The sequence below is a fragment of the Bubalus bubalis genome, chromosome 20 (genome assembly GCF_019923935.1).
Source record: "Bubalus bubalis isolate 160015118507 breed Murrah chromosome 20, NDDB_SH_1, whole genome shotgun sequence".
In the NCBI taxonomy this organism is placed as follows: domain Eukaryota; kingdom Metazoa; phylum Chordata; class Mammalia; order Artiodactyla; family Bovidae; genus Bubalus; species Bubalus bubalis.
Window position 1 is genome coordinate 3,467,113 of NC_059176.1, and position 283,569 is coordinate 3,750,681.

The window sequence follows — 283,569 nt, forward strand, 5'->3', positions numbered from 1 at the left end:
TCGTAGCAGCTCAGGACAAGTGCTTCCCAAGCAAAGAAAGAAAATATCCAAAAATAAAAGACTATATGTAATGGGGGTGTATTTGGAGCGAATCTCACTGTGTAAGTTGGCATGTGCAAAGCATTCCAAAGCAGCATTTCTTAGAACTTCTTGTTCCTCTCCTTTGCAGTATTTGTTAGAACCCAACCATCATAATAGTAGCCCATCAGATGTCCTTCAGCCTGGAAACCGCCTGGCTGGCATTCGGCAGAAGGGGCATCCTGCCCCCAGGGCTCCCTGCCGTGGTCCCAAGCCAGGTGGGCAGGACCAGCCCTCCTCAGAGGCATGGGGTCAGTTTTTAGGATTGGGATGGGGTGTGGTACTTAAAAAAGAATAAATGCTCTTCAGGGGAGACACTGAAGAACTGCTCAACCTTTCTAGGGCATATCCTGTCTTCTCGACACCTCACCCAGGGACACCGAGGTTGCCCGGGAGAACTAATGGGAATGAATGATGCTGCTGATGCTGAAGCCCAGCCTCTGTGCACCGGTGCCGAAGTGAATCTTGGAGACAGTTTGGGGTGAAGTAGAAAAGAATTGCTTTGTCAGGTGAAGGAAGGGGGCCATGTTGGGCTAATGCCCTCAAAACTGTGTGTCCTGAGCTTCATTGGTGGCTCAGTGGTAAAGAATCCGCCTGCCAACGCAGGAGAGACGGGTTCGATACCTGAGCCAGGAAGATCCTAGATGGCAAAGCGCAATGAAACCCCTGTGCTACAACTACTGAGCCCGTGCCCCAGAGCCCGTGCCCTGCAACACGGGAACTCAAGCAGTGAGAAGCCCGAGCACTGTGACGAGAGTAGCCCCCGCTTGCAGCAGCTGGAGCAAAGCCTGCACAGCAGCAGGACCCAGCACAGCCGAATATAAATAAATAAATAAACAGATGTGTCCCACCCGGGCTGAGGGTGAGGGGTTGTGTGGTGTCTTATAGTCAAGGGGGCAGGCTTTCTGCTTAGTACCAGGGTGCCTGCAGGGCCTGCATTCTTCAAAGCCAGAGGGCATCTGGAGTCAGGGGGTGATCTCTCTGGAGAATGTTTCATTGAGTAGTTAACATGTTCCATTTGTTGGGACACCTACCCAGCAGAAGAGCTCGAAGATACTGTTCTATGTATCCTGAATATTCATTGGAAGGACTGACGCTGAAGCTTCAATACTTTGGCCATCTGATGGGAAGAACTGACTCTTTAGAAAACATTCTGATGCTGGGAAAGATTGAAGGCAGACGGAGAAGGGGACCACAGAGGATGAGATGGTTGGATGGCATCACTGACTCAATGGACATGGGTTTGGGCAAACTCAGGGGCTTGGTGATAGACGGGGAAGCCTGGTGTGCTGCAGTCCATGGAGGCCAGAGTCGGACATGACTGAGCGACTGATCAGATCATTTGAGGAGGAACCGTGACCCTGCCCAGGGCTGCACTATTATTTCTCAACAGCTCCTCCCTTGTCGCTCTATACCCTCCCTTCCCTGATTCAGTTCAGTCCCCCAGTCCAACTTCCCTGATTAGCAACTGTTTGAACCTGCCCTTTGGAACTCAGAGGCTCCCCAGGTGGTGCAATGGTGAAGAATCTGCCTGCCAATCTGGGAGACACAAGAGACACAGGTTTGATCCCTTGGTCGGGAAGAGCCCCTGGAGGCGGGCATGGCAACCCACTCCCTGAGAATAAAGCCCACTCCTCCACAGCACAGGGAGGGCACAGCCCACAGCCCCGGCCCCAGCGTCCAGGGTCCCTCCTGATGGTGTCGGCCAGGGCGGGGAAAGGACAGCTGTGCCCTTTTGATGCTCTCATCTGAGTGTGGACAAATGGCCCTCTCTTTCTCCCCGATAGAGCCCAGGAAAACATTCCAAGAAGAGACGGCAAGACCTTGCTTGATAAGTGGCTTTACAAGCAGGACACGGAGGGGCTGCGGCTCCTGCCCTGTGCCTCACTCTCCCTATCCACCGAGTGCCAGCACAAACAACGCTCTCCCCTACTGCCCAATAAAATGCTGCCCAGATAGCAAGCTTGCATATTTATTTATTGAACCCAGAAGCAGCTTCTCATGTGGACCAAGTCTGGTACGAAGCAGCACATCGCCGAGGAGAAAGGGGACGTCACTTTCTGCGCCTGGGGGCAGGGGAGGCCACCCAGAACCAGTGTGGCGGCGGCTGCCAGAGGCTCCAGGGGCAGATGTGTCAGAGGGACCCCTCACCAGGCAACGCGCCCACCATCATCACAGCAAGCAAGATGAAGAAAAAGCTAGACAGTGAGGTAGAAAGATGTTGTTCTTTATAAATAAAATGTTCATTTGTGTCAGTATTCACATTAGAAAAATACACATTCCTTGAAACAGACCTTCTCTGGGTAAAATCCACACAGATCTAGGGCTGCGGCTCTGACCCCATCTCACTGAGAGGGCTGCGTCTCCAAGCCTCCAGAGGAGCCATTCCAGGGGGCCTGCCTGCAAGGCAGGCCCCTCCGCGTCCATCACTGTGACAATACCCCCCTCCCTGGACACGACGGAACCCGAATGGAACAAGGGAAGCCCGTCAGAGTCTGAACAGCCGTCTGCTCCTGTTCCTGAGACAAGAGCATGGGGCACCCATCGCTGAGTTCAAAAGCCACGGCCTCCCCGACGGCAGCGCTGCCTCCAGCCCCTGGCCTGTGTGCCTCTCGGGGGAGCTGGTCCCAGCCCCCTGCGGCCTGCAGGGCCCCCTCAGGACTCGGCGTCTGCCCCGGCTGGGCCGAGGCCCCGCTCGGACTCGGTGCTGTGCACACAGTTGGCTGGCACGGCGTCCATGGACCACGCTTTCCTGGGCAGAGGGGCAGGGGCCTCGCCGGCGCTGGACTCGGGGCTGCTCGGGTGGGAGCCACACGCCTCACGGAAACTTCCTGCCTCTGAGTTTCCAGGCTGGAGACTGACGCGCTGCAGAGAACCGGGCTCCCCAGACCAGCCCCAGTATCTGGACTCTCCCCGGGGAGTGCTGCCAGCTGGTGCTGGGCCCGCGTGCCCAGTTCCCCTAAGGGACAGGGGAGCCCTGGCCCAGGGCTTCCGGGCACAGGGCAATGGGGTCTGCAGGCCCACCCCGAGCTGCCCAATCAGCCAGTGCTGCCGGCCGGTGGCCCGCCTGTGCCACGCTGCCCTCACGCGCGGGAGCCGGGATCGAGGGGCTTTCCTCAGGATGGGGAGAGGCGCCCCCATTCACTCCAGGGGCAAAACCTGAACGGTTCAGAAAAACAGAGTCAGTTGTGTACTGTTGCCAGTCACATATCACTATCCAACCAAGCTAGTCCAAAGTAACTTTCCTGCCCCTGAAACAAAAACAAAAACCCTCCTTGTTACTTGGCAGCTTCCAGGAATGGATGAAGCTAAGAGGAAACTCAGACCTGTGAGGCGAGGGGAGCTGTGTTCCAAACAGGTGCCAGACAGCCCTCATTGTTCTGTGAATAAACCTGCCTTCCTGTCTGCAAGAGTTAAGTCCTAAGTTCTGAAGGGGAGGAGGCCTCTTTATATTAAGAGACCTAAGGATCAGGTAAGGTTATTAGGCAGCTGTGATAACATTTTGGAAAGTTGCTGCTGCTGCTGCTGCTGCTAAGTTGCTTCAGTCGTGTTCAACTCTGTGCGACCCCATAGATGGCCTACCACCAGGATTCTCTGTCTCTGGGATTCTCCAGGCAAGAACACTAGAGTGGGTTGCCCTTTCCTTCTCCAATGCATGAAAGTGAAAGTGAAGTCGCTCAGTCATGTCCGACTCTGTGCGAACCCATACACGGCCTCCCACAAGGCTCCCCCGTCCCAGGGATTCTCCAGGCAAGAACACTGGAGTGGGTTGCCATTTCCTTCTCCAATGCATGAGAGTGAAAAGTGAAAGTGAAGCCGCTCAGTCGTGTCCGACTCTTAGCGACCTCATGGACTGCAGCCGACCAGGCTCCTCTGTCCATGGGATTTTCCAGGCAAGAGTGCTAGAGTGGGGTGCCATTGCCTTCTTCTTTGGAAAGTTACACCTGCAATATATTCCAGGTGTCTCATGGATCCGTTCTGGCTAGCACCAAAATAAAAACCAGAACATGTCTTGTTTTCCAGTGTTAACTCTCAGCTGGCACTGAGAGCCAAGTTTCATGAAAGCCAAGCTCACATGTCCTGTAACCAGTCCCTGCTCTCAGGTCTCCCCAACTCCTCAGGACCCTCCCAGGTACAACCCATTCAGCACCACGAGGCAGCTCTTTATTCAATAAAGGACTCAAGAAAACCCCAAAGACCTGAGACTCCTGGGGAATAAACACTGGGAGGTTGGGGTAAAACTCTTGAGAAACCAGAGGGGTCTCTGAAACGTGGCCACAGGAGCGCCGTCCCCCCTGAGCAGCAGGTCTCTGAGCCCCAGGGTGCACATTGCGAGGGCTGTCTTACCCACACCAGCCGCTGGGGCACACGAGGCCGGCCTCTGCAGGCCCCCATCTTCAGCAGGACACTCCGTGGGGTCCTGGGGCCCAGTGTCTCTCCTGGTCCTTTTCACTGAGGCCAGCCCATCCTCTGCAATCTAGGGAGAGAAGACCCAACCAGCTAAGACTAGGAAGAAACAGGCCAACCGGCACCTCTTCTTCCTGGAGAAGTGCTGTGAGTCCCAGCGGTCCACCTCAACAATTCCCCGCTGGCCGGACGGCGGCCTGGTGCCCCTCGGGCCATGCCCACCTCATTCGCCCTCTTCTGCGGACCTGCTCCCTCCAGCTCCTCTGGGGCCTCCTCCGGGCTGGTGCACTTGCAGGGAATGCAGTCTGCATGTACTTCTTTTTTCCTTAGGAATTCCTCTGTGATTCCTATGGACTCAGCAACCTGAGAAGAAAGGGGCCCATAGAGATGCTTCACTCAAAACACAAGATTCAGAAGCATGTGCACACTTAAGAATCCAGGACTGAGCTTAACCCTAGGGGGCCCTCGGTGCGGCAGGTGCCATGAGGACAGGGGAAGGATGAGGATGCGCTGTCGTCATAGCTGCATGGGAGTCTGACTCCACGGTCACTTTCTTGCCCGCTATTCCTCCTGGATGGCATCCACGCCTGCTCAACTGGCAGGTTATGTATGAACAGGTAGGTGACCACTGCCAACCGGGGCATCTATGTGAGGCTTAGCGAAAAATCCATTACATTAAAAAAAAAAAAATGTAATTTAAGGTGATAAAACATAGGGCCTCCCTGGTGGCTCAGGGGTAAAGAATCCGCCTGCTGCTGCAGGAGACACAGGTTTGATCCCTGGTCCAGGAAGATCCCACATGCCTCGGGGCAATGAAGCCCCAGCACCACAACTACTGAGCCTGTGCTCCAGAGCCCGTGAACCACAGCTACTGAAGCCTGAGCACCCTGCAGCCCGTGCGCCACGAGAGAAGCCAGCGCAGCGAGAAGCCCAGCACTGCCACAGGGCGGCCCCTGCTCCCCGCAGCTACAGAAAAGCCCCTGCAAAGCAACAAAGACGCAGCGCAGCCGAAGAAGACACAGACGCATGTCAGTTTGTATTAAGCACTGAATTTGTATAAAACGAATGAGGACAACCCAGAAAACCCACATGGTATGTTACAGTGTGGATCAAGATACTTCTTCCTGTAGAAGTAATGACTCTGAAACACTACCCTTTCTAGGCAGGCAGCTCCATCGTGGGTATAATCAAACATTAGGAGCACTTAAAGTCAACATGGCCTAAGTGTTACTCATTGTTGTAGGAGCAATTTTTTTAATACACCTGACCCTGCTTTGTTTACTTACTTCCTTGCTGTAGTCACTGGTTTGTTGTCCTTTCTGAGATTCTAAATCTAAGTGAGATGACATGGCATTTGCCTTCCTCTCTCTGACTTCTCTCACTCAGTATAATACCCTCCAAGCCCACCCATGTTGTTAAAAGTGTGGCAAAACCAGACTATTGAAAAGCACAGCATCTCGAAAGTCAGAAAAGACGACTGATGATTCAGGGCCGCCCTCTGCCGAGGGGGGAGGTGGGGGACTTGGCGCAGCCAGAGGCGCTCGGCGGGGCGAGGACCTGAGTCTCTGAGCTGGGCGCAGGGAGTCCCCCGGATGACCTGCCCACGGGCACATGCTCTGCCCAGAGGAAGGTTTTATCCAAAACAAGTAAAACCACGTCAGTTCACAGCGTATTTCTGTCAAGGACCCAAAATAGCTCAAGGCAAGGCTACTGAAATGGGAGCTCTGAGAACACAACCACGAACAGTAACTGCTGGTCCCTATGTGATTCATCCCTTTGCAAAAACCTACATAATGAAGAAAACACACCACCTATTCACTGTGATCATCGGTGAGTGGGAGGATGGTGGGTGCTTCCTTTTTTTTTTAGTTTATCTGCATTTCTGAGTTTTCTGAAAAAAGCATGTATCACTTTTGGAAGAAAGAGCTAAACAGAAGCTGACTATGAAGATGTCATGACTAAAATAAACATCCTCCTTCTTTACTGGATAGCTTCCCCTTGGCTCTGCGAGACTTCCCACGGGAGCTTGTTACCTTACTGTTGTTTACTTCCAGGGGCTCCTGAGAACAGGGTCCAGAACTACGGAGGTAATCTTGACACATTTTCGTAACCATTTTATGCAGCTCTTCAAACTCCTTGTATACAGATGGGAAGAGAGGTTTTGCTAGATGACCTTTTTCAACCTCAGTGAAGATAAAGATGACAAAGGGGAAAAAAAAAAAAAAGATGTTTCAACCCAAGGCAAAGATATGGAAAATACAGAGAGGAATCCTAAGGCAGGAAGGACATTCCTAAGCCCCCAGCTGCTGTCAGCAGACTCGGCCTTCACTCCCCAGCGAGAGCAAAGTGTGCCCCGCACTGCGCTCAGTGGGGCAGCAGACTGCCCGGAAGCAGCAGCCCAGGAAACAAACCAGCCCTGCTGAGGGCCGCCGGAAAACGGCGGCCAGGGGAACAGGACAGACAGGCCCTGAGGACCAAACAGGCACGTTCTGGGGCCTGCAGCTGGGGGAGGGCCAGGTCTCCACTCCTGGGGTGCTCCTGAAGTGCGGGTGCAAGGCCGCATCTCAGCGCGGGCTCCCCGGGGACGGGGCTGTCGTGGAGGTGGCTGGCAGGGGCGTGGGTGCGAGAGGAAAGCTGACTGTGGCTCCTCCCGCACGCCGAGTCCACGCGGGCCCGCCTGACGGCCCTGTGCTGGGTGCCCAGGCTGGACCAGCCGGCTCACTTCAGCCCTCTCTGGGGAAAGGAGATGATTCCCAAGGCCTGGCTCCGTCTAAGAAAATATTATAAAGGATGCCTTTCTAAATAACTTCAGATCATCCCCTCAGTCGCTTAGAAACACTAAGAAGACCCACCTTCATCAGAAGAAACTCATACACGGTCACAACCTGAGCCAGTCGAGGCAGAGCCAACTCCACTAGATCGTCCCGGTCACACTGGTGGAGAAGCTATCGGAAGAAAGTGTTTGACATCTTTGAAAGAATTTCCCAGCAGCCAGCAAGTTGGTGCAACAAAAACCACAGGAAGCAGAAAGTTGCCTAAAGTCTCAGTGACTGAGCAACTCTCAGCTGGGAGCACTGTGCCTGCTACACAGCTCACATGCTCACGCATAACCAGTCCTGTGATCGGCTCTGCATTCAGAGTCTGCCCCCGACGGGAGCACTGAGCGAGCAGTGGGTACCAGGCCCTGGATGAGGACACAGCCGCGGTGGGGAAACGGGTTTCGCTCCCCAGGGCTCACCAACTGGTGTCAGAGCCAAAAACACAGCAAGTCCCGAGGCAGCCCGCAGCCAGGAGACCACACCAAGGCACAGGGACAGGCAGGAGGAGACGCGGACGTGGGGAGGGGCTGGGCGGGGCGGGGCGTGGATGACGCAGGAGGGTGCAGTCCACGGACGGGACTGGAGTGAAGGGAAAAGAGGCGTTGTAGGCACAGTGTCCCCCCACACCCTGGACGGAGCCTGATACCGGACACCCCCAGTCGTGTGTAAACCAGTGCCCATCTCTGGGGAGCTTCTCTTGTGCGGGATCAAAAGAGGCGCTCCTCAGAGGGTCCCGGATTCTCCGCAGGACAGTGCGGCACTGCGAGTCCCAGCCACGCACTCCAGTGGCCTCACTGACCTGACCCACAGGGAGCATCTCTGGGGTTCCAGTTCCTCATCTAAGCGGAGCTACTGACACACAGTGAACTGAGCGCGGCTGGAACCCAGCAGAAAGTGCTCCCAGAATGGAAGCCATTCGATCATTTCAAATGTTAGTGAGCAAATCACATCAGAAGCCTCCTGACCTCCTACTCCTAAAACTCACTCAGCCAGGACTTGGTAACAAGCCCATGGGGAGGAAAGTTAATTCACCCGGGTTTAAATTTGCTGCCGTACCCTGCAGCCTCCTAGGCTTTCTAGAAAGCCATTTCCTCTCTGAAAACCACTTTCCCCTCATGTGTAGTTTGGAGGCCCAGGGCCCAGAAAGCCACTCTCTGGGGCTGGTTGTCTCACGTACTTATCTGTGCTTTCCCTTTGCTATTTTTTTACTTATTTTCTTTAAGATGCAGGCAAATAAATATATCCTTGCCAAAGACAACCTAAGTTTGGGGTCCCACTCTTCTAAGCCAATCTAACTAAATTCAATAAACCTACTTTCAAGGGGCTAGAAGGGAGATTCTAAAATTTAAAACCCGAAACATGCTTTTATATCTTGAAACTTTTTACAAAAAAACCCCCACCATTTCTATTCTTTTCTAAACTGCTTCCACGCAAACCCAAGTTATAATTATTCTACAAGTTATCAAGGCAAGCAGCTGGTACACCTAAGAATCATTTCAGGCAATGCCATCTCTGAATAGAGCATTCATCCCATTACACATCAGGTGAACTGTTTGAGTCCTTCTGGGCATTTTACTCTGAAATTCAGAAACCTAGAGAGTTGCCACATACCATGCCAGAGACACGGGTTTCAAGAACGGGGCTCTAAGGGCGACGCACCTCCTGGAGCCTGGCCCTGCTCCTCGCGGCCCCAGCACCCACTGGCGGGTGAGCCGTGCCGCTCCACTCCAGGATGGCTGTGCTGGGCTCTGCGGGGACCATGGAGTAGCCGCTTCTTCTAGGTCCGGGATGTCTCTCTGATTCCAAAAGGGCTGAAAAACTTCCATTTTTTGCTTCAGATACCAGCGCTTCTTCAACTTCCACAGACTGACCATTCTAGATTGGGGTGCACACCCAAACCAAAATAAAATAATCATGCTTTATACACCGTAATGAAAACCTTAGAGCAGAAAAAATATCGTCAAAGCAAGGAACTTGTAAATTATTCATCTTGGCATAATCAAGACACATAAGTGATAATCAATGCATCTTAAACAAAGGTTCCCTTTAAGATACCAGATGAACACCAGCCTGCAAATCTGGGCTGACAAACCATAATCATGGAGTTGTGCCCAAAATGAAATGAAAAACTCTTCTGATGTCACTGGCATATTAAAAATTGACCTGAGTTTTGTTAATTCATAATTCACCCATGACTTCTAAACTTTTTTTATTGGATACACTTCAAATACCATAAAAGTCATCCTTTGGAAATATACAGAGGTGGACTTTAGAAAATTAGCCAGGCTGTGCAAGCACAGAGTCCTAACCACTGGCCTGCCAGGCAAACACCTCAACTGCTGTTGTTAAATAACGGACTAGTGCACGTCACACAAATGCTCACCCCACACACACTGGGCTCCAGTAAATAAATGCTGACGTGGTAATGCAAATCCATGGTGACTGGATCTGCTCTGTTTGTGAGTTTCGAAAGGGGAAAAGCAGGCAGAGAACCCGGCAGGCCGCGTGTTACTGCAGACGGTCCAGGAAGCAGCCTTGTGGACCAGCGCCCCCACGCAAACCTTTCCCAAGGCCACGGTCATGTCAGCGTCAGCAAGAGCGCTGCGATTCGTTTCCCTGACCGGCCCCGCAGGACCCGCGCCTGCATTCCATGGCACACAGTGAGCCAGGCTGCCCAGACAGGAGGCACACTGCTCCGTGGCCACCCGGCACCAGTGCACACATATCGTCCACTCAAGGACAACGTGCAGGAACGAGGACACAACCACCGACAGAAAGGTTACCTGCAGGCCACGCCGCGCTGACGCAGCCCCTTCCTCAACTGGCAGAGCTGGCGTGGGCGGCCCCCGGGACGCCAGGCTGCAGGTCTTGCCCTCCGTGGGGCCTGCGATCACGCTCCCATTGGCCTTCTCAGATGGCAACATCTCAGGCTCCAGGTGGCCGTGGCCTGGGTTAAGTTTAAAGTGCCGGGCCAGCCCCCCCTTTCCTATGTATGATTTTTCACACATCTGACACTTGAAAGTTTTGGGCCTCAGGGAGCAGGTTGCCAAGTCAAAGAGCGCCTGCCTTCCTCTCTGATCTTCGTCTTCTTCCACACTCAGCTCGGCGTAGTCGTCGGAGTCAGATGGGTGACCGTCAGCCAAATCCTCTGTCTTGATGAATTTATAATCTTTAGCTTTATACTTGGGAGGTCGAGATATCCGTCCAGAACGTGTTTTCACTTTTAGAGACTTCTTTAGTTTCTCAGCGTGTTTTGTTTGCGAGCTGGAAATAAATGAATTTGCTGAACTGGATGAGACAGATGTGACTGCTGGCGGGTCAGAGGCCAACAGACGGACGGCCGCAGTGCTCCAGCCACTCGGAGGCTCGGCGGCCAAGACTGTCTTCACAGGGACTGGCCGGAGGGCAGGCAGCGGCCTCTGTATGAACACGCGAACCGGAGGCCGGGGGTGGTGACTCAGGACGCGTGGCGGCGGCCCTAGCAGCTGAGAGCTGAGCCCCACTGCGCTGCAGTGCCCGCTGGGCGGCGGGCCCGGCCTGGCCGGCTTGGACTGGATGGCAGCCAGCGCGGGCATCGGCTTTTCCTGACCTTTCGTCTCTCCAGATCTTACCTTGATGCAAATGGCTTCCAATTGCTTAAACACAGAAAAAAAAAAGAAGCACTGTGTTTATCACATTTCTGCAATTTTGTTCCCATCTTAAACCCACTTCTGAAATTATTTTTCTAACTTACACATCTTACATGCCTTCTGATAGCACTGGGTTGACCAAAGTTTGTTCAGCTTTTTCTGTACAATCTTAACGGAAAAAACCGAATCAACTTTTTAGCTAACCCAGTATCTACTACATTTTTTTTTAAATCCACTCAGTTGATCGCATGAACCATTAAAAAATATCCTTCTTTATAGTCTTACCACGTGTACTTGGAGTTCTTAGTACTCTAAATTGGACTCAGTTCAATACGTGGCCTTATTTTTTAAAGTTTTCAGTGAAATTCTGGAAACCAAAAAAGCCATAAAGAACTATGCAACTCGGGTCCCGACCACCTACGTTATGACACGCAACATTACTACACTGGGAAGTCGTCTTGCCCGTCTGCACGCCTTGCTTTCCCCCATCTCGAATGTGCTGTTTGTCATTTGCACGCATTCTTTATATCACACTTGTGCTTAGTCGTTCATTCATGTCCAACTCTGCGACCCTGTGGACTACAGCCCACCAGGCTCCTCTGTCCATGGGATTCTCCCAGCAAAAATACTGGAGTGGGTTGCCATGCCCTCCTCCAGGGGATCTTCCCAACCCAGGGATTGAACCCAGGTCTCCTGCATTGCAGGTGGATTCTTTACCAGCTGAGCTACCAGTGAAGCCCATATTATACTTGTAGGTATCCCTAAAAATAAGTAGTTCTGTTTTGATGTGTTTTCAAATGTTATATAAGTGAGTATCATCTCTGGTATCCTGGTGGGGTTTTTTCCTATCTTGCTTGTGAAATTCATCCATGGGGAAGTGCATAGCTCTCGGGCGCTCACTGCTCTGTAGCACAAGGCAACAGGTGGCCTCCTGCCCTGCGCTCTCTGGTGTGCTTTTGCACTGTCATGGATCACAGATGTGTGTGTACACACATGTAAATTTCTCCAGGGCACACACCTAGGAGTTGGGCTGCATTTCTTCATCAGCTTTTTTTTTTTTTTTTAACATCTAACAAAATTTTATTTTATCCTTTTGGCCCCATGGCTTGTGGGATCTTAGTTCCCCAACCAGGGATAGAATCTGAGCCCTTGGCAGTAAAAGAGCAGAGTCCTAACCACTGGATGGCCAGGGAAGTCCCTAAAAACATTTTAAATGCACGTGCCTTTTGACCCCGCAATCTGGCTTCTTGGATCCCAGAAGAAACACTGGCACTGTCACAAGGGTGTATGTCCAGGGCGTTGAAGGCAGCGCTGGAACAGAAAGCACCTGCCAAAGGCGAGGGCTGTGCCGACCAGGTTCCACAGTGCTTTTTAGAGCACACTTACTTATTTGGCCATGCTAGGCTTTAGTTTCGACACTCGGCATCTCCGATCTTCACTCTGGCACGGGGGTCTTTAGTGTAGCGTGCAAACTCTTAGTTGTGACATGCAACATCTAGTCCTCTGACCAGGGATCGAACTGGGCCCCCTGCCTTGGGAATGCGAAGTCTTAGCCACCAGCCTACCAGGGAGGTCCGCACCAAGTTACTGAGCAGTGACCTTGTGCCTGATACAAAGGTGTGGGTGTTTGGGAGACAGCAGTCATGGTCTCGGGGGGGGGGGGGCAGCAAAACTAGGTTCCTGCCCTCACTGAGCAGAAACAAAGAGAGAAAAGACAGATAAACCTCATCACCCAGAGCCGACTTTCTCAACTTGCCACAGCTGACATCTTGGACCAATAAGTCTGTCATGCCAGCTGAGCTGGGCAGCGTTGAGCACAGCCCCGCCTCTACCCAGCAGAAGCCAGCAGCACTCCCCAAGCTGTCACAATCAAAAATGTTTCCAGCGACTTCCCTGGGGGTCCAGTGGTTAAGAATCTGCCTTCCAGTGCAGGGGATGTGGGTACCACCCCTGGTTGGGGAACTAACATCCCACGTGTCTCTGGGCAACTAAGCCGGTGCCCTGCACTCCAGAGCCTGTGCTCCACAATGAAGACCCCGTGTGCCCCAACTAAGTCCCAATGCAGCCAAACAGATTAAAACCAAAACCAAAATATCACCAGACGTTGCCAAGTGCCCTCTGTGGGGCAAAACTGCCCCCGTTGAGAACCACCAATTTGGGGCCACTAACAGGCCCTCTTTGGACTCAACCCTCTACCAAGGAGAGGGTCAATAAAAATAAAACACAGGACAGAATGAAAACCCACACTGAAATCAAGTTGGAGGTTGGAGTAGATCTGTCTGCACATTATATACTACTACAAACAGCAGACAATTCAATATACTGGTTTTTGAGGAGGTGTGCAGAGCTAGCCCTGAGCCACTACGAATCAAATGACAACTAGCTTTACTTTGCATATCCTTTAAGAATCACATTTGTTTCTTTTTACTACCAATCACTTAGAATGTTTCTCTAAGCTCCTGGGGTATTATCAGATAATGCCATTACACACACACACACACACACACACACACACACAGAGCAAATCCTGTTGTTTCTGAATTACCTCAGAGGCAAAGCTGGTCTGATTTTTAATCTGCTCTGCAGACTAGTTTATCAAGTGGGTATTCTACCTGATACCTGTTATATGTCTATTTCGTTCAACAGACTTTTCCTGAGTATCGCTGGGGGCCAATTCATAAACAAGTCAGGTCCTAGCCTCACCCGTGGGTGGCGGGTTTCCCCTCCCAGGCCTGCCACCTGCAGCCCTGCTGACTCAGGTCTGCACTTCGCCTCAACGTCTGTGCTTTCAAAAGCTCCACGGCTACACCTGAAGGCAGTAATTGCGGAATGCTGCTAGGAGAACATCACCACCACGGCGCAACAGGTGCAGTGAGAGAAGCAGGGGCAGCTCAGGGCTGGCGGGCTTCTGGAAGAGGTGACCTCCGCAGGGGGCCTTGTAGGATGAGTAGAATTTTTGGAACAGATGTTCTAGGTGTAAGGAAAAACGTGTGACTGCACGGATGCATGAAAAGGAGCACTCTGTGTGGAGGAAACTGAAAATCTCTCTGTGGGGCAGGAACAAGGCTGGGAGGGGTAGGCGCTGACCTGAGGGAGTGTTTAGTCCGTACCTTTGAATCCACACCACCCTCCAGAGACCCTCCCCTGCCTGGGTTCTCCAATCATGCCCGGGTCCCCGCCCCCCACCGCCTCTCCTCTTCTGTATTTTCAACTCGGACCCACCCTCCCAGGTCTAGCTCAGACCACCTCGTCTCATCCCTCTCGGCCAAAAACAACTTCGCCCTTTCTCTAAGTGCATTTGGCTGTGTCCTATTTATTTAGTATCTCTAGCTTTCTGACCTTGATCAGAAGTTATCTGAGTGATGAGTTACCTCCTTGGTCACATCATAACCTCCATCTCGTGCGTCTTTGTGGCCTTTGTGGCACAGCCAGGGGGAAAAGAGTATTACCAGAATTGAATGCAAAACCACAGTATCATGAATGCATTAAGTATTTATATCACCCCAATGAGAAGAGCTAGAGAACATGATCATGCTATCTAACTCCAGTTACGTTTGCTTTCATTTTGGGGAATACATCATTTTGGGGCTCTTTCCTAAGTTATCTAACCCAAAAAGCTATAGCCACATTCAACAGACCCTGGAGTGCAGCCACGCCTGGGGGAGGCTCGGAGTAATCACTCAGCCTCTCTCAGCTCCTTCCTCATCTATAAAATGCTGATAAACACACTTTTGTGTGGTTGCTGAGACCCAAGCAGTCCAGCACAGTGCCGGATACAGAGAGGAGACGGACAGACTCGGCCACCGGAACCCTTCTGACTCCACAGACCTGCTGTGGGACTTGAGTGGGAGGCATTTATTTCTTCAGCACAGTAGGAGACAAACGTCCTACAAATGAGGAAGCCAAAGCCCAAAGAGGTTGAATTACCCAAGGTCACACTTCTAAGAAGTTTGGTGTTTGGGCAGTCATACTTGTCTCCCCAAACTTGAGTGAGACAACTCTCCAGTCTTGATGACCAACTGGGTACCAATCTTAACTGGCCAAATCCCTCAGAAACGAAAACATAAACTTCGTGAAGACTGCTGATTCTACTACCTATTTCTTCTAGAGGCAGGATCTCTGGCACTTCTGGAGTGAGAAGCACGGTGACATTTACAAGCCCAGTGGTGACATTTACAAGCCCAGTGCTGAAAGGGGATGTGACTTTACAGGTCGCATGAACGGCCTCAGGCTCGGATGCTACTCTGGACGCTCTGGGATGGCAAGACCCATGTTCGAGTTCCAGCTTCCTTAGCGGCCAAGAGCTGTGTGACCCGGAAATCAGGCCACTGAGAAAGGACGCTGGCTAGCACACGGAGTGCTTCCCACGGGTTTCATTCATTAAGCGAATGTCAGGCACCTGCCGGGTCTGTAACAGGGCTTGCAAACGCAGGCGCCACCACTGCGAGCAGGTGCTGCATCAAGTCACTAGAATGTACTTCGTTCCGCCCCCGAGTCTCGGCCGGGCCATTTGCAGCACCTTCCACCTGAAAGACTCACTACGTTGGTTCCTTTTAAGCTATTCAGGCCTCCGCTCCATTGTCAGGCCTGGGGACCCCTCACTCGCGAGCAGCCCCCAGGTCCGGCCGCTCTTCATGGACTGGGTTCAAACGCCGCACCCGCCGCAGCGCCTAGACACCGTGAGCGCTCAACGAAAACGGGACGAAACGCCGGCGAGAGCAGCCAGGCGGCGCGAAGGAGCCCCGGGTAGGGGCTCGGCGGGGTGGAGGAGCCGACGGTGCCGGCGCTGACAGGGGCGAGGGGCCTGCCGTCCCCAGGGAGCCGAGTATGGGGACGCCCTGAACTGTAACGGCCGCTCTCTCGGGCAGGGCGGCTCTAAGGCCTAAGCGGAGAAGCCTTCCTTCCCCGCGCGAGGCCTCTCGGCACGCTCCGGGCCTCAGCTGCCCCACGGCCCCTCCTCACCTGCGGCGGCAGCAGGCGCGGCGGGCGCGGGGGCTCGGCGCCGGGGCCCCGCTGCAGGGCGGCCTGCTGGGCCGCGTCCCGCAGCCGCCGCGCCGCGTCCAGCACGCAGGGCGGCGGCGCCGGCTCCGCAGGCGGCTGCGCCTTCGTCACCTGCTCCAGGACGCGCTGCAGCTGCTCGGGGCCCAGTGGGGCCACGCGCGCGGCGCTCCCGCGCTGGGAAGACGGAGCCCGGCTGCCACTGCAGCCGTCCTCACTGCCACCCTCAGCTTCCGGCTCCGCGTCCGCCATCACTGCCGACGAGGGGACTCGAACCCGGGTCACCGAGCGCCGGCGGCTCAAATGTGCGTCACCTGGGAAAGGAGGCAGCTACGAGTGCCCCGCAGGCCAAGACACCTCGGAAGGCGACCGCGCCTGACAGAGATAACCGGTCGGTGGGCGGGGCCTGAGCTGGCCCCGCCCTGCCGCCCCTTCCCGCCCAGAACTCTACCCAGCCGCATTGCCTCATTGTCAGGCCATATTCATCTTTCTGTCACCTCCTGCAAGAGGTGTCCAACAAAAAGAACAAAAAGTCTTCGAGGTTCCAGAGCTCCTGGCCTAACATTATTGTCCAAACGCTATCAGCGTCACCTGAAAACCCTGTCTGGACCTGCGGAGGCATGGGTCAGCAGTGGCCCGCTGCAGGGGCAGGGGCTCTGGGTGCAGCAGGCTTGGCTGTGGCATAAGTCCTGTTAGAGGAGGTCTCCATTAACCCCACCTTAGAGTTGCGGAGCAGACGACCCAAAAACTGCAGAACAATTATACCATATAAATTGTCCCACTGTTAAGAACGTTCTAGGACCTACAACAGATTGCCCCACCCGGGGATCTGGCAACGGGACTGAGAACCCCCAGGGGAATTTGACTTTGGAGGGCAGTGGGATTTGCTTATAGAACTTACACAGGACTGGGGAAATAGACTCTTGGAGGGCACAAACAAAATGTTCTGCACACCAGGACCCAGGAGAAAGGAGCAGTGACCCCACAAGAGACTGACTCAGACTTTCCTGTGAGTGTCCATGCGTATCCGGCAGAGGCAGGCCCAGGTCAGCAGTGGCCTGTTGCAGGGTCGGGGGCACTGGGCCATTATCTTCATCATGGCTTCCCTCGTAGCTCAGTTGGTAAAGAATCTGCCTGCAATGCAGGACACCCAGGTTCAATCCCTGGCTCAGGAAGATCCCCTGGAGAAGGAAATGGCAACCCACTCTAGTATTCTTGCCTGGAGAATCCCGTGGACAGAGGAGCTTTGTGGCTACAGTCCATGGGGTTGTAGAGTCGGACATGACTTAGCAACTAAACCACCACCATCGCCACCATTATCTTCATTACCTCCGCCATAGTTTGGTCTCAGTCAAACAACAGGGAAGGGAACACAGCCCCACCCATCAACAGAAAATTGGATTGAAGATTTACTGAGCATGGCCCCGCCAATCAGAACAAGATCCAGTTTCCCCCACAGTCAGTCTCTCCCATCAGGAAGCTTCCATAAGCCTCTTATCCTTATCCCTCAGAGGGCAGATAGAATGAAAACCACAATCACAGAAACTAAACCAGTCACATGGACCACAGCCTTGTCTAACTCAATGAAACTATGAGCCATGCCTTATAGAACCACCCAAGACAGACGGGTCATGGTGGAGAGTTCGACAAAACGTGGTCCACTGGAGAAGGGAATGCTAAACCACTTCAGTATTCTTGCCTTGAGAACCCCATGAAGAGTATGAAAAAGCAAAAAGATAGGACACTGAAAGATGAACTCCCAGGTTGGTAGGTGCCCAATATGCTACTGGAGAGCAGTGGAGAGATAACTCCAGAAAGAATGAAGATACGGAGCCAAAGCAAAAACAACACCCAGTTGTGGATGTGACTGGTGATGGAAGTAAAGTCCGATGCTGTAAAAACAATATTGCATAGGAACCTGGAATGTTAGGTCCATGAATCAAGACAAATTGGAAGTGGTCAAACAGGAGATGGCAAGAGTGAACATCGACATTCTAGGAATCAGAGAAAAAGAAATGCAAAAAGGCAAAATGGTTGAGGAGGCCTTACAAATAGCTTAGAAAAGAAGAGAAGCTAAAGGCAAAGGAGAAAAGGAGAGATATACCAATGTGAATGCAAGTTCCAAAGAATAGAAAAGAGAGATAAGCAAGTCTTCCTCAGTGATCAATGCAAAGAAATAGAGGAAAACGATAGAATGAGAAAGACTAGAGAACTCTTCAAGAAAATTAGAGATATCAAGGGAACATTTCATGCAAAGATAGGCACAATAAAGGACAGAAATGGTATGGACCTAACAGAAGCAGAATATATTAAAAAGAGGTGGCAAGAATACACAGAAGAACTATACAAAAAAGATCTTCATGACCCAGATAACCACAATGGTGTGATCACTCACCTAGAACCAGACATCCTGGAATGCAAAGTCAAGTGGGCCTTAGGAAGCATCACTACAAGCAAAGCTAGTGGAAGTGATGGAATTCCAGCTGAGCTATTTCAAATCCTAAAATATGATGCTGTGAAAGTGCTGCACTCAATATGCTAGCAAATTTGGAAAACTCAGCAGTGGCCACAGGACTGGAAAAGGTCTGTTTTCATTCCAATCCCAAAGAAGGGCAATGCTAAAGAATGCTCAAACTACTGCACAATTGCACTCATCTCACATGCTAGCAAAGTAATGTCAAAATTCTCCAAGCCAGGCTTCAACAGTACGTGAACCATGAACTTCCAGATGTTCAAACTGGATTTACAAAAGGCAGAGGACCAGAGATCAAATTGCCAACATCCATTGGATCATGGAAAAAGCAAGAGAGTTCCAGAAAAACATCTATTTCTGTTTTATTGACTACACCAAAGCCTTTGACTGTGTGGATCACAACAAACTGAAAAATTTGTTCAAGAGATGGGAATACCAGACCACCTTACCTGCCTCCTGAGAAATCTGTATGCAGGTCAAGAAGCAACTGTTAGAACCAGACATGAAACAACAGACTGGTTCCAAATAGGGAAAGGAGTACGTCAAGGCTGTATATTGTCACCCTGCTTATTTAACTTATATGTAGAGTACATCATGAGAAACGCTGGGCTGGAGGAAGCACAAGCTGGAATCAAGATACCAATAACCTCAGATACACAGATGACACCACCCTTATGGCAGAAAGTGAAGAGGAACTAAAAAGCCTCTTGATGAAAGTGAAAGAGGAGAGTGAAAAAGTTGGCTTAAAACTCAACATCTAGAAAATTAAGATCATGGCATCTGGTCTCATAACGTCATGGCAAATAGAGGGGGAAACAATGGAAACAGTGACAGACTTTATTTTTTGGGGCTCCAAAATCACTGCAGATGGTGACTGCAGCCATGAAAGTAAAAGACACTTGCTCCTTGGAAGAAAAGCTATGACCAACCCAGACAGCATATTAAAAAGTAGATGTTATTTTGCCAACAAAAGTCCATCTAGTCAAAGCTATGGTTTTTCCAGTAGTCATGTATGGATGTGAGAGTTGGACTGTAAAGAAAGCTCTTGAACTGTGGTGTTGGAGAAGACTCTTGAGAGTCCCTGGAAGTGCAAGGAGATCCAACCAGTCCATCCTAAAGGAAACCAGTCCGAATATTCATTGGCAGGACTGCTGCTGAAGCTGAAACTCCAATACTTTGGGCCACCTAATGTGAAGAACTGACTCACTGGAAAAGACCCTGATGCTGGGAAAGATTGAAGGCAGGAGGAAAAGGGGATGACAGAGGATGAGATGGTTGGATGGCATCACCGATTCAATGGACATGAGTTTGAGCAAGGTCTGGGAGTTGGTGATGGACAGGGAAGCCTGGTGTGCTGCAGTCCATGGAGTCGAAAAGAGTTGGACACGACTGAGGGACTGAACTGAACTGTGAGGGAGTTCAAAGTGTGCATTTTTATCAAGTGTGGTCCCCAACCCCGAAATTGTTTCCCTGTTGGCCCACTCCTCCTGCCTACTCACCCAAAGGGGGCACACCTCAAGGGTATCATTTCACTCATCAGTGCCCGTTGGTTCATGCTCAGGGAGTGAATGATAGATGCATAAACATGAATGAATGAATGAATGAATGAGCAGAGGAACCTCCCCACCCCTCTTCACACTTCAGTCACAGCTCTGCCACACTCTCTTCTTCCTTTCCCAATCTCCCCTCCTCGCCTAACCGCTCCTGGTTCCCAGTGTCTTATAGCCACAAGCACTAAGGCGGCCGTAGGGCCATCGGTCAACAAATACTAACTAAGCGCTTGTTGGGTGAGTCATCATCGCTGCCCTCTACATACAGTCCAGGCTGGAAGGGAGGAAACTAGCATTTGCAGCGTAATATGGTGAATCCATGATGCTCATGGTTGGGGAAGCTGGGGGCCAGGCTTATTTATAGCAGAGAAGTTTCCAGTAATCTTTCTGATACTTTTTCTCTCCACTGGACCACTATGATCATCATTCACCATCATCATCAGCATCATCTCATCATCGTAGTCAATTATCTTGCGTTCACTGTGCTCCCTGCAGTGTCTGACTTAATTCATTAGTAGCCTCACTAAGGATTGGCCAGAAGAGAGGTCAGATTTGTGGAATTTGTTCCAATTTCTTAACCCTTTTCTTCTTTCATTAAAAAAAAAAAAAACCTTTCGAATGAAAGACTTTCTCATCCTTTCATCCTCAAATGCCAGACAGGTCCTCTGTGACATCTAAGAAAGGACTGGCCCCTCATCTAGAACACTATCCCATCTATCTTTTTTGAGCCTGTCAGGGAGGAAAAACTTCCTCTGTCCTCTTATGTTCTGTCTCTGGGGGCCTGTGAATTAAGCTGACAAAAGACAGATTAACAAGAGAAAAGACAAATATTAGGGAGTTCCCTGGTGGCCTAGTGGCTAGGATCTGGTGTTTTCACTGTGGAGTTCTGGATTCAATCTCTAATCAGTAAACCATGCTGCATGGCCAAAACACACACATAAACACACAAAAAAGAACAGGCAAATTTTAATATAATGTATTTTTAGTAATGTACCAATGGAATTCACAGAAAAATGTGGCAGTTAGAATGTGGGGCTTATACATTATCTTAGCAGGGAAAGGGATGGTGGGAGAGGGCACTTATGGGAAAACAAACAACTTGGGAAAGATAAGTAGGCCCTTCCCTAGAGTAGAGGGGAGGTAGGATAGTTTCCTGACAATGCCTGCGTAGGGGTGATGGCAGCTTCTTCTGTCCAGGGATGAAAGTCAGCCTTGCCTGGTTGTTCCCAGGAAAGAGGATTTACGACAACCAAATTCTTCTGGAAGGCTCTACTTTAGGCAGAAAAGACTTTTCAGGAGCTAAAATGACCTCTGTTCAAAATAATTTTTATGCCATAGAGGTGAATTCTGGACCCTTTCAAGTCCTTGTTTAGGGAAAGTTATGGGCTCAGAGGGCAGCAACTTAGGCGAGGCCTCTGCATCTAACAAGGTGCCTGTCGTACACACCCCAGGTGTTGACGCCGAAAGCTCAGCCTCTCTACACAGGTGCTGAACCACATCTTGGAGACAGAGTTTTGGGTGAAATAGAAATGAATAGCTCTATCGCGTTGCCAGGCAAAGGGGGCACAGCGGCCTTGTATCTCTCAATATAGCATGTCCTCCCCTGGGAGGACTTGATGAGGAGTTTTATAGCTAAAGCCCCAGAGCGGGGTTGCTGACAAGACTAGAGCGTGTACAGGGCCAGTACTCCAGGAGTCTCGAGTGGTCTAATCATGGTGAGCTTCTCTGGGCCCTTCAGTCTTGCCTCAGGCCCTTTCTTAGCTGTTCCTCCCTCAATTAGCAACTGTTGGAATCTGCCCTTGGGACTCAGGGAAGGTCATGGAGGCTGGAGTCTCCCCTACAAACAAGAGATGGGGGACAGAAAGGCTTCCGGGGTGTTGCCTGGTGGCTAAGTGGCAAAGAATCACCTGGCAATGCAGGAGATATGGGTTTGGTCACTGATCTGGGAAGATCCCACATGCTGTGGAGCAACTAAGCCCGTGCACCCCAACTACTGAGCCTGTGCTCTAGAGCCCGGGAGCCACGACTACCGAAGCCCACGTGCCCTAGAGCCTGAGCTCCGCAACAAAAGAAGCCACCGCAGAGGGAAGCCCGCACCCACAGAGTAGCCTCCACTCTTCACAACTAGAGAAATGCCTGTGCAGCAACGTAGACCCAGCACAGCCGAAAATAAAATAAATGAATAAATACAATAAAATAATAAAGGCTTCCATGCCTAGGAGCCCACAGGGTCCTGCTTGATTTCAGTGTGAAATGCAATCTGAGTACAGGTGCCTATTCTAGGGGTCAGGAGCCCCAGGTTTTCCTAACTGTTCGTAATAATAATGGTCCCGTCGCATTTAAAAAAAAAAATAATTTTATCTATTTATTTATTTTATTTTTGGCTGTGCTGCATCTTCATTGATGCAGGCAGGCTTTCTCTAGTTCCAGAGCGGGGCGGAGGGCTACGCTTTGGTTGCAGTATGCAGGCTTCTCATTGCGATGGCTTCTCTTGTCGCACAAGGGCTTCGGTTCCCAGGCTCTAGAGCACAAGCTCAGCAGTTGTGGTGCACAGGGTTAGTTGCCCAATGGCATGTGGAATCTTCCCAGAGCAGAAACTGAACCCATGCGTCTGCATTGGCAGGCGGATTCTTTACCACTGAGCCCCCAGGAAAGCCCTCCATCACACTTTTAGTACACATGGAACACTTGCCAAAGGTGTTAAGCCTGTAGCCTGTGGACTTGAGCTGTTACTTATTTCAATCAGAGCTTAAGGCATATTTGAGAAAAGAATGAATGAATGGTCTAGCAGATGTTCTCATTTGAGATTTTTTCAAACATGATTGGACCTTGACATAAGATGGCTGCTGCTGCTGCTGCTAAGTTGCTTCAGTCGTGTTCGACTCTGTGCGACCCCATAGACAGCAGCCCACCAGGCTCCCCCGTCCCTGGAATTCTCCAGGCAAGAACACTGGAGTGGGTTGCCATTTCCTTCTCCAGTGTATGAAAGTGAAAAGTGAAAGTGAAGTCGCTCAGTCGTGTCCGACTCTTAGTGACCCCATGGACTGCAGCCTACCAGGCTCCTCCGTCCATGGGATTTTCCAGGCAAGAGTACTGGAGTGGGGTGCCATTGCCTTCTCCAGACGTAAGATGGCATCCACCCTTAAAAGCGTTTGCTAAACGAAAAACTTCTGCGAACTTCCCTGGCAGCCCAGTGGCTAAGACTCGTACTCCTAATGCAGGGGGCCCAAGTTCAATCCCTGGTGGGGAGTTAGATCCCATGTGCTGCATCCGCGAGTTCACACGCCACAACTAAAGATCCCGCTGCTGCAACGAAGATGGAAGATTCTGGTGCCGCAACTGAGACCCAGGGCAGGCAAATAAAATAATACATATTTTTTAAAAATCTAAAAATGCCTGACTTGGACTATGAGTGAGAAATTCATCCAGCTGCCCTCTCGCTACATACTGCAGAACTGAGAGGAAGAAATGTGAAATCTAACCAGCCTGAATGGCTATCATCAAAAAATCCACAAACAATAAATGCTGGAGAGGGTATGGAGAGAAGGGGATTCTCCCACACTGTGGGGAGGAATGTAAATTGGTACAGCCACTATGGAGCACAGTATTGTTTTTTAGTCGATAAGTCGTGTCTCTTTTGCAACCTCATGGACTCTAGCCTGCCAGGCTTCCCTGTCCATGGAGTTTCCCAGGCAAGAATACTGCATTGACAGGGGGTCCCTTTTACCACTGAGCCACCAGATGGTAAACTGAAAAAAAAAAAAAAAACAACCCTAAAAACAGACCTCCCATGTGCTGTGCTCAGTAGCTCAGTCGTGGCCGACTCTTTGCAACCTTTGGACCGTAGCCCTCCAGGCTCCTCTGTCCATGGGATTCTCCAGGCAAGGATGCTGGAGTGGGTTGCCGTGCCCTCCTCCAGGGGATCTTCCCGACCCAGAGATCAAACCCATATCCCCAGCATCTCCTGCATCGCAGTCAGGTTTTTTACCCACTGAGCCACCTGGGAAGCCCAGAGGGATCATATGACCCTACAATCCCACTCCTGGGCATATATCTAGAAAAAAACATGGTCTGGAAAGATACATGCACCCCAGTGTTCATTGCAGCACTTTTTACAATAGCCGAGACATGGAAGCAACCTAAATGTCCATCGAGAGAGGAATGCATAAAGAAAATGTGGTACATATATACAATGGGATATTACTCAGCCATTAAAAAGAATGAAATAATGCCCTTTGCAGCAACATGGATGGACCTAGAGTGTCATACTGCATGAAGTCAGACAGAGGAGGAGAAATATCATATGACATCTCTTATATGTGGAGTTTATAAAGAAATGATACAAATGAACTCAAAAGAGACTCACAGACTTAGAAAATGAACTTGTTGCCAAGGAAAGCATAGTTAGGGAGTTTGGAATGGACATGTACACGCTGCTCTGTTTAAAATGGATAACCAACAAGCACCTACTCTATAGCACATGGAACTCTAGTCAGTATTAGGCGGCAGCCTGGCTGGGAGGGGAGTGTGGGGGAGAATGGATATTCATATATGAATGGCTGAGTCTTCACTGTTCATCTGAAACTATCACAACATTGTTAATTGGCTATATCCCAATACAAAATAAAAAGTTAACAAAAATGTGAGGTCTAAGATCTCTCTGAAAAACAAAAATCAAAATGTAGCAAAAGATTTCCAGATGCTTCTGTTACCCAAAAGCTGGGTTCGCCTCTAGGTGAGTGTGGACCCAAAAGACAGCCAAGTCAAAAACTGAAGGAAGGGCGCTTTCCTTGAAGGAAGTAAGGAGAACACCAGGGATCTTTCCTAAAGTGGTGTCAATTCAAACAGCAAAACTGGGGAAGGGGCTTGGGTGGTATATACATATTTATGAAGGGGATTGAGCAGAGGAGAATTCAGCATAGCAGTGGGACAAAGATGCTGATTGAAATCAGGAGGGTCAGAAAACGTCAACATCACAAACCTTTAGGTTCCAGTAGATCTGGTGGAGGGAGTTTAAATTCTGCAAAGTAGCTCAAGAAAGTGCTTCAGGCTAATCTTTACCTTTGAAACAGAACTGGGAGTCTTTACAAAGGGTTTATTATCTTTGGTACTGTCACTTCTCTTGCCAGATAACAGTTTGTTCTCTTGTGCCCTTCAGGTTGTTATTACTGAGCTCTTCCGCCTGCTCACCCCCACTTTAGGCCGCACCGTGTTTGCTCTGAGCTCCAGCTTCCTGCTAAGCTAGCGCCGCTGTGGTCCCCCTCCAGTCACCATCATGATCATCTACGAGGCCCTCATCAGCCACGATGAGATGTTCTCTGCCATCTACCACATCCGGGACATTGCAGACGTGCTGTCGTGGACAGATTGTGTCTGGAGGTGAAAGCGAATATGGCCAGCAGGACAGAGGGTAACACCGATGACTCGCTCATGGGCGGAAATTTCTCCGCTGAAGACCCCAAGCACAGCAGTCACTGACACTGATGCTGTCATGAGCCATCACATGCAGGAAATCCACTTCACAAAAGCAGCCTACAAGTGAACCAGGAGAGAAAGGGGGTGGGGCACAAGCTTGAAAAGAATGGCAGAGCCATAGGATAGAACATAAAAGGTTACAGCCAACGGGGTGCAAGATGGCGACAAGACTTCCACTAGACCTTGAGCCTCAGTATCTGCTCATTGTAACGTATCAGCGAGCTAAGTGACACACTCACAGGCACTCATTAGCATATGAAATTACCCGCCCCAATAAAAACTGACAACCCCACACCCTGGAGCCGCTCTCGCCTTCCGAGATGGCCCACGCTCCGTCTGTGGAGTGTTTCTCTCTAAACAAATCCACTTCTTACCTATCACTTTGTCTCTCACAGAATTCTTTCTGCGATGAGACATCAAGAACCTGAGCTTCATGAAGTCCTGAGACCAGGCGTGTGATCTCAGTTAAAAGACCATGAGCTCAAGTCCCAGTGTGGGTTGCACGGTTTCACAAGAAAGGCATGAAAGATTACACGAGGTCAATCGAAGGGAAACTTGAAGAAGAGACCAGAAAGACTAAAACCTTTTATGACAGGGGCTGCGGAACAAACCAAGCACATCCTTACTAGTTTCAAAAACGATTGGTTCCTTATTAGTGTAAACATGGATTCAAATGGCATGGTTGCTCTGCTGGACTGCTGTGAGGACGGTGTGATCCCATACATGATTTTCTTTAAGGATGGTTTAGAAATGGAAAAATGTGAACAAACTTGGCTGTGACTTTGAACCAACTATCCTCATAACTGGCTGCCTGCTGCTTTTCATCCACACAACACCAGGACTTAGACAACCGGGACTGATGTCATCCTGAGCTTTTCATTTATTTTCTCATTGATTTAGAGCTTCCCTGGTGGCTCAGAGTTGTTGTTGTGTTCTGTTTTTTTTTTTTTACTTTTAAAATTTTTATTTATTTTTAATTGGAGGAAAACTGCTTCACAGTGTTGTCTTGGTTTCTATCATACATCAACATGAATCAGTCACAGGGATATGTATGTCCCCTCCCTCTTGAAGCTCCCTCCTGCTGCCCACCCCATCCCACTCCTCTGGGTTGTCACAGAGCACTGGATTCAGCTCCCTCCCTCATTCAGCAAATTCCCACTGGCTCTCTGTTCTACACATGGTAATACATATGTTTCAGTGCTACTGTCTCCGTTTGTCTCACCCTCTCCTTCCTTCCCTGTGGAGTGGAGGTATGATTTTTGAGGGGGAAAAACACATGTCATGTAGGTTGTCTAAAAATTGTTGTTGTTCAGTCACTAAGCCGTGCCCAACTCTTTGCGACCCCATGAACTGCAGCATGACAGACTTTGCTGTCCTTCACCATCTTCCAGAGTTTGCTTAAGCTCATGTCCATTGATGCCATCCAACCATTTCATCTTCTGTCCTCCCCTTCTCCTCTTGTCCTCAGTCTTTCCTAGCATCAGGGTCTTTTCCAATGAGTCACCTCTTTGTATCCAGAGGCCAAAGTATTAGAGCTTCAGCTTCAGCATCAGTCCTTCCAGTGAATATTCAGGTTGATTTCCTTTAGGATTGACTGGTTTGATCTGCTTGCTGTCCAAGGGAATCTCAAGAGTCTTCACTAGCACCACAATTCAAAAGCATTGATTCTTTGGTGCTCAGCCTTCTATAAAGGTCCAACTCACACATCCCTGTATGATTACTGGATAAACCATAGACTTGACTAGACAGACCTTTGTCGGCAAAGTGATGTCTCTGCTTTTTAATCTGCTGTCTAGGTTTGTCATAGCTTTTCTTCCAAGGAGCAAGCATCTTTAATGTCTAAAACTAAAATGCATTTAAACTGAACTAAACAGATCTCATTATTACTGAGATCTGTTCAAGGACAAATATGGTGGCCAGGCTTAGAACACTAATTAGTTAGGCCTGAAAGGGCTTTTCTCATGTCCTGAAAGCTATGCCTGGTTCTCTTTCTCCCCGGCCTGCTACCCTATTTGCTTTCTAACCCTAACTCCTCACTACAGACTGGGCAGCCATCTGGCCGGTCCTTGTCTCCACGCGTGCGGGGATGCGTGTCTCCCTCCGGGTTCCCCAGCTGGACTAGGACGCGTGCAGTAGGCGCTCCATTGGTGATGGACAGGGAGGCCTGGCGTGCTGCGATTCATGGGGTCGCAAAGAGTCGGACTGATCAGATCACGTGTTTCAGATCAGATCAGAGCGACTGATCTGATCTGAAACACGTGTGGAATGGCCTTCGCTTTGGCAGCACGTACACTAAAATCTGAAGGATACAGAGATAGGGCCCCTGAGCAAAGATGACACGCAAATTCGTGAAGCGTTCCATAAAAAAAAAAAAAGAAAGAAAGAAAGAACCGCAACAACAATTTAAAAAAAAAAAAAAAAAAAGTGTGGAATGAATGAATTCCAAGGCTGGATTTTCAACTCTAAGAAACTACTGAAAACCGAGGTACCCCGAGGGCTCTCAGAAGCTCTGCATTGGGGAGAAACCCGCAGTGACATTGGAGAGTATCCTAAAATAGGCCCGAAAGGGGCAGCATGCCCCCAGCGCGCGGGGACTTGGGGTACCCTGCCCTCCCTCTGCACCCCGCCCCCGCTCTGCACCCCGCCCCGACTCCCGACCCAAGTCGAGAGTGACTCCGCGATTCCTTCTGTTTGCACGCGGCCCACGGCACTCAAGAAGCCTATTTTTCAAGACAGTTGTGAAACAAACCCATTAGCTGGAAAAAAGAAAAGAAAAAAAGTTTTACTTCTGTGGCCCGTACGGGGATCGAACCCGCGACCTTGGCGTTATTAGCACCACGCTCTAACCAACTGAGCTAACCGGCCACCTGGGCGCATGGTGCCGCCGGCTCACTTACCAGACATCCACGCCTGCGCCGCATGGAGCCGGCCAAGCGCCTCCCGGCGGAGTCCGCCGCGCCGACTTCCAGCCGGCGCCAGCCCGTCCGTGCTGCAGCCATCCTCGTAGTCACCCCCATGGGCCAGATAAAACAACTGAGGCCGTTAAGGAGAGGGGAGGAGACTTCTTAGAGCGAATTGGAGGCTTTCATTGGACAAATGCAAGCTGCCCCTGAAACTTAACCGGGGAGTAGGATTCTCCAACTCGGTGCTATTTTTATTCATCACCGCGAATCTCACAGCGTGGAAGCTTCGTGTATCAAGGGCATGGCTAAGTCACTTCAGTCCTGTTCGACTCTGTGCGACCCCATAGACGGCAGCCCACTAGGCTCCCCCGTCCCTGGGATTCTCCAGGCAAGAACACTGGAGTGGGCTGCCATTTCCTTCTCCAATGCATGAAAGTGAAAAGTGAAAGTGAAGTCGCTCAGTCGTGTCCGACTCTTCGCGACCCCGTGGACTGCAGCCTACCAGGCTCCTCCGTCCATGGGATTTTCCAGGCAAGAGTACTGGAATGGGGTGCCATTGCCTTCTCCAATCAAGAGCATTGGGCACTGCTAAATACAGTTTGGAAAATGCAGAAAACCAGATAAAGGACCAAAGAACCTCCGAATTCCCCACCGCCCCGAGAAACAATGGCTACTGGGGTCTCGGCATTCTTCCTGCCGATCTTTTTTCATTGGGCGGTGTATTAAATATATGCAACCTTGTGAAAAAGAAAATAATTTTTATGTTGCTTTTTGTACTTAATATTCTATTACATGTATATCTCTAAGTGATTGAAAATGTCATTTTAAGTGGTTCCTCAATGTTTCTTAAGTAAGGCATAGTTTTTCCTCCTCCCTCCTTTTTGAAATGTCTGGAAATTGTCGTCATTTTGCCCTCTTTTGTTAACTAGCACATGAATAAATCATGAAATAGCTGTGGAATGGGCAATGTGACAGGCACTGCAAAGGCATAAGGTCTGTATGCAAAAAAAAAAAAAAAAAAAACAAACAACCCAAAACAAAACAGGAGAAAAGTGCTGGGAAGACAAAACCCAAAGACGTCCATTCCTCCAGCCATGTGTCCCCGGGGTCTCTTGGTCCCTTGAGAGGCCCTAGCGGCCTGCGCTAATGCGCAGGTGCTCCAGGAGCGCAGAAAAGGAGCTCCAGCTTTTCCTAGTCTAGGCCTCTGGTCTGATCACGCCAAAAAAACTGCTCCCATGGGAGATGTCTCATCAAGGTTCCCTGTTGCAAGCAACAGAAGCCAAGCCTAGTTAATCTTAACCCAACAGATTTAATTGAAAAGATGTTACGTAGGGAATTCCGCAGTGGTTAAAACTCTGAGCCGTCATTGCCAAGGCTCCAAGTTCGATTCCCGGTGGGGGAAGAAAGATCTCATACGCCTCCAGGTGCGGCCAAAATATAAATAAAATAAATGTCATGAAAAGATGCACAGGGAACCCAAAGCCCCGGCTCTGTGACAACCTAGAGGGGTGAGCTGGGGAGGGAGGTTTCCGAGGGAGGGGACATATGTATATCGATGGCCGATTCATGTTGATATATGGCAGACACCATCACAATATTGTAATCATCCTCCAATTAAATAGAAGTAAAAAATAAATATCATGAAAAGATGTGAAGTTGTTCACCTCCCCATCAGGAAGGCTGGAGAACCAAGCGTGTACAAACAGCCACTCAGTCAAAACATGCTCATTCAGCCTGGCCGTGCGCTAAGCCCTGGGACTCCGCTGTGAGCAAAACGGACCTAATCTTGTCTTCACGGAGCTCAGACCTGTGCCTCATCAGCGCGGGCGGCTAGGGCCTCTCAGGGACCAAGAGACCCCGGGGACACACGGCTGGGGGAATGGATGTCTTCAGGGTTTTGTCTTCCCAGCACTTTTCTCCTGTTTTTTGGTTTTGTTTTTGTTTTTGTTTTTTTTGCACACAGACCTTATGCCTTGGCAGTGGCTGTCACATTGCCCATTCCACAGCTATTTCACGATTTATTCATGTGCTAGTTAACAAAAGAGGGCAAAATGACGACAATTGCCAGACATCCTCAAAAGGATGGAGGAGGAAAAACTATGCCTTACTTAAGGCATAGACAGGTCTGGCAAAGACAGGTTTTAGAGTGCTTAGGCGCGCTTAGGCGCCGTGATGAGTGTATTAGACTGTGGAGCTAGTGGAGGGTGGGCTGGACAAGCTCCTGGAGACTGGGACGCCTGACTGTGTCCTGAAGGACAAGGATAGATCCGTGTAAGCCAAGGGGGTAGAGTGAGCGGCCTACGATGAGTTGTAGGCAGGCATCCTGCCCATTTTGCTTACAGGTGAGTGTCCAGAGTCTAGCACCCTGTCTGGAATAATACATGATTAATAAACAGGAGTCAGGCTGTTACTGAACCAAACTTGGGTCCCCTCGTTTGTTCACTGTAAAGCCCACCTACTGCCCCCGGGTCATGGTGAAGGAAAGAGTGACATCTATTGTAGGGAGCCAAGCAAGGAGTCCAGCAGAGCTGGTGCTCGGAATACCCCAACTCCCCAGTGGGTTTCAGCAAAGCATTTTGAAAGGTCAGGTGAGGGAGGGGGCATCATGGGATATGTGATGAGCTCATACTCAGTTCTCTGATTGGGTGATAGTGGTACTGGGATGGTGTCAGGGGTTAACATTATCGATCCTTAAGCACCAGTAGGTCTGGGGCTTCGCGCTTATGGCCATCAAGAAGTTAATTTCTTCCATTTGGTGGTGATTGTTAGCACCTGTAAAACAACTCAGGAGCTGTGCATCAGATACTATTATCTAGGCGCTTCCAAGAGAAGCCAGCACAGAGGACATGAGGGAGGGGGTCTGTCCTGGGAAGGCCCCAAAGAGTTCTCAGTTACAAGATGGATAAATGAACTAATTTCAAACTTATCTTACACTTTAAAACAAAGTCAGATAAAGTTATTTCTCTGAGTTCAAACTGTCCTCTTCTGGCCCAGCCCTGATAGTGTTGCCAGATTTAGCAAACACCTTAGCATAAGTCTGTCCTGCACACTATCTGGGGCATACTTATACTAAACCAGGCGGCCCGTGTGGTAAAGAACCCACCTGGCCAACGCAGGGGACATAAGAGAAGCAAGTCCCATCCCTGGGTAGGGAAGATCTCCTGGAGGAGGGCGTGGCAGCCCAGTCTAGCATTGTAACCTGGAGAATCCCATGGACAGAGGAGCCTGGCATGGGGTCGCAAAGAGTCGGACATGACTGAAAAAGAGACTTAGCACACATACTAAACCAGTGTGTGGTTGATCTGAAATTCGGTTTCAGCTGGACATCCTGTACTGTATCTGGCAATCCCACAGCTGGAGTAACAGCCGCTTGAAAGACCCCACCGTGAGTCTCAGTGAACTCCGGGAGTTGGTGATGGACAGGGAGGCCTGGCGTGCTGTGATTCATGGAGTCGCAAAGAGTCGGACACGACTGAGCAAAGCGACTGATCTGATCTGAACCTGCTCCTTTCCCCGCTTTCTTCTGCCACAGCCTCATCACCCTCTTTCGTGGTTGTTCCAGCCACGTTTCCTCAGCAGGCAAGGCCCTCCCGGCCAAGGCCACCCAGGATTCAAGGTCGGGAGACGCAGTGACTAAGTATAGGCGGCAGGGGGCACCCTAGACCGACGTAGGGAGCTGCGCACTTGGGTGCCTGGGCTCCTCGGAGTCCCGTGCTGGCGGAAGGCTGAGGCTTTTGCACAGCGCTCTTCTCCAAACCCCTCTGAACTTCTCCGGCCATTTCTCACCCCATTTTACAGGGCTTCCAGGACAAACAAGTCCTGATTTTCAATCTTTGAGTGAACCCAGGTCTCTCACATTGTAGACAGACGCTTTACCATCTGAGCCACCCGGGAAGTCCAGGAAAACACATACATGATCAGAATTAAACCTGTATAGTTACATGGGTTTTTAAATATCCAAGGGGTGCTTTGTTGCATGCAACTATCTCAGATTTTAGTTTGCTTTAAAATCAACTTATAAAACTTGTCATTCTGTTTATAAATTGCAGCCTTTGGTATGAAAATAAAGGCACCCCTGTATTCGTCTCCTCTCAGTGTGTGTATTAGTCGCTCAGTCGTGTCTGACTCTTTGTGACCCCCTGGGCTGTAGCCTGCCAGGTTCCTCTGTCCATGGGATTCTCCAGGCAAGAATACTGGAGTGGAAAAAAAAAAAAAAAAGAATACTGGAGTGGGTTGCCATTCCCTTCTCTGACTCAGGGATTGAACTGGGGTCTCCTGCACTGCAGGCAGATTCTTTGCCATCTGAGCCACCAGGGAAGTCCATTCGTTTCCTAGAGGTGCCATAATAAAACCCCACAAACCGGGTGATGAAAACAACACAATTATTCGCTCACAGTTTTGGAGGCCACAAGTCCAAGGTCACAGTGTCTTCAAGGTTGGTTCCCTCTGAAGGTCCTGAGGAAGAACCTGTTCCAGGCCCGTTCCCACGCTCCTGGCGGTTTGCGGGCATTCCTGGATGCTCCCCAGCTTGCAGAAGCATCACTCATCTCTCCCTCCGACCTCACACTCATGGATCCCATGTTCCTAGAACAGTGCCAGGCACAGCACACATTCAATTAACTATTTGTTAAATGAATGTCAAATTCACTGTGCTGAGCATTTCACGGCCTTTTCAATTTGGAAACGTGTCCTTTTGTCCTGGCATTTTTTTTTTTTTTCTGTTTTGGCCATGCAGCGAGGTTTGGGGGATCTTAGTTCCCCAACCAGGGATTGAACCCATGATCCTGCAGTAGAGTCTTAACTACTGGACCACCAGGGAAGTCCCCTTTTTACATTTTTCATTTTGACTCGGGGCCCTGGTGCACAGCGACAAAAAGAGAGCAAAGCACTTTCAACATTGAAGCTGAATTCTTGCCAGCCGATTCCGGAAAAAAAAAGAAAGAAGGGAAGGAAAAAGAGAAGTGAAATGCTTCATTGTACAATATGTACTATGTCAAAGCTGTTAGACAATACAAAAGAAAAATAGACAAACAGAAGGGTTTTTCAGATGTTGCTTCTAATTTGTTCCAACAAATAGGTTGATTCAAGGGCTTGTAAAATGTACTTCTTGAGAGTACGTGCATTCATTGGAGAGCTTTTATAAAGGTCTCTTTTAGACACAACAACTGTAGAAGCACGGGGAGCTGGAAGCTGAAGACCCGGGTCAGAGCCCAGGGGGCCACCAGTGAGTGGGGGACTTTGGTAAAGACCTTCCCCTCTCTGGATCCCCAACAACAGGCCATATGACTTCTACAACCTGTCAGTCTGCCTGTTCAATTCCTCCCGATCAAGGATTAAGGTTTACCCTTGTTGTTATTGTTGTTGAGTTGCTAAGTCGTGTCCAACTGTGTGACTCGAACTATAGCCCACCAGGTTCCTCCATTCATGGGATTTCCCCAGACAAGAATACTGGGGTGGGTTGCCATTTCCTTCTCCAGGAGAATCTTCCTGACCTGGGGATCAAACCTGTGTCTGTCACTTGGCACTTTATCACTGAGTCACCTAGGAAGCCCAAGGTTTGTCCTGGATGCTCAACACTCATCAAAAATCGGCTTGCCCCTCATCACAGAGGACAGACAGAGCAGGTGACAGCTGATGGTGTTTCCTGATTAGTCAACAACCTCTATCGAACATTTGCTCTCTGCCAGGCCTATTTTAGACCTGATGCAGAATCCAGCCTCCATAAGCTGACACCAAATTAAATTTTGGAGACAGAGTTCTGGGTGAAGTAGAAAAGAATGGGCTTCCCTGGTGGCTCAGCAGTAAAGAATCCACCTGCCAATGCAGGAGACATGGATACGATCCCTGGGTCGGGAAGATTACGTGGAGGAGGGCAGGGCAACCCACTCCAGTATTCTTGCTTGGAGAATCCAGTGGACAGAGGAGCCTGGCTGGCTATAGTCCATAGGGTCACAAAGAGTCAGACATGACTGAAGCAACTTAGTACGGACGCACTTACTGCTATACAACAAAGTGACTCAGTTATACACACACACACACATATATACAATCTATTTCATATTCCTTTCAGTTATGGCTTATCACAGGATACTGAGCGTAGTTTCCCGTGCTATCCAGGAGGACCTTGTTTATTCATTCTACATATGCCCATTTGCACCTGCTAGTTCTCCACTCCCCCTTTGGCTTGCCTGCTCCTCCTTTGTCTCCACATCTCCTCCCTTCCCTAGGTGGCAACCGTGTAAACCTGCTCCTTGGGACTCAGGGGAGGTCATGGAGGCTGAATGACGTCTATTTCCTACAAACAAAACACTAAAAGGGGGACACAGAAAGGCTTTTGTGCCCAGGAGTCCTACAGGGTCTTGTCTGGTTTCAGACTCTGGGAAAAAATCAAACAGCATACTCTAGAGAGACAGAGATGTCGCATCTACTCTTCACTCTTTGCATTGCTCTTCACAGAGGGTATTTTTATCCTCATTGTTCAGAAATGAGGAAACACTGGCCCTGTAACTTGGCTGGAGTCACCCACTTGGCTCACTGATTGGGGTCACTCACTTGGCTCACTCTCCTACCACTTTAAGAATTTTTCTATTCTCTTCTTGGGAAAAGTTCTTTCACACTTAAAAATCTATTGTTTCATGTGTCTTTTTGTTGGAAAAGTGCTTGGACTCCTCTTTAGCCTGACGTTGATTTGTTTTACATTCACACTTGACAACAACCTCATTCATAACTGCTTTGGTTAACTGCCATTCTTCATGTTCATTTGAATGGCTAATGTTCTTGCTCTTATTTTACCTTCCCACTCTTGCTAAGTTTCCTCTGAGATACATTTATTATTTATTTTTATATTACTATTATTATTATTTTGGCCATGCCACATGGCTTGTGGGATCTCAGTTCCCTGATCAGGGGTTGAACCCAGGCCCCAACAGCAAAAGCGCTGAGTCCCAACCCCTAGGTTACCAGGGAACTCCATTATTTTCTAAAATCAATCTGATTTCTAATATCCATAGGTAGATTTGCGTTTCATCCACCTTACCAAGGTTAACATGTATGAAATTTCTGTCTTTCCTAATTTTTCTAACTTCTGCCCATTTCCTGCTTTGAACATTAATTAAGAAACTCAGCAGAAACAGATTGTCTGCTAAACATAGCTTGAATCTTTTGAGACTGGAAATTAGAGAAAAGCTAATGTTGGGATACAGGATGAACTGTCTGAGGAACAGTTTCGGAATGAGTCAAAAGGCGCAAGTGGCTATAATTAGGTGGTATTCATGCAGAGCTTTAAAAGCAGAGCTCCAGGGATGCAGGCTGGTTTCATTCACAAGCATCTTTCGAGCATGTGACATACGCCTGGTGGCTGTCTGTGCTGAGCAGGCAAGGGGCTCAGGGTGGGCCTCCCTGGAGGAGCTCGCAGCCTGTTATTCCTCATCTGTCAATTCTTCTTTTGTCCTTTAGTGGAAGAGTGGTCTAAAGAAGCAAGGACGTAGGCCACACACCTGAAACCCGAGAAGGCTGAGCCCGCTGTCTATAAACTCTACAGAAAGACTTCCCAGGCTATTCTGAAGTAGCATTTCCTAGTCGTCTTAGAATTAAAGAAAGAATGGGCTAGTGGGTCTCAAAATATGGTCGTAAGTGCAGCAGTGGCATCACTTGGGATTCTGTTGGAGATGCACATTTTCTTTCTTTTTAATATTTATCATACTTATTTATTTGGCTGCACTGGGTCTTAAAGTTGAGTCTGGTGGGATCTGGTTCTCTGACCAGGAATGGAACCTGTGCCCCCTCCATTGGGAGCGCAGAGTTTTAGCCACTGGACCACCAGGGAAGTCCCAAGATGTGAATTTTCAAATCCCACCCCAGAATGACAAACTCAGGAAGTCTGTGGCTGGGGCCCTGCAGAGTCTAGAATCATCTGAAGACAGGTGACTTCAGTGCAAGTTAAAGATTGAGAACCTCTGCTCTAGGCAAAATCTCACACAATTCCCTTTCTGCCTTCCTACTAAGGTCCCTGTTTGTTTCCTTTGATCTTCCACTCCGAAGGCCCTTCCACTCCCTTCTCCCAAGGCCTCCAGGTTTGAAGTGCAGGTTGCGGACCAGGGTGCTGATGTTTGTGGCGCTGGAGGGCTGAAGTCCAATAGGCCCTGCTCACCTGGGAAGGCGCACCAAGGCTGTGTCTGCCTACAGGGGACGCCTTGCTGTGACCCTTCCTCAGGATCAGGACCCCCCTGGGCTTCTTCAGGATTTCACTACTAATTGTCCACAGTGAAGGTGAATAGAAGATCCAAATGATGGTGTTAAATGCATTCACTGGTTCACCTTTTAAAAGGTATTCAGTGACTACCCAGAAAGTCCTTCTGCCTGCAGAAGAGATAAAAGACAGGTGGGTGGGCTAAGAAGCTTAGAACCTACCTTGGTAGAAGAAACAAATATGAAAAAGACAGTGTGAGAAAGAAAGAGAGATCAATGTGACCTAAATACAAGTCCCCACATAAGGGGAAAGACCACAAGGAGAAAGAAGAGAAAAATCAATTCCAGTTTCTGGAGAGATTAGATGTGGCTGTTCAGAGCCAACAAGGACAGGACCACCCACAGTAACACCCACACCTCATCCACTTCGAGAATGTAGACCACTCTCAGCAATCGGACTGCCGGCGTTCCAGAAACGCCAACATTACTCTGAACTAGCGGCAGCAGTGCTCAGTGGCTAAGTCACGTCCGACTCTGCACTTACTCTGAAGGGATGCACAGTGAAGGGCCCCAGAGGCACCCAGTGGAGGGACTTCAATCACATCGATGTAGCATTCAGTCTCCTTGGAAAGAAAACAAAGAGGCTCCAAGTTGACAAATGGTGGAGAAATAAAAAGGAACTGGTTACTGTTTGCATGGTCTGTAGTCATGTACAGAACATGATCAAAAGCGTCACGCTGGGCTTCTGTTACAAGATGAGGTCTGTGCGTGCTCACTTCCCCATCGATGTTGCTATTCAGGAGAATGCTTCTCTTGCTGAAATCTGAACGTTTCGGGGATGGAAAATACATGCACAGGGGTCAGATGAGCCTGGACATGGCTTATTCAGTACCTCAAGCCCAGGAAGATGAGTTGAGTCTTGAAGGAAACCACACGGAACCTGTGTCAGATTCAGCAAGCCACAAGGATATTAGGAAAATTTTGGATGGTATCTACGTTTCTGAAAAAGGAACATTTCAGCAGGCTGATGAATAAGCTCTGGGTGGTCCGGCTACAGAAACCACAAAATGCCAGATGATTCTTTGGACTCATTTGTGATATTTTAAAGATGCGATAAAAGCTCTTTTGATTTGGAAAAAAACAATAATAATACCAGCAATAATCACCCTGGTTTTTTTTTTTCAATTCACTTGATAAAATTCACAGAATGGACCATTCTAACCATCTAATACATACAATTCAGTGGTTTTTACTAGACTTACAAAGTTGTGCAACCATCACCACCACCTAATTCCAGAACGCTGTCAACACCACAGAAAGAAATCCCTTACCTGTTAGCAGCCACTCTCATTCCCCCAGTCCCTGGAAGCCTGTATCTACATTCTATCTCTATGGATTTGTCCAGTCTGGAATTACTCTGTAAATGGAATCATGCAACAGGTGGCCTTTTGTGTCTGGCTTATTTCACTTAGAATCATGTATCATGGATGTACTGAATGTCATATTTTAAACGATTGATTGTATGTTATGTGATTTTGACTCAAATTTTTATTTATTTATTTATCTTGACTCAAATTTTTAAAGAGAAGTAAACGAAACAAAGTAGATACCTTTTGATGCCTTCGAATTGTGGTACTGGAGAAGACTCTTTAGAGTCCCTTGGACTGCAAGGATATTATACCAATCAATCCTAAAGGAAATCAATCCTGAACACTCATTGGAAGGACTGATGCTGAAGCTCCTATATTTTGGCCACCTGATGCAAAGAGGCGACTCACTGGAAAAGCCCCTAATGCTGGGAAAGATTGAAGGCAAAAGGAGAAGAGGAAGGCAGAGGATGAGATGGTTAGATAGCATCACCGACTCAAGAGACATGAATTTGAGCAAACTCCAGGAGACAGTGAAGGACAGGGAAGCTTGGCATGCTGCAGTCCATGGGGTTGAAAAGAGTCGGACACTACCTAGTGACTGAACAACAACAACAACCACCTTTTGACTCAGCAGCTCCACTTTAAGAATTCCTCCTATGGGTATACATGAACGTGTGTTCAGGGCTGGTCACTGCAGCAGTGTTTGAAAGATCAGCTTATTAGAAACAACCGAGATGTCCAGCAGGGAACCAGTTAAATCAGAGATGGTGCAACCATGAGGCGGGACTTCCCAGGTGGCTCAGTGGTAAAAGAATCCGCTTGTCAATCGAGGAGTCCAAGGAGATGAGAGTCAGATCCCTGGGTCAGGAAGGTCCTCGAGAGGAAGAAGTGGCAACCCATTTCAGTATCCTTGCCTGGAGAATCCCATGGACAGAGGAGCCTGGTGGGTTACAGTCCATGGGGTCGCAAAGAGTGGGGCACGAGTGGGGCACGACAACCATGAACCAGAAGAGCCATTAAATAAAAGAATGAAGCTCTTTGGGTACTGCTAGGGGAAGGTATCCAAGTATCAGGTGAAAAATGCAAAATACAAATTGGAGTCTATAGAGACTACCACTGGTGTAACAAAGGGAAAAAAGAATAAAGATCCCTTATAACGAGTTACCTACTTTATGCGGAGAGGAACTGGGGACAGAACAGTGGGAGGGAGGATTTCCACTCTGTTCTGTTTTTGTTATTTTTGAATTTTGAATCATGGGACTATATTATCTATAGTCAGTGGATATTCAATTGTAACATGCGACTGCAAAGAAAAGGTATCCATTGACAATTATTTAGTGTGTCCCAGCCCAGTTAAAGCTCAAGGCTGTCGTCCAGGCATGAGGTCCCAAATCACTAAATTCTCAGGACGGCTGAGGAGAGCGATCCCGGGGAAAGTCGCCTACACTCAAAAGCCAGGAACAGCTTAAACCTGCAGGGAGGGTTGCTTAGCAACTAGAGTGAGGAGGCGGGCCGTACTGCGCACGCGTACATGTAGGACCGGAGGGCGCCGATAGGTCGTTTTGCGCACGCGCGGACTCCGGCCTCGGGGTGGTCGGGACCTGACGGTTGCTAGGGTGACAGGGATACAACATGGCGGCCGGATCCTAACGCTGTCTGTTTACGGACCACCACGGAGGTCCTAGTTCGGGACCCTGCCTCTAAGGAGTGGAAGCCAGGGTCTACACTTTCTATCCCTTTCTTCTCCGTCCAGTATCGGAAGGGGTTGTCTCCGGCTTCCGCACCCAGGATGAAGAGTTGAGTGGAGCCGCGAGGGGCGGGACCAGAGGGCGAGTGGCGGCGGGTGGGGGCCGGCTTCGAGAGGCACTCGGCGGGCGTGGGAGGTGGGCAGTGGGGACCTCGGTGGGCTGTCGGGGACCCGCGTTCCCGGGGGCAGCCGGAGGGGGCAGCCGGAGGGGGCAGCCGGAGGGGGCAGCCCGAGGGGTTCAGGGCTGGTCCGGCTGTGAAGGGTCTCAGAACGTCCACCCGAGTCCAGCTGAGGTTTATTTTGGTGCGAGGTTACATTACAGTTTGGGGAGTTTTTCATTCTTTTAAATGGTGGGTTGAAAACATTTGGCAGTAATGTAGTGAGCGGTTACAATGTGGCTTCCTACCTTTTATTGTCATTGGTTTAGTAGACAATTGAGAGGAAAGCTGGGCTGCGTCTTTTACTTTATTATTATTTTGGGATCAGGTAGTACTGTTTTTGTCGGAACTTCTTTACAGAAATTTTGGAAGAGCCTTTCAGTGAAAGAGCGTTGCTGGGAAGTTATGAAATGAGATAGTCATCCTTGAAAATGTGAGGGGTACCATATTTGTGCTTCAGTTGGTGGGTTATCAACAATCCAAGCGTAATCAACTAGAATGGGCTGCTTTTTTATTTTTACAGTTCTGTACAGGTATACTTGTCGTTTATGCTGTGAACCTGAGGTCCAGAAAAATTCCAACCTGTTTTGCTGTGAAAAGATTAAATTATGTTGGGTGTAGTTATGATGTTAAATTTGCATTGTATCCTGATTGTCAATTGGTAATCGGTATACAGCATAAATTGTGTAACAGATGTTTAAAACAATTAATTCATCTCATTCATCCTTTCCAAGACATTCTTATTTTCTTCATATAATTAATTTTTCCCTGCGCTGGGTCTTCGTTGCTTCACGCAGGCTTTCTCTAGTTATATCCCGTGGGGGCCACTCTTTGTTGTGCTGCCTGGGCTTACGGTGGTGGCTTCTCTTTTTTCCGAGCGCAGGTTCTGGTGCACAGGCTTCGATAGTTGGAGCACTCCGGCTCAGTAATTGTGGCTCACGGGCTTTAGTTGCTCCCAGGCGAGTGAAATATTCCCTGACCAGGGATCGAACCCGTGTCCTCTACATCGGCGGGAGGATTCTTACCCACTGTACCACCAGTGAAGTCCAAGAGGTTCTTATTTTCTTTTGTTAGATATTGTTTACGTGATTATCTTTTCCAGTAATGCACCCAAAGCAGTAGTTAGAATACAAGGTCTACAGAAGGCTTTACATTTTTATGTATAGTGTGGACTTATATCGGAGAAGGCAATGGCACCTCACTCCAGTACTCTTGCCTGGAAAATCCCATGGACGGAAGAGCCTGGTAGGCTGCAGTCCATGGGGTCACGAAGAGTTGGACACGACTGAGGACTTCACTTTCACTTTTCACTTTCATGCATTGGAGAAGGAAATGGCAACCCACTCCAGTGTTCTTGCCTGGAGACGGGGGAGCCTGGTGGGCTGCCGTCTCAGGGGTCGCACAGAGTCGGACATGACTGAAGCAACTTAGCAGCAGCAGCAGCAGTGGACTTATATACACGTATTTTTTACTGTATTCCTTTTTTTTTCCTTCCCAACTATTCATTTTGAAATTTTTCGAATCTACAGAAAAGTTGCAAGAAGAGTACACTGAATATTCGTGCACCCTTCACCTAGACGCTCCACTCGCCTCGTTCGTGTGCTGTCTCACCGTGCTCTGGCATTTTCTGTCTCTCTCAATTATGTATTTATTTTCACTAAACCTTTTGAGAGTTAGTTGTAGACATCATTACATTTCACCATTAATAATTCAGCAAGTATCTGCTAAGAACAAGAACATTCTCCTACATAATCACAGTAAATAGCATGCTGATACAATACTGTTATGTAATATGCAGTCTATATCTCACATTTCCCCAGTTATCCCAATAATATCCATGGTAGGCGTGTTTATTTTTTCCAGGATCCCAGTCAAAAATCACAAATGTTAGCATATAAATACATATATACACACACACACACACATAGTACACACACACACACGATCTATATGTTAACATTTGCATTTTATGATTTGTATCTTTTAAACTTTTATTTGTTTTTTAAAAACTATTTGTTTATTTATTTGGCTGCACCGGGTCTTAGCTGCTGCATGCGGGATCTTCAGTGTGAAGTCTTGGTTGTGGCACATGGGATCTGGTTCTCTGAGCAGGGATCGAACCCAGAGCCCCTGCATTGGGAGCTCAGAGTCTTAGTTCCTAGGCCACCAGAGAAGTCCCAAAGGGTGCAGTTTAAATTTTAAAATGTTATGTTTTTTTCAAGTATAATTGACCCACAACACTGCTAGTTCCAGCTGCACAGCGTAGTTATAGTGTTTCTACACATTACAAAATGATCGCCGTTTTTATGAGTTTATGAATAATTTTTCATCTTTCTGTATTTTCATGATGTTTAGTAATTCAGGTCACCATTTTTCCCACAGTGCATGAACTAATTAATTTGGTACAGCCTTCTTTATTGAAGGATCTTGACCTTGTTTTTAGTGATTTGGTTTGAAGTACTTTCTCTCTCAAAGAGAGTGGGAATTAGAAGCTGAATCCTCTTTTATCTCCAGTTGAGAGTTACACTTAGTGATTAACTTCCCCCTTAGTTGTGACTGGAGAAGGAAATGGCAGCCCAGTCCAGAATTCTTGTTTGGAAAATCGTGTGGGTGAGAACCCTGGTGGAGTCTAGTCCATAGGGCTGCAAGAGTCGGACTCACTGATCGACTAAAACAGCAGCATAGTTCTGATGCTTATCACCTGCCTTGATTAAGATCTTCAGAAGCAGTTTTAATAGATAGTTGGATTTGGGTGTGGCAGTTTTAGAATTGCACAAAAAGTGAATTTGAACTCCATTTTCATGCTTTAAATAAGGCTCAAATTCCACTTAAACAGGCCTTGGTTTGGTAAAAATGAATAGAATCTTAATATGAAGAACTTATTTATCTTCCGTGTTCTATCTGCCTTTTTCATATAGCTGTGTTATTTAAACTTTTTATAAAAATGTTTGTTTAGTTTTGGCTGTGCTGGGCTCCGTGGCTATGTACGCGCAGTCTTTCTCTAGTTGCGGCGAGTGGGGGCTACTCTCTAGTTGCAGTTCATGGGCGTCTTGCTGCAGTATCTTCTCTTGTTGCTGAACATGATGAGCATGGACTCTAGGCTCGTGGGCTTAGTTACTCCAAGGCAAGTGGGATCTTTCCAGACCAGGAATCAAACCCGTATCTGCTGCGCTGGTAGGCAGTCCCCAGCCACTGGCCCCAGAGAGGTCCTGTCAGTGTTTGCAGTCCTCAGCACATAAGCCTTTCACTTTCTTGGTAGCATTTGTTTTTATTATTTTTTGACATGATTTAAAAGGGATTTTTGTTTATATTCCTTTTCTGATATTTTGTTGTTAGTGTAAAGAAATGAAACCAATTTCTGTATGTTAATCTTGTATCCTGCTGCCTTGCTGAACTTAATCAGTTCTTGTAGTTTGGGTGTCTTTAGGGTTTTCTATATATAGTATCATGTCATCTGCATATAATGACAATTTTACCTCTTCCATTCCAGTCTGGCTATCTTTTATTTTTCTTGTCTGATTGCTGTGGCTCGATCTTCCAATACTATGTTAAATAAAAGTGGTGAGAGTGTGCATCCTTATCTTGTTCCAGATTTTAGTGGAAAGGCTGAGTCTTCATTTTTATTCAGTTCGGTTCAGTTCAATCGCTCAGTCATGTCCAACTCTTTGCAACCCCATGGACTGTAGCATGCCTGGCTTCCCTGTCCATCACCAACTCTCGGAGCCAGCTCAAACTCATGTCCATTGAGTTGGTGATGCCATCCAACCATCTCACCCTCTGTCGTCCCCTTCCCCTCCTGCCTTCAGTCTTTACCAGTATCAGGGTCTTTTTCAGTGGGTCAGTTCTTCCCATCAGGTGACCAAAGTATTGGAGCTTCAGCTTCACCATCTGTCCTTCCAATGAATATTCAGGACTGATTTCCTTTAGAATTGACCGGTTTGATCTCCTTTCAGTCCAAGGGACTCTCAAGAGTCTTCTCCAACACCACAGTTCAAAAGCATCAATTCTTCAGCATTCAGCTTTATTTATGGTCCACCTCTCACATCCATACATGACTACTGGGAGAACCTTAGCTTTAACTAGACGGACCTTTGTTGGCAAAGTAATGTCTCTGCTTTTTAATATGCTGTCTGGGTTGGTCACAGCTTTCCTTCAAGGAGCAAGCATCTTTTAATTTCATGGCTGCAGTCACCATCTGCAGTGATTTTGTAGCCCAGGAAAATAAAGTCTGTCACTCTTTCCATTGTTTCCCCATTTATTTGCCATGAAGTGATGGGACAGGATGCCATGATCTTAGTTTTTTGAATGTTGAGTTTTAAGCCAGGATTTTCACTCTCCTTTTTCACTTTCATCAAGAATCTCTTTAGTTCCTCTTCGCTTCCTGCCATAAGGGTGGTGTCATCTGCATATCTGAGGTTATTCATATTTCTCCCGGCAGTCTGGATTCCAGCTCATGCCTCATCGTTTTTACTGGCTACATAATATTTCAGCTTGTAGATTCAATCCCTGATCAGGAAATGAAGGTCCAGCAAGCCATGTAGCCAAAAAAAACATGCAGAACTTTTCTTTCGCCCCCAAAAGTTGTCTTGTGCTCCTTTGCAGTCACCGTCCTCCTCCACTTCTGGCTCCCAAGATCATTGATATGCTTTCTATTGCTAAAGTATCGCCTTTTCTAGAATTTCATATAAATGCAGTAAATATAAATGTATGTGGTTTTCTGAATCTGTCTTCTTTGTTTAGAATGTTTTTTGGGGTCCATGCATGTAGTGGCATCTTAGTGAAAGTGAAGTTGCTCAGTCATGTCCGACTCTTTGTGACCCCATGGACGGTAGCCGGCCAGGCTCCTCAGTCCATGAGATTTTCCTTAGTAGTCTGGTCCTTTTTATTGCTGTATTCTAGCCCTTGAATATGCCACAGTTTGTTTATTCATTTTTCAGTTAGTGAACATTTGGATTGTTCCATTTTGTGGCTATTGTGAATAATGCTGCTATGAACATTCATGTACAAGTCTTTGTGTGGACATATGTTTTCATTTCTCTAGATTCCTAGGAGTTGAATTGCTGGATTGGGCTGGAAGTGTGTATTTACTTTTATAAAAACTTCCTGCTTTCTAAAGTGGCTATGCCATTTTTAATTTACCATCATCCATGTGTGAGAGATCCATTTATTCCACATCCTAGCCAACACTTGGTATTTTCAGTCTTTTAAATTGGAGCCATTCTAGTGAACGTGCTTTAACTTGAGTTTTAAGAGCTAGTTGTTGTCATTTTATTTGCTCAACAACTGTCTACGGTCTTCCCCAATGGCTCAGTCGGTAAACAGTCCGCCTGCAATGCAGGCGACGCAGGAGACCCAGGTTCGATCCCTGGATCAGGAAGATCCCCTGGGGGAGGAAATGCCAGGAGAACCCCGTGGACAGAGCAGCCTGGCAGGCTACAGGCCAGGGGGTTGCAAAGAGACAGACACGACTGAGCACATTAGCACACACAGCACTGTCGTGAAAGGCACAGGTTATGGCTCGGTGTAGACATGGTCAGGGGATGTTGTGACTGGAGTGCCTGGTGGACCGCCTGGAGCAGAAGGCCCGGAAGGATCCGATAAGGGAAGAGCAAGCACGACTTCGGTCGCCACTTGTGAAGGTCATGCCGCTCACCGCTGCAGTCTGTGGCGCTGTTCCTCATACCGAAGAGTGGGCTCTATATCATGGGCTTCCCTGGTGGCTCACACGGTAAAGAATCTGCCTGCCATGCAGGAGAGCTGGGTTCAGTCTCTGGGTCAGGAAGATCCTCTAAAGAAGGAAATGGCAACCCACTCTAGTATTCGTGCCCAGAGAGTTCCATGGACAGAGGAGCCTGGCGGACTACAGTCCATGGGGTTGCAAAGAGTCGGACACGACTAACACTTTCACATGTTCATATCATTGGCAGTGGGGTTCCCAAGCTCTGCCTTTCTCATGGGCATTGTCAGCTGAGCCATTACTTTGGAAAGGGTCTTTTACCATGGTCACCGCTCTTACGAGTACATTTGTGTGGCCTCTGCATCTCCTGGACAGCGTTCTGCTCATGGGAGACAGCAGTGGCAGTGTGGTTGGGAAATTCCTCTGGGGTCAGACTCCCTGCGTGTGCAGCCTGCTGCTTTATTGGTGTGACGCTGGGCAGAATACCTAAACTCTCGGTGCCGCAGCTCCTCATTTGTAAGATGGGCTAATGAGGTGCCTGTTGCATGGGGTTGTTGAGATGATTAAGTGAAAAGTGGTGCCTGAGGCTTAGCGTTCAGATCTTGGTGTTTGATAAATATCTTTCTCTGATAGAAGGAACCAGGACTCCTTGGCCAAGCGGCAGTCCTAGCACTGAAACAGGAAATATACAAGATTTTGTAGTGCCAGAAAGTAAGAAAGTACTGAGAAAACAGATAATGTAAACCTAGACAGACAAACCTTGTGGATGGGGGCATGTCAAAGGGACCAAGGAGCCAATAGAAAGAGCTCCTAAAGGCCAGAGCAGGAACTGTTTGAAGCAACACACTAAAGTAGCATTAGATCATCCCAGAATATAAAGTAAATATCCATGGATTCCTACTAACATTAATGAAAAAACATATTCTGAAAGACAGTTTGATGGAGGACTATGAAGGTAGTTTAAGGAGCATCCTTCCAGTCATTTATCCTCCCTACCCTCCTGATCTCTCTGTTGTGTATATGGATGGTCTGACCTGGGAAAGGAAGTGACCTACGAGACAGGAGAGCGCTCTCATTGTAATCTGAAATACCCGGTATTTAAACACAGATGAATAAAAAAGGATTGGTTGCCAGTTAGTCAGTAGTCATAATTCTGTGATTCAGCCGTCGAAGTTCCTCCTGCAGTGTGTGTCTGGAGGACTGTAGGAATCCTGGATTGGGGGCATGTGACATGGCATTTCTTCTTTGATTCATTTGTTGAGGAGGATGTACAGGGCATGAAGGAGGCTAGTAGACTTTGCCTTTAAGAGGCTTACGGCCTTATGGAGAGAGGTGCAGAGTGGACACGAACAGGTCTGTGGCAGAGGACAGGGTGCCCACAGAAGGAGGAAAGGCATCTGCTCTGAGGCCTACCTACCAGGTTGGTCCTGGGAGATTAGAATCTACAGCATCACATATTTAACTTTGACACTAAGCATCCATTAATTTGGCCTTTAATATCTAAACAGGAGTGTGCGTCTCTTTTTAAGTAAAGGACCTAAAACTGGGGGCTCGGGAACACACTCTGTCCCCGAGCTGAGGGATTGTGTCCTCCTGGCCTCTGTGTCCTCCATGCGTGGCCCGGCACCTGATGTGTAGCTGGTGCCCGTGGGCTTCAGTGATGTCCATGGTCATGTAGTCCCACCACCAGGGGCGTTTGCTTCATTTAGGCTGAAGTACAGTGCGCATCGGGCTTCCCAGGCGGCACTAGTGGTAAAGACTAGACACCCGGCTGCCGGTGCAGGAGATGTAAGAGGCACGGGCTCCACCCCTGGGTGGGGAAGATCCCCTGGAGGGGGGCATGGCAACCTACTCCAGTATTCTTGCCTGGAGAATCCCACAGACAGGCGGGCTGCAGCCCATAGGGTCATAGAGAGCTGGACACAACTGAATCGATGTAGCACGCACACATAGCAGAAATGGTGTTGGGGGCGGCTGGGGCCCAAGACCACCCTTAGATTTGCTCAGAGAACTCACAGGATTCAGGTTACACTTTTGCTCATAGCTGTGATGTCCTCAGTGACAGGATGCAGAGCAGCGAAGGAGAAAGTGACGTGGGGCAAAAGCCTAGAGGAAACGAGACACAAGCTCCCGAGTCCTCTCCTCGTGGAGTCACCCAGGACGCACTTCGTTCTTCCCGCAGCACACTGTGACGGCACGTGTGACCTGTTTTCTGTAAGCACAGCTCATGAGAGCCCCGCTGCCCTGGGGTTTCTACTGGGAGCTGAGAACACAGGCACCCTCTGCAGATCCAGTGCAAACCATGCTGCTGCTTGAACGGTGCAGGCATCGTGAGTGACTCTTACTGCATGGAGACCGGTGGGAGCCCTTCCCAAATCTGGGTTCCCAGATGGCAGCCGGGGCCAGCCTTGCAGGCAGATGTCTCTACGGAGAGTGGCTTTAGGTCCGCCACGTGAGCTTTTTCTGCACAGTAATAGACTGTGTCTCTCTTCAGGGAAATTTCTGGGCATTCCAGTCTAGTCCATCCAAGAGAAGGTAAAGGTTTGATGTTGTTTTAATGAGCAGCAGTTATTCCCTGGCTGTTCCTTGATGAGTAGGAGTGGGGTTAGGCAGGTCAGGTGAGTCTTCCTGAGGACCAGAGGATGTATTACTCAGCAGACGCATCCATCTGGTTGAGTTTCCCCACCAAGTTTCAAGTTTGGAGGCTCCCTAAGAAATTTGTCAAAGTTGTTTTATGATGCTCCAAACTGGACAAACTAGTGGTAAGCCACACACGGGGCCTGTAATTTGGTCAGTTTTGAAGAAGCTTCTCGGGAGGATTCACCCAAGAATCTTACCGGTCTGGTTCCAGGACTTACTGGGCAGGTTACCTGTTTGAGGGAGGCTCTGGGCTTTAGTTGAAACTGTGGTTGTCAAGTGGGTTACAGCTTCTGGTTTTAGTCAGAAGGGCTCTGATGCTTGTATCCTGAAGACCCCACCGGGGCTGAGCCCTGCCTTACTGCAGCCAACCAACCGCTCTTGGAGGGCGAGCAGGAAGAACTGTAGAACTGGCAGAACAGCTTCAAACTCCTGCCGTGCTGGGAGCTCGGTTAGTTACTTTTTACTCAGGGAAGACTTGGTGAAGAGGGATTGTAGGGCTTAAACATCCGCAGTTTGGGGGTCCAGAGCAGCCCCAGGAGTTCCTGAGAGACCTGTGTGTTCACACGCAGTACAGCCCCCTACGTGCTCCAGGGACACATGGCTGATTCGGGGAAAGTCAGACCTGTTTCTCTTTAACCTAACCCACGTTCCCTAAGTTTGTTTGCTTGTGGAACCCCCTTTTGGGGAGTACCCATTACTGTCTTAGGGGTACTAGTGTTTTGCAGAACTCAGTTTGGAAAATGCTCGCTGAGAGTTTATCAGTGTCCTCGGGTAGATTTCCTGCAGGTGATGCTTGGGGAGGCCCTTCCTGGGGTTAGGGTTAGGGTTAGAAGATGGCCCAGCCTCTTCTCACACAAAGTACAGGCTGCCGTCATGCTGTTTGCTCAGGACTGTGGCTTTTAGTGTACAGATTTCCTTACATGTGAATCATTGTTCAGTCACTGAGTTGTGTCTTTTGCAACCCCACGAACTGCAGCACATCAGGCTTCCCTGCCCTTTACCATCTCCCTGAGTTTGCTCAAATTTATGTCCATTGAGTCCGTGATACTATCCAACCATCTCATCCTCTGTCGTCCCCTTCTCCTCCTGCCTTCAGCCTTTCCCAGCATCAGGGTCTTTTCCAGTGAGTCAGCTCTTTGCATCAGGTGGTCAAAGTATTGGAGCTTCAGCTTCATTCAGCATCAGTCCTTCCAATGAATATTCAGGGCTGATTTCCTTTAGGATGGACTGGTTTGATCTCCTTGCAGTCCAAGAGACTCTCAAGAGTCTTCTCCAGCACCACAATTCAAAAGCATCAAGTCTTCGGTGCTCAGCCTTCTTTATGGATGGAATGGTCATAATACTGAAACCGTATTTCCTTGCCCAAGCGTTCTTTCTTTTTTTGCTGTTGTGTGTGTGTGTGTTGGTGTAATTGGTTTATGTCCAGCTCTTGTAAGTTGCCAGGACCACGTACTGTCAGTGTCGGGGCTGGCAGTCCTGCCCACAGAGTTTTCATTTGGGAAATAGGATGGAGACCTGTTTGAGGAGCCGGAAGAGGCTCTCTGGAGCTAACCACAGAAGAGGACATCCAGCCTCCCTGTTAGGGGGTCTGTGGAGGAATGTCAGTGGTCCCTAAACTTTGCTTTTCTCATTCAAGAGGTGGTTTCAGTCTGCTTTAGTTGTGAGGACCAGTGAGTCTCACTACACTTCACTTATAATTATAACCGTTAATTAAGGCTGAGCTTGAGAACAGGACACGTCTAGAGCAGGAAGGCCCGGCCCTCCCGGGAGCTAGAGCCGTGGTGAGAGCCAGCTCGTGATGGTCTGGGCAGTGGGACTTGTGCACGTGGCTGTCCCGACAGTGGTCTGATCTGAGCCTGTTTTTCTTTGTGCCTCTCCCTGCGTGTACTCTTTGTATCTTTTCCGTTCCTCATGTTTTCTACTTATTCCCACCTTTGGCTTGCTTTTTTTTCTTCCAGTTTTTAAATATTGGAGTATAATGTCCGTCCAGAAAACTGCACGCTCCAAAGCAGGGCCTCCTCTTTCAGACAGAGCACGTTTTTAATACCTCGCGTGAATTCTAATTTGAACAAACTGACAGAAAAAAGGCCCAGTTTTTTAGAGTAATGTTTTTTGAGAAATAGTGTGCTTAAAGATTTTAAAAGTGCTTATCTGTTAGCAAGAAGTTACGAGTGCAGGTTGGTGAGTTTTCGGAAAGTGAAATAGTCGTTAACCTGCTGCACAGCAGGTGCAGAGCTCACCCTGTCCTGACGTTCCCAGGGCAACCACTGTTCTGACTCGAACACCACAGAGCTGTCTGTTTTCACAGCTTTATTGAGATGTAATCGACATACTGTAAAGTTCACCCAGGTAAAGGATATGATTGGGTGATTGTTGGCGTTTTTACTGAGTGCTCCAGCCATCATCATAATCTATTAAAGCACTTTCATCGTCATCGCAGAAAGAAGCCAGGATCAACTCGAATCGATGCCCCATTTCCTGCAGACCCCGCCCACCCTTGGCAACCGCTAACCTACTTTCCGTCCGTGGATTTGCCTGTTCTGGACATTTCATGTAAATAGCCTTTTGTGCTTGGCTTCCTTTACTTAGCATGAGGTTTTCAGGGTTCGTCCGTGTTGCAGCCTGCGTCTCTGGCTGAGTACTGTCATCGTGTAGCTAGACCACACTTTGTTCATCCGTTTTATTTATTTGACTGTCCCAGGTCTTAGTTGTGGCTCTCAGAATCTTCATTTATTTAGTTTTTATTGCGGCATACGGGATCTTTAGTTGCAGCATGTGGGATCTAGCTCCCTGATTAGGGCTCGAACCTGGGTCCCTATGTTGGGAGTGCAGGGTCTTAGCCACTGGACTGCCAGGAAGTCCCTGTTGACCAATTCTTTAGCTGATGGACGTTTCTTTTCTTCCCACTTTTGGCTATTGTGAAAATGTTTCCATGAACATATGTGTACCGGCTGTTGTTTAGCCTTACGCTTTCATTTCTCTTGAGTCTATACCCCGGATCGGAATGCCGAGCCATAGCTGTATTAGTTTATACTTCTGGCAGAAGTGAATGGGAGTGTATAGGATTTTAAAGAAAATCCAAACATTGTGTCATTTTACCTGGAAAGACTTTAGTATCAACAGTTCTTGCTAACGGATAAGCACTTTTAAAATCTTTAAGCACACTATTTCTCAAAAACATTACTCTAAAAAACTGAGCCTTTTTTCTGTCAGTTTGTTCAAATCAGAATTCACGCGAGGTATTAAAAATGTGCTCTGTCTGAAAGAGGAGGCGCTCCTTTGGAGCGGGATCGTTTTAAAGGCCTGCTCTCTGTTGATGTGGGTTTGGGACCTGCCAGTGCTGGGCTCTTTTTGGTCCAGGCTTGTTTAGTAGGTTCTGATCTTTCTGCTTCGGGTCACTTCCACGCTCAGTGTTCTCTCCAGCGTTCCTCTCAAGCCTGTCTTGTTCTGTCGTGCCTTGCTGCCTCAACCTGCAGGAGTCTCCAGCTCTCTAAGGCAGGTGCTTGGGTGGGGTGGAGACTGGCTCCTTCCTGTGACTTTCCAGTGACCTTGGTGCAAGGCTGAGTAGCTTGTTCACCTGTCAAGTCTCACAACTGCTTTCTGTGAAGTTTTTTTGGTCTTCTCCTCCTCTTATTTGGACCACAGAAGCTTTTCCAACCCAATGAAGCGTTTGCTTTCTGGGCTACTCTCACGCCTTCCGTTTCTGCTTGGAAAGTAGCATGTTTCCCCTGTGCTCACTTCTGTCTGGAGAGCCCTTGTCGGGTGGGCATATTCAGCACCCTCCGTCATCCTGGCTCTTCCTGCTGCTGTCCCTGGGCCCACAGGCTCTGTGGACACTTGGTCTGCGAAAGGCGGAGTCGCTGCAGGTAGTCTGCCGTCGCCGGCAGTTGCACCCTGATGAGCCGGGCCCTCCAGCGGCCGGCCTGCCCCCTCGCTGCTCCACGGCCTGGTTTCCGTCTTTGTTCCCAGTGCGCTCCAGGAGACTCCTTTCTGTGCCTGTCAAGGTTCGGTCAGGAAGACAGGAACTGCTCCGGGGTTTCAGGTGGCAAGGGATTTAACGTAGTGACTTGGAGGCGTATAGAACCACCGTCTGTGCCCAGGTGATGGTGGTGGTGGCCACAAAGCCAGGGAGACGTGCTGTCAGCTTCCAGAAACTCGGGGAACGAGCGCCCCAGGAGCCTGCCACAGGTCCGCCGGGCCTTGTGTGGGACCTCGGAGTGGTTTTCAGGAGTGTGCTCCCGGCTGCCGGGGCATGGCCACGCCTGCCAGAGGCCGGGCCCGGGCTCGCCACTCCCGCGAGGGCCACCCATGCAGCCTGCCTCGGAGCCTCTGCTCTCACGTCCCGTAGGGGTCCCCAGCCTTTCCTCGCCTCGCGTGACTCCCGCTGCACGAGGGAGGCAGAGACTGTGCTGCCAACACACAGCCCAGCTTCTCTTAAAATGAGGGGAGCACCAAACCTTAGAAACACAAGCAAACCATCCCCGACGTGTTGCTCTTGGATTATCTTACAGATGAAGACATCTGCTGTCTGGAAGCAAGTATGAAACAGATGCATAAATCAACTTTTATTTTTATAATTGTTTTTATTTATAGACTATAAAGCAATTGGCAAAATAGGAGAGGGAACGTTTTCTGAAGTTATGAAGATGCAGAACCTGAGAGATGGCAACCACTACGCATGTAAACAGATGAAACAGCGCTTTGAAAGGTAGGCAGCCCGAGGACTGATGGAGACTAAAGAGAGGCACAGGTGTGAGTCGGTAAGACCAACTTAATGGGAAAATTGTATTCATGCGATAGCATGTAACATCAGATTTCTTTGGGCAGAGAGGATTAAAGGCTAATTTTATTTCTCTTGTAGTGGAATTTATTGATGTCCCAGTTTCAGTTCAGTTCAGATCAGTCACTCAGTCATATCTGACTCTTTGCGACCCATGAATCACAGCACACCAGGCCTCCCTGTCCCATCACCAGCTCCTGGAGTCCACCCAAACTCATGTCCATCCAGTCGGTGATGCCATCCAGCCATCTCATCCTCTGTTGTCCCCTTCTCCTCCTGCCCCCAATCCCTCCCAGCACCAGAGTCTTTTCCAATGAGTCAGCTCTTCACATGAGGTAGCCAAAGTACTGGAGTTTCAGCCTCAGCATCAGTCCTTCCAATGAACACCCAGGACTGATCTCCTTTAGAGTGGACTGGTTGGATCTCCTTGTAGTTCAAGGGACTCTCAAGAGTCTTCTCCAACACCACAGTTCAAAAGCATCAATTCTTCGGCACTCAGCTTTCTTCACAGTCCAACTCTCATATCCATACATGACCTCTGGAAAAACCATAGCCTTGACTAGATGGACCTTTGTTGGCAAAGTAATGTCTCTGCTTTTGAATATGCTATCTAAGTTGGTCATAACTTTCCTTCCAAGGAGTAAGCATCTTTTAACTTCATGGCTGCAGTCACCATCTGCAGTAATTTTGGAGCCCAAAAAATAAAGTCTGACACTGTTTCCACTGTTTCCCCATCTATTTCCCATGAAGTGATGGGACCAGATGCCATGATCTTCGTTTTCTGAATTTTGAGCTTTAATCGAACTTTTTCACTCTCCACTTTCACTTTCATCAAGAGGCTTTTTAGTTCCTCTTCACTTTCTGCCATAAGGGTGGTGTCATCTGCATATCTGAGGTTATTGATATTTCTCCTGGCAATCTTGATTCCAGCTTGTGCTTCTTCCAGCCCAGCGTTTCTCATGATGTACTCTGCATACAAGTTAAATAAGCAGGGTGATAATATACAGCCTTGATGTACTCCTTTTCCTATTTGGAACCAGTCTGTTGTTCCATGTCCAGTTCTAACTGTTGCTTCCTGACCTGCATATAGGTTTCTCAAGAGGCAGGTCAGGTGGTCTGGTATTCCCATCTCTTTCAGAATTTCCCACAGTTTATTGTGATCCACACAGTCAAAGGCTTTGGCATAGTCAATAAAGCAGAAATACATATTTTTCTGGAACTCTCTTGCTTTTTCCATGATCCATCGGATGTTGGCAATTTGATCTTTGGTTACTCTGCCTTTTCTAAAACCAGCTTGAACATCTGGATGTACACAGTTCACGTATTGCTGAAGCCTGGCTTGGAGAATTTTGAGCATTACTTTACTAGCATGTGAGATGGGTGCAATCGTGCGGTAGTTTGAGCATTCTTTGGCATTGCCTTTCTTTGGGATTGGAATGAAAACTGACCTTTTCCAGTCCTGTGGCCACTGCTGAGTTTACTATAATACTAATAAATAATGGTCACAAAAATTTAAACTGGAGAAGTATAGTATACCTCACTTTAAACCGTCTGTATGTTCCTAAGAGTTGTGTCTGTTGGATTTTTATAATTGAAACCTTAGATTAGAGATATAGAGGTCCTTGAGATTTAATTAGCTGTGAATCAGTTACTGTGTTGAAAAATAACTTTCAGATAAGATTAGAGAGATGTGTTCACTGGGAAGGACCAGTGCACTTTGTGGCACGGGGAGTCCTCTGGTTCTCACTTCGTCCCTTGCAGACCACGTGGCCTTTCCCACAGAGCAGCCTCTTGGAGTCCTTGCATTTACAGCTTCTCACCACGGACCACCCTGAGTCAGAGACCACGTGTGATTAGGAAGCTGTCAGAATAAGGAAATAAGTGATGGCATCACTGCAGCTGTTCTGCTTTTCAGTAAAGAGGTTTGAAACTCAGTCTTTTTTAATATCAAAGGAGTTGAAGCCTCTGAATATCTAAGGCAGTGTTTTAAAAAGCATAGCAATCCCTGTCCTGAAAATGTGGAGCCTTCTGAGTGTTTTGGGGTATAGGCCTTGATTTCAAACTCTTAGGATGCAAAGATAGTGTTTCAAATTGGAAAGCAGTTCAGGCCTTTTACCACATCAAGGAGATTGGGTAACAGTGATGTCACCCTGGTCACATCCCCATGGGGCAGGCGTCATCGTTACTGATTTGCACCTGAGGAGAGGTGGTTAGCGATGTGAAGTAGCTTGACCGTGGTCATCTGGGTCACTGGGCGGGCAGAGCTGGGCCAAAGCATGCGGTGTTTACCTGCTGCGCCGACGCTGAGGTTACGGGGCTTCTGCTTCTCCTCCTTTCTATCACTTCTTCCTCCATGTGTTCTGAATTCTCTGTATTTCTTTATCCACCCCCCACCTCTGTCTTTGCCTTTACACTATGCCTAGTGGAGAATTTGCTGCCCAGTGTTCCGTTTACCCCCATCGCCCAAGCACACGGCCTCACTCAGCCACCGTGGACAAACGCCCCACAAGCCCAGCGGAGCAAGACGGGACTCTGAGCGGCGGGTGGGGTGCATCCCTTGGTCAGAGGCCCGGGCTCCCTGTCAGCTCCCTGTCGGGTGTGGGGTGGACATGCTTGCAGACGGCAGGACTTTCCAGCTGCAATTTTGGTGAAGACATAAACACGAAGTATGTGCCGGACAGAACACCTGTAGACCCCAGGACTCCGACGACTGTTGCGGGGTCAGAACCATGCAGAGTTAGGCTGCTCTGGGGAACCAGTCGGCCAGGAGAGGTCACGTGGGCCACCGATGGGCCTTCAGGACGCAGAGAGACCTGTAACATGTGAGAAGCGCTCCCCTGGAAGGAGGTTAGAATGGTTTGAGGGCAGTCCTTTGGGGAGGCAGGGAACACTCAGTTTATCTGGAAAAGTGCCTTGGGCTGACCTCAGCCCCTGGGGAGAAGGTGGAGCCACCTGAGGGACGCGGCTCCCACCAGGTCCTGATGCTGAAAGTACCTCATCCACCTGGCCCTTGGCTTCCTTGTCGTGAGGCGCGGAGGACTGACCGAGGTGGGAAGTGGAAGGAGCTGTCACGCGAGGCCCATGGTAGACGCTCAGGAGACGCTGGCCCACATTACGATGTGTGATCCTTTGTTCTGTTTCAGAAGCAGTTGTCCTAACTTTAGAAGTGATTGATTAGAACACTTATTTTTCTTTTAAAAAACCCATAATAAGTAAAGATTTTCTAATAAAGTATCACTGAATCAGTTATACTTTCCTTGTTTTTCTCTAATGTGTGTGTGTGTGAGGGGGATTACTGACGGCCACTTTCACATACTGGCTTCATTTAAGAGGAAACACACTGTGAACTGGCGGTGTCCTGTGGCTCTTTGATGTCCGGAATCACCGACGGCATCTCCGGCTTAGTTCTGACAGGTGTCTGCTGGCCTGTGTAATCCAAACCCACAGGGAATGGGTTTTGCTTTTTCTCTTTTGAGTTCTCGTTTGCTCTTAGACATACATTGATAGAAACCCACAGGGAACAGGTTTTGTGTTTTCTCTTGTGAACTCTAATTACTCTTACACATATGTTGAAAACCATAGGCGACTATAATCCAGTGCTCTCGTTATTTATTTGATAATTGTTCCAGCTAAAACTGAGCCAGCCCTGGCTGTGGAGAGCACCTTCAGGGTGGCTCCTGTGTTCTTGTGGCATCCCCCATCATTTTCTTCTTTTTTAAACCTCTTTTTTTGCTACCGGAATGTCAGCATCTTTAGGTCCTCTCAGCAGACAGAACTAGCATATATGTACACTAACCTCTCTCTCTTCATTCAAATGACCTTGAGTGCATATTGATGTAAATAAATGGCCAAATGAATAAACAAATTGGGATGAGAGGGAAATTTTTTTCTCATTTATGATTCATAGGTACAGAGAGGAATGAGGGAAATGGAAAATCATCATTAGAATAAGTAATCATTTCTGCAGGCAAGATAAATTTATGAATGCTAAAATTAGTAAGCTAAAACTTGAAAGAAAATGGGATTTCTGCACAGCCGCAAATGATCTCCTGAATATTTATTAATTACTGTGGTGGTTTTAACTTATGTCCACAAATTGTTTGCTGTTTCTTCCTCCGGGAGGTAGGGCTTACTTTCCTTCCATTTGACTGAGGTCTGGACTTGATGACTTGCTTACAAAGAGTAGAAAATGAAAGGGAAAGATAGTTGACTTTACAGAGAAAAGCCTGGTAGATGCTACTTAACTAAATCATTAATATGAGTGTCATCAGTAATAAGACATATTGATATCACATACCTTCTGATAAATGGCATGGGAAGAGCGTGTCCCCTCCGTGGTATTCTCTTTCAAAGGCCTGTAATCTCAGCTGATTTATGAGAATACATCAGGAGAGCCCACACTGAGGGGCATTCTACAAAACACCAGCCCAGCCCTCCTCAAAACGGTGAAGATAACGACAGGGACAGGCTTTGGGGCTGTCAGAGTGGGGGACATGGCCACTTACTTGCAGTGTGGTCTGCTGGATCCCAGGAGAGGAAAAGGCATCAGTGGAAGAACTGGGCAAATCCAAATAAAGGGTCTAGTGTAGTGAGTAGAGTTGTACCAGTGTTCATTTTCAGTTTTGGTAAATGTTATGTGAGATGTTAACATCAGGGGAAGCCAGGCGACAGGGGCGTTCTTCACTGTTGTTGCAACTCTTCTGTTAATCTAAAGTAACTTCAAACTTAAAAAACAAATCAGAACAAACAGAAAATAACCATAGACGATCCGGAATGAGTCATTGTACGTGGCTTCTAACGTTGAAAAAGGTATTGCTGTTATTTCTGTTTTACAGGAAGACATGACTGTAGTTTCTAAAAGAAAGTTCTAGAAGAAAGACAGCTGCATTTGGTGTCATTTCTAGGAGTTTTATTGCCGACCATTTATTGGATATTCCAGTGTCACTGATCCTTGATCCACAAGTTTTATTCTGTTCTTTGGTTTTCTTTTTCTTTTTCAACCATGAAAATAGTATCTTCAGCTTTTAGAGCTCTGGAATATAATATCTGTCATCATTATAAATCAGTTTAACCTTATTCATTTGAAGAATAATTTTAGGTTCCTTTAAAAATCCATTTCTGCTCTGCTTATGGTTGAGTGAAACCTCAGAGTCACCTTGCACAGTTGTGTGGGTGATGTGGGCAAGGAGAGTCAGTCAGTAACAGCGGCAAGTCACGCTGAGTCACGCAGCCAGAAGGAGCTTGGTTTTGGAGCCTCTGACCCAGCTCCTCCCAGAGTTACTTCCAGCCCTTCCTTTCTGCTCCTCTGAAATAGAAATCGATGGCTTTGGCAGTCACCTTTGCTGATAGGAAGTCAAGGTGAGGTATTATAATAGACCAGTTCTTTAGTACTGTGTCGGGAGGGCATTTGCAGCTCCTGAGATTTGTCTTCCCTCAGTGGCTCAAAGCCTTAGTTTGGGGATGATGAAGTTAGTTACTTGCATAAAGCCAGCAGTGTGACCCAGTCGCTTTGATATTTTTTTGCTCTGTCTTCAGAGGGTTCTCCCACCTATACTCACCAGAAATACACTGTTAATAAGATGCTCCTTTTTTTTGCTACGACTGTTTTCTTCCTTTAGAAATGTTGTAAAGGAGTGGAATGAGTCATTTAAAAAGTCTTGATGTTTGTAGGCTATCTCTTTTTGCCCCGAAGCAGTAAGAGACACTCATGCGGGTCCTCGCCAGCACAGGGCTACTAGGTGAGGGCAGAAGCAGCAGCTCTCCTGCTTTTAGTTGTGTGACCTTGGGCAGTTCGTTAATCTCTCTGTGGTTCAGTTCATTCATACAGTGGGAATGACCACAGTGTCTACCTCGCAGGATCACTGGGAGGGTTAAATTTAAAATGCAGGTGAGACACTTAGCACAGTAGTGGGTCAACTTGTCGCCTAACAGTTGGTGCAAGTTACTCAGCAAAATAGTTTGAAGACTATTTGGAAAATTGGGGTACAATAATAAATACGAGTAGCAGTAGTAAAAATGAAGATTACACAGGCTTCCTTGGTGGTCCACTGGTTAAGACTCCGTGTTTCCATGGCAGAGAGCACAGGTTCAGTTCCCAGTCGGGGAGCTAAGATCCTGCATGCCTCGTGGCACAGCATCCCCCCAAAAAAGTGAAGCTTACAGCCGTGGTTCCAGAGCATCTGGTGCCGTGCCCAGTACCAGGGGGATTGCGTGCATATGTTGTCTAATCCTCCCAGTAGCCCTAGGGGAGAGTCTTCCTCCAAATGAGGGACCCTCCACTAGAGGGGCGAGCTCCCAGCATTGCAGATCGTCGGTGGGACCCCCGTCGTGTGGGGCCGGGGGCTGTGTCCTTTCAGTGCTCTGCTGCGGGAGGCAGTGCGGTGCCTGCTCTTGACTCAGAACACGGCTTTTTCCCAAGTCACATCTCTCAGTGGTCCTCACATTACTTTTACAAAAATAAAGTTTTCTGTGTGGGATTCTAAATAAAAACAAAGGCAAGAAACTCATGAGTCACTTTAAAGACTCTTTTACTTAAATAGGATATAATTACAGGACTTTTCAGTACATACAAAGTAAACAGTAGTGTAATGAGCCCCAGGTGCCGCAGCCACCACCACCAAGCCTGTGATTTTTAATTAATCTGTATAACTCCATCTGGTCTCCCGCCCCGCTTGGTTGCTGTCGTGATTCAGTCACTCAGTCGTGTCCAACTCTTTGCATCTCCATGAATTGCAGCACACCAGGCTTCTCTGTCCTTCACTATCTCCCAGAGTTTGATAAAACTCAAGTCCATTGAGTCGGTGATGCCATCCAACCATCTCATTCTCTATCGTCCCTTCTCCTCCTCCCTTCAGTCTTTCCCAGCATCAGGGTCTTTTCCAGTGAGTCAGTTCTTCGCATCAGGGGACCAAAGTATTGGAGCTTTAGCATCAGTGCTTATAATGAATATTCAGGACTGACTTCCTTTAGGATTGACTGGTTGGATCTCCTTGCTGTCCAAGGGACTCTCAAGAGTCTTCTCCAGCACCATAGTTCAAAAGCACAGATTCATTGTCTAGGTTTGTCATAGCTTTTCTTCCAAGGAACAAGCGTCTTTTAATTTCGTGGCTACAGTCACTGTCCACATTGATGTTGGAGCCCAAGAAAATGAAATCTGACACTGTTTCCATTGTTTCCCCATCTATTTGCCATGAAATGATGGGACTAGAACCCATGATCTTTCTTTTTTGAATGCTGAGTTTTAAGCTTTTCACTCTCCTCTTTCACCTTCATCAAGAGGCTCTTTAGTGCCTCTATTCTTTCTGCCATTAAAGTGGTGTCATTTTCATTATCTACATAGTGATATTTCTCTTGGCAATCTTGATTCCAGATTGTGAGTCATCCAGCCCAGCATTTCATACGATGTACTCTGCATATAAGTTAAATAAGCAGGGTGACAATATACAGCCTTGATGTACTTCTTTCCCAATTTTGAACCAGTCTGTTCTATGTCCAGTTCTAACTGTTGCTTCTTGTCCTGCATACAGGTTTCTCAGGAGGCAGATAATGTAGTCTGATATTCCCGTCTCTTTAGGAATATTCCACAGTGTGTTGTGATCCAGAGGCTTTAACATAGTCCAGTGAAGCAGAAGTAGATGTTTTTTGGAATTCCCTTGCTTTTTCTGTGATTCATCATTTGTTGGCAATTTGATCTCTGGTTCCTCTGCCTTTTCTAAATACAGCTTGCACATCTGGAAATACGCGGTTCATGTACTATTGAAACCTGGCTTGAAGGATTTTGAGATAATCTTGCTAGCATGTGAAATGAGTGCAATTGTATGGTAATTTGAACATTCTTTGGCATTGCCTTTCTTTGGGATTGGAATGAAAACTGACCTTTTCCTGTCCTGTGGCCACTGCTTAGTTTTCCACATTTGCTGGCATGATGAGTGCAGCACTTTGACAGCATCATCTTTTAGGATTTGAAATCGCTCAGCTGGAATTCTATCACCCGCACTAGCTTTGTTTGTAATAATGCTTCCTAAGGCCCGCTTGACTTCACATTCCAGGATGTCTGGCTCTAGGTGACAGATCACACCATCGTGATTATCTGGGTCATGAAGATCTTTTTTGTACAGTTCTGTGTAATCTTGCCATCTCTTCTTCATATCTTCTGCTTCTGTTAGGTCCATACCATTTCTGTCCTTTATCGAGCCCATCTTTGCATGAAACGTTCCCTTGGTATCTCTAGTTTTCTTGAAGAGATCTCTAGTCTTTCCCATTCTATTGTTTTCCTCTTTTCTTTGCATTGTTCACCTAAGAAGACTTTATCTCTCCCTGCTATTCTCTGGAACCCTGCATTCACTTGGGTATATCGCTCCGTTTCTCCTTTGCCTTTCACATCCCTTCTCTCCTCAGCTACCTGGAAGGCCTCCTCAGAAGCCGCTGTGGCCTCTTGCGTTTCTTTTCTTGGGGATGGCTTTGGTCACCGCCTCCTGTGCAGTGTTACGCACCTCTGTCCGTAGTTCTTCAGGCCCTCTGTCTGTCAGAGCTAGTCCCTTGAATCTGTTCATCATCTCCACTGTATAATCATAAGGGATTTGTTTAGGTCATACCTAATGGCCTACTGGTTTTTCCTGGTTTCTTCAATTTAAGTCTGAATTTTGCAATAAGGAGTTTGTGATCTGAGCCACAGTTAGATCCTACTCTTATTTTTGCTGACTGTGTAGAGCTTCTCTATCTTCAGCTGCAAAGGATATAGTCAGTCTGCTTTTGGCACTAACCATTTGGTGATGTTCATGTGTAGAGTTGTCTCTTGTGTTATTGGAAGAGGGTGTTTGCTTTGACCAGCATGTTCTCTTGACGAAGCTCTGTTAGCCTTTGCCCTGCTTCGTTTTGTACTCCAAGGCCAAACAAGCCTGCTACTTCGGATATTTGACTTCCTACTTTTGCATTCCACTTGGTTATTATTATACAATTCTTTTTTAAAGGCAAAATTTGCATTCATTGAAATGCACATTTTTGAACTGCCTGATTTTTGCAAGTGAATAGCTCGTGCACTCACAGCACAGAGCGCTGCTCTCACCCGAGCTCCTTCACGCTCCCTACTTAGTCCTCCCTCCCTGCCCCGGTGGCCGCTCTTCTGGGTTTTATTTTGTTTCTTTTTACCCTCTTATAGAAATTCCTGTTCAGAGAAGGCAATGGCACCCCAGTCCAGTATTCTTGCCTGGAAAATCCCATGGACGGAGGAGCCTGGTAGGCTGCAGTCCATGGGGTCGCCAAGAGTTGGACACGACTGAGTGACTTCACTTTCACTTTTCGCTTTAATGGAGAAGGAAATGGCAACCCACTCTAGTGTTCTTGCCTGGAGAATCCCAGGGACGGGGGAGCCTAGTGGGCTGCCTTCTATGGGGTCGCACAGAGTCGGACACGACTGAAGTGACTTAGCAGCAGCAGCAGAAATTCCTGTTAAGTGGAATCTCTCCACTCCTTTAGCGCAGCATACATGCAGTCTCTGAGGTTTATCCCTGTTGTCGTATCGGCAGTTGATACCTTCTTACTGCTGGGTGGTGTTCATTCCAGTCTGTGACTGCAAAACGCCTTGTTTATCTCGTCTCTTGTTGAGGAACTTTTGGGCTGTTTTTGGTTTTGGGCCACTATGAATAAACCTTCTGTAAAACTTCATACAAGACTTTTTATGGTTATATATATATATATATATATATATTTTTTTTTTTTTAGGTCATTACCTGGAAATAGAATCTCTGGGTCACAGGGTAGATGTATATTTAACTTTACAAGAAACAGCCCAGCCTTTTTCTGAAATGATTATACCTTTTTCCACTTCCACCAGCAAAGAACCCAAGAGTTCTAGTTGCTTCATATCCTCTTCAGCATTTGGTGTGGTTAGTCTTTTAAATTCTGGCCACTCCAGTGAGCGTGCCCTGTTGCTTCATTATGTGCGTGCTTGAATGTTTATTTGGCTGCGCTGGGTCTTAGTCACAGAGCTTGGGCTCGGCGTCGCGTCCTGGGGGTCTTGCGCTGGGGCGCAGCCGGCACGCGGGCTCTGTGCTTGTGGTGCGGGCTCAGCACTTGCGGCACGCGGGCTTGGTTGCTCCGCAGCACATGGGATCTTAATTCCCAGACCAGGGATCGAACCCTCACCCCCTGCATTGGAAGCTTGGAGTCTTAACCACCGAACAGCCAGGGAAATTCCCCAGCTGGTTCTTTTGGAAGCAGAGGCTTGCCTACATCCCTCTGTGTTCCACTCCGTGATATTTTCTGTTTCCAGCAGGGCAGTAGAAAGACAAACACACAGAAAAAACCTGAATGTCACTTGACCACAAAATTCAAAGCAACTCCAAGGCAAAGAAAAGTGGTTACTTTGCAGATTTTTAGTTTTTTTTCCCCAAGATCTTTAAAAGCAGGAGCAGAGTTGCTTTACATCTGAGCGCACACTGTTCCTTGAACTGAGGCGGGCAGAACCCCGTCAGGGTGCCCATCTAATGTTGGCACTGGTTCCTCGGTTCTGAGCGAGTGCCTGGGCAGGCATAAAATGATTCTATCTGCAATAAGAAAATGTGTTTCAGGGTATCATAGCTGGTTTTCATATTAAAGATGAAAAGAGTGAGTAAATGTTTCTCTAAATGACAAAGCTCTTTGACTAACTGGTCCTAAAAGACTGATTAATTTTTTCTTTTTTTTTAGATCGGGTGTATAGTTCAAAACTTAGAACTGTTGCTAGCTCCGGTTGGTTTCTGCTGTTCCCACCCAAGGCTGGGCATCTTGGCGCCGTCGGCGTCGGGGCCTCGGCTCCTCTGTTACAGGTCCTGTCCTGTGCACCATAGGAGATTTAGCATCGTCCTTGGCTGCTGCCATCGGATGGAACAGTGACACTAAAAGTGTCTCTAGTATTGTCCCGTGTCCCTTAGTGGGGCAAGGTCCCTTTGGTTGATAACCACTGACTTACAGCATGCCCTGGGCAGAGGCGTGGCAGGCACTGGTAGGGGGGTCTTCAGTGGCCTGGTCCTGGGTCAGGGACTCTGTGGTGTGGGACTGTGGGGCGAACCGTGGATGCCTTTCCAGCGCGCACCCCAGGGAGGGAGGGAGAGATGCTTGGCAGCCGTTGCATAAGCGCCCCCCAAAGAATGCTGTGCTTGATGTTTTCTTCTTCCTTTTGCCTTGTTGGTGTGTGCGTTCACCTCCTCTGCCCTAAGGAAAATAATCTGTATCTGCCATGTCACTCAGAGGACTGTCTGACGTGGTATGTTCTCTAGAACCTTAGTTCTCAGGGACGATGACTTAATAGTATGTAAGAGAGGACCCTGTGCCCCCAGAAAGTCTGGAAAATGTTGGTTTAAATGAAGGTAAACTGTTTTCCTTATTTTGTAGGATTTTTGAAAGCTTCTAACATCAACTGTAAATTGTCACTCTCCGAAAGGAACTAGATTGGCTCTGTCTCACGTTTCTTCAACATGCAGTTTATCCACAAAGTGTTTTCCAGAGAAATAAAATTCTGTGGGACATGTTTTGGGAAGTACTGTTCTAGAGTCACCTAGAGGAGGCCAGGGTGCGGGGAGGAGCAGGTGGTGGGCTGGGCACTGAGCTGGTGGAGTGGACAGACAGGGTCGTGGTCTGGTCCCTGCACGCCCCAGGATGGCCATCCGTAGTGGTTATTAGGCAGTAAAAAACTCAGATTCTAGGCGGGAAGGAGCTGCTATCCTGAGCCTCCGGGGTGCAGCCCCACCCCAACCCCCTACACAGCATGCTTGGCCCCTTACCCAGCAGTCGTGGGATCCCCCACTCTCTCCAGCAACTAAAGGGTTACAGTCCTGGCTTCAGCAGGGACCCTCCTTAAGGCTGCTGCGCCAGCAAAGTGAGCTGTGTCTTTTCTGGTTGGTTGTGGACCATGGTGTGTAAGTTGCTAATATTTTGAGTATCATCCTGGGTATGAGGGAGGAAACGGGATGACGGCTAAAAGGGGCCTAAGGCTTTTTGTCAGGAGCGCCCTCCTGCTCAGGAGGCTTTGTGTCAGGAGCGCCCTTCTGCTCAGGCTGCCCAGGCTTGTGCTCTAGGCTTCCGTTTGTGGCCTAGCATGAGAGAGACTGGAAACATCCAGCCGTGTTGATTTACAACAGCAGTAATAATATACTGTTGGATATAACCACTCTTTGGATAACCAAACAAAATGCTGAGCTTTACTCTACATGTTGAAAGTTGGTTGGGAATTCCCTGGCTGTCCAGTGGTTAGGACCTGGTTCAACCTTGGGGCCCAGGTTCAATCCTTGGTCTGGGAACAAGAAGCCCGCAAGCCACCTGGCAAGGCCAGGAAAAAAAAAGAAAAAAGAAGTTGATGAAACAGTTTTGCCAGTTCAGAGAAAGAATATTTCCAGAATCAGTTTCTTTTGGAGCCGCTGAGATGGAGTCTCTGGTGAACAGAGTCATTCGGCTGGGATGACCCCACGGGCCCAGCCACAGGGAGAGGGCCCTGGCAAGGGTCAGTCTGGAGGGTGGCACAGCCAGCCTCTGGCCGTTGGCCTCCATTGTATTGTTGTGATCTGGGATGTGAACACAGTGGCAGGCAGAGCAGTCTCCATAAAGAAAAGCTCAGTAAAGACACACCTGCTGAGAGAGCACCTCTCCCCAGATGAATGACTGAAAACGTGTACAGCCTGCATTAAAGGTCAGAAGGAAGGACAGTCTGAATGGGAGATGCTTATTTTCCAATGTTGCTTACATTGCTCAGTTAGTTCCTATAAACTGACTAATGGAAAATTTTAGTCTCTGTTTCTATATTTATTAAGTGTAAGAGAAACTACCGAAGTATTCTTTCAGGAGTTTAGATGGGAAGAGTTTGAATGCATGTCCAAAGCTGTAAGAGCCTCGATTTTTGTAAGATAATGTAGAAGTGAGGTATACATATGTTCAGCTGCTGATGGGAGAAATAAAACCTGATAAACTTGCTTGGCGTTATTTGTGAGTTTGTAACTTGTGATCATGGATAATAAACAGTGATTTGATAACCCTGACTTTAAAGTTGACCCAAATACTAAATGGTCATTCATTCTTACCTGCACAATAGTATCGAGCAAGTGAACAACCTGCGAGAGATACAAGCGCTGAGACGCCTGAATCCACACCCGAACATCCTCGCGCTACACGAAGTGGTCTTGTGAGTATATCGGGGCTTTAAGAATTATCTAACCTCGATGATAATCGTTAGATCTCTTTTTAAGAAAGAAAACCATGGTAGACATTTTAAATATTGGCTTTGTAGCTCAGACACATATTCGGGCCAGTGTCTGCATCCGAATCCTAAAGGGAAAGGCCTTCGTTGCAGTGACTCCGTGTCATAGCAGCGAACATCATTCGAACGGTCCCCCACCCGGAAGCTCAGCTGGGCTGCTGTGGAGGCGGCGGCGGCTCGGGACACCTGCGTGTGAGCCTGTGGCCCTCTTCCGGGGCTGCACTTAGTCATCCCTGCAGTTGCCATCTTGGTATGACTTCAAGCAGCCATTCTCACTGTATTCCACATAATTTCAGGGAATTTGTCACTTCTGTTCTAATCAAGACGGCAGAGCGCAGCTCGTCTGGAAGGGCTTGTCTGCTGGGGACTGGGGCTGGGATCTGGCCTGAAGCTCCGAGAAAGTGCCCCTCAGCGGGAAGCCTGGCCTGTACCACCATCCGGCGAAACCGCAGTCTCTGATCATTGAGCTGGGGAGGTTTTCATCAGAGAGCTGACCAGTTCTAAACCCAAAACGCAGTGCCTTGTCTTGGCTGCGTGGCCTCCTGGCCTGCATGCTCTGAGCACGTGTTCGGCCGGTCTGGAGACTGCAGCCTACACGGGGCAGCGGTCACAGCGCTGCCTGTGCCGAGTGCTTCAGGGGCAAAGCGCTTCTGTCCACGGCAGCCTGAGGGACAGCGCAGCCCCATCCAGCCCCTCCACAGGCGCCCTGAGGGGCCCGGGGTGACGCTGCAGGGGCGCGGGGAGAGGCGTCTTCCTCCTTTTGCCCCTGGCTGGGTTGTGTATTTCACTCCCCACACTGTGATGTATCTCAGTGACATGGAAGTAATTTAGGTGAATTAAAGCTGAATTTGCAGCCACAGAGCTTGAATTAAGTCCTACTTTTTTTGTTTTGCTTCTCCAACTCCTCAACCTGTTTCTTCTGTCTGAAGATATAATTGTTACTTTCATAATCTCAAGATGCTTTTTTCCCAAAATTGTGGGAGGCCAGCTTTTAGAATTTTTGCCTGAAGTTGTTTTATTATTATTTAAAATTATTTTTACCTAAAATACTGATTGAAAATCAAAACTTCTGCTGTTTCGGTCATTATACTTTGGTCTTTGCTGTGGGAGTGTTTTATGTTTATCAGAAGTGTTTACAAATGAGTTAAATATTTGATGCTTTTTTTCTGATTAATACAAGGAAAAAACCATTTTAAAAACTTGCTTTCTTCTTCAGTGACAGAAAATCTGGTTCTCTTGCACTAATATGTGAACTTATGGACATGAATATTTATGAGCTAATACGAGGTATGTAGAATAATTTGAAAGAGCGTCTAAAATCTTTTGAAGTTTATAGTTCCCATATTTTTGTCTTAATTCTCAAAATCATCAATCACCACAGTTCAGTAGTTGTATATAAGTATACAGTGCATGTGTGCTAAGTCACGTCAATTGTGTCTGACTCTTTGTGACCCAGTGGACTGTAGCCCACCGGGCTCCTCTGTCCATGGGATTCTCCAGGCAAGAATACTGGAGTGGGTTGCCCTGCCCTCCTCCAGGGGATCTTCCCGACTCGGGGATTGAACTCGTGTCTCTCATGTCTCCTTCATTGGCAGGTGGGTTCTTTACCACTAGCGACACCTGGGTGTGGGAGGTATTTTGGGGGCAATCTTGTCTGCTCAGAACGTGGTTGCAGATGGGAAGTGATGCCACATGGTGCTCAGGCTGGTGAGGTGACGCGGGTGAGGGAGGCGCAGCAGGAGGCCCGGCTCAGGCCTCCTGCAGGCTCGTGCCCTTCGGGGGTCCGTTCCAGGCTCTGCGTTGCTTGGCGTTCTACTCTAGGCTTCGGAATGAGGCAGGGCTTCCCCCACAAATCATCCCCTGAGAGGGACTCTCCTTCCTCCTTGGGTTGGGAGCCTCACTCGGTGCCCTGAACTGCTGAGTGCTCATCCGTTCCCCATGGTTTGAACAATACAGCACTGTCTGGGGGAAGCACGCTTGCCGACCCCAGTCGCAGCTGGTTTTGGAGGCCAGCGGAGGTCACCCGAGGGAAGCAGAGAGCAGGAGGTGGAAGGTTGGCCCACGTTTATCCAACAGCCCTGGGTCTGACCTCCCCGTGGCGTTAGATGTCAGGACAGATGAGCCTTGTAAATACCACACAGCAAGTGTTAGACTTCATGGATCATATTATTCTTACCGAACAAATGAAAATCACTGCCTTATGTTATATGAGGGACTCTTTATATCTGAAATAGAGTTTTAGCGACAGTATCATAGATGATTTAAAAATTGCGATGTTAGCTCAAGCAGGTTAGGTCAAACCGCAGATGATACGCTGTAGAGAACTTTTAGATCAAGAAGCTGTTCTTGCAACAAAGGGGACCTTTAACATTAGGTGCATGTGAAGAGTTCAGATAAAATTATGTTTATGAAGTGAGAGCGTGGAAAGAAGTATCGTGTCAAATGGACATATTTTATATGTGATTTAAAATATGTGGCTTAGTAAATTAATAAATAGCATGAGTAGACAAGTTTTACATCTGTGGAAATTGATATAAAACTTTTGGATCCAGAAACTTTTACATCTTTTGAGGAAAGTAGGAGATTGCCTTGTATCTGGGAATATATGGTATTTCTTATAAGTTACAGACCTTGGGTATTTTATTCATAGACAAGCCTCTCACTCAGGTGTCTTGCTTTAAGTACAATTTAAAATAAACTTAGTCATCTGGTTTCTTGGTCTAAAACCTATTAAAAATAAGAGCTCTTAAAAGGAGCTTCTAGAACTTTACACACCAACAGAAAGTGACAGGTGATGATCCAGTAACGGGGGAGGAGACTGGAAAAATAAACCAAACCAAGAGTGGTCTGGGCAAACAGCTGTAAGCTGCCAGGTTCCCCAAGACAGGTTAGCGGGAACACAGTTGTGTACTGGGTTGTGGTCACCATATCACCGTAGGATATGCTGATGGGAAAGTGGGTGAAACGTTTTTAAAAGATCCCATGTAAAATACCTCCAAATATAAAAGAGTTTATATCTGAGGGGTAAACCTCACTTACCTGGAAATTTCACTTGAGGTCTTATTCCAGACAACTTGGATAAAAAAAGTGTTACTCTATGACTAACTTTCAGGTACACTAACTGACTTAGATTATTCACTTTGATAGTCTCTGTGTAACACATATTTTAACAGTGTATCAGGACAGGGTATCAATGCAACCAAGAGAAACAACCTCTAAATTTGCAATGATCTTTTTACCAGTTAGCTGACATTTTGTTCTTAATGAATCTACAGAATCACTTCCTTTTAGTATAATAACAATTCTCTTGGTATAAGATATATATGTTAGAATTATGATTGTTAGAATGTGATGTTTTAAAACTCGAGGGGAGGGGATAATTTCTGGCAAGTTTCTATGTGTTTAGATTGGAGAAAACTTTGTTTAGAAATCAATATTTTAATTTCCAGTAGTAGGGGAGTTGTGTAATTGGAGGAAGTGAACCTGTTTCTTTCAGTATCTGTCTACAGAGACTGCAGAAAGCAGACTGTTGTATTAAGGCTCAACAGCTGCTGGTTCATCCCATGGATGCCGAGTGGTTCCACAGGCCAGGAGCTGTGCTCTGAGTGTGGGATCAGGTGCTCTCCGTGCTAAGGGGCCTCTAAGTGTCAGAGATGTTAAAATGTGGGGAGAACGGTTGACTGATTGTCAGACACTCACTGTTGGAACGTGAACCCTGATTTCAGAGTTGCCTTAGCATTGAAGAAATACAGTCATCCCTCCGTGTCTGCAGGGTACTGGTTCCAGGAGCCCCGCAGGTACCAAAATCCATGGATGCTCAAGCCCCTTGTATATAAAACGACTCAGGGATTCAGCCAACCTCAGAAACCTCGGATGCGGGACCCGTGGACAGAGACCCGGGGGTTCGGGGCGCCGACTGAGCGGTGATGACAGCGATGGCCGACGGCCGTGAGTGCTCACCACAGGCCTTGCGCTGCCCCTGGCTCTCGAGAGGAGTCAGCTCATTTCACCCTGAGAGCCTGTGAGGCCGATTCGGTAATGATCGCATGTTCGGGATGGTGAAAGGGAGGCATGGAGAGACAAGGGACCCGTCCACGGCTGTGGGCCTCATCCGTGATGGTCTGGGGTTGGGACTCGGGCAGCGCCTGCTCTTGCCCACCTTGCACGGCCCTCTGGACAGCCCTGAGTGGACCGGGAAGGCCACCACCGACCACTTTTGGGCCACGTAGTCCCCTGCCGTGGCTCCTCTGCCTGTCCTCCTCAACAGACTTGGCCACCCAGACCCTGAGACTCTCCCCCGGCAGCACATGGGCCGTCTTCTGGAGCGCAGGCTGTTCCAGGTCCGGGGGCTCGTCTTGTCACCTTAGGGTTATACCATTTACAGCCTGTGAGTGGACTAGGCATCCTAAAACAAATCCATGACTCTGAGCCAGGTAGGAAAAAGCAAACCAAGCTTTGTCTGACTGTAAGCATAGCATTAGTTTGTTTTCCTGAGGAGCTTAGGCAGTGTGTCTGAGCTGTGGAGCACATTATACAAGGGGCTCGCTCATCCACGGATTGTGGTACCTCAGGGGCTCCTGGAACCAGTACCCTGCAGACACCCAGGGATGACTGCACTTCCTCAGTGCGAAGGCAACTCTGAAATCAGGTTCATGTTCCAGTCACTATGCAACGTAACGATTTTGCATGACAGGTTAATTACTGTGTCAGATTAATTCAGTTATATTTTTATATATGATGAAATCTGAGCCACTGAACTGTAAGATGCGGTATTTTTTATGTACCAACAAAAAGGAAGAACAACATCGCCACTGCTGCTCTGACGCATACCTTTCTTACCACTTAGCAGTTTTAGTTCTGTCCTCATTAACGGAACTCGTTCAGAACTGTAGAGACAGTTTCCACCCATGTCACTTTTGTGCATATATAAAAAGGAAATGCTGGGAGGGATTGGGGGCAGGAGGAGAAGGGGACGACAGAGGATGAGATGGCTGGATGGCATCACCGACTCGATGGGCGTGAGTCTGAGTGAACTCCGGGAGTTGGTGATGGACAGGGAGGCCTGGCGTGCTGCGGTTCACGGGGTCGCAAAGAGTCGGACACGACTGAGCGACTGAACTGAACTGAAAAAGGAAATAGACATGACGTAAACCCATTACGGCATTCCTAACTTTTCCTTGAAGTGTTCTGATGTGGCATAATCGCTGAGCGTCTTCCTCGCATTGGCTATCTGTGCCGTTCAGGGTGTGAGTGAGTAGCATTATTTTCGCTGGAATTTTCTGAAGCCGATGGCACCGTCCTGTTAGGTCAGTACTGGTGCTTCTGGGACGTGCCCTCTGGTTCTGTGTCGATGGAGCACGAGTGTCCCCGATCGCACTCCAGGCCAGAGCATGCACAGCGCCGTGCGCATCTCACGGCGGCCCGTCCTGGTCTGGAAAACGGGGCTAATCATGGTGTCTGGCTCTCAGGGTGGTTGTGAGGAGTAAATGACGGGTGTGAGGTGTGCGGAGCAGCACCCGGCTGGCGTGGCCTTTAATCAGCGCGGGCTGCCGCCACCACCACCACCACGCTGCGCACAGCTGCTGTGTGCCGGCTCTGGCCTCCTGCACTGGCTCGTCCCCGTGCTGGGAGCTCAGCTCCACTCTAGAGATGAGGAAAAGAGCTTCCAGGAAGTCAGAGCACTTGCCTGAGATGAGCCAGCTTCAGAGAGCAGAGCTGGGGAACTTCCCTGGCTGTCCAGTGGTTAAGACTCTGCTTCAATGCCGGGGGTGTGGGTTCCATCCTTGGTCAGGGAACTAAGATCCCACATACCGCATAGTATGGCCAAAAAATAAATAAAGTGGAAGGCAAAGAGCAGAGCTGGGAGGCCCTCCTTGAGTGCAGTCTTGTTGGGAGAGGGGTGCTGGTGATGGCTCCGGCTCCATGCTGAGTCTGACAGCGCGCCTGCTACCCTCTGCTGGGCGGGACCTCCAACCTCTCTGAGAACCATGTGCTGTCCTGCAGGGCTCTCTCTTGGAAAACACTGATGGCAGACACGTGCTCACACGCTGCCTCAAGGCCTAGCCTCTGGGCCTAGGCATAGACTGTGGGCCACTTGGCCACACCATGGTGGGCCCGACAGGCACCTTGGAGCCTGACCAGGAGAGCCAGGCGCAGCCTGGGGACAGGGCCTCTTGTGGGAGGAGCGTGTGTGCTAGATTTCCTGGTTCAACGTGGGCTACACTGGAGGCCACAGTTAATCATTATATTCACTTTCGAATTTTTACATTGCTGGTGTTATGTGTGACATTCATTAAGTGCCTTCTTAATGAGAATTGGTAAAAAATTATCTTGGAATAATTAATTTGGCTCAGTGAGCCAGGGAAATATGTTTGCAGTCTGCTGGTTTCAGTAAAGGGTCATACAAGGAACCTCAGGGCGTTTTGTTAACAGTATTTTGTCTGCTTCAAGATGTTTGTAAGTGAGAATCTGGTGGGAACCAGATACCGTCTTGTGCCCAGAAAGTTAGGATCTTGTTTTGGGGGAAATACTTTTGAAAGTCGATAGTCCATCCTCCTTGTCGAGGGTGTGGACTCTCTGATTGCTCAGACCAGTGGTGCCCATGGCTCAGGCGGGCCCCTTGTTCCCCTGGGAGTCCCTGTGTGCAGACAGGGATTCCCACGGAGAGATGGGAAGGAGTCACGGCCTTGCCCCCCCGGTTATGAATGGGTAGAGGGAGGTAGCCCGGGAGGAAGGGAGAGAGTCCTCCTGCATTGGGGGCAGAAGGCAGTGAAAGGTCAGACTTCTGGCCCCCCTGCTTGTGATTCACTCGGGCTAGGCCTGGGCCTTGGAATCTGCTTTAAGGAAGATCCCTAGTGATTCACTCGGGCTAGGCCTGGGCCTTGGAATCTGCTTTATGAAAGATCCCTAGGCGATTATGAAGATCGGATGCAGTAGAGTTTTCCTGGAAGAGTCCACCTTCCCTGAGTTCAGGTTCCAATGAATGTGAGGACAGCTTTATGCTGTAACTGGGATGTGGCTGTGTGGCTGTGGCTGGGAAGGTGCTTCTAGGAACAGGGCAGCGTGAGCACAACCGGGAAGCGGGAGAGGGGGATGGGGCTGGGGCGTCCCGGCAGCCAGAGGGAGGCGTGGGACGTGGTTCCCGAGGCGCGCAGCCAGGCCCTGCAGCTGGTTCTGGGAACTCGTTGGAAAGGCAGCTTTCAGGGCCCCCACTGCAGACCTGCTGAACCAGACGTGCTGGGCGAGGATGGGGAGCAGTCTGTGTCTCCACAAGCCCCGGGGGACTGGGGGCCCTGGTCCTAAGAGCCCTGAGCTGGGGGGGAGTCTGTCACCGAGGTCTAGGGAGCCCAGCTCGTCCGTGGGCAGCAAGGACAGAGGAGACAGAACCTCGCAACGCTTCAGCCAGCCTCACAGGTGACAGAGTGTGGAAATTTTGCTTTTTTCTCACCTTTGTACAGATAATCGATAAAATTACAGAATTCCTTAAGCTGTGGGAAGCCAACAATCTTAGTTTTAATTCTTTCAAATTGTGGAAAACTGATGTGAAACAGAATAAAAAGATGACATGGAAAAATTCACTCTACTTAGACATTTTGTAAATTGTGATGGACGTGAGTCTCAGTTAACTCCGGGAGTTGGTGATGGACAGGGAGGCCTGGCGTGCTGCGATTCATGGGGTCACAAAGAGTCGGACACAACTGAGCGACTGATCTGATCTGATGATTAACATAAACATTCTTGTTATGCGAGAAAAAGAAAACATTAATTTTCAACAGAAATTGCAAACTTAGGACCAAAAAGTCAAGTGGGCCATGTGCTCGTGTTGGCTCTGAATCGTTAGGTGAGGGTGTGTGTGTCTCATGTTTAAAGCCTAATGACCTAGAAACACAGGCCTCTGAGATGAAAATCAAATAAAATATGACATCTTCAAGAATGCAGGTGTCTGTGCTATTGGTCGGCATTCAGTTGCTAAGTGGAGTCCGACTCTTTGGGACCCCGTGGCCCGCAGTACTCCGTGGTACTGGAGTGTGACGTGCGGGGTTCTGGAACATGCTGAACACTGCAGGAGTGAGGAGGGTATAGGATGTGGGCTGTGTGGGTGGGCGCCCGGCGCGCTGCAGGGCGTGGTCAGCGGCGCCCGGGACTGCTCCCTTCTGTGAAAGGAGCTTGTAGGCTGTGCAACTCAGTCACTGGTCTTCTTCGATGAAGAGCACGTACTTCTGGGACTTCCCCGGTGGTCCAGTGGTTAAGACGTCATGCTTCCACTGCAAGGGGTGCAGGTTCAATCCCTGGGCAGGAAACTTAAGATCCCATATGCCGGGAAGTGCAGCAGAAAAAAAAAGAAACTGATCTATTCCCTTAAAGACGGAAATCTCCATCTAGACAGGAAGCTGAGGAAAATGCTGGATTTGTAGCTGACTCCTGCCATCTCGGGCTTCCCAGGTTGGCTCAGTGGTAAAGAACCCGCCTGCCGATGCAGGAGACACAGGAGACACGGGTTCAATCCCTGGGTCAGGAAGATCTCCTGAAGCAGTAAATGGCAACCCAGTCCAGTATTCTTGCTTGGTAAATTCCGTGGACAGTGGAGCCTGGTGGGCTGCAGTCCATGGGGTCACAAAGAGTAGGACATGACTGAGCACGCATGCAGGCACGTGGCCTGCTATCTGGAGTCACAGTGTGGAGGAGTGTGCCCTGCAGGCCTGCCCGAGGCTGTGTGGAGGCCCCCAGACCAAGTGCCCCTTGGTGATCCCTCAGCACCCTTCTCATTGCAGAGAAGGCCTGGGGCTGGGCGATTCTGAATTAAATCACATCAGTATGTAGAATTCTACATGGCATATTTTGTAGATGGACTCCATATTTCCTAGAACTATTCCATTCTGTTTTTCACTGAGAAAATTAGAAATTCTTGCACATTATTAAAAATGGACTTTTGTTTTATTTCAAAAACGGGGATATTGGTAACCATATTTAGCTGTTTCCTTGATTGCACAGGAAGAAGACACCCGTTATCAGAGAAAAAAGTTATGCACTATATGTACCAGCTGTGTAAGTCCCTGGACCACATGCACAGGTATGCACGGGGAGACTTGGAGGCTTTCAGATTAATAAAATATTTGCATTACCATTCATTAGAAAATGCAGTGTGAAAGGATCTGAATGAGATACAATTAATTCTGTCCTTCTTTTCATGTTGAATGCAGAAATGGAATATTTCACAGAGATGTAAAACCAGAAAATATATTAGTAAAGGTAAGAACTTTTATATGCAAAATTGATATCAGAATGAAGACAGAATATAAAAACTTTTCACTGGATATGCTTTCAGTCCCAGTGGATGTCATGTTTGTTATTTTTTTTTTTCCCTTCCAGTTTGGGGAAAAAAATTGTTAATAAATGCCATCAACATAACTGTACGTCTGGAAAAAGGCACCCTTCTTATATACTGTGTATAAAAATAAACTCCATTTATTGATAAATTATTCTAAACACTGTAAATATAAAAGGGGAAGAGGCAGGATTTGAGCTTGGATCTGTCTCACTCAAAAGCCCTTAAACTGTACATGTGTAAAGTGTACAATTTGTTAGGTTTGGGCAGTTGTATATACCCGTGAAACCATCATCCCAGTTGACAAACAAAGCCACCGCCTCCAAAAGCTTCCTCTTACCTTTGGTAACCTTTGCCTTCCTGTCCCTTGTCCCCAGGAAAGACAAGCTGACTTTCTGTCATAATAGAACTAGTGTGTGTCTTCTAGAATGTTCTATACATGGAATTACATGTTATATGCCCTCCCGTGGTCTGACTCCTTTCGCTCAGCATCGTTTTTCTGAGATTGGTCCACACTGCAGTGCGTGTGCAGCACAGCTTTTGTCTCACGTTTGATGTTGTCTGTCAAAAACAGAAATTGTCTCTGTTTTTGATGTTCTTCTATTGCTTTGCATTTCAGTTTGGGAAGTTTCTGTTGGCATGTCTTCAAGCTCACTGACTCTTTGCTTGGCTGTTTAGTCTATTGATGAACCTATCAAAGTCATTTAAAATTTCTGTTCCAGTGTTTTTTATTTCTGATGTTTTATTTTGATTTTTTCTTAGGCTTTCCATCTCTCTTCTTACGTTTCCCATCTGAACTTGCATGCTGTCTTCTTTGTCCCCTGGAACCCTTAAATTAATCAAGTTGTTTTTTTTTTTTTTTAATTTCCTCTCTGGTAATTCTAAAATTCTAAAACCTGTGCCATATCTGAGTCTGGTTTTGATGCATGCTTTGCCTCTTCAGACTGTTTCTTCTTGCCTTTTTATGTGCCTAACTTTCGTTGACTGTGTCGGGAGTGGGAGCAGAGGTGCGAGGCTGTCCATGCAGGTCTCTTCCTCGTCTGGCCAAGACAAGTGCTGTTTAACGTGGGCCGCAGCTGCAGGTGCCTGCCAGAGACGTCATGCTTATCGACAGCACGCATTTTTACGACTTGAGTGTGAGAGAGAAAGAAGATGGAAGAAACACCTTGAAACCTGTCTGAGGCATAACGGGGGATATGACCAGGGTGTAGAATTCACCTGTAGACTTACACTGTGACTTAAACCTTTGCACAGCCCGTAGACGTTTTGCAGACATTTTGAAATGTCTGTAAAACACAGCCAGAATATTTGTGAATGTGATCCACTGGATAGAGACCCCACCTTCTCATGGGTTAGAGGCAACTTCAGATGCTTACAGACCACTGTATGGTCTACAAGCTCGTTTAGATGCCAGGTGTCCTTGTGTTAGCACACCAGCGCCTGGAATGGCCTGTGTGACGGTCGCTGCTTGGTGAGACGTTCCTTGTCCCCGTGTCTCCCCCTCGCAGCGTGATGTCCTGAAGCTTGGGGACTTCGGGTCGTGCCGGAGCATCTACTCAAAGCAGCCGTACACCGAGTACATCTCCACCCGCTGGTACCGGGCCCCTGAGTGCCTCCTCACCGATGGCTTCTACGGCTTCAAGATGGACCTGTGGAGCGCGGGCTGCGTGCTCTATGAGATGGCCAGGTATGCTGGGCCCCAGGGGGGGCATCCAGAGGCTTCCGCCAGGCCCCCCCGCACCCTCTCCTGTGCCCCTGGAACAGCCCTTCTGGTGTCTTGGCTGCTCTTGACCCTGACAGGAAGCGGGCAGAACGCTCTCCTTGCTTGCCCAGCATGGAGGGCGGAACACCGTCAGTTACTGCCGCTGGGCCCGGGTGGCCTGGCCTCTCTGTGTGGCCTCATCAGCGGTAGAACCGGTGAAGCCCACAGAGGATCAGAGCCAGGTGTGCTCCTGCGCAGCGTGGGGCCTGCCGTGGGGAGTGGGGGCTGTGCCCCCTAGTCTGCCCTCGGAGCTCAGTCATTCCCGTGGGCGCTCAGGCCCCGGGATGAGGAGGAGCTGGAGTCTGGAGCGCTCCAACCCTGAGCGTGCTGCCCCGACCCCAGCCTCGGCTCCACTGCTGGACGGAGCAAGGCCACAGCGGAGGCTGGGAAGGGAGGAGGGGGGCGCACCCTCCTGCTCCAGGGGGTCAGGAAGGATGGGGCCGGGGCGTGGGAGGGGTGATTTCCGTCAGAGTGACGCCGGTCAGAACAGTACCCAGCAAGGCAGGAGGACCCAGGGCGTCCACGGCCACCTGCTCCACTGACCCCTTGGTAAATGCACAGGCCCTTCAGGGCGCAGCTTCTGACTCGAGATCTTCCCTGTTGATAAGTAACTGTTATTTTTGGAAAGGAGACTTGTGGTTTCACTGATGCTTAAGTTACAACAGACAGTCTTTTGTCATGTACTTAAGTCCGTTGGCTTCCCTGGTGGCTCAGATGGTAAAGAATCTGCCTGCAATGTGGGAGACAAGGGTTCAGTCCTCGGATCAGGAAGATCCCTGGAGGAGGGAATGGCAACCCACTCCAGTATTCTTGCCTGGAGAATCCCCTGGACAGAGGAGCCTGGTGGGCTGCAGTCCATGGGGGTCCCAAAGAGTTGGACACAACTGCGGGACTAAGCACAGCACAGCACAAAGTCGCTTGAGTCAGTCTGGAGGAAGGTGAGAGGTGCCCAGAGCCCTTTTATCCTTGAGTCCCAAGTCTGTGAAGGCTCCGCAGCTGAAACGCTCCGTGGCCCTCATTTGTCCACGCAGTCTGGCCTGACCTGGCCTGAACTGCTGTTGACAGCGCTCCCCTGGCAGTGAGAGGCTCTGGGGGTTTCCTCTCACAGTTGGTGGAGACCCGGCTCTTGCAGATTCGGGAGTGGGCTCTGCGCCTTAGAAGGACCCCGACGTGGGGACAGTGGAGGAGGAAGGCCTGGGGCAGGGGTGGGCGGGGGCGCGTGCTGGAGGTCCCTCTGCTGCCGGGAGGGTCAGGGTCCTGACGGCAGCCTTGATCCCGCCCAGCCTGCAGCCGCTCTTCCCCGGAGCCAACGAACTGGACCAGATCTCTAGGATCCACGACGTCATGGGCACACCTGCTGAGAAGACTCTCACCAAGTTCAAGCAGTGAGTGCAGGCCCCAGGCCCCGCCCCAGGGCTCGCCCTGCTGCTGTTCCCCGCGACCTCAGCACAGCCCCCTGGGCCCCAGCAGTCAGGAGGCGTCCCCAGGGGTTCACTCGGACCTTGGAGCCTCGGGTGAGGACGGCTCCCAGCACAGGCCGCACGCCTGGCCCGGGGCAGCTCCGCCCGGCGCCCGCAGCACTGACGCCTGGGCTGGGACTTGGGGGAGCCGGGCTCTTGGGGGCCCCGGCGACGTGAGGAGTGGGCAGCACCCGGCAGCTCCCAGACGCTGGGAGGGTAGGGAGGTGACACCTATGTTGGAGTCGGGTTCTTTTCTTTAAATTTTATTTCCTTCTTCTCGGGTGGGAATGTGATATTAGTCTTTTCAAGGGAAAGTTTTCTTACCTCTAGAGCATGAGATTTCACACACACACACACACCCGTTTTAAAAACAGATTTAATGTCATGGAGCGGTTTTAGGTTCACAGGAAAACTGAGTGGCAGTGCAGAGACCTCCCCCCTCCTGGGGCCGGCACTGCCCAGGGCCACTTGCGTGCAAGGAGCCCAGGGCTGCGGCTCCCTGAGGGGCCTCCCTGCGCCAGGAGTCTGGACGCCTTTGTGCTTCCCCGCGCCACTGTTAGATCGTCAGCTGTTCCCTTCAGCCCAGGTCCCTGTGCAGTCTTGACGCTGGACCGGCCACGTGCTCTAAATGGCGGCGTGACCGTTTATTATCATTGGGCTTTTAATGCAGGTCGAGAGCTATGAGTTTTGATTTTCCTTTTAAAAAGGGATCAGGGATACCTCTACTGACCACCAGTCTGTCCCCGCAATGCCTCTCCCTTCTGCACGCCATGGTGGCCTATGATCCCGACGAGAGAATCACTGCCCACCAGGCCCTGCAACACCCTTACTTCCAGGAGCAGAGGTGGGCGCCCTGCTGGGGCCAAGGGGAACGCAGAGGGGTGGAGGGGCCGGGGGAAGCGCACGGAGGGGCTGGGGTGGGGTGCAGAGGGGCCGAGGGGGACGCGAGGAGGGGCCCCGGGGCCGCACGGAGGGGCCGGGTTGGGGGCGGCACGGAGGGGCCGGGTTGTGGGGCGCGGAGGGGCCAAGGGGCGCGCACGGAGGGGCCAGGGGGCACGCGGAGGGGCAGGTGGTCCTGGGAACAGTGTCCATACCCCTGGGAACCCATCCGTCGTTCTTCTCTGGCACTTTTTTCCAAAAGGAGGCTAGTGGCATCACGGAGGGTAGAAGGAGGGCCTGGCTGCCTTCCAGTCGAGGTCAAGGCTCCAACGTTGAGCCCAGGGAGTCAGAGCAGAACGGGCTAGTGGGGTGAGCCTGCTTGCTGTGAGGCTCCAGAGTGAGCTGAGTGGTGCCTGACGTGGGGAGTGCCTGTGCCGGGGCACCTGACCACCCCTCTGTCCCCTCCTGCCTCGAGTCCCGGAGCGCAGAGCCCAGAGGCTGTCAGGCTGAGGCAGAGAAGGGGTAAGCTCCCCGTCGGTCAGTGGGTGAGATGCACATGAGCGCGGCAGGGGAGCGGGGGCGGCGGACGCCACGGTGGGTTTTCAAGAGAGGTACACTTCTGTGCTCCCCACAGGGCGGCCGAGAAGCAGGCGCTGGCCAGGGCCAGGTGGAAGGCCCCCGCTCCCTTCCCCGAGCGCCCCACGGCCCCAGAGCTCAGCAGTGCCTGGCAGACGGCGCAGGAGGGCCGGAAGCAGGTACTGTGTGATCGGGGGAGCCGACGGCCGCAGGGACCCTGTGTCTCCCAGGCAGACGCCCTGGAGGGCCCCCCACCTGCCCAGAGGGGCCGTGAGCGACCTGCCACCAAGCCAGACAGCGTCTGCACACACCGGGGGTGGGCACCGGCTCCCATGGCCCCCGTCCTTGCTGCCCACCAGCTCCTTCCACAGCCTCGCGGGGCGGGTCCTCCCACCCCCAGGGCAAGGCTGCACCCACACCCAGCACCGGTCACCTTGTCATGTCCCTCAGACCACCCTAGCTGGGGGCGCAGGGAAGCCACCCCTGGCCAGGTGAGCCCTTGGCCGCTGAGCCTTGCAGGAGCAGGGGCCACCGGCGGTTGCTGCGCACTTAGCAGCGGTGGCTTCTCCTGTGAGAGCCTCACCTTTCCCTTCAGGCCCCGAGCCCCCCTCACAGCTGTGGGCAGGCACCGAGCTCCGTGGTGACTGCCCGTCTGCCGTTCATCACTCGGCCCTGTGTTTACTGACGGTCCATCTGCTGGGGGCCGAGGACGCAGGTGTCCCTGCGGCCAGGCTGCCCTCCAGAGAGCGGGACCCCGGGTCCGGCCCGCGTGCTCGTCCAGGAGGCGACCGCGCTCAAAGCTCTCCTTCCGCTCTCTCCCACAGCCTGCCCTCCCTTCATCTTCCGGGGGGTGGGGGCCGCTGCTCAGCCCCGGCCGTGGACACCCCAGTCCGCCAGCCTGAGCCCCTCACTTGCCCCGGTGACCCTGTGCCCCCGCCGCCCCGCCCCCTGGTCAGGTGGGCGTGTCTTTCTTGCCTACACCTGCCCAGGGCGCCCCCTGCAGGCAGGGCCGAGGCCCGCGCCCGCTGGCGGCGCCTGGACCTCCGTGAACGCGTGGTGCAGATGGAGTTGGACGAAACTGTGGACCCTGACGTTGGAATCTCATACAGTTTTCGCATGCCGTGAAATTTTCTTCAGCCGTTAAAAGCTGTGAAACCCATTAGCTCACTGGCCACACAGGAGCAGGCTGCAGGCCGCGCGGCCAACCCCAGGGGTCAGAGCGGGAAGTGAGACCGCACCAGCCCCCCACCGCCGTCCGCGCAGGCCTGACCTGGGAGCGGCCCCCCGAGTCTCTGCCTGGGACACGGCGTGTGTTGTCCAGTCACCGTGTGGTCACACCTCACGGTCCAGAATTGTGAGGCAGGAGCAGTGAGGGCGCCCCTGTTGCCCTGCCTAATTCCCACAGGGGGTTGGCATCCTGCGCTCATCTGGCCTGCCCCTGTTTCTAGAAACAGCCCCCGAGGCCAGAGGAGAACCACCCCCGGAGGCCGGGGCCGGCCTGCCTGATGGAGCTGCCCAGGCTGAAGCTGTCGGGAGCGGCCAAGCTGGCCTCCTACTCCAGCCCGGCCCTGCCATCCGTGTTCCTCCCGAAGGTGCCGCTGCTGAGACCCCTGAAGTGCGTCGGTGCGGCCCAGAAGGTGGGCGTCCCGCGGCCCCCCGCCCTGCGCTCTCGCCCACCCTGGCCCCCACTGAGTGTCTGTCCCTCTCTCTGACAGACAGAGACGCAGAAGGACATCAAGCCCAGCCTGAAGCAGTACCGCCTGCCCACGATAGAGCGCAGAGGTGGGGGCTACTGAGCGCTGCGGCCCCTGCTCGGGCTGGCTCCCCGCCGCTGTGCCGGCGAGCGCGCGGGGGCTCCCAGGGCCGGGCGTCCTGTCCCCGAGCGCCGCCCCCAGACCCGCACCACCGCCTCGGCCTGGAGCCGCCGGCCAGGCCAGCTGTGTCCAGAGGGCGGCTTTACTGTGTGTTCGAATCTAATACATCTGTAAAACCACCTCCTTCTAGGGTTTTATTTGATTTCCATAACGTAAGGGTTTGGGGCAGGGATATTTTGTAATTTTTATATGAATCAGAAGAGAGGATACTGTTACGCGTTGTTTAGGCTTCACCGCGGGCTCCGCGTGCCTGTAGCCTATCAGTGCTAGTGTTCAGCACAGTTCAGCTTCCGGATTATACCACCGGAGACCCCTGATTTTATTAAAGAGTAAGCTGTCCTCACGGTGTTGGATCCTCCTGTTTGCCGAGTTGAACGCGCGTCCTGACCGTCCTTTATCCTGACTTTTGTGGGCGTGTCAGGGGCACTGGCCCTGCTGGGGAGACTTGGGCGCAGCACCCGGCTCACCTGATCGCCTCCTGAGAAGGGCGCCCAGGCCAGCAGGCGGCCCTGGGGCCCTGGCGTAGTGGTAGGCGAGGGGCTGGCTGTGGGCAGGTCGCCGGCCCAGCCCGCAGGGCCCAGCCTCCTCCGTGGGTAGAGGGCACTGCTTTGATGGCCCAGGGGGCAGGCACCCAGCTACATTTCTGGGGTGCTGGCAGTAAGTGGGCACAGAAGACACCTGTTTCCCCTGGTGGTGGTGGCCAGGGCAGAGCAGTGGTGGCCATGGAAGGCGGGGGGTGGGGGGCTGGGGCGGGGGGCTGGCGTTTCATGGGGCCCAGGGGAGGGGCGCAGGGGGCTGACATTTCACGGGGCCCGGGGGCGGGGGCCCAGGAGCAGGGGGAGGCCTGGGGCCTTCTGGGTTGGGCGCATGGCGAGGGGCCGGTTTCAGGGCCCTCCTGTGGCGGGGTGGCATTGGGCTGAGAACGACAGAGGGCCCACGTCCGGGGTCGGGGCGGGAGCCGGGGGCGCCGAGGGCTCAGCAGATGAGGGGGCGGCCAGGGACGGGGCCTGCTCGGAGCCAGCTCCAAGCGAGGGCAGCTCTGAGGGCGGTTCAGGGGCGTCGTAGCCCACTTTGAATACAGAGATGTGAAGGGCTCTGTGCGGTGGCTGCACATCCGTCCCCAGCGGGGCGCTGGGCCGGGCTCCGCGCGGGCCGTGCGGTCCCTGGGCCCCCAGGGGGCTCCTTCTTCAGTGTCAGCGGGTGGGCCCGCTCTCCCGGGTTTGAGGAACACCGTCCTGCTGCCCCAGGGGCTCCCCGCCTTCCAGGGCTCTGCACCCCGTGGGCCGGCACTGGCCAGGCCTCCGGGGCACAGGTGGCCACCTGGCCCTGCTGCCCGAGCGCTGGTGGTCTCTGTCCACATAGACCTGACCAGCTGTGAGGCGAGGCGGCGGGGGAGAGCTGGCTCCCGACCTTCCTCCTCTCCTCTCGGGAAGGAAGCAAGACCTGTGCTGATGGGAGTTTTCCTGCAACCAGCAGCGTGATCCTGTAGGAACGCTCACGTAGATGATGGCAGGGGAGTGAGTGGAGTGTGTTCACATCTTTTCTAGCCTAACATCACTCGGACGTGCCCCCGGCTTACTGGGATCTCTGAGAAATGTATTTTAGGCACCCATGGTTTAGAGCTTGACGGAATAAAGGCCTTCAGAGGGCTCAACTGTGTATGATTTGACCAAAGGGTCTCTGCTTGGCAGCTGCACACTGTTATTACTCTAGTCACCTGCAGAGTCTGAATGCAGGTGTGGGCCTGACCTGTGCTCAGAGCTGCTCACCAGCTGGTTTCAACCAAATCAAAGTCCCGAGTCATCTCATTAGCCTTTGTGCCGCATGGGGAACAAAGCATTTTCACACACAACTGTAGAGAGAGTTGCGGGTGAGATCTCTCAGCGACAGAAGGTGGGCTCGTGGGCTTTAAGCTGTAAGGAGAAAATGGTTTGCTGAGACCGGAGTCGGCACCCACGTGCCATGGCTGAAGATGGGGATGTGGCAGGAAGCGGCCAGAGAAGCAGCCGGCTCCCCAGAGCTGCCTGAAATCGATCTCGACTGCTGGAGGGCCTCGAGGGACGCGGCCTGAGCACCTCAAGAACAAAAATGCAGTGAAGCCAGAGCCAGTTTAACAGAAGACAGACGAGTGGTATATTCAAGATAGCTTTAATATTAACTTTGTGTGAATTAGAAATATCACTCTTAAATGATGAAAATTACTTACTGAAGTGACCCTTTCCGCAACTGCAGACTTACATTATTTATACATATAATACAGAGCTGACTGCATTGGAACGAGAGTATTAAAATAAATGTTAACAGATTAAAAAAGGGCATGTTTGTGCCACACCTTGGCGGTCCATTACACCCATATTCAAAATAACTTTTTAACTGCATTAAGCTATTTTAAGTGCAAACAATTTAAAAAAATATATGATTGCAGCATTTGTCTTCCTGAATTACAATAACTTTAACAACTTTTATGAGTGCATTCCAGGTTGTCTCCTGACCACCTACAGTATTAAAAATAGTGCAGAAGCAGGGAAGTACTATTTATAAACAGTTGGATTTAAGAGGATTTCTTGTCCAAGAAACATTTTTATTTTACACTATGTATATATGTATAATTACATATATATATATATAAAACGTTACATTGAATTTTAGGAGTAAAAAGCAAGAAAACCTCATTTCTCATTTTTTACTGCAGCCCAAAAGAATGGTTTAACACTGGAAACAGCTTGTTGGGGTGCGCGGCGCTGAGCTCCTCGCGGCCTGCCCTCCACGCGGCGTTGCTGAAGGTCCCACGCGGCCGGGATGAGGACGTCCGAGCAGGCGTGGGGGCGCTACGCTACAGTCCCACCTGGAGGAGCGGCCTGGCTTGGGGCTGACAGTAAACCTGCAAACAAAGCAGTTTCCATTAATCCAGCAAAACACGGGGCGGCGGGGACAGCAACACTCAGCCCTTCCAGCGGCGTCCCGGGGGCACGCCCGGCCTCGTGTCGGCTGGGGAGCCCATGTTTCTCACAGGCCCCTCCGTGTCCGCGTATCAAGTCCCTAACTCGGGGGACGCCACTGAGCTGCTTGGCGGGCATGCTTTGGGCAGGGCTTGCCAGGGCGAGAGGGTGGTCGGTCTCTCAGGGCCTGGGTGCTTTGAAGCATCGCTGCCCAAAGGCGAGGGCACCTCCCGGGGGCAGGGGCTGTTCACTGCCCTCCCCAAGGGCTGCAGCTCAGGGCTGCCGAGGGCTCCCCGGCTCCCAGGCCAGCTCGCCCAGCATGGCCCAGGGCCTGCACCCCGTCCCCCAGAGCCCGCGTTCCCCAGGAACAGAGCCTAGTGGCATTTCTTAAAAGGTGTTTGCTCTCTGAGGGTGGTGATGGTGGCGCCCCTCTGGCGGGGGGCAGGAGGCCCCCCGAGCTCAAGACGAACCCGAGAGGGCTGAGCCTCATGCAATCACCAGCACTCACATTTCCTCACTCTCACTGGGATGCATGTCACAGTCTGGCATTCATTTATTAATAATCTTAAGGTTACACATATTGCAACACTGAAGCTACAAATTTCCAGATCTGTGAACACTATTCCAAAGAAGATGTGAAAAGTCACCTTATTTCTGTAAGCCTGTGCTTCAGCCTAGAAGCTAGTTACTGGGCGACAGGGAGAAAAAGGGAAAACACTGGCGGGCCTCCGTCAGAGACTCCAGACCACTCCCGAGGGGAGGCCGGCTGGACGTGTGCACCGAGAGCATGGTTCGGATGGCCCGCTCCCCTGCTGCTGCGGGCCACTCGTGAGGGTGGCCTGTCCTGCCTGCCTCCTCCCTGAGGATTTTCTCAGGACAGAGCATCTGGCCTCAGAGACCCTGCTGGCATCCAGCTGTCCAGACAGCCAGGTAGCTGCCGGTCTGTCCCCCGGACACTGGACAGCTGGCAAGGAAGGGCTTTACAAACACCCCAAAGCACCAGCTCTCTCCAGCCTGGAATCCACGAGCCATCCTACCAGCCCCCAGGAAGGAAGCCGGCTTCAGGAGCAGCGGCAGCTCTTTGAGTCTAACATTCAGGAGGCCGAACTGGTCTCACCAGAGTTGCTGCTTTATTCCTGCTAGTGATTTCGTATGAGAATTGATCAGAATACCCCAGCTCTTAGTCTGGGTTTGATTATACTAAACTGATAGAATTAAACCTTGTTTCATAAGAATATATAGAAGAAGTAACATTTCAACTAAAAAATGATTTACAACCATGGAACACATCTTTGGGGCGCTGCTGAGATTGGAGGCCCTGAGAGCAAGAAGGGAGCATGAGGGTCTCGGAGGCCCAGGTCAGAGCCACCCCTCGTCCTGAAGCCTCCCCGGGTCCCAGCAGGGCTCCCCTCCGCCCCCAGCTACCTTGGCCTTGCCCCTCAGGCCCTCGAGGGGGTGGTTGGCGGACGGGCCGGTGGCACTGGTCCAGGCTTGGTCAGTCAACTCTCCGAGTCGCTCTCCCCGCCCAGACTGTGACGTGCACACCAGCCCCAGGACGGGTCCTGCTGCAGACAGACCAGCAGCCTCCTGAGCCCCAAAGGAAAGGGGTGCGGGCAGAGCTCCGGTGCTGGGTCAGCCTCACCTGCGGGGCGGGCCTGCACCTGCCCTGGAAGGCTGACCCCTGGGGCTCTGGTCCGAGGCAGCCTGCCGGGAGCTCCCCTGAACTGCCCCACCGGCCCCGGAGACTCGGGGTGAGTCTCCGTAAAGTGAGGCCCTTTCAGAGATGGTACAAAAGCGATGCGAGCTAGCACCCGGCTGCCTTCCCCCCTTCCCCCCCGGGGCTGCTTCGAGCTATGGATACGTTTTCCCTAATTCAGCCACAAGGTTCCAACTCCTCCTGCTGCCCAGACGGTTGCATAAGAGAACCAAAGAAAAGCTGGACAGAGTGGCTCCATGTGAGGCTCGGGTCCTGCACTCAACGAGCCAGATTTAGGACATGGGTGCGGGGCAGCGAGGGGCTCACTCAGCCGGTGCCTCCTCCAGGCCGTTCCCTGGCACCTGGACCTGCCCTGCCCCAGACACAGCGCTCACCAAGGCCTGCGACCTTGGCTTCAGGGGGCAACTCCCCTTGGGCAGCCCTGACCTGCCCGCTGACAGGTCACACGGATGATGACGCGCTTCCTCCCAAGAGGCCACTCAACCTGGGAAAAGTCACCCAGAGAAAATGACCATGCTGTTTACAGACATGTGGGGAAAGGGGAATATTCTGAGGGAATATCCAGTTACGGGCTCTGGTGAGAGCTGTGCTGGGGAAGGGAGGCCCTCCCGCGGCCTGCAGGCTCCGGCCCGGTGACCCGCTGTGGCTCTGAAACCCCCTCTGGTCTGCGGACCTCCGCGTCTTCCAGGAGCCTCCAGGTGCGAGTGGACTCACACCTCCACCCGATGGCTGCAGAGGCTGCCGACACCAGACGGGGTGGGGCTGAGCGCCTTGAAAGAGGCCCGCTGGTCCAGAATCTGGTCCAAAATCGCCTGTTTCAACAGGCATTGGAACTTATTTTTTCAAGGTAAAAACTAGTGGTTTTTAAAAGATCAAAATGTTGCACCTGTGTCTTTTTAAACTTCCATGAATCTACTAGAATTCAGGGCCTAAAACCTACTCCAGGGCCGAGGAGCCGGCGTCTGGCTTCTGCAGGAGCGGGTCACTCTGAGGGCGGAGAACCTGACGTCTCTCCCGCTCCGGCAGCTCCGAGTCAAAGGCAGGCGAGGGCCCCACTCTCAGGAGGCCGCACCATCGGGCGGGTTCTGGAGACCCTGAGGAGAGGCGGCCAGGAGGGAGCGGCCAGAGGCTTCGCCCGCCCCGCCAGGCCTGGACGCAGAGATGGCAGGGATCACCAGCTGAGTGGGGATTCCCAGGGCCCGACGAGGGCAAGCCCCAGGCGGGACATGCAGGTCCAGGCCCAGAATTCTTGCTGAGAAGCTTCCAGAGACGGAGGTACCAGTGTGCAGGGTTGAGGGGCGGGCCCCTCCTCCCCACCCGCTCACGGCGTTCCCTCTGCACCGAGGGCCTCGGGGCCCCAACGGCGCTGACAGAGCCCTGGCAAACAGTTCGAGACTCGGAGGAGGAAGCCGACAAGTCCACCGGGGCAGGGCCGCTGCAGAAGCATGCCTGCGGCCACCTGGAACTCCAGCCGGCGGCCTCCCAGCATCTGCACAGACCGGCTACCAGTTCGTGGCAAAGGGGGCTCGGCCGAGAGGAAGGTCACAGGAAACAATGAATACCTCCGATGGTCAGAATAAACATTCCATTTAGTAAGCTTTGAATCAGGAAAAACTCAGAATCCAGTAATAAGAGGTAGAAATTCCTGGGGCTATTTGTTCTCTAAACATGAACAGAGCCCTTAATGTTACAGCATTTAAAAGCTTTTCATTTTTTGGTTCACTGAGATTTTTTTAAGTTTAGATGTGAAAATGACTATTAAAAATTATCTATATTTACAATTCATTCACACGTTTATTTAATGTCACTATACAGAGGACAATCCCACAGTTCTTCAGAATATCAAGAACGGCGTTAAGTCTCTAGCTGCGACAGTGACAAGGGGCAGCTGAAACCGGGGCAATGAAGCAAAACAAGACCTGAAAATTACAAAGTAACAATGCTGATACTAAAGCTTCATTAATTATTGCAACAGTTAATTTACCAACATTTTGTTAGGCTCTTTATGAAATTTATTCAAGTTTTCAAGAAATCAGATAAAAATGTAAAAAAAAAAAAGAAATACATAGGAGTGGTTTTTTTGTTGTTAAAGGTAAAATATTCATACAATGTTATACAGTGTTACCTAACACAGTAACCTTTAATAAACTTAGGTATACAGAAACCAAAGATGCAGAAAAACTTTCTTTTACATATTTAAATTGAGAGACAGCGACATTAACTGTGACACAAAGTCCATATAACAGATGCAGCAATGAACAACAACTCAGTAGCAGCGGGGACCGCTTCCCTCCCTGCAGGGAACCCGTGAACTTGGCTCTGAGCTTCAGTGGGAACAGCTGGTACCAGTGCCTCTGGAGGTGAGCCCCGGACCACCCGCCCCCTTCACTGTCCTCCTCACTGGCCAGCACTGGGGGCGTGGGGCTGAGCCCCCTGACGACCCAAACAGGGGACAGTCCCAAGCAGCCTAGCATGACAGGTGCGCGTGCTGGGCGAGGAGAGGGCCTGGCCGACAGCACCCTGCTTGTGGGCCCCGAGGCAGACCTCTCCGGTCACTCGTGAGTCCTACACGCGAATGTGGCGGAAGGAAAGCCCCAGAGTGGACACCCCGGCACAGCGGGACCACCTGCGCAGGGCCCAACCGCCTCCCCTCAGGCCCCATGGACAGGGGCCAGTGGCCAGGTCCCCTCCATGATCTATCCAGGGCCCAGCGGCCGGGCCCCCCCAAAATCTATCCAGGGCCAAGCAGCCGGGCACCCCCAAAATCTATGAGGGGCCCCCCATGACCTATCCAGGGCCCAGCAGCCAGGCCCCCCCAAGATCTATCCAGGGCCCAGCAGCTGGGCCTCCTCCATGATCTATTCAGGGCGCCCCCCATGGTCTATCCAGGGCCCAGCGGCCGGGCCCCTCCATGATCTATCCAGGGGCCCCCCATGACCTATCCAGGGCCCAGCAGCCAGGCCCCCCATGGTCTATCCAGGGCCCAGCGGCCAGGCCCTTCCATGATCTATCCAGGGGCCCCCATGATCTATCCAGGGCCCAGCGGCCAGGCCCCCCACACATCTATCCAGGGGCCCCCTGGGCCGGGCCCTCCGCACAGAATGGGACCCCATGTGCATCCTTTCTGGGAAATCCAGTCGACCTCTCCCGCCAGTTCCTCCTCGGACACTTGGATCCACCCTCATGGCCTTTGGGTGTTCACAGGACTCCTTCCCCGGAGCCCCCACCAGCCCCTTGGCGTCCCCTTACCCTTTGAGCTTCCGCACCAAGAAATCAAAGGCCTCCCTCTGACAGGATGTGACGAGAATCTCGTCCACCGGTGCAGATATCGATAAAACAGCTTCACCAACTCCAGCGCAAATGCAATACTCGACAGCTTCTTTCCCACGGGAAGTGGAGGGACAGGGAGAAATGGCTGCAGGCCCGGAGGGGCCAGAACACTGAGGATGCACGCAAGCCTGAAGAACTGAGGCGGCTTCCCGGCACCTTGCTCCTCCCTGCTTCTGGGAGCCTGGGACTGTCACCGTGGCGCCTTGCTCCCGTACTTCCACTCCTCAGTGTTCTTCCATTAAGGTTGATCCTCAGTCCCAAGGGCTCATGGGAGAACCCTTCCGAAGTGCCAGAAGGTCCGGCGCAGAGACGAAATTTAAGATTCTTCACCACGATGCAAGTCAATTCAGAACCCAAAGCTCCTGATTATTTTTAAAGAGTCTGCCTACTCCCTCTTACACATTTGTTTTTTTAAAAGAAGGCAAGGTTTTCCCAAGGCTTTCTTTTCCAGTCCTCCCGGGGAGGAGAAACGCAGAGAAGGGCTGGGGCTGGGGTGGCCTGGGGGTTCAGAAGCCAGAATCACCCAAGCCACAATGCAACCCTAGCTCCTGGGTTTCCTAGTAGGTTGAAAAGAGGAGCCCGAGCATGGCAGGCAGAGAAGACCCCCGCCCTACATTTGGGGGTCTTGGCTTATGGGCCGCCCTGAGGGCTTTATTTCTGTGCTTTTTCATCAACGCGTCTCAATGCGTGATGGAAAATCTTGCCGACTGAGCCATCACAGATTCTGTCTAAAGCTGTTTTATTCCAGAGGTGAGGTTAGAAAAGATATTTTTGCTCAGGATAATGTTCAAGCTGAAAAATGGAAGAGTTTCAGTGAGGAAGCTCAAAGTTTGGGGAGAAAAGTTGCAAAGGCCACTCCCTAGAACGCCCTCAGCAGGCCACTGCTCCTTATACACCTGCAATTGGAACCCCTCAAAGTCGAAGCAACCCCTCCTGACCCCAGGCCACAGAAGCCGGGACCCTGAAAACAAACCCAGGGGTGGTGGGGAGGCGCTGCATGCCCCCGGCCTCTCCCGAAGCACCAGCAACTTTCGTCCTGGTCTCGGAGAGCCCCCGGCACCGTCCTCCTGACAGCAGCAGGGCTCTGCCGGCCGTCCAGGCGCAGGGCAGGCCTTGGGGGGCCCTGCCCCGTCCAGAGCCAGCCTGGGCCTTCCAGCCCCTCCCCAGCTCCCGACACCCAGCCAGGGCCCCGGACGGGGTACGGACAAGACATCAAGGGCACACTCACCCGCAGACACTGCAAAAGCGAGTCTCTGACCAAGTCCCAAACCCCAAACCGTGCAGGGACGACGTTTTTTAAGTTTGGGGTGGAGGAGATGGACACAGGCTTCCGGCAGCACGTTTCACAGCTTGTTTTTTAAGGAACCGACAACATCCTCCTCTTGCCCGCTACCTCGCTCCCATCCACAGGCCAGCCCTGAGTGAGTTAGTGTCTGCCAGGCGGGAGGAGGCAGAAAGTGCCCCAGAACAACACGGCCCGCCTGCAAAGCGCTCAGAACCAATGGTCCCGCAAGGTGCACTCTCCCCACCCCCACCCTCTCAAGGCCACTTACCTGCGTCAGCCACTCTTCATTTGGGCCCAGTATCAAGTCCTGAATTTTGAAACTGCATACTGAATGCCTCAGAAGCATCCGACACTGAATTTCTAATGTGATGCAGGTACAGAAGCCTCTGGCACTGAACTTCTAATACTGTATCAGGTACACAGAACTGCACACGGGCTGTGGGCTCCTCTCTCCATCTGACAGCCTCAAGCCTGAGACGCTCCGCAAGGATGGCTGCCTTTGCTACCTGACTTCAGTTAACATTTAGGAACAAAGGGCCATCTCTTAAAGGCAAACAGGACGTTAGCATTCCCATGGACTGCGGTTCTCAAGCGGAAGAACACCGCCTCTGCTGTCGCGGCGTGAGAGAGCGCCAGGCAAGCAGTGCGGGGCTCTGGCCCTGACTGAGGGCAGCGGGGGCTGGTGGGGACCCGGGGGGCCCAGAGCTGCTGCTGCGCCAGAGTCTCGAGCCGCAGAGAAACCAAGCCTGCACTTTGCTGCATCGCATTCACTACTCAAACCAGTGTAAACGATCAGGGTCTCTGTATTTAATCACAAAGGTGTACACAACAGAAATACAAACCCAAGTGACCAAAGTAAGTTACTAAGACCATCATCATCTCGACATGGAACATACAGCTCCAAGAGCCACCTCGTCCACAGTGAACCAAAGAGCGACTGCGCCCGCAGCTCATCCTCGCGCTAAGGAATCAAGCCAAACAGAGCAGCTTCCCCTGGAAGTGGGCGCAGCCAAGTCAGGGGGGTGCTGGGGGAGCCGCTGACACAGACGTGGGGTGCCTTCCAAGAACTATCCAGAAGACAGACACACTGCACCTGCCCTTTGCCTCTTGTGGGAACCTGAAACCCAAACAGGGGAGAGGCGGGAAGCTCTCTGAACCCTGGGGCCTGTACAAAACAGAGCTGAGAAGGTTCACGAGGGCCTGTGGTCATGTGCCTTGCTGAACAAAAAGCAAACCAAAAAAACCCAACCAAAACCCCCACAAAAAAACAAAAGAAAGAAAAGAAAAGCTCCTTCCCCTTGCTGGAAAAAGCATAAGCAAGTCACATCCACCACGCGAGACCCTGGCTGTGTGGCAAGAGGCCCTTGTGCGCCCTTGGCCCGCGGTCCACGGCGACCGTCCAGGCTCTGAGGCGTGGCCACCGCATCAGCGCACAGAACCGCAATCAATGCTACAAACTGCTTCTTTGAAAAAGATGTTTATTAAACAATTTTAATTGTCATAAAATGACTAAAATGGGTTTTAAAAATTAAGGCTCTTCTCTTTCTGTGGATTGCCAGAACAATGTAAAAATAATATCAATCAACCCTGCTGAACACTTTGTTCCTAAAGTTAAATTTCATAGATTCCTAAACAGTTTATGATTAAGATAAAAAATTGGACTATAAATGACAATTAATGGCCGTCTGTATTGAACATACACTCTGATCAGGTGTACAATATTCTAATTGAGTAGTTAAGCAAAAATATTCCAGTTAAAGCAGAAATTTTAATTTTAGCATTTTAAAGTCATTGCTTCCCCACACTGGCATGATTTTCCTAAAATCGAAATAGTCTAATACAGGAAGGCTAACCGTGGGACTCTATACTCGCAGGAGGGTGACTGACTTGGCTGGCAATTAGTTTGATTATATTTTTTAAACGTTCTAAGGTGAATTATCAAATGATTTGGAATTATATGGCATGCAGTATCCAAAATTATGGCTCTGATGCATTTAGATTTACATTAAGAATAAGAAGTGTCATTCACATTCATTGTACACCCCACCCCTCCCGCAAGAAAAAAATCACTACCTATTCAAGTTCTAGATCTGGTGCAGCATTAAGGATTAAAACTTACCACTTTACCAGGCCTTCCCCATGTGCAAATAAATCCCTCCTGACAAGCAGTGACTATACAGTCTTCAAGAAAAATTAACACAGTCAGTCTTTCATGTGCTATCTTTTTACAGATGAGCGGCTCTAACAAGGGGACGTCTTCCATGCGAGGACACAGGGGCGTCCCCAGAGCTTTCGCCGGGTCCGTTTTGGTTTTGGTGACGAGGTTCAGTCTGTCGCTGCTCTTGCTGGAGATGTGTCCCATGCTGTGGTTCCGCTTGTGGTCTTTCTCATGGTGCCTGTCCTTCCGGTCGTGCAGCGCGAGTGTGGCGAACTTGCTGACCCCGGCAGCGATGGCTCCGTCCGCCACGCTGCCCTTGCTGCCGGCGCTGCAGACGGCGGCGTGCGGGAGGCTGTTGGACCGTGGCAGCGGGGGCGGCGCGGCGCTGCCGGGCGTGGGCACGCTGTTCCCGGTGCTGCCCGCGGGGGGGCTGGTGGCGTTCATGACGTTCGTGTGTGTCCGAGCGCGCGAGAGGGGCTGGTGGGGGAAGAGGATGTCTTCCGTGAGGTCCCACAGGCACAGCTGCGTGTCCTGGCCCACGGAGCCGAACCGATACGTGACGCTGACGGGCCGGCTCTCGGTCGAGTTCCGCTTGGACAGCCGGGACTGGGTGCTGTTCGCTCGGTCTCTCCCAAAGTGAAGAAGGTCCTGGAAGTCCTCGTCACTGCCGCTGAACTCCATGGGGTCGCTCTCTTCCACGCTGGTGGTGTAGGGGTCAAAGGCCACCACGCTGACCCAGGACTTGTGCCCGTGGCCCCGCGCGATCACGCGGCAGTCCCCAAAGGACCAGACGGTCACCAGGTCGTCCTCTCCGCCCGCCACGATGTACTTGCCGTCGGGGCTCCAGCACACGCACAGCAAGCCTCCAAAGTAGCTTTTCATGGTGCCATGCAGCTCCACCGAGTCAAAGTTGAACACCCGCAGGAAGCCGTCCTGGCTCACACACGCCAAGAACTTGCCATCTGGGGAGAAAGCAAACTCGTTGAGGGCCCCCTCGCCCACCGTCCATTTGAGGAGAGGGTTCCTCGTGGATTTGCTCTTGCAAGTGTGCACGGCAAAGCTCTCCCCCTGCTTCAGGAGCTGGTAGTGGGGGGCTGTGGTGCCACAAGTGTGCTCCACATTATACAAGTACATGTTCCCACTCGAGTGGGCTACTAGGAAAAGGCTTTCCGAACCAGGAACCCATTTGACACAGGTTACTCGTGACTTGTCTATTAGTCTCTGTGAAGACAAAGGAGAACAAGTTATCACAATGGAGAAGTTTTCAAGGTCTACTTTTCCAGCAAGAAACCTTGTCTGCTTCTTGGTGAGAAGGGACACATCCGTCCAGGCATTCCACGCCCCAGCCTGCGGGCAGGGCAGCGAAGGGCATTTGGCCCCTCGTGGAATCGCTTTCTAGGACTGCACTGAGGTGTCGGGACGCTGGCTTGCACTGAGGGTGTCAGTCATTCAGCAAACCCTGCTGGGAGCCCAGTCTGTGCCCGTGCGACGCTGTGCCAGGCTCAGGACGCACCGGGGTGGGGGGGGGGGCGGGGGCAGCCCTTGGCGCGTCACACATCCGACTCCGGGAGCCCGGGGTCTGGGACTCCAGCACCTGCACAGCCTCCGTGCTACGCGGCCCCTGGGCAAGCCTCGCAGGCCCCACGGCTGAGTGCTGGACCGCCCCAGGCGCTCCGCTCTGCTGTTTTGCACTCTCACGGCCCCTATGGCCCATCCCCACTGCACCTGCCCCTTCAGACCCTCCAGGGGTCAGGGGATGGTCCACGTGCAGCCAGCAACACCCAGGACTGGAGCACACACCTCCCTGGGCTCTGACCTCAGCCCTGATTCACTGACTGCCTCACTCACCATCCTCGTCTTGCGTGTATTCTTACAGGCCATCTCCCCACCTTCTTTGGAACAAGGCAGTGTTTAAGAACATTAACAGATGATTAACACCTAATCTCTACCCCCACGCTTATTTTTGACCCACTGACCAATTTTAACGGGCATAGATTGGGAGTTTTGCCTTTAAAACCAAAAGCATGAAAGGCAAAAGCAGAAACTCCCTGAAGGATGACCCCCACGTACGTGCCCCTGCTTGCACACCTTGCATGGGGCTCACCGGCCCCCAAATCACGGCACCAGAAACCACTGGGAGTTCCCAGGACCCCCAAGCTCCCAGCAAGTCCTGCTGCCACCCCATAACTGGTGCCTTGGGAGCCCTCGGGCTTGGGAGGCGATACATGCTCCCATCTCCCCCATGAGGTTGGGATTCCCTGACTCGAGCCTCAGGGGACCACAGGCCACAGGGACGGGAAGCCCGCCAAGACACAGGGCCCTGTGCCTAGTCGGCTTCGCGCCGTGCGTCTGCTGCATCTCTACAGAAAGTCACAGAAAATGAGGCCCCAGAAGGGAGGTGGTCAACCTGTCCCCAGCTAGGGAGGAGCGGGGAGGCCCGCCCCACGAGGTGCAGGGCCAGGGGCTGGGGCCCGTGGGCCGGGCAAGGGCTCCCAGCAGCAGGAGGCCTCGCTGTCACTGAGATCTCACGCCGCACAGTCAGCCTCGCGCCCTTCCTCTCCTGCCCGGGACCCACCGGTCCAGCAGCTGACCTGCACCAAGGCCAACAACCTGCAAGCCCAGGCTGCTCTGCCAGGGTTTCCACAGGAGGTCAGGGGCACCTCACGAGCACCCAGGCCTTGCTGTACCCAGTGGGCCAGGCTGTCTCGCTGAATGTGACCCGCCTGGGGGCCGAGGATCCCGGGGCCGTGCGGCTCACCTCCCGGCCAGGGCCTCATGGGGCAGCTGCAGAAGCGACCTCTCCCCCGCCCAGCTGTGTGTGGCCTCAACTCCTGCACCTCATATCTCACCGCAACCAAACCTCATCTCAATCTTTCCAACATCTCTCCATTTAAGGATGAACACAAAAATATCTAACACTATGGTTAGGAGAAAATTTTATTTCTGGCTTAAAAAGACACAGCAAAAATGACTCCATTAGAACTCAAAATTGTAATGCTATCAAATAAAAATGGCATTTCTCTGCAACTATGAGGTATAGAGATAAAGAATCACGGCACCGTTATTAAATACATGTTACTGGGGCACCAAAACACGTTTCAAGAGTATCCCATGCTTAAAAGGTGCACTGAGCCTGCTGTAAGCACATACGCGGATACAACTTAGGGGCTGAAACCGGAGCCCACCTCCGCGCCCTGCTGGGACACCAGACATGCCACACCTCACCACCTGCAAACCACCCAAACCAACGGCCCACAGCCCCAGCCCCAACGTAGGAAGGGCCTCTCCAGCGCTCTGCGTCGCCAGCCCGCCACCAGCCTGTGCGCAAGCGCAGGGAAAAGCTCCTCTTCGTCTCGGGGCCCGTGGGTCTGGGCGCGTGGTAGGCATGTCAGGACAGCAGTGCTGACCTCTGACCCGAGGATCTGCTCTGTGGCCAGGCCCTGGGCACGAGGCTTTGTATACACAGACCCCACGACATGAGCTTTTGTTTTTTAAATAGGTGATACAGTCATAATTCACATATAAAAGTGTCCAGCCGAAAGCCTCACTCACACCCCTCTCCCCACCCCAGAATCACTGTCGCTGGCTTCCTGTCTGTCTCCCAGAGTCTTCCTGTGGGGACAAGGCAAGTACAGGTACATGTGGACCCAGCTTCCTCTTTTGCACCGTCTGCACCTCTGCTTTCTCACCCAGTCACACATCACGCGCATCGGTCAGTACTCGTCCGAAGATGGCCTCTTGGCGCCTTCCTATGGTGCAGAGGACTCAACAACATGGACGTGCTGCGCTGCATCTGAAAAGCCCGGCTGATGGACACTCACATGGCCAAGACTAACTGGTGTGCGCTGCAGCTTTCACAGGTAGACACAGCTGCAGGGCACGGCCCCAGTGGGACAGCTGGTCAGAAGGCGCACGCACTGGCAACTGTTTCCAGGGATCGTCAGTTACCGCCCACGCAGGATGCAACAACGTCTACTCCACCGGCAGGGTGTGGGTGTCCCGCTCCCCACAGGAAGGCAGGCACAAGTGCCCTGTCACCCTCGGGGGACAGGCCCTGCAGGGCTCCCTGCAGGCCCTCCCGCTCACCACCCACGCCCGTTCGTTCACTCCTGCACTGAGCACAGACGACAAGCCGACACGGACACACCACTCACAGCCGTCCCTTCCCGCGGGGAACTTGCGTTCATGAGGGATGAAAAGGAGGGGAATGGACAGGGTCTGCTGTGAGTGAACACCGAGCATGCACAGGGACAGGGGGCGGGGAAGAGGGACTCAGTTTCACAGGAGCGCCTGGGAGGCCTCTGCCCTGGCGTGCGGGCTCGCCGAGCCGAGAAGGAAAGGGCAGCAGACAGCGGCTGGAGGCGGCGGCAGGGCGCCCACACAGGAGGGCAGCAAGGGCGCGGACGGGGAGCGAACCACGAGCTGTCATCCTGGCGACGCGCCAGGTGACTCCCGGCACAGGCCTCTCAGCCCCAGGTGAGGTGCGGGACACATGTCCCGGGCTGGCTAGGAGTCACTGAACCAAGTTGCTTTGGGCTATTATTTCATACTGTTCTTGGTTTGGGTTTAACAAAAAGAGAACAGAAGTCAAGAAACAAATACCTAGAATACCCTGCTCAATAACTAGAACGAATGCAGCCCAGTCTCGGGACCATAAGGGTATACTTTTGTTCTAGAAAATGTCTAGTAAACTGAGTAAGGCATCTTAGTTCTTGAAGTTAAGGAACGGGATTTCCCTTCTGTGCTTCCATTCTCCAGTTTCAGTGAGGCCTTGAGCTGGACAAGCACATGTTTATGTTGGAAAAACACTCTTGGCAAAACCCGAGGTCCCCTGTGAGGAGCTCCTGGGCAGAGGAGGGGCGAGGCAGCTGGGGAAAGGCAGGCACCCAGGCTGGGGGCAAGCAGCTCGGGGACGTGCTTGGCACCCCCTCCACTGGCGCACCTAAGCAAGGGCCGGAAATCAGATGTGGAATCGTGAGCTAGGACTCAAGGACACAGAGGCCCAGGCTCAGGGCTCTGGGCAGTGACCTTGAAGCCCAGTGCTGACCAACCCCACAGCCCCGAGCCCTTTAGAGTGACTGGCCCAGCGAGACATGCTGTAAGGGCACAGTTCACCCTGAACTCTGAAGACCTGGGAAACTATGGAGACCACCTCATTCATAAGTTTATATTGATTACATGCCAAAATAATACTTGGGTGTATTAGATAAAATATCAACTTCACCTATTTTTTAAATGGTTCACTGTGGCTATTAGAAAATTTTACATTGAATTTGTGGCTCACACCCAAGATTCCTGGAAAGGGAAGTCACAAAACCAAGCAGAATCTCCCGTCAGGAGGCACAGAACGGTGCGGGTGGAGAGAGACTGCTCCGGAGCCTGTGACAACTGTCCCCTGACAAGAAGCTCTTAAACTCGACCAGAGGTGGGGGCAGGACAGACGGTTTCCCAGGGGGTGAGGCTGGGCAGAGTGGGGGAGGCGTGTGAACAGACTCCATGGAGCTGAGGGACAGCGCCTGGGAAGCGTGACAGAGAGGAGCGGACGGCGGCCATGCTGGGGAGACGTCCACGTGTACCCACTGAGTAAGGAGCTGAGGAAAGTGACCGGGGAGGACAGGGAAATCGGCTGTGGACAGCGACCGCCGGATATGTGACACTCAGACGGCCAAGGCAGAAGGTGCCCAAGAGGAGCAGGGTGCAAACTCTGGGGACAAGCTCCTTACAGCGAGCGGAACCAAACCCAGGCAAGCAGAGAAAACAAGCCAGAAGTCCCATGAGGAGAGGAAGGAACTGCTGCTGAGTGAGCGTGGGCCGGGCCAGGGGCCCTGCTCCCCACCCGCTACGTCCCCGTCTTGGCACAGGGTCGGCGGGGGGGCCAGGAGAAGCAAGCCCCTGCTCCAGGGCTGCAGAGGAAAGGCTGAGGGGGCCACCCCAGTGGGAAGGACATGGCAGGTCTCAGGGTGAGACAGGCTCTCAGGTCGCCTAGCATCGCCGCCGGGCTCTCCATTAAACAGGAAAACACCAAAATGCTCCGAGGCCTACTGCCCTGATCACGCCCATAAAATCCCATAATGTCTATAATCTGGGCATTAGTATGCCAGGTCTGCACGCCAAGACACCTGCCCAGGAAGTGGGCTCCCCCACCCACTCTCCCCCTGGTAATCACCCTTCTGGATGCAGAAGAAACCAGATCATTTCTAAAATTAATCCAGTGAAGAAAAGCAACAAGCATCAAAACTACCATCATCAATGGCATTCACAAACAAGATTTTCTAACTATATGAAACCAGTATAAAGGAAACAACAAAAATAAACCTGTAACCATATTAAAGCCACAACTGCTAAAGTGAAACTTTCTCAAGCACACACACTTTTGTTTTTCACTGCTATCAACATGATAAGCAGGAAAAAAATTATTGGGGAGAGATGGGTATGCATTTTACAATGCAGATATTAATTTATAACAAAATACTAAAAACAAACAATTCAAAAGCCACAGCAGCTACTGGAAAAGCCACAATGTAGCCACAAGCAAAAACAGTGGCCAAGAGCTTTGATTCTATAAAGGCACTTACAGACGCTGCTCCCTCGGGAAGTACTACTATCAGGAGAGGGGATTTCAAAGCCTGGGAAAGAGGATCAAATGTCACTTTTATCAACATTAAAACTTGAAGGAGATCATTACATGCCCATTTCCTTCCTTTGATTAAAAAAAGCAACAGAAACAAAACTAACAAAGTGCCCAGAGCCACTCTTTTGGAGGGTGACTAGACAGAATACTGTGAAACGGTCCCTCTCCTCTCTGCCCCGGGGGCGCAGGCTGAAGAGAAGGCCCAGCCGCGGGCAGCAGCCGGCTGGGTGTCCACCAAGAGACCACAGCCTCTGCCCTGCTGCCCTGGCCACAACCTGCGAGAGAGCAGACAGTCAACAACAGGGCGCTCGTCACACACCAGGGATGCCAGCAGCGGAGACGACCAGGTCTTTTGAGATTTTCCATCTAACCCAGCAATCAGACACACTTGAAAATCCTCTCAAGTTACTGTTCTGTGGACACAGTCCCGATATAATCAGGACTTTTACAGAGACAAACAGGCCTGAGTTCATCACCACGTGGGAACTGCCACTTTACGTCTCTTCTTCCCCAGTACACTGTAATCATTAGTGATGAATAAGCGGATCCACACCCCTCTGGGGTGCTTCACACAAGGCTGAATGCTGACCCGGGTGACCCCTCCCACCAGCAGCTCTTACGATGAAGGAGGTGGCCCGGTCTGGGAGCTCATCAGAAGTGCCAAGACACTCACAGAGCCCATCAGATATTCCAAGTCCTGTCAGAGACGGGTGACACTGCGAGGAGAGGCCCAAAGCCCACCCTGAAGGCTGCAGAAAGCAGTCCCAGGCTAGCACCCATGAAGGGAGGCCGGAGGGCAGGGCCCTGCCTTCCTCCTGGGCTGGGCTCCACTGGCAGAGCAGCCTGGGTCTTGTTGCCAGGACGGCCCGGAGGGCAGGGCTCACCTCCGATGCCCGGAGAGAACCGGGCAGACTGAGGGCCAGACTGGGAGGTGAAGGCTGCCAGCATCTCTAACGGAAGGTGTGAGTCTGACAAGTTCACCTCTTAGAAAACGTAAAAAACTACAAACATGATAAAGCGACCAGTGAGCACTGGGATTCACAGGTCATGTTTTCCTATCTTTTTTGTACTTCTCTCTGTCCCAATTTTTTGTATAAACAAGTATTTAAAACTTTTTATTCAAAGGGCGGAAAAATCACCTTTTAAGATACACTCGATTCCCAGATAGACACTTTCATCCATCTTTGGTCTAATGTGGATTTCCAGAACTCCATTTCCACCCACCCACCCACCCATCCCATCCATCCACCCAAACATCTGCTCTACTCTCACGGAGCAGACGCCCTCAGAAAGGAGGCCCAGGTCAGAGTAATCAGTACTGCAGCGTATGCACACGTGTGTGCCTGTGTATCACGGGAGGCTGAGCAGCCCTTGGATCAGTAAGACAGACAGACAGACACCGCAGTCAGGATAAACAGTCCCCATCACCTGTCTGATGAGTGTTCATTCTCTGTGTTGCCCTGTTCTTACTTTCCTGTTATGGAAAATTTTTTGTGCTTCTCCTTCAAAACTGCTGCTACCTCACCTCCCAAGCAGCTTTTCCTGCAAGCCCTGGTGAAAGGAACCTCCGGTTTTCCCCGTGTGCGCAACTTTCCCGAGGTCTCCCCAAGGCTGGCGCTCCAGACCCTCTGCCGGCCTCCCATCCTTCCCACCCCTCCTGGGGAGCACGTCTATTCACCTTCCGGCTGAGGAGAGACGATGGAACAAACCCACACCCTGCGGGCAGGAAGGGGCAGGGCTGCTGTCTGTGCTCTAGGCACTCAGGTTCAAGAGGCTATGCTCTTAGCCACTGTACTCTGCGTCTGTAAATTTCATGGTAATAGACTGACTGTTGTAAATGCCCCTTTGCAGGCAATGAATAGATGGCTGGAGCCTTGGAGTGTAAACAGGGCTCAGTCCTAGACACGTCCAGGACGCAGCAGACCTGTCTTTGCTCCTACTGTGTTTTCTCTGCAGACCTGACATTTCATCTCAGGGGCGTGATTACTATCTATATACTGACCACTCCCAGAATCTACCTCTAGTCTGAAGCTCCAGATCCACGTACCCAACCACCCCTGGCCTCTCAAGCTTATTAACAAGCAGGAAAAGGAACTCTGACCTTTCGCTCTGCTCCAGCACCTGCTCCTTCCCCTCTCACCCAGTGCGCCAAGTGAGCCAGAAACCCAGCATCTGCTCATCCATCTCTCCAACTCCGTCTCCAAGATGGGGCCAGAGTAATTTTCAAAAACACCAAGCAGACCACCTCTTGCTCCCCGGTGCGAGATTCCCTGCACGGAGGCCAAGCAGCAGCCCCGGCCGCGCCCTCACTCCACACCCCTCTACCAGGGCTCCCGGCCCCAGGCTCATTCCCACAGGGGCTTGCCCCTGCTCTGCCTCCTGCAGGAACACTCCAGCTCCATACCTGGGGGGCCTTCTCACACGAGGCTCAAAGCATACCACTTCCTCTGAGACGTGCCCCACCTCCCTGTCCCTCAGGCCCACTGTCTCCTCTGACATCACAAGTCACCACCACGTGCCGTGTATGTGTGTGTCTGTGTGTGGGGTGCTGTTCACACTTCCCCCTCTCTGGAGGGGAGACACAGGGCAGGTGTTCTCTGCGTGTGGTCAGCCACCAAGGTCTGCAGAGTGAATGAGGAAATGGTCCCAACTCCAGGGCAAGCCCTCAGCTCTCACCTGGACAATCACTAGAGCCTCCTCCCTCGTCTTGCCATCTTCATTCCAACCCACCTTCCCCAAGTGCTGACAAGAGTTCTAAAAAACACACTTGATCCTATCACTCCCTTCATTAAGTAAAACCCCAAAGGTTGCCCCACAGCCTCCAGTGTCAGGTCCAAATTTCTCAGCATGTTACGAAAGGCTTTTGCAATCTGGTTCCGGTTCACCTGTCCAGCTTCACCTCTGGCCACTCCAAGGCCCACGCACTGAGGTCTGGACCCCTTTGTTGGCCTCATGTTCCTCCACATGCTAAGGTGTTTTCTCCAGCTTCGAAGGCCCTTCTCATCCTCCTCTGACTCCTCTGCATTTTTCAAACCCAGGTCAAACGTCACCTTCTGGAAGCTTTCTCAAACCTCCCTCACTGGATTTTGTTTTTATTTTATGAAATCTGGTACATCCCGAAAAGTGCAGTTAGCACCCGCCTCTCTTGCTACTTTGTTCATAAAGCACACTCCATATCCTCCCTGTCCATCTCACAGAAGAGTGAGCTCTGGAGGCGACAAGGCCCATATGGCAACCAGCTATGACGGGGCTTACAATCTATGGCCAGTAAGGATGCGTGGAATTAATTTCTGGATCTAGGCATATCATCAAATTGCTGCAGGGTCTGGACAACTCACTTACCCTCTCTCTAATTCCTTGTCTGCACATTGGAGACAACAGCCTGCCCTCCCGTGCAGAGAAAGCAGATAAAATACTCGGAAACCTCCAAGTCTCACATGAATGCAAAGCACGGCCTAACGACTGCTTCAACCACCATCCCTGGCACCCTCTGAGAAACAAACCTCCGATGACCCTGTCTCTGAGATATCCTGACCAAAATCTGATGAGAATGCTTCCGTATGGCCAAAGAACACCCTCACTGTGAAGGGCAATCAATTTCAGCCTCGAGATGTAAATGCCAAGTTGGCATTAAACCACACACAATCCTCTCCCTTTGAACAGCCACTTTCCAAATAAAATGTACAAAAAGTAGGCGGTAACTCCGCTTCACTCCCTGAGGGTGGGGAGCTGCAGCCCGTGGCTCCCGGCTGTCCTGAGTAAGGAATGGGAGAGCTGAGGTGACCGAGTGCTCTCAGGGCCCTGGGGCCTGTGCTGCACACCACCCCCCTTCCAGCGATGGCACACAAATCCTTCTTGTTCTCCAGGAGGCATGCTGTGCCATCCACAGCGGGCGGCCTCCCGACCTTGTTTACCAACCACCCTTTACATGGCTCCAATCCCCTCCCCACTGAAAGCACGTCCCCACCTAAACACAAACAGAACCCCACAAGGATGCCAAACCCACCATTTCTATTAAGAATGCAGAGAAGTAGAGTTTTGTGTCCCCACTCTCCCCACCACCAACCCCCCCCACCAAAATCATCCAGCTACTTAGAAATCACTCCCTCAGATGCTGTTAATAAAATGTTTAGGTAAACAGAATAATTTTCTGCTTAAGATTTTTTTTTTTAACAGAAAACGGGATTAAATACTTTTCCTCTCTAGTTTGTCAATCCAGATGGCAAGTTTTGCTCCAGTCAACCCAGATGAAACTAGAAGAGGAGGTGGCAGGGTTCAAAAGATTTCACCAAATCCACTGGCAAAGTCCAACAGGAGCACTGTGGATGGATACTGGATATACATGGACAGCATATACCATAGGGACTGCAAAAGAATCAGAATTTTAACTGCAATTTGTCAAGTGGAGTATTCTTTCCCCAACAAAATTATTTCTTAAAAACCAGAATCTATAACGTACTTCTGTTTCTAGTTAATAACTTTAAGACCATGCAACAATGCAAAACCTCCTGCCCTTCCCGACAGGGGCTCAGGTGACCTGACCCTCATCACTCCAGGGCTGAGGTTACAAGGAGACTGCAGCCAGGGCCTCTAACTCAGCGAGCCAACCTCGTCCATTCCATTTACTAGGAAAGTCACACTGAAACAGCGGAGGAAGTGCGTCAAATATGTAATGGCAATACTTGGGACTGAAAAGCCACTCCAACAGCTTTTAAAGATATAATCTATCTGGCAACTTCCATCTGCCAAGGTTTAAAGGTTCTGACATGTTTCTGAACAGACAGCTCAGATCTCTCGGGCTCCTTCAAGAATGAGACTGGAGACACCAGGAATCCCAGGACACAGCACAACACAGGCAGGAGCTTGTGCCCTGCCAGCCAGTTTCAAGTGCCAGGAGTTCTAACCACATCAGAGGTGATGTTAGAGCAAACGCTTTCAAGAGCAAGAGAGCAAATTCTCAGATGTATGCCTGTCAAACAGACACATCAAAACTTTATCTACCATTTGCGAAAACTAAGGAAATATTAGCAAGTTCTTTGATCTGCATGAAATTTTCTGGCCATGTGAATACAGTCTAGAATTCTTTATCTTCTTATTTAAATTATAAAGATCAAGCTATTAGTCTCGTCCTTATCTCCATTATAAAAACAATTTTTCTTAAAACACCTGCTATAGACACCTGAACATAAAAAAATGCACAAAAAAACAGTTAGCCCAATAAAGAACAGGTAAAAGTCAACAAGTCAACACACCACATTTAAACTTGAGTAATACTAGGCAGGACAGCTGAGGATGGAAAATGGGCTTCACTCACAGAGTAAAATTATAAGGCCCATACCCTCGGTAAGAACGTATACATTCTTATAGGGGTTCTTAACAGCTAAGACAGGGTGCTACTTACTTCCTCATTAAATAGTTTGCTAGTTTCTTTTTTGATTGGGTCTATAAGCTGGACTTGGCCTGCGGAAAAGCCCACTAGGAGAGAGACACTTTCTGCTGTGGCTGTTAGGTGGTTGAAGTCATGACAAGTAGGCTGTGTTCCTTTGTATATCCTTTTATCTATTGGTTTACTCAAGTCAGCAGCCTGGAGGAGAAAGAGAAAAATACACACGGTAAACAGCACATTGAGATGAGAACTCTAAGTTACACTATTTTATACTGCATTATGATGTTCAATCTTAAAAATTAAAATATTGAAATATTTTAATTTTTATAAAATTTTTTTTTGCAGTTTTCAGCATTTTATAAAAGCACTTTCACATACCTTGGCCAATCTGATATTGTTAGACTATCCATAATATGTTTACAACTGTTACTCTTGCAACTTATTCTTCTTCACATACATTTAATGAAGACTCCTGGACTTCAGCAGGTAAAAACCCTTGAGATACTAAATTCAGTGTTTGTAAAACGTATTTCAAGCATTTTCTAACCGCATAAAAGCTCAGCTTTCAAAAACAGCTCCAGCACCTACAAGCTCATTGGTGAGTTTACCTGCAGCCCAGTCGTTCTCAAAGTGTGGTCCTCAGACCAGCGGAGGCAGCAGCAGCGTCACCTGGAAACTCAGAGACGCACCTTCTCCCGCCCCACCCCAGACCAAATTAATCAAACCACCAGGGTGGGCGGGTGGGCCCAGCAAGCTGTAGATGCAACAGTGCTCCAGGTGATCCTGACGCCTGCTCAGGCTGTGAACCAGGACTGCAGCCAGTTACGCAGAGGCAGCGGCTCCTGCGCTGGGTCACAGTCTCTTCTGCGTTAGCTTTCAAGTGACTTTCATTCATCGAACCCACACTCCAAGTCTGGTACAGGCATCATCTTAATCCTTATCATAACGCTTCAAGAGAGACCACGTTTCCCCCCCATTTTACAGACGAGAAAAGTTCAGGGAAGGTAAATAACCCAGCCGAGGTCCCTGTACCTACCGAAGAAGCGGAAGGGCTGCATATGGAGCCCAAACCTGTTTTACCGTAGAGGGGGCAGGGAGAAAACACACCGTACACTCCGAAGTCTGACTTCTGACTTGGGCTAAACATGATTTTTCAAAGTGCCTCCCCTCTTTAAAAGCAGGACCTTTTTCTTCATGAGAAACCTTCTCTGCAATCCAGTATGTTGTTGAAATGAAGGTGACCCGCCGCTTCCCCTGCTATCGGAGAATCACCGGTGGAGACAACTGAACATCTCCTTGAAACACCCACTTTGGCCCTGTGTGCGGTTCTGGGGCTCACAGCTCTGGTTCCTACAGACCACCCCGAGTATGGGGTCTGAAGATCTCATTCTTCCAAAGAGGCCTGGGACAGTGACTCAGTATTCTAGGTCTGTCAGATTACAAACAGTGTGTGAAAAAGAAGACCTCACGATGACAGGCTCAAAACCTGAGCACCAGGCCGTCTGGAGCTGAGTGACCCTGGGAACCCAGGGCAAAGGAGTGAAGACGTGCATGGAGGGCTCTCCCTGCCTCACCGCAGCTGGAGTGGGGAGAGCACCTCTCTTCCCAACCCCAGGGCGCTGTCCAGAGGATGAGCTAGCAGAGTGTGGTCTACAAAAGGAAGCCCCGACTCTGGAGCAAGCAGAAGCGGGGCCGTGTGTGGGGCCTGAGCGTCCTGTGACGTGCGAGGTGGGTGCATGGCAGAGGTGGGTGCGTCCAGACAGGAGCCCCTTCACCGCGGACAGGAGAGGCCAGCTGGGGGTAAGCAGCTCCTGGGCTCAGCCCGAAGGAAGGAGAGAGAAGTCGAGACTAAGGGAACAACTCGGCAAATGACCTCAGGGCAAGGAAACAGCAGCAAAAGTAAAGACAGAACAAAATATAAGATACAATGATGGCGAGAGTCAAAAATAAAATCTGAAATTAGAACCGCTAAATTATTATGTGATCTCTATATTGGCAACCACTGAGACTTCTTTTTTTCAGTTTAAGAAACTACGCCATGAAAGAATATACATAAAATTATGCACCAAAACATAAAAAACAATTCAGAAGCAAGCCAAATGTTAACAGAGAAAACAAACTAATTCAAATTAAATGACCAAAAAAAATAGTGATTCTCAGAAGAACAGAGGAAGTTTAAAGCACCATTGTTTCCAAATATTGCTACTAGTTTTAAACTCATGGATCCCTCACAATGTCAGCCTCAGTTCTTGGAATAGCTCTTCTGCCTTCCTGCCCCTAACAGGGAACCTCACTGAAAGATGCTGTCTGTCATTAGAGCACACAAACACACATCTGCAGCGTCTCAAACGCCAACTGATAGACAATCTTTACTCTCGAAGTAAATATTCCAAAAGCGTTCTGTTTACTAATTTGCTTAACAAAGTTTCTTCCTAGATTACTGCTCTCAGAGTGTACCAGACCATGAGTAGTCTGCTAGTCTGCAGTCAAAATTAAGCAGAAACTGAGAATAAGCATTTAAAATGGCAACATGACAGAGTGATTTTATACCCACCGACTCTAGTAACAAAAAATCCAAATTTCCTTCCTAAATGTCTTTTTCAGTTTATTTTCCTAGTAATGCTTATTTTATTTTACAAAAGTATCAGTCCAGGGCTTTCCTGGTGGTCTAGTGGTTAAGAATCTGCCTGCCGATACCAGGAACACGAGTTCAACCTCTGATTCGGGAAGATCCCACATGCCACGGAGCAACTAAGCCTGCGCACCACAGCTCCTGAGCCTTGCTCTAGTCCTGAGCCCACCTGCGGCAGTTACCGAAGCCTGCGCCCCTGGAGCCCCTGCTCCTCAACAGCCAGCCACCGTGACGAGAAGCCTGCGCAACGCGATGGAAAACAAAGAGGAGCCCCTACTCGCTGCAATTTTAAAAACGGGTCTTTCAACACGGGTGGGGGCGGCACTGTCCCAGAAGGCACAAACACAGACGGAGGCTCAAGGAACACAAGCAAGCACTTCTCTTCCCTAAGGCCGCTCCCCCGCAAGCCCCAAAGGCAACGATGGCACCAGAACAGCAGACACTAGCCAGGCAAGTCACTCACACCAGCAAGACTCCCGTGAGCCCCGAAGTGACAACAAGCTGCCCAACTACAGGAAATTATTCTTCCGAGAAACCTGGGACTCCAGCCGTGGTGCCTGAGCTTTCTGAAGCCTGAACCCAGGTGAGGGGAACGTTGGGACCACCAGTTCCTGACTTTATTTCCAGCTGCACCATCACCTCCAACTCACCTCATCCTCTTCCCTCTGACAGCCAGTCACCGAGTTGTGTCTCTTTTCCACTGCTGGGTTACTATCTTCTTTCCTCTCCTTCCCCCTCCTTTGTTCTGGCGAGTGGGGTCAGAACCCACCCGCCTTTCAGTAACAATGCCAATGACCCGAGCCGGCCACCACTTCTCCGCGGGGTTATCAGCCTGACAGACGGTTTCCCAGGTCAAGACAGTTTAACTGAAGGAGAAAGAGCCTACACTTTGGAACCGGGAAGGCCTGGGTTCCAACCTTGCTTTCCTAGGAGGTGGCCGGGTGGCTCTGGGGAGATGCGCGTCACCTCTCTCACAGCTGCAGAGAACGAAGTTCCCCAGCTCCCCACAGGGCCAAGGAGAGGCACGCGGATAACGGAGATAAAGCACCCAGCACACATGAGCGCTCAAATGGTCGCTACCATTCTTGGTTTATCCCGGTCACAACCTACCCGGGGGCAGTGCTGCAGGGGTTTCCTAGTTCCCGTCACATCACAACATGACGACTACCCAGCAGTCTTGCCCTTCCATCCTCTCTAACGGCCACAGCAACTTCGGTCCACTGAACACTTCCTGTGCACCAGGAACTTGACTCTTAGCATCGCATTTCGTCTCACAGTCGCCCCCCAGAGTCCACGCTTATACCAACCGCATTTTACCGCTGAGGAACCTGGGGAGGAAGAGAGGGGTCGAGAGCCCGTGTCCCACCACTCAGATCGTCCTACCGTCCACCCATGTGGAGTCAGGGGCAGGCAGATGCCCCCTCTTTCCTGGCTTGAGTTGCCCTCTCGGCAGGGATAGTCTCATTTACCCGTTTGCAGGACTCTTATCCATCTGTACAAGTCCCACCACCTCCAGCAAGCATTTTCCCAACTACCACTTCCCAGGTTGGCTCCTTTATCTCAACTCTCCAAGTACTTTAGTTCGTTACACAAAATTTAGTATTTAATCACTTATATGATCACAGTGTTACTTTACGTCTGTTATCATCGATTCAGTTCAGTTCAGTCGCTCAGTCGTGTCCGACTCTTTGCAACCCATGAATCACAGCACGCCAGGCCTCCCTGTCCATCACCAACTCCCAGAGTTCACTCAAACTCACATCCATTGAGTCGGTGATGCCATCCAGCCATTTCATCCTCTGTCGTCCCCTTTTCCTCCTTCCCCCAATCCCTCCCATCATCAGAGTCTTTTCCAGTGAGTCAGCTCTTCGCATGAGGTGGCCAAAGTACTGGAGTTTCAACTTTAGCATCATTCCTTCCAAAGAACATCCAGGGCTGATCTCCTTTAGAATGGACTGATTGGATCTCTTTGAAGTCCAAGGGACTCTCAAGAGTCTTCTCCAACACCACAGTTCAAAAGCATCAATTCTTTGGCACTCAGCTTTCTTCACAGTTCAACTCTCACATCCATACATGACCACAGGAAAAACCATAGCCTTGACTAGACGGACTTTGTTGGCAAAGTCTCTGCTTTTGAATATGCTGTCTAGGTTGGTCATAACTTTCCTTCCAAGGATTACAATTACGAATTCTAATAAAAAACTCCCTTAAAAAGCAGAACTACTTTATTAAACAGCTACCACCGTATTATTCCACAAAATTACTTCTGTTCTTCAGCTTTCTCGTAAATCCTTCATAGATAGGTTACAGATACTTTTTTTTTTTAGTGCTTCTGCATCCTAATTATTACCAATTATCTAAATTTTTTTTTTCTTTTTTTAAATTTTATTTTATTTTTAAACTTTACATAACTGTATTAGTTTTGCCAAATATCAAAATGAATCCGCCACAGGTATACATGTGTTCCCCATCCTGAACCCTCCTCCCTCCTCCCTCCCCATTCCATCCCTCTGGGTCGTCCCAGTGCACCAGCCCCAAGCATCCAGTATCGTGCATCGAACCTGGACTGGCAACTTGTTTCATACATGATATTTTATGTGTTTCAATGCCATTCTCCCAAATCTTCCCACCCTCTCCCTCTCTCACAGAGTCCATAAGACTGTTCTATACATAAGTGTCTCTTTTGCTGTCTTGATAGCAGAACCAATTTATTTAAAAGTCTTACCCATTTTAAGAACTGGCAAGAATTCTAAGAACTGATAAGAATATTTGGTTATTCAGCTCCAATAGAGCATAGTATTTGTCACAAAAGGTGAATGGACTGCGATTTTTCAGTAGTAAGAAATAATCAAGTAGTAAGAAATAATAATAAGTAAGAAACAATTTCATCATTATGCTCATTAGTTTCTGCATAAGGAGTCACTGACTACATTTATCAGCATCTCATTCTCAACAGAAGAAATGTACATGATGCTTTAAACAATTCCTACTACAGAAACAGAGCTGGTTAACCAAAATCCTTGGTCAGTAAGTACAAACTTTAAAATGTTTTGTTTCTTTTTTCTTTGGACTTTTGATCCCTTAAAAATCCCTGGAATTCTCTTCATGATGAATACTGTCAAAATATGAAGTCAGCTGGGTCAGTTCAGCAAGGCACTAAGAAGCATTTATCTTTCCAGAACCACAGAGGTCTGCAAAAGAAACAGTTCCAACTCACACCTTCCCCCAAACCCCAACTCACACCTTCCCCCAAACCCCTCCCTGGTCCACAGGAAGGCTGAGGGGCCAAGAGGAATGCGGAGGAGGGAGAGAACCAGCAAGGCAAGGCCTCCCACGGGCGGGTGGACACACCATTCCAGGAGCTCAGGGAAGGCGCGTGTGCCCGGCCAAGCCCTCCCTCACGGGAGCCTACTACTTCGTACTCCTCAGTGCCCAGAAGCACTTGATGTGGTGTGGAAAATAATCTCAGAAAGACCTCTTCTGAAAGAGGCACGCCAGATGATGGTACATGCGGGGCGTGTAGGTGATAAAGGTAAAAAATGTCCCATTTTCCTTCCCCTTTTGAGAACCACCTCAGAGAGAACTAGTCTCACAGAACCTGCCAAACAGAGTCCAGTTACTGCCCTATCTGCTGCTGCTGCTAAGTCGCTTCAGTCGTGTCCGATTCTGTGCGACCCCATAGACGGCAGCCCACCAGGCTCCCCTGTCCCTGGGATTCTCCATGCAAGAACACTGGAGTGGGTTGCCATTTCCTTCTCCAATGCATGAAAGTAAAAAGTGAAAGTGAAGTCACTCAGTCATGTCCAACTCTTAGCGACCCCATGGACTGCAGCCCACCAGGCTCCTCTGCCCATGGGATTTTCTGGGCAAGAGTACTGGAGTGGCATATCTAAACGCTGTCTAATACCCCCCCAGACCAGACGCTCACCCTGTCTACACTATATGGCTCCCCTCCACCCGAGGCCCCTCTCCCGAGCTTCAGGCCCGCTGCCTCTGAGGTGCCCCCCGCCCGGCACCCCACCTTCCGCCAGGCCGCCTAAGTCCAGGGGCAGCTCCCATGGCTCGGCACCGGGCTCCTCCCCGCCTGTCCCCACACCTCCAGGTTGTCCTCCACACTTGCCAGATCAATCCTCACGAAGACTCACATCGCTCTCCCACTCAGAACCTCTGAAGCCCTGCCCGGCGCACCAGTGGCTCAACTCCTTAGCTGGCATCCACAGGCCAGGCACGGGCCATCCACAATGGGCCTCGACACACACCCCTGCAAAGGCGCGGGCTCACACGCCGCCTGGGCTCTCCACACCCTCCTGCCTCCCTTGCCTTCCCTTTTCACTCAGAACACTCCCCGCTCCTCCCATCACACAAATGCTACCCACCACAGGGCCAGTGCCATCTCCCTCCGAGCCCACCCTGCGAGGCGTTCTTTTGCTGGACCGCCACTGTGTGCCTATCCCTCTGCACCACAATTACCTGCGCCTTCATGGGACTGTATTCCATACACGGTGACAGTCCTTTTAAAAACAACAACAAAGTCAGGAGGCTGCTGACTCACTGACAGCCTGAGTGGATTAATCCAAAACAGCCGGGGCTGCCCCAGCAACGCCAAAGGCCTCCACTGAGCCATCTGAAAACCAAAGGGCCGTGCGCTCTCCCCACTCCTCCTGCCCGCATCTCAGACGACCAAAACAGGAGCCAGAAGTGGACAGGGGATTCCTTCCGGGGGCCACAGAGGATCACCAACTTCAACAGTCCTATCTCCAGACTGGGAATTCAAAACAAACCACATTACAGACTGTCCCCCAGTTTTTCCTGGGGAAGACTTCGAACCTAGTTAGGCTTGGGGTCTCGTGCCTGCGGGGGCTTAGTCCACAGTCTGGGGCGGGACCACACCCAGCTGGTCATCCTGAGGAAACGGGTCTGGTCACAGGACTCAAGAAAGGAGACGCAGACCACTCCGAGCTGAGGCATACTTGCTTCGTGAACAAAGATCAATGTACTATTTAATACAAATCTTCTCCAACAGAGTGGAAAATAACCTGGGGCCCTAATGATAAAAGTACCAATCAGGGATTTTGCAGACACACTGGCCGCCCACACCTGACTGCAGGGAGCAGTCAGCCGCGAGGCGCCGCCCAGAGGCCGAGCCGTGCTCGCAGCCGCCGCCCGGGGAAGGAGACACAAACCGGGCTCCTGCTGCGGGACAGCCGCGCGGTCCATCCTCCTCACGTTTCTTCAGACCAACAGGTACAGTCAAAACAGCTGCACAACTGGCATTAATGGTATTCAGGGTCTAACACATTAAAAAAAAAAAAAAGGTACCAGGGGTATCAGGAAGTCAGGTTTGGGATAACTTATACCAATAGGAAAAACAAAAGAGGTCAGTCAACTGCACAGGTTCAGTGTGTCAAAAAGGACAAAGCCTTATCTGTCTTATTCACCACTCTATCTCCAACATCCAATAAAGGGCTGGCACACAGAAGGCATCCTTAAGTTTCTGTTGTAGGAATGATACGTTTTTGAAAATGGAGGGAAAGAAAAGTAAAGGAACGGCGGGAACCAGAAGAAATCCAGAGCCAGACATATACACATACATACATAATTCTTCTGCTGACCAAAAGCCCAGCCAACAACTAATGCCCTCTTGGGCGCCCATCTGTGAAGGAAAACCACCCTCGCTGGCACATACCAGAAGGTCACTTGACGGCTTACAGAGCGCCCTCAAGCATCAGTTCCTCTGGGGGTCATTACAGACCTGCGCCCCGAAGAACTATGCCACTTCCATGTTCTAAACAGAGGAACAGAAACAGCTGTCAAGGAGAAGCAAGTGGTGGGGTTAGGACTGCTGGATTCCCGGCCCGCTGCTCCCTCCGCTGCTCTGACGGGAAGCTGATGACACACCATCGGAGGCAGCACCTACCCTAAAACTCTGTCCCTGTGTGACTGCAGGCTCCTGGGCTTGCTGAAGTGGGACTCAGACACTTGGGCCTCGCTCAGGCTGGCCCAGACCCCAGACCCACCCTCTCAAAGCATGTGCCTCGCGGGGCTGTTTTACTAAAACGGATACCACCTGAAGAGCAACACCTGACACTTAAAAGGCACTTTAGAAAAGTTAGTTCCTCTCACTGAAACTCGTATTTCTCCTTTTGAATACAGAAGGACTTGATGCTTATCAGAGAGGCTTTGAAATGTCTCATCATTCATTAATACTTTCAAAGAAATATAAATAAGGAAAAACAGGGATATTTCTTTCTACTCTAAATTTCCTGGAGAAAAACAGAAGCCAAGTTTAGGGGCATGTTTTCCTTCCAATATAATTTCCTACAAGGCAGCACCTTCCCGTTCTTAGTTCCCACTCCTCCTCCACTGTCAGACATACTGCACACGCCCACACCTGCACTGGCACACCAGACCCCCTCCCTCCACTGAGAACAGCTGGCATGTGGCCTGCTCGAAGGCTCCTGCCCGTCCTGACCTGGAACGGGTACCCGGCACTCACGCCCCAGAGGTCCTCCCCTGGGCCAGAAGCAGCGGGGCCAGAGCAGTGAGTGCGGCAGGGAGCTCCGAGGGCGGGAGAGAGAAGGACTGCACCACCCGCCATCAGGAAACGGGCAAACGACGCGATGGAGAGCGTGAGGGGCGCCACCTTCAGGTCCTTCCAACACGGGGAGAGACGCAGTCAGAAGAGGCCTGTTTGGTGCAGTTTCACAGGACAACCCGGGGAACTGCTTACTGGTCCCCAGGGAGAGACGTGCCCCAGGAGCCAGGCAGGCTCCTGCTTCGGGCAGGTGGGAGAAGCCCCCCAGAGGGCAGGGCTCCTTCTCCGGGCCAGCACTGTCCGTCACGTGTCTGCTGAGAAAAGAAGCTGCTGTCGTCACATGCCATTTTCCCCAAGGCGGCCTGTCACTTAAAAACAGCTATGTAAACTCGACGCCTCTTCCCCCAGAGTGGTTTTTCAAAAATGAACTTAGCAAGCCGCTGAACCCCAACACCTCCGCCATCTCTTCTCTGCTCATGCTGCACTCCACGTTCAGGTTGAGTCTCTTCTCACAATGTGAAACACTACAAATGGTTGTCCTGGTGCTTCATTTAGGCTAATAAAATATTGATTTCTTCATTAAAGAAAAACTATGAATAAACATTAGGTAAAATCAATCTGCACACATTCTAACACCAGATCTCATCCCATTAAAATGCTGACATATTCAAATGCCCTACTTTTATTAAACTCTTCTGTTAAACATGCATAGTAATATGCATACCTATTCCCAAGGGAATACCAACATCTCAAGTGGAAGGTAAGGGAAGATGTTTTCATTTCTGCAAAAGACACTCATTTCAAAAATTTGGAAAATAAATATCTTTAAAGTTTCTCCTGACAGGGTGGGGGTGGGGAGAAACCCTGCGGCCACCTGAAAGCGCGGTGACAAGACTGGTGGACTGAAAGCCCGTCCCGCGGCAGTGAGCGGCTCCCACACGCTGCTCAACTGCCACACTACTGCCTTCCCGACACTTACACAGTTCACAAGCGTGTGCCTGGCAGAGCACACAATGATTTTTCAATTTTCTGATTCAAGATGCTGAGTAATACAAGCAGCACTCTGCAGAGGAGCTCCTATTCCAGTCGAGAAATGCCCTCAATCTCCAACTGTGTAGAGTTGCTGCCAATTTTCTGACCCCCATTTCCTCATCCTACATTGAAACTGAGCCCAGGGAAAGGTGGTGATCTGCTCAAGGTTTCACAGAGCTTAGAAGTGCGATTTCAATCACACCAAGCTGCCATCTTTTCAATCACCCAACCTCAGTCGGAACAATGAGCTACTGAATCTGCAACATATGAAATTTCAAAAAATGGCACTGATGTGAACCACTGATTTTACACCAAATGACAGTATTCTGGAGTCCGTATATTGCTGGGTTTTCAAATACGAAGCGAGAGAGCTAGAAAAAACTTATCTTACACGAAAGGCGATCAGCCATTGAGATCAATGGGCAGAACACTGGATTTGGCCTCTGTAACTCAAGTAGTTATTCTCTAGTCCACCCAGGCCTCAGGTGAAGAAAGCAGCCTCAAACCCACAGCAGTGAGAGAGCTGGGCCGTTCTATACACAACCACGAAGAAAGTCCTGCGCTCTGCTTCCTCTGACGTTTCCCAGAATCACTGGAACTGCTGTTCACCTGGCATTTCCACTGTCTGCCATTTGTCATATGTCTTATCTACCCAGCTAAGCCATCTTTTTAAGACGTAACTGCCTTACAGGTGACCTCAAGTAACAGCCACTCATGTTTCTCATGGTTTTTCCCCAGGCCTTTTTAGGCACTTGAAGTGCACTCTGCACTGGCACAGCTGTGGCAATGCAATGCCACCCCATTTCAAAATGGACCAGTAAGACCAGCACACACAGGAATGTGGGGGGACAGGCCTCGCCCGACTGTGACGGGAATGTAAACTGGCACAGTCTTTACACAGGGCAATTTGGCAACACGGAGCAAAAGCCTCCTATCCTTTAAACACAAATTCGACTCCCAGGAATTTATCCTTAGAAAATATTTTCCAAGTGGGTAAACAATCTATAGCAGCCCAGGGCTGGCCCAAGCACAAATGTGCATCCATACTAGGCTACCCACGCAATACTACCCATGCAAGACCACGCACTGAGAAAAAACATGGAAAAACCTCATAAAATAATCTTGAATGAAAGGAGCCAGATACAAAAGCAGCAGAGGATACATGAAATAATGCTATTTACTTAAAATTCAAAAATAAGTACAACTAGTCTGTGATGCTGGCCGTGAAGATGGCAGTCGCCCCTTGCAGAGTGTGGGGAGGTCCCGGGGAGGCCAGGAAGGAAGTTTCTTAATCTGGGGTCGACCTACTTTGTGAAAAATTAATAGAACTTTACATTTATACACATTCCTGTTTGGATGGTAATCATAAATTTAAAAATAATTTTAATGATCAAACACATGTACAAAGATAGTCTCCTCAGCTTTGTAACAAAACATTATTAACATCCTGTTTTCTAAAAATGAAATGGGTAAATATATCATGTAGCCATTTAAAATGAAGACATTTACTTACCAGCAAAGGATATTAAGTGAAAAATGGAATTAAAAAATAGGATTCTAAAGACAAAAAGAAGTATGAGGTCTTAAAATGCTAGTCACATTGTAATCATACCATCAACAGTAACAGTGTATTGTTATTCTTAATGTCTAGTAAAATAAAGCAAAAAATCATGTGGATGTCATTAGGAATTCAGATTCTCCACACGGAAGGTAGAAACGTATAGAAGCAATGACCAAATGGCAACAGGAAGTCCAGGTGCCCAGACTGGGCAAAAGCGATTTGTTACAAATCCTGCCACTTAAAGTCACCAAGGTGCCTATATACTTGATACCAGGTACGGGGGCAAGAAATGGACAAGATGAACCTAGAACACCTTTCTGTTCTGCTGAGCAAGAAAACGACGAAAGACCTCTGAGGCTGGGTCCAAAAGACTCTGGGGACAAAGCAGAGCAACTACTACTGGTCAGAGATGGGACAATTTAGACATAAAAACAATACTCCAGAATTTTCATGGAATGAATTAAGAATCTGAGTTCATATTAATATTAATAAATGGGGAGGGGAAAAAAGGCTTTCCCTTAACAGTAGACTAACACGTAATAAATGTAGAAGAAGAGAAAAATGGAGTTTGAAAATCACCATTTTATAACCATCACAGTAATACAGTAATAATTGATTCAGCCAAAAACCATCAACGGATGGTAAAACAGTGGAGGAAGGTCTGATGGGTAAAAGGATATTTATGTAGCCCGAAAGTATCCCTTCACAAATTATGTATCGATTACAAAGAGCAAAGCAGAACCTGACAATGGATTAATGTAGCAAAGTTTACTGCAGTGACCAAGGCAAGGCAGCCTCCTCTTCCTGCTCTCCTGCTGCCCTGAGAAACACAGCAGCAGTTCTGTGGTCCTCCAACTGTGATCTAGAACTGTGAACTAGACTATGAATCTAATCACAAAAATACCAGACAAAGCCGAACTGAGAGATCCTACAAAACAACTGGTCTGAAGTCTTCAAGATGTCAAAGCCATGAAAACAAAGAAAAAACTAAGGAATCAGTCCAGACTGAAAGGGACTGGAGAGCCTGCAACTAACTGTAGTTTGTGCAGCTGGACTGGCTCCCGAACCAGGGGCAGGAGGCTCTTAAAGGATAACATGCAGGCAACCACTGAGATTTTAATGTGAGCGTCAGATGAGGTCGATGGTATAGCTTAGATTCTGATAAATGTACTGTGGTAATATATGAGGAAATCTTGCTCTTGGGAAATAGAAACTGAGGTTTACATGAATAAATGGGCATGATGTCTACAAAGTACTCCCAAATGATTTATATTATACATGTACCTATATACATACAGGAAGCAGGGAGGAAGAACGAGAAGAGGCGGAGGGAAAACACACGATAAAACCAACGGGCAGATCTGAAACAGTCAGCGGCGGGTTCTCCCTGCTGTTACTGTCATTTTCTCTAAGAGTAAAATTGCAACAAGATACTTTTTTTATTAGAAAGAGACTTAAAAGGCATGCACACTATACACAATGTGTGGTCCATGTTTGGAAGCAAGTTTAAATAAACCAACTACAAAATGAATTTGAACAAACCGACTAGAAAACACTGATTGTGGCAGTGGTTACGTGAATCGACAAGCGGGGTGACACTGCAGAGAACACACAGACACAGACACACGCCCCTGTGAACCCAGTGAAATCCAGATCCACCACCGTCACTTTCCTGGCCTCCTGCTACTCCACAGTTAGGCAAACCACCACCACTGAGGAGACCAGGGGAAGGGTGTGGGGGCCTCCTTGCACATGTTTTGCAACATCTCATGAATCTGTAATTATTTCAAATTAAAAAGTAAAAAATAAATAAGAAAAAGATCCTTATATATCAACACACCAACTATAAAAATATTTATGAATCTGTCAAAGAACAGACGTTGATCAAATGTAAACTTTTTACATGTAAAAATATGGTTTTATTTCCCCAAACAGTATATGTATTGTAGAAAACATATGAAGAAAATATATGATGCTTGGGGTTTGTTTTAAAATAATACAGAATAGGTGAGACAGTAGATGAGATGAGACCAGCCACATGTTGACAAATGGTGAAGCTGGGAGACAGTCTCTCTGCTATTGTGTAACTTGGAAATTTTCCATAATTAAAGAAGTTTCATTCTATTTGAGATATATATGTTTGCAAAGAGAACAAGCTGAAAAGATACTTAGCAAAATATTAAAAATGTTAAAAGCAGGGGTAGCATTTAAGTGACTTTTTTTTCCTATCTTAATTTCTAACTTTTCCTCAATAATTATTATACTTGTATAATTTTTTAATAGAAAAAGAAGGAAACACAGGCCAAAAAACTGAAACTATTTGAAAAGTATTCTAGCAGTTTAAAAGCATGTCAAGGTCTAGCACAGGGTCACAGGCAAATACATGTCTGAGAACAAACAAGGAAAATCCCCCATAAAAGGAAGCCTGCAGCTACACCAGGTAAACGTGCGAGCAGGGCTGATACGTCACCAACAGGTGGTGGGCTACCTGGACTGGCCAAATCCTAAGCTTCACACCCATCAGGACTGCCGGTGTCTGTTATGAATGTTTCCGTGGCACCAGTGATGTTCCTCGATGAGGTAAGACAGGAGAACTCTTTCCAGAAGCCAGCCATTCAGGGGACAGATAAGGAGGCCACGGCTGGCTCTGCTGTTTCCCTCTCCCAACAGAGGTACAGTGTGAGAAGCATTCACTGGGCCTTCTAATTGGCTACAGTGTTCAACAGAGATAACTTCTCCCAGAGTCCTCTTTGGGGAATTCAATCTGTTCCACATTTACCTTCAAATTTTTCTTCTAATGTGGATCTAAAATCGAAACCCCGTCTTTCTCATAAGAACTGAACTGCAAATTTATCATCAATCCCATGCTTTTCTAGAGATTCTAGGCCCTTCCTCAATCCAGAAGAAATAGTGAAAGGTTACACAGTGGAATCTGTCCTCTGGTATTCAGCAGCATTTTAACACTGAAAATCTGGAGGCTTGAAATAAAAATATTAGGCTCAAGAGAGACAGTATTGTATTTGTAGTCTCCACGGGGACAATACTGCATTTTAAATGTAGGTTAGCAGGCCAACCAGCCGAATAAGCAGTTTCAAACTCAAGGGTGAAATCAAATATAATCCAAAAGTTAGCACTTGGCAACAATTGCACATTTGCTTCACTCTAAGCACTTTTCACTATCTCACATAATAAAACAAACAAACAAAAACTTGCAACTACTAGCTTAAAAAGTTAAATATAAAGCTATTCACAAAGATATAGACTGAAGCAGCAACTGGTTTCCCAGCATGAATAATTCTGTAACATATCTCTACCTACACTGGTCTTATCTGAACAGAGGTAATCTAGGTCTCACATTCACAGAATCAGAAGCCAGAGGGGACTTTTAAAAAGTCACATTTGCTCTCAAGATCCTGCAACTTAAGACAAAGGAAGTAAATTGTCTACAATCACAAAATCAATTCATACCACAGCTAACCTTGGAAGCTCTACACTCAGTAAACACAGGAAAAGCACCAGAGGAGTGGAAGCCAAAGCCCTCATTTCTGTATCCTTCCTTCACCTGTGGTCTTCTGGCTTCTACATCAGACAATAACAACTAGTTGTCAGAACTTGAAATTATATCATGTATAACATAGAGTGAAGAAATATAGAAGACTCTGCAAAACTCGTTAAGCTTAGCATAAACCAAGTGACACTCATTTAGCTGGCGCCACGTCCCAACTGCTGCAAGCCTTCTCCAGGCCGAGCGGTGAGGAGGGTGGGCAGAGGAGGCAGAAGGGCGCTGCTCACCTCCTGACAAGTCCGAGTTCTGGAGCTGCGGAAGGCCCACGCCCACAGCACTCTCCAGAGCTCCTGACTGCCTTTCAGAAAGTCTTCCCTCTGTAACCTAGGCTAATGTCCACTAATAAAATTCTGGCCAGCAGGGATGTATTGAAATTTTGTATGCAAATGCAAGAAGGATGGCAGAAATAGGCAACGATTTTAAGTGAGGCTGCATAGCTACTGAAAGCTGAGAAACGCAGGCGAGCAGCTCAGCTTGGTGGTGGTACATACAGTTCTGACAAAGGCTGAGGCTCCAAATACCAGCAGATCCCATCAGCAGCATTTTTAAGTAAGTGGCCATAACTGGAACTGAAGATCCAATATTTTGGCCACCTGATGCTAAGAACTGACTCATTAGAAAAGACCCTGATGCTGGGAAAGACTGAAGGCAGGAGGAGAAAGGGACGAGAGAGGATGAGATGGCTGGATGGCATCACTGACTCGATGGACATGAGTCTGAGCAAGTTCCGGGAGTTGGGGATGGACAGAGAAGCCTGGCGTGCTGCAGTCCATGGGGTCGCAAAGAGTCATACACCACTCAGAGACTGAACGGAACTGGCCATAAACTAGAAGGCAGTCTTCAGGGAGGCATGCGAAGGTCTCATCTCTCCTCCATGTAGAGTACTGCTGCTAGATTTGTCTCTAAATTAGAAGAGACACACGATAACAACGTCCCAAATTTTCTTGTTGTCCACAGCAAACCTGAGTGTTTGTACTCAAATCCCAAAGTTCTTGGACCTCAAGCACAAATACACATGCTCAGTGGTCATAAAGCATGGCACACTCAGGACCCCAGAGGACGACGAGCCCGGCCCAAGCACAGAGCCGGCCGGGGCCTGTCCTGTGCGGGACGAGGCTGAGCCAGGTGGCCCAAGCCTGTGTTCAAGCCTGGGACGTCCTGTTCCAGACACCGCCTTGCCTTCATCACAGGGCTTCGGCCTGTGTCCCCAGCACACCACTTGATTATTTGACATTTTTAAAGGCCTAGACAGCATATTAAAAAGCAGAGACATTACTTTGTCAACAAAGGTCCATCTAGTCAAGGCTATGGTTTTTCCAGTGGTCATGTATGGATGCGAGTTGGACTATAAAGAAAGCTGAGCGCCGAAGAATTGATGCTTTTGAACTGTGGTGTTGAAGACTCTTGAGAGTCCCTTGGACTGCAAGGAGATCCAACCAGTCCATCCTAAAGGAGATCAGTCCTGGGTGTTCATTGGTAGGACTAATTTTGAAGCTGAAACTCCAGTACTTTGGCCACCTGATGCGAAGAGCTGACTCATTTGCAAAGACCCTGGTGCTGGGAAAGATTGAGGGCAGGAGGAGAAGGGGACGACAGTGGATGAGATGGTTGGATGGCATCACCGACTCAATGGACATGGGTTTGGGTGGACTCTGGGAGTTGGTGATGGACAGGGAGGCCTGGTGTGCTGTGGTTCACGGGGTGGCAAAGAGTCAGACACAATTGAGTGACTGGACTGAACGGAATCTATGGAAATTCACACATCAATTCCATCCTCCACACAGGTCCTAACAGGAAAACACAAATGCTAAATAGGGAACCATTTCAAAAATGCAAAGTGACATGTCACAGAGAACACAGCGCTGGGGGATTAAGGAGTTAAAGTATGTAAAGTGACTGGAGTAGTGCCCACAGAAAGAGCTACCTAAGTATTAGCTATTATCATTATTAAATAAATAACATCAATTCACATTTGTTAAATGCATTCAAACCAAGAACTATAGTGAGAGTAAGCACTTACATAGTGCGAGTAAGAAATAAGCACTTAATTCTGTGTAAAAATTTTAAAAATAAACGGATTTTCCTATTTAACTGCCTGTCCCAAAACGTGCGTGGAGGGGCAGGGGTTTGAGAGGGAGAGGGACGGGCGGTCTAAGAGGGAAGGGGGAGCGAAGACGACCTAAAGAACGCGCCCTCCCCCGAGACAGCAGCTGTCCCCCGGGGTCACAGCAGCCTGCAATCTAACACTTGTTCACGTCACTTTCCTAGCACAGCTGGACTGAGGCAAAGCCAGCAAAAATACTTTTTCTGACCAATTAAAATTTTTCTAAATTCGATGTAGCATGATTTTTTTAAGTTGTAAAAATAACGCAAGTGCAGGGGCCAGAGTTGTGACATATACCAGTTTATACTGCAACAAAAAACAAGTTGATTTCTGAGAGAAAAACAGCACACATAATGTAATGGCTAGATATGCAAATATGCAGAGGCCAGACTATGATCTCAACGTCTCCTTTACCTCCCAACTCTCTGATATACGGTAAGTAAATGAGTATTAAGAAAACAGTCTGTTTCTACCTTAAAAAAAAAAAAGCTGGAAGGTTGTCACTTAGTAGATGGGGTTAAGAATGTGAGGGGGAGGTCCAGAAAGGTGGGGACTACAGCCACTTGCTATATGACCGCAGGACAGCCACGGACTCGCAGGCACTCTTTGGGAACAAGGTTCATCCGAAAGGCAGTGTCACGCGCCAGGAAGGACCCTGGGATCGGCGTAGCATCTGACGGGCCCACTGAGGCCTCCCGCTGCCTCTCACAGCCATGCGCCGCCCTGGCAAGTTACTGCTTCCTCCGAGCCTCCCCATCCTCATCTACACACCAAGTGGGAAACACCACTCCCTACTATGCAAAGTGTTTGTGAGAATGAGACAATGTGTGTGAAAGCACCTCGTTTAGTGCCCAGCACTGAGTAGATGACAGACACATTAATCAATGGCTATTAATATAATCCATAAATTAAATGGCCAATAAGCGTTTAGGGACTGTTTACTACGAGGAGAGCTCTGAATTAGATCCCATAAAGCAGTGGTTCTCAAACTTCAGCACATGAGTATTGGGGGCTTCCCTGGTGGCTCAGATGGTCAAGAATCTGCCTGCCATGCAGGAGACCTGGGTTGGGAAGATCCCCTGGAGAAGGGAATGGCTACCCACTTCAGTACCCTGGCCTGGAGAATTCCATGGACAGAAGAGCAGGCAGATAAAACCCAGTGAGCTGAACACCATGCTGGGCCACACCCCTGGAGTTCCTGTTTCAGCTGGTCAAGATGGGGGCTTGGAAACCTACATTTTCACCAGTTCTGAGGAGTTGCTGCTGCTGCTTGAGGACCACATCCAGGAGAACCTCTATGTAAGGGAGGAGGGAGGGAACAGGAACCCAACAGTTTTGGAGATTGTGAGAAGTCGAACATTTAGGCAATGGCATGGCTGAGCAGAAAGGTGTGGGAGGGCACCTGAGCAAAGATGGAGACGGCAACAGACCAAACAAGGGTGCGCGGGGCAACAAGGGGCCAGCTTGGCCGGTTACGTGTCTCACTGTGAGAACCAAGCAAAAGAGTTTGAAGAGGCCATGGGCAGGCTAACTTTTTTACTAGGCCCAGCTTGGATTTTTTGACAGTTTAGTAAAGCGAGCCATTACAAAATTTGAGAAAGTTAACCACATGGTGAAAATGCCACCTGCCCGCAGAGACGCAACAACAGGCCAGGCTAAGTAGCAAACAGAAGACAGCAAAAGTCCGAAGGCCATCACTGAGCCCGTGCGGGTAATCCCAAAGCCTCCTCTGGCACTACAGCCAGGATCTTCAGGACTGTCATTCTGCACGATGACAGTCCATAAAGGCAGTCTACGAGATACAAGAATCAAGCCCCAGTAAACTCTTATTTATTAACTTGGCAGAGCCGGGCATTAATCAAGAGAACGAAGAGACCTCAAACATGATTCACTCAAATGAGGGGATAAAATCTCTTATTTCTTTAGTTTTAAGTCATTTACTAAACATGTTCCTAAGGTGTAGTACATAATATTAATTAGCTATCATTACATCTATTATTACTAATCTTAATCTTTACTTACCAATTGAAAATTCTACAAAATTTATCTCAAAACAATGCTCACCAATAGACTGAATCTCAATCATTGTTTTAGGTCCACATTAGTAAGACAAAGATAACTACAACTTGGGAATTCCCTGGAGGTCCAGCAATTGGGACTCCGTGCTTTCACAGCTGAGGGCCCGGGTTCAATCCCTGGTAAGGGAACCAGGTTGCGTGGTATGGCTAAAAATAATAACTACAACTTATAATGAAAAATTACACATGATCCATTTAGAGTTCAGCAGAAAACTGCTGACAGATTTTTCTCAAGTAAGATATAAGAAGTTCTAAAAATTCTAAGATTTTAAAATAAATAAAAGGGGTTGAAACTCCATCTCATATCTTATTCCAGAAAAAACTTGAGCAGTACCAAAGAGATAGCAAATATAAATAATGAAACCTCAGAAGTATAAGAAGACATCATGATGCTTTTAAAAAATAAAATTATAAGGGCTAAGTATGACCCCAAACCCATAACCAGAAAGGAAAAGATGAGTATGTTTTTCCTATAAAAGATAAAATTTTTACCTAGGAAAAACCACCATGAGCAAAATCAGAAAACAACTGGCCGATGGAACCAAATGTTTGCAACTGAGATCACAAATTAAAGGCCAATTTTACATAAAAGAAAGCTCCTACAAGTCAACTTTTAACAAAAGAAAGACCAAAATCCTAGTAGAAAAATGGGCACAGGACATGGACAACTCACAGAAAATACAAACGACTTACACACATGCTGACACTTATACCACTTTTCACCTGTCACGCCGGCAACGGCCAAGTAACAGCGCCCTGTGCCAGGGGCCTGAACTGGCATAACCCGTGGAAGATAAGCTGCGTCCGCAAAAAGTACAAACACTCATTCCTTTGATCCAGCAATTCCACTCACAGGAATTTATTCCTCAAATACTAGCAACATGGCAAATGACATATATATAACGTTATCAATATTTACTGCAGCACAGTTTGTAACAGCTAAAGACTGGAAACAACTTCAGTGTTCATCAAAGAAGGAACTACAATACAGTCATACAACGGGATACTGTGCAGCTGTTCACAAATAAACAGCTTTACATGCTGACAAAGAATAATCTCCAAAATACATTTTATAAAACAAACAAAACAGAAAGAAGGTACCAAAAGCTACAGATGCTAAAAGTTACATTTTTCTTTAAAGGAGGGAGGAATATGCCTGTGATTTTACATGTGGAACCACAGGCTGTCTCTGGAAATACACACATGAACTTAACACTGGTTACTTCTGAGACTGGGGACGAGGTGGCGAAGGGACAGGGTATGAGAGACTTTTCACTGCGTGCCACGTGAACTTTGAATCGTGTGCATGCACCACCTATATAAAAGATAAAATTTGCCTATGAGAAGTCATAATACCTATGTTTTTTATTTTTACTTTATATTGGAGTATAATTGATTTACAATATGTTAGTTTCAGGTGTAGAGCAAAATGATTCAGTTTATACACACACACACATCTGTTCTTTTTCAGGTTCTTTTCCATTTAGACTACTCTAAGATAGCAGAGTTCCCTGTGCTATACAGGTCCCTGTTGATTATTTTACACACAGTGGTGTTCCCTGGTGGCTCAGATGGTAAAGAATCCGTTTGCAACGCAGGAGACCTAGCTTTGATCCCTGGGTCAGGAGACCCCCTGGAAGGGAATGGCAACCCACTCCAGTAGTCTTGCCTGGGAAATCCTATGGGCAGAGGGCCTGATGGGCTACAGTCCATGGGGTCACAGAGAATCCGACAGGCCTGAGTGAGTAAGCACACCATGTGTGTATGTTAATCCCAAACTCCTGATTTATCACCCACTGCACCTCTACCCTTTGACAACCACAACTTTGTTTTCTACGTCTGTGAGTATGTTTCTGTTTTGTAAATAAATAAGCGATATCACATGGTATCTTTTTCTTTTTGACTTACTTCACTTAGTATGATAATTTCTAGGTACTTCCATGTTGCTGCAAATGGCATTACTTCATTTTTTTGTTATGGCTGGGTACTGTTCCATTGTATATATGTATTAACATATATATCACATCTCTACCCACTCATCTGTCGATAACAGTTAGGTTGCTTCCATGTCCTGGCAACTGTAAATGGCACTGGGGTGATGTTCTAAATGTACCTATTCCTAAATGAGGTACCTATATTCCCAATGAAGATTTTCTCACTAAGATACCTGAGAAAATAAATTGCTTTCACTATCCAGTTACTACTGAGTTCCACATGCACCAAGCACTGCTTTAGGCACTGAGTCTCAGCAAAGAGAATAAACCCCTCCTCTCGTGGACTTAGGAGGGACACCGCCAGTAAGCAACTACTCAAAACGAGCATCAGAGAGTGGAAAAGGCTATGAAGAAAGCCCAGTCGGGAAAGGGGAGAGGTGGGGCTGAGGGGAAGGGTGATTACAGAGCCCTCCTGGGTAGAGGTAACAGAAAGCGTCTCTGACAGGAAGACACGTGGGCAGAGACATGAAGCAGGGAGGGAGCTACATACCAAACAGCACACACACCTGGGTACGTTCTCTAAATACTTAATGGGCATTTACACTGCACCAGGCACAGTGTTAGATACTAGGGACCTCAATTATGCCTAAAATACATAACTGAGCACCTAAAAAAGGACTGGGAGGAAAAACACCAAAATATTAACAGGTGGGATAGCGGCTTTTTTTCTTCCTTGATATTTTCAAATTTTCTACCATAAACATATCTTAACTTTAAAGGGAGAAAAAAAATCTTTCCTTTTTATTGCTGCCAATGAAGGAAAAACTCCTATAGGACAAACTCATTAGTAATTTGAATGATCAGCAGACTTTCCTTCTAAGAAAACCTTTTAGGGATTTCCCTGTTGTCCAGTGGTCCGCCTGCCAGTGCAGGGAACATGGGCTCAATCCCCGGTCCGGGAAGGTCCCACCTGCCACGGAGCAACCAAGTCCCGCACCACGACTAAGGCCACGTGCCTGGAGCCCGCGCTCCACAAGAGACGCCCCGAAATGAGGACTCCACTCACAGCAGCCAGAGGAGAGCCTGCATGCAATGAAGACCCAACGCAACCAAAATAAGGAAAGAAAATAAATTTAAAACAGAACACTTTACACTGAACAGGATTCTCAATTGTTTTCCTGCCTTTACCCGTTGCCAGTGCTCAGATAAGGTGTGTGTGGACAAAGGGGGAAGAGAGAGCACCAAGTTCGAGTGAGATGGGTACAGCTTGCTATTCTTTAAATACATCTCTCAAAACACGATGAGAAAGAGCAGAGTAGTTAACCAAGTGCCAACTACATACAAGACAACACGCTTACCATAATCTACCCACTGTCAATACACACGACAATCATTTACTTATACATTTATCCAATCATTCAAGCATTTGCAGAGTGCCTTTACCGCATCAAAGGCACTGAGTTAGACATGGGGGTTTAGGAATGAATTAGATGGAGTCAGCCCTGCTGAGTTCACAATCTAGTTTACGTGGTGGGAAGAAGAGGACATTAAATTTCAAAATCAGTTTTTCTTTGACTTATTGTGACGTGCTAGAAAGACGAAAGACCTGGTAGGGGTAACAGGAGGCCTGGCCTCGTCAGCTGTCAGGGCAAGAGGCCTGGGAGAAAAGGGCATGTGAGCTAAGATTCGAGGAGGAGGAATGAACAGGTGAAGGGGCCGGGAGTGGAAGCATTCCGTGCAAAGGAAGCTGATACAAGAAGAATCTGCGGCAAGAAGGTAAAGCTGGTTTTAAGAATTAGAAGGCACACCAGTGAGTCAGAATGATACAGTAAAGGGGGCAGAGGGTGATGAAGTAAGCTAGAGCCGGCTCACGCAGGGCCCAGTGGGCCATGTTAATAATTTTGTTTTTCATGCTAAAAGCAACAAGAGCCAGTGAACACATTTTAACACTGAAAGATTTTAAGCCTGGGAGCAACAATAAGATTTACATTTTTAAAGATCACTCAGGCTACTGCACAGAGAATAAATGAGAGGAGCGAGAGCGAAGCAAAAGCCCAGCCAGAGGCTGCCCAGGGCTGGTGGTTAGGACGCCTCGCGCGCACTGCGGGATGCAGGTCAGAACTACGACCCCACGAGCCCAGGCAAGGCAGCCCCGCCACAGAAAGGACCAGTCAGCAGGCTGCACGTGCCTGGGTGAGATGAGAGACGGCAGTGAAAGCCAGAGCAGATGCACTCAACACCTGTTCTGGAGATAAAACCAACAGAAATTCCTGCCAGAGTAGGTGGAGCGAGGAAGAGAGAAAGAGAAGAAAGCATCACAGATAACGATGGAACAAGGAACATTTCAAAGGACCAAAACATCAAAAATAAATCTACATAAAAAAGATGAAAATAAGGGATAGTTAAACATTCCATGCCAATATTAACAAAAATAAACTGATTTTCCAACCCTCAAAACAGAATTTTGGAAACAGAACTTCCAATCCTGAAAACAGAATATCACAGTGAGATGTTTAACGCACACCTATCAAAAACTGATAAATAAAGCAGTCATAATAACTGTAAAGATACGGGCAATGTGAACAGCATTAAAACCTTTATCAAACACACATACAGAGACATGTCACCCTGAGCCTAACAGGGGATACATATTCTTTTAAAAATACATGAAACATTTTAACCAGGTTACAAGGAAAAAAGATCATTACCTTTCAAGTAACTAATATTAAAAAAAAAAATTATATGACGATATCACGAGAATAAGTTAATTAATAACAAAACTAAACACCATGAATAGTAACTTTAAAATGTCTGTTTAGAAATTCAGGGTTAAAGAGGAAATAAACATGGAAGTAACAAAATATTTAGATCTTAATGACAATGAGGAGGGCACGGCAACCATGCCAGGATCCTTGCCTGGAGAATCCCATGGACGGAGGAGCCTGGTGGGCTCCAGTCTGTGGGTGGCAGAGAGCCGGACACAACTGAGAGCCTGAGCACAGTGGCGGTATCACCACATGCATAACGCACAGGCGACAAAGTAACACTTAGGAGGAAATTCTACAGTTTGAGCACATCATTAAAAAGCAACAAAGGCTAATAACCTATGTTTTCAAGCCAGAAATCTAGAGAAAGTACAAAGAAAACAAAGGAGGTAAAGATAGATCTTATTAATAAAAAACAGAAAGCAAAGAAACACCCAATTCTGTGAAACAAAATTTGACAAACTCTTACAAGATTGTTCAAGAAAAAAGGTAAAATATGAAGGAGGGGCACAGCTCCAGCTGGTGACTGCGGCCAGGGACTGCCTACGAATGGCAGGAGCACAGGTAGCCCAGCAACTCCAGGGCAGGCCCCGCTCTGCAGAGGGGCCACAGCCCGCCCACAGCCCGCCACGATGGCTGACAGACGGCCTGGAAAGCTGACGGCAGCAGAGCAGGAGGAGGAACCGGCAGAAGCCACCGCCAAGGAGGCTCCAGAGAGGACAGGGACAGAGACGGGGCTTTGCGGCAGCACAGGCCACACCAAGGAGGCCCCCATCTCTTTAACTGCCTTCACAAACAGATTCTGCTCCCTGGGGAATACCCACTGGATTAACTTGTTGCAATAAATACTTTTTCCTTTGGGGGGTGGTGAGAAAAGGCAAAAACAATTTGGAACAAAAGATATAGAGAAGTATCTGTAGTCCACATCATGGGAGTAAGAAAGGAAAAGGAACAGGACTGAGCCACAGGGAAACCCACTTAGAGACTAGGAAGAACAGAAGGAACAGACAAAGGTGAAGCAGAGCGGCCGGACAGACGTGGTGCAGAGAAGGAGACAGACAGTCACAGTTAAGTGTCATGCAAGACAAGGAGGGCTTCGATGAAGAGACGATCAGCTGTGTCCACTGCTGCTGAGAGGTCAACAAAGTTTTGGGCTGCATGGCGCCCAATGGTTTTGTCAACGGTTTTGATGCTGAGTAACCTATATGCTGGAGAAATCAAAGAAGTGGGAGCCAAGGTCACACTGGGGCAGAAGGACAACTGTTTCCACCTGGATTAGTGATTCTGGAGCTAAAGATGTTTCAGCTGATGACAAGACTCAGAGTGTCACTTTGAAAGGGAGTGCCAGAGGTGGACTACAGGAGGTGATAGGAGGTGGACACATAAGGCAAGAAATCGAGGCACCACGGTGCCTGATGGGTTACGCAGTGGACAGGAAACCACCCAGGATGGTGGCCAGAACTGGAATGGAAAGGGAGGCTGTGAGGCAGGCACCAAGGCGTTCAATGAACAGACAGCAAGGCAGTCAGCTCATGGCCACGAGGAAGACAGAGAAAGGTGGCCTGAGTCCAAGGGCAGAGACTCCAGAGGGACGCCAGGAGGGGTGGCAACTGGAGGGACGCTTAATCCAGAGCCTGCTGTGCAGGGACTTGATGGAGCCTTTCCAGCTCAACCTGTGCCGCACCCTCTGAGATCTCTCTGATTGCAAACTGCAGCCACACCAAGGAAAGCCCCAAGAACAACCCCCATTATTTTTTAATAGCTGAGCTAATATTACCCTCAGTTTTGCTAGCTACCTGTACACCTACCTATTCCAAAATCCAGAAGGGGAAAAAAAAATGTAAGGAGTTGTGTAATTCCTAGAATTAAATGGGACATAAGAAGGGACTGGAAGGGAGAGCGTGAACACTTCTCCAAGACACCAAGACAAGGAAGTGGTTGTTTCCGAACAAAACGAGCTCCAGGCAATCAACACACCAGACAACTGCCTCCTGAGTTAGCCTGGAAGAACTCTAGCAGCACAAGATCTGAGGCTGTGACTGATTTCTAAGAGCCTCTCAACCAGTGCAAATGGGGTTGGCAGGCCGACCTCTGTGAGCTTTGGCAGCAAACACGAACCAGGCCTGTCTTGTGACAGGGATTTTGAGAGATTACTGAATTACTCCAGTAAGTCCTTAGCAGAGGGCAATTTCAACCAACTCATTCATTTAAAATTGAACACAATGTGCCTACCATGTATAGGCTTCCAGAAAAAACATCTACTTCTGCTTAATTGACTACGCTAAAGCCTTTGTGTGGATCACAACAAACCATGGAAAATTCTTAAAGAGATGGGACTACCAGACGGCCTTATCTGCCTCCTGAGAAAGCTGTAGGGAGGACAAGAAGCAATAGTTCGAACCACACATGGAACAAATGCCTGGTCCAAAATTGGGAAAGGAGTACGTCAAGGCTGCATATTGTCACCCTGCTTATTTAACTTATATGCAGAGTACATCAGGAGAAATGCCAGGCTGGATAAAGCACAAGCTGGAATCAAGATTTCCAGGAGAAATACCAATGACCTCAGATATGCAGATGACATCACCCTAATGGCAGAAAGTGAAGAGGAACTAAACACAAGTGAGTGACTGAACAACAATCACAGGCACTGCAATGGATATAAGATGAAGAAGATGGTTTCTGCCCTCAAGATTCACCATTTGGTGAAAGAGACAAAGACTGTGTTGTCCAACACTGTGAAAAGGTGGGAGGACACTCGTAACAGTCAAACAGTAAGAGCAAGGGAAACAGAGGTTTCTAGAGCACACAGAAACACTGCACAGCCCAAGCCACGCTCAGCGTGCAACTGCAGTGTGCTGTGTTCCTTGCTCTACTGACTCATCTCACTGCGAGCTCTTCTCCAGAGGAAAGGGCCGTGTCTACTACGCCTGGGTCACCTGACTTCAGTGTAGCCTGCATCTCCTGGTTGCCCACCCTGTATCTATCTATAGACCTATTCTCCTGTCTGGAATCTACTCCCACTGCAGCTCCAGAGCAATAAGGATATCATATAATCCAATCCCCTTAAGAAAGTCGTGAGTCAGTCAGGACTCCCAATTGATTGAACACCGCATTATTTTCTTGGCCTCAAGAATGAGCTGGTAACCCAGTTTGGGGCAAGGAGTCAAAGGAGGTTTGCTGGGGGCTTCTATGAAACAACCGTCCTTATTCTGACAAAGTGCTTAAAACTGTTTATTCTCATCCTGGATGTTGGCTCTCACTGTGGGCCACGCGGTACAGAAACTGAAGCCTAGAACCCCCATCACTGTTCTGCCACCAAAGCCAGGATGACACACAGCGGAAAGCAGAGTCACAGACGCTCAGCAGACAGAGCTGCTGCCCCGATCAGCCCACACCTGAACCCACCTGACCATGGGGGTTTTCAGTGTCATAAGCCAATACAGCCCCCTTTAGAGTTTAAATATGAGTTTGGCTTCCTGTTACTTGCAAAACAAAACATACCTAACATCATAATATATTCAAGGTATGCTAAATCCTAAAATCACTGGTGAATCATTATCTAATCAGTTTCTTGTATAACACACTCTGATGTTCATCTCTTGCTTCCAGCATAGTCTTATTAAACCTAAATTTTAAAATGTAAAATTTCCCTCTTATTTAAACCTTGGAGAACAGCAACTGGTTAACACCTAAATAATAAAACTGTGGCTCAAAATTACAAAAGGAAGTTTACAGATTTATAAACTTAACTGCAAAAATACGGAAATTCTTTATGGCAAAAACAAATACAAACACATCCTTAAGCAAAGTTACAAGACAGATGACAAACTGAGAAGAAAAAAAAAACCTGTTAATTTATTATCATAGACAAAGGACTAACCTCCGTAATGTATAAGGAACTCCCCTTTTAGAAAAATCAAGATGTTCAAAAACCCAAAAGAGAAATGGGTAAGGGATATGAAGCAATTCACAGAAAAGGAAATCTATTTCACCCTAAATATATAGAATGATGTTCAACCTCACTTGCTACAAGGAGAAAACAAACATACTAACTTCTCACCTATCATATCAAATGCAGAAGTCCGGGGACACACTGTTGGGGAGGCTGCGGTACAGCACAAATCAGTGAGGCCTCCCTACAGAGGCCTGACGACACCTATTAAAAACATGAGCATTTATTAAAAACAGGTACAGATCTACCCTCTGACTCAGAAGTATCTCTTCTGGAAATACATACTACAAACACACCTGCCTCCATGCAAAATAATACACACGCAAAGTTATTCACTGCAGCCTTATTTGTAATTTAAAAAACATTAACAGTCGAGAGTCATCTGGTTAAATAAATCAGGGTACACCCACAGCATGGAGTACAAAGCAATGACAAGAGTGAAGCTCTCAATTTACTAATATGGAAAGGTCTCCAGTATATATCGTTAAGCAAAAAAAAAAAAAAAAAAAAACAAAGATGCAAACTCCATACATAGTAGGTTCCCTCAATTCCTTCAGATCTCTGCTCAAATGTCATCTTATTCTTATTATAACAGAAGGATGAGTCAGATACGAATAAAATGATTATAGGGAGTGGAAGGGAATGGAGTAAGGGGTCAGAAAGAATTGGAAGCTAGAGATCTCTGAACATAATCATGTTTTATAGTTTGGATAGTAGAGCCAGTAAATGTTTTACATAATTAAAATGTAAAAATAAATGTATTTCTGACAGCTTTATAAAGGTATAATTGACATACAAAGAACTGCACGTGCTAAACATTTACAATTTGATGAGCTTGGGTAGCCTTCTCCAGGGGATCTTCCCAACCCAGGGATAGAACCCAGGTCTCCTGCATTGCAGGCAGATTCTTTACCAGCAGAGCCACAAGGGAAGCCCAAGAATATTCTCCACTGGATCTTCCTGACCCAGGAACTGAACCAGGGTTTCCTGCATGCACACGTGCAAGACCCCACAATACCATGACCACAATCAAGGTGACAGACGCACCTGACACATCTCAACATCTCCTTGTGTCACTTCCCTTTTGTTTTTTGCGGTAAGAACACTTAATACGAGATCTACTCTCTTAACAGTTCTGACGCACACAATACTGTATTGCGAACTACAGTCACTACGCTGTGCAGCAGACCTCCAGAATTTATTCATTGCGCGTAACTGAAACTTTACTACTAACTTTGTCTAGTCAAGGCTATGGTTTTTCCTGTGGTCATGTATGGATGTGAGAGTTGGACTGTGAAGAAGGCTGAGCGCCGAAGAATTGATGCTTTTGAACTGTGGTGTTGGAGAAGACTCTTGAGAGTCCCTTGTACTGCAGGGAGATCCAACCAGTCCATTCTGAAGGAGATCAGCCCTGGGATTTCTTTGGAAGGACTGATGCTGAAGCTGAAACTCCAGTACTTTGGCCACCTTATGCGAAGAGCTGACTCACTGGAAAAGACTCTGATGCTGGGAGGGATTGGGAGCAAGAGGAGAAGGGGACGACAGAGGATGAGATGGCTGGATGGTATCACTGACTCGATGGACGTGAGTCTGGGTGAACTCCGGGAGTTGGTGATGGACAGGGAGGCCTGGCGTGCTGCGATTCATGGGGTCGCAAAGAGTCGGACACGACTGAGCAACTGATCTGATCTGATCTGATCTGATGTGTGTGCTCAGTCTCGTCCAACTCTTTGCAACCCCATTTGAACTGCAGCTCGCCAGGCTCCTCCGTCCATGGAATTTTCCAGGCAAGAATACTGGTAAGGGTTGCCATTTCTTACTCCAGGGGATCTTCCTGATCCAGGGATCAAACCTAAGTCTCCTGCATCAGCAGGCGGATTCTTTACCACTGCACCACCTGGGAAGCCCCAACCGAAACTTACACAAAATTAAAATTTAAAACAATCTCTGCAGTATTAAAAGTGGATTATAGTAATAGTTGCACAACTTAGTAAATTAGAAAAAAAAAATCCCAGTGAATTGGACACTTACAATAGAGGGCAGGATGATACAATAATTTGACTGGATTAAGTGTGAAGAGATAGTGGAAGTACTTGAGAAAGCTGTACCGACCACCACCTCTTCAACGTTAGTGAGCACACGAATCACCTGGTGGTTTAGTGGCTCAGTCATGTCCGACTCTTGTGACCCCGTGGACTGTAGCCCATCAGACGCTGGTGTCCATGGAATTTCCCAGGCAAGAATACTGGAGTGGGTTGCCATTTCCTTCTCCAGGGGATTTTCCTGACGCGTAGATCGAACCTGCATCTCTTGCACTGAAGGTGAATTCTCTACCAACTGAGTCAGGAGGAAAGCCCTTGAGTCACCTAGGGACTCCTGGAAAAGGCGGATTTTGACTCAGTGAGTCTGGAGTGGGACACAGTTCTGAAGCCCAACAGGCTCCAGGGTGAGAAGTATGATGGTGCTGGTCTGCGAACCACACTCTGAAGGGCCCAGACAACTAGAGGAGCTTGCAGTAAGCTGGGCTTAGTCGCTCAGTCTCTATGTGACCCCATGGACTATAGCCCACCAGGCTCCTCGGTCCACCGGGATTCTTCAGGCAAGAATACTGGAGTGGGTTGCCATGCCCTCCTTCCAAAGGATCTTCCCAACCCACGGACTGAACTCAGGCAGATTCTTTACCCACCAGTCAATCCTAAAGGAAATCAAGCCTGAATATTCACCAGAAGGACTGATGCTGAAGCTGAAGCTCCAATTCTTTGGCCACCTGATGTGAAGAACTGAGTCATTGGAAAAGACCCTGATGCTGGGAAAGATTGAAGGCAGGAGGAGAAGGGGACAACAGGTGATAAAGTGGTTGGATGCTGCCACTGACTCAATGGACATGAGTCTGAGCAAACTCTGGGAGATACTGAAGGACAGGGAAGCCTGGCGTGCTGCCATCCATGGAGTCACAAAGAGCTGGACAGGACTGAGCGATTGAACAACAACAAGCTGCCCCAGGCTAAGAACCTGTAGGGAGTGGGTGGGGGCCAGAAAGGGTTCTTCCTTCCTTTTTTCAAGACGGCGGGGATAACAACATGATTGCTGTAGAACTGGATTCAATCAGGGATAGAACCGAGTGTGTGGGCAAAGGGAGTTAAAACTATTAGTCACAGCATTTAAGACAGGAGTGTGCTGGAGAGAGCAGCAGGGTGGCAGGAGTTAGAATCACTGAGAACCGAAGGAAAGTGGGGAGAGTCCAATGAGGGCTGGCATGACACGATCTGATGGCTTGAGTCCTGGAAGAGGATAACACTCCAGGAACTGTAAGAAGGACTAACTAAAACAGGACTAATCCGTTCCTGCAGAAGCAGTATCAAAAGAATGAAAATACAGTAAAAAAAAAAAAAAAAAACTTTCAAAAAATCATACTGAAAGTTCTAGAAGCTAGGATATATCCAACATTAAACCATCACTCACTAAGGAATATAATCCTGTCCTCCCAAAACCTGCACAAGCTTCAACCCTCAGGAGCCGCTCAGCACTTTCAGGAGGAGCCATCAAATGCCACATCCTTAGGTGCTGGGCTCCCAGGCCCCTCGTTCAGAATCCTCTCCGTCTTCTGCCCGCCCACCCGTCGGAATTCAGTTCAAATGTAACCTGTTAAAACCTAAGTTCCCACTGCATTTGAGACAAGAAAACATCACACTGTAATCATCCACTCCAGGATCCAACAGAAACACAGTCCACCTTGTACCTCTCCCTCTATTTAGGGCAGCAAGGGCACAGAACCATGAGGAGGACAACGAAACGCAGCACTCAAACCCACGACTCAGAATCCTAGACTCAGCTGCTGAGTAACCACCACCCTCCGGAGGCACCACAGAGACCACTTCACGGAGCGAAGCTCACCCAACAGAAGAAACCAGCTGCCCTTCTCACATTTAATCACATACAATACTCTGAAGAAGGCAAGCCAAGATTATCTGCTCAGGATGCTTAAACTTTCTGTACCAGGGACTCCTCATAATAATGTTCTTAACACAAAAGAGTATAAAGGAGGGACTTCCCTGGTGGTCCAGTGGTTAAAAGTCTGCCTGTGACACAGGCGACATGGATTCGACCCCTGATCTGGGAACTACGATCCCATATGCCCCATGGCAACTAAGCCCGTGAGCCACAACTCCCAAGCCCACGAGCTCTAACCCCCACGCTCCACAAGAGAAGCCACTGCAACGAGAAGCCCACACGCCACCCCCAGAGCGAAGTCCACTCACGGCCACAAAGAGCCTGTACACTGCAACGAAGATCAAAAAAAAAGATTACAAAGAGATCGATTATATTAAATAGTAATACTATATTAAACAAATTTAGGATGTTTTAAAGTTTATTTCACACTGAATAACGGGTTCTAGTAGCAGATCCACTAACTACTGTAATTTCAAAGTAGTGATGAGTATAAATGATATTTGATATTCTGCAACAGCCATATGTGATTTGCAAACACCTGTGGTTTTCACTGGTGATAAAGTCACAGGTCTGTTACTACATGATTTGTTGCCCATGTTCATAATTGAAGAACACATTAAAACTCAGAAGTTCAGTTAAAAATAAAGATGTAAAATATTTCTCCCCATCTAGGTTGACATACCTCCTGAATTCTAATCAGATTAAGAAGCCTCAGGGAGTTCCCTGGCAGTCCAGTCGTCAGGACTTTGTGTTCTCAGTGCCAAGGGCCTGGGGTTCAATCCCTGGCCAGGGAACCAAGACCCTGCAAGCCTCACACTGTAGCCATAAAAAAGAAAAGCCCCAGTAAGTGAATACTGTCTAAAATAGCAGACACCATACATCTCACCACTACTCGTTCATCAATCTTAACACCTTGTTACGGTCATGTTAGGCCAGGGACCATGTCTTACTTGTCTTTGGGCTTACAGGTCCATTACATATTAGATGAATGAACAGCCATTTATCCTCCTACTGGACTGTCAGCTCCCTGACCACAGAGGTTCAGTCTCAACAACAATGCAGAGCAGGCACTGGAATCTTGAAAGAGGAAGTGTGTGAATATCTTGTCTCCTCGGTTGGATGATAATCCTCCTGGGCTCAGGGATCAACTTACACATCTCTGATTTCCCAGAGTCCAGTATACTGCTTCTCACATAAAACCACTCAAAAAAAATTTTTTTTTGACAGCACCATGAGGCATGTGGAATCTTTTGTTTCCCAACCAGGGATTAAACCCACATCCTCTGCAGGGCAAACTAGGAGTCTCAACCACTGGACCCACCAAGAAAGCCCCTAAAACCACTCAAACATTTATTAAATGAAACATTAAGACAAGACAGAGCCTCTGAAGCAAAGATTAAAGTAGAGAATGAGCACCTGGACCAGTTCTGTTGTAGCAGGAACACACATACACACACACACAACCCCCCACCCTCCCCCACCCCACCCCACCCCCTACAATGGTGAGCCTGGCTATGAACCAACCGACGGAAAAACAGCTTAATGTCACAGGGATAAACTACAATGTGGTTACTTGAAAATATGTGGAAAATATTCCCATTCTTAATTTTAAAATATAAAAACCTTAAAAATTCCTTCCTCATGAATGGTTCTTGCTTCTTTCTCATAAAAATCTACAGTTATGTAGCACAAGACTTCCCTGGTGGACCAGTGGATAAGAACCTGCCTGCCAATGCCGAGGACACTGGTTGGATCCCTGATCCCGGAAGACTCCACATGCCGCGGAGCAACCACACCCGTGCACCACAACTGAGCCTGAGCTCTGCAACAAGAGAAGCCGCTGCAACCAGAAGCCTGAGCACTGCACTGAAGAACAGCCCCTGCTCATGGCAGGAAGAGAGCGCAACAGAGACCCAGCATAGCCAAAAAATTAAAATGAAAAACAAAAAGACTAACAACATTGTAAAGCAACTATACTACATAAAAAAAAAAAAACAAAATAAAACAATATAATTTTTTTAATGTAGCACAGGCTGATTTGACTTTTTAGTATTAATACCATCTACCCTACTGTTTAAAATTCCATACTACAAAACAGAACTGACATTACTCAGTTTCCAAATTACCAATTGTCAAGAGAAGCAGTGAAGTTGGTAAAAATGCTGAAAGGTAAGAAGGGGGGGCAGGATAAACTGGGAGATTGCAACTGACATATACACACTACCAAATATAACACAGCTAGTTAAGGACCTTTTATATAGCACAGGGAACTCTATTCAATACTCCATTATGGCCTATCTGGGAAAATTATCTAAAAGAGTGGATACATGTGTAACACATCCATTCTGCTGAATACCTGAAACAAAATACTGTAAGTCAACTATAGTCCAATAAAAATTTTAAAGTAATAATAACAAATAAGTGGAAAGGGTTAGTAAAGGTAAAGAGTAACTGCCAACTAAGGGTCAATGAGAAGTAAAGACAAAGCATTCCTGAAATTAGAAATACAAGGCTACACATTTTGGAATTTACAAAAATGTGATCTGTACACAACATTTCAGGCCAAATCATCTATTTGAAATTCAACCCAGAATCCTTCCACTAGGCAGAGAAAGACTCCTCCACTTCACCCTCGCCCCTGAATTCCATCGGACTCGTGTACTGCTCATGCCATGAGACGAGCACACACTTTCTACTTCTACTACAATCATCAAGACAAAGATACAAGCTCCATGCAGGTAGCAAGTATCTTAATTTACCTTCACGTCACCCACAAGAGATAGTAGTAACTTGTATATAGCAATTCAGCAAAAAACGCTTGATGAATGAGGATTATTTTTTTCAAAACAAGACACATCTTGTACTCTGTTATGAAAAACAGATGTCAGATGTTCAGAGGATAACCTGTCATTGATATTTTAAATGCACTGAAAATGAAAATTGGGAATGTCTACCAAATAAAGTTATTTCTATTTTTGATGTCTATTCCTAACAAATAGGACCACATTTCATATTTCTGCACAAACTAACCTAGCTGAGATATAAATTAAAATGGTCTCTAAGACAATACCAGACTATGAAAATCTTTACATTTATTTTAAAAATCAGGTTCTTTAGGCCTATAGCCAAACTAGTCAGCGACAAAATCCACTACGTTTTGATTCTTGCTCAAGTTTTTTTTACCAGAATACAATAAACACTAAAAATTACTAGGTGATTAACTCAACGATAATACATATAGGTGATATAAGTTTCTTAAGGGCATAGACTTTGTCTACACCCAGCACTGACTCAATGGACATGAGAGTGAACAAACTCTTGGAAAGAGTGAAGGACAGGGAAGCCTGGCGTGCTGCAGTCCATGGGGTCGCAAAGAGTTGGACGTGAATTAGCAACTGAACGACAACAAAGACAGATCTAGCACCACGTATCTGGGAGGTGCGCCCCACAGATATTTGCTGAAAGAACGACACTCATCCCAGCTCCCGGCTCTCACTGACACGCTCTGGGAGCGTCTCACCACGGCTCACATCCACCCATGGAGCCTCTCCAAGTATCAGCACCATCCTCCTCTTCAAGGCCAAGGGAACCAAGGTATCACATCCAAGTTTCTCAAGCCTGCTTTAGGCGATAAACTAACATGCTTCCCCCTCAGTATAGATGATTCTATAGTCAAATAAATTAATATTTATATGAATACTTCAGAAGTCATTAAGTGGTCCTTCATGGGGAAAAAAAAAAGATTTCCATCCAATTCCTTATGTGCCCTACTAAACTAAGTATAAGATTCCTCAAAGTGAATTTGATATAAAAAAATTCTGAACTTCTAAGCCTCTTCTAAATAATAAATGGGGAGCAGAATGGTGTGAAAATACAAATGGGGAGAAGGGTGTGAACATGACCTTCTTTAGAGCAATCTAGTATCTAAAACTAGTCTGTGGATAAAAAGCTTTAAAAGGCATGTAGTTCACCCTCCCACATGAAGCATGAATCCCCCGGTCACCAACAGGTGGTTCTGCAGTCTTTGACAAAGAGACTTTGATATTTCCTATACGGAACACTCATTGTCTCTCAAGTCAACCCATAACTCTCCTGGATAACTCCATCTCAAAAAACATTTTGGCTATCATTATTAACTGACCTTCTGACCCCAGCTTCATCTCAGCATGGTGAGTACCCAAGCTTTTTCTAGCAATAAAGACCTAGAATCACTGTATGTTCAACCTGCTTTCACTACACACCCCACTCTTCCCAATTCCCATTCAAAAAGTAGTCAATGAATCCAAGTCAGGAAGACATTTCCCTATTACAAAGACAAATTTTCATTCAAAAATCATTGAGCACGGAATCATACAATCTTAAGAACTGAAAAGGCCTTGCATGTGTGTTAGTCACTTAGTCTGACTCTTTGTGACCCCATGGACTGCAGCCTGCCAGGTTCCTCTGTCCACAGAATTCTCCAGGCAAGAATACTGGAGTAGGTTGCCATTTCCTTCTCCAGGGGATCTTCCTAAACCAAGGATCGAACCCTGGCCTCCTGAATTGCAGGCAGATTCTTTACCGAAAAGGCCTTGGAAACCATCTAATTCTACTTTTCATCTCTTGTAAGAATTGCTTCAATCTCTGGACAGTACATCGATGGCCCAGAATCTTAAGATGGCGGGCAAAATGTAAAGGCTCTTTGCTTCGAATGTTAAGTAATTCTGAGTGTAGCTTTAAAAACTTGTTTGATTCAATTTAAAAAGAAGGAGGACTTCCCTGGTGGCCCAGTGGTTAAGAATCTGCCTGCCAATGCAGGGCAGAGACATAGGTTCCATCCCTGGTCTGGGAAGATTCCACATGCTGTAAGCCTCCAAACTGCAAGTACTAAAGCCTGAGCACCCAGAGCCTGTGGTCTGCAAAAAGAGGAGAAGGAGAAGCCAGAGCACCGCAGCTAGAAAGCAGCCTTGCTTAAAGCAATTAGAGAAAGTCTGCGCACAGCAACAGAGACCCAGAGCAACCATAAACAAACCAATATTTTACAGGGGGGGTCGGGAAGGCATAAATTAGGATAAACAAGGTCCTCCACAGAGAACTAGATTCAATAGCCTATAATAAGCCATAATGGAAAAGGATATGAAAAAGTATATAGACATATTTGTATAACTGAATCACCTTGCTGTATACCAGAAACTAATACAACACTGCAAATCAATTATGTTTCAATAAAATATTTTTTAAAAATTTGAAAAGTTGTCTGACAGCACATAGGTCTGGTAGGTAACATGGTTTGACAGAAGCAAATCAAAAGTAACCTGCACCATTTGGTGCTTTCCACCACTTTACCGTCTCCTGCTACATAATTTCCCAGTTATATATAGAGAGAGATAAATTTGTTACCAACTAACAATAATTTAAAACATCTTTTGAGGGGACTTCCTTGGTGGCCCAGTGGTTAAGACTGGTGGCTCTCAATGTAGGGGCCGAGATGTGATCCCTGGTCAGGGAAGTAGATCCCACATGCTGCAACTGAGCCCTCACAGGTTGCGACTAAAGATCCCACACGCCACAGTGAAGACGGAAGACCCAGTCTGCTGCAACGAAAACCGGTGCGGCCAAATGAACAATAAAGAAAAAGAAATATGAAAAAGTACTTTCAGTTTTTAATAAAGTAAAATGTATTTTGGAATCCTTGGCAGTCCAGTGGTTAGGACTCGGCTCTTTCACTGCCAGAAACCTGAATTCAATCCCTGAGGAGGGAACTAAAAACCTGTAAGCTGTGTAGTGCAGCAAATAAAAAAAAAAAAAATTTTTTTTTAATTAAAAAAAAAAATAAAAATGTCTTTTAAAAGATATGAGCTACTAAAGATACCTGGTAATTTTAGGCTTAAAACTGAATACATCTTCCAGCACCTCAAGATCTTTCTTTAATGTATGTGGCTGCATCAGGTCTTAGCTGCCACATGCAACATCTTCTGTTGCTGTGCACGGGCTTCTCTCTAGTTGTGGCATGAAGGCTAAGTTGCTCCAGTTCATGTGGGATCTTAGTTCCTGGGCCAGGGATTAAACCCAGGGCCCCTGCATTGCCAGGCATATTCTTAACCACTTGACTACTAGGGAAGTCTCTAAAGATCTTTTTAAAGTAGGACATAGATGGGCATGGACGCTTTACCCAGTCATTCACTCAACCAATTTAACTGTAGGGGTCTACTTCATGTAGGAAGACAGAGAAAACAGAAAGACCTCCTATTCAAAGAGAGCTTTGTTTCTAGAAGAGATAGAGAATTACAAATTGAGAAAAGTTCTAGAAAGACAAAGTATAGGATGCTATAAAAACATATGATGGGGAAAACTGATCTAGACTGGGAATTCAAAGAAGGATATGCTGAGAAGTGATGCTTAAGCAGGGATCTGAGTGGTGGCATTCTTCTTTATGCTACAACAGATTTCCATAAAATCAAAGAGTTGGTACAACAAGCCCAGTACCTTGGCATCTTTATCCTAAAACCTCTTTTTTAAAAAAAGGAAACCAAAGAATGCATAAAGAAAGCTAATAGCTGAAAGTTCTGGGGGAGAAGGGTAGGGTCTCACTCTATCCCACATTACCTTGCCGAGTAGTATTATTATCATAGTAGTCACTTAAATCTTTGCTGAAACAATGAGTTTACCCTCAGTATTAAATCAGTGTCCATATTATTTTTAGTTCAGCAAAATAAATTTATAAAACTAGATGTTTTCACACAAGAAACCCTACTCGGAACTTTGGTTCCAAAAAGAAATGATGCTTCATCTACCTAACAGGATTGCAAGATTCAATAAGCTTACACAGGGCAAAATGCTGGGGCAAATTCTGAAGAGCTTGAAGTATACGGTTATCTGTGCAACCAAAAAGCTAGATTGGTCTCTTCTCACTAAGACAGCTGTTTAGATTCAGTTGTGCTTCTTTGTCATGAATTCTTTACCTTGAGGAAAAAACTGATTCACAGTTTGCACATCCTCTCTAGACTTGGCTTTCTCCAAAGGGGTGAGACTTCATAAACTGAAGATCCCTTTCAGCTCTAGCAACTGACCTGTGTCTTCAAGGGGCCAAGATCACACTCCTCAGCTTAGGTCTTTGACTACCTCCTCATCTACTCTATTTCCCCAGGACCCCACCCTTGCTTTCAGGAATGACAGTACAGAGTTCACAATTTAAGGTTTTTAAAAGACCCAGATTTGCAGCAGTGTGCATGGACCTAGGGAATATTACACCTAGTGACGTAAGTCAGAAAAAGACAAATATTGTATGACATTACATATTATATGTGGAATCTAAAAAATAACACAAATGAACATCTATGTAAAACATAAACAGACTCACAGATAAAACAAATTAGCAGTTACCAAAGGGAAGAGGGAAGGCGGAAGGGGCAAGTTACGGGTACAGGATGAGAGATACAAATGATGTATAAAATAAACAAGAAACAAGAATATACTGTATGGCACAGGGAATTATAGCCATTATCTTATACTTTTAATGGAGTATAATCTGTAAAAATACCGACTCACTATGCCTTACACCTGAAACTAATATTATACTATAAACCAACTAGACTTTAATAACATAAAAGATCCACAGTCAGATTTAAGTTGAATGTATTCATCCAATTTAAATCTTCTAAATGATGTAAATAATCTGATTAATTGTTGTAAAACTTTATATGCCCCAAAGGAAAAAATTTTAAAGAGTCAAAATGACGAAATGTCAAATACAGATTTATAACTCCTAACCCCAAAAAGTAAAATTTAAAGTTTTTAAGGTTACCTTTAATGAAGATTTTTTAATTAAGGAAAAGTATCTGCTATGTTTTAAAATCAGAAAACAGAGTCATAAAAACAATCACTTATACTCAGAAATAAATAAAAATAAATGCAAACTCATTCATGGACATGCTTTTTTTAAAAAATTACAGTGGCTAGAAAAGAGCTTAAATGTCCAACATATAATGCAAATGTATCTACAAGATATTACCACATGAAAATGAAATTTTACAGAAAAGTTAATGTGCTCAAGTAAATTACACAGCTGAAGGCAAATTTACATGTTTAAGATTTGTCTTCTTTAAAATAATTTTTTGGTGTAGTTTTGAAAAGATCTCCTAATTCATCCTTCATTGAGTAGGACTAAAAGTAGGCACCATTATGATACTTCCAGGCAAGAGACCTATTTTTATGATACAAACAGAGCTACCAGGTACAGATACAGTTTACCACTAAAATGCTTCAGAAATAGCATACTTTAAAAGAAAAAAAAATTTTTTAAGGTAATGTCTACACTAGTAACTTAATATATTTAGCTTTAGGCACTTTTAAATTTTTTTGTAAATCAATTTAATAACTTAAAATTCTAAACTTAATTTCAGAGAAAAAGCTGATCCTTTCAGTCACTGCATCAATGTCAAGATAAACGCTCCTGTGTCACAGATGCTCTTAACGCTTATCTGAACTGTATTTTACATCTACTGAATGTTTCGGGCCTTTAAAGTTCATTATAGTCATAATACTAAAAATCACAACAGCTGTACTGCAATACTCTGTTTTAAAGAGCTGCAGATAGAAGTTAAGTAACTCGTCAAAGGTCACCCAACAAGTCAGTGACAAAGTTGAGGGTAGGACTAAAAACTTCAACTCCTAGACTACTAACTACTTCAGACTTTTCCAATTCTGCAAGAGAACAAAGTCAAGCGATTTCCCTGCAGTAATTTATAACAGGATACCTCAAACACAGTAGTACACTTAGCGCAAACACGAACAGATAGGCTCACCGGGAACAAATGAGACAACCTGCTCCATCTAGATACCACTGCCATGTTCCTAGATCCTGTAACCAAGCAAAAACCCACTGCTTCTGGATACAGTATATCCGGGGAAACGTTCAGCCTTCAAGACATACAATTTATTTTCACACTGACCATTTATAAATTAATCTGTTAACACCTTTTCCCACGCCCAGGTGCTGGGTGGGGGTGGGGGTGGGGGGCATTAATTTCCTCATTTTTCCAAGTCAACTCCCAGACGGCGTATCTCAAAAGTAAGCAGTTCTCAATGAGAACACAGTCACGTAGCCAATGAAAGAAAAGTTCTAATAAGTTGCTTCTTTCAAAGAGATACTTTAAGAGGATGATTACATGCTTGCCAGAATTACTGTTAAAATCGCCCGCCCAGAATAATGGTTCTTGTGAAGCAGCTTTTAAGGCATATCCCTCCCTTGCTGGGCACATACAGTCTGACTTGTTGGACGAGGATGGATCTGGGCACGCTCATACAGCATCCCTAAGAACCAGCTCAGTTCACTGAAAACATCTCCTCCACTTCCAAGTGTGGTCCTCAACCCTTTCCATACTGTAAGGGACAAGATGACCCCTCCCTCAACAATCTCTCAGGAGGAAGGTTCCCTCCGCGGAGACAAGTGACAGCCGGCCTCCCTCGGATGATTTTTCTTTTTTTTGGAAACGGCCAAGTGCTAACAGCAGAAGAGGCTCCTAGTGAGTGGCGGTGCGGCAGCAGGTGAGGCGGCCCTTGGTGCCGAGCCGGTCCATTTCTGACCGAGTCCTCCGCCTCCCGGCCGGGTTCCGCCTTACAGATCTGCCCCCAGCCGCCCCTGGTCTCTCACCCAGAGCCGGACTCGCAACCCTCCCCGGGAGGCCAGGCGGCCCAAGCCGCGACCAGACGGCCACCCCACCTCTTCCGGGGACTCGCAGGCCCGGCTCCCCGGCCGTGTCAGAACCTGACAAACCCGCCGAAGGGGCGGCAGCTGGCCCCACACGTTCCCGGGGGCCTCCCGGGCCGAGCCCCGCACCCCGCGGCCCCACTCCACCGCCCCCGCCGCCGCCACCCTCCACCTCCCGAATCCCCCCTTCCTCAGGAGCACTCCGGTGGAGTTGCCGGCCCACTCCAAAGTGAGAGCGGCGGCCACCCCGGCCCCCCGCTGTCACCGCCCTGCCCCCGGCCTCTGCCCACGCCGGGGCGAAGTCCCGCTGACGCCCCAGTCGGTACCTTGCGGACCCCCTTGTAGATATAGAAGTAGAGCTCCCGGCCCACATTGAAGCAGAGGCGGTCGCCGTTGCCAGACTGGTCGTTGAGGTTTACGAAGGAGACGCGGACAGGGTTAGAGCCCTGCGAATTGAAGGGCACCCGGTTGGGCCGGCTGTACTCCGAGTGCGGCAGCAGCTTGTACAGACCTTCCCGGGTGGTGAATTGGGTCTTAATCTCGTTCATCTCCTTCCCTCCTCCCTCCGTCGCCATCTTGGAAAGCAGCGTTCATCCTGCCCTAAGTGCCCGGATCACGCCCACCGCGCAGGCGCCGTCCCGGGGCTCTCGCTCTTTCCTCCCTCCCCCCCTCCACGCCCCCGCCCCTTCTTTCTGGCCCCTCCCACCCGCGAGCCGGCCCCGCGGAGGCCGGCGAGGAGAAGGGGGCGGGCTTGTTTACGGCCCGACTGCGCAGGCGTGCTCACCTGGCGCGCTCCACGCGGCGGGGCGTCCGCAGGCTCCTCCCCCTGCCGGGCGCGGCCTCGGCGCGACCCCAGAGACTCGCAGGTGTTGTGGTGCGAGGTGTGCGGGGTAGACGAGCGTGTGAAGGGGCGGACGGGCTGACTGAACTGAGCCAGGCTAGCTGAAGCTGCGGCCGGGCCGCGGTCGGCGGCGCTGAGGGAAACTCGGGACGGCCTCCTCAGTTGCCTCGGGCCCTGTCCTGAGAGGTCCCAAGACCTTTAGGGGTTGAGAAGGGAGCCGCTTCGGCAGCCGGCAAGTCGGAGTCGGCGCGTGGGGCACCGCGAACAAGCGCGGAAGCCCCAGTGTTCTGACCCAGGGAAGGGCGCGGGGGAGCCCCGAGGCTGGCAGGGGGCGGGCCGCCCTGTCCTGAGCCTCCGCTAGGCTGCCCCGCGCGACCGTCTGAATGCGCGAGTCAGGAAGCCCCTCCGCGCTTCCCAGAGTCCGTTTCCGACAAGGTACTGAAGGACCTCAGCTTGCCGCTTCATCCTTTTTTTTTTTTCTTTCTTTTTTTTCAGACGGATTGGCGGGGAGAGGACGTACAGATACGTAGCATCTGTGTTTGCTAGTCAAATATCTGCATACCTATATGCGGTGAGCATTGGCTAATTTCAGGAAAGCAGGTTGTGTCGGCGCTTATGTTTAAGTGTATGTCCAACAGGTGTTTAGAGAAAAGGGGAGGGGTCGGGTCGGGGAAATGACTTGGGGAACCAGATACTGAATCGAAGCAAGATTGCCTTCTCTTGCGCCACAGTTTATTAAGAGCTTTCCATAAAGTTGGAGGCTGTTGATTTTTTTATCAGGCTCAAGTGGAATCTGCAGAATGGTTTACGCCGCGTAGTTGTGGGGATATGCTGTAGTAGGTCTCGATTGTAAAGTAGGCACGCGGATTAAACCATCACCTTTTATCCTTGGGTTTGTTAGCATATTGCACTAGAGTAAGAGAGTTTCTCAAGTGATAAACATTCTAATAGACTTTGCGGAGTTGGAGTGCGAGGCCAACATGTGTTACACCAACAATGTTCTGTTCCCTCAGTCCAAATCATAGATGGAGGGTCACAAAAGAAGTAGAGGGAGCTAAGTTGTAAAGAGGAGTTTAAATCATAAACATTTTATGTATCAGAAAGCAAGCAGATGCCAGTGCAGACGGTGTCACTGATGTAATAATGCGTTTGACGCTGACATCCCGTATCCGATGTGCATGTTGGCAGAAAAGCTCTAGAATAAAATCCTACTTAAAGAATAGATTCCTAAAACACCTAAAATTTTGTGTTACAATTGTTTCGATGTTATTATGTCGTTTGCTGAAAGTCGAATAGGCATCAGAAGTCTTTATAAATGCCACAATGTATTCTGGGTCCCATGTATTTATCCCAATTTCTTGTAACCATGTTATTTGACGTTGAAAATGTGTCTAATCTCCTTGAAGGATAGTGACATCCTGAATCGTCTAAAAATAATTCAACTGTGTTCCTTAGTTACCAAGGGGGGAAAGCATAATAATACTTCTTGGAGGGAAAAAAACAAACAAACACCTAAGCTAGCAGAAATTAACCCTCAAATTAACCACAACTTTCGATTACCAATAATACCTATAATCTTAGGCTTCTATTAAGGTTTTATTCTATATAAATTTAACATTTGATTGTGATCACAGTAATAATAGGTTGTTCACTTTGTCCCATCCAAATCCTTTGAAAATTTTAATAGTTTTCTGCTTTTCATTTACCCTGCTACACACTGAATTCAATAAATAACACCAAATTTATATAACTGGGCCTGACTGATTTCGGTTTCAAACCAGGCATTTTTACATGGATTTGTGTCTCAGATTTGTTAGCCTCTAAATCTTATACACATCTTCAAAGTTGAGTCATTATAGCTTCTTGAATATAGCTTTCCTTAGCGATATACCTTTCCTTCATTTCACTTTTTTTCTCTCAACTTTTCCTTGAATAGACAACTACTAAGTTAATTTTCTTAAAACAGTGCTTTAGATATTACATTATTTTGCCCCCAAAACTCTCAATGACTTTGATTATCCATACTATCTGTTTTGCATGACTCCTCCATTCCAATCAAACTCTTCTGCTATCACCCTTAGCTCTTTGCCCTGCCATGGAAAGATCTAGGTAGAGCTGACCAAGCAGAGGAAAAAGCCCCCACAGGGTACCCAAGGCAGGAGTGTGCATAGCATGTGCAAGGAGTAGCAAGACAGTGTGGCCAGAGCTGAGTGAGTGAGGAAGCCATTGCAGGCTTTAAGTATCCATCTGGGAAACTTCCTTCATGGTTCAGTGGTTAGGACTCGGTACTCCCAATGGAGGGGACCTGGGTTCAATCCCTGGTCGAAGAACTAAGATCCCATGTGCCATGGCCAAAAAAAAGTTTTTTTAATTAATAAAAATCAAAAGAATCCATTTGCTTGCTGGTTTGAGAGTAGACTCAGGGAGACGAGTGGACAGGGAGGCTAGCAGTAGTAATCCAGACCAAGGATGACGGAGGGTTGGATGAGGAGTGGTGGCAGTTGAGGTTAAGAAAGACTAGAGAATCCTAGTTACATTCTGAAGGTAAAGTCAATGGGATTTCCTAGCAGATAAGAGGTGACTTGTGGGAGAAATGAGTCAAGAATGACCCCATGATAGGCAGCTGGAAGATGGAAGTACCATGAACTGAGATGAAAAGGCTGGTGAAGAGCAGGTTTTGGAAGGAGGATTAGTGTTTCCCTGGTGAGTCAGTGGTAAAGAATTCACTTGCTGGTGCAGGAGACTCAGGTTCAATCCCTGATCCAGGAAGATCCCACATGCTGCAGGACAACTAAGCCCATGAGCCACAGCTATCAAGCCTGTGCTCTAGAGTCCACAAGCCGCAGTTACGGCCTGAGCACCAAAACTACTAAAGCCTGCACACCTAGAGCCTGAGCTCTGCAACGAGAGAAGCTACTGCAGTGAGAAGCCTGAGCATAGCAACTAGAGAGTATCCTCTGCTGACTGCAACTAAAGAAAAGCCCGAGCAGCAACGAAGACCCAGTACAACGGAAAATAAACAAGATTCTAAAAAAAAATAATAAAGGAGGACCAGGAGCTCAGTTTTGAGCATCCTGGGTGTGGGATGTCTATGAGGCATTAATAAGAAATGTCCAGGAGGCAGTTGAATAATCGGGTCTGGATAGAAGTCTAGCCCACTGGCATGTGCATGGATTCAGCAGTCGTTAGCTGATAGATGGCCTCCAAAGCCTGGATCCTGTCACCAAGGGAGTGAATGGGGACAGGGGGACAATCTAGGAGGTGAGAGAGAAGAAGAGGAATATTTGTTGATGAAAAAGAGCATACTATTTTTTTTCAACTTAATACGTAGGAGTATTCACTTTAGACCAAACTTATTGTTTTTACCAATTCAGAGATTGGTTCATTAAGATGCTGAAAAGCGGTGGTTTTTTTAACCTTGAAGAGAAGCAGTGTTTGCCACAGTGACCTTGGGCTTCCCAGATGGCCCAGGTAAAGAACCTGCTTGCCAGCGCAGGAGTCCCAAGAGATGCAGGTTCAATCCCTGGGTCAGGAAGATTCCCTGGAGGAGGAAATGGCAACCCACACCAGTATTTTTGCCTAGAAAATTCCATGGACAGAAGAGCCTGGCAGGCTACGACTAGTCCATGGGGTTGCAAAGAGTCAGACATGACTGAGCACGCATGCACAGTGACCTTATAAAGAAAAACGGGCACAGATAAGTGTCTTTAGAAACTACACTGGAGTTCTTTACTGACTCAATATATACAGTAACCAATCTCTCAAATTTATCTTGTTGATGAGCTTATTTTATAATGAATTATGTCATGATTTGGTACTTCCTTATAACACTATTATGGGACTGGAAAACAAATTTGGAAAACATCATGTAATGTGTGTCCCTAATACACCACTCCAACTTTGTATTTCAGATGTGCAGACTGGTTAAACTGACACACCATTGGAACTGTTCAATTATGATATGTACAAATTGATCTTGTGTAAAGCATCTGATTCTTCTCTAAATAACCATTATCAAGTGGATACAATACTTAATATTTCACACATGCTTTGCAGCAAAAGTACTTTTTAAAGAGCTCTTGTAGGGTTTTCTAATATAGTTAAGGGGCTTCCCTCGTGGCTCAGATGTTAAAGAATCTGCCTATGATGCAGGAGACTCAGATTCAGTCCCTAGGTCGGGAAGATCCCCTGGAGAAGGTGCTGAAGAAGACTCTTGAGAGTCCCTTGGACTGCAAAGAGATCAAACCAGTCAATCTTAAAGGAAATCAACCCTGAATACTCACTAGAAGGACATGCTGAAACTCTAATACTTTGATCCCTTGAGCTGACTCATTGGAAAAGACCCTGATGCTGGAAAAGGCTAAGGGCAGAAGGAAAAGGGGGTGACAGAGGATGAGATGGTTAGATGGCATCACTGACTCAATGGACTTAAATTTGAGCAAACTCCGGGAGATAGTGAAGGACAGGGAAGTCTGGCATGTTGCAGTCCATGGGACGGCAAAGAGTTGAACACGACTTAGTGACTGAACAACAGTGCGGCCTAAAGGAAGTGCCTGCTCTGTGGGCATTTTGCCAAGTGCTCACACACACCCTGGTCTTCATGTACCACCTGGCGATGGAGGTGCCCTTATCTCCTGTCTACACGTGACAAAAGAGAGCAGTGAAGTGACTTGTCCAAATTACTACTCTGCAGTTAGGTGTTAACAGAAACAAAACTTGAATTTAGATCTTAAAAGAGAAACATCTTGGAGTAAAGTAACAAAATATACTCATCTGTAAACCATACATTACTGAAGGGGGAAGAATAACAGTTCCAATGAAGCAAACATGTATTTTTAAATTAAAAAAAAATTGAAGTATGGTTGATTTACAATGTTGTGTTAATTTCCACTGTATAGCAAAGTGATTCAGTTATATATGTATACGTATACATATACACATACTTTTTCTATTCATCTCCACAGGATGTTGAATATAGTTCCCTGTGCTATACAGTAAGACCTTGTTTATCCATTCTATGTATAGTAGTTTACACCTGCTAATCCCAAGCTCTTACTCCATCATTGCCCTCCCCCTTGACAACCAGAAGTCCGTTCTCTAGCAAACACGTGTGTTTAATTCAAAAGTTTTTTTAAAAAACTCAAAACTAGAAAACAACCCAAAGAATGGGCGAAAATATTTGCAAGTCAGGTACCTGATAAGACAATTGTATGTATAGTGTATAGACAACTCTACGCCTTAAAAAAACAACCTAGTTTTTAAATAGGCGAAGGACTTGAATAGACATTTCTCCAAGAAAATATACAAAAAAGCCAGTAAGCACATGAAAAGATGCTCAGCATCACTGTCATCAGACAAATGCAAATTAAAGCCACAGTGATATCCCACTTCACACCCCCTAGGATGGCTATAATCAGTAAGATAGGTAATACCAGGTGATGAGTATGTGGAGAAATCCAAACTCTCATATCCTGCTGGTAGGAATGGGAAACAGCGCAGCCACTTTGGAAAATAGTCTAGTGTTTGTTCCTCAAAAGTTTAAACAGTTACCAGTGACCTAGCAATTCCTCTCTCAGGTGTATGAGACCCAAGAGAAGTGAAAACATGTCCACACAAAAACTTGTACATGAACATACATAGCAGCATTAGTCATAACAGCCAAAAATTAGAAACAATCCAGATGTCTACTAACTGATAAATGGATAAATGAAATGTGGTGTATCCATGCAGTCAGATTTTATTCAGCCACAAAAAGAAATGGACCAATGTGTGCTCCGACGTGGACGGACCTTGAGAACGTGCCGAGTGAAGAGGCTGACACAGAAGGCCATATGTCTTATGATTCCATTTATAGGAAATGTCAGGAAGAGGCAATTCTATAGAGACAGAAAATAGGTTAGTGGTTGCCTAAAGCTGGAAGGGGCGGGGGAAGGACTGGCTGCCTGTGGGTTTGGAGTGTCTTTTTAAGGCGACAAACTATTCTAACACTGATTGCATAGTTGCCTAGTTCTGAATATGCTAAACCCCACTGAACTGTGTACCCTTTACATGGGTAAGTTGTACGTGCTATTGAGTCAAAACTAGAGCAAGCTACACAGGGTCCAGTTTATTTTTCAAACAGCTACTAAATTATTAGGAATAAGTACCGTTAGGCTGTTTGGACTTAACCTAATAAACAGTTGTTGGGTGTTTTGTTCTAAGCGGCAATGGGTGACGTAAAGAAATTGCTGATACGCTCAGACTGAGAACCAAGCAAGTTTGGGAATCTCTGCCCTAAGGCATGAGCCTCCCCCAGTCTCCAAGCTGTACCTTCATTTTTCTCTCTGTGTGCTTCTCCTTTTCAAAACAAATTTCTCCCCCTTGCTCTTGTAGGGAGTCCCTTTTGTGTGCTCAGGATAGCATGCTTAATTTCCCTGGCTCCCAGGCACACTGCTGCCTGCGCTGCCTCCTTCCCGGCAGTGTGAACTTGCTGAGCAAGGAACAGTAGTCAACAGAGGTGCTCTTTTTCTCTGCTTAAAAACAAAACACTCTATCTCATGCCCAGTCTCTCAGCTCCCAGCCTTGAAAGACTCATAGCTGTCTCCCCGGCCTTATATATATATTCAATTCCACGCATGCTATTTTAAATGTCTTAGACTCTTGGGATAAGACAGAAATGTGGATTTCAAACCATAGTAATGAAGGAAAAAATACAGGAAGAGAATGAGAGAGTCGTTTGTCACAAGGCTGTGACATTCTCTCTGTCGCTCACAGACCCAGAACCAGTGGAATGATTTAAGGCATTCTTGGAACTGCACCCAAATTCAAACATCAATTTTTTGCGGTTGGAGCTTGTGCCAGCTTTGTTTTTCATTATGAAGCTCCTCTGGTTGCAGGTTCAATGACAGCCTGTCCAAGCAGCCCAACAAACATGTTTTATCTCTTAGAGATTAGAGCAAGGACATTCAAGCTTAATAGCCTCAATAACAATTTCTGATGTTTTCTGAGAACCTTAAACAGAAAAGAGAAAAGGAGATTGAAAAAAAGAGTTGATATGCTATCTGTAAAGAAAAAAATTAACATGCTGCTAACTCATGATTAGAAGAACTTGACTCTTTGGAGAGCCTTATCAACATTTTATTAGGCTGTTGAGAAGCAGCAAAGCTGAGTGATTTCTAGCCATCAGCTGCTGTAAAGTAGTGGTTGGGAGCCTGTAGTAGGAAGTAAGATGCATTTGTTAATTTAAAAATCCATGGGACTTCCGAAGTGGTCCAGTGGATAAGATTCCAAGTTCCCAATGCAGGGGGCACAGATTTGATCCTTGGTCAAGGAACTAAGATCCCATATGCCTCACAGTGTGGCCTGGAAAAAAAAAATCCATTTTGGGGAATTCCCTGGTGGTCCAGTGGTCAGGACTGTGCTTTCACTGCAAAGACCCAGGTTCAAGCCATGGTTGGGAAGCTAAGATCCCACAAGCCTCGCAGCAGAGCCCTAAATAAAATAAAAATCCACTTTAGGAGTTACCGTTGGGTAAAGCAAAATGTAATTTTTATTAAAAAGATCTAGTCTCAGACAGGGTAGAGAGTATTCTCTGAAAGATTATTGTTAAGGACGGATATTCCTGTTATCCATTCAGTTAGACTCCAAGTTGACCGAGAGGACAAGCCATTCTTTTTTCTCTTTGGAATGAGGAGGATCCCCTCTCCCTCATGTAGCGTGATGCACGTACTCAATGAATTTCCAGCTTTCTCCATGCGTGCACGCTCAGTCACTAAGTCATGTCCAACTCTTTGTGACTCTATGGACCGTAGGCCACCAGGCTCCTCTGTCCATGGAAATTTCCGGGCAAGAATACTGGAGTGGGTTGCCATTTCCTTCTCCAGGAGATCTTCCAAACCCAGGGATAAAACTCTCATCTCCTGCATTGGCAGGCGAGTTCTTTACCACTGAGCTGCCTGGGAAGCCTTCTCCTTTTCCACCTTCCTCATATTTTTGTCTTTATTTTTTCTTTCTCTTCCTGGTGTTTCCACTTACACACCTTCCCTCCCTGAGCTGTGATACTTGTAGTTCCTCATACCTGTCACACCTAAGCTTTAGTGCCTTTGCACAAGCTGGAGTCCCTTCCTCCTCTGCTTCTCAGAGGGGATAGAAGGCCATCTCATCCTGTGAACCTTCGCTGGGAAACTGCCCCTGCCTGGCGTGCTCTCAAGTTTCAACTTAGAGGCTGCTTTCTCAGGGAGGCTTCCTAAATGTTCCAAATTTAAATTATGGCACCCGATTCTTTTCTGAAGGGCTTTCCAGGTGGCTCAGATAGTTAAGAATCTGCCTGCAGCGCAGGAGATGTAGGTTTGATCACTGGGTGGGGACGAACCCCTGAAGAAGGGAATAGCAACCCACTCCAGTATTCTTGCCTGGAAAATTCCATGGACAGAGGAGCCTGGTGGGCTACTGTCCATGGGTCGCAAAGAGTTGGAAATGACTGAGTGACTAACACACAAACACGTTGTTTTCTGCACTTCGTTACATCCTTCAGGTGCAGGGGTCCCCAGCCTCCGGGATCTAATGCCTGATGGTCTGAGGTGGAGCTGATATAATAAGAATAGAAATAAAGTGCAAAGTAAATGTAACACACTTGAATCATCCTCAAACCATCCGCCCCATCCCCAGTCTGTGGAAAAACTATCTTCCATGAAGCCAGTCTCTGGTGCCAAAAAGGCTGGGGACCACTGCTTTAGAGCACCTATCCCAATTTCTAAGAATACATCCACACATACTTATGTGTTTACTCCTGGGTAGACTGTAGGCTCTTTGAGAAGAGGGATGCTGTCTTCTTCATCCAGCATTTTGTGTCCAGGTTGGGTCCTGACACACAGGAGGCACCCCGTGTAGATTTGCCAAGTGAATGACTCACCCACTTTGAGAAACATCCTCTAACTTTTAGCACCTGATGGTAATACTTAACTTGATGATGACATTTATTACACTGCAGTCTCATCCCACCAGATAGTCAGCTACGCATGACTGCAGCTCACGTGCTCGAAAACACGCTCAGTCATGCTTTCCTTACCCCAAGGGTAGACCTTCCCCCAAGGTTAGACCTTCCCTCAAGGTTAACCCTTCCCCCAAGGGTAGACCTTCCCCCAAGGTTAACCCTTACCCCGAGGTTAGACCTTCCCCCAAGGTTAACCCTTACCCCAAGGGTAGACCTTCCCCCAAGGTTAACCCTTACCCCAAGGTTAACCCTTCCCCCAAGGTTAGACCTTCTCCGAAGGTTAGACCTTCCCCCAAGGTTAGACCTTCCCCCAAGGTTAACCCTTCCCCCAAGGTTAGACCTTCCCCCAAGGTTAACCCTTCCCCCAAGGTTATACCTTCCCCCAAGGTTAACCCTTCCCCAAGGTTAGACCTTCCCCCTAGGTTAGACCTATCCCCAAGGTTAACCCTTCCCCCAAGGTTAGACCTTCTCCCAAGGTTAGACCTTCCCCCAAGGTTAGACCTTCCCCCAAGGTTAACCCTTCCCCCAAGACTAGACCTTCTCCCAAGGTTAGACCTTCCCCCAAGGTTAACCCTTCCCCAAGGTTAGACCTTCCCCCAAGGTTAGACCTTCCCCCAAGGTTAACCCTTACCCCAAGGTTAGACCTTCCCCCAAGGTTAACCCTTACCCCAAGGTTAGACCTTCCCCCAAGGTTAGACCTTCCCCCAAGGTTAACCCTTCCCCAAGGTTAGACCTTCCCCCAAGGTTAGACCTTCCCCCAAGGTTAACCCTTCCCCCAAGGTTAGACCTTCTCCCAAGGTTAGACCTTCCCCCAAGGTTAGACCTTCCCCCAAGGTTAACCCTTACCCCAAGGTTAACTCTTCCCCCAAGGTTAGACCTTCCCCCAAGGTTAGACCTTCCCGCAAGGTTAAACCTTACCCCAAGGTTAGACTCTGCTTCAGGGCCTCATCGCGTGTGCTATCCATTACCTCTGCTTCCAGCAGCTCAAGGGGACATTCGGTCCTTTGTTTCCTTTCTGTGTATGGCTTTCAGGTAAATATCGATCATGCCCTTTGGGCCACTTCCCTCTCCTCAAAAAACAAGCAAAACCGTGTCCTCTTTTTGGAGAATAATCTTTCTTTAGGGTCACATTTCTATTTAGTAGGATAGAATACTGAATTTGTCAGAGAGGTTTTTAACAGCATAAGAATTATCAACCGGATATTTACTTAGATCTCTTTATTGGGATTAGAAAAGATTATGAACTAGAGCACTGAACAGTTTATTTTTCTTTTTACCGTATCTTTCTTGTATAGAATGATGCTTTTTATGTAACTGGGGCTCAGCAACCATTTAATGAATTGAATATGTACCTGAAAAAGAGCGTTGGGAATTAAGGTCAAAAGACCTGATGTGAGTTCTGCACTTAATCCCATCACTTAATATTGTATTGGAAGTGTTAGCCAGTACAGAACATAAAAGTCGAAGGTGAAATTATCATTAGATATCATGATTACATGTTGAAAACCTGAGGATCAACTGAAACAGTGAAGAAACAACAAGCGTTGCAGGTTATAAAGTGAATATTCAAACATCAGTAACTTTCTCGTGTCAAAATAGTGTCTAATTTAAATATAGCAGAAGAGAATATCACATAGTAAGAAAGTAAGGTATAGAAAGGAACTCATGACACATTGAACAGGGACCTCAACCATTAACGTTAATGTAAATGGCGCCCCCTGGGGTTGAACTGTGCAAAGTCTCTGAATATATTCAGAAAGTTTTCAGAACTACTTGAAGAATACTATAAAACTCTATGAAGAAACCGAATAAAATAATTCCGTGAAAACACCTTGTTCCTCAGTAAGAAGACTCACCAATGTAAAAATGCCAGTTCTTTCTGAATCAGTATATGCACTGAATACAACCTAAATCAACAGAATTTTCTTTAGAACTTGTCAGAATTAGGGACTTCCGTGGTGGTACATCTGGTTTGATTCCTGGGTCGGGAAGATCCCCTGGAGAAGGGATAGGCTACCCACTCCAGTATTCTTGGGCTTCCCTAGTGGCTCAGCTGGTAAAGAATCTGCCTGCAGTGCGGTAAACCTGGGTTTGATCCCTGGGTTGGGAAGATCCCCTGGAGAAGGGAAAGGCTACCTACTCCAGTATTCTGGCCTGGAGAATTCCATGGACTTCGTAGTCCATGAAGTCGAAAAGAGTCGGACATGACTGAGTGACGTTCACTCACTCCCTTCCCTGGTGGTCCGTTGGTTAGAAGCTGCCTTGCAGTAGTGCAGGGGATGCAGGTTTGTTCCCTGTCTGGGGAGCTAAGATCCCGCGTGCTGAGGGCTAACTAAGTGCGCACACTCCAGAGCCCTCGGGCCACGACTAGAGAGTCGGTGTCAAGAAAAGATCCCCAGAGGTGCAGCGAAGATCCCATGTGCCGCAACTAACACCCGACACAGCCAAATAAATATTTTTTTTTTAAGGGACTTGTCAAAATTGTTCTAAATTTCACTTAGAAGAATAAATAAGAATCGCTATGGAAAATTCTGAAAAAGAAGAGTAACGTTGGGGAATGACTTGCGTTGCACTAATGTGCATATTAGTACATATTTTGAAACCTCTTTAATTAAAACATCAGTGGAGTTTCCCTGGTGGCTCAGTGGTAAAGAATCCGCGTGCCAATGAAGGAGACACGGGTTCGATCCCTAATGTGGGAAGAGCCCACATGCTGTGAGCAGCGAAGCCCCTGTGCCACAGCTATTGAACCTGTGCTCTAGAGCCTGGGAACTGCACCTGCTGAAGCCCACGTGCTCTAGAGCCAGTTCTCTGCCATGCAAGAAGCCACCTCCATAAGAAGCTCTCGAGCTGCAATTGGAGAGTAGCCCCCATTCGCTGCAACTTGTTTTGCACAGCAAAACGGCCCAGCATAGCCAGAAATAAATTATTTTAAAAATCAATGGAGTACAATAGAGCATAGAATTAGACCCCAGTAAAAATAGACATATAATAAAGACAGGGTTAATAAAAGGGATTGGAATAATCAACTAGCCAATTAAAGTAAACATGGATTCCTAATTCCTTTCCCAATCCAAAATAAGCTCCAGATGGATCAAAGACTTAAATATAAAAATTAACCTAAGAGTCCAAAAAGAAACTACTTCAGTAAATATTTATATTGGTAATCTTGAAATAGGGAAGGCTTTTCTAAATATAGCCCCAAACTCAGAAGCCTTAGGCTATTTTTATTCTATATTTTGCATGGCACAAAACACCATTTAAAAAGATAACAAACTTGGGAAAAATATTTGTAACATATATGGCAAGGGGATATTATCCCTAAAAATAAAAATGCTTCTTTAAATCAATAAGAAAGGAAAAACAATCATTTTTTGAATATGTAGGCAAAAGACATAAATAAGCAATTCACAAAATTGCATTTATTAGACTTTTTATGACTTCTGAGTTTCTTGTCATACCTAGAAAAAACTTCTCCACTCTAAGATGCTCAGCTTTTCTAATAATAAATGCAAATTAAAACAAAGTGAGGTTTTTTTTTAATGTCACATTGGAAAATATAAGTTATCAATAAAAACTTGATAAAAGGGCTTCCCTGGTGGCTTCCCTGGTGGTTAAGAATTGGGTACCAATGCAATCAGGGTTCGATCCCTGATCCAGGAAGGTCCCACATGCCTCAGAGCAACTAAGCAAGCCCGTGCTCTGGAGCCCAGGAACCACAACTGCTGAGCCCATGTGCTGCAACTGTGGAAGCCCGTGTGTCTAGAGAAAAGAGAAGCCACCACAATGAGAAGCCCACGCACCACGACTAGACAGGAGCCCCCACTGGACGCAGCTAGAGAAAAGCCTACACAGCAGTGAAGACCCAGCGCAGCCAAAAATTAAAACAACAACAACAACAACAACAAAAACCCCAACAACTTGATAATAATGTTGCCGCAGATTTTTCATTGGCAAAAGTATGAAATTGGCACTTTTAGTCTCCATTGATGAGTGTGAAGTGCTATCATTTGGAGGGAAATTTGATGATCACTGTCAAAATACCTGATAGAGTGATGCAGTTTGACTCAACAAATCTCTAATTCCTGCACAAATGTACAAAGTGTAGGTATATCAGGATTTTCACTGAAGCGTTGTTCCTAATAATAGAAATTTGAAAATTACCTAAATAGCCATGAATAAGGAATTAGATAAATTATGGAAATGCCATACATTGCAACTGTTAAAAAAATATATATATAAACCCATATGTAGCAATGTGGAAAGATGTCCAGAATATACTGCTTGAAAAACAAGAAGTTGTCAATAAGTGTATACAATATGATTTCATATCTAAAAAGCTAAAACACACGTATACATATATGTATATATTTAAAGACCTGAGTTTAAGAAATGACTTGTTATTTACTTTTTCATTTGATAGTAACCTCTCTGAATCTACTTTCTTCTGCCTAAAAGTAGAGTATTATATACGTACCTCTTACATAAGTGAAGAGGTTCTACAGATAAAATATGTAAAAGCTGTCTGTAAACAACCATACATTGTACAAGTACATGCTAGTCAAATGTCGTTAAACATAGATGACTTCCATAATCTACAGTATAATAGAAGTTTAATTTTTTGAACTTGATTTAATAACATAATGCTTATTGCCTTTTTGGTCTGCATGAGTAAGCCTTAAGTTTTTAGGGGGTGAAAGACCCCTGTGGAAATCCTATGGACGTCTTAAACCCCCTTCCCCAACCCAAATGCATACCCGTACCCGATTTCACGTACAACTTTAAGGGTTTCATAGACACTTCTTCAAAATGAAAAACTAATTCCATTGATTTCTGCTGTTAACCCTACTCTTCAAGGTGCCTCAAGAAGAGGAAAACGGACTTCCCTGGTGGTCCAGTGGCTAAGACACCTCGCTCCCGATGCAGGGGCCTGGGGTTCCATCCCTGGTCAGGGAACTAGATCCCACGTGCTGCACCTGAGACCTGGTACAGCCAAGTAAACTTTTTAAAAAGAGGAAATCATTTCAATGCTGTTAGGGGTTGACTCATGTCCCCACTAAAGAGATGTTACAGTTCTGGCCCTCGGTGCGTGTGAATGCGATCTTTCTGGAAATGCAACCTTTGCAAATGTACTTATTAATAAATTATGATGCCACCATTAGGATGGGCCCTGATCCGAATGCTGGTGTCCTTGTGAGAAGAAGAGAGGCACAGACACACAGAGGCAGTGAGCAAAGTGCTGCGGCTGCAATTGGAGGAACCCCAGGATTGCCAGCGAACCCCCCAAACTAGGAGGAGGCAGGAAGAATCCTTCCCTACTAGTTTCAGAGAGAGCAGACCCTGTCTGTACCTCAGTTTCAGACACTGAACTTCCACATCTGTGAGACAGCAAATGTTTTAAGTCACCTGCTTTGTGGTACTTTGTCGCATTAGCCCTAAGAAATGAATACAGATGCTGTAGGTAATCAGAATATCTAAAAACAAGTGAATTTTAGATCTGAGAAACATTCTAATTGGAAAAAAAAAGGTTAAGTTATCGTTATTTACCCATGATATTTGTTTGGAAAATGCAAGAAAATAAATGAAAAGGGGCTTCCCTGGTGGTCCAGTGGCTAAGACTCCATGCTTCCAATGCAGGAGGCCCAGGTTTGATCCCTGCTCAGAAAACTAGGGCTTCCCCAGTGGCTCAGATGGTAAAGAATCTGCCTGCAGTGCAGAAAAGGCATTAGACCCAGAGTTGATCCCTGGTTCGGGAAGATCCCCTGGAGAAGGAAATGGCAACCCACTCCAGTATTCTTGCCTGGGAAATTCCATGGGCAGAGGAGCCTGGCAGGCTACAGCCTACAGGATTGCAAAAGAGTCGGACACGACTGAGCAACTAAAAATCAACAACTTGTTGCAAGGTACACACCAAGGTTCAGTTCAGTTCAGCTGCTCAGTCGTGTCCGACTCTGCAACCCCATGGACTGCAGCACTCCAGGCTTCCCTGTCCATCCCCAGCTCCCGGAGCTTACCCAAACTCATGTCGATCGAGTCAGTAATGGCATCCAACCACCTTATCATCTGTCGTCCCCCTCTCCTCCTGCCTTCAATCTTTCCCAGCATCAGGGTCTTTTCCAATGACTCAGTTCTTCACATCAGGTGGCCAAAGTATTGGAGGTTCAGCTTCAGCATCAGTCCTTGCAATGAATATTAAAGACTGGTTTCCTTTAGGATTGATTGGTTTGATCTTCTTGCAGTCCAAGGAACTCTCAAGAGTCTTCTCCAACACCACAGTTCAAAAGCATCAATTCTTCAGCACTCAGCTTTCTTTGTGGTCCAACTCTCACATCCATACATGACTACTGGAAAAATCATAGTTTTGACCTTCGTCAGCAAAGTAATGTCTCTTTTTTAATGTGCTGTCTGGGTCGGTCATAGCTTTTCTTCTAAGGAGCAAGTGTCTTTTAATTTCATGGCTGCAGTCACCATCTGCAGTGATTTTGGAGCCCCCCCGCAAAAAGTCTGTCATTGTTTCCCTATCTATTTGCCATGAAGTAATGGGACCTGGAAGCCATGATTTTAAAACCACAAACAAAACCTAGGCCCTTCTCCCGTGATAACAGAAGACACTGGGGACACGGCTGCCCAGATGGACTGCATTTCTGGGGTGTTAAGTATTGACCATGGTCTTGCTTATGGAGCCTAGTAGAAGTGATGTGCTGCTTCTGGGTCTGGATCTAAGACTTTTGGGTGCCTCCTCCATCATTTTTTGCCCCATTCCTGCCGGCTGTCACCTAGACTCATCAATGACATAGCTTCAACCAAAGAGATGGTGAAATGCCCTGGTCCTGGCAGAAAACAAAAATGTAAGGAATCAAGTCTCTAGAATGACCACGTAGACAAGAGCTGTCCCACCAACCTGAACTGTTCACCTCAGACTGGCGTGGGAATGACTTATTTCTTAATGCAGTGTTGAATATCTTTATTTCAGCACTTTATTCTCTCCATGCCCCAAATACTACAAAATGATAATACAGAAGACAAGGTGGTAGCTACCTCAAGGAGAGGCACATAGGGAGCTTCTAAGATCCAATAATACTGTTTCTTAACCTGAGTGATGGGTATACTGCCATTGATTGGTTTTATCCCTTTAAAAATTTTTATTTTTTGTTCATTCATCTGACTGCACTGGGTCTTAGTTGCAGTGTGTGGGATCTAGTTCCCCAAGCAGGGATCAAACCCAAGCCCCCTGCACTGGGATTACAGTGGGGTCCTCACCACTGAACCACCAGGGAAGTCCCTGGTTTTATTCTTATTCTTTTAAATACACACTCTTTTGTATGTATATATGTTTGCATGAATCAACCTAAAGTTCTAAAAAGTTAAAAATAGAGTAATAATTAAATACCTTTTGATGCTTGCCATATTGGCAAACATTAAAAAGTCTGATCACTCACCTAGAGCCAGACATCCTGGAATGTGAAGTCAAGTGGACCTTAGGAAGCATCACTATGAACAAAGCTAGTGGAGGTGATGGAATTTCAGTTGAGCTATTTCAAATCCTAAAAGATGATGCTGTGAAAGTGCTGCACTCAGTATGCCAACAAATTTGGAAAACTCAGCAGTGGCCACAGGACTGGAAAAGGTCAGTTTTCATTCCAATCCCAAAGAAAGTCAATGCCAAAGAATGGTCAAACTACTGCACAATTGCATTCATCTCACACGCTAGCAAAGTAGTACTCAAAATTCTCCAAGTGAGGCTTCAACAGTACATGAACGGAGAACTTCCAGATGTTCAAGCTGGATTTAGAAAAGGTAGAGGAACCAGAGATCAAATTGCCAACATCTGTTGGATCATCAAAAAAGCAAGAGAGTTCCAGAAAAACATGTTTCTGCTTTATTGACTACACCAAAGCCTCTGACTGTGTGGACCACAACAAACTGTGGAAATTCTTAAAGAGATGGGAATACCAGACCACCTTACCTGCCTTCTGAGAAATCTGTATGCAGGTCAAGAAGCAACAGTTAAAACCGGACACAGAACAACAGACTGGTTCCAAATTGGGAAAGGAGTAAATCAAGGTGGTATATCGTAACCCTGCTTATTTAACTTATATGCAGAATACATCATGCAAAATGCTGGCCAGATGAAGCACAAGCTGGAACTGAGGTTGCCAGGAGAAATATCAATAACCTCAGATACGCAGATGACACCACCTTATGGCAGAAAACAAAGAGAAACTAAAGAGCCTCTTGATGAAGATGAAAGAGGAAAGTGAAAAAGCTGGCTTAAAATTCAACATTCAGAAAACTGAGATCATGGCATCCGATCCCATCACTTCATGCAAATAGATGGGGAAACGATGGAAAGTGACAGACTTTATTTCCTTGGGCTCCCAGATCTCTGCAGATGGTGACTGCAGACGTGAAATTAAAAGATGCTTGCTCCTTGGAAGAAAGCTATGACTGGACTAGACAACATATTAAAAAGCAGAGACATTACTTTGCCGACAGCTCCATCTAGTCAAAGCTATGGGTTTTCCAGTAGTGTATGGATGTGCAAGTTGGACCACAGAGAAAGCTGAGCAGTGAAGAATTGATGCTTTTGAACTGTGGTGTTGGAGAAGACTCTTGAGAGTCCCTTGGACTGTGAGAAGATCAAACCAATCAATCCTAAAGGAAATCAGTCCTGATATACATTGGAAGGACTGAAGCTGAAGCTGAAACTCCAATACTTTGGCCACCTGATTCGAAGAACTGACTCACTGGAAAAGACCCTGATGCTGGGAAAGATTGAAGGTGGGAGAAGGGGATGACAGAGGATGAGTTGGTTGGATGGCATCACCAACTCAATGGACATGAATTTGAGTAAGCTCCCAGAGTTGGTAAAGGACAGGGAAGCCTGGCATGCTACAGTCCTTGGGGTTTCAAAGAGTCAAACATGACTGAGCGACTGAACTGAACTGAAAAAGTCTGATACTATTCAGCATTGGAGTGTGTATGGCAAAACTAGCATCTTCCTAAATTTCAATAGAAAGGTAAATTGACCTAAACTTTTTTTAGTATAATGTTACATAATGTATGAAATTTTTAAATATATAGAGAAAATCAACAAGAAGAAGACAACCCAGTTTTTTAAATGAACAAAAGACTTGAACAGACACTTTACAAAGGTAACATTCCAATGGCCAATAATCTATATGAAAAGGTCATCACTCATCAGGGAAATACAAAGTGAAGCCACAGTAATACTCTTGCACTCGCAACAGACTGGCTAAAATTAAAAGCACTGACTGAAAAACCAAGTGTCGGTGAGGAAATGGAAGGAAATGGAACAACTGAAAGTGTATATTGGTTACAACCACTTTGGAAGATGGTTCTGCAGTGTGTGCTAAATTGAGCACATGTATGAGCTAAAACCCTGGAGAAGGAAATGGCAACCCACTCCAGTCTTCTTGCCTGGAAAATTCCATGGACAGAGGAAGCCCGTGGGCTACAGTCTGTGGGTTGCAAAGGGTTGGACACGACTGAGCGACTCACACACATGAGCTGAAACACATGCCCTGTGACCTAGCAATGCCACTCCTGGATACAGACCTAATTAAGATGCATACACACGTTTTTACAGCAACTTTATTTATAATAGCCAAAACTGGAAATAACCCAACGTCTATCAGCATGGAATGGTTAAATGGGTTGTGGTATATTCATCTATTCCTGTGGAATTCCACATAGCAATGAAAAAATGACCAGTGCTACATACACAACATGGATGATTTCACAGACACAATATTGAGTGGAAGGAGCTGGCCGCAGAGTACACATTGTATAATTCCACTGCTGCTGCTACTGCTGCTGCTAAGTCGCTTCAGTCGTGTCCGACTCTCTGCGACCCCATAGACGGCAGCCCACCAGGCTCCCCCGTCCCTGGGATTCTCCAGGTAAGAACGGAGTGGGTTGCCATTTCCTCCTCCAATGCATGAAAGTGAAAAGTGAAAGTGAAGTCACTCAGTCGTATCCGACTCTTAGCGACCCCATGGACTGCAGCCTTCCAGGCTCCCCTGTCCATGGGATTTTCCAGGCAAGAGTACTGGAGTGGGGTGCCATCGCCTTCTCCGAATTCCATTGCTATGAAGTTCAAAAACAAATAAAACTAGTGAATGGTATCAGAATAGCGGTTATCTTGGAAGGAGATAATGATTAACAGGAGATACATGGACCCTTCCAGAGTGCTGGAATTTCTTTTTTTTTTTTTTTTTAATTTTAGCTTCACTGGGTCTTGGTTGCAGCATCCAGGCTTTCTCTAGTTGTGGTAGGCAGGGGGTCTTCTCTAGTTGTGGTATGCCGGAGGGGGGGCAGGGCGAGGCACGTGAGATCTTAGTTCCCTGACCAGGGATCGAACTCTCTTCCCCTGCATTGCAAGGTGGATTCTTAACCCTTGGGCCACCAGGGAAGTGCCATGGAAATTCCGTGTTTTAATCTGGATCTGTACATTTGTAAAACTTTATCAAGCTATACACTTAGGATCTGAGCACCATACGTTTACTTTAATAAAAAAAGTAAAAAAAAATAAATCCAGTGGTCCAATTAAAATAAAACATAACGTCCATAACCTTACTAAAGTTAGGACAAGAAAGGATGGGGACTCCCCTGGTGGTACAGTGGATAAGAATTTGCCAGTGCAGGGGACGTGGGTTCGAACTCTGACCCGGAAAGATTCCACAGCCTCAGAGCAACTAAAGCCTGTGCACAAGCACTGAGGCCCTCGCACCTCGAGCCCGTGGTCCTCGAGAGAAGCCAGCACAGCGAGAAGCCTGCACACCGCAACGAGGCAGAGCCACTGGTCGCCCCGCAACTGGAGAAACCTGCACACAGCAACAAAGCCTCAGCAAAACCCAAAATTAAACAACTAATTAATTGTTTAAAATAAGACAGGAATGGCCATTGACTTTACTACCATTTACCATGGTGCCGAAAGTATTGACCAGAGCAATCAGAAAAGAGGAAGAAATTGGATGTATAGAGATTAGAAAAGAGGACATAACACTTTTACTATTTGTTGATAATATAATCAGATACTTAGAAAACCCAAGAGAAGCAACTAAAAAGCTGCTGTTCAGTGAAGTGATAGGGTATAAATTATCTACAGAAGTCAGAAAACTTCCTGCACACAAATACACCAGGGCTTCACCGTGAACATCTCTTGTGTGTATCCTCTTAGGGGCCCACGTGACCATTCCCCTTGGGTGAGTGCCCGGGAGCAGGATCCCTAGGTCAGAGGCTTCATGTGTTCTTCATTTGATTGACACAGCCAGATGGCCATCTGGGACAGCTGCACTCGCTGACACACCCACCAGCATCCCCTTGAGTGTTTGCCACATCCCTAGAGAACGTGCTTCTGCAACATAGGGGCTGAACCAAGAGAGAGGATGATACAGGATCTAGGAAGCAAGGATTCTAACCCAGGAATGTGGGGAAAGGAATTCCCAGGATGTGTGGCAGGTTGGAGCAAGACAATGTGAGGCTGTGGGAAGGAGGCTTCCAGGAAATTAATGGTTGAGCCACTGCATTTAAGTGGTTTGAAAATATTATATTGATAGTTATTTGAAGAACCTGTTGGAGACTTTAGGAAAAAAAATTGGGGGGGAAAAAAAGGCAGTGCAAATGTAAATACAAGGCAGTCATTAGTGGAATAACCCGAAGTTATCAACGACGGGAAGGAGGCAGGAACTGCCCTGGTGGCCCAGTGGTGAAGACTCCGTGCTTCCACTGCAGCGGGTGCTGGTTCAATCCCTGGCCAGGGAACTAAGATCCCACATGCCTAGTTGCTTCAACCAAAGGGAAAAAAAAGAACACTGTTGCTGAAAGTGAAAGTGTTAGTCACTCAGTCATGTCAGACTCTGCGGCCCTATGGACTGTAGCCCATCAGGCTCCTCTGTCCATGGGATTCTCCAAGCAAAATACTGGAGTGGGTTGCATTTCTTCCTCGAGGGGGTCTTCCCGACCTTGGGGCTTCCCAGGTGGCGCTAGTGGTAAAGAACCCGCCGGCCCATGCAGGAGACAAAAGAGACATGGTTCAATCCTTGGATTGGGAAGATCCCCAAGAGGAGGGCATGGCATCCCACTCCAGTACTCTTGCCTGGAAAATCCCACGGACAGAGGAGCCTGGTGGGTTACAGTCCATGGGGTCATGAAGAGTTGGATACGACTGAAGCACTTAGCACGCAGGGATAGAACCCGGGTCTCCTGCGTTGCGGGCAGGTTGTTTACCTTCAGAGCCACCAGGGAAGCCCTGTTGCTGACCTCCCCTCAAATGTTTTCTTTATTATCTTCTTTCTGCTTTTTTTGTTTTCTGTCTGGGAACGTCCTGATTCTCATAATCTTCCTTGTGTCTACTGCCTTAAGGTTCAGTACCTGTTTTTCTCGGCTGTCGTGATTCTTCTCTTTATCCTCATGACTTTGACCATAAGAGTGTTTAGTGTTGTGGTAAAATGGTACCTTTTAATGTTCCAAACTTTCTGTACCTAAAGAAAGGTATTCACTTTCTTTCATTTTAGGTATTTCGCGTCCACTAGGTTATCTCCTTACCATATCTGAATTTTGATGTGATCAACAATTCAGAAAGAACCTATAAAATTAATATGAAATGAAGACATACAAATGACAACTCAAATGTGTTTCAGCTGCTGTGATGTTTTGCATCCCATTATTATAATCAAATTGTTTGTGTACTTCATACATTGGTGTATACGTCCATACTCATCGATGGAAATGTGCGGGAGCCTTAACTCAGGAACACTTTTTTCTGTGGCTGTTTTGCTGCCTCGGGGACGGTTTTGCCAACCGGACTTCATCAGGATAAGGTGCATCAGATATGCAGATTTGCACTCCAACAGACTGGGATGTGGGCTTCCCAGGTGGCGCTAGTGGTAAAGAATCCACCCGCCAATGCAGGAGACATGAGATGCAGGTTCGATCCCTGGTTTGGGAGGATCCCCTGGAGAAGGAAATGGCAACCCACTCCAGTATTCTTACCTGGAGAATCCCATGGACAGAGGAGCTTGGTGAGCTACAGTCCATGGGGTCGAAAAGAGTCAGACAGGACTGGAGCAACTTAGCAGGGTAGAGCACACTGGAATGTAGAAAACACACGTTACCAGTCCACATGGGTGGACTTGGCTATTTGTCATATTGCTGCCGGTACTTGGCGAGGACACAGGAATTGTGATCAAGTCTATTTCATGTATTTCTTATCAAAATGGAAAAAAAAAAAGTGTGATGTGTTTGTAATTGTTTTCACTGCTTACCAGAGTATATCCCTACCAGAGGAGACCTCTGTTCTGACAAAGTATTGATGAGAACTGAATCCTCCTTTGACATCTGGTAACTGGAAGAATTTTCATCAGCAAACTCCTGGTTTCGTGTATTTCTGACACGTCATGTTTCTCCCCACGTCACACGTGCTTCCATTGCCAGGCACAGTAGGACCCGTGGGAACTGCTGGTCCTGAACCCTTGACTCACTGGGTCTGAACCCCAGACTGCACAGAGAAGTGACCCAACCGCATCCGCACCACCCAGGAACCCAAACCAAGGGGACGCTCAGATGCGGGGCGGAGGGCCACAGCGGAAACGGAGCAGAAAGGGGTTGGGACCATTCATGTTGATGTGGTTTGAATGTTCAAAACCTACCAAAATGTGAGCACATCACTAGGCCCATCCAAGGGAGCCCTTGCAAGCGAGGGACCTCCGTGGTGGGCCCACCTCTGCTTTAACTTCTGCCCCATGAATGGCAGCTGTTCTTGAAAACGTGCCAGACCCCATTGACTCCCAATCAGGAACCCACTCCCACGTCTAGACCAGGAGACTCCTCTTCCTACCGCCTCCCTTCTCTCCGCTCTGCTCCGCCTCCTTTCCCACAGGTGCCACCAGCTCCTTCTGCAAGCACCCCTGCTTCCCCAGGATAGAGCCTCTGCGTCGCCCTGATTGGGTCTCCCGGATCCGAACCGGCCATGCAGCGGCAGCAAAGGCTCTGAACATTTTGCCTTAATAATTCCATTGTTTTGAGTCAAATGTTGCTTCTCTGTAACTTCGACTCGTTGTCCTGTCTTCCTGGCTCAGATGAGAGCCCTCCAAATAGTTCCCACCTGTCTCATCCATCAGTCTGGGTTCGTCAGCCGGTGGTTACATCGGTGCTGGTCAAGGTGTCCGTCTATGAGAAGAGCTTGCAAACCATCTTCACTCCTGCACACTCGGTTGAGTTTAGCTGACTTCCTTTTGTAGCAAGCTCTATCAAGGGGCTTCCCTGGTGGTTCAGACGGTAAAGAATCTGCCTGCAGTGCAGGAGACCTGGGTTCGATCCCTGGGTCAGGAAGATCCCCTGGAGAAGAGACAGTTACCCATTCCAGTATTCTTGCCTGGAGAATCCCATAGATAGAGGAGCCTGATGAGCTATGGTCCATGGTGTCGAAAAGAGTTGGACACAACTGAGTGACTAGCATTTATCAAGGAAGCAGGGCATTGAGTCTGTCCTGTGGCAAGCAGTCAGGTAAGAGTGTGTGAACGGGCAGCCGGTCCACAGGTCATACTTTGAGCAGCACCATCTTTGAGGAGATGATTTACAGTCTCAGGAGGTTTGTAAATAACCTCTCGCTTCCCTGCCTGAGTTCAGAATTACTTGAGAGACACAGGACTTCTTGGATGGGTGGAGATTAAGCTATTAGCTTTATTACTGAAAAGCTGATTAGAAAGATGGGTTATACACCTGTGGCCCAAGGCACTTCACTGTGAGTTCAAATTCCCTTTGAATTCATTTCACCCACCATGTCCCAGTCTGGTGGGACCATAACTGACCTCTCTCCAGGGCAGAGAGCCAACCAGGAGGCGTGCAGCCTGCAGGTAGGTGATCACAACAGAATTGCTTTGAAGGCGTTCAGTTCTCCTCCCAAACATCACCCATCATTTATTTCCTCTGAGAGCAGAGGAAAAGGTACAAGGTGGGATGAGAGGGCCTAAACCTGCATCCATGACTTCTGAGTATTTGTGAAGCCCCTGAAATGGAGCTCTGCGTGTGATATTTTTCCAGATAGCCTATAGTAGGTATTGTGGGCACCTTGACCAGATCCCTTTAGCCCCAGGGCTGCAATGAGTGTCGTCTGTTAATCACAGCCCCCTTCTCTATGATAACAGCCAACACACACCGCAGCCCTGGGGCTAAAGGGATCACAGGTGCCCCACTTCTCTGGGCTTCCCAGGTGGCACTAGTGGTAGAGAACCCGCCTGCCAGTGCAGATAGATGTAAGTAGACACAGGTTCAATCCCTGGGTCAGGAAGATCCCCTGGAGGAGGAAATGGCACCCACTCCGGTATTCTTGCCTGGAGAATCCCATGGACAGAGGAGCCTGGTGGGCTACAGTCCATAGGGTTGCAAAGAGTCAGACCTGGCTGAAGTGACTTAGCAGGCATGCAGGCCCCATTCTCTGATGAATTTCTTTGGCCATAAGGGAGCCCCGAGCCACAGAGGCGATACCTGCGCCCAGGAGGGGAAACTGACTGCATCAAAGGCTGCCCCCTGGCCTCAAGGTGGGAACAACCATGTAGCGTGGCTCATGTTCCAGGACCTCTCCCGAGGTCAGGCTGAGCTTACCTGCCGCTGAGACCACCGTCCAGCTTAGTTCTTCTCCCCTGCCTGAGCCTACTTCTCCTTGGAGCCCTCCCTCCAAAAATCACTCATACAACAATCCCTGTCTCAGGCTCTGCTTCCAAGTGAAAGTGAAGTTGTTCAGTCGTGTCCAGCTCTTTGGGACCCCATGGCCTGTAGCCCACCAGGCTTCTCCGTCCGTGGGATTCTCCAGGCAAGAATACTGGAGTGGGTTGCCATTTACTTCTGCAGGGGATCTTCCAAACCCAGGGATTGAACCCCTGTCTCCCGGATTGCAGGCAGATGCTTTAACCTCTGAGCCACCATCAGTCCTTCCAAGAGCTTGACCCAATTCAAGGCTCATTAGCTCTCATCAGATTCTGAAAGTGGTTTAAGATCCTGTAGCGTGTTGTATGTGTACGTGCATGTGTGCTAAGTCACTTGAGTCATGTCCGACTCTTTGCGACTCCATGGACTGTAGCTCTGCAGGCTCCTCTGTCCACGGGATTGTCCAGGAAGGAACACTGGAGTGGGTTGCCCTTTCCTCCTCCAGGGCATCTTCCTGACCCAGGGATGGAACACAAGTCTCGTACGCCTCCTGCACTGGCAGGCGGGTCCTTTACCACTAGTGCCACCGGGGAAGCCCAGTGGGTTGTATAGTGACCCCCCAAAGATATATATCCATGTCCTGAACCCTGAAGACTGTGAATGTCACCTCCTTTGGAAAAAAGGTTTCTGGAGACTAATTAAGTTAAGGATTTTAAGATGAGATCATCCTGGATTATCCTAAATCCAATGACGAGTATCCTTAAAGAGACACACAGAGAAGAAGGCAGGCGAAGATGGAGTCAGAGACTGGAGCAACGTGGCCACAAGTCATCAGAGGCAGGACGGGGCAGGGGCAGGGAGTGAGGTCCTGCCCAACCTTGATGTCAGGTTCCTGGCCTCCGGAGGCTTCTGATTTATGCCCCCCAGTCGCGATAATTTGTTACAGCAGCCACACATCCCCCTCAAAGGTTAAGAGCTCCGTATAGTTATTGAAGCTGAAGTCCTTCCCCATGAAACTATGCGAGCTGTGACAGAGCGCTCCCCACCAGCAGCGTTGGCGTTTCCCGAGTCCTCATTCCCAGGCTTGTCAAAGTGTTCTTTGTTCGTTTTGTCTTTAGACTGCTGTACAGCATGCAGGGTCTTAGCTCCCCAACCAGGGATTGAACCCATGCCCCCTGCGTGGGGAGCACGGAGTCTCAACCGCTGGCCCGCCAGCCGATTTCATCAGGGGAAATAGCCTATACTTTGCTGAAATTACTGCATAAGACACCAGCTTTTCTGTCCCTGGAGGTCAGCATCTCTGCCTTCTCTCAGCATCACTCCACTTGGAACTGCCCCCTCATCATCCCTTCTTTGTTCTTCTTGCTCTAAGAATAACTTTGACGACCTTTTCATCTTCCTCAGGGTTTCTGGCAAGCCGCAGCACTTCCCCACAGTGTTTTTCGGGCATGGTGTCATTTCCCAGGACCCGTCTCTGTATTTCCTTCATCTGTATTTTGTCCATCTTCTCGTATCAGGCTGCTCAGGCTGGCAGGCTGCGTCTTCTCATCTTCATCGTTATTATTATTCATATGACCATCATATGATTATTCATGATTGCATAATCAGGATGGCTTTTTAAAGAAGCTTCCTACTTGCTATTAGCTGACAGAATTAAAGGTTCTCCATTAAAGGGTGGCTCCTTTCTGCTCCCTGAAAGGCAAAAGCTAATGAAATACTTTCACCAAAATGAAAACAGCAGAAAACTTCAGGAGCAGTTGAGCAGTTTTGGATGGAAAGTTCGGATGCTTTCAGAGGTCAGGAATAATTGATCCGAGGGCTGTAATTGAGCGAGTAAGGGAGAAAGCAGACTCGGCTCACACCCGGGCACGGATGTGATGTGAACGCCTGGCCTGCCAGGCGCCGAGTTCATAGGACTCTCGTTTCTCTGCCTGGACCCTGGGAACAGCTTCCTGATTGTCTCTGTGCGTCTAACCAGTGCAGGAATTATGCCCGCCCTTGTGTCTGTACAGCTGGTCACCAACACCTGTACCCTCACCTGATTCCAATGAGTGAAGTGCCTTGTTTTCCATACAACTTGGCCCCTAAGTCACATTAACCACCCCATCCAGTGCTTAAAGAAGAACCAGCACCAGTTCCAGGCTGGAGCAAAACCCATAGCACGCATCTACAGACACCCTCCCAGGGTGCGTTTCAAGACAGATTGCCCTTCAGTTCACCAACCATGTGGCCCAACCAATCTTCAGACACTCCAGTTCAGCTCACCTGCACCGTCCACACAGTGCTGCTCAGAGCCTGGGGAAAAGAAGCCCCAGGTTCCAGTTTTCCCTTGGGCCCTCGAGCCCAGTCCACGACCACCGGTCGACATGCCGCCTTCCTGGGAAATGGGAGTTGGGGATGAGCTGACAACCTTTGAGGTCACCCAGCTCCCTGTCCTCTTACTCTGTCTGCCTTTCGGATCCCCACGGTGGCTTTCCAAGCAGGAGGAGAACACGCCACGTATTTCAATCCCTTAGATAGTGGCAGGGCTTCTAAGGAAGCCCAGCGTGTCCTACCTGGCAGGTCCAAGTTCATCCTGTGTCCACCACAGGTCCTGGCAGGAAGCAGGTGCTTGGCACGTGTGTGTTCATTGTGTTTCTACCTCGTTCAGGGGGTTCCCTCCCACGAAGCCTCCCTCGCCTGCTGCTTTCTCCCCCCAGCCTGTGTCTGGGTGACTTGCTGGCTGATCCCCGGGTCAGCTTCCAGGTGTTCACGTTGCTCCCGCCGCTGTTGTGTTGGCTCAGACAGCTTCCCTCCGGACACCTGGAGAAACCCTGGCTGGGATCTCCCGTGGGCTCTGCCTTTACCGAGAGCTGAGTAGGCAGGTTTGGCCCGGAAGTCGGGAAGATGGTGTTTGTGTCGTCAGCGGGGTGCTCGGTCACTCGAACCCAGCAAAGTTCCAGGGACTTGCCTGGTGGTCCAGTGGCTAAGACTCCACACCCCAATGCAAGGGGCCCGGGTTCAACCCCTGGTCAGGGAACTAGATCGCACATGCCGCAACTGAGATGGATATAACCAAATAAATATTAAGAAAAAAAAAAGGCCCGAGTGTCCCCAGGTGTGAGGCATGCGTGTCTGGATCCATCACTCCGTCTGTCTCTGGGAATAGCCGCCTCCCCAGTTCTCTGGGCTCCCTCGGGAGAGACCCCCTCGCAATGAGGTGGCCACTACATGTAGAGTTGTATGGTTAGGGGTGAGGGGACTGAGGTTTACAACTCCTATCCCAAGCACTTCTAGTCAGCTCCCCAGCCCTCCACACCACCCTCGGTGAGGGGCGAGGGTCCCAGAATGCAAAGCTGTTTTCCCTTGTCTGCCCATTCTTCCTTCACTGCACCAGCATCTCCTTGGGGGCCACTAGGGCCCAAGCAGTGCCCAAGAGGTGCCAGGTCCCTGCCTGAGTGCAACTGGCAATCAGCCACAATACAGGGCTAGAGAAGAGTGCTGGGGCAAAGCGGAAAGGCACGCGACCCCCTGGGCTCCCAGAAGAGGCAGCTCTGGGCGGCCCCTTGAGCCCCTGCTCACTAGGGAAAGCGCAGGGGTGGCCGGCGGGGTGGGGGGCTGCAGGGGGGAGGTTGGAGTGACCGGATCTTGGGAGGAGAGTGGTGCTGGCAGGAGGTAAGTGGGGGCCACGGCGGGGAGGCAGGGCCTGGTAGATGTGCTGAGGAGTTTGGACTTGATCCCAAGGTCAACATGAGCCCTGGAGCAGGGATTCAAATCCATGACCAAGAAAAGACTTGAAAAGACATGACTACTGGGACTTCCCTGGTGGTCAAGTGGTTAGACTCCAAGCTTCCAATGCAGGGGGCACAGGTTCAATCCCTGGTTGGGGAACTAAGATCCTGCAATGCCATGCGGTGTGGCCAAAAAATTAAAAGGATATAATTACTAAACTAGGAGATGCAAATTAAGATCACAATGAGAAACCACCACACACCCACTAGACTGGAAAAATCTGTTACTATGTCACAGCAAGAGTTACTGATAATGCAGAGCAACAGGGACTCGGCTGGGAGTGTCAACTGATATAAATCACTGTGAAAACAATTTGGCTGTGTCAGCTAAAACTGAGGAGTTCAGTACCCAATGAAACACGGAAACATGATTGGAATATTCACAGCAGCACTGTGGTAGAATATTACACAACTGGAAAAAGGAATAAACTGGTTATTCAAGTCAATGTGAATAAATTTCACCATGTTGAGCAAAAAAAAAAAGTCACAGACTACATATGATAACCCTTTATTTACATTCAAACACATCCATCATTTAAGGACAGACATACATATATGGTAAAAGAGAACACTTCAGCGCGATTGGTGGGGAATTCCCTGGTGGTTCAGTGGTTAGGACTCGGCCAAGGGCGCAGGTTCAATCCCTGGTCAAGGAACTAAGATCCCACAAGCTGCATGGCTCAGCCTAAATAAATAAATTTATTAATAAAAATAATTTTATTATAAAATTTATTGATAAGTTAATGGATTTGTTATGAAATTTATTTAGTAATAAATTTGTCATTAACAAATTAACAATGTTTTTATTAATAGTAAATGTATTTAGTGACAATAAATAATTAAAGCTTCTTTTTTAAGAGACCATAAACTGATGATGTTGAATGACCTTCAGCAGGGTGGCCCTGCATGATTCTATTTCTTTGTTGAGAGTCTTCCCATCACTCTCTCCAGCTGGTGTATATACATGATAGGCCAGCACCCTGAAAGAATTCACTGGGTCCAATGCCCACCACTGCTGCCGTCCTCCCTATAAAAGGAAATATGCTTGGAGGCTTGTCCACCTTTCTGTTTAAAAGCGGGGGCCGGGCTTAATAATGACTTCATTTATAGATTTTTTTTAAAGAGATGCAAAGAGATAGCATTAATGACAGGAACACCTAGGCCTCTGAGAACAGGGGCAGGTGCTAACCCGTGGCAGGGTGGTGGGCGCAGTGGTGACGTGACCGCCTGGCCTCCCGCCCCTGTGAATAGCCCGGGGTCTCTAGGACAGGTCATTCTTCACCAGACCCTTCGTACGCTTGTCAAGTTTAATTCCCTAGTTGTTTTATTTTGGATAATGAGACTGAGTGCTGATTGAAATGTCATGTTGGGTATCCACCAACTTATCCAGTAGTTTTAAATGAAATGCCAAGTTGTTGAAAGGGCTTCGAATTTACAGGGCAGCATGCTGTTGGTGTGCTGCTCAGAACACTGCATTGGGAAACAGCTTAGAAATTAGAAGCTTCTGGGGCTTCCCTGGCGGTCCAGTGTTAGGATGCCTTGTTCCCACTGCAGGGGCCACGGTTCAATCCCTGGTGAGGGAACTAAGATCCTACATGCTATGTGGCTCGGCCAAAAAAAAAAAAAAAAGGAAAAAGAAAAGAATCTTATTATACATCCCTTTGAGGCTTTCCTGGTGGCCCAGATGGTAAGAATTCATTTGCAATGCAGGAGACCTGGGTTCGATCCCTGAGTTGGGAAGATCCCGTGGAGAAGGGAATGGCTACCCACTCCAGTATTCTTGCCTGGAGAATTCCATGGACAGGGGAGCCTGGTAGGCTTTGGTCCATGGGGTCGCACAGAGTCGGACACGACTGAGCAACTAATGCACTTTCATATATCCATTAGCATCTTGAACTGCAGACTCAGCTTTATCTGTCACAACATATTCATTGGGACACAGCTGTTAATTAACACACTTACACACGCTCATCTACCCTAACTTCAGATAAGGTAGAGGGTGTTGGCAAAGTGCGGAAGTTTCCATTAGCTCATTCACTGCTTGATTCTGGGTAATAACACACATGTGCCACAGTTGATTTGTCCTTGAGTGAAAGAATTTACCACCGTATGAAGACAGATTGTTACGGGGGTAGGCGGGCTTCCCAAGTGGTGCTAGTGGTAAAGATCCTGCCTGCCAATGCAGGAAACGCAAGAGACTCAGGTTTGATCCCCGGGTCAGGAAGATCCCCTGGAGGAAGACATGGCAACCCACTCCAGTATTCTTGTCTGGAGAATCCCATGGACAGGGGAGCCTGGTGGACAGTTCATAGGGTCGCAAAGAGTTGGACAAGACTGAAGTGACTTAGCACACACGCACCCACACAGGAAGACAGAAGGAACCTGTTCCAATTGTCCTGTCCCTGCCCCCGTTTTCCAGGTAAGGAAACTGAAGCTTCAACAGACTTGGCCCCAAAGTCAGCAGAGGAGGCACACAAGAGGGACAAAGAAGCAGACAGCACCTCACTGGGCAGGGAAGGGGTTGATCTGGCTCTTGAAGGAGTGGGCGTTTTCCAAGCTGGACGGGAAGAGAAGGCAGGAGCAGAGGTGTAAACAGGCTGGAGGCCGGGGCAGGGGGGCAGAGGCCCTTATTGCAGGGTGTTGAGGTGGGAAGCAGGAGGAGAAGCCTCCTGGCCTTCCGGAGGGCCTTCCAGAGGGCCTGGTCGGGACGCCTTTATGGGTAGTCAGCACCCAAAATGATGACCGTATTCATGGCAAGCTGGCCAGACCTAGGTGCCCTCCCCCTGGGCCACCTGGGCAGAGTCTTGACAGCCTGGTGACCCCTGGCTCAGTGCAGTTGGAAAGGAACTGTCACCTCCCAGGCCCGCCAGGAACGTCACACCTGCTTGTCCCCCTCCCGTTTCAGCTTCTGACCCACCTCACCTCACCTTGGGGCGTCTGAAGATCAGCAGCAGCTGGCCTATTCCTCCACTGACTGAACACGAGGCTCCCCTTGGGGGAGTCTCAGCCTAAAGGCCTCTGCCCTCGTGTTGGCCGAGACAAAGAAGTGAGCAGGAAGGGCAGAGCTGCCCCCAACCCACCCCTGACCCCCCAGCTTTAGGGCCACAACCCTGGGATGTCAGGGAAGGGGAGCAGTCTGGGGAGGGCTGGACTCACACCTGACTCCATCTTAAGACTCAAATGATTTGAGGTTGGCATCTTTTAACCCTCCAATCTGTCTTTATGTATATGGGGTTTTAGTGGTGAAATACACACACACATGCACGCACACACACACATACACACACACGTTGCTATTGTTCAGTCTCCAAGTCGTGTCCTACTCTTTGCGACCCCATGGACTGCAACACACCAGGCCTCCCTGTCCCTCACCATCTCCCGGAGTTTGCCCAAGTTCATGGCCATTGAATCAGTGATGCCATCCAACACACATATATACAAATTATATATAACTTAACACATGCATATATATTTTAATTTATAAAAGTTGCCTCCAGTTCTCTCAGTTTCATTCCAACTCAGTGACAGGTTGACAGTTGTCACGAACTCTCAAGAGTGAGACATTAATGGCAGTGACCTAGGGAATTCCCTGTGGTCCAGTGGTTAGGACTCAGCTTTCACTGCCTAGGGCCCAGGTTCAATCCCTAGTCCGGGAAGAATCTGCAATCCGAGTGGCACGGCCAAAAAAAAATGATGGTGATTTAAACTGCATCTCACATAATTCTCTCCTCTCTTTCCTAACTCTCCAGCTGGCGAAAATAAAGAAAAATGAAATTCCTAAACCTCAATGCCACTTCCAGTTGGAGGCCCCAAACACAACCCATCACCTACCTGGCCCTTAGATGGCACCAAAGGTTAATCTGCCTTCGAAGGGGAGGGGCCCCACCTGGTCTCTTCCAACACTTACTCTTTGTGCGTGGAGATGGTAGACAGCCACCTGCCCGGGCCTGCTCCTGAGCTGGGTTTGGGGGATCAAGAGACAAGACAAAACCTAGTTTCAGCTCCTGCCTGTGGATTAGAACGTGGAGGAGGCACCCAGAGGAAACCGGGCAGGCGATCTCTGGGCTGAGCTGAGCTCCACGCAAGTGTCACCTGGAGGAGGAGAGGCTGTCTAGGGGGATCCCCTGCCCTGGGGTCCCTCCTGCTGTGCCTTCCCCCGACCCCCGGGGGGTGGCTCTGGGAGGGGCTGGGCAATGGAGGTGGGAGGCTGGAACAAAACCAGAGACCACCACCACACTTTCAGTCTGTCCTTCCTCCCTTTGGACCTGTTTCTCTGCCATATTCTTCTTTTTTTTTTTTTGCCATATTCTTCTTACAGGTCACCTGGACAGGGTTGGTGATGGTGGCGCCCCAGCCTCCAACAATCAGCGGGGCTGGGGGCTGGGCCGGGGGTGGGGTGCGGGGGTTTGCAGCCACCTTCTGGGTCTGAGAGCACCTAGGTCAGGGGTGGGGACAGGGGAGTGGTCGGGCTGAGGTCAGAGCCAGTGGTCAGAGGAGTGAAGGGCCAGCGGCATGAGCGGGGCCTGGGGTGTGAATACCCAGACAGGGCTGCTGGCTGGGGGTCCCTCGAGCCCCGGACATTTCTGCCAAAGGAGGTGGGCAGGTGAGGACAGGAATGCAGAGCAGGTGAATCCAGGGAGAGCCAGGTGACCGTGGCATAGAGTCTGGATCCAAGTGGGACCCTGAGCTTGGAGAAAGAGGACGTCTTAGACACTCCCACGGACTTGGCAGCTTCAGAACATGGGGGCTGAAGGGTGAGTCAAAGATGACTCGGAAGGCCTGAAGGTGAGTTCAAGGGAAGATGGCAGAGCTTCTGGAAGTCGTCTGCGTTCCTGTCCAGGACCGCCGGTTCCTGTAGGAGCCAGGGATGGGCCTGAACTTGGTCCGTCCCTCCCCCACGAAAGTTCTGAAAGTTAGGTCTGGGAGTCTCCAGCTGAGCCTCAGCCCCAGGCACCTCGCACAGCTGCTGCATAACCTGTCCTCTGCCTGACTTGGGCACAGCACAGAGACCAGGGAGGGCTGGGTGGGGGACAAGGAACCTTCCAGGAGGGTGTGCCCCCTGGCCACAGCCCGCACCGGGCCCTGCCTCCCCCAGAAGGTGTCGCCCCTGACCCCAGGCCCTCTGCCTCCCGGCCCCAAGGCTGCACCAAGGCTGCGGTTCTCAGGAAGTCCTGCTCCTGCCCTCACTGTCCAGCTCCCTTCCTGCCCAGCCAGCCCTTCCCTGCCTTCTTGCCCACGTCTCAGCAGCCCCTCTACTGGATGCCTGTCCTCCTGGATGCCTCACAGACGTTTGCGCCCAACACGGGTCACACTGAACCGGTCACCTGCTGCCCCGGGGTGACCACAGCCCCCCCCACACACACAGGACCCTTTGCGTCACCCAGGCTGTCCCTCATTCTCCAGGTCTTGCCCATGCCTGCCCTTTCTCCACTGACTGGCTCTGCAGGTGCAGCCCTCCGTGGATCTCACTAGTCCCCACCTTCAACCACACCTTGGCCAGAGTGGACATGGGCCCCCGGGATGGCCTCCGATACCTCCCATGGTCCTTGGGCCACATTTCGGGTCCCATGGCGCAGTGCACTCACCCCCTGCCTCACGCTGCTGTGCCCCCCAAACCCCATGACTCGGAAGGGCTCTTCCCGCCTCCACTTCCTTTGCCGCCTTGCCCTCCCCTTCTTCCCCACTGACTCCTTTTAGATTTCGCTTTCACTAGCTCTATTTCTTTGCCGCCTCCTGGGTGCCTCTCCTCTCAGCTCTCAGAGGAGGCTCCGGCGTGCCCACACCTTGCCATCTTATGAATCCACAGGTTGGCCTGGCGCTGGCTCCACACCTGCCCCCACCGTGAGGGCAGCGACCCAATTTGCCGCCCAGTGCGTCCTAGCCCTGCACACGGGCTCAGTAAACAGGCATTAAATGTGCTCATTACACAAGACACCGTTTCCTCTAGCAGGAAAGGCCGGCCGCACTCAGCGCTCACAGCAGTAGCACAGCAGGGGGAGAGAGTGCATCCCTGCGATGAACTGCTGAGGAAGTGGCCAACCCCTCCCAGACCTCCAGGGATTGCCCAGAAGATTTGCCAGAAGAACAAATTTGGCACCAAAGTATCCCCAGTCTTGCAGTCAAATGGAAAACTGGTTTGCTCTGTGGAAATGTACCACAGAGTGGACTCACACACACACACATGGCCAGAAACAGAGGGCTGGCCCCCTTCCCGCTCGCAGCGTTCATCCCCACCTTTGGGGCTCTACTGCCAGCCCTCCCGCCCCTCTCGAGTTAGAGCTCAAACCGTGCAGGACAGATTCCTGGTGTTCCATGGCTGCCAGCGAGGTCACCCTATCTCCCTGCTCTCCATCAAGGGAACAACAGGGTGCCCATCCATGGCGCACCCACTGCGTGCCAGGGGCCAAAGCTTCCCAGGGATTAGCTCAGGGCATCCTTCCGTGTCCTTGTTGTAGAAGAGACAATAACGAAGCACAGAGAGGCTGCATAGTCTGCTCAGAGTCACACAGCCAGCAGCTGACTATGGCACAACAACCTGCTCCACGTCAACTGTACCCATTTCCAAAGCGTGATTTTCCAACATAGTTATAACCTGATTGTGAACGTTTCTCCAAGGTCATCAGTACCCGTCAGTTTTTTAAAAACAGCTTTATGAGACATACCTGATATGGAATAAAATGCATGTGTAAAGTACAATTGATACCTTCTGACATCGGCATGCACCTGTGAAATCGCTCTCACCAGGAGGTGAGATAGTGAACAGACTCATCACCTGACATTTCCTCCTTCCTGCTCCTGTCAGCCCCACCCCCAGGCAACCACAGATCCTGAGGGGCTTCAGCTCGCACTTCCTAAAATGTTATATACATGACTTGGCATAATTTCCCTTGACATAATTATTTTATGTATAAAACATTTACCAAGATAGGCCACAACCTGGGCCATAAAACAATAAATCTGAAAAGAATTCAAATCATGCCACGTACCTTCTGTGACCATCGTGGAATTAAATGTTAGGTATCAATAATAAATATCTGGAAAACCTCCAAGTATTTAGAAACTAACACATTTATAAATTACCCATGGGTCAAAGAAGAAATCAAAAGGGGAATTAGAAAGTTACTGATTTACGGTAATAAACATGTGTACAACAGTTACTGCCTGCCAGGTGCTGTCTTGGGCCGGTTCCCAAAACAGAATGAGCCCACATTAGGCCTTACAACAGCTCTGTGAGGAAGACACATACCCATTCTGCGGACACTGAACCCTGAGGCCCAGAGAGAGTAACGAGTTACCCCAGCGAACAGGGAGGCAGTGGCAGAGCTGGGATTTGAATCCAGGACACCTGCCCCCAGGGTCCGGCCCTATGGAGGGACACGGCAAGGTTTCAAATGGAGAAAGATGGTCAGATTGCCCTGACAGCATCACTTTGGGATGAGTTCAACAAATACTCAGCAGCTAAGTCTGCAGGACTTGAAGATATATTTATTAGACATAGCATGGTGGAGGAAGCGGGAGAAGGCTGGGAGTTAAAGAAGTGAGTGGAGACCACGGGGGTAGGGCTCCGTGGGGCTCAGGCCAGGAGGGAAGGTGCCCACACGCTGAGAACCCATCTCTATCAGGGGACAGGCTGGGCCTGGCAGGAAAACACAGGCAGGAAGGGGCGCCTAAGGAAATGCCTGTGCTGAAGCTCCCGTAGAACACTGATGAGGAAAGACACTGGTGTTTCAGGTCGAGGGGAGACCATGTCCCAGCCCTGCGCAGGCAGGCCGCTGGGGGAGTTGAGGGTTAGAGAAGAGCGTGGCAGGGTGTGCAGTGGGAACCGAGGACCAGTGGGTCGGTGGGGCGACCTGCAGGCCTGGTCTGTCGCCCAGGAGGGATGGGGTGTCCCACAGGGTCTGGGGCGTGTGTGCGGGAGCAGGAGACACGGCCAGATCTGGTTCTCACAGCTCGCCCCAGCTACGGGGTGGGGGACACACACTGGACACGCCAGGGCAGAAAGACGCGCAAGGCAGCCACGCGGCTCTGGAGGTCTCGCAGGTGAACAGCGGCGTGAGGGGGTTGGGGCGGGCTGGGGACGGACTCCAGGTGCCGGGGGCGGGAGTGCAGGCAGGGGGCGTGAGCGCGGCACCCAGGCCTGGAGGCTGGAAGCGCCCTGGCGCCCAAGAGGGGACAGGGCGGGAGCGGCAGGGGAGAGGGGACCACGGCCGGCCCGGGCCATTAGTTTGGAGCCGGCGCCGGGAGGGACGGGGCCCGAACCGTCCTGTCCTCGGCGACCGCGGCCAGTTGGCGGGCGGGCGGCAGGAGTTTGGAAGAAGGGGGTTAAGGCTTGGGGCTTGCGGGGAACGCCGGGTCCACAAGTGGCCGCGGGAGTCTCGAGGGCCCAGACACCGGGGATCTCATCGCCGGGGCTCTGAACGGCTCGTCTATGCCAACTCTTAAACTTCCCCGGTCACGGCAGCGGGGCGGAAAGAAGGAAGCGGGCCGGGCCGCCGGAGGGGTGCCCGCCGACGGTGGCGACCGAGAAAGTTCGGCGCCATCGCCCGGGCCGCTCCCCTTGTCCTCCCCCTCCTCCCCCCCGCCCCCAGCTCAGGCCGCAGGGAAAACCCGGGCCGCCTGCCGGGAGCTGCCACCCCATCTGAGGTCAGAAACACGTTTTACTCCTTCCCTCGGACGCTAACCACCCCCACCCACCCTCACCACGTGGTTGCTGGTTTCCAGTCTGTTCTCCCCGTTTTAACGGGGCTCAGGACGCCCCGCGCTGATGTTACAGCCTCCCAAAGGGGGCTCAAGCCCCAGTGTGAGAACCCTGTTCCTGGAAAAGCTGGGTTTCTCTGGAGACTAGGAAGTGGAGGGAGTCGTCAGTCAAGTTTGTTTACATCCTAAGGAGCTTCCAGATTGTTCCCAAGAGCGGGGGGTGGGGTGGGGGTGGCAGTGGTAGAAGGCACTGGAGACAAAGGAGACCAGAGGAAGGGGATGGCGAACCGGGAGAGGCCTGGGCAGGGTAGGGGTGCGCTGCTTGGGAAGCCTCGGCTTCCTGGATCGCCAAGGGCCCCACCCCCACCCCCGTTATTGACCGGGCTGAAGACCCAAGATCCTCCCCCCACCCGCCGCAACCATCTGACACTATTCTAAACACTTTTAGGATTCCCATTTAGAAATTATCCTTTAAAGCAAGTTAATTACCCATACTGTGAATTATATACTGCACGAGTGCCAAGTATGTACTCAGTCGCTCAGTCGTATTGGACTCTGCAACTCCTTGGGCTATGTAGCCCGCCAGGCTCCTCTGTCCATGGGATTCTCCAAGCAAGAACACTGGAGTGGGTTGCCATGCCCTCCTCCAGGGGATCTTCCCAACCCAGGGATGGAACCCAGGTCTCCTGCATTGCAGGCAGATTCTTTACAGCAGAGCCGTCCATCATACGATATCTCAAATTACACAGAATAAGTAAAAGAGATGGGCCTTTTAACAAAATTATGATGCGTGCGTGGGTTGGGTCAGCATGAATGATCACCAAGTCCCAGAATTCCAGACTAGGGCCTGCAGTGCGTTGAAAGATACGGTTTTAAAACAAACCCAAAGTAGGTAACAGGGAAGCCACCGGCACAGACGGTAAAGAATCCTCTTGCAATGCAGGAGGCCCGGGTTCGATCCCTGGGGTCAGGAAGATCCCCTGGAGGAGGGCATGGCAACCTACTCCAATATTCTTCCCTAGAGAATCCTCATGGACAGAGGAGCCTGGGAGGCTACCGTCGCAAAGAGTCGGACATGACTGAGCGACTAAGCACAGCACAAAGGAGGTACAAATGCCCAAAGAACTAAGTAAAGGGTAGAAGAATTCGGGACTGTGTCCCTTTCAACATTTCCCCCCTGGGCGCAATGGGGCCTAAGGACAGGACGAGTCCCCATACCGGGGTAGCGGCCTGCCTTGGGGCGGGGGAATGGCGGTTTGTTCCAGGGCTCACCTCTGGTTCAGAACCAGCCGAACGGACCCACGAGGCTCTGGAGCTCCCCTCTGCTCCCCCTGCACACACGCTGGTCACCCCTCGCTCACAGACCGCTGCACCCCACAACCAGGTTCTGGCTCTGAGCCTCCGCATTAACGAGGCTCTGGCAGGCACTTGTTGCCCGAATTCCTAGGGCCCTGAACCTATAACCGCTGTCTCTGGCAAAGAGATGCGCCCTGGACCCCCTAATCGCTGTCCGGACCCCCCAAACCCCTAACTATGGACCTAAGCCTGCGATCAAGTGCCCGAGCATATACATGTGACACGGAACTGGACCTCTCACCCCGGCTTTGATCCCCTAAACGCGGCCTCAAGGCTCGAAACCTAGCCCCAGGCACGCAGTCTGGGGGTCCCGATGCTGGGGGAATCCGGAGTGCACACTATCTGGGGACACGCTTTAACCACCGAGAGTTTACTTTTCTAGACTTCCCAGAGCCGCTGGCACGGGCGATCAGCCCCCGGGGCCTGGACAGAAGTTGGGTGGGGAGAGCGTTAGGCCGACGCGCGCCAAGCTGGGTTGGCGGGCCCGGGATGGGAGGCCGGCGAGGCGCAGGACGCCGCGCGCGGAGGCAGGTAGGGCCGGGAACTGCGGCCCCGGAAGGCGCGAGACCCGCCCGAACGTTCCGGGTCGCGCAGGCGCACTGCGGCGGGCGCGGGCACGCTTGGCACGCAGGCGCCGTGAGGCGTGGGAGCCCGCGGCGCGGCCCCGAGGAGAGGCGCGCGGCCTCCAGTGCGCAGGCGCAGGCGCGCGGCCGCGCCGGCGGTTGGGGAGGGTTCTTCCGGAAGGTTCGGGAGGCTTCTGGAAAAGGCGCCGCGCGCTGGGCGGGCCCGCCTCTATATAAGGGCGGCGCGGGGGCGGCGCGCCAGTTGCCTCTGCGTCTCGGTGCTGCGTCGCTGCGGATCCCGTGCTAGTCCTTCAGCCAAGGTGAGGGGAGGCGGTTGTAGGGGGACGTGGGGATCCAGCGGCGGGTGGGCGGCGGCGAGGGCAGCCCCCGGGGCCCCCTGAGGCCGGCGGGCCCGGGGCGGCCGGGATCAACCCGGCAGGCCTCGGGCCTGCGGCGGTGTCCCGTCCCCTCCCCCCCGCCGTTGGGAGCGAGTAGGCCCCGGGGCTGCGGGGCTCGTGCGGGATGGTGAGGGCCGGGGTCTGCGGCCCCGGAGTGCGGTCTCCGGGCCGCGGGCGGGGGCGCCCGGGCGGAGCGGCGGCCGTGTGGCCGGCGTGGGCTGCGGCGGTGGCGGCGGCGCCCGGCCCCCGGAATGAGGTCATCCTTTGTCAGCCGGCGCCTCCCGCGCGCCCCGGGCTCGGGAGCGGGAGCGAGACGCGGCGGGGAGGGGTCCGGCCGGTGGCCTCACGGGCTCCGCGTACCCCCGCAGATGCCCGAGGAGACCCAGGCCCAGGACCAGCCGATGGAGGAGGAGGAGGTGGAGACTTTCGCCTTCCAGGCGGAAATTGCCCAGTTGATGTCACTGATCATCAACACGTTCTACTCGAATAAGGAGATTTTTCTGAGGGAGCTGATTTCAAACTCGTCCGACGTAAGTCTCTCAATGTGGATTGGGGTGTTTGTGTGAAAGGGGACTGTTTTAGGGGGGATGTTGTGCGTCATCACGTGTCTTTTTTTTAAATAGGCCTTGGACAAGATCAGGTATGAGAGCTTGACCGATCCAAGTAAGTTAGACTCTGGGAAAGAGCTGCACATTAATCTAATACCGAACAAGCAAGATCGAACCCTCACCATCGTGGACACCGGCATTGGGATGACCAAGGCCGATTTGATTAATAACCTGGGCACCATCGCCAAGTCCGGGACCAAAGCGTTCATGGAGGCTTTGCAGGCTGGCGCTGATATCTCCATGATTGGCCAGTTTGGTGTCGGGTTTTATTCAGCCTATTTGGTGGCTGAGAAAGTGACCGTCATCACCAAACATAACGATGATGAGCAGTATGCCTGGGAGTCTTCTGCAGGAGGGTCCTTCACAGTGAGGACTGACACAGGTAGGCACCCGGGAACAGGGTGGGGTGCTGTAGGCACTAGAACCCCAAAGAAGGGGTGAAGTTTGTAGTTTTGTTTTCCTTTTTAAAACCTGTTTCCCTGGAGGGTGATAGCATGCACTTGTGGCTGTTTATCTTGGGCAAGGCCGTTAACTGCCCTCAGACTCTTCCCAGTTGTAGCAACCGCAAGCTTCTGCTTCGTAGACTTTTCGGATAACTGCCTGGGAGAGCGAAATAGTTTTTTTTTTTTTTTTTTGCTTTGATCAGGCCATTGTGATTGAAATTGGACTCGATCTCTGGACTTCCTTTTCAGGAGAACCAATGGGACGTGGAACAAAGGTTATTCTGCATCTGAAAGAAGACCAGACTGAGTACCTGGAGGAGCGGAGAATAAAGGAGATTGTGAAGAAGCATTCTCAGTTCATTGGCTATCCCATCACTCTTTTTGTGAGTTTCCATGTATCTTGTATATGTAGGTTACTAAAGTGACTGAACTGAAGTCCTGTTAGTCCTTAGTGCTTTTCATAAGAGATCCAAACTTGCATTAATTTTCTGGCTGGTGGGTCGACTCTTGTCAAGGTTCCCAGAGCTGTTAGATCCTTCAGAAATTGGTGAGTGGCTTCCTGGCTCCTGGTGTTGCTCAGGTGGCGTTGGTGTAAGTGCTGCAGTCTCCTTGAGCTTTTTTCCCCCGGTTTTGTGATGGAGAGGTGACACGATTTGTCCTCCTTTGAAGGTGGAAAAGGAACGTGATAAAGAAGTTAGTGATGATGAAGCAGAAGAGAAGGAAGACAAAGAGGAAGAGAAGGAGAAAGAAGAAAAGGAGTCTGATGACAAGCCTGAGATAGAAGATGTTGGCTCAGATGAAGAGGAGGAAGAGAAGAAGGACGGGGACAAGAAGAAGAAAAAGAAGATCAAGGAGAAGTACATCGATCAAGAAGAGCTGAACAAGACAAAGCCTATCTGGACCAGAAACCCTGATGACATCACTAACGAGGAGTACGGAGAGTTCTACAAGAGCCTGACCAACGATTGGGAGGATCACTTGGCGGTCAAGGTGAGTGACTAAGTGCTTCAAAACTACTATCCCTGCAGATGTTTGAGGCAGCATTCTGTTCCCCGATGCCCCATGCTTTGCCCCGAGTCATTGTTAGGTAACTCGGTTATATGTGGAATTTTTTGTTGGTGCAAGTTGTTTGCCCTGTGTTAATCTTGATTGTTTTTATAGCATTTTTCAGTTGAAGGACAGTTGGAATTCAGAGCCCTTCTTTTTGTCCCAAGACGAGCTCCTTTTGACCTGTTCGAAAACAGAAAGAAGAAGAACAACATTAAGTTGTATGTTCGCAGAGTATTCATCATGGATAACTGTGAGGAGCTAATCCCTGAATACCTGAGTAAGTATAGTCTTGATACGAAGAACGATGACTGTTTGGTCTGAGCGATTCATTTTGTCAACTCTGGTTTTTAAACTAAACATGGGGGAAATCGTTCATCTTTGGATTTTTGGGTTTACAAATTTGTCAGTTTTTGTCTTTGGAGTGACTGGTTGCATTTGGTCTGTTTTTCAGATTTCATTAGAGGTGTGGTGGATTCTGAGGATCTCCCTCTGAACATTTCCCGTGAGATGTTGCAACAAAGCAAAATTTTGAAAGTTATCAGGAAGAATTTGGTCAAAAAGTGCTTGGAACTCTTCACTGAACTGGCAGAAGATAAGGAGAACTACAAGAAGTTTTATGAGCAGTTCTCTAAAAATATTAAGGTTGGTTAGAAACTCATTTGACTATTAGGAGTAGTAATCAAATTGATTTTTCATTTGAAATACTTGAACACAGAGAAAGTCTTCCTAAAGCTAACAATGTCTTACAGCTTGGAATACATGAAGATTCTCAAAATCGGAAGAAGCTTTCAGAGCTGTTGAGGTACTATACTTCTGCTTCTGGTGATGAGATGGTTTCTCTCAAGGACTATTGCACAAGAATGAAGGAAAACCAGAAACACATCTATTACATCACAGGTAACTGACAGGCAATAAATGTGACAGTCGATCTTTGTGTGATCCCATGGGAACAGTTGCATGTGTTTTCTGCCCGTGTGGTGGTACACATAATTTAGTAGGTGTTAATCTAACAAAAATAAATGAGACTGCTGTTAAAAGATCTAAAAGTTTGGCTTCTTAGGTGAGACCAAGGACCAGGTGGCCAACTCAGCCTTCGTGGAGCGCCTCCGGAAGCACGGCTTGGAAGTGATCTACATGATCGAGCCAATTGATGAGTACTGTGTGCAGCAGCTGAAGGAGTTTGAGGGGAAGACCTTAGTGTCAGTCACCAAAGAGGGCCTGGAACTGCCAGAAGATGAGGAAGAGAAAAAGAAACAAGAAGAGAAAAAGACAAAGTTTGAAAACCTCTGCAAAATCATGAAGGACATTTTGGAGAAAAAAGTTGAAAAGGTGTGTGAATAGTCTTTTTTTTCTTTTTTTTTATTAATTTTCTGGTTACTAACCCTTCTTAGGGGTGTTAGGTGTCAAGTCACATATACATAGTCCTTAAGATTTTTAAAGACACGAGAACTTAAAAGGAGCTTAAAGTTTCGGATTTGTAATAGTATTTGCAAATAGTATTTCTGATTCATTAATACTCAAGTTCCTTAAATATTCAAATAAACCTGGTATCGAGTACTGAGACTAGAACATCTCGATGCCCAGTTATCACTCGATACTTTTTTTTCCTGATGAAAGGTGGTTGTGTCAAACCGGTTGGTGACATCCCCATGCTGCATCGTCACAAGCACATACGGCTGGACAGCAAACATGGAACGGATCATGAAGGCTCAAGCCCTGAGAGACAACTCCACGATGGGTTACATGGCTGCCAAGAAGCACCTGGAGATCAACCCTGACCATTCCATCATTGAGACCTTGAGGCAAAAGGCAGAGGCTGACAAGAATGACAAGTCTGTGAAGGATCTGGTCATCCTGCTGTACGAAACAGCTCTCCTGTCTTCTGGCTTCAGTCTGGAGGATCCCCAGACACATGCCAACAGGATCTACAGGATGATCAAACTTGGTCTCGGTAAGCCTTATGCGAGTGCTATGTGCAATACCATTGAAGAAAAAAACCCAAACACATGACTGTTGAAAAGGGTGAACTTTCAGCAATTTCAACAAAGTTGGGCTCTCTTGTTCCATTTGTGAAACGCTGAAGTCACATGAATTAAAAGGGGGTAAATAAGCATTTATGGTCACGTACCTTGTAGTTCGCTCAGCCTTGAGAGTGAGTATGATGAAGCTGTAGTGTTGGACTAATTATGTGGCTTTAAGAAACCTAATGCATGTTTTTTGTTTCCTTAAAGGTATTGACGAGGATGACCCCACTGCTGAGGACAGCAGCGCCGCGGTCACTGAGGAAATGCCGCCCCTGGAGGGGGACGACGACACGTCCCGCATGGAGGAGGTGGACTGAGCGCTGCCGAGGGTCGCTCGGCCGTGTTCAACGCTCAGTCTCCATTCCCTCCAATGTGTTTTCAAGTATTTCTTTATTTTTGTTAACATTTAAAAATCTGTATGGCATGACAACTGCATAAGGGGAGGATAAGATTTCTTTATACTAAGTGTGATACTGTGATACTTTCAGCACTAGAGCAGAGCTAGTTGTTTTTCCTAGTTTCATGTCGGCTTATTTTAAGAGAGGGAAGTAGTTGCCGTTTTTTGTAAGGTGTGTGTAACCTCTGTTAACTTTGTGGTCTGAAGTGTTTAGCTATCAAACAGATTCTTTAGTAGACCAAAATTTTCTGTCACTGAAATGTTCTGAAGTATATACCTTGATGTTTAAAAGAAACGCTTGTCACAGCAAGTTTTCATCTTCTGGGATATACTTTTTAAAGCTTCCATCCCCTGTAGTTTTGACTGCATGTGCCAGGCCTCTAGAAGTTAGTGTGTTAAGCTGAACCAACTTGATTGGAGTCACTGTCCATACATAGGGCTTGTTTTCCAAAGAAAAATATTGTTTAGAGTAGCAAAATTATAAGCCTGCCCAGGCATGTTGTAAAGCCGCTGGAAAGGTAACTTGGAGCAAGTTTTGTGAATGGAAATGTAGTGCTCAAGTCACATTCTGCTTCAAAAAGTTGTAACAAATATAGATGAATGAAAAGAAATGATGTGTGATGTCTTCTTTGTGGGGGTGGTCGCAGAATGTAAAACATGAGGTGTGCACCTCTTCCCTAGGAGAGTCAAGGAAGCAGGTGGGTGGTGTGGCCTCCCTAGAGCCTTACTGCTGTGACCTTAGGGTGCTCAGGCCGCATATGTGGGGTGAGCCTCTGCTTAAAAGACACAGGAGAATGGAACTTGCTGCTTCTGTGTCCACGTGTTAGATTTTCTAATGATATCATTGTGCTGTAGGATTTCAGTGTCTAAGCTGCGCTTTGATGGTATTGGTGAAATGGGGGATGTGCAGTACTCCCCTTTCACTGCCTGGCCCTTACGAGCCACAGCCGCTGAACACCTTCCCACCTGAAACCATCTCTGCTGCTTGTTCTCTGGTTCTTCACTGAGCCTCAGGAAAGGTGTGTCCGGGAGGCTGCTGCTGCTACTGCTGCTAAGTCACTTCAGTCGTGTCTGACTCTGTGTGACCCCATAGACAGCAGGCCGCCAGGCTCCCCTGTCCCTGGGATTCTCCAGGCAAGAACACTGGAGTGGGTTGCCATTTCTTTCTCCAATGCATGAGAGTGAAAAGTGAAAGTGAAGTCGCTCAGTCATGTCCAATTCAGCAACCCCATGGACTACAGCCTACCAGGCTCCTCCGTCCATGGGCTTTTCCAGGCAAGAGGACTGGAGTGGGGTGCCGTTGCCTTCTCCAGTCCGGGAGGCTACTGACAGCCATAAGCAGCACACAGCAGTTGGAGGAGGGCAGTGGTGAGCATTAGAGTACTTGGTGGGAGTTCTACCCAGGATTTGGACCTAGAGCCTGAGAGGCCTGGAGAGTGCATAGACTGTGGAAAGTCTGTCGGATAGTAAGCGCTGGTGGGTAGTAAGTGCCTGGTAAGCAATAATCTCCTTTAATACTTAGAATTTAATGCAGCAGAAGTTTTTAACTCCCATTAGTCTAAGGAGGGCTTCCCTGATAGTAAAGAATCTGCCTGCAACGCAGGAGACCCTGGTTCAATTCCTGGGTCGGGAAGATCCGCTGGAGAAGGGATACCACCCACTCCAGTATGCTTGGGCTTCCCTTGTGGCTCAGCTGGTCTCGTGCCGGTGGTTCTGCTGTTCAGGAATTAGTAATTGAAGGGCAAAAAGCAAGTTTTCTTACTTCCCACCTCTAGTAAGGAGACTAAGAATTCCATTCAAATTAAAAGTATTAGATCCTCTATAAATGGTCTCCAGTGGAAAAAAAATGCCCACAGAGCATTTCCCCTCTGAATATGGAAAGTGTTTACAGCAGGCATGTAATTGGAACTGTTCCCCAGCAAGCCCCATGCCAGAGATGGACCACGGAGACCACAGGTGCCCACCCCGGGGGTGAGAAGAGGAGGTAAAGGACACCAACACCTTCAGTTGTCAGGGGGTCCCCCGCCTACTACTGCCAAGTCCAGCACTTCACACTTTGTAACTAGTCCCACGCTGGTGAGTGTACAGAGCGCTGGAAAGCAGAGAATGGTACGGTGCAAGGTGGGCATGTGCTCAGTTGCTAACCGACTGTGACCCATGGACTGTAGCCTGCCAGGCTCCTCTGTCCATGGGCGAGAGGACTCGGGTGGGGTGCCATTTCCTTCTCCAGGGGATCTTTCCTAACCAGGCGCTGAACCTGCTGCTCCTGCATTGACTGGCAGATAGTTCACCACTGAGCCACCAGCGTGGAAACGACCTCCTCAGGATTGTGGTTGTGAGAAATCGACAAAACCGGCACAAGGATTCATCAAAGTCCCAAGATAAGACATCAATATACGAAATGGGATTTAAATTTTGTTAGCAGGAAAAAAAGTCATCAGTGTTTTAAAATGCCTACTAGCATTTTAAAATCTGTACTAGAAAACAAAAACAACAAATTGTAATAGCATACTAAACAGGAATATATTTTACAAGAAGTTATGCAAGACCCTGCATCTGAGAACTGGAAAGCAGAAATTAGAGACCGAGGTAAACGGAGAAAAGTGAAAGAAGCCAGACAGAAAAAACACTACCTCCTGTGTGATAGGATTTTAGGCAAGGCACAACCATGGGAAGCAGGGCCTAGTGGACTGGACTGCAGGGGGTCCAGGAGGGAACTCGCGCCCCGAAACTCGTGGCAGCTGCGCAGCTGTATGTGTTTATTAAAATTCCAGCTTAAAATACACAAAATGGGTGAATCTGAACCGTGTTTTGTACATAAACAGAAAATGAAAAAAAAGCAAAGCTATAGAAAGCAGTCTATAGGGATTCAGAAGTGAGTTTGAGCAAGTCCTGCACCTCATTACTTCACTTGTAAATCAGCTAATTTAAATACTCCGGAGCCTGTTCCGGCGTTTCCTAGGTAGTGGGCTTAGCAGATGCCTGGTGTTTAACGGGCTCACTACTCAGCTGGTCACCTTGCTTGGGCTCAGTTCGCCCATACTTTCTGCAGTGTAACCTCCTGCAAGCCCCAACCCAGGCCTCTCCCTTCTAGAATTTTCCCCAGACTGCCGTGGCCTTGCTGTCTCCCAGTCCTCTGAACTCACTAGTTGCTATCAAGCACAGATTCCTCATACTTTCATTGAACAGCAGCAAAGGACCAGCCCAACACACGAAAGATGCATCATCAGAGAGTTTCCCTGGTGGTCCAGCGGTAAAGAATCCCCCTGCCAGTGCAGGGGACATGGGTTTGAACCCTGATCTGGGAAGATGCCGCGGAGCAGCGAAGCCTGTGTGCCAGAACTACTGAAGAGCCTGTGCCCTAGAGGCCCTGCTCTGCAACAAAAGAAGCCCCCGCAATGAGAAAGCCCACACACCGCAATGAAGGGCAGCCCCAGCTCACCGCAACTAGAGAAAAGCCTGCACAGCAGTGGAGACCCAGCATGGCCAAAAATAAATACTTTTAAAGAATAAAAAACTACAAAGAAACATGCATCATGGGGGAAGGCAGCCATGGCAAAGGTCACGGAGCCCCAGTTGTGGTTGGAAGTACAGGGGCTCAGCTGGTGGGGCAGGGTGGGCAGGGGTGTGGGAAGGCTCCAAGGGGGTGGTGTGTGGCGGGGTGTGCTCCAGGAAGAGGGTGACTGCTGATAGAAGGTGGGGGGCTTCCCAGTGTAACCAAGTCTTGAGAGCCTGGATGTGTTAGGTCTTGAGAAGGGACCCCTGAGTGTCTGAGTGATGAGAGAAAGCTAGAAGGTGAAACCTACTGAGTGTGCCTTGAACAATCAGCCTTGGGCCTGGATTGGAGACTGTCCAGCCACTTAGATGATGGGAAGAGGGTCGCCGTGGTCTGCCATGGGGCTGCTTTTTCAGAATGGGGGGCCCACCCCTTGGGAAACGTCCTCAACACCAGGAATAGTGAGTTGAATTGATGTGACAAGTCAGCTCCACCATCCGTGAAGTTGCCTCATCTTTGTACCCTACACATGGGAAGAACAGCACTGAGAAATCCAGGGCACGCCCACAGTGGCAATCCCACACTTTGGTCTGACGATCCTACTTTCAGTGATGGGTTTGAGGAAGAGCCAATAGGACCAGTCCTGACTCGCCAACATAGATTGGTAAGTATCTGTATCCAAAATACTTAGTGTTTGGCACATGGTACTCAGATATCTCTGTACAAATTAGTCTCAGACCTTCGCAGTTTACAAACAGTTTACAGTTTCTAGTTTCTTTGTTAACTTTTCTTTTGTAGATTTCTAAAGTGCATGCAGCAGTGGAGAGAGACGAGTAAGTGTTGACAAGGACACGCAGTAATCAGAGCCCTCACACACCGATGATGAGGAAGTAAAGTCATGCCATTTTGGAAAACAATCTGGCAGTTCCTGGAAAAGTTAAACATAGAATTACCATGTGATCCAGCAATCCCACTCCTAGGTATGTACCAGGAGAAATGAAAACATATGTCCACAAAAATACATACAGTCCTCCCAGGGTGTCTATCCCTCAGGGGCTTTGTTCCAGGATCCCCGAGGACACCAAAATCTGAGGATGCCCAAGTCTCTTGTATGAAGAGAAGGGTGAAGTCAGCCCTCTGAGTCCTCAGAATATGTGTGCACACATTTTCATAGCAGCATTATCGATCCTAAAGGAAATCAACCATGAATATTCATTGGAAGGACTGCTGCTGAAGCTGAAGCTCCAGTACTTTGGCCACTTGATGCCAAGAGTGGACTCATGGGAAAAGACCTTGATGCTGGGAAAGACTGAAGGCAAAAGGAGAAGGGGGCGGCAGAGGATGAGATGGTTAGACAGCATCACCAGCTCAATGGACATGAATCTGAGCAAACTGCTGGAGATAGTGGTGGACAGGAGCCTGCAGTCCACGGAGTCGCAAAGAGTCGGACACAACTTAGTGACTGAACAACAACAATTATTTATAAAAGCCAAAAGGTGGAGACAAACCAAATGTCCATCAACCGATGAATGGAAAATAAATATTCCATGGCAGTGGAATATTATTGCCATAGAAAGGAATGAAGTACTGATTCACACTATAATACGAGTGTACCTTGAAAACTATGCCAAGTGAAAGAAATCAGTCACAAAGGACCACAGTTTTATCCCATGATCTCACTCATATGAAATGTCCACAGTAGGCAAATCCACAGAGACAGAACGTAGCTGCGCAGCTGGCCAGGGACCTTGGGGAAGAGACACGGAGAGTCGCCGTTTAACGCCTATAGAGTTTCTTTTTGGGGTGTTCATGGTGTTGAACATAGATTGTGACGGCTTTGCAGTACCGTGAAAATAGTAAAAGCTGATGAACTGTACACGTTCGGCAGTGTTTGCCTGTGCAGGCTTTCCGTTGCCGTGCAGGGACTTCTCTAGTTGGTGTGCTGGCTTAGCTGCTCCTTGGCTCGTGGGATCTTAGTTCCGCCACCAGGGGTCAAACCTGCACCCCCTGCATCGGAAGACAAATTCTTAACCCCTGGACCACCAGGGAAGCCCCAACTGTACCCTTTAAATGAATGAATTGTATAGTATATATACAACTATCTCAAACTGTTACTGAAAAAATGTAGAAGGAGTTTGGTCCCTCAAAAAATTAAACTATATGATCCAGCAATTCCACCTCTGGGTATATACTCAGAAATCAGTGTTCACAGCAGTGTCATGATATGAGCCAGAAGGTACAAACAACCCAAACACTCATCAGTGAACTGATGGATAAACAAAATGTGGCGTATACACACAATGAAATATTATTTGTCTTAAAAAGGATCCACTACATGTTAAGACATGAATGGACCTTGAGGACAGTATGCTATGTGAAATAAACTAGACACGGAAGGACAAATTACTGTATGACTCCACTTATTTTTTAAAGCTTTTTGCCTGTGTTGCACAGTTTGCAGGATATTAGTTTCCTGACCAAACTGAACCCCAGGCCGCAACAGCGAAAGAGTGGAGTTGCAATCACTGGACGAGCAGGGAATTGCCATGTGCGATTCCACTTAATATGAGGTACCGAGAGGAGTCAAGTTCATCGACACACAGTACCAGGGCGGTTGCCAGGGGCTGGGGCAGGGGGAGTTGGCATTTAATGCGGACAGAGTTTCAGCTGGGGTTGATGAAAAAGTTCTGGAGATGGATGCTAGGGATTGGGGCGCAATGATGTAATTGTACTTGATTCCACTCACCTGTGCACTTAAACATGACTGTTGTTGTTCAGTTGCTGAGTCGTGTCCGACTCTTTGTGACCCCGTGGACTGTAGCACACCAGGCCTCTTTGTCCTTCGCCATCTCTTGGAGCTTGCTCAAACTCATGTCTATTGAGTCGGTGATACGATCCAACCATCTCATCCTCTGTCATCCCCTTCTCCTCCTGAGTTCAATCTTTCCCAGCATCAGGGTCTTTTCTAATGAGTCAGTTCTTCGCATCAGGTGGCCAAACTATTGGAGTTTCAGCTTCAGCATCAGTCCTTCCAATGAATATTCAGGACTGATCTCCTTTAGGATGGACTGGTTGGATCTCCTTGCAATGCAAGGGACTCTCAAGAGTCTTCTGCAACACCACAGTTCAAAAGCATCAATCCTTCAGCGCTCAACCTTCTTTATGGTCCACCTCCCACGTCCATCTAAAAATGGTTACAACGGTAACTATTCTGTCACGCCTGTCTCCACACACGCAGCAGGGGGCTGTTCTGTGAGCCGATACAGTCCCATCAGTCAGCTTCAACAGTTATCGTTATGGATCTCACTCGAGTTTGGAATCTCCTTGTTTATCTGTAATTGTATTGACTATGACTGCCCTGGGGCTCCATTAGGCTTTTCTCAAGTTGCGGCGAGCCGGGGCTACTGTTCATCTGCGTGGCGGTGGCTTCTCGTTTCAGAACAGGGCTCGAGCGCACGCCGGCTTCAGTAATTGTGGTGCGTGCGTTTAGTGGCTCCTCCGCCTGTGGGATCCTCCCAGATCAGGGATCAGACCCGTGCCTCCTGTGCTGGCAGGTGGATTCTTTACCACTGAACCACCAGGGAAGCCCTGGAATCTTCTAAGGATCATTATTCATCCCTTTGATAGATGAGGCCACTGCAGCTCCAAGTGGTCCCGGGTAAGAGGGGGCGCCACGAATGGACCGTGTCTGCCACTACTCACTCCTAGTGGGTTGTCCACAGACCTTTGATTTTTTTCCCACACCAGCTTTCCATTCAATGACCCCATTCAAAGTGTGTGAGTGATGGCGGGCACCTGATCCTCTCCCCCTGTCTGGCCTCAGTTTACCCTGCATCCTCCCCCTTTCTTTGACGCATTTCTCACAACTGTCCCGCAATGGAAAGTGTGCGGTCCATCTTCCCGCCTCTCCAGGGCCTGTTGGCCATGAAGGTTACGTGTGTATCTGGTTTGTCCACTGCCAGCCCAGTGCGCCGGATATTTATCTGCGGGCTGAATGAAGAACTGGCGCACACAACTGATCCTTCCCCCCTTCCTGTGGGGATGGCAAATTGTTTAAACAATTGTATAATCTGGGAAGATGGTCGTCCCTTTTCTAAGCCTTCAAGATCTTCTCAACCTTTGAAAGTGTGATAACAGATTACTCTTCTATAGGAAGGAACATTCCAGGAAGCGGGGCTCTGTGTGAGTCATGGTGTATTAATAGCACCATCAAAGTCGAACAAAGATCCTGTGATGCTGTTTCGGCTCCGAAGAGCTGAGCATATTTTCTGCCAAGTGTATATGTCTGCTCAGAACATAATCACCTCCTTATGAAAGTACCTTAAAGCCTCGACACTTGGTCAGTGAAAGTTCTCTTAAAATGTGGCCCAAAATGCACTGTTGTGTTTTTTTCAATTCCAAGGTAAAAAATAAAAAAAGCTAACAAATCAGAGTGAAAAAATTGGTGTCAGCTCTCCACCTTTTAAAAAGTTGCATGGATAGGGAATTCCCTGGCTGTCCAGTGGTTAGGACACCGTGCTCTCACAGCTGAGGGCGCCGGTTCAATCCCTGATGGAGAACTAAAAGATCCCACATCCCACAAGCAGCGAGGTGTGGCCAAAAAAAGGCTAGATGGATGAAGCCAATAAAACATTTCACCTTTGAACTCCATTCATTGTGCATGGAACCCCATGAGCCCATCACTGTTCCCATCCAGCCAAATGGTCGAGGCCAGTCAGTCCCGTCCACACTCCGTACAACCTGCTTCTGTCCCCCAGGCTTTCTGAAGCAGTTTCGGAATTTCACTGAATCATTTCATCTATAAGTATTTCATCTTTTCCTTAACATTTCTTTGTAATTCAAACAGACTCAAGGTACTTGGCACTGCAATGAAAAATACACAATTAAAAACCAGGCAGGATGGGACGTCCCTGGTGTTATGGTGGGTTAGAATCCACCTGCTGATGCAGGGGATATGGGCTTGATCCCTGGTCGGGGAAGACTCCACACGCCACGAGCAACTAAGCCCCGTGTGCCGTTACTGCTGAGCCTGGGCCCTAGAGCCTGAGCCCTGCACAGAGAGACGCTGCGCAGCGAGAGCCGGTGCTCCAAGCGGGGTGGCCGCCCTGCTCACCACGGCCAGAGAAAAGCCTGCTGATGAAGACCCAGAGCCGCCAGAAGTAAAATAATAGTAAATAAAAATGAAAAAATAAGACAGGATGTTCATTTTTACCACCTGAATTTAACACCATCCTGGAGGTTTCAACTAGGGCAGTTAGGCAATATAAAAAGTACCCTGACTGACAGAAAAGAGTTAAAGTGATCTCTATTTGTTGATGACATGATCTTCTACATGGAAACCTTTAAGGAATACACACACACACACAAACACACACACACAGAGTGGACTATTACTCAGCCATAAAAAAGAGTGAAATACTGACATTTGTGGTAATGTGGACTATCCCTGGTGGCTCAGAAGTTAAAGCATCTGCCTCCAATGCGGGAGACCCGGGTTCAATCCCTGGGTCGGGAAGATCCCCTGGAGAAGGAAATGGTAACCCATCCCAGTATTCTTGCCTAGAGAATCCCATGGACGGAGAAGCCTGGTAGGCTACAGTCCACGGGGTCGCAAAGAGTCAGACACGACTTCACTATTCACTATGCTTAATGAAATAGGTCAGAAAAACAGAGACAAATATCAATTATATGTGAAATCTAAAAAAATAATACTAATGAATGTATATACAAAACAGAAACAGATTCCCAGGCATAGAAACCAAATTAGCGGTTACCAAAGGGCAGAGGGGAGGGGAAAGGATGAATTAGCAGTATGGGATTAACAGATACAAACTACTGTGTATAAAACAGATAAGCAAGAAGGATTTACTGTATAGCATAGGTAACTGAACCCGTTACCTTGTAAATAACCTACGATGGTGCATAATCTGTAAAAATACTGAATCACTGTCACTGGAAATTAAATACAACATTGTAAATCGACTGTATTTCAATTTTAAATACTTAGTGACTGTGCAGCTAATATTATTTGTGGCATATTAATTTGGTAATTCCTTTCATCATTCATTGAAAAAAAATACTTTTGAGCAGTTGTGCTGTGCATATAACCACCATCCCCAATAAAAAGAAATGCAAGAAGGCAAAGTGGTCATCTGAGGAGGCTTTACACACAGCTGAGGAAAGGAGAGAAGTGAAAGGCAAGGGAGAAATTAAAAGTAAACCCAACTGAAGGCAGAGTTCCAGAGAATAGCAATGAGAGATAAGAAAGCTTTCTTAAATGAACAATGCAAAGAAATAGAGAAAACCAATAGAATGGAGAAGACTAGAGATCTCTTCAAGAAAATTGGAGATATCAAGGCAACATTTCATCCAAGGATGGACACTATAAAGGACACAAATGGTAAGGATTTAACAGAAGCAGAAGAGATTAAGAGGTGGCAATTATACACAGAATTATACCAAAAAAGAAAATAAAAATATTAATGATCCAGATAACCATGATGGTGTAGTCACTCACCTAGAGCTAGACATCCTGGAGTGTGAAGTCAGGTGGGCCTAACAAGCATCTCTATGAACAAAGCTAGTGGAGGTGATGGAATTCCAGCTGAGCTATTTCAACCCCTAAAAGATGATGCTGTTAAGGTGTTGCACTCAATATGTCAGCAACTCTGGAAAACTCAGCAGTGGCCACAGGACTGGAAAAGGTCAGTTTTCACTCCAATCCCAAAGAAGGGCAATGCCAAAGAATGTTCAGCCTACTGCACAATTGCACTCATTTCACATGTTAGCAAGGTAATGCTCAAAATCCTTCAAGTCAGGCTTCAGCAGTACATGAACCAAGAACTTCCAGATATACAACCTGGATTTAGAAAAGGCAGAGGAACCAGAGATCAAATTGCCAAGATCCTTTGAATCATCAAAAAAGCAAAGGAATTCCAGAAAAACTCTATTTCTGCTTCATTGACTGCACTAAAGCCTTTGTGTGGATCACAACAAACTAAAAAATTCTTGAAGAGATGTGAACACCAGACCACCTTACCTGTCTCCTGAGAAACCTGTATGCAGGTCAAAAAGCAACAGGTAGAACCGGACACGGAACAATGGGCTGGTTCAAAATTGGGGAAGGAGTACATCAAGGCTGTATATTGTCATCCTGCTTACTTAACTTATACACAGAGTACATCATGTGAAATGCCAGGGCGGATGAATCACAAGCTGGAATCAAAATTTCCAGGAGAAATATCAACAACTTCAGATATGCAGATGATACCACTCTAATGGCAGATAGCGAAGGCCAGGGAAACCTGGTGTGTGCTGCACTCCATGCGGTCAGAAAGTCGGACAGGACTTAGCAACTGAACAATGAGCACATGGGGGTGCTTAAGACTGAAAGTTCCTTGGCTCCAGTCTAGTGAACCAGGTAGAAATCAGTAGGCAGCTTCCATACAGGCTGGTCTGGCTTGCTGTGGGTGAGAGTGCAGAGAAATGGCTCTTAACCAAGACTTTTAGGTCAAGGAAGGTTTCCTGGAGGAGGTACCAAACTAAGAGGAAGAGGATAAAAAGTCAGGCGTCGGCAAGGAGAGGGAAGCCTTTCCAGCAGAAGTCAGAGCCCTGGGCGGTTGGGAGGGAGGGATCTCGGTAAGTTCCCGCATCTGGAAGGAGAGGTGGGGGCAGGCGCGGTTTTTAGGTCTGGATGCCGCCGGCAGGGAACGTGGGGTTACGGTTTGAGGGTCATCCCCTAGCACCGGGGAGTCACTCAAGGTTTTGCGGCAACATTGTGTCCGCGAGTGTAGCCGGGATGGGGGAGCCTAGCGCAGCGGGTTCACACGAGCTTCGCAAAGGGGCCGCGAGGTCGAACCGCCGGAGCGCTGGGGGCGCGGGCGGGTGGAGAGCCGCAGGATGCGTTGTCATGGAGATGCCTGTGACGTCACACCGGTCGGGCCGCAAGACCTTCCTTCTCGACCCAGTGGATGGTCACACTGGGAACAAAATGGACCTGCCATTCAGAAGGTAGGCCTTCAGTGACAGTGCTGTGCCCTGCGACCCCAGCTGCTCTGAATAAACAGCACCCCGGCCCCGGCCTCGCCTGAGCAAGGGTCCCCCCGGCCCCGACTTGAGTAAACAACCCGCCCCCTCGGAGTCACTCTTAAGAGCCAGTTCCTCGCTGCTCCTGGAGGCCGCACGGGACGCTGCGGATCTCGGGCAGGTGGGCGCAGGTGTGCAGGTGGGCGCAGGTGGGCGGCCACAGGCGCCTCCAGGCGCTCCCGCCCCGCACGGGGCGCCTTTCCCCGCACCTGCCGCCCGCGCAGGGGGGCCATTAAAGCCGCGCCAGCCTCGTTAGGTCGCGGCGGGGCCTCAAGAGGCCCCAGCGGCCAGGAGGGGCCCGAGACAGCAGAGCTCAGGCCCTACGTGGGCTCCCTGCCCCGTGAGGGGAGGACCACCAGCCCCGGGGAGGAGGTGGGCCCTGCCTGGTGGGAGTGAAGAGACCTTCCCCTGGTGGTGGGGTCCCCTGACTCCGGGGCCTGAAGAAACCCCACAGTGAGAGTGGGCGGCTCCTCACCCTGCCCAGCCAGCACTTTGGGCGCATCTCGGGTATGAGGAGGGAGGATGGTTCCTCCTCCCCGGGACTGGGGTCCCTGCCTCGGAGAGAGCCCCTTTCTTTCCCCCTTAAGGAGAAATATCTGTTGAAGTGAAGCAATGTGAAAGTCGCTCATGTCCCACTCTTTGTGATCCCATGGAGTAGGGATCCCATGGACTGTAGTCCATGGAATTCTCCAGGCCAGAATACTGGAGTGGGTGGCCTTTCCCTTCTCCAGGGGATCTTCCCGACCCAGGGATCGGACCCAGGTCTCCCGCATTGCGGGTGGATTCTTTACCAGCCAAGCCACAAGGGAAGCCCAAGAATACTGGAGTGGGTAGCCTTTCCCTTCTTCAGCGGATCTTCCGGACCCAGGAATTGAACCCGGGTCTCCTGCCTTGAAGGCGGATCCTTTTCCAACTGAGCTGTTCTGTCCTCCCCCAGCCCCCCTGCCCAGGGCTGGTGCGGGCTGAGGCACTGCCACCTCCTCAGGCGTGGAGTGAGGGGTTGTGAAGGGGCACCGGCAGCTCCTTGCCAAGGTGGGGCGGCCTGGGCCAGCTCTGAGCAGGTGCGAGTGGGAGGGCAACCTTGGGCTGACCCCACTCCTTCCTGGGACCTCTAGCAGCCTGGAGATTCCCCTGCCCCAAACCCACAGGAGAATTCTAAGAATTCAGGAATTTACCTGAAGCAGGAGACCTGGGTTCCATCCCGGGGTTAGGAAAGTCTGATGGAGGAAGAAATGGCAACCCACTGTAGTACTCTTGCCTGGGAAGTCCCATGAATAGAGGAGCCTGGCGGGCTACAATCCATGGGGTTCGCCAAGACTGACTATACAACATGACTTAGTGACTAAACAACAACAAAATTAATGTCTGCATGTAAAACTGCATTTATTTAATAAATAAAATATTATTCTAACCTGTAGTTTTCCCCAGACAAACTGATTTATAATAAGAAAACCTCAGATGGTCTCTGGCTTTTCTGTGGGTTCCTTCAGCCTGAACGGGAATTCTTTTATTTTGGGTGCAGAACTGGGTGACCTTGATGGATTCTGAGAGGAGCCTGGGAGCTCTGGAGAGGCCGACCTACACACACAAGTTACCATGAGATGTGGCCGCCTCTGAAACTGCATCTCCCTTTACAGCTTGGTCAACATTGTCTTGAAGTGGAGTTGTAAGTTTTGATCTGTTTTTCAGACAGGAGATTGCAAAATGAAAAAAAAAAACCCACTGTCATTTTTAAAAACTATATCTCAGAATAATTGTACCCAAAAATGTCTGGTCAAAATAATACCAAGTATGGTATGAAGCGGGGTTCATCTTAAAAGTTAAAGCTGGAGGGCTTCCCTGGTGGCCCAGTGGTAAAGAACCCGCCTGTCAATGCAGGAGACACAGGTTCAGTCCCTGCTCTGGGAAGATTCCACATGCTGCTAAACAACTGAGCCCCTGAGCTACAACTACTGGGCCTTTGCTCTAGAGTCCGGAAGCTGCAACTACCGAAGCCCGAACACCCTAGAACCCGCTTCACAAGAGAAGCCAGTTCAATGAGAAGCCCGTGTACCGCAGCTAGAGAGCAGCCTCTGCTCGCTGCAACTAGAGAAAAGCCTGAGCAGCAATGAAGACCCAGCACACCCATAAATAAATAAATAAATAAATATGTATTTAAACAGTTAACACTAGAGGGAAAAAAACAGAAGAAACCTTCCCTGTAGTTTGTGCATGAAAATACAGGTCTTACTGTCCCTGCCTCTTCCCAAGAACCTGACCTAATATACTAGGCAGAACGTAATTCTTCGGAGTGTGCATTTTTCCTTTCTTTTCTTTTAAGCCATGGGATCAAACCCATGCCTCCTGTAGTGGAAGCGAGGAGTCTGAACCAGTGGACTGCCAGGGAAGTCCCCGAGGGTTCCAGGAGGTACAGGGGATAATGTTCCGCCTTCTGGCCTCCCGTTAGCTTATTACACTTCAATAGTATTTCCTGAGCACCTGCTCTGGTGCAGTGGATGGGAGCTGAGCTTGTGAAGGTGTCCTTGGAAGATGTACACATCCAGGATTGTTTCTTGTCTGTGTGTGTGTGTGTGTGTGTGTGTGCAGGAGTTTATCTTTGGAAATTTGACCTTCAAAGACTTCTTGCTCTCTCAGGTTCCCAGTCCAGGAAAGGTGCTCAGATATTCAAAGCTTGACCCAGATCTTGGTTTCACGTGGGCAGAGACATAAAGACCCAGCACCCTGTGGAACGACAGACTGTTTCCATGATGCCTTAGAAACCACTTTAGGGGGAAGAGGAGCTTGGGAAATCTTTCAGGGCAAATTTTATTGCAAGGAAAAGATGCCTGCTTTGAACTGCTGGTTAGTTTTTGAATATTGTTAAGGGAGAGCTTTTTGAGTGTGTTTTTCCTTTCAAGCAGAAACGCGAAATTGAGTAAAGCACGGAGGCCAAGTTAGAGATGCCCTGTTCTGCCTCCCAGACCCCTTCATTCCCAGCGTGCCTCATCCGTGGGGCCCCCTGCTGGGGGCGAGGAGGGTCACGATGTCTTCTCCCCTTCTTGGCGGATCTTGAGAGTAGACTTGCTGAGCTCCTCTTTGGCCAAGGACCACTTTGCCTCTCTGTTCTCTTCTTCAGACCAGCATCGCTCCCTCCCAACTCCTCTGCTCTCAGAAGCCGGCCCTCTGGACTTCGCCTCCGCCTTCTCTCTGCAGCCTCTGCTCCTGGTTGCTCCTGGACTCCAGGTAGGAACCTTCACAGGGGCTCCAGTTCGGAGGCTGGCCTGTTCCCCAGGGCGCTCCTCCCAGCGTAGGGGGCCAGGGCAGGTCCAGGCAGGGAGGAGAAGGGAGCCAGCTAACCTGGGCTGCAGAGAGGAGGCCACTCCAGTCTCTTTGGACTGTTTGGGAAGGCCCCCTTTCCCTCTTTCTGCCTTGTTAACAGGCATTTAAAAAATTATGTCTGTGCTGGGGCTTCATTGCTTCGCATGGGTTTTCTCTAGTTTTGCTGAGCAGGGGCTGCTCTTGAGTTGTGGCCCGTGGGCACTCATTGCCATGGGTGACTTGTGGAGCAGAGGCTCCGGTGCACGCGGGCTTTAGTCGTTATGGCATGATGGCTTAGTTGCTCCGAGGCATGTGGGATCGTATTTCCCATGTGTCCCCTGCATTGAACACGTGTCCCCCACATTGGCATTCAGATTCTTTACCACTGGACCACAAGGGACATATCAGCAGGCATTTTCTTTAAAATTGAAGTATAGTTGATTTATGGGCTTTGCAGGTGGTGCTAGTGGTAAAGAACCTGCCTGCCAATGCAGGAGACATAAGAAACCTGGGTTCAATCCCTGGGCTGGGAAGAGCCCCTGGAGGAGGGCATGGCAACCCACTCCAGTATTCTTGCCTGGAGAATCCCCACGGACAGAGGAGTCTGGCAGGCTACAGTCCCTGAGGTTGTAAAGAGTCGGACAGGACTGAAGTGACTGAACATGAAGGCCTATCTTATATTTCTTGGGGGTTCTCAGCCCCTTTGCTGGATCTCCAGGTTGGGAAACCTGTTGTCGGCCCTAGAGCTTGCAAAAGTGCAAGAACTTCTTTGGCATAATTAATCTCCCATTTGTGGGTGGTCTGCCCTGCGGCTCTATGGTGGGGCTAATGGCGACCTCCTCCTCTGAGAGGACTCATGCGACACACCATGCGTCCCAGGGGTGCTGCAGCCAGAGCCCCTGCCCCCGCGGCAGACCGCTGCCAACCTGTGCCTCCACAGGAGGCGCCCAGACACTCACAGGCAGGTCTGGCTCAGTCTCTTGTGGGGTCACTGCTCCTGTCCCTGGGTCCGGCGCACACAAGGGTTTTGCTTTCGGCCTCTAAGTGTCTCTGGTGGGTATGAAGTTTGATTCTAAACACGATTTTGCCCCTCCTACCATCTTGAAAAACATCTACTTCTGCTTCATTGACTATGTCAAAGCCTTTGACTGTGTGGATCACAGCAAACTATGGAAAATTCTTCAAGAGATGGGAATACCAGACCGCCTTACCTGCCTCCTGAGAAACCTGTATGTAGATCAAGAAGAAACAGAACTGGATATGGAACAGCAGACTGGTTCCAAGTTGGGAAAGGAGTATGTAAAGGCTGTATGTTGTCACCTTGCTTATATAACTTATATGCAGAGTACATCATGTGAAATGCCAGGCTGGGTGAATCACAAACTGGAAAGAAGATTTCCAGGAGAAATATCAACAACCTTAGATATGCAGATGATACCACTCTAATGACAGAAAGTGAAGAAGAACTAAAGAGCCTCTTTATGAGGGTGAAAGAGGAGAGTGAAAAAGCCAACTTGAAACTCAACATTCAGAAAACTAAGATCATGGCATCCAGTCCCGTCACTCCATGGCAAATATAAGGGGAAAAAGTGGAAGCAGTGACAAATTTTAGTTTCTTGGGCTCCAAAATCACTGCAGACGGTGACTGCAGCCATGAAATTAAAAGACGCTTGCTCCTTGGAAGAAAAGCTATGACCAACCTAGACAGCATATTAAAAAGCAGAGATATTACTTTGCCAACAAAGGTCCGTCTAGTCAAAGCTATGGTTTTTCCAGTGGTCATGTATGGATGTGAGAGTTGGACTGTGAAGAAAGCTGAGCACCGAAGAATAGATGCTTTTGAACTGTGGTGTTGAAGACTCTTGAGAGTCCCTTCATCTGCAAGGAGATCAAACCAGTCCTAAAAGAAATCAGTCCTGAATATTCATTGGAAGGATGGTTACTGAAGCTGAAACTCCAATACTTTGACCACCTGATTCGAAGAACTGACTCCTTGGAAAACACCCTGATGCTGGGAAAGATTGAAGGTGGGAGGAGAAGGGGACGACAGAGGATGAGATGGTTGGATGGCATCACTGACGTGACGGACATGAGTTTGCACACGCTCCGGGGAGAGGGTGATGGACAGGGAGGCCCGGTGTGCTGCAGTCTATGGGATCGCAAAGGGGACACGACTGAACAGCAACAATATTTGTTACATCCAAAACTCCTCATGTGTCCCCCCCTCTTCCCCTTTGGTAACCACAGTTTGCTTTCTGTATCTTCTGAGTCTCTGGGTCTGTTTGTGTTTTGTATGTGAGTTGGGAGAGGCAACTCTGTTTTTTATTGGCCTGCTATGTGGTTTGTGCGACCTTGGTTCCCCAACCAAGGATCGAAGCTGGGCCCTGGCAGCGCTGGTGCCAAGCCCTAAGCACTGGGCTGCCAGGGCCCCAAGGAGCAGCTCCTTCAGACATCTGAAGTCCTGCAGCCAGACTGGTAGCAGGCCTGGGTTTGGGGCCCAGGAAGTCTGGTCCCAGGCCCAGCAACTCTTCAGCTTCCAGGAGAATCTTTTTGGTTCCTGGCTTAGGGGTCCAGGAAGATGGTGGAGCCCCTGTAGGTTCAGTGGAGACGGGAAAGGAGGGGCATGTCTTGGAGGGAGAGCCTTTGGTTTGGGACACCCTAGGTGAGAGGCCTCTGTGAAGCATACAGGTGTGGTTTACCCCGGGAACACTCGCTGAGCACTGGCCAGGCTTGGGGGACACAGCAGCAAAAAGCCCGGGCGAGTGTGAGCTGGTTGGAGGGACTGCAGAGCCTGGAGACAGGCAAGGAGGGTACAGAGAAGGTTAGAGATGAGGACCAGGAGACGCGCAGCCTGTGTGTGAGCCAGAGAACCGACAGTGAAGGCGGGGAAGATTAACACACAGGAGGTGAGGCGTCTCTATCAAGAACTGATGCTTTGGAACTGCAGGAGACTCTTGAGAGCCCCTTGGAAGCAAGGAGATCCAACCACTCCATCCTAAAGGAAATTAACTCTGAATATTCACTGGAAGGATGGATGCTGAAGCTGAAGCTCCAGTACTTTGGCCCCCCGATGGGAAGAGTTGACTCACTGGGGAAAACCTTCATGCTGGGAAAGATTGAGGGCAGAAAGGGAAGAGGGCAACAGAGGATGAGATGGTTAGATAGCATCACCAACTCAATGGACATGAGTCTGAGAAAAGTCTGGGGGATAATAGAGGACAGAGGAGCCTGGTGTGCTGCCATCCAAGGGGTCGGACAGGACTTAGCACCTGAATAACACGGGAGATGGTGAAGGACAGGGAAGCTTGTCATACTGCAGTCGCAAAGAGTGGGGCATGACTGAGTGACTGAATAAGACAGGATAGAAGGGAGGGGCCCGCCAGGTGCAGGTTAGGGTTAGGAGGCTGAGCCCTGGGGGTGGGAGGGACCCGGTGGGCGCTACAGGAGAGCTGGGGGAGGGCTGGGTGCAGGGGCAGGGCTTGGCCTTCCTCTGTAGCAGGGCATTGCTCTGGGCTGAGGACTGGGCAGGGCTAGGTGAGGGGTGGGGTGGGGGTGGTGGTGAGGGGCCCGGAGGGGCTTGGGGGTTGGGTAGGCCAGTGAGGAGATGCAGAGAATGACTGGGTCAGGGAAGGGGGGCAGTGGCTGAATTCTGGGCTCATGGGAAGCACAATCTGTGTGGTTGGTCACTGAATGTGGGGCTTGGGAGAAAGGGGTCGTCATATGATGGGAAGGTTGTAGCTTCACCGAGCTAGGAGGACCCCAGTGGGGCCAGTCTGGGGAAAGATCAGCTATTTGATCTTGGCTGAGTCAATATGGAAGAACCTATTAGGGACCCTAGAGCAGGTGGGCGGTGGGGCCCGGAGGAGTGGTGCTGGCGATGGATGGTGCGGGGAGTGGCCTGTGGGTGCGGCCTATGTGTGTGAGCACAGGTGTGTGTGTGTGTGTGTGCAGGGGTGTGTGTCTGTGTGCATGTAACCATGTGCAGACACAGGTGTGTGTAGCGGGCAGATGTTGGGTGGGCAGGGACTCACAGCACTTGCATTGGCAATTGTGTGGCTGGCTCTCAGGACAGAGGGTCACTTCTAACTCTTCCTCGGAAGTGTCTGGAGAGAAAGCCCTTGAACATCTCCCGGAGGGGGGCCACCCGGAGTTGTCAGCTGGGTTAGGTTGTGGTCTCTCGGCAGAGGCACCGAACTGTTGGGGCAGGAAGAGGGGAGGGTGGCTGCAGAGAGGCTCAAGGAGAGCTGCTCGGTGGCTGCAATGGGCCTGGGATCCTGGGGCAGAGCCCCCTTCCGGGCAGAGCAGGGAGGGCGGGGTGGGGAGTGGGGCTGGGGCCTGCCAGAGGCCCACTTTGACCTTGACTCGGAAGAAGGATCCAGAAGGAGTGGCCAGGAAGGACTGCAGGGTCTGTGTAACCCTGTGGCTTCAATAATAATAGGTTTGGTTTCAAAGAATTCTCCAGAAGAAGGGTCTAGAACGAGTGGCCAGGAAGGACTGCAGGGTCTGTGTAACCCTGTGGCTTCAATAATAATAGGTTTGGTTTCAAAGAATTCTCCAGTAGATCTGCATGATAAGGGCTTTTTAGTGTAACCTGTGAGGGTGTGCGGGGAGGGGGAGGGGGAGGGGAGAATCCTGGGGCGTTGGGAATTTGTATCTTTGCTCTGCTGGAGAAGCTGCTGGGCCAGCGAGTGGGGCGCTGGCCCTGAGACCGTGGGGTCCTGGACATCCCCTTAGGATATCCCCCTGGTGACATATAGTGTGTGTGTGTGTGCGTGTGGTGACATATAGTGTGTGTGTGTGTGTCTGTGTAGGGGAACAGAGCCCAGCCAGTAGGAGCAGCTACTATGTGAGGAGGATCATTCCAACCATTCTGGGGAGGGGGCAGAGATTTCCAGGAACTGGGCCACCGCCCACTTTTTGGCCTTTGATGGTCTGCGCTGGAACGGTCCTGGCATCTCTGGGTGTGCCGTCTAGCTTGAGCGCGCACTAAGGATCAAGGTTGTTGAATCGTCTGCTGTCTTGACTCTCTTTGACTCTCTTTGACTCTTATCAGCTTCCGTTAAGCCCTCAGACAATGTCACTCTTCCAAAGGTTGTGCTCTGCCCCCTCCCTCCTGTTTCACTTTGGCCTAGAGAGCTCGTCTAACTCTTTCTGACCTCTGGACTGTAGCCCGCCAGGCTCCTCTGTCCGTGAGATTCTCCAGACAAGGATACTGGAGTGGGTTTCCCTCTCCTTCTCCAGGGGATCTTCCCAACTCAGGGATCGAACTCACATCTCTTATGTCTCCTTCATTGACAGGCAGGTTCTTTACCCCCCAGTGCCACCTGGGAAGCCCATAGAGAGTCCTAACTAACTCACAGCGTGTATTCTCTTGGAAATCAAAATTAATTTGGGTTGGTCCTGTTAGAGGGACACAGGAGCCAACTAAAGTTCCAGCCAAAGTCAGGACAAAATAAATGATGTAGTCTTTATTACAACCCAAGTATAGATGCTGGGAAAGATTGAAGGTGGGAGGAGAAGGGGACGACAGAGGATGAGATGGTTGGATGGCATCACTGACTCGATGGACATGAGTTTGAGCAAGCTCCAGGAGTTGGTGATGGACAGGGAAGCCTGGCGTGCTGCAGTCCATGGGGTTGCAAAGAGTCGGACACACATGAGCAACTGAACTGACTGACTGAAGTACAAAGTCTCAATCCTCTTGAGAGTCCCTTGGATAGTGAGGAGATGAAACCACTTAGTCCTAAAGGAAATCAACCGTGAATATTCACTGGAAGGACTGATGCTGAAGCTGAGGCTCCAATACTTTAGCCACCTGATTCGAATAGCTGACTCACTGGAAAAGACCCTGATGCTGGGAAAGATTGAGGGCAGGTGGAGAAGGGGACGACAGAGGATGAGATGGTTGGATGGCATCACCGACTCAATGGACACGAGTTTGAGCAAACTCTGGGAGATGGTGAAGGACGGAGAAGCTGGGCCTGATGAGGTCTGTGGGGTTGCCAAGAGCTGGACGCAACTGAAGGACAACAAATATAGAATTAAATGAGTGCATGCTGATATGAATCAATGATTGAACAAATCAATCGTTGTTGTTCAGTCCCTCAGTCGTGTCCGACTCTTTGCGACCCCATGGACGGCAGCACGCAGAACTTCCCTGTCCTTCACCATCTCCTGCAGTTTTGCTCAGACTCGTGTCCATTGAGTGGGTGATGCCAAACAATGAACAAATCAACAGGTGGGAGAAAAACCACCCCAGCTGAGAAATTTAGGCAGCTGCTTCCCTCCGAGGGCACCGGCCTAACCCTCCGAGAGTGAGCGGGTGCTCCACAGAGGGCCCTCTTTCCAAAGAGGGCAGGACGGAGGGGGCGGTGAGACCAGGTCCCTGTCCGGGGGAAGCCTGCGGGGCACGGCCTCAGCCCAGCGATGGGACAGGCCAGGGTGACGGCGCCTCCCGTGACGCCCTCAACAGGAGAAGGCGCCTCACGTCAGGTGGTCCTCCCGCTCCCAGGACCCCATGTGTGCATGGGAGAGCAGGGGCAGATCCCAGCTGAGGGACAGCCCACCAGGACAGTCAGGGTCATCAACGGCAGGAGCGTCCGAGACACTCACGGCCAAGAGGAGGCTCAGGAGACATTAACTAAATGTGATAGGGTGTCCTGGGTGGGATCCTGGGACAGAAAAATGACTTTGGGGGACAACTAATGATATCCGAATTTCTGGACTTAATATGAAAAAGAAAAAAGGGATTTTTGGATTTTACCGGGAGCCTTTCTAGCCTTTAAAATGCGAATGCAGGGACTTCCTTCCTGGTAGCACAGAGGTTAGGAATCTGCCTGCCAGGGCAGGGGACACAGGTTCCATCCCTGGTCTGGGAGGATTCCACGTGCCGAGGGGGCAGCTGAGCCCGTGTGTTGCAGCTACTGAAGCCTGTGTGCCCCAGAGCCCGAGCTCCGCAACGAGAAGCCGCCGCGAGCAGCCCGTGCGTGACCCCTGCTTGTCACAACTAGAGAAAGCCCTCGTGTAGCAACAAAGAAGACCAAGCACAGCCAAAAAATAAAAAAACAATGAGGGGCTTCCCTGTCTGTACTTCTGTTGCAGGGGGGCCCAGTTCGATCCCTGATTGGGGAACCAAGATCCCACAGGCCATGTGGCATGGCCAAAAAATAAACTGATAAAAATAAATTTAAGTAAGCATCTTTAAAAAAATAAATAAAATGCTAATGCATATGGTGCTTTAGGGTCTGATTTGTAGCTTTTCCTGCTTCTGCCTCAGAACTGGTATTCCCGGGAGTCTGGTGTGGGGCCCCTGCGTTGGCCATGCGGGGCACATGGGTGGCGGGTGGTGTGTGTTTGTAACAGAGGTGTTTCCTGCAGGGCCCAGCGCGCCGACCCCCGGGATTCTGGAGGGAAGCAAGTGACATGAACCAGCACAGAGGTGTGTAGTCTCTCGTCTCAGTAAGTCGCGCCATCATCTGTCTTGTTTTCAGTGGATGTTTTCTCTGTTCTTCTTGGGCTGCATGGTTTTTAAAAAACTGTCAAATGTTTTTGATGACCTAGTGCTTCTGGGGGAGGGGGCGGGAGGGCGTGCTCTCCGGGTTTGTCACCTTGGGCGAGTCCGTCCACAATCGGGGCTTATTTTTCTCATCTGTTAAGAACAAACCAAAGCGGGGAGGGCACAGGGGCTGAGTGTGTGACCCCCTCCCTGCTCCAACCTGGAACGTTCAGTGTCAAGGACGTTTGTCCTTGCCCGTGAGCTTCTACACGACTGGGTGTCCGGGTGCGAAGGGGCTTTCCCCTCACCAAGGTGCTGTTTGCACACGGCCCTCCCAGGCCACCAGCTGCCTGTGGGTTTCCTTTTAGTTAAAAAACCTGAAAACTCCCTGGGTTTGTTCTGCTGAGCTATCACTCACAGTCACCCCTTTGGGCAAAGAGTTCTGACTTGTGACATCTGCATCAGCCCAGTGGAGACCAACGGCTCCGGGGCCCCAGAAAGTTCCCTCCACGCCCCTGTGGTCAGCCCGCCCCCACCCCTCGCAACCACTGAGCTGTGCCTTGTCCCCGATGCTCTGCAGTTAAGTGAAAGGTCCACCCCCGGCCCCCGAGCCATGGCTGGTCTGCGGAACGGCCATCGCAGCTGCATCCGGGCCGCATTCACGGCCAGCACCAGGGCTGGCTTCCAGAAGAGGCGGAGAAACAGGCTCCATCGCCTCAAGGTACCCGTCCCCTCTTGGCGAGGCAGGGACGCGGTGGGGAGGGCGGAGGGGGCTGGAGGCCAGGGCAGACTCGGACCCACCCCGGAGAGAGCAGGAGCCCTTGCCAGGACCCCACCCCCTTCTTGGAATTAGTCTTCTCTGTGGTTCTTGGCATCACCTTCTCAGGTTTTTTCTCTTTCCCTGCCAACTAGCAATGTTCAAATTCCTGTCCTTTGAGAGTCTGTCTTTTGATGAAGAACAAGAGTTGCTTTTCCTGGTAGCCTGGTGTTAGAGGGGAAGGTTCTGGAATATGGGATGCCAGCCCTGGGTTCTTCCCAGGGACCCTGAGCAAGGCCTGGCCCCTGTGTGAGCCTTGGCTTCTGCGTCTGCAAAGGGAGGGTTTGGTGTGGATGACCTAGAACCTTCCACCGTCTTCTGGCTTTGGGTCCAGCACAGGTGCCCGGTGCTGTGTAGCTGGGAGGCCCTTCCCGGGGCTTCCCGGGCGATGGTGGGCTGCCAAGCCTGTGTCCTGGCCACATTCCTGGCTCTGCTTTCCCCTCTTGAGTGGCCCAGGTTTTCATCTTAAGTCCTACAAACACACTCTTGAAGGGGGGTCCCTGCCTGTGCTCAGCTTCCTGGGAGCGGGCTCTCCTTGTCACCACCCACCGCCGGCTACCGTCCACGAATGTGGGCAGGGCAGTGAGCCCCTGGATCCTTGCCCTTGAATACGAATCTGCTGTCCGCCCTCCCTCTTTTTTTTTTTTTTTTTTGGGACCCTCCCTCTTAGGCTGACCCAAACCCCTTGTTTTTCTAGGCCAGTCACAAGAAGAATCATCTGGACTTTGTTGAAGGCATCTGGAGAGAGGTACGTCCCTGAACAAGGCAGCCAGCAGCCGCTCCTGTCTCTGGGGACGGTTGGGCCCCCAAGCCCAAGTTCCCAGAGGCCAGGCCGAGGGCAGCATTGCAGACCTTCCTCGGGAGGCGGTCGCAGGCCTGCTCCGTGACCTCTGCCCTGCCCAGCAGCGTGGCTACAGTTTAGAGAAAGCTCTGTGACATTACCTTGATTGTTCGCTCCTCTTTCCAGTTTTTTAAGTAAGAACAAAAGGCTTCATGTAGTTTGCCTGGAAGATAGATTGAGGAGACCATGGGTTTGCAATTAGTCAATCTCAGAATGAATCTCAGGCAAATTAAATTCACTCTCAGGGATCACGCAGGTGTAGGTAACCCTGGCCTCTTGGTGGTTTACGACGCCAGGTGCCCCTGGAGAGCAGGGCGTGCTGCTAAGTCCGTCTACCCAAAACCAGAGACTGGAGGGCCTGGCCAGGCGTTTCTTGGTTTGCCAGGACAGATTCTGTGGGCTTATCGCAACGTGAGGCCCTCACGGCACCCCCAACCCCACACCCAGGGACACTCACTGCCCTGCTGGGGGTGGGGTCACAAGAGTGAGTGTCTGCTTTGTGAATTCCAGCGACTCTGCCCAGTTTCTGGCCCTGCAATGGTTACGGTTGCCAGTAGATTACGGTGTTTACGTTCATTTCTCCTTCTGGAGTAAATGAATGTCAGCTGTCCAAAGACCCAAGTGAGCTTTCTTGGGGGTTGTCACCACCCAAGGGAAAGGGCCCCGGGGGGGCCCCTGCTGACTGGGGCCTGGGGTCCCTCTGTGCAGAGGCCACGGGTCAGCGGGGAGGGAGGTGCTCACAGGTCGAGTTGTGTGGGTTGCGGGTCCTCACAGCTGGAGCCTGTCTGGAAGGGTCGTCCCTGGTCTTGAGCACCTGGGCTTTCTCTAGAGACCTTTCCAGCCAGAGCCCCGGGGCAGGAGTAAAAGAAAGAGTAAGAAACAGGAACTTTCAGTCCCTAGGTGGTGTGGAGGGTCCAGAAAGCTCTGCCGCCACCGTTGGCTGTGGTGGTAGAGGTTGGGGGAGGCGTTTGGCTGCTCTGGGGTGTCGCCTGCCCCTGATGGGCCCGTGGCCGGCCTTCAAGAACCCCCCGGGGCACCTTGGACACAGTGACTGTTCTAGAGGCTCATTTCCACCTCCTTCGGCGCCTTGGGTGGCCTGTGTGTTGGGGGGCTGTCGAGGCTCCACGGCCCGCTTGTGCAGGCCGGTCAGGGGCCTGGGGCGGCCCGAGCGAGGCCCTCACCGGGGTCAGAGCAGGAAAATGAGTTCAGACTGAGGTGGTGGGCAGGGGCTGCCAGCGCGGGAAGGGGGGCTTTAAACGATGGGGCTCGGGCTGAGACACCCGCCCAGTGGGGCACCCTCGGGCTTTTAGGAGGCTCTGGGATATTTATCAAATGCATTAAAAAATATTTAGTTATGTGGCTGCCCTGGTCTTAGCTGCGGCATGCGGGATCTTTATGGTGGTGTGTGAACGCTTATGTGGCACACGGGATCTAGTTCCCCGACCAGGGATTGAACCTGGGCCCCCTGCATTGGAAGCATAGAGTCTTAGCCACTGGACCACCTGGGAAGTCCTTATCAAATGCATTTAAAAAATAATTTAAAACGTGTTTTGGCCTGTGCTGGGTCTTCGTTGCCACACACACGCCCTCTCCAGGTGTGGGGAGCGGGGCCGACTCTGGTTGCGGTGCGTGGGCTTCTCACTGCGGCGGCTTCTCCTGTTGCAGAGCCTGGGCCGCAGGGCTCTGGGGCTTCCGCACTGGTTTTGCGGCTCCTCAACGTGTGGATCTTCCCAGACCAGGGATCAAACCCATGTCTCTTGCCTTGGCAATTGGATTCTTGACCAACTGAGCCCCCAGAGAAGCCCTTATCAAAGGCATTTTTGAAGATTTATTTGCAGGGCAGATCGTGCAAAATTTGCCAAGGTCCATGACGGAAGAAATTACTTATGCGTGTAAGGCGTGTGTTCTCCTTGATTCCCCTGCTCGCCGGCTCAGAAACCCTTCTGTCATCAGCTTTTAGATCCTTACGACGCTGACTGGGAAGACACCCGTGGTCACACCTCCTGTCATTTCAACGGCTGCTCCTTGGGTGCTTCGAACTGTGATGGGCCTCTGCACACGCTCAAGTCCAGGGGTCCAGGGGACGTGAGCTTAGAAGACCCCCTCTTGGCGAACCTTCCAGTCCTGGTCCTGACGGCCACAGGCTGGGCCCCTGCAGCCCCGGAGGCCAGCGACGTGGACATGCAACCTGCGGAGGCCGGTGGCCTGGAGGCGCGGGGTCGGATGGCCCGGCTGCCTGGGCTCCCAGAGGACTCGGGGATGATGGAGGAAGACCGGGGATCCCCCGAGGCTGGCAGACCCCAGGGCAGGGCCAGAGGGTCACGGCCGCCCCCTAGACTCGGGACTGAGAGGGACAGGGGGCCCAAGCTTGCCCTCTCCAAGAGGAAACTGGAACTTTTACTTGCAGAGCCGGAGAAGAGTAAGCGAAAGAAGCAGTGTGTGGCCTAGATCAGGTGAGCGGGGCGACAGGTGACATGGGCCAGGGCCTCAGAGGCGAGGACAGCGTTGATGAGCATAGCAAAAGAGCTTCCATGAAGCATGTGGCTCCTTTTGTGTCTTCTTGTTCAAACAATGGAAATGTATCATGAAGTTTCAGGAGCTGATGGTCTGCGGATGATGCGCGTGTTACTCGTTTATGTTGTAAATAACGCCTCTGGGCCCCACCACTGTGCTAAGATGGTTTCCAGCTCAGGAAAGGCCCCACCTCCCCAGCCTGAGTCGCAGAGAATTCCCTTAAGTAAATATGTATGTATTTTTAAACCTTGACTCAGAGGCTGGGGCCCGTGGCCCTCTAGCCCACCTCGGTCCTGGCTGTGACTCATTCCCCCAGAGCTCCTCACACGCGGCCGAGGAATCGGCTCCCGGGGTCGCTGAGAACAGCTGGAACGTGGTGGGTGCTCAGTTGGGGTGGAGGCAAGGCCGAAGGAGGGATTCTCCCAGCAGCCCTGGGGCCGGCCCTGGCCTCGGATGCCTCCCTCTGCTCCGCCCCACCCGCTTCTCCCGTTGCGTCTCCCCTCGGGGACAGGGTCTGCTGAGCGCGGTGTCTTGCGATCAGGGCCCCAGTGGGGTGACACCTGGGTGTGGAGGTGCTTTCCTGTTTTTCATGCAGCCTTTCAAGACCTTCCTGGCAGGGAGGATCAGTCACCCTCGCTGTGTTTGCTGCCCAGGGACACACGGTTCCAATAAAGGGAAGTCCACTGAGGCGAGGCACGTGGTCTCATCCCTCCTGGCCGGGGTGGACCCCCGAGGCTTCTCCAGGGCACTGGGTGGGCAGGGGTGCCCAGGAGGTGCTGTCTGCCCTCCCCCAGGTCCCCTCTGGGCCCCCTTTCTGCCAGCTCTGCCTACTGTCCAGCCTGACCCCGCAAAGGCAGGTGAGGAGTGATCTAAGTGGGGTCCCCTTGGACTCCCTAGACTGAGCTCACGTCAGGGTGAGGCTGGGAGGCAGCAAGTAGGGGTCCCAGGCACTCCTGGTGGGGTCCACATGGACCCCCGGCGGGGAGCTCGGTCCTGGGCCTGCGGTGCCCTACATCCACCCCCAGGACACTCGGGCACCAGGGTCTGGCGGCTGCAGCGGCCCCTCCTCCCCAGCCAGGCCTCTGGGGCATTGAAGACGGCGGTCCTCCTCCTGCACCGGGAATCCCTGCCCGGCACCAACGGGCCTCTGTGCTCGGGACCTACTGTAAACGGGGTGGGCACGGGAGGGTCAGGCTTTCTGGGGGCTCTCCTCGGTGTTAGCAGCTTCCGGGCGAGAGACGGCGGCACTGCTGAACGCTCTGGGTGACGAGAGTGAGTAAGTGAAGTCTCTCAGTCATGTCCGACTCTTTGTGACCCCATGGACTGTAGCCTACCAGGCTCCTCTGTCCATGGGATTTTCCAGGCAATAGTACTGGAGTGGATTGCCATTTCCTTCTCCAGAGGATCTTCCCGGGTCTCCCGCATTGTAGACAGACGCTTTACCGTCTGAGCCACCAAAAGCCGTATTTGTTGGCTTAGAGGAAAGCATTCAAAGTGGGCCCCCATTTTCAGTCAAACACAGCTCTGGATGGCGCTCAGCCCCCCAAGGGACCCCACAGGGCACGTCCTGGAGCCAGGTGGGCGCAGCTCTGGCTCTACGGTCCGTCCGCTGTCTGGGGGTGGGGGGCAAGGTTAGATAGGGGGTGCTGTGGGGCCCCAGGCTGTCCCTCTGGAGCCGAGCTTGCTTCCCACCAGGACGAGCAGGTCTTTATTGCAGGGCTGGTGCCATGCCCGGCCAGTCACCCAGCCACCAGGAGCTCTCGAGGCTCCGGATGCACCAGGAACCCATTCCACAGGAGGCCGCACCTGGCACCCCAGGACCGTGGGGACGGAGACCCCGGAGGCCGCGGGCTCCCTGCGGAGGGGCCATGGCTGGGCCCCGGAGGTGCACGTCACGGGTCTGGGGCGGGCCAGCCAGGCTGCCGGAGTCATGCGAGCTCCCGGGTGTCCCCCGGAGCCAGAGATGAGACGAGAGGCCGGAGCCGAGTCATGCTTAGTGTTTTATTTCATAAAACAAGCCCCGCCTCGGCCCTCAGCACCGCAGCCCTGGGTCCCTCCCAGCTCCACCTCCCAACCGTCCGGCTTCTTTCCACATCCTGCAGCTTCCAGCCTCGCACCAGCGACGTTCCCTTGACAAGTCCATATACTTTAAACAGTGAACCTTCCATAGGCTTTCATAATGAATAAACGTTAAATATTAATTACTGTTACACAAAGGGGACTAGAAAAGGCAGCCTCACTCGGTGCAGAGGACGGCCACGCCGCGCTCGTAGAAGCTGCGCGGGTCCTCCTTGGTGGCGATTTCGAAGTCGACCGTGAAGATGAGGTCGGCGCGGGTGAAGTTCAGGTAGACAGGCAGGGTCACCTGGGAGAAGGCGGGGTGCTGGTTGTGCGAGGGGAGGCAGCCCCGGGGGTGGGGGCCCACCCGAGAAGGGAGCGATGCGAGTCCCCCTGGGGGGGGCACGGCGGGGACACAGCCCTAGTGCCCAGGGGGCGCCCACGGAGTTGCCTGATCACGGAGTAGGGAGGGGTGCTCACCACGTTCGCCTTCCTCTCTGCGTTTGTCTGCTTGACCCAGCGCAGCTGCGTCAGGGGGAGGACGGTGGAGATGGCGCTGGAGAGCGACAGCTTGTTGTTGCCGCACGTGGCCCCTTGGAGCTTCAGGCCTGTGGGGGTGGGGGGGGGCGGTCAGGAGCCCGGGGGGGCTCTGTTGCGTGGGCACGGCCTGGGGGCACTAACCAGGCACGGCCATGCGGGCACCACTAGCGGGCAGCCCGTAAGGGGCGGTGGCTGAGTCGCAGGCTGGGGACGGGGCAGGGGGGCCTGAGGGAAGCTGGGCGGGAGCACCCCTGCTCACCGGTGACCCCGAAGCTGCAGGCGTCCAGCGTGGCACTCTGGGAGGTGGTGACGTTCACCTCCAGGCAGAGCTCCTCCAGGGACCAGCTGTTGGCCTGGGCCACGTACTGCCGGGTGGCGGTGATGTAGGCCTCGGGCACGAACAGGCCGCCCAGGCACACGTGGATGTTCTGGAGGAGAGAGCTGCGGGTGAGGGCCGGCCCCACCCAGGGACCCCGCCCAGGCCCGCAGGGGCCTTGGAGAGCCGCCCGCACCTTCAGCTCCTTGGCGCCCCCGGAGGCGGCCGCCTGAGAGATGCTCTGCAGCTGCTTGACCCGCTCGCTGAAGTCCGAGACCCACTGGATGACGGTCATGCCGGCGGGCACCGTGTAGTGCGACCAGCTCCGGGGCAGGATCCCTACAGGGAGGGCCGCCCGCGTCAGCGCCCACAGCCCCTCTGCCGAGCGCTGGCGGGCCCCCCGCGTGGGCTCCGCGGCCTCCCTTGGCCGCTGCACCCCCGCGCCTGCTCCACACCCAGTGCGCGTGACCCCCGGGGGAGTGAGGGGGGAGCACGACCGCCCCGAGAAACCACAGCTGCAGACACCCCCCCTCAGATGGTGCGGCCAGGTGAGACGCCTGGGGCCCGGCCCTGCCCTCCCTCGGTCCTAGAACTCGGGACCACGGAAGGTGAGGCAAGGTCCTGGCAGATGCTCCGTGAGGCAGCAGGAACCAGGTCCTGCAAGTGTGGGCCCAGCGGGGGGGTTGGGGTGGGCACCGAGCTGCCCTCCGGAGCTCCCAGGAGCCCCCAGCTGCCCACCTTTCACCAGCTCGTTGATGAGCGTGCGGAGGTAGTTGGTCTGCTTCTTCCTGCCCTCGCACACCTGCACCACGTCAGCAAGGTCCTGGCGCACGTCCTGGAGCAACTTGGCACCCATTTTCACTTCTCTCTCGAAGAATCGGAACAGAGGATCCTACGGTCGTAGGAAGAGACAGAAGGCTGGAGTGGAGCGGGGAGGGGGATTGGAGAAGAGGAAGGAAACCGGCAGTAACTCGGCCTCAGGGAGCCCTGGGTTTGTAGCATTGCCGGAACTTGACTTGAACTAGACCCAGTGTGAAGCTGTGGGCGCTTGGCCACAGCAGCTCCGGACCACCCTGTGAAGGCGGGGAAGCACCCCTGTGTCCCGGAGGGTCACTGACCTCCACTCTCAGGCGTTCCAGGCCGAGCCCTCCGGCTTGGCCCAGGCGCACACCTGCCCTGAGACAGCACTCACCTCGACCGGCCCAGCCCCACCCGGGAGGACCGCCCCGAGCCCCCAGACACGAGGCGGGGTGCCGCCACCTTGATGTTCTCCACCGTGCGCTTGAGGTGGCTGAGTGTCTGCGGGATGAGGTGCAGCCAGTTGGAGGCGGTGGTGTGCAGCGTCCGCATCCAGGCGGGGCGCCCGTCGGACGAGGAGTCAGGCCGCGCCTTCTTCTCCGTCTCCGCGTAGGCCAGGTCGTCCTCGTCCTCCAGCATCTGCATCTTCAGCATCTTGCTGATCATGTCCACACCTGGGCGGGGGCAGGGGCGCGGGGGGGACAGGCTGAGCGCGGAGGCCTCCCTGCGCGTCTACCCGGGGGCACTGCACCCCGTGAGGTGCCCTGGGGGCACCTGTTCCTACGGCACCGAGGGCAGGCTGGCCGGGGAGAAGGCCCAACACCACGGGTGGAGTCACGACCGCTGGGGCTGCACGGGAGGCTGTGCGCAGACACCAGAGATGGCTCCAAGACTCACGTGTCCACTGTCATCGGGGAGCAGGTGGCCTCCTGAGTGCCCCGGGCTCGGCCTGTGCCCAGGGTCCTGGCCCCAAAGAGCGCTCCCTCCGAGTCCAGCGCTGAGCTGTTCCCTGGCCAGGCCCCTGGGGCTCAAACCTCACGGCCTCCAGGTAGGACACACGACCTTGGGCACCCTTAGCCCAGGGCCCTCCTGCACGGGCCTGGGGGCAAGCTTCTCTGCAGAGCTCCGGCTTTAAGGTCAGACTGGGGCTCAGACACCTTCGCTGCGGTGCTGAGGGGACCCCGAGGCTACTCCCGGCAGGCGGCACCGGAGTCGGCACCCTGCATGCTCTCAGCGCGCTTCCGCACAGGAGGGCGCCCACCCAGGCCCCCGCCTCAGACCCTCCTCTGCGTCCCAACTAAATCGAGACTCAACCGCAGACAGCCTGACCTCCCTCCTGGTCACCGTGGGGCCCACTGCCTCGACCCCACAGCGAGAGGCTTGAGTCAAGGTGGTCCTCAGGCTGGAGGCGGGCCCCACAGCTAGGGGTCCTCATTACAGAGCTGAATCGAGGGCCTGTGCTGTTCCCCAGCTGTGTGGCTTCGGGCACGTCAGTCTTCTCCAGTAAAGAGAAGCCTGGGTCAGAGCAGTTCTCACACCTGAGTGTCCCAGCACACCTAGTTCGGATGCCCGGGGAAGGGTGGGGCCTGAGGACCTGCATCTCTAAAGCTGCAGTCCGTCTGAGGCTGTTGGTCTAGGGACCACACTTTGAGAACCACTGCATTAAATGATCTCTTGACTAGTCTTAAGTTCTAATAAAAATACCTTCTAGAAAAAGACTAACAATTCTGAGACGTCACTTAATGCCAGGAACTTAAAAGAAATTGAACAGGAGGAAAGACGACATCACTTCTGAACCCAAAACAGAAATCTAAGTGCCATCTCCAGACCCCATGTACTAGCTCCCGAGCCTGTAACCCAGAACGGAGGCTGCAGAACACACACCGCCTGGGCCGAGGGTTTCCCTGCCTCCCCGGGGCTGGTTGGAGGAGGAGTGCCCGGCCGGCCAGCGGGCGGGGGTACCCACCCTGCGTGGTGAGGAGAACCTTCTCGGCGTTGTTGGGCAGGCCCAGCCAGGAGGGCGTCTGCGTGTCAGGCAGCAGCTCCACCCACTGCACGAACTCCTCTCGCCTGGAACAGCAGCAAGCCGGTTAACACGTTACCGTGGCTGGAGGCGCCCGTGCCCCGGGCCCTGCCCCGTGGTGGTGGTGGGGAGGGCACGCACCTGATGCCGTCTGGCATCTGGATGTCCTTGTGCCCGTCAACCTTGCAGGCCAGCTTGAACTCACTGTCGAAACTCCGGGTGGTGAACAGGCGCTCCAGGAAGGTGTTGAGCAGACGCTGGTCGAACTCGTTGTCCACCCGGCCGCCATAGATGGACTGGGCCATCAGGGTCTTGAGCGCGGACCAGGGAATCTTGTCTGGCGAGATGTTCTGTCTCCCCTGCGGGAGGAGAGGCAGGTCACGGCTGGGGCGGAGGCGGCGGCCTCACGGGCCCCTCCCACGGCGCGGCCCGTGCTTGCCTTGGCTGTGTCGTCCAGCCACGTGTCCACCGTGTCGCAGGCCGAGCGCAGGTCAGACTCCCCGAACTCATACTTCTTCGACCAGCCCAGGGGTGCGTATCGTAAGCGCTCCTGGATGACGGCGTGGAACCAGGCCAGCAGGAAGTACAAGCGAGCACGCTCGTTGGGAGACTAGGTGGGAAGTTAGCAAGTACAGGGTCACCAGGACGTAGGCCCGTTCTAACTAAGAAGACAGTCCAGGGCTTGCTGCATCAAGGTCTTAAAAAGTGCTCTCTGCACGCACGCACACTGGGAGCACCCTGACCTCAGTCACTAATGCGAACGGTGTTGCCAGGCAAAAACCACACCAAGTTTTCTATTAATAAAGATGTGTTCCTGATTACACTGCTAAGCTAAATGATACAGCCAACAGGAAAGTACACAGAAGACAAGATTCTATGGCAGAAAGGGTGGATTATGGCCCAAAATAAAAGAGGACTTAAGAAACACAAAATTGATAGATAATTCTATTTTTTTAATGCCATGTCGTGTGGTATGTGGGATTTTAGCTCTCTGAGCAGGGACTGGGCCCAGGTCCCCTGCAGGAGAAGTGCAGATGCTTAGCCACTGGGCCTCCAGGGAAGTCCTGTGATGCAAAATTCCTGCCACGACCCCCTCCTCCCGCCCACAAGCCCTGGCCTCAGCTTGGCGCACCCCAGCCCGACAGCTCGGCGGCACTCACCTTGCATATCCGAGACACGGGGATGCTGCTGAAGGTCCTCAGCATGTTGGCCTTCACGCCCGGGGGCGGCTCGAACACAAAGATGCGGCCCGCTCGGAGCAGGTTCACGGGCACCTGAGGGGCACACGGGGCCCGCCGCCCGTGAGTGCTCGGCTCTGCTGCCCCACCCCTGCCCGGTGCCAGGCCAGTGCCCTCGGTCCCCGCACCTTGGGGTTGATCTCCATGGTGAGGAAGAGCCTGAAGCAGGCATGCGGCTGCAGCGAGTGCAGCTTCTTCTCCAGCTGCATCAGCCAGCCCGGGGCCAGGTGGACGTTCTTCAGCATCACCCACCTGTGGGCAGGGAGAAGGCCGCAGCCTCACGTCTCTGGCCGGAATCCTTGGGGACTCGGGCCTCATGAAGCAAAACCAAAGCAGCCTACCTGCCCGACTTCACAGCTGTGTTTATTGCCTTGTCTGCCTGGTTAAAGCCTTCTGTGGAGCCTGGTAACAGACAGCTGAAGGGTCAGCAGGCGGACTTGGACTCTAGCGCCCCCCCACCGTGAAGTCCTGGGGAGGGGACAGACCGACTGCCCTTACCGATAGCGATGGACGTGATCTGCGTGTTCTGCTCGGCGGCAAGGTCCTCCACATGCCCGCTGGCGTCATACCCGGGCACAGAGCACATCAGGACAGGCGTGTTCGGCTTGACCTGCAGGCCGGGGAGTCGGGCTTTGGTGAGGGGGAGGCCTGCCAACAGTGTGCCTGTCGTGGGGCAGGGCCCTTTGGGGGCTCATGCAGACGGGCAGCTCAGCGCCCGCGGGGCCGGCGCGCACCTCTGTGTCCACGATGTGGGTCAGGTCGAGTGGCTGCTCCATGATGGACATGAAGGACTCCCCGAGGTTGGTGGACACAAACATGTGCGCCATGGCCAGCATGCGGTCGGGGCGGAAGGCCTGGATCAGGAGCAGGCGGTGGATGGCCTGCCCGATGGGAGCTGGAACGAGGCCGGGAGGAGGGTCGGCGACAGCACAGGCCTGAGACGGCCCCCCGGCTGGCCCTGCCACGGGCCCCTGCCCCACAAACGGTGTCAACACTCCGCTCAAACAACGCCGCAGAGATCAGGACACCCCTTGTCCTCTCTGCCTGCGAATCGCCAGCACCCCACCTCACCACAGCACCCTCTGGGCACAGCTGTGACAAGACCTCCGCCCAGGGCCCTCCGTGGGTGACGGGTGGCTACTGACTCTGAATGACCACGTGGAGCCTGCTCAGGAAGGACCCCGAAGAGCCCGAGAGACCCAGCAGCCACCGCCAACCTGTGTCCATGCTGAACCCCGCCCCCCACAGCCCCTCCCGGGGCCCGGCTGGCCCAGAGCCTCATACTCAGAAACAGCCCTCTTCTCCTAATGCCTAACCCCGGGCAGGGACCTTCTGGCTATTCCTCTCAGTCTTTCAGAAAGAGTTGTAACAGGAACTGAAAATTTTTTGCTTTCCCACGTCCAAGCCACCCCCGCAGGTTCTAACACTGAGATGCGAATCTCAGGAATCAGTGACTTTCTGTCCCCGGCCCGTCCCTGAGTTCAGACAGCAAAGTGCATTCCTCGCCCAGGTTCAGAACGGCCACAACGAGGCAGGCCCCAAGGGCTTACTTGCAGGGTTCTCCTCGCTCCAGAGGTATGGCACGGTCTGCTCGGGGGAGCTGCTGTCCAGCCAGATGCCGAATTGCTATGGGGACAACAGAGGACGCGTCACCGTGGGCTCTGCCCACCTCTGGGTAGAACGGTTGGACTGACGTGTCAGACATTTGATGGGAGAGAACACAACACGACCTTCTGGGCTTTATAGGACAGGTGACTCCCTGGGAGGAGGCCGGCTCCCGCTGGGGACGCTCACAGGACCCTCACCTCATCCGCCTGGACCTTGGAGATCAGATCCTTGAAGGCGGGCAGGCAGCTCAGCCTCACCACGGCCTCGGCCTGCTCCCCGGTCAGGCCTTGGATCTTGGGTGTCGAGCCCGCGCTCAGCACGATCTCCTTCCCCCTCAGGAAGTGCTGGAATTCCGCGTCGTAGGTGGGCTCCCTGGAGAGAGGGCAGCCGTCAGCCGGGTCCTCTCAGCAAGGGTCCCGTCTGCTGTCACCGAGACAACCGCGTCCTCTGGGGGCACGCGCGCTGGGGCGGCCGACTCACCCGACGGTGCCCTTGAGCTTGATCCTGGCCAGCAGCATGGCGAAGGTGATGTGGTCCTGGTGCAGCATGCCTCGGGCCACGCGGTTGAACGCCACCTGTAGACAAGCCGCGGAGCGTGCCATCGGAACACTGCTGTCCCTGGAGCATGCACTCCCGCCCCACCGCCCCAGGCGCACCCCCATGCCGGGGCAGCCGGCCCGCACTGTACCTGGAAGAGATCCTTGGTGATGATGGACAGGCGCTGGGTGTGGTCGGTGACGCCCTTCAGGTTGGGGTTCTCGTACAGGACATTGTGGTAGATGTCCAGGAAGAACTGCAGCGAGTACTGGTATAGGAAGTGGATCTGGAGGCGGCGGAGGGGGCCGTGAGCGCACGTGCGCGGGCGGTGGGGGGGGTGGGAGGCGGGGGAACCCGGCCCGGCGCGGCCCACCCACCTGCTTGAGCGGGCGGTTGGGGGGGGTGGGAGGCAGGGGAGCCCGGCCCGGCGCGGCCCACCCACCTGCTTGAGCGACTCCATGGTGAAGTAGATGCTGCTGCAGGCGGTGGACAGCGGCAGGTACTGCTGGGACACGGTCTCCACCTCCTGCATCACGATGTCCGTCTCCTCCACCTTCCTCGTCACCTCGGCGGCCTCCCTCTTGAGGTTCTCCAGCGTCGTGATGATCGTGTCGTCGTCCAGGATGCGGCCCTTGACCTCGTTCAGAGCTTGCAACAGAGACTTCTCCAGCTGACGCAGGCGCAGCTGAAACTCCCCTGAAACGACCAGAAGTTGCAGAGTTCACCCTGGTGCTGCCGTGACGCGGGCCCGGGACACCTCATCCTGGGGAAGCTCAGCCCCACACACACTGAAGCCAGGAACCCGGAGCCATACCTTGGAGTTTCAGAAGGTCGGACCGTTTCTCGTCCACGTCGGGTCTTTCTGCTTTGAGAACTTCGTTGAGACACTGGCTCTGCAGACTGCTACGGGTGACGGTGAAGTTGACGAAGGTCACCCGGGAGCAGAGATCAGGGGGGAACTCGACCTGCCAAGAGGGGCGACGGACCAACCAGTCAGCGTCGTCACGTCCACCGCCCTACCCATCGCTGCCCCGTCTCCGTGGGGGTGGGAAGCTGCCCGGGGCCTTACGGTGGGATCGCGAGTGGATAGGAAGATGACAAAGGACGGCGACAAGTCTATGTCCTGGTCGCCGAGTGTGATCAGCACTCTGCCCCCTGTCCGCCGGACTTCACGGTTCAGAACTGGGTTCAGCACGGGGTCGTAGCTCTCCACATCCTGCGTGTGTGCGTGAGGCATCGTTAGCAGCGAGTTTCACAGCGTGTATTTCCACCCACATGTAACTGATTCCTGCTCCAGATAAACACACCTCCCCAGCAGCTCCCAGTGTTTAGACCTGCGCTGAGTGACACGTGCCCGCTAGGCGCCCACGTCTACTGCAGTAGATGAAGGGCTCCGCTCCTTGCTCACACTGCTGAGCAGGGTGCTCGGCAGGGTGGCCACAGCCCAGCACAGGTCTCAGAGCCCCAGGGGATGGGGCCGTCCAGACTAAGTGGAGTTAGAGGGCAAACGCTGCTTCTGCTGGGTTTTTATGGCGCTGTCTCACAGCTTTATCCCTGCTTTTTTTTCTTTTTGGGCTGTGCCGCGTGGCTTGTGGGATCTTAGGTCCCCAACCAGGGACCAACTCCACACCCCAGTAGTGAAAGCGCTGAGTCCTAACCACTGGACTGCCAGGGAGCCCTTTCTCACAAAGTCCAGAAGGCAGCACTGTGTCTTGCGACTCGTGTCAGCTGCGTTTGCAGATAACTAACTCAGCCCGAAGGCCTTCCCTCTGGCGGCGGAGGCACACACCTGGACCAGAAGGGGGTTGCCGAACCTCAGCGCGCTCTCCAGGTTCTTCCTGAAGGCATCGTCCAGGAAGCTGGTCCGTGTGATCTTCCGGTCCTTGTACTCGTTCATGATGAACTCTGTGGCCTGCCCCGAGGGGTCAATGATCAGCGGGTACCTGAGGATGGGCCAAGGACTGGTCAGATGCCAGGGGAGCCCAAGGACATGACGGCAGGGCCTGGCAGGGCGATGGGGAGGTGTCCCGGGCTCAGATGTGGGCTCCAGGTTTACAGGAGAGACCACGTGACCCAAGGCTTGGTGCTAAAATCCTCCTTCTGAGGACCTCCTGTGGGAGGCGGTGACTCAGGCAGACTGCTTGGAAGGGCTAATGCCAAAGCGGCTAGTCTCTCTGGGGCAAGGACGCCGCTCAGTGAAGGCCGAGCACAGGCGCTCAGCTGGCTGGGTGGGTTCGCTGGCCTTCGGGGCAGACTCCTGGAGAGCAGGAACTGGCACCCCTGTCCCGCAGACTCATGAGCTGCAGGCATGCCGGACCCTCCCACTCAGTGCTCACGGCAACCCTGTGAGACAGGTGTGATCGCCACGCCAGTCTTATTTATAAAGGGGGAGATGAGCCACAAAGGGGCCAATGTTCTCTGTCCAGGGTCACACAGCCAATTCAGGTTTTTTAAAAATAATGTAACACTACGCGCGATTGCACAAAATTCAGAGGCTACGAAAGGGCAGGTGGTGAGCCCTCCCCGCTCCACCCGTCAGCCTCCGGTTTCTGCTCTGTGTACACAGAGGAGGTTCAGGCCATTTGTAGACACACATGGCCCGGGAGCACACCACCCGGCACTGCCATCTGCTGCAGCTGCCCTCGTGTGGGGCTCTGGATGAAGGGCTCCCAGCTTCCTGCCGGGGTGGGGGGAGACACACAGTGACCTCGTCACTGGCCCGAACGAGGGGCGTCTGAGGCACTTCCGGCCTTTGCTAGGACGCACGCTGTCCTCATGGACGTTCACGCGTGCAGGCTTTGCGGGACGGGCGCTGCAGTGTGCACTCGCGCGCAGGTGAGTGCAGCCCTCACCGACCCACCAGGACGCACGGCGTGGACATGCCCGCCAGCGCCCCCAGCGAGGCCCTCTGAGACCTGACGGTCGGCTTCTCTTTGGACCCCGGGGACAGCGACACACAGCGAGAGGTACAGATAAGATGAGATAGGAACCCGGGGCTCAGTTTTCAAAACAGAAAGAAAACCCAGGGAGCCTGGGTTTGGGAGCTGCCATGGAGGAGGGACGGTCCACCAGGGGACCTCTGCGCGGTCTCAGGCCTGGGGACGCCCGGACGGCACTGTCAGCCCCCTCCGCGGCAGGCCTGTTCCTCTTCTGACTCCAGCCTCCTTAAGCCAAAACCAGGCAGCAGTTTCCCTTAACTCCAGCCAGATGCTTTCAGTTCTCACAGTATTTTAAGAGAGGGTCTGTTTTCACAGAGCCAAGCACATCAGTTTCACAAGGTCACAGGGGGGCCACTCAGGGAGGGTCACTGTGGACAGTCACAACACAGGGACGAAGGAGACCGTGCAGAGCCTGCCGTCAGAGGTGAGCCTGCCAGCCCAGCCCGATCTGCTCACCTCTTCCACAGGTAGCGGGAGCACTCCCCACGCACCCTCCCCGCCCCTCGCCGCGCACAAGCACGCTACCTGTTGAACCTCTTCAGCATGATGGCATTTTCTGTGCACAGGTCGTCTGCAGGGAGGGAGCTGGCCTGCCAGCGGAGACGCTCGTCGGCGTTGGACAGGTACTCCGTCCTCGCGATATCTGTGCGGAACTGAGAGGGGGAGCGGATGGCGCGGCTTCCGGTGAGGCCACTGAGAGCTCACTGGCCCTCACGTTGGCCCCGCCTTCCTGAGCGTCTCTGCACACAGTTACCTGGATGTTGGCTTGCTGGAGGTGATGGGACCAGGTGGTAAACAAGTTCTGGCGCATCTGCTGATCAAAGTAACCTGCGTAAGCGATAAAGGCGGCCGATAGGAGACAGTCCCCGGCGATGGTGGACATCTGGTTCTTGAATGTTTCACTTGTCTTCTCCCAGCGTTCCCGTTCGGCAGACAAGCTCTTCAGAAGAGCTGTGCTCCGGTTCACCTAAAAGGAAAATCAAACAGGTTAGTTAGTTAGTGAAGTGAAAGTTGCTCAGTCGTGTCCGACTCTATGTGACCCCATGGACTATGCCGTCCACAAAATTCTCCAGGCCAGAATGCTGGAGTGGGTAGCCTTTCCCTTCTCCAAGGAATCTTCCCAACCCAGGGATCAAACCCAGGTCTCCCGCCTTGCAGGCGGATTCTTTACCAGGTGAGCCACAAGGTAAGCCCGCGCAGAGGTAGCCCTGCCGGGGCGGCACGAAACCTGCCTCCCAAGCACAACCCGACCTTGGCTTCTACGGCTGCCAGGTCCGCCTTGATGGCCTGGGCCTCGGAGATGAGCACCGCGTACTCCTCCTTGTAGCGGGCGATGCTGGCCTCCAGGTCGCGGATCATCTGCTCCACCTCGTTGGCCTTCTGCTGGTTGTCCTTGGCGTCGTCCTCCAGCTTCTGCAGCTCGTTGCGCAGCGGCTCCACGCGCTTCAACATGTCGGCGTAGTTAAGCTGCCGAGGTGGACGGGTGGTTTTTAGACACGACCGGGTGAGGAGGCCCTTGCCCGGGGCTCCTGGTGGGGCTGCTCACCTGCGCGATGGCCCATTTCACCATAGGCCCGCAGGCCAGGGAGGCCCGGTTGACGATTTCGTAGTTGTAGCTGGGGTTGGACATGTAGTTCTTCTTCATCTTCTCCCTTATGGCATCACTGCAAAAGAAGAGCTGTGTTTCTAAGCATGTAGAGGCCCTAAGAGAAGAGGACCTTTTCGGAAATCAAAAGCCAGTTCCCCTCTGCTGCCCTGGTGACCACGGAGGACACTCCAGGCCATGGCTCTCCCTCCTGCCCCTTCCCTGCTGCCCGGGGCCAGCTCTGCACTCCCAGCCACTTGCGGGGATCGCAGGGGCAAGGGTTCAGAGAACTGCTCTCAGGAACGGGGGGTGGGAATCTGGCTCTCTGGGGTGGAAATGGCCTGGAGAGGTGTCTGTGTGACCCGTGAACTGACACTGCCTCCCGTGGAGGCCATATCAGAGACGCCCAGGCCCCAGCAAACAGGAGAAGCCTGGGCCCACACGCCCGCCCACCTGATCTCCTCGGCGGAGAAGTTGACGATGGTGGGGATGAAGTTCTCTCTCATGATGATGGAGCGGATCTGCTTCCAGTCCGTCGTGCTCTCCCCCAGCAGCAGGCAGATGGACTCGAGCGCCAGCTTCACAGCGGCAGGAGGGTTGGCCATGGACCGCACCTCCACCAGGTGCTGCTTCTTGATGGACTTCACGGCTGGGCACAAGGGAAGGGGTGGTGAGGGGGGCCAGACCACAGCAATGCCGCGACTCCCAGCAGAGAGGGGCGTGCGCAGGACAGCTGAGGCAACGTGGGACGGCCTGTCTTAAAACCCTCTGGAGTAGCTGCAGCGGCCAAAACAACTACTAAGACCTTCCGGTACTGAGCCCAGATCGCCACGTTCTGGAAAATGGAGAGTATCTGTACAAATGCCTCACAAATCCTGACTCCTTTACCTCTGTAAAGATGTAAATACTCTTTTAAAGAGTGAAACTGCTCATTTATGTTACACCCATTAAACAAAGATATCTTCAGTCCACACTTTAGTACTTGTCTTTACTGGCTGGCTGAAGATGTGGAATTAACAGTTCAAAAAAATTGGCCAACATGTTCCACAAGCAGAAACGTGCATTTTTTCTCAGTCTGAACTTTCATTAAAACACTTTTAAAAGTGATCATTTGGCAGGTGAGACCTAAATTAAATTCTCATCCAAATCCAACTCAATGAAAACCCACAGTTTGGAAGGTCACTGCCAGTCCTCTGTGGTGTGATGTGAAGACTACAAGCCGTCAGGTGACCCGAAACAAGCCTGAGGCTGGTGGGCGGGAAGGCCGAGGTGAAGGCCGCTCCCCGGTGCGGGGCAGACGAGGACAGGGGCCCGAGTCACCATCTCCTCCTGCGCATGTCCCAGCACCCGGGGTGCAAGAGGGAGGGGAGGAGGCTGCCGGTGTTAGACTCGTCACTGCCGGCCACGACCAGGACACTCTTAACAGTTACAGCAAAACTGCACGCTTCATGACATCCCTACATGGAATTCAAGCCGAGGATTTGCAAACAGTGTACTCAGGAAATCATTATCAGGTTAAGAAAATGTTTTGATGAAAAACTTATCTTGTTAACTTTTTCTCATAAAAAGGGCCCAGGTGGTGCTAGTGATAAAGAACCCGCCTGCAATGCAGGAGATGTAAGAGACGTGGGTTTGATCCCTGGGTCAGGAAGATCTCCTGGAGGAGGGCATGGCAACCCACTCCAGTATTCTTGCCTGGAGAATCCCATGGACAGAGGAGCCTGGTGGGCTACCGTCCATGGGCTCACAAAGAGTTGGACATGACTGAAGCACCTTGGCATGCATGCATGGGAAAAGTGGACTAGCTCCACGGGGACTTCGCTTTCAGAGATGAGGACAGCCTGAAGTAGTTAGAGAAGGTTTCTGAGACCTATCACTGATGCTTTCGGGGATGTACAACACCGGGACCTGCGGGGGGCCCTGCTGCCCCCCGCCCTCCCCGAAGCGAGGCCCCCGCGGTGAGCACACACCATTCTGGGCCTCGATGACAGCTGGCTCCACCTTATCCAGGTCTTCCTTCACGCTCATCTGCTTGTCTGCGATGACCTCCTGCTGCTTGTGCAGCTGCTCCTGAATTTCTTGGCTCATGACCTAGAGACAAAGCATGGCTCAGCTCTGGGGTGAGCACTGGTTAACCTGCTGAATGAAACCCTAGACAGCACTCCTCACGCTGCCTGGGACACACACGTGCATGCACACACGCGCACACAAACCCAAGAGACGGAGACGGGCGGCCCACATAGGCTACAGTTCCCGGGACAGGAAGCGGCACCTTTTTCTTCTCAGCCTCCTGCTGGTCCTTCACCATCTTCTTCAGCTTGTCGTTGGCCGCTGCGTTCTTCACCTCCAGCTCCTGGCTCTTTATCCTGAGGTCCCGACGCAGCTCTTCCACCTGAGGAGCAAAAGCCACATCAGGGCGACAGAAACACGCAGGGCTCGCCTACACCCGCGGGCCAGCTCCCCCCAGCGAGGGCCTCTCGCGCTGCGGCGCACCTGGTCGACTGTCTCCTTGATCTTCCTGAGCCCCACATTCAGGTGCATCTGCTGCTCCTCCAGCTCGCTCCGCTTCTCGTGGAACAGGTTGGCGTAGTGGTTGATGAAGTCCAGGTAGTGGCGAGGCGTGATGGCCATGGTGCGGCCTCCTCGCTTTGCCAGCCGTGCATTAGCCTTTTGAAAAAACGAAGACCGTGTTAGTTCTCCGCAATTTAGCCTCAACACATCGCGATTTAACCTCAAAATGAGACCGTTCTGCTGGTGTGATGTGGTGGCATGGCTCCAGACCTCAGGAGTCCCATCACTAGAGACCGGATTCAGCTGCCTCCCGTGAGACGCCGAGAAGCCCTCCCACCTCGGAGCTTTCTCCTCCTGCTTCTCCGAGAGGAGGAGGGTGGTGCTGGTGGCCGCAGGGGTGTACTTCTCAGGAAAAGACCCCCAACGCTAGTCGTCACTACATAGGCATCAGTACGCCTCTTCTACCTTCAGCTGATTTTCAGCAGAACCAAAATAAGAAATGGCATCGAGAGGGGTGAGGCAGATCTCCTCCAGTCCCCGCAGGTGGAGGGAGGTGTGGAGAGGGCAGGGAGCGGTGGAGGTGGCCTGCGGGAGTGGGAGGGCAGGGCCCACAGGATGCCTGCAGGTCAGAGTGCTCTTCACAGACCCCTCTGATGGGGGCAGACTGCACTCCTTTGACTCACAGAGAGGCAGCTGGCAGCGGCCAGCAGGTCACGCCCCACAGGGTGGCCTCTGCACGTGGGGCTCCCGCTCGCTCACGGCCACGAGGCTCTCGTGCCACTGCTGCAGAGCGGGGAGGCCGAGCAGGGACCCCGAGGCCTGAAACACCAACCAGCTGGCCCTTCACAGAGAAACCATGGCCCCTGCCCCAGGGGAGGACGTGGGCCTGGAAAGAGGCCGTAAGACAGGTCAGATGGAATCAATGTGGGGAGGGGGCCAGACGGCCCGAGAACATGCAGCTGGGCCCCGAGCAGATGAGATGTCGATGACAGAGGCAGGAAGCAGGCGAGAACCAGGCCCTCTTTCCCAGGCGACGGTACAGTGTCAAACCCGAGGTGTCTTGGGGGCTACTTCTACATCAGCTCAGTTCCACGTCAGCACGGTGGTCAGTTTCGCTTCTCCCGTGACCTCAAGACAGAACCCACCTGGTGAAGAGTCTGATGAACAAACACACAGCTGTTCACGATGGCCTCGCGGTGAGAGGGCGGCTGTGGCAGCTTGTCGTACACGACCGGCATGTAATCAGGCACGATGTAGTTCGGCTTCTCCAGGTCCATCTTACTGGTGAATTCTTTGCCAACCTGATACAGAGCTTCCGTGGACCAGTCCCCAAACCAGTTCAACACACACCTGCAAAGACGCCCACGTCTCGGAGCAGCTCCCGAGGGCGGGGCCTGCCCCTGGAAAGCAGCGTTGGGCGCAGTGGGCGTACCTGTTGAACAGCGCAGGGGAGGTTGCCGCACGGTCCTTGAGGCCCTCAGAGGACGGGTTCATGGTGAAGACGACATGCAGGTTGCGGATGACCTGGCTGGTGAACCACTTGTACAGCTCCTCGTGCGAGTCCAGCATCAGGCCCTCCTTCTGGGCCCCCTCCTTACACTGGGTCATCAGGGTGGCGTACTCATCTCCCTCGAAGAGGCCGGGCACCTGGGAAACAGAAGAGCACCCTGGCTGGCTGGTCCTTGGAGCCCGGCGCCATAGAGCGCGACCCGCGCGGCACGTCAGGGATTACCTCGCCGTTGGCCAGCAGGGTGTTCATCCGCTCCAGGAACCCGGAGTCCAGCACGTTGGACTCGTCCATTATGAACGCAATCTTCTCGTTTTTACAGCCGGAACGCCGCAGCACCGTGCGGAGGTCTTCATCGAAGTCCTCACCCGTGTATTTCCTGTGGACCTGCAGGAGCGGGGCGGGTCAGCTCTGTTCTTGCCCAAGGAGCTGCGTGCATGAGCAAGGATCCACTGTGGGGATCAAGGGGCTCCGGCCAGACCCACCTTAATCTGGTACACGCTCAGCCCGTTCATCCAGGCCACGAAGCGCGACAGGGTGGTTTTGCCCGCTCCACTGACACCAATCAGAAGCAAGTGGCCCTGAGGCTGACGGAATATTCTGGAACATCATCAGAAGGGATGCAGGTTGAGGCTTTTATGCTCCACTCCCCCTTGGACACTCAAATCCTAACACTTTTCAGGATCTAGTCTACAATATCTGGAAAGCATTTCAACTTGTATTTGTACTTTAAACATCCGTGGAGCAACTGTGACTTGCCAGTGAGGCAGCAAAGGTCAAAAAAGACACGGCCCTGTCCCCAGACACCCTGACAACTCGAGCAGGAGGGTGAGCGGCCGTAACCAAGGCAGGTGGGAGGCGCCTGGAGAGGCAGAATGAGGCTCTGCTTAGTGGGGACGTTGGGGACAGTAGAGCTGGACTCAGAGGAGAAGCGGGAATCGCTGGCGGAGCGCGGGGGCCTGTCAGGAGGCCAGCTCAAGGCCAGGCATGAGCCCTCCCCCCACCATTAAATTGAGAGCAGTGTGGGTGAGCGGTGAGGCTGCAAAAACCAAAAGCCCACCGGTCAATCCTGAGCACGTGGTCCAAGACCTCATTGAACAGGACCAGAGGCACATCCAGCTCTTCCTCGTAGAAGACTTTCAGCCTGGCTTTGACATAATCTCTTAACTCCTCTTGGTCTACTGGGATGTAGTCCTACAGGAAAGAAGGGAAGATCCCCTTAACTAATAAGAAATCACCTTAGTTCTTACAGCCAAGTGGATCACATCTCTACATGCTGAAAACTGTCATAAAGAATGAGACAAAAGTAGGTATTTACAACATAGCAACAAAAATGGAAGTAAACTAGGGTGAGATCTAAAGACATGGAAAATCTTTATGGAGAAAACCGAACATCACTGAAAGTCATCACAGAACATGTCAGTAAATGAAGAGACACACCACAGTCACGGAGGGAGAAATACACGACTGCAACCACGCAGCCCCCACAAGTGACACACGGATTCAGTGTAATCCCAGAGGCTCAGTGGTGGATGGCGGAAGTCACACTGGCGCAACTTGACAAGCCAACTCCAAACTTCATTTGGAAGAGGAAAGGCCCAGAATGGAAAGACCTCCCCAGAGAAGAACCAGGAGTGAGGTACTGTCGTCCCAGCAGGCAGATTCACAGCCATGATCACGACCATGTGGTTTTTAGCCCAGAGAGCAATGAACGAACCAGCCAGCAGGACAGAGCCCTGTAAGAGGCCCCACAAAAACCCAGGTGACAGAGCCACCCAGAGCCCCAGCGCCAGGCCGTGGACACGCACTCGGGGAACCCCACGCGCTAACTCAATTCAGACTGAGGATTTAAACGACAGTCTGTTAACAATGCTCATTCTTCCAATGATGCTATAAACAAAGTGAAAAGACAAGCCACTGGTAGAAGATGTTGCCTGTGAATGAAACAGGATTAGTATCTAGAGCCTGGAAGTAAATAGGACATTCTAGCAACACTGCATTTAGAGAAGGAAATGGCAACCCACTCCAGTGTTCTTGCCTGGAGAATCCCAGGGACAGGAGAGCCTGGTGGGCTGTGGTCTGTGGGGTCGCACAGAGTCAGACACGACTGAAGTGACTTAGCAGCAGCAGCAACACTGCACAAAACTCCCTGTTCTTCCTGCTTCTGTGCCCCTGCTTCCCACAGGCCCTCAGTCTGCCACGCCCTTCCTGACACCCAGATGGAGGCCTGTGAACACTCACCTGAGCCCCCATGCCGGGGTCAGCCCTCCCAAGACGGAGCTGCTTCACCCTATGAGTCTGAGCTCCTAAAGGAAGACTGTCCTTGGGCCCAACTCAGCACTGCCCACTGAAGAAAGGCATGCCAAGGCTGCAACCTTCTAAGATGCCCTGCTCTCTTTCTGAGAAAAGGACAACTCCCGGCTATTCTGGAAATGTCCACTCTGCCTAGGATCTCAGTACACGGAACACTTGCACTCAGATTACCCACAATGCCTTGCTTTTACTGTGAGGAAAGTAAAAGCAGGTGAGACAAAGACTCCCTTCAATGCAAACACGTTGAACCACACCTTCTGGTGGTCAGCATCCACAGCTCTCAGAGCAGCCTGCTCCTGGGATTGTTTGCCCTAAATTATCCACAGCTACAATCCTGCAGCCCATCACGCCTCTGTCATGTGAGAGTTGGACCATAAAAAAGGCTGAGTGCCAAAGAATTGATGCTTTTGAACTGGGGTGCTGGAGAAGACACTTAAGAGTCCCCTGGTCTGCAAGGAGATAAAACCAGTCAATTCTAAAGGAAATCAACCCTGAATATTAATTGGAAGAACTGATGCTGAAGCTGAAGCTCCAATACTTTGGCCACCTGATGCAAAGAGCTGACTCAATGGAAAAGACCCCGATGCTGGTAAAGATTGAAGGTAGGAGGAGAAGGGGACGACAAAGGATGAGATGGTTGGATGGCATGAGTTTGGGTAAACTATGGGAGACGGTGACGGACAAGGAAGCCTGGTGTGCTGCAGTCCATGGGGCTGCAAAGAGTCGGACACGACTGACCGACTGAACAACATCACGCCTGTAACCATACCTTCCTTTACAGTAAGTGCAAGTCAAAGACGTTTCTGATTAGATGTTGATCCTAACTGAAAGGACAGAAGAAAAGGAGCACTGCAGACACGGTGCAAGTGCGTCACCTTTGACAGCCAATTGCTGTACAGGATGGGCCGGCTCATGGCTTTCTCCTTGTCGATGTTGGGAAAGTGCTTCAGAGCAACCATATCGATGTTCTCGTCGGTCCAGCGCCTCTCCTCGTCCTCGACGAGTCTGCAGGGGAAAAGACAGAGGCCGCGCTGAGAAAACACCTGGCTCTGAGGGTGCCGTGGGCTACTCCAAGGCCTGGCGTTAGTCTTCTACCAGAAACCTTCCTTTCCTGCAAATGGAAGAACCAAAGAATCCGAACTCAAGATGCCTTAAGTGATCCAGAGTGTAGATATTACAGTGGAGTGCTCAAACACATGAAAATAAAAATAAATAAGAATGACAAAGCAGGACCTAGGGAAACTAAGAATTTGTTATAAAACAAAGGTTGTACAGAGCTATAAACAATATAAGGAAATGATTCTGATTTTTAAAAGTCAGTCATTCTTAAGATTCCTTAAAGATAAAAAGACTCCGCCTTTCACTGACACACTGGTTAAAACCACAGACCCTGCGGCGATGCACGCGAAACACCGACCGCAGCTGTCAGCAAGGCTTCCCTGTGGTGCTGGTCACTTAACCAGGAAAAGTCAAAGCCTACAAGTGATAAATGCGATCAAAGCTTACACTTGATACAGGTGGTTAACAGGTAAAAGAGAAAAACCAAAGCCCCAGAGACACAGCTGCAAATCCCCTGATGAGAGCCAAGACTGAGGATGAGGGAGGGCTCACGGTTACAGGACGGCACCCCAGGCCATAGTGAGAAGGCACAGAAATCACCTGTGACCTCTGTACTCCGACCCTGCGTGGGGCCCACCCGACAGGGAGAGAGGTGAACTAAAATGCCTTGCCCTAGGTCCAAAGGTAACCAAGCAGGGCAGTCACAGCACTGAGATCCCGGACAGGGGGTGGCCGTGATCGATCACCAGAGGCGAGGCTCCCTTCTACCAGGGGGGCAGGCAGGCCACGTGCAGACTCTAGCTCGGGGGTCAACGTAGGGGAGCAGGGAGCTACCCGGACCCTCGGCTTCACCTGTCCTGGAAGAGACGGAGGGCTTCGTGCGCCCAGATGCGGATGAGCCCTTCCACAGGCAGCGTCTCCAGGGGCCTCAGGGCCTCGAAGATCCCCCGCACCCAGCGGGTCATCTCTCGGGGTGAGTAGATGTAGTGGGGCTGTGTGTCCTGAGTGAACCGCTCCTGCGAGAAGAAAAAGAACACCAAGTTCCGTGTAAAGTCCCAAGACAAGAAAAGCAGTAGCAAAGGCAAGTGCTGCCTAACACATTTATATTAAAAATAAAGAATCTATACCCTGCGATATTTAAGAATGAAATAATAAATAATGTTGGAACTATAATTTAGTACAGAGTTAGATCCAAAGTGCTCACTTTATGTTGAAATTATATCTTATTACATTGAGAAAAATAAAAGTAAATAAAACTACAGAAAAATTCTTATAAAAATGCTTTAAAAAATGTACTCCCTAAGCTGAAGGAAAGCTTTCCTAAGCATTATCTCAAAAAGAAAAACAAAGAAAAAAGTTTACATTTCATGCTATTTAAAACATGTAGGTAAAAGGCTGCAATCATACCAAGTCTGGAGCATTTGTAATAACATGACAAGTGCATTCTCACACAGGACTCTAAGCCAGAGGACGTCTCAGCGGAACACCGGCAGCTCTCCTGCAGGTGCCCTTGCCAGAGGCTAACAGAGGAATGCCAATCAAAACCACGAGAAGCACCGCTGCTCCTCTAAGAAGCAAAGACGGTCTGAATCAGCCTTTTTCCAAGGCTGGATGAGGAGCCGTGGTGGGAGTGTAACTGGTCCAGCCCGAGTGTGGTGGCCACACCTGGTCACCACAAACACCATGGAAGAGTGAGCGCAGACCCACGTGCCCGGGTTGGGTCTGCTGAGACAGAAGTATGCACACCCGCTTAGAAAGTGCACCATCCAGTCTCAGCTTCATCGGGGAATGAAGACGCACACACGGGCCGGACCAGGACAGCAGCCGGTACTGGCTGGAGTGACCTGATGAGAGCTCCGAAGGAAGCCTCCGCGCTGAGCGGGAGCTCCAGAGGGAGCTCAGACTCTTCCCAGAGCCCTCAGCCCCGGGAAGGGGCAGGAAGGCCGCGCACCTGGGACATGGTGTAGAACTCCACCATCGCCGCGGTGAGCGGCTCCGCGTACGTGCGCAGCGACGGGATGAGCCGCAGCATGGCCCGGTTGAAGGTCCCGTAGATCTGCGTCAGCGAGGCGGGGCCCGGGTAATCCACGTACACCACTGGAACGTGGCGCAGGAACCTGCGGGGAGAGCCCGGCTCAGCCGCCGGCGGCGTGCCCGCGCCAGAGGACCGCCCCCTGCCCCGCCCCCAGGCTTCCCGTCACAGCTCAGGGCTGCCTCACACCGAGCAGCAGATGCAGAAACCTGAATATGAAGCCAGCAGAAGTGGGAAGATGACTCGGGCTTATTTCAGCCTCACCCGGGCCCTGCAGGCAGGTGTGGGCAGCTCACTACTGCTTTCATCCTGAGTGTGTTTCCGAGGTTTCCAGCACAGTGCAGGGAAACTCAGAGGAACCCCACTGATGAGCAGTGGGGTTACCTTTTTTTATCATCGAAACCATGTTTCTGTTATGCTTTGTTTAAAGCAATCCTGGAACTGGTGTCCGTGAGCCCGGGAAGTCTATCAGTGGTGGTACCTGTGAGAGAGGGGCTTTCTCCCAGGGTCGGTGGGCGGGTTACAAGCCCCCACAAACTGGATCCTCTCCAGCTTCACCCAGGTTTGATCGGAGGTTCGGTAAAAGCCCCCATGCTCCACCATCTGAGGAAAAGGGGGTGATGCGTCAGGAGCAGAGGTGAGCAGTAACATGGGTGGGGAGTCAGGGCCTCGTGGACAGGAACAGACCTGTCTGATGAAGGATATGACCCTCTGCGTCCCGTATTTATCCATGTCTGGCAGGTTGATCTCGTCACAGAACAATACCAGCCACTTTCCGAGCTGCACGGGGGCCAGAACGACCCCGTTCGGGGTGCGTCTGTACTCGCAGTAGTGGTCAAAGGTCTTCAGCAGGAGCTCCGGGGTGGTTGCACTCGAGAAGTTAAGACCCACAACCTGCAGAAGGACAGAGGCCAGGGGAGCGGTGGAAGGCCGATCCCGTCCCTGGCCCCGAGGTCGGCCGCCCGTTCCTGCCCCTTTACCTCCATGTCGGGCAGGGCCCGCAGGGCGCTGAAGAGCGTCATGGTCTTGCCGGACCCGGGGGGCCCACACAGGACCAGCGGCTTGTGCTCGGCCAGCCAGGTATACAAGAGGGCCTCGTGGCGGACAGTGTCCAGAGTGGGCACCACCACGTCCGGGGCGGCCACCTTGTGCGTCTCCACCTCAATCTGTGGCACCTTGGCCTGCCACGGTGACCACTCTCCACTGATGGACACCTGCAGATGGGTGGGTGAGGGTCAGCCGGGCCTGCCCGCCTGCAGGACCCGCTCCCTTTCACCCAAGTCAGGACCTCCAAGTTAACCCGCCTTCCCTATACCACAGGAGACTAAAGGGACAAAGTCCCTCTACGACAGGAAAGGCTGATTAAGTGCAGGCGAGGCCGCTGCAGGGCGAGAAGCGGGGAGGACGCCGCCCTCTGGCACATGCCTCGTAGTCGATGATGGGGATGTTGGGCGCGGCGGGCAGCGGCACCGTGGTGATCCTCCTGATGTACTCGCCCAGCTCTGCCCTCATCTTCAGCCTGCTGTCTCCAGACAAGGACCAGAGGATGGCGTAGACCAGGTACCGCTGCGGGGGAAGGAGGCAGATCCTGATTCGAGTGGAGTCTCAACATTCAAGGAGAGACATGTACAGCGATGTCAGCCCTGCAGCCGCGGTGCCCAGAGCCCCCCGGCCCTGACCTGGATGTAGCGCTCCAGCTGCTCACTCTGCATGGGGAAGTCGGGGTGGTTGGCGTTGTACTGCGCCACGTTGCGGCAGGCCTGGTGCAGCATGGAGAAGAGCGCACCCAGGCAGCGCAGGCGCGTCAGGTCCATGATGTGCTCCAGCGTGAGGGCGTGCTCCAGCGCCTTGGTGACCAGCCCACTGCTTGTGAAGTACGGCTGCATGATCGTCGCCGCGTCCCTCTGGATCTGCAAGGGCGGGTCAACGGTGCTCAGCGGCCAGCTAGCAAGGCCGGGAGACTTTCACCTGCTCTAACCCGGGCCTGGGGGAGGGCCACGTCATGATGAAAACAGTTTTATGGGTTGAAAAATGAGGAGTCGAGGCTCCAGTGACCAATCCCACTCCTTCATGCTGGCAGCTCTCAAAAATCACGCTTCCTGGGAACACTGGTTTCACCATCAAAACTGAAAATAGGCCATTTTTCATCAATTTGTGGAGAAATCTGAAAGAACTCTTCAGATTTTCCATGCACGTCTACACTTTTGCAACCGTGGCCACCGGCTTCCTCAGAAGCTGGCGTGAGACAACGCTGATCATGCTAACCTCCCGCAAGTCCCAGGCTGCAGCGGGGGCGGGGCTGCTGTGACGTGCCCGGACTCGCGGGGGTGGGGGACCCCCTGGGCACATGCCACTAGCCCCGGCCCGTACCTGCAGCATCGGGGAGGCGGCCTCCTCGCCCTCGTCTTCCTTGCCCTTGCGCCGGCGCTGGGCTTCGTCCTCCCCCTCGTCCAGCGGGATGCTGCGCAGCCTGGCCAGGAAGTTGTTGAAGATCATGTCCGTGCTCAGCACATCCTCGCTGAACCAGACCATGCCGCAGCGTGACACGGTGGCCAGTGTGGCGTACTTCAAGTCCTGCACCTCAAACATTATCCGCACCTGGAGGGAGAACGGTGAGCAGATTTAGGGACGTGGGCTTGGTAGAGATCAGGAAGTTAAAGTTGGTTTACCTACCTACCTACTGAAAGAGTGATTTAACTCTAATCTGTCTGCGCTCAGTTCAGAAATAAAAATATCTAAGTGTGCATCATTACAACACCTGGCAACCTCTCTCCTTAAGAACTTGGACAGGAAAAAAACCTCTGTGGTTGGGAGAACCGGGAGCTCCAATGGGACAGAACCATCGCTCCCTGGACGGTGGGGCCCGCAGTGAGGGGCTGTGGCCGGGCCCTCGCACTTGAACCCGCCAGGGCGGCCAGCAGGCTTTCCATTTGCACAGGGGGTTGGCAGCCTCGCCGGGTCCACCGCTACTAGATGGTGAGGCTGAGAGGCAAACCAGAGAGTCTGATTCCAGAGCCTTCACCTCAGGGCTAACGTGCCTCACAAGGAGATCCACCTTTCCGACAACAGTCAGAATCTACTGGGTGATGACCCTGACAAGTTACATCAAGACACTCATCTGCTGAGTGCGTGTTCCTGACCTGTATCTTGGTTTCTCAAGTAACATAACCCCTAACGCGGACCCTCTGTTGTGATAAAAGTACCCACTCACCCACTCAGAGGTCCTGCTGGAGCCTCCGTTCCCTCAGCCCACCAGCAGATGCCACTGGCAAGCGCTTTAACTCACACCCACCACTCAGTCACTTCTCAGTATCCCCACAGCCTCCCAGCGTATCCCGGCAGGCAAGCTCCAGTCCTCAGTGACCCCAGGCCTGTTTCCCTTGGGTCCTGTCCCTACGTCCCTGCGTGCGGGCCAACAGCCCCCCTCCTGGCGTATGTGGGCACGCCCAGGGGCTCCTCCCACCACCAGGCCTCCACCCCAACACCCAGGAGCTGCTTCCTCAGGCTCTGGTCTCCACTGAAGCTGCCAGCGTCCCCTTGAAGCCCTGATGGAGCAACGTCCTGCCTCAGCCGCATTACTCATCTGCTCACTCTGCAGCCCCTTGCCCATTTCTCCCGTCTATCTGTGTCCTCCACCTCTGACTGTGAGCCCCGGGAGAGCAGCGGTTTTGTCTATGTTGGTTACGGCTGTATTTGCAGCACGTAGAAGGGGCCCGGCACACCGTGGCACTCCATAAACGTGGGGTCCAAGCACGAACACACATCCATGCCAGGCCTGTGCACGGTTACCCACCTATCAGACGCTCACTTCCGAGGGATGACCCTGAGGTCCACGTCTAAATCCCTCACTGCGCCACTTCCCAGAAATCCCCACCACAATCCTACCTCCCCGGGCTGCAGGAAAGGCTGATTACAGAGTGTGTCTAACCAGTGAGCAGCAGGTTACGAATGAACCCTCTGGAATGCCTCTCACTGGGCCTGGAAATGCAACAACCCTAGCAGAGAGAGGCGCGGACCACGAAGCTACTGCCACCCTGGCTACCCCAGGACGACCAGAGCCACCCTCCTGGCCGAGCACGCTGGGCGCGAGCACGCAGGCCGTACGTTCGGCGGGAGGCTGAGGCGCTCCCCATTGGGCAGCGTCAGCAGCTTGTTGTCGTCCAGCACCGAGTTCAAGTTCTCCACCCACTCAGGGTCCACATCGCCATCGAAGACGATCCACTGGCGCTTCTGCAGCTCGCCTCTCACGTTGTCTATGATCCTGGAGTGGAGGGGTTAGGACAGCGGAGACTCAGACGGAAACGTTCAGCTTGCAACCATTTCTCAAGTGTTCCCAGACTGTGTAAGAATAATGCAGTTTCCACAAGGACAGAGTGCCAGGCCCTAGTTCTCTGGAGGCCCCGACCGCACCCCACATGCACTCACTTTCTCAGAACGTGTGTGAAGAGCCCGTCTGTCCACTCCCGGGTGTTGGGGTCCAGGGTTCCGTACAGGTGGTCTTTGCTGATGGCTTTGGGGTCGATGATGTGGGCCACGCCCTCCACGCCCTCGAGCCTCTCCAGAGCCTTCAGAAGGACGCGCCAGGCCATGCTCTTCCCACTGCCCGAGGGCCCCACCATCATCAGGCCGTGGTTGATCTGGGTGATCTGATAGAGCTGGAGAACCTGGGGGCAAATCCAGTGGCGCCGTCAGCGCTGGAGAGAAGGCACGCCAAGGCTCCTTCCTGCTTCTCACTGCGCCCGGCCAGAGACATGTGCTGGGAGCCCTCCAGGCGATGCCTGGGGTTTCTAACCAGAGTCCTTGAGCCGGCCACAACCACGGCCGGTAGAGAAGGGTTTAGCTGCACTGAGGAGCTGTCTGAGGAGTCAGGGAGGCTGCAGCCGGTGGAACAGGAGCTGCTCAGCAAGCTGCCTCAGGAGAGACCCCTGCCAGGAGGACGGCGAGCAGCTGACAGAGCCATCCTCCACCATCTAACCCGGGAGCAAGGCTCAGGGTCACAGGCACAACCCGTGCACACGACCCACTTTCCTAAGTGACTCTCACAAAGGAGACGAAGGGAAGAAGCCAGTGCAGAAGAGACTGTAAACTCTGTACCGATAGGCACGTTTACATTGTTAATCGTGATGCTGGAAAGACCTGCTATCGCAGATGTTTTTTCCAGTGTCTGTCATTCCCCTTTAGCTGGCATTTTCAGAGAGCAAAACCATACCACGTGAGCGAACATCTCAGGTGTTTTGCTATCACTGCACTTAAGAGAATAATCCTGTCGGGGGACAGGACAAATGTTCACAAACCAGATGGCATGCCTGGTGGACACAGCCCCGTCAGACGCGGCTCCTCACAGGTGGGCACGGCCATTGTCACTCTTGGCCCCTGGGGACTCAGTGAGGCTCCAGCCAGCCCTGCGGCCCCACTCACCTTCTCGACCCACATCCCGCCGACCTCCTCTCCGTCCCCGTAGGTCAGGTACATCTCCTGACACACTTTCTTGAGCTCCTCCCGCAGCGCCGTCATCTCGCCCCGGTGGTACTGGACGCCGGGAAACACGTCCGACAGGAGGCTGAAGAGCAGCGGGATGTCTTCGGCCACCAGCTTTGGCACCATCGTCTCACAGACGCTCTGGATCAGGATCTGCAGGGGGAAACGGGCTGAGCTCCGGGGGTGGCGGCTCCACGTTCACAGCTCTGTCCCCACAGGGACCCATCACCCCCCTGCCGTGAGAACAAGCATGGAGACCCAGTGCCCCACCCCACCCACCCCACTGCTGCCCATTTAGCATGTCCGTCCCGGGACCTGTGAGCCCGATTGGTGCGGGGGAGGCTGCACTGGCCTGGCCGAGCGGGAGGACGCCCGCTCACCTCCTGCTCAGGCAGGTTTTCCGCGATCTCTCCTTCATCGACTGCTTCCCCGCGCTCCTCCTTCTCCCTCTTGATCTTCTGGATCCGCTCCCGTTTCACGTTCCCCGCGCTCACCAGCACGCTCTTCAAGGCTCGGAGACCAAAGTCATAGTGGCTTTGGGAAGAGAGCTGCTCGTCACACAGTCTAAAAAAGAAAGGGCTTCCTTAAGAACAGCACCTGCTGAGCCCCAAGCAGCGTCAAACATCAAGAAATGAGAATGGACACGAGAGTGCAAAGAAATGTTGTAATTACACAGGCCACGTTTAAATGACGCAGGTAACACGTGCCAGAAACATGATTAGGAATGGTGCTCAGCGACTCACTTGAAAAAAGGGACGATCTTGTTGGCGAGGACCTCGGCCGTGCGGAAGCCCTGAGAGTACAGCATGACCTGGGCGATGAGCTGACGGTCGGGCTTGGTCATGGCCAAGCTCCGGAACAGCTTCTTCAGGTTGTCTGGGAGGTTCGACCGGCCCGCGTAGCCAGGGTTCATGGTGATGAAGATGGCCATGTCTGGGCTCACCTTCACTTGTTTGTTCAGCAGCTCACAGGTAATGGGGGCAGAGGCTGAAATTCAGATGAGGGCATTGAGGCTTTCGATGGCCAGAAAACCACCATAAGATCTGAAACCACAAACCCAGCGCCCTGCCGGCCCAGGACCCCATGCAAGCTGTGGCCTGGCCTTTCTGCGGGGTCTCAGCAGCATGACACCACCTACCCGGGAGACCGATTTCCACACTCCCTGCCCACGTAAGAGCCACTCAGATGTGGCACGGATCAAGTCACCGGAGTGGGAAGCCCACTACCCTCTCTGCGCATTATTACTGAGTGTCAAGAGGTCAATGCAAGAACAGAAACACAGCCTGACAGAAGCTGCAGCCACAAAAACCGGTCAAGTTGTGATAAACCTGACTGGCTAAGATCATGGACATGGCCCTTTCCTCAGGTCATTAAAAAAAAACCAAACCCACACACTCAAAAAAACATTCCACAAAACCAACCCCCACCCCCGCCAACTCTGGACACTCAGGGGTCAGCTTCCCTCCATAAGCGAGCATGGAGTTCACAGGCACTCGTTTCTCTGACACTCCTCTTGTTTTACTCGGGTCTGGTAAGATGAGCTACTATTACTATGGACTAACAGGGAAAACTAACGGGTAAACTACCCGTCCTGCATGTATGTACCTCCTCCAGCTCATGCGTCTAGGCTCTGTGTGGAACCAGCTCCCAGGGACCCCCAGACACATGACCAGGGTCTGGTCCCAACACTCCGGCCAGGAGGCCTGCTCTGCGGGGCACAGGGAGGAGCCCGGGGCCTCCGTCTGCAGAGGAAGCACGGCCCGCCCCGCTGGCTGCTATGGGGCGAGGCGGGCAGTGCCATCCTGGGCCCCGCCCACGTCTTCCGTCAGGACGCACCATCCCGCCTGCAACCTCGGGCCTGGGGGCTGCACTAAACCCTCGCTCATTTCTAACCCACAGCCGGGTAACTAAGCAAGAAGACGAGCTCACTCTTCTCCGAGTTGGGGTTGGAGTGCTCGCGCAGCGCCTCCTGGATGCACTGCACCTGCTGCGACACGGCCGACAGCATCCGCTCCTCCAGGCGGTTGAACTCGTCAAAGCAGCCCCAGGCCCCCACCTGGCAGAGCCCCACGAAGATGCGGCCCATCGCCTGAAACGAGAAGAGGCAAGGCGCTGAAAGGCGGCCCCGTGCTGGCCGTACAGGGTTCCAATCCTGGCTTGGGTGACTGGTCCAACCCGGGCAAATCACATGCTGAAACCTGTCTGCTCATCTTTGAAACGCAGATAATACCACCTTCCTCCCAGAGGAGTGCAGTGGGGTGGAGAGGGCTGTGAAGGTGGAACCAGCTTCACCCGTGAGGCAAGGAGCCCAGCCCTACATGTAGCAAGTACTCCATTCACAGATGAACAGATGTAATGTGTTATTTTCCCTCTTGTGCAAAAAATTCCAGCGACAGAGCTAACGCTTTTTGTTGTTTAAAAAAAACCTTCGCTATTTGTTTTTCCTAAACACAGACACCAGAAAGATATGTTACACTGAAGAGTTAACCTGAAGAGGTGAGGCTCAAGTTGGCGTCACACACTGGCTGGCCCCTCGAACACCTCCAGTAACCCCGTTCCCAAAAAGAGCGCTGTGTGCACGGCTCACGGCCCCCGAGGCGCGGGCCTGTGCTCCCCACCCAGCCCCCTGCTCTAGGCAGTCCCCTAGGAGCCTCTCACGGCCCTCAGAGGCGCGCGCGGACCTGCGCTCCCCACCCGGCCCCCTGCTCTAGGCAGTCCCCTAGGAGCCTCTCACGGCCCCCAGTGGCTCGGGCTGCGCTCCCCACCCGGCCCCCTACTCTAGGCAGTCCCCTAGGAGCCTCTCACGGCCCCCAGAGGCTCGGGCTGCGCTCCCCACCCGGCCCCCTGCTCTAGGCAGTCCCCTAGGAGCCTCTCACCTGGAAATCAAAGGTCTCGTCACAGTTGAAAACTAAAACAAAGCGGCCCAGCTGGTGGCCGAGGGCCTTGACTGACTCGGTCTTCCCCGTCCCCGCAGGCCCTGTTATTTGAAGAAAAGGAATTGAGAACTCAAGTGAGAACATGTCTTCAGCTTTAAGAACTGTAAAAAGCAATTCTTTTAAAAAAAATCGAAGTACAGTTCGCCCTCCCTCTCTAAGCAAATTCCACCGGGTCCCACTGTCGGCCCTCCATATCCACAGGTACCACATGCTGGATTCAACCAACCTCAGAAGGAAGCTTCAATTCACAGCTGGTTCAGTCTGAGGATGTGAATCCTGTGAACACAGAAGGCTGACTGCCTATCTATTAAAAACTCTGTGTCTAAGTGGATCCTCACAGTTCAAACCAGTGCTGTTCAAGGGCTACTACAAACGTAGTAACTGATGTAAAGATTTAAAGTTTAAGAATGTGCTAGCCACGTAGTTAAGAAATACATTTAGATCATTTGCTTACTCTCTGAGAAGTAGGTTTACCACCTGACTTCATCTGACCAGGTGTGTGGAGGCACTCACCGAATGGGGACCCCCCGAGCCTGGCTTCCAAGGCCTGTGTCATTGTCAAATAGCAGCGGTCGGTGAGGGGTGTCTGGACCAGCTTGTCCTGAACACCCAGGTATTCGAAGCCATAGTTAAACTTGGCATTCGCCATCTGAATCGACAGCTGCTGCAACACGTCGGTCTGCTTCGGGTCAAAGTAGAACCGCATCTGGCTGAGCCACTCGAAAGACTTGGCGTTGTCGACCTTGCTCTTGATCAGGGACCTGGTGACGTCTCTCTGGTGAACCAGCTCTGTGATCTGAAGACAGACTCACTTTAAGAGTTTATTGTAATGTACACTCCCTGAACTGAAGTACAGAAATGCCTCTTCTGGGAGTGCGCATTACTTAGGAGACTTTGAAATTGAGCTCCTAGGTCCAACTGTGATGTAAATATTCTGGAACATAAATTTACTTTTAAAAACAATAGAACTGCTAGTCACACGATGGAATTACAAAGAATAAAGAATTGCAACAAAAACAAAGAATGACAAAAACACCTTATTTTAAGTAAAAACCCTGCAACTCGCATAAAACATGATGGAGAAGAGCTGCCTCTGACCTAACAGTCTGCCTGCCGCACACAACCTCACAAGCCCAGCAGCAAAACGGCAAGGCTCACAGACATGCCTCCGGAGGCGGAGCTCTGGGAAGGCGGGGCGAGACCCCGAGGGCTGAGCGCCAGCCTTTGTACCGGGAGGTCACCCTTTGTACCAGGTCGTGCGTGTGGCTCCTGTTCCCCAAGGTTGCCCTTCAACAGAAAGAGAGAGCCAAGGACCACCCAGCACTTGTCAACAGCCCATCGACTTGCTTTCCTCCCAGACACTAATGAGGATATTTCTCGAGCATGAGTTCTTTTAGCTGCTCGAGGGGAAGGCAGGGGAGCTTGACCAGGAGGAGGACTCACCAAGTGCTCCAGCTTGCGCCTGCGGAGCGGGGGCTGCTCCATGAGGACCGAGTCGGCCAGCACGTTGAGGGTGACCTCCACGTTGCTCAGCACGGAGTGCAGGGGGGCCGCGTCGCCGCTCCCGCCCATGCTGCTCAGCGCCGTCTCCACATTCTCAGACCAGGCGATCTGGGCTGACAGGACCACCAGCTGGGCCTGGGAGGCGCGGCACACAGGAGACCCAAAAGAGTGGTTTTAAAGCTCAGCCAGTGTCCCCAGCTCCAGCCCGTCGCCCTGCTACTGGACAGTACCTGGTATTTGTCAATCCAGGTGATGTAGGTGTTTGGGTCAATTGATGTTGCTTTACCAAAGATCTCGACTTCGGTAACGGACTCAGCAAGGAGTTTGGCCAGCGTGACCCGCATCTCCTTCTCCACCAGTGTGAGCCACTCGTTGATTTTGGGATGTTCGGTGATTGACACAGGAGTTTTAAACATAACCTGAAATAAAGAAAACCTATGAACTAAGGTGTGCAAAGACAGGAGCGAAGTTTTCTGAGTTACGATCGTAAACCTCACTACCTCCTCTCCTTCACGGGACGAGATGCCCAGGACGACGGAGTTGTCTTCATTGAGGATGATGCTCGAGACCCCAGCGAACATTTTCTTGAAGTGTTTCTGTAACTTAGCTACATTCTTACTGTTTCCAATGATTTCAAGCAAATCTTCATCACCCACGAAATAGAATCTAAAATCGAAACAGCATTTAAGTTGCTAAAACATGACACATACACAAATAAGGTGAATCAACCAGCAAGAAAGGAAAGTGAAGAAAGAAAAACACCAATACAGTATACTAACGCATATATATGGAATTTAGAAAGCTGGTAACAATAACCCTGTGTACGAGATAGCAAAAGAGACACTGATGTATAGAACAGTCTTATGGACTCTGTGAGAGAGGGAGAGGGTGGGAAGATTTGGGAGAATGGCATTGAAACATGTAAAATATCATGTATGAAACGAGTTGCCAGTCCAGGTTCGATGCACGATACTGGATGCCTGGGGCTGGTGCACTGGGACTACCCAGAGGGATGGAATGGGGAGGGAGGAGGGAGGAGGGTTCAGGATGGGGAACACATGTATACCTGTGGCAGATTCATTTTGATATTTGGCAAAACTAATACAATTATGTAAAGTTTAAAAATAAAATAAAATTTAAAAAAAAAAAAAAAAAGAAAGGAAAGTGGACGTGGATGGTGTGGACCATCTCCAGCCTGAATGCGGATCACATCCAGGTCTTCTCCAGCCCTCAGCAAAAGAGACTCACTCACCTAACAAGACACTGAAAAGAAATGCAATGCATTTCATATAATTTGTCTCACTTCATCAATGTTTAAAAAACCTGCTCAATTTATAAGTAAACTATTCAGAGAGCTTCCCTGGTGGCTCAGACCATAAAGAATCTGGCTGCAGTGCAGGAGACCTGGGTTCGATCCCTGGGTTGGGAAGATCCCCTGGAGGAGGGCACTGTCAACCCACTCCAGTATTCCTGCCTGGAGAATCCTCATGGACAGAGGAGCCTGGTGGGCTACAGTCCATGGGGTCGCAAAGAGTCAGACATGACTGAGCCACTTTCACTCACTCAAACTACTCAGAAAGAAAAAAAAAATGCCACACAGAAAATAAAATCATCAGAGTGAGTTTTTTAAGAGAGGCAAGCTCCCTGGGAGGGTGAATAATAGTTTAAATGGAGCTTAGTATACAAATCCACGGTAGAAAATTAAGAGGAATCAATCGATGAAAGGGAAACAGTATTCATTAAATGGATTACTGGCAACAAAACCCTTGATGTCAGAGTGAGCAACTCACAGGCCAGGAGGGAAGAAAGCAGAGCTGGGCCTCCCCTCAGTCTGTGCCTGAGATGCCCCCTCACCTGGGGAAAGACGAGCGCTCTCTCTCCAGGTACTCTCCCAGGGCCTTCTGGATCTTTCCCAGCAGGTCTGCCAACCTCTCCAGAGACCTCTGCACCCCCTGGATGTTCAGAACGTCCATCACCAGGGGAGACTTGGATACTTTCTTCATTAGAGCCAAGAACTCCGTGCTGATGCTACAGGTCAAATTAGAAGCAAGGTTACTGTCAGCCTTCACGCGGTGTTCCCAGCCAAGCCCGCCCTTCTGCCCCCCACCCGCTGGAGGCCGTACCTCTGGAACCGCTGGGTCTCCACCGGCAGCAGGTGCTTGATGTCCGCGCTGCCTGTGAAGATGCCCTCCAGGTAGACCCAGCGCCTCTGCACGTCGATCCACACGTCGAAGAGGGCCATGATGCGGTTCAGCTTGTCTTCCCAGCTCAGGGCGTCCTCCTCAAACACCTAGCGGATGAAGCAGGGCAGAGGTCAGCTGCTGCCTCTCCCCTCTCAGATATGCCAGAACCTACCCCAAGATACAGACGAATATCCTATCAAGTTATGCGACTCACATTGTCTAAAAACAGGTCCCTGGTAACTGTGAGCCTGGCCATTTTTATTTTTAAATGTTTATTAAGTTATTTTGGCCATGCAGCACTTGGGGTCTTAGTTCCCTGACCAGGGATCAAACCCATACTCCCTGCAGTTGAAGCCTGGAGTTTTAACCGCTGGACCGCCAGGGACGTCCCCGTGAGGCTGCGGGCATTTCGGTGGATGTGCGGGAGGGAAGCCCCTACGTACCTTGTAATACGGAGAGAGCTTCATGGCGGACACGCTGTTGATGTGCTCTTTGACCTTGTTGAAGAGGTCGTCCCAGCCGCGGATCAGGCGGCACTTGTTCTGGTAGCTGACCAGGTCCAGTTCGTACGTGTTCCACACTTCCCGTATCTGAAGCGAGACCCAGAGGCAGGCCAGCAATGAACGGGCGTTCGCCAGCCACATGAGTGACCGAGTGAGTTAACGTTATGGGGACAAGAGGGACCACAGGTGAGGCTCCGTTTTCACAGAGCTCAGGTGTGCGTCACAGCCCGACACGCACCTGCTTCAGAAACTCCTCCAGAGCCATCTCCCCCTGTGCCACAAGCAGGACATCCCTAACAACAGCTTCATTCTTCTGCAAGTCCACGTCCCAGATTTGGCCGAGGGTCAGCTCAGATACAACCCAGTTCACGTGAAGCCGCTTCATCAGCTGTTTCCAGTGGCGGTCCTTAAGTGCTTCGGACTTGAGCTCAATCACCAGCATGTTAATCTGTGGAGACAGGGAGCCGAGTCATCCGCGTGGCGTGTTTCCGGCTGACTCCCAGCCGGCAGCTCCGGGTCACCCACCTTCAGGTAGCCTTTCAGGAGCCTCTGCACAAACTCGTAGGACGCGTACTGCCGCAATCGGGCAGGGAAGTTTTTCAGCTGGTTCAGGAGGCCATCTAGATTCTGTCGAAGCTGTCAAGAGAAACCCAAGGTGGTATTCAGTTTGCCAACGTTGCTTTAAAGGGTGAAACATTTAAAAACTAGCCTTAAAAGAAATTTTAGATAAACGACCGGGAAGGGACTTCTTGTGAACTCACGGTACAGCTCCCTGCTTGCCAAGTTCCTAAGTACAGTCTCCAACTTTCATCATGTGAAGGGCAATGTGGTATCTGTCTTAGTGACGCATACCTTTCGAGGCTGCACGGAAACCCACGGCTGCTCCTTCATCTGGTCAATCTGCTCCCAGACCTTAGAAAGCTCTGACCAAACACCTTTGAGGTCCTGTAACTCTTCTAAGGCCACCTGCGATCAAGGACAGCAGAGCAGTTACACTTCAGAAGAGGAGCCATCTCGGACTCTGCCAGGGCCTTTGGGACAGCCAGGCTGGGGTGGGGGCGAGGTCGGCACGAGGTGCCCGCACCCGCCCGCCAGCGGGAGCGGCTCGTACCTGGACGCGCTCTTCGCTGCCGCTGAGAAGCCCTGTGTCGGTCAGCTCCAGGGCCTCTTTGGCCTTCGCGCACTTCTCGCGGTCATCCTTCAGTCTGCCGAACTTCCCTTCGTATATGGTGAGAGCCTGAAGTGCCTCCTCTGGACGCAGGTTGCCCTGAAGCGGTCAAGGCCAGCGAGTCAGAGCCAGGTCTCAGGACAGAGGGGCCCAGCTCTGAGGTGCTGGAGGGGACTCTGCACTTCCTTGAGTGTCTGCGTGTAAACGTTCCCAAGTGCACGCTGCTGATGCGTGCCCGTTACTTCCAGACCTGACCTGGGCAAGGGGAGCACCCGTCGAGTCAGGCATCCCCTTGCGGAGTGCCGGGGAGGCGCTGACCTGGGCCCGGAGGAGGACAGCCCTGCCAGGCACGCCCTCTGCGAGGGCACGGCCGTGGTATCACTGACGAGGGAAGGTGAGGAGGAAAGCACCGCTCTCACTGGAGGCGGCTCGACTTCTGCACGAGCACGATTCACAGGCGTCTTAATAACCTTTGAGAACGACTACACCAAGTACTGATTCGAGTTTTGTTTTCTTTTTTGCCATGCTGTGTCCTGTGGGGCCTCAGTTCCCTGACCAGGGGGTGAGCCCGGGCCCTCAGGAGTAAGCGCAGTGTCCTAACCACTGGACCCCCAGGGAACTCTCTCAAAGAGAGTTCTAACTAAAACACCACCAGCGAGGCGAGACGATCAGACGCCCACCCTGAGGTGCTGCACTCTTGCCTACTGATCAGCCCTCTCTCTCCCGCACGACCTGGCAGGCCTGGCATCAGCGAGGCACAGCCTGCTTCACCCTGGGGCCCCTTGGCTCAACCAGACACAAAGCAGGACCTCAGGGCAGCAGCACAGACCAGCTGAGGGCAGGACGGAGGCCAACCCAGCAGACGTGTGTGCTGGGGACTGGGGGCGGGGGCGTGGTGGGGGAGGAGCCCGATCGGTCCCCAGGCCTCGCGTGGAGAACCACAGCCCCGTCCACAAAACCAGACCAGCATCTAGGATGCAGTCACATCCTTCTCCTGCAGGATTCACCCGTGTGCCTCCGTGTGAATCCCACCCCGCGAACCAGGCCGGCCGTGACCTACGTGGCTGAGCCCCGTCCTGCCTGTCTGCATGCCCCTTGGCACGCCTGCCTGCCCCCAGCGGTCTCCACACGCCAGACTCCGCGCAGAGCAGTGAGGCCCCAACACCCTCCCCCAGCACGCATCTCCATCTGCCTTGAAGTGCGTGTCCTTCTGGTTCCCTTCTCACCCTGTCTCCTGCGGGAGCGTGTCCCCCTGGGGTCAGGCTCCTTTCTGGTCACCGCTGTGTTCCTGCTGCCCAGAACACAGCTGGTGCTCAGTACAAACTCGAGTGAATGCGGAGGCCTGGCTGCGGCAGCCTCTGGGCACAGAGAGCCTTACCACTGCGACGGCAGTGGCGCGGCCCAGGGCACAGGCCGGGCGGTGGCGCCGGGGGCTGCCTGGCCTGAGTCCACAAGAGGGACAAGTCTAACTCCCGAGTACAACTAAGAGGGTAACTTACGAGCGGAGAAATGCTAGGCTGTAGAAGCATTCCCTGCCTTAAATGACTGTTGTGAGGGGTCTGGCTGAAATGAGGTCTGTCTAAGCGGGTTTCACAGTTTCACAGCCACTCTCTGCAAGGACGGCTCCCTAATTACAGGAGGGCAGCGCCTTCACCCTGGAAAGCTCAGACGCGGCAGGGCGCCTCACTCTGAAAGCGGGAACACAGAGGACGCTGCTGGTGCGGGGAGAGCACGGGGGCACGTTGGGGCTCACCGTGACGGGCTTGGTCTTCTCCCAGTCGGTCAGCAGGTCGGTGGTGCGGCTCTCCACGGCCCGGTCCTCCTGCACGATCTTCATCTGCAGGTTGGCCACCTGCTGCTGGATGGCGGAGTCCTTCCGCCTCATGATGTCGTTGAAGGCCCCCCACTCCCCCTCGATGTTGTCGATGTAGAGCCAGGACGGTGGGAACTGGAACCTCTGCTTCTCCAGCAGCCGCTGGCCATTGCGGTAGAGCTGGAGGGGGAACAAACACACGGGGCTTTTTCTTCTAGAGGAGTAACAGGAACTACGGTCAGACTCCAAGAAGATACCCGTGGGTACAGGACGCACCTGCTCTCCTCTAGGAACCTCCCCTCCCCACAGCGCTGCGCCCCAGGGCAGCAGGCTGCCGAGGGGCCCGCTGGGCCAGCCCCGGGACTGTCCTGGCCGCACTCAGGCGGCCCCGAGCAGGGCCTGAGCGCCCTGGAACTGGGCTTCACACCCTAGGTCCAAACTATGAGAAGGAAATTCAACTTTGAGGACTTGAAGATCAACAACTAAAGTAAAAGATTTCAGAAGATAAGAACCTGTTGTTCTCAAACCTTGAAGTGCCTGAAGATCACCTGCAGAGCTTTTTAAAATGCAGCCGTCCAGAACACTGGCGTCCACCTTTACGAGGACGCCAGAGGGTACAACAGAGACACCCTGGGGACCCCCAAGACACAGCAAGGGACAGAGCTCACCTCGACTTGCTTCTCAAACTGCTTGATCTTCCGTTTCAGGGACTGCACGTAGGTGATGAAGGTCACTGCGTCGGAGGTGCTGGCCGTGTCCACCGAGTGCTGCTCCAGCTCCTGGCGGGACTGTGGGCAGAGAACATGGCGTCGATCAGGAGCCGAGGCGGCGGCGGGCCTGCCGCCCTGCCGGGGTCCCGCCTCCTCACCTTGGAGATCTGGGAGTGGAACTCCGTCATGTTGGAGCCGAGCATCTGCCCAAATTTGCTGAGCACCTCCTTGTGCCAGGAGTCGTACTTCAGGTTCACCTTCGACTGGACCTGCGGGGGGAGGAGTGTTCACACTGCAGCTTCCCTGCGGTCAGACGCTGCCCTCACAGCGCGCCTTCCAGACAGCCGGCTGGGCTCACCTTGCCGTAATCTATGACCACTGGCCCAAACTCTTTCTTGGTCTCTGCATTGTCGAAGGTCCCCCGGGCCTTCCTTATCTGGACCAGCAGAGCCTGCCACTTGCTGAGGTCTTCCCCGAGTCGGTTATAGATGTTCTCAGCTTGCATGTCCCACAAGCACTGATACTGAAGCCAGACCTGCAAACAAGAACACAGCCGCCCACGGCAGCTCGACGCCTCGTTTTGTGAGATGTTAATACGTGCGGTCATATTCTGCTAAAAAGGTTTGTGTTCCTTCATCGCTGTTAGGAATAAACTCTCATTTCCAATGCTCAGTTTCCCAACCAAAAAAGAATAAAGTTTTCTGCTCTCCAAAATGATTAACATCCCAGAAGGTCCATTCCACTGTTCACTCCTTGCTTTAAAATGGCAAATATCACCTCATAAATCGCATTACGTTTAGTCAAGACTTAGCTCCACATTCATTCAAGCTCACACTTGCATCTAGGACAGATCACATACGCACCAGAGCGAGAGGCGCGCCTCACCTTGACGTACTGCTCGACCTCGGTGACGATGCCCATGACTGCAGAGTAGGACTCCTCCAGGGCCACGGGGCCATCCGGCATCCGCGTCAGAGCGTTCCGGTAGAACTTCTCCTCTTCCGTCAGTTCATAGTGGACACCCACCTAACCGAACAAAGGCGGAAATGAAAGCAGGGAGTGTGTACAGAAATGTGAACCTCAGCTGCCTTTCACGGCATTGAAGTAAATGGAAAGAAATGGTACCTAAGGGATAACGTTCACTCATTCTGGTCACAGGTAACCTAACTCATCAAACCAAGGAAAGGAGCGTCAACCACAGGCTAGAAAGTGTGGCGTCCCTGTTTGAGCAGGCGTGCCTCGAGCGGGGAGCAGGGTGTCCAGAGTGGCCCCACGAGACCCGAGCCTCTCATCCCAGTGGGCGGGACTGAGGGTGTCACCTCAGCGAGTGAGGCACCACCACCAAGTGTGAACACCAGCGTGCACACAGTCACTGGGGCCCACGACCCGCGGGCTGGTCTCAGCCCAGGCACTGCTGCAGGCATCGTGAGCAGACAAAGGCCTCTGCTAGCACAGACTTAGGTTCTGCGGGGCAGGGGAAGACGACCAAGGGAAAAGCAAAAGACACAGGCCATCAGATGGCGAGCAGGGCTGTGGAGAAACGGGGGCGGGAAGGAATGCAGGGGCAGGACGTATTTCACACGGGGCAGCGCAGGAGGCCTCACTGAGGAGGTGACCGCTGGCAGAGCTGGGGGCGGCGAGGCAGCTGCGGGGGCAGGGGGTGAGCAAGGGCAGAGGCCCCGGGGGCCAGTGTGCGCCCGGCCCGTGTGAGGACGGGCGGGCCCAGCGCGCTGCAGCAGAGCCGGGTGGAGAGGCAGGCGGCAGAGCGGCACGTGTCGGGGGCCCGCAGGCCCCGTGGTGGGCGAGACGGGAAGCCGTGACCAGGCCCCCCAAACAGCAGCGTTGGGGTCAACACACACCTAAGAGGTAATCTGGGCTGCTGCGCTGACGGCAGCTTTTAGAGGGGCAAGAGCAGACAGAGACCAGTGAGGAGGGGGCTTAACTAGGCCGAGGCGGGAGAGATGTACCCTGCACGACCGCAGCACTGGACGTCACAAGAAACAGACCAGGGTAAATTCTGAAGATGGAGACAGCACACAGCTGGTACTTATGGCCAGACGAGACACGGAGGGCAGGGTGGGGCAGGCACAGAACATGCAGGAACCAGTGACGTGGACGGGCCGGCGAGGTGCAGGGAGAGCTGGGGGAGCCGGGAGCGAAGACCAGGCCCCAGAGGAAGGAGGAGGGAGAACGGAGCTACGCGCACAGCTAAGAAAAGAGATACACCTGAGACTGTGTGGAGCAGTAACTACAGGGCAAGTGTCGGGTCACACTGCGCCCCTCCGGCGTTCCGCCAGAGCGCTGAGCTGACAGAGTGCTGAGCTGAGGTCCGGGGCTTCCTTACAGGCACTCACCTGGTACCGCTGGCTCTGGATCCGGGGGAGAGACAGCACCACCATCTTCCAGGCGAACATCTCCTGGTACAGCTTGTACCTGCACTCCTCGATGGGCGGGTTCAAATAGATGACCTGGTTGGTGATCCTCAGCTCGTGAACGACGTTCTGGAAAGCAAAGGTGTCGTTTTGACTCAGCAGTCTATTTCAGTTCAAGGGCTTTGAAATATACCATTTTCTCTCTCTGAATCATTACACTAGTTCCGTGTGAACCACAAAGTCTATTAAGTTACTAACAGATCCAGGCTTCTGTGAGCTCATGTTTGGTCTGCAGCCCTCCCCAAGGGCCTGGAGGGGGTCAGAGGGCAGCTCCGCGTGGGCTCCTCCTGGGCACCCAGTGCCTGGCTGTCAGACACACAACAGGTGCTCAGCGAAGCGCCATGGGATCTGATGTGTGTGATGATCTCGGGACGTGAGGACCTTGTGGCCTGAGAAAGCAGAGACACAGGCCAACTTGGCTGGTGTAGGTTCACAGTCTGGGAGCAGCCTGTGCCGCCCACCAGTGCTTTGAGCTACTTTCAGAACTCCAGCTCAGGCTCCACTACACGTCTGATCAACTCAGACACCTCACTTGCTTTTCTGCATCTCAGTAATTTCTTTTAAAAAGTATGCTCTGGGGATGAATATCTGTAATATTCAAAAGTGAAAACATTTCAAGTATTAAAACGTGAAGTCTGGGAAGAAAAAAAAAAAAAGCCAATTGTTTCTCTCAGATCAAAGCTTCTACTCGCCCACTTCTACGAGGCTTCTGATCTGGAGACGTTCACTGGTAAAGAGAACACAAACACTGTAGACCACACAGAACTAACGTATGGCTCAATGCATCAGTGCAAGGTGGACACGTTTATAACCAGCACCTGTGTTACAGAGTTTAAAGAGAACTTTCTGGAAAGCCTGCCGGTCCCAGTAGAGCCCTCCTTCCCACGACGGGACAGCCGCGCGGCGATGAGGGCTGCCTCCCGGTGTGCTCAGGGGTGCGCTGCTGCGTGCTTCCGCGAGAATTCTACTCAGATTTTTATTAAAACTGACATTTTAGGGTCACAGTCTGAACTTCTGCTTGCAGCAGACCATTATATCCAGTTCTTCAAATTAATTCTATGTATATCCTAGGAGAACAGAAATTTCCCCCCCAGTGTAGATTTCTAAATTTTATTTTCCATTAAGGAAAAAAAAACAAAACAAAAAAGCTGGGACTTCCCCGGTGGTCCAGTGGTTAGGGATCTACCTTCCAATGCAGAGGATGTGGGTTTGCTCCGTGGTGGGGGAACTAAGACCCCACAAATAACTCAGCCATGAGCACAACTGCCGAGCCTGCACTGAAAGGGAGACCCCATGCCCCACAACCAAGCCCCAACACAGCCAAATAAATGAAAAAATTAACCCCCAAGTGTTTCTGAAACTGTTTGTGACACAGAGCAGAGTTCTAAGGCAGGCATGAAGAGGAAAGGTATGCACCCTCTCCGGCCTCCTCTCGAATGGCGTCATTACCAAAACAAAGACGTGAGTGCCGGTCCATCGTTCAGTGGCTCAGTCATGGGAGCTCCGTGACCCCACGGACTCCAGTCAGACTTCCCTGGGTCTCACAGGACACCACTTCACAGTCAGCGGCCACAGCCCCTCAATCCCTTCCACTCTGCGACACTCGGCTTTTCCCACCTTTCTCTTATGCCTTGGTACTTGGGGTGCTCTCTGCAGAATGGCCCTCCCCCCGGGTCTGCCTGCTGCTGCCCTGGTGGATGGTGGGGGGAGGAGCACGGGGTGAAGAGCCTCCTCCTCATCTCACGTCACCCCAGGACGCTGACTGGGCCTGGGTCTGCCCACCGCAGTGGCTTTTTCAATGTCGCTTTATCTACTGTGGAACCGGCTGCCCCGGGAGATACTCACCTTGATCTTTGGCTCTCCTCCAGGCTTGTGACTAACTTGAGGGGCATCTGTATCCATGTCAACCTCTGCTTTATCCTCCGCTTGTCCAAGGAGCACCTGCGTCCAAGCTCTCAGGCCAGCTTGCAGCCGGACACCCAGTATCCTTTCAATCTACAGAGAAAACATGTCCCAAGAACAATGTTTCTCCCAAAGTTAGCTCGCAGAGCGTACTGACAGAAAACCGCTGTTTCAGGCCCAGGACGAATCGTTCCTGACCGCAAGCCTCCACCCGCGGCTCCTCAACCTCACGTCCTCACCCTCCAGCCTCCACTCACTGACCACTAGGCTGACTGTGCTCTCTGCCTGCGGACTCCCGCTCACAAGTGACAAGCAGACCAGCACCAACACGCAGGCGTGGCGAAGGCCTTGAGATGTGTTCGGTGCGACAGGAAATGTACAAACACCAGCCTCAGGTACAAAACCAGGAAACTGGAGTTTGGAGATGAAATCATTTTTCTTTTTTAAATCGAGGCACAATTGATTTTGTTATTGTTGCTGTTCAGTTGCTAAATCATGTCTGACTCTTTGTGACCCCATGGACTGCAGCACACCAGGCTTCCCTGTCCTTCACTATCTCCTGGACTTTGCTCAAACTCGCGTCCATTGAGTCAGTGATGCTACCTAACCATCTCATTCTCTACCACCCCTTCTCCTGCCTTCAATAACTGACTATAACATTAGTTTTGGATGTACAACATAAGGATTCAATATGTATACCTAACTGTAATATGATCATCACAGTAAACCTAGTCAACATCAGTCACCAAACGGTGACCATTTTCTTTCAACAAGTGAAGAAGGAAGTCAGAAATCTCTGATCTGTGAGGTTTCCAAGGACTAGGGTGTCCGCACATCTTGCTTCGAGTCCCCCTCGTTGTGAGCCACTCAACCATCCTGGGAACACTGTGGGGGCGGCCTGAGAAAACCTGGGACTCGCACTCGATTCAGAAGACTGGGGCTTCTGAACGTTAGCTCTGTTCAGGGCCCATTGGAGGAACTGCTGCATTTTACTAATCCATTTTAGAGGGGAAAACCCGTGACCCACACACAACTTCAGAACTGACCCGCGACCACCTGTCCACTGAGTGACCTCTGCCATAAAACACCCTCCCTGCTTCTGGAGACTTCACGGCTGCTCTGATACCCGCTGACGAGAAAGCCACACAGGGTGCTACGTATGCTTCCAGCACCCACCCCACAAGGGTGAGCCAAGGTCCTCTAAACCAGGACAAGAGGTACGTGGATGCTGGGGGGGGGGGGTGGAGGGAGACAGGGTGGCCAGAGAAGGTGGCCAGGAGAGGAGGGCCAGGGAGAACCACCTCAGTCAGCGGAGCAGAGACGGGCTGCAGGAGCTTGTCACACTCTCAGGAAGCAGACAGCACTCTTCCCCTCCCCCGGAGCTCCCTGCTTCTGGCGCAGGAGGAGGGTGGCTGCAGCCAGCACAGCAGTTCAGCTACTGTTAGCTGCAGGGGGTTTCTGGAAAGAACTGGTGGTCACGGTCACTGATAACTGCCACAGAAACGAGCTTTTCAGGCCTGACCTAACAGACTTGTGGACCGGGGCCACCCCCAAAGATGGCAGACAATGCCAGGTGCAGCTGGTGCCAGCTCACCTCCATGTCCAGCTTGCTGACCCAGATGGGCAGGTTGGAGTAGGAGTGCAGGTTGAGGTCGTCCACGGCCTTCTGCACTCTGTTCAGGATTTCGGAGAAAGTCTTGTGGTCGTACATGCACGTCTCCAGGGAGCGGACTTCCAGGTCTATCTTCTCCTCGATAATCAGCAGATCGTCCACCTAAAGGAAGGTGCAGCTCGCGTTAAATCACCAGCTTACTCCATGCCTTTATCTCATGTACATTCTTCTCAATTAATAAACATCTGAGACAGAGAAGTTCTTCCTCAGAGCGCTAACCCTGCGTGCTGGCCTGACGCCACACCCCGCCTGTCTTCGAGGAGAGAGGGGAAAGGTATGCACACTGGCGCCTCCCCGCCCCCCGCTCCAGGGAAGGCGCCCTCTGCCCGCACATGTGGGAACAGGACATCAACGCACGCTGCTCTGCACCTTCCCTCTCCAGAAGCCAGCCGCACACCGGACCAGTGGACTCCGCCCTGCCTGCAGAGGCAGGAGCAGGGCCAGGAGGTGACCGTGGCACAGCCGGGCGGGGGTTTGGGGAGGAAGGCCAGGTCTGGGGTGGGCCGATCACCAGCCCGCTGTCCACGCAGCTTTATCAGTGACAAAGCTCTTGTGCCCTTCATCTCTTCCCTGGCTCCCTAGCAATGGGGACTGTCACTGAACGGCCTCCCTAAAGGCCCCACACCATCCAACAGCCCGGTGAGGGGAAGGCCTCCTTCTCCCGCTCGGCAGACGTGGCCCTGAGCTGTTGGGACCATGGGCGACCTCTGTGGAGAGCTAACTGCTAACCAACTGGCCACCTCTGGGATGGGGAAGATGGAAGCGGCACGCACCTTTTCCTGGAAGTTGAAGACTGTCTCCGCCAAGCGCTGCACATAGGGGTCGAGCTTGTAGGACTCCCACACCAAGGCGATGCCCTCGGCGATCAGTGCCTGCACCTCCTTCTTCAGGCCTGCCACCAGCAGGGAGATGGTGCTCCGCTCCTCCACCTTCTCACACGTGCGCTCGTAGGTGCGCACGCTCTCGATCAGCGAGATGGCGAAGGGGTATAGCTGGTTCGCTTGGTGAGCCTTGTTCACGATTGCCAGCGGGACGCGGAAGCCGAGCCACTTGAGGTTTCGTACTTCTTTGGAGAGGGTGATGATCTCGGGGAGGAAGTTGACCTTCAGCTTGAGGACGTTGCCGGCGCGGCCCCGGACTCGCGAGCTCTCGATGGTGAAGATGCGGCCCGACACGCCCAGGTTGCGCTGCTGCACCTTGCGGGCCCAGTCGTCGAAGATCTCCTGCGTGTTGAGCTTCATGCGGAAGCTGTCCCCGTCCTGCTTCAGCTTCTGGCCCTCCACGTGGTTCTCCCAGCCCTTGCCCAGCACGTCCTCCACGCGCTTCATGTAGGCCGTCAGCTGCCGGTCGATCTGCTTGGCCCAGATGATGGAGCCGGACACCGGCGGCAGGTCGCGCACGTGGCTCATCTTACACGCCTGGCTCTGCGGGTACTGGACTTTGAACTTGTCATGAAGAGACTCGATGTCGTCCTTCACACGCTGGATCAGCTGCGTCTGGTACTCGCGGATGGCCCCGCGAATGTGAGGCCGGACGAACAGCGCATTGAATCTGGAGAAGATCCGGAACATCTCGTTGGCGTTCTTGGCGGTGCCAAGCTGGTCTCGCAGGCGCGCGGTGATCCGGGTCTCCACCCGGTCGATCCTCTCATCATATCTCTTCATTGCGGCCTCCCAGGCCTCCGTGCCCTCCTTGGAGACATCCAGCCCGTCCACTTCCTTGACGTTCTCGTAAGCCAGGTTGACCTCCTCTATGGCATTCGCGTCGGCAGCGTCGAAGAGAACCTCAGCCACTTTCATGTCCTGGGGCTCAGGCACCTCTCCTTGGTTCTGCTGTGCAACTGCTGTGACCTGGGAGGAGAGGGTTTGGAAGAAAACAGGTCTGCCAAGGGGATAACTTTTATCTCGTTGAGTAGCACACACCACACAAGATGACCAGTCCACCATGTAAGCCTAACGTTTAGTCAAACATTTTACAACCACAAGTCAAGACCGTGTAAGACATGATACTGTATGTTTTAACTCTGCTGTAAAAACCTTCAGACAATGTAGTTTTGTGGCCAAAGAAGCTTAAAAAAAAAAAATGTGTTGAGACCTGGGTTTGGGGTTCTTCCCTCAAACTGCACTGGAAAGCTCAGGACTTCACAGGAGTGGCACATACAAAGTCAGTATCCAGGATACTTCTCATTTTTATTTCTAAAACTTCGGATTACAGCCCAGGAGCCACACTGCAGCAGAGGGACAGGTCAAGCATGACAGAAGCTGAGAGGGTCCCGCTCAGTCCCCTGAACGCTCCTGGACAGACAGCAGAGCACACAGGCCCAGTGCCTCGGGACGCGGCAGACCCCCGGGCACAGCTCAGGCCCACTCTCACAGAATTACACTGCCAGGCAGGGGGCTTGATCTGGGGTCCACAGACGCCGCACATGAAGTTCAGACAGTCTGTGAATTTGTTTGGAGAAAATAATTTTCACTAAGCCTAATTAAATTCAGCATTTTCTTCAGTCATGATGTAGCTGTCCCCAGTGCCCTCTGTCATCAATAAATTCTTCCAGGTTACACGACAGCTGTACTGTAGTCCTGAGAGCTTGCTTATGTTCACTACTTCAAAATCCTGCTAGCAGGATTCACGGAGAAGCACACAGATTACTGTCCATAGATCACAACTTCAGAACTGTGGACAAATGTTTCTTTGTAAACCTCTGCCTTTTATTTTATATATTTAAAAACATTCTGAGAACTCCTGGCAATGACATTATAGGAGCAAAAACTGGACAATTATTAAACAGCCATTTCAGGAGAACGGACAGCAACCAAATGCAGCTGACACTTTGAGGTGTGCTGACCTCAGGTGAGGGTGGGGAGCCGACGGCCTGGGGCGCTCCCACCCCAGCTCAGGCAGGAAGACTCGCAGCTCTGCAGGTGGGAGCAGAAGAGCAGCTTACAGCAGGGATTCTGGGGACTTCCCTGGCGGCTGAGGGGGTAAGAATCTGCCTGCACTGCTCCAGGAAGACCCCACATGCTGCGGAGCCACCAAGGCTGTGCATCGCACCACAGAGCCAGCGCTCTAGATCCCGGGAGCGGCAACTGCTGAAGCCCGGGCACCCCAGAGCCTGTGCCCCGCAACAAGTGAAGCCACCGCAACGAGATGCCCACACACGGCAACAGGGAGTCGCCCCCACTCACCACAACTAGAGAAAAGCCCATGCAGCAACGAAGACCTAGCACCTACAATTCAGAAAACAAATAAAGGGGGAGTTCTGGAAAAGACAGTCTGACAAGGGCCAATGTAGTAAATTATATACACACACAGGAGCCCTGGGGAGCCCTGCAAGAATGAAAAGTCTGGACAGATTTACAACTTGCTGTCAACCAAAAATTCTATAACCAGTGAAACTATCCTTCAAATATGAGAGTGTTGCCAGCAAACCAATGGGACAAGAAATGGCAAAGAATTTCTTCAGGCTACAGAGAGAAGATGGCAGAGGTAACTTAGTCCGCAGAAAGAAATGAAGAGAACTGGAAGATGTAAATCGGGGACAAATGGAAAAGATTATGTCATTATTTTTCTTTTCACCTGCTGATTTTTCTAAGATATACGTGACTGCTTAACGTGTAACACTGTAGTTCTGGGTTTATAATATATGTAACAGTAATACCATATAATAATAATATATGGGATACAGATGCATTGTAAGAATAGCATTATTTGTCTTGCTGTAAACATGACAAGCAGGAGGAAACAGATTTATATTGATTATGAGGTTCAGTCAGTATTGTGTATATCGTGATAAATTAGAGACCTATAGTAATCCCTAGAGGAAACACTAAAAAAGAAAATTCAAAGAAATATAGCTGTTAAGTCTAGCAAACAGCAGCTCTGAATCCAAACTTATCAATACCTACATTAAATGTGAACAATCCTCCAATAAGACCATCCTGAGAATGCATGCCTGCACATGAGTTTATTACACACTTTATGAACAAAAAGGCAGTACAGACACCACATGGTTTACAAATGGAAAGTAGACAATGATGCTTTACGACAGTGATAGCTGAGAAGGACACGGAACGGAGGGCTGCGTCCCAGTCTCAAGGCTCTCACGGACACAGTAAAGGGTTAACACGTAAAACCAACACACGCACACGTGTCCACGTGGATCGGGACTGCACTAGCTGAGAAGACACCAAGCGTTCACTGTCGACCCGCTCCACCCTGGGCGGCAGGCACTCCTCCTCAGAGAATGAACCGAGATGGCAAGGCTTCTAGACCGGATCGCCCATCCCAACTAACACTGCAGAATTCTCAGACTATGGGATGGCTGAAAGAATCCTAAACACACACACGGAAGACCCCACCGAGAGCCTATGGTTAACACCAACCAATTAACATTGGCTATTGGCTTTATCGTGTATCTATCCGTTTACCAATTCGTCTACCTACACACGTATCAATCCACCTGCTACTTCTGGACTGGATTGTTTAATGTGAGAAAAGCAGTGCTCAAAAAGTGGTGAATTGAGAAAAGAAAAAAAAGCATGAAGAAAGAAAAGGAGTCATTTAATTGTTCCAATAAATCTGAGCCAAACACAATTATTATCCACATTTTACAGATAAGGAGTCTGAGGAAAAGAGTAAAACAGTGAGCCCAGACACACGGCTAGTTCAACAGCTGAATTAGGATGTAAACCCATGAGGTTTGGCTCTAGGGTCCATGCAGTTTGGGGATGGGAATGAATGGATGGAGAATGTTAAAGATTTGAACTCAAACACTATGATTCAGAATCACTAGATCTTCAAGATGACAGTGACAGATGAAAAAGGAGCTAGAGAAGCACTTCAGAGTGTGAAAGAGAAACAGGTAGCTGACTGTAAAAAAAAAAGAGAGAGAGTCATTCAAGCAATGCAGGCAGGAATTTTTAGACCGTGAGCCACACCTGTGGCCTCAGGACCCTGACGATGACCGCTCTCAGCTGCTCGTGCTGGCGTCTGAACTTTCTCATCTGGTCAAGGCGAGCCTGAAGCTTCCTGTGAGCAGGGTTGATCCGCCACACCATCTTGAGGTTTTCTTCCCTTTTCCTTTTGACAATGTCTCTCAGCAATACCTGGAGTTTCTCATATTCATCATCCCAAGTCTGAAAAACTTCAAAGCACGCGACCATAACCTGGGATATAATTTAAGAGGGGAAGCTTATTATTAAAGCACATTTTCATCGAAATGCCCTAAAGTTGGCTTCCTGAGATATTGCAACTTACTTTTTCAAATTCTTCGTAGGCAACATGCATCAGCTTTCTAGTGCCCAGCACTTTGAGTAACTGAGAACTCAAGTCTCTCGAAATCGCCTCCACCAAGCGCAGTGCCCTCTGAATGGGATATTTCGTGTTTCGGATTTTTCTCAAATGGGTGAAAATTGCAACAAGTGCCTGCCGTATTTTGTCCAGCTCAGTGGCAGACAGCAGGTCATTCAGAGGAAAGTCTTTCATCAGAGGATTGTAGTCGTTCACCGTTTCCAAAGCCTGTTTCAGACCTAGATTAACAGAGAAACAATTACACAGTGTTCACATCAAGTGTCCACAGTCTCATAGCTTTCACATGAAGCCAGACAACTATAGTATACACTGTTATATGTCAATTACACCTCAATTTTTAAAAAAAGTAAAACAGTATTCCTTCTAGGTTTAAATATTGGCCAAAAAGTCTGTTCCATAAGATCTTATGGAAAAAGCCAAATGAACTTTTTGGCAAACCCAATACTAGTCAGGTAAACTAGAATACATCCTCAAAATGGAAGATTTTGATGCTGCAAAAGATTTAGTAAACACAGAAACTGTGGTTTGAAAAAAACAATGTTATTAACAGGTGATCCCAGTGCGGTCTCAATTTTGCTTTTGAAGAGTGTCAGCCAGTATGCTGTATACTGACTGTATACCGACTGTATACTGTACGCTGTCAGTCAGTATTCACGCATATTCCACAGGCTGTGAGTGGTAGTCCAGAGATGTCATCTTTGTTTGCTTTCTATACTACCTAAGCTTTCTAGTAATACTACATTAGTTTTGTAAAACATGAATTTTATCAGCATTAAGAACACTGAAATTTAAATTTTATACACAGAGCTCAAGTTAGGGGGAGTGTATTATAGACATAGATCACAGAAAAACCTGGGTCTTGATCTTTTATTTTAAACTTTCTCTGGCATAAGATTTTAAAAAAAGAAATCTATTAGGAAAGAAATAAAGGTTTCAGAGGCATTAAAATTCAAGGTATACATTTCGGCACTAGTGAATGTCCATATCTTAGTGAGTATACGAAATGTGGTCTCAGGAACTGAAAAGGTTTCCTCTAACATTTAAAATGCGGGCACCACAACCTTTCTGGAGGGGAAGGAAAAGAACATGACGACGACCTCTGTCCCGATAACTGGTTCTAATGTGTCTCTGGTGAAGAGCACGGTCTGGCCACGGCCGGCACTCCACATCTGAGTGCCTGGCACTTGCTCATCCAACGTCACCCTCCCTGCTACCCATTCAGAAACCACTTTCATCTTGACAATGGTTCAGAACAGGGAAGAGGGCGTAGAATGCAGGGAGGGGCAGGTAAACAGCAGAAGAGAAAGTACTGACCAGCTCTCCTTCCGCAGCCCTGTGGGCAAAGAACTTCTGCTTAAGGTAAACCACGCTCCTGCCTGGACCGTCAAAAGCACACTTAACTTTACATTGAAAGAAGCACAAGCAACTAAGCAAGGGAACTAAGGGAACCAAGCAACTAAGAAACAGGAGGGGAGCCCCGAGGGCTCCCTATACTCAGGTCTAGAAACTGGCTCCTGTTCTCGAAAGCCCTAAAGGGAAAGGGAGGTAGGTGGGAAGATCATTTCCATCACCTGGAGCTGGGGAAAGATGAGGTAAGATGCAAAGGCGTAAGCAGTCAGGAGAGACGGTGCATCTGTTCCTTTTCAGCACAAACCCAGGCTGAGCGCTCACTGCACCCGCCTCCTGGCTCCAAGCTCGAGTCTTTACCTGTGTCGGTGTCAAAGCTGACGGTGGCATGGAATCGCTTGCCGTGTTTCAAGATGTCCAGAGTCAGGAGAACTTCCGGGCTCTCTCGTTTCTCCTGGATGCGGTATAACGCACGTTCCAAGTTTAGCCAAAAACTGATTTCCTGTAAGGCAGTTCCTGAGGCTGGATCTCGATCAAGTTTGGTCACCTTAAATACAAAGTAACATTCAAGAGTACTCAGCATTTAAGCAAAGGTAGAAAAATATCATTAACTGAATATGCGCATTAAAATTTAAGGCCAATATTTCAAGTAGATTTCCTTCCTTGTATAAAAGGTGGTTTAGTTTGGAACCAAAGGACTGAGACAGCTGAGATTAAGGCTGTCTCACGGGCGGTACTTAACCATGTCACACGGTACCCTGACCGCTCCATGCGGGCCGACATTAGTCCTCCACCGAGCACTCCCAGCACCAACGGGAGGGAGAGCCAACGGGCATCACAGAATTCACCTCCTTGACAAGAATTCGTACCGGTTTTCTCACAGACATTAACAAGTAAAGCATTTTACACGATACTTTCAATACCATGCTCTTACCTTTTGGATTTCTCGGATCCAGCGGTTAACTCCAGATTGTAACTGATTGAGGAAGGTCGGGTCTTCAACCTTATCTCCAAAGTCTGTGACTTTCGGCTTTTCTGCGCGCTCGTAACACTGCTTGGCGACGTTTGTAATCACCGGGTGAATGGGCAGGCTGATCTCTGGGATTTCAATATTCTGCTGCAGATGCAGGAGCCCCATCTCAAGCTCGGCAATCTTTTTCTCAACCGAAGGAGCCATTTTATCACCGTCCCTTAAAAGACAAAACACATCTCAAATTTTGGCGTGCTATCGTCTCCAAAGGGATTCCATTATTTCAGGTCTGTCAAATATCAACGCTATACGTTAATGCGACAGATTCACATCCTCCAGGTTTACTGGCTTTACCCTCCCAATTTCTGAACACTGCATCATTCTCTCCATGGCGTGTTACGAACATTAAGGAAAACATGACATTCAAACTAACGAAGGAAAACTGGTTTTTACCTGTCAGCCTTGCCAGACTCCCTGATATAGGACTTAAAAAAAGGAGCCACTGCATTGCTGATGAAAGAGTGCAAGGTTTCATATGGCGAGTCTTCACTGAGCGTGAGGACGCGGAGCTGGGAAGACACTGGCTTGTCTGCATCAATCACTGGAGTTCGTTTAATGAACGCCAAGCTGAAAGAAAGGAAAAGAAAACATTAGAACAAATAGTCTCATCCTCATCAGTCTTAATGACGACAGACTTCTTTGTGGGGCACGCAAATTAAAAATCCATTTGAATGTTTTAATTTTAAAATCATATTAAGAATAAATTGTTGCTTTTCTAGTAGTGAAATATGCTGCTTGGTTTTCTTTATTCTCTATGTGACAACAATGGAATCAAGGTTAAGGTTATAACACGTGACCATGAAACCAGGCCAAGTTAATTTGTCTCATATGGAGGTTGAGTTCATAATCTTGTCCTCACGAAAACTAACCTCCCTAGCAACTGCAAGCTACAAGCCGTGAAGAACTTAAATGTGATCTCATTATAATCCGTCCCATTCATTTATGATATTGAATCACATGTCAGCTTGACCACAACAAAAGTCACCTGCAGGTTAAAGTGATGAGGGAACACTCCAGGCCCTTACACCCGGCCTACACCAAGTCTTCTGGTCTCATCTCCTGCCATGCACCCCATACCCGACTTGAGACACCCTGTGAACCACATGACCCATTCTCTAACACCATGTGTTTTTCTGTAGTCGCTTAAGAAATCTATTGAACTGCTGAAGTTCCAGGTTAACCTTCAAAACCCAACTCCAGCATCACTTCTTCTATGGGACCTTCCCTAAGCGGAGGCCGTCTCCCAGGCTCACGGTATCTGCGCCTCTAAGACTCTGCCAAGTGATACAGCCAGTTGTGTATCTGCCCCTCTTCCTCCCCAAGGACCGTGAGCCTCTTGGGAACAGGAGGTATGCTTTATTCCTTTGCTCACCCACCGCTGTTATCTTGTGCTACAGGTGTTAGCCCAGGTGTGAGCACCAAAGGTGGCTGAACCAACAGCTTCAAGGGAAGCAATATCTGATTTTTCCAGTTCTCATATTATGTATATGGCCTATGGACACATACTTCCTATTATTCTAAAAAGTCAATGAAGCTCCTGCTGTGACACGCTGAGAAGGAACAGTCACAACAGTATTTCTGCCAAAAACGTACAACTGGAACGTAACCATGGAGAAGCAACAGACAGGTCCGGGGCGAGGGTGCCCCATCAAGCTACTGGTCTGTGCTCAGCAAAGACACCAGTGTCATCCAAGACACGGAGCTGGGTTCTGGGCTGTGGGAGAAATTCTACAAGGGGCAGTACTGAGGAAATACGAGTATGCCCTGTACCTAGAGTCAATTGTTCTAAAACTTCAGCAATTTGAAAATTATACTGAGGCTGTGAGCAACGATGTGGCTGTTCTTAGGAAATGGCTGCAGAATGTTTAGGGACAAAGGGGCGGCCTGTTGATAACTCACTCTCAGATGGCTCTGGAGAAAAATGACAATGCAGACGTGGGAAAGGCTAACTGATATCCGGGAGGTGCTGTATGCTGTCCAGGGAACTCTGGTAAGCTTGAAATTATTCAAACTAAAAAGTTTTAAAAAGCCAATGCAAAATAAACATTTACATATTTGAATTTCAATAAGTCTACTAATATAAAAATTGGCACAATCTTTTTAAAAGGTGGGAAATCTGGTAACGTGTGTTAAAGACGCTAATGCTGTATCTGAACTAGAAGTGCTACCTTTAGGGATTTATCCTAACAAGACTCAGACCTGTACCTATGAATGTGCACTACTTATTTATATTAGTGAAAACTCAGATATAATCTCAGAGCATTATTAGACATGTTAAGTATTAACACACTGTGGCTCAAGGGCTAATGCCCTCACATGGCAATTAAAATACTTTAATTTAATACTGACTTGGAAATCCTCTTAATTTGAGTAGATAAAATCGAAGACAAGAAACTGAATTAAAGAGCAGAAATCTTTCGAGTGTTTTCTTGGTAACTCTGACTTGATTAGGATTTACATTTAATTCTCACAAGTTTTATAGTCCAAGATAATGGTATATTCATACTACTCACCTATTGGACTTAACTCCGTAGTGAATGTCTATGTTGATGTTATAGGAAATAAATTCTTTTTCTTCTTCTCCTTCATCACCGACATCCTCTGCAAATCATAATGGACATTCTATTAAATTCAAGTCAATATTTCAATTTTTAATTGGATTTATCAACTGCTCAGAGCCTGATGAGCCTCACCCCATCCCCAACCTGGCACTTACACCCCGTGTGACGTGGCTCGACCTGATTTTCCCTTCCACCGTTTTTCCTGAGTGCCGACGGGTCCAGGCGCTTATTTGCAGTGTGAGCCCGGGCAAGGTGCTTAACTTCCTGGCCTCTCTGCCTCCTTGTCTGTACACCGGGGTGCGCCGGCATGCCCGGGCAGTTGAAGGGCTGACTGCGCCGATGCCCGGAGTGGGCCTGGCCGCAGGCAGTGCCGGCGGTGTCCGCCAAGGCCAGGTTCCCCCCACCCCATCCCGGGAGCTCCTGACACGCAGGCCACCCCCCACCTCCCCACCCCAGGGTATTCTGCTAGGCTGTCTACTCGGCACCCTCTATGTGACAGGCATTACGTCGTGTATCACACACTTAACCCTCACGACAACCCTGCGGGGGTGGCATGACGACTGTTATCCGTATGTTCCAAGCAAAGTACGTAAGTAAACTGCCTTCAGACACGTGACTAGAAAGGAACAAGGGACGATGCAGAAGTGATTCCAAACCCGGGGTCCTCACAGGTCGACAGCTTGCCCTCCTCCCTCCATCAAGAAAACTGCTGCCAAGAAACGCCCCCAGGGTCACAAGGGGGCATTCGCCTGGCCTTCCCCTCTGCCCGTACAGCACTTTCAGAGCCTGCTCTGCGGTCAACCTATGAATGCAGCAGGGATTTTAAAAAGCTTACTGGAATGTAAAACTACGATAACTCAAGATGAATGTGAATAAAATTTCTAGAGAGTTAAAAGTCAAAATTGAAAAACATATAAAAAATTATAAAAAGGGGAAGTAATCCAAACCTCTAGACCCAGCACTAACTGACTAAATGCAGACACCCGCTCGTTAAATCGTCTCTGCAACGACATACTACGCGGGATAACTACATTAGGAAGAATAAATACGGAAGGATTAATCTAACTGGGTACATGTGATTTGCCTTTACTTCTAAGTCATGGTGTGACAGCAAAGGCAGCAGACTTGACTGACTGATCTTGGGAAAGTCACTTTTCCCCCCTCAGCTTCAGATGTGTCAAGTGTGAAAGCAGCACCAGAAGGGGCTGGCGCTGAACCAGGCGGTCGCAAGGTTTCTACAAATGCTGACAACTATTAGCAAAAGCTGTTTGCTTCTCTGGCTTTAAGATGAGACAAATACAAAAATCACACTAAAAGCACAGAAAATACTGGTATGTTAATCAAGAAGACAATAACTCTTCCAAAATGTTGTTTTTGGTATATCTTCAGGAAGGAGAAGAGAAGTGAGCAGCAGAACATTCTAGTGTGCCAGGGACTTCCTAGCTGTTTCTGAAACATTACCAACCAACTACCTAAAAAAAAAAACCCTAAACCAATCAAGTTTTCTAACTACTAAAATGTGGACACACCAAGATAAATCATACTGCCTGAAACCAACCAAATACGTAACTGCAGTCTGTAAAACGCGAGCACAAAGAATATAAGGAAATACTCCCCAACTAAAGCAGCTGTCAGGGTGGTGGGATTATGAAGTATTTTTTCCCTCAATTTTTGGAACTTTCAGTAATGTTCTTCTATGAGTTACATAAAATACATGGCCTTAAAATAACACTCCAACAATAAACAGAAAATAATTACCAAAGGAAATTACTGACATAATTAAAAAATACAGTAATAAGTTTGAATAATTTCTTCCTCCCGGACAAAGCATCATCCTCTATATAAATGAAATCAAGCATGCCAGCTGGACTCGGCATCTAACCACGTTGCCCACACGTTGCGAACGGGCTTAAAGGAGGCGGGCAGGCGGCCAGGCGATGAGTCACTGCCGGCTGGGTCTCTGTGTCCGGCTCAGGACGCTGTGCGGGGCCCGCCCAGCCCACCCTGGGCTCACACTGCACTGCAGCAGGAGACACGCCCCATGACATCACCCTCAGACAAGGCTGTGCAAGCTGTCCTCCACGGCTCCGTACAACTGCCTCTGATGACAGTAACTGCTGGAAGTCGTCAGTAATCAGCTGAAGACTACATTTTGAATTAGGCTTTTTAACCCTGTTCCCCATAAACACAAGGACCACATGAAGCCTGAGTGGGTCTGAGTCCCATTATGGGGAACTCAGGACCTTGTTTTGTAAGCGGCCAAACAATTTAAACTTTCCTGCCTCTTCATAAATTATTACGTATTCCAAAGAACAGTAGTTATACTTCTGCAGAAACATTTAAAAAAAATTGTTTGGAGGAGAGAAAGAGACTTACTAGTTGACTCCTCACAGAGACTATCCATCCTGCAGTATTAGAGACATAGACAAACACAGTCTGCATGTTTTTCCAGGCAATATACTTCTTTCCGTGAAGTCTAAGCCAGTTTCCTAATGATGCTACAGTTACCGGTGAATACACAACAGACTGATACTGTGCTGTCTGTTAATATACGCATGGAACCGAAATACCAGCCCACAGCGTTGTGCCCGTCTCTAGAATTCCTTTGCTGCCAGCCACCCTGATACACATTACTGTGGCCTGTGGTCATCTCTCTGGTTAACTTCAGAGAGTCTATCAAAACTTCTCGAGATGTTCAAAATGTCTTTAAGTACTACGCTGTGTATACTTCTTTTGAAAGATGACTGTTTTTCAAACCACAAATGATTTATCATTACACCGTGACTTAGGTGAGCAATACGCCTCGCTGAATGAAATACGAGTAGATCCACGTTCACCTACTCTAGGGCTCACGCCGCCTCTCCCAGGTGGAGGGGGTGCGTGTGCGCAGTCTGGTGGACAGGCCGGGCCAGGCTGGCCTGCCCGTGGTCACTCCCGTGCTCGCCGTCCCCTCCCAACTTTGTCCAGCTGCGGAGCAAGCCTCCTCACAGCCAAGCAAACCAGGCCGCTCAGCTTCTTCAGCCAGAGTACTTGCTGCGCGCTCCAGGTTCTCTTTACGTTTCATCTTCTTTTCCTTTTAAAACCCCAGCATGTTGCTAATCACACAGGATTTTGGCCAATCGCGACCACACATATCCTCCCCGCTTTTTCTCCCGTGGCCACTCCGGCTGTTCCCCTTTCACGTCCCTGGTACCTTCTACAGTCATCCCCAGATCTACACTGTGTCCTCCTGCAGAGGTTGTGACTCTCTCAGGGAGAGCCCTGAGCCTCTTCCCTCACCACCATTGGGAATATGAAAGGAGGGTTAAACCCCACGTTCCCCCTGTACCTTAGGGAAGTCTGGGGCTCATTTTGACACTTCCAGAAAAACGAATAAGTCAGTCATGCCTAAGAGACTGAATGCTTTTTAAGGCTCATACTAAGTGAAAAGAACCTCCATGAGGGAAATAAAGACGAACACCCCTTTTTAATGGATACCAAGGGACTGAACAGAGAAATTCGTTTTTAGGTTTCAGAATCCTCCTCAAAGCATCCTGCTCCTAACTGGGTCTTAAAAGCCTGCGGTTTCGGTTTCCTCACTCAGGACGAGTGAGTGAGCTGGGCTACCTCTCTCCTGCTGCTTCCAGCCGGATACTCTGCAGAAATTTCCATTTGTTTTTAGCTTTTCAAAAAGAAGTGACTGTTTTTCCTCTCCTGTACACGAATTCCACTCGCTATGAAGCACTGCCCATCCAAACTCACCCCGCGGCAGACCACTGTGACCTCCCGAGGGCCCACACAGGACAGTGATGCCCCAGGCTGAGGGACTCCTGCCCAGTGCTCCAAGACAGGTTGGTGTCACAGGAAACGCCTCCTGTTCATTTCTTAATCATCTTATTAACCATTCTGGGGTCTAAGCAAAGGCCAGAAAGGAATACTTTTTATAATCATCAATCTATTTCTTCATCTCTTAGGGAAACTGAGTCTTCGGAAAAATAATGTTTAAAACTCCACAAAAATATTCCCCATAAATCTTTCTACACCACTACACCTCTAGGAGGGCGAGTCCTGTAAAAACCACGAGCTTTCTTTCGTACTCCGGTTGCTAGCCAGCTTTGCGCTAACGAAGCGGAAGTAAAACTGCCTCAACTACATCTGCCAGGAAAAACTAAAATTCCAAGTTTAGGCTGAGTATGGACTAAAGGCAGCCACCATTTTCAGTCCCATCCAAGGCTAAGACACCTGAGTGGAACACAGCAAAACCAGAGCCCCAAGCACCTGCTCCCAGCCTGGCCACAGACAAGCCCTGGAATCACCAGCTCCAGCAGCTGCACCCCAGAGCATCCTCACCTTCCCTGCCTGCACCATCCAACCTCTCCCGGAGATGGAATTCAAACAAAAACGCACATCAGGTAAAAAACACTACAGAAATGTCACTGCCGTCGTGTAATGATCACCTACCTGGTCATACTTTCAAAAGTATGCTATGAAGAAAACACTTTTCCACAGGCCAGGAATTATAGGAGGGAGACCTCTCTTTTTACATCGAGGAGCCATAAGTTAACCTTCCCTTTCCTACCAACTCTCCGCTATCAAAATAAAATTGATAGGAACTTGCCTGGTGGTGCAGTGGTTAGGACTCAGCGCCCCAACTGCAGGGGGCATGGGCTCAATCCTGATTGGGGAACTAAGACGCTGCAAACTGCACGGGGCAGCCCCTGAAATAGACTGCTAAATTCACAACCTGTATTCTACACTGCAAGGAGTGCTGTACTTCACCAACAAAGTTTAAAGCTAAAGGCAGCAGCCAAAAAAAAAAAAAAAAAGAAAGAAACAGACCGATCTTCAGTATAAAAAAATGCTTCTATATTCAATTATGTGTTTAGAAAATTCTTTCCATAAAAATGGGGCATGTGAGGGGAAGATAAATAAATTCATTGAATAAATGATATGACTTCAATGTAGGTGGTGGTCTTTATTCAGTTTAAACCACTCAGATCTGTTCTCAATATTATACTGGAAGCCTACTTTCCACTGTAAATAACTACTGGATGTTCATATTTGCTTAAAGGAGCAAATGGCAACACTAACTCAAAAACCACCTGGAAGACAGTCTTCCCACTGAGTGACCCGGGCCTGCGCTTGCGTCTAAATTACGCTAGTGCAGCCAGGATGCTGATTAGACTTACGGGACCACGTAATTTTCCCTCAGATTTCTGTAAGTTAAAAATAAGTTACAGACTGACTGAATTACTAGAAATACTTATGGGGCTTTTATAAATACATGAATGAGGTAGGATTTCCATTTTAGACAGTCTCATTCCTTAGTCAATGTTCAAAAGTGCAAGTCATTATGGAGCCAAGATTCGGATGCCTGGATCCTGAAGGAGAAAATGTACCATCAAGAAAACAGAGGTGATTTGCACCAGAAAGCGTTCGACAGAAACAGGGTTATTCTCCAATAATTTTAGCAAAGTTCAATCCTAAGATGTTGAGTAAAGTGAACCACTAAAGAGAACCCTAGAAGCAAAGAACAAAACTTAGAGTTTATTTTTCGTAAAAAGAAACTAAGACCTAACGTAGAAATCACTGATTTCAAAACACAAACAGTGCAGTGAAAATATGATCAAGAATTAGCCAAGGTCAAGCCACTCAAGATACAGTAACAACACAGATTAAAATGTATTTTAATAAAACAATGTATGTTCATTGAAAAACCACCACAAAGACAGACACCAAAAGGCTGACTGTGGTCATACCTAGGTCGAAGGATTCCAGGTGATTTTAATTATCTATTTACTTTAATTTTCTATTGAGATCATATACTTCAAAAGAAAAAAAAAAAAGGAAATGAGTTCAAAAACAGTTTTTCAAACACTGTTGGTTTCCATGTGGGAAAACAATCCCACACATAAAAGAAAACCCTAAACAACATTAATATTCATATAACATAAAATATGTCTGGATGGTTTATTGGCTTTGAACATTCTCTGTGGATCTAAGAAAAATTCTCTTTCCCCCTAGCTGACCCTCCTGCAGAGACCAATGCTACAATGAAGCATCTCCTGAGTAAGAAAAGTCTTTGAAAGAAACAAATTATCTGAAACAAATCTAAGTCTGGGGGGAGGGGGCAGGGAACAGGACCATGAAGCAGACAGCACAGCTTTTTGAGATTACAAGAAGCTTGTCCCCCAACACTTCCAGACAATGCCCCATCCTCGGTACTAAGCTAGAATCTACCTGGTCCTCATCCTCTTGGTCCCTGCATGCACCCGGCCACACCCATACTGAACTGTCAAGACCCGCGGGCCACTGGCTACAAAAGGTCTCAAAGCATCCAGGGGAAATCCTCGTGGAAGGCTAGCTTCCCTCACAAGAGGAGTCCAGCCCTGCCTTAGGAAGGTCACTACTGGAGGAGACCGCTGGAATATGCAAACCTTTCGCCCTGTCCCTCCACTGCGTGCCTAACCTGTTTCAGTATACCCGCTGCCAAAGCAAGCACGGTGCCTAACCCGAATCCTCTCCTTTGAAGATGGTAAAACGTGCCCAACATCCATAAGATGTTAGGGAAAAACCCGAAGGAAGTGTCTGACCAACCCAATAGATTCAAAGACCGCTGGGTCATCGTTTAGGATCATCTTAAAAGAAAGTGAAGTCACTCAGTCGTATCCGACTCTTTGAGACCCTATGGACTGTAACCTGTCAGAACTCCTCTGTCCATGGGTTTTCCCAGGCAAGAATACTGGAGTAGGTTGCCATTCCCTTCTCCAGAGGATCGTCCCCACCCAGGGATCGAACGCGGGTCTCCCGCATTGCAGGAATACGCTGTCTGAGCCACCAGGGAGCATTCCACAAATACAAGGTATGTCTGAATGAAAACAAGAGGACTGGAAACTGAGATGCTGGGTCCAGTCTCGGGAGGATTCGCTGGTGTGACCTTGGACCAGTCGTTGCAGCGGGGCTTCAAGTTTTCTCGAGTATGAAGTGGGGGGAGAGGCACCTCGCCTCGGCAGGGGACAGCTTGAGGCCCAAGAGACCGAGCTGCGTGCGCTGTCCAACCCAGCACAGGGGAAGCCCCGCGGGGCAGGCGGAGCTGCCACGGTCCCTGCCCGGGCCTCCGGACGTGGAGCGGGGGTCCGCCGGGCCCTCCCCCTACATCCTGGCGACCGAAGGGGCCACAATCCAGGCCGGCCGGCAGGGATCCCTCCCGAGGCCGGCCCGGCCTGGACACAAACCGAAACCGAAGAGCTCATGTGACAGCGGAGGCCGGGATGCGGCCTCCGCCCGCGCTCAGCCCGGGAGACGCCGTCTCCACCCAACTCGGCCATCTTGAGAGGCCGAGCAGACAAAGCGAGCCCATTGTCCCCGCGGGTCTCCGTCCCCGGGGGGGCGTCCCCGGCGGCTGCGGACGTGGCGGGGCACCCCCTCCGCCGCTCCGAGCCCCGCACCTTTGAGCGTGGAGCGCTCCACCAGGACCGTGTGCACCTGCGGGTCCGAGAGGAACTTGCGCATCTGCTCCAGGGCGCTCTTCTCCTCCAGCGCCGCCTCGAGCGCTGCCGGGGCCTCGCCGCCGTCCTCCAGCAGCAGCGGCACCAGCTTGCGCAGGTGCTTCTGCAGCACCGACACGTCGGCCACGTTCTGCACCGCCGACACCTCCAGGCCGGCCGAGCCGTCCTCGCCGCCGCCCCCGGGCTCCGACATGGCGCCGCGCTCGGGACCCGCGCGCAGGGCTGAGGAGGCGGCCGCGACTCGGCGAGAGAGCGAGCTAGCGAGCCGGCGCGCGAGAGAAACGGGCGACGCGGGCCGATCGTCCGCTACCCGCGGCCGACTGAGAGAGAGCGGGAGCCGGCTCCGCCCTAAAGGCCACCGCCCGCCGTCCCCGCCCCGCCCGCCGCGGCCACGCCTCGCGCGCCGCCTACGTCACGACGTCGCGCGCCCGCCCGCCGCGGCCACTGGCGCCTCGCGCGGCACCTACGTCATGGCGTCGCGCACGCGCGCAGGCGACCCCGGCGGCGCCACTGCGCGGCCTTCTGGGACTCGTAGTTCCAGCGCTGGGCGGAGCCCCCGGCGTCCCCTCACCTCAAGGCCTGAAGGTGGGAACTTGGTGGGGCGCGAGGCGGGGTGGTCAGGGACTCCGTTCCGTCCCGTTCACTGCTGCGGGCTCAGCGAGCAGCACAGAGCCTGAGACCCTACAACAATGTTGAATGGATGAATGAATGAATGAGTGCATAAATGAATGGTGTTAACCAGTTAACGCATTTAGAGCACTTATCTCTTGCTTGATGTTGTTCTAAGCCCTTAACCTGTGCTCTTTCTTTGAACGAATGAATGACTACGATGTGTCGAGCTAAAACATAGGTTTCTGTGTTTTAGAACACACATAGGGAGAGTGGGGATCTTTTTCAGAGGGGGAGGAGAAGAGGGGAGTGTCACATTGCTAGGCCGAAAGGAGGGAGGTTGGGAGGGGACATTCCCAGAGCAGGTACCAGCTTCTGCAAAGACAGAGGCCTGACTGCAGGAGAGATCTACAGGAAAGATCTGAACGGTGGGGTGAAGCCAAGCTGTTGTGTGTCCTGGTTGCTAATGGCAAAATGATTACCCTTAGGAAGCCCTGAGGACCAAGAGAGAGACCTACATGAGAGCATCCGCGTAGAACGGTGATGCTCCCCTAGCATCCCAAGCTGGTACTGTCCTTCCGAGGGTCTTAGCCTCCGGAGCCATACAAGGTAGGATAGGGGCTGCAGAGCCTGCTCAGTACATCTGCCCCCGGCTCCCATCTACCTGGATCTCCTCTGGTACACCGAGATGACTTAAGGGCCAGAATCCATGCTGCTCAGTTCTTGTTTTAGAAGTGACAGTTGTTATAAGGAGTGTTAATTGGCTTTTGAAAGTTCAAACTCATAACTCACTTTTTAAGTTGGGTGGAGGAAGGGAAGTCAAAAGCCCTATTTTTGTATCAAAATGCACAGTCAGAGAGCTAAGTCCTGATTGGTGGAATGATGATCGGCTGATTCGATTTCCCCAAATCATCTTTGGAAAACTGAGAAACATACAGTATGCCTATTCTTGCTCAATTACCAGGTGCCAAGTCCCAGGAGCTGCTGGAACATGAAGACTATCAGATGATTCTTTAAGCAGCTCATGGAAGAGGGGCTAGATTAATAGCCCATTCTCCTCCTGACCACCATCAGTCCATTATTTTTTGTGTGTGGAATTTTTTTAATTGAAGTATAGTTGATTTACAATGTTGGGTTATTAATAGCTTCAAGTGTATAGCAAGGTATATATACACACATATGTATGTGTGTGTGTGTATATATATATGTATACATATATATTTTTTGTTTCCGATTCTTTTCCATTATAGGTTTTTATAAGATATTGAGTGTAGTTCCCTGTGCTATACAG

General features: G+C 50.4%; 6 protein-coding genes, 2 long non-coding RNA genes, 2 other non-coding genes and 2 pseudogenes across 38 annotated transcripts; 8 read left to right on the forward strand and 4 right to left on the reverse strand.

Moving 5' to 3' along the window:
- Nucleotides 1-2,901: 2,901 nt before the first annotated feature.
- On the reverse strand, nt 2,902-28,734 carry ZNF839 (zinc finger protein 839). 5 transcript variants are annotated; one of them, XM_044932912.2, is made up of 8 exons: nt 28,327-28,734; nt 10,088-10,939; nt 8,964-9,179; nt 7,338-7,430; nt 6,519-6,668; nt 4,708-4,848; nt 4,426-4,555; nt 2,902-3,237 (listed from the first exon to the last, which is right to left on the reverse strand). In XM_044932912.2, the coding sequence occupies exons 1-8, from the start codon at nt 28,444-28,446 to the stop codon at nt 3,038-3,040; spliced, it is 1,902 nt and encodes a 633-aa protein (XP_044788847.1). In that variant the 5' UTR covers nt 28,447-28,734; the 3' UTR covers nt 2,902-3,037. The 5 variants fall into 5 exon arrangements, 4 of the variants coding, with proteins under 4 accessions (XP_044788847.1, XP_044788845.1, XP_025127050.1 ...); XM_044932910.2 differs by lacking the exon at nt 28,327-28,734 and adding an exon at nt 16,246-16,453; XM_025271265.3 differs by lacking the exon at nt 28,327-28,734 and adding an exon at nt 15,896-16,304.
- LOC102405075 lies at nt 25,019-26,360 on the forward strand (annotated as a pseudogene).
- Nucleotides 28,221-28,294, reverse strand: TRNAI-AAU. The gene has a single exon. It is a non-coding gene; the product is annotated as a tRNA-Ile (tRNA).
- Nucleotides 28,735-36,952: 8,218 nt separating the features above from the next.
- On the forward strand, nt 36,953-37,554 carry LOC102406158 (annotated as a pseudogene).
- Nucleotides 37,555-39,441: 1,887 nt separating this feature from the next.
- Nucleotides 39,442-82,331, forward strand: MOK (MOK protein kinase). 8 transcript variants are annotated; one of them, XM_006079058.4, is made up of 12 exons: nt 39,442-39,685; nt 52,705-52,819; nt 65,952-66,041; nt 67,333-67,403; nt 75,108-75,186; nt 75,317-75,365; nt 76,950-77,128; nt 78,487-78,588; nt 79,334-79,507; nt 80,177-80,297; nt 81,567-81,755; nt 81,834-82,331. In XM_006079058.4, the coding sequence occupies exons 1-12, from the start codon at nt 39,679-39,681 to the stop codon at nt 81,912-81,914; spliced, it is 1,257 nt and encodes a 418-aa protein (XP_006079120.3). In that variant the 5' UTR covers nt 39,442-39,678; the 3' UTR covers nt 81,915-82,331. The 8 variants fall into 8 exon arrangements, with proteins under 8 accessions (XP_006079120.3, XP_025126821.2, XP_025126822.2 ...); XM_025271036.3 differs by lacking the exon at nt 79,334-79,507; XM_025271037.3 differs by lacking the exon at nt 52,705-52,819 and having other exon boundaries at nt 39,443-39,685.
- Nucleotides 82,332-84,124: 1,793 nt separating this feature from the next.
- Nucleotides 84,125-147,895, reverse strand: WDR20 (WD repeat domain 20). 15 transcript variants are annotated; one of them, XM_006079059.3, is made up of 4 exons: nt 147,565-147,891; nt 105,454-105,636; nt 102,729-102,806; nt 92,725-94,642 (listed from the first exon to the last, which is right to left on the reverse strand). In XM_006079059.3, the coding sequence occupies exons 1-4, from the start codon at nt 147,811-147,813 to the stop codon at nt 93,365-93,367; spliced, it is 1,788 nt and encodes a 595-aa protein (XP_006079121.1). In that variant the 5' UTR covers nt 147,814-147,891; the 3' UTR covers nt 92,725-93,364. The 15 variants fall into 15 exon arrangements, 14 of the variants coding, with proteins under 14 accessions (XP_006079128.1, XP_006079131.1, XP_006079121.1 ...); XR_329361.3 differs by lacking the exon at nt 102,729-102,806 and adding an exon at nt 104,246-104,417 and having other exon boundaries at nt 94,510-94,642; nt 147,565-147,886; XM_006079066.3 differs by lacking the exons at nt 92,725-94,642; nt 102,729-102,806 and adding an exon at nt 84,125-84,873 and having other exon boundaries at nt 147,565-147,883.
- An 89-nt stretch (nt 147,896-147,984) lies between these two features.
- Nucleotides 147,985-162,737, forward strand: LOC102409619. The gene is made up of 3 exons (XR_006546935.2): nt 147,985-148,119; nt 148,575-148,650; nt 162,213-162,737. It is a non-coding gene; the product is annotated as an uncharacterized LOC102409619 (long non-coding RNA).
- Nucleotides 162,738-187,268: 24,531 nt separating this feature from the next.
- HSP90AA1 (heat shock protein 90 alpha family class A member 1) lies at nt 187,269-192,636 on the forward strand. Its single transcript, XM_025271500.3, has 11 exons — nt 187,269-187,425; nt 187,872-188,033; nt 188,127-188,493; nt 188,804-188,937; nt 189,224-189,544; nt 189,716-189,881; nt 190,056-190,246; nt 190,354-190,501; nt 190,665-190,933; nt 191,222-191,555; nt 191,836-192,636. The coding sequence occupies exons 2-11, from the start codon at nt 187,872-187,874 to the stop codon at nt 191,943-191,945; spliced, it is 2,202 nt and encodes a 733-aa protein (XP_025127285.1). The 5' UTR covers nt 187,269-187,425; the 3' UTR covers nt 191,946-192,636.
- A 576-nt stretch (nt 192,637-193,212) lies between these two features.
- LOC123330755 lies at nt 193,213-197,696 on the forward strand. Its single transcript, XR_006546859.2, has 2 exons — nt 193,213-196,185; nt 196,320-197,696. It is a non-coding gene; the product is annotated as an uncharacterized LOC123330755 (long non-coding RNA).
- A 5,446-nt stretch (nt 197,697-203,142) lies between these two features.
- LOC102410605 lies at nt 203,143-218,673 on the forward strand. 4 transcript variants are annotated; one of them, XR_006546862.2, is made up of 7 exons: nt 203,143-203,159; nt 205,129-205,272; nt 206,722-206,828; nt 214,281-214,341; nt 214,979-215,119; nt 215,913-215,963; nt 218,010-218,673. It is a non-coding gene; the product is annotated as an uncharacterized LOC102410605 (transcript). The 4 variants fall into 4 exon arrangements; XR_006546860.2 differs by lacking the exon at nt 203,143-203,159 and adding an exon at nt 203,238-203,531; XR_003105091.3 differs by lacking the exon at nt 203,143-203,159 and adding an exon at nt 203,705-203,727.
- A 1,879-nt stretch (nt 218,674-220,552) lies between these two features.
- Nucleotides 220,553-282,009, reverse strand: DYNC1H1 (dynein cytoplasmic 1 heavy chain 1). Its single transcript, XM_025270957.3, has 78 exons — nt 281,610-282,009; nt 274,135-274,222; nt 272,015-272,188; nt 271,526-271,781; nt 270,952-271,138; nt 269,191-269,462; nt 268,872-269,099; nt 264,708-265,784; nt 263,857-264,036; nt 262,206-262,355; nt 260,283-260,429; nt 258,814-258,954; nt 258,287-258,463; nt 258,087-258,197; nt 257,887-258,006; nt 257,159-257,398; nt 255,349-255,504; nt 255,090-255,203; nt 254,763-254,873; nt 254,476-254,685; nt 254,178-254,324; nt 253,675-253,841; nt 253,406-253,579; nt 252,052-252,217; nt 251,782-251,970; nt 251,492-251,686; nt 250,562-250,844; nt 249,989-250,089; nt 249,042-249,201; nt 247,856-248,099; nt 247,493-247,676; nt 247,053-247,265; nt 246,060-246,298; nt 245,739-245,895; nt 244,005-244,232; nt 243,314-243,544; nt 243,060-243,200; nt 242,615-242,848; nt 242,322-242,528; nt 242,116-242,237; nt 241,554-241,719; nt 240,455-240,618; nt 239,419-239,548; nt 237,291-237,424; nt 236,716-236,830; nt 236,456-236,617; nt 236,156-236,370; nt 235,869-236,073; nt 234,706-234,879; nt 234,485-234,604; nt 234,183-234,303; nt 232,666-232,861; nt 232,174-232,291; nt 231,879-232,094; nt 231,382-231,594; nt 231,153-231,280; nt 229,478-229,631; nt 228,758-228,904; nt 228,503-228,653; nt 228,131-228,384; nt 227,840-227,974; nt 227,632-227,726; nt 227,349-227,523; nt 227,094-227,169; nt 226,278-226,438; nt 226,042-226,153; nt 225,885-225,945; nt 225,672-225,795; nt 225,466-225,579; nt 224,745-224,915; nt 224,447-224,664; nt 224,249-224,352; nt 222,745-222,956; nt 222,223-222,376; nt 221,681-221,823; nt 221,428-221,596; nt 221,109-221,236; nt 220,553-220,935 (listed from the first exon to the last, which is right to left on the reverse strand). Exons 1-78 carry the CDS (start codon nt 281,860-281,862, stop codon nt 220,807-220,809), a joined length of 13,938 nt encoding a protein of 4,645 aa, XP_025126742.3. The 5' UTR covers nt 281,863-282,009; the 3' UTR covers nt 220,553-220,806.
- LOC102411274 (nucleolar MIF4G domain-containing protein 1-like) lies at nt 281,861-283,470 on the forward strand. The gene is made up of 3 exons (XM_044933421.2): nt 281,861-282,254; nt 282,767-282,887; nt 283,243-283,470. Exons 1-2 carry the CDS (start codon nt 281,861-281,863, stop codon nt 282,820-282,822), a joined length of 450 nt encoding a protein of 149 aa, XP_044789356.2. The 3' UTR covers nt 282,823-282,887; nt 283,243-283,470.
- The last annotated feature ends 99 nt before the right edge of the window (nt 283,471-283,569 follow it).

Excerpts from the sequence above, each read along its gene's own strand:
- DYNC1H1 (XM_025270957.3), bottom strand. The coding sequence starts at position 281,862 with ATGTCGGAGCCCGGGGGCGGCGGCGAGGACGGCTCGGCCGGCCTGGAG. Across the intron at positions 265,785-268,871 it reads TCAGGGTCCTGAGGCCACAG|GTCACAGCAGTTGCACAGCA; the intron begins GTGTGGCTCACG and ends CTCTCCTCCCAG. Across the intron at positions 253,842-254,177 it reads AGCTCTCTCCGTATTACAAG|GTGTTTGAGGAGGACGCCCT; the intron begins GTACGTAGGGGC and ends TTCATCCGCTAG.
- MOK (XM_006079058.4), top strand. Across the intron at positions 79,508-80,176 it reads CCTTACTTCCAGGAGCAGAG|GGCGGCCGAGAAGCAGGCGC; the intron begins GTGGGCGCCCTG and ends TGCTCCCCACAG. Across the intron at positions 80,298-81,566 it reads CGCAGGAGGGCCGGAAGCAG|AAACAGCCCCCGAGGCCAGA; the intron begins GTACTGTGTGAT and ends CCCTGTTTCTAG.
- WDR20 (XM_006079059.3), bottom strand. The coding sequence starts at position 147,813 with ATGGCGACGGAGGGAGGAGGGAAGGAGATGAACGAGATTAAGACCCAA. Across the intron at positions 102,807-105,453 it reads GCAAACTATTTAATGAGGAA|AACTCTTGTCAGCACTTGGG; the intron begins GTAAGTAGCACC and ends TGTGTTTTTTAG. Across the intron at positions 94,643-102,728 it reads AGGCTCTAGTGATTGTCCAG|AGACTAATAGACAAGTCACG; the intron begins GTGAGAGCTGAG and ends TTGTCTTCACAG.
- HSP90AA1 (XM_025271500.3), top strand. The coding sequence starts at position 187,872 with ATGCCCGAGGAGACCCAGGCCCAGGACCAGCCGATGGAGGAGGAGGAG. Across the intron at positions 190,502-190,664 it reads ACACATCTATTACATCACAG|GTGAGACCAAGGACCAGGTG; the intron begins GTAACTGACAGG and ends TTGGCTTCTTAG. Across the intron at positions 190,934-191,221 it reads TGGAGAAAAAAGTTGAAAAG|GTGGTTGTGTCAAACCGGTT; the intron begins GTGTGTGAATAG and ends TCCTGATGAAAG.
- ZNF839 (XM_025271265.3), bottom strand. The coding sequence starts at position 16,183 with ATGGCGGACGCGGAGCCGGAAGCTGAGGGTGGCAGTGAGGACGGCTGC. Across the intron at positions 6,669-7,337 it reads ATGAGTTTCTTCTGATGAAG|GTTGAAAAAGGTCATCTAGC; the intron begins GTGGGTCTTCTT and ends ATCTTCACTGAG. Across the intron at positions 4,849-6,518 it reads TGGAAGTAAACAACAGTAAG|GTTGCTGAGTCCATAGGAAT; the intron begins GTAACAAGCTCC and ends CTTTCTTCTCAG.
- LOC102411274 (XM_044933421.2), top strand. The coding sequence starts at position 281,861 with ATGGCGCCGCGCTCGGGACCCGCGCGCAGGGCTGAGGAGGCGGCCGCG. Across the intron at positions 282,255-282,766 it reads CCTCACCTCAAGGCCTGAAG|GAAGCCCTGAGGACCAAGAG; the intron begins GTGGGAACTTGG and ends GATTACCCTTAG.